The following is a 288,358-nucleotide window of genomic DNA, read 5'->3' as shown; positions in this document are numbered from 1 at the left end:
TACATACCATTTCTTGCGCATTACGGTTCGAACACTCGAACACCTATACGGATTCTCCTGCACAGTGGCAGATATGTAAATACGGGGTTTCCGTACCATTTCTTGCGCATTACGGTTCGAACACTCGAACACCTATACGGATTCTCCTGCACAGTGGCAGATATGTAAATACGGGGTTTCCGTACCATTTCTTGCGCAATACGGTTCGAACACTCGAACACCTATACGGATTCTCCTGCACAGTGGCAGATATGTAAATACGGGGTTTACATACCATTTCTTGCGCATTACGGTTCGAACACTCGAACACCTATAAGGATTCTCCTGCACAGTGGCAGATATGTAAATACGGGGTTTCCGTACCATTTCTTGCGCATTACGGTTCGAACACTCGAACACCTATACGGATTCTCCTGCACAGTGGCAGATATGTAAATACGGGGTTTCCGTACCATTTCTTGCGCAATACGGTTCGAACACTCGAACACCTATACGGATTCTCCTGCACAGTGGCAGATATGTAAATACGGGGTTTACATACCATTTCTTGCGCATTACGGTTCGAACACTCGAACACCTATACGGATTCTCCTGCACAGTGGCAGATATGTAAATACGGGGTTTCCGTACCATTTCTTGCGCAATACGGTTCGAACACTCGAACACCTATACGGATTCTCCTGCACAGTGGCAGATATGTAAATACGGGGTTTACATACCATTTCTTGCGCATTACGGTTCGAACACTCGAACACCTATACAGATTCTCCTGCACAGTGGCAGATATGTAAATACGGGGTTTCCGTACCATTTCTTGCGCATTACGGTTCGAACACTCGAACACCTATACGGATTCTCCTGCACAGTGGCAGATATGTAAATACGGGATTTCCGTACCATTTCTTGCGCAATACGGTTCGAACACTCGAACACCTATACGGATTCTCCTGCACAGTGGAAAATATGTAAATACGGGGTTTACATACCATTTCTTGCGCATTACGGTTCGAACACTCGAACACCTATACGGATTCTCCTGCACAGTGGCAGATATGTAAATACGGGGTTTTCGTACCATTTCTTGCGCATTACGGTTCGAACACTCGAACACCTATACAGATTCTCCTGCACAGTGGCAGATATGTAAATACGGGGTTTCCGTACCATTTCTTGCGCAATACGGTTCGAACACTCGAACAGCTATACGGATTCTCCTGCACAGTGGCAGATATGTAAATACAGGGTTTACATACCATTTCTTGCGCATTACGGTCCGAACACTCGAACACCTATAAGGATTCTCCTGCACAGTGGCAGATATGTAAATACGGGGTTTAGATACCATTTCTTGCGCATTACGGTTCTAACACTCGAACACCTATACGGATTCTCCTGCACAGTGGCAGATATGTAAATACGGGGTTTCCGTACCATTTCTTGCGCATTACGGTTCGAACACTCGAACACCTATACGGATTCTCCTGCACAGTGGCAGATATGTAAATACGGGGTTTACATACCATTTCTTGCGTATTACGGTTCGAACACTCGAACACCTATACGGATTCTCCTGCACAGTGGCAGATATGTAAATACGGGGTTTCCGTACCATTTCTTGCGCATTACGGTTCGAACACTCGAACACCTATACGGATTCTCCTGCACAGTGGCAGATATGTAAATACGTGGTTTACATACCATTTCTTGCGCATTACGGTTCGAACACTCGAACACCTATACGGATTCTCCTGCACAGTGGCAGATATGTAAATACGGGGTTTACATACCATTTCTTGCGCATTACGGTTCGAACACTCGAACACCTATAAGGATTCTCCTGCACAGTGGCAGATATGTAAATACGGGGTTTACATACCATTTCTTGCGCATTACGGTTCTAACACTCAAACACCTATACGGATTCTCCTGCACAGTGGCAGATATGTAAATACGGGGTTTCCGTACCATTTCTTGCGCATTACGGTTCGAACACTCGAACACCTATACGGATTCTCCTGCACAGTGGCAGATATGTAAATACGGGGTTTACATACCATTTCTTGCGCATTACGGTTCGAACACTCGAACACCTATACGGATTCTCCTGCACAGTGGCAGATATGTAAATACGGGGTTTCCGTACCATTTCTTGCGCAATACGGTTCGAACACTCGAACACCTATACGGATTCTCCTGCACAGTGGCAGATATGTAAATACGAGGTTTACATACCATTTCTTGCGCATTACGGTTCGAACACTCGAACACCTATACAGATTCTCCTGCACAGTGGCAGATATGTAAATACGGGGTTTCCGTACCATTTCTTGCGCAATACGGTTCGAACACTCGAACAGCTATACGGATTCTCCTGCACAGTGGCAGATATGTAAATACGGGGTTTACATACCATTTCTTGCGCATTACGGTCCGAACACTCGAACACCTATAAGGATTCTCCTGCACAGTGGCAGATATGTAAATACGGGGTTTAGATACCATTTCTTGCGCATTACGGTTCTAACACTCGAACACCTATACGGATTCTCCTGCACAGTGGCAGATTTGTAAATACGGGGTTTCCGTACCATTTCTTGCGCATTACGGTTCGAACACTCGAACACCTATACGGATTCTCCTGCACAGTGGCAGATATGTAAATACGGGGTTTACATACCATTTCTTGCGTATTACGGTTCGAACACTCGAACACCTATACGGATTCTCCTGCACAGTGGCAGATATGTAAATACGGGGTTTCCGTACCATTTCTTGCGCATTACGGTTCGAACACTCGAACACCTATACGGATTCTCCTGCACAGTGGCAGATATGTAAATACGTGGTTTACATACCATTTCTTGCGCATTACGGTTCGAACACTCGAACACCTATACGGATTCTCCTGCACAGTGGCAGATATGTAAATACGGGGTTTACATACCATTTCTTGCGCATTACGGTTCGAACACTCGAACACCTATAAGGATTCTCCTGCACAGTGGCAGATATGTAAATACGGGGTTTACATACCATTTCTTGCGCATTACGGTTCTAACACTCAAACACCTATACGGATTCTCCTGCACAGTGGCAGATATGTAAATACGGGGTTTCCGTACCATTTCTTGCGCATTACGGTTCGAACACTCGAACACCTATACGGATTCTCCTGCACAGTGGCAGATATGTAAATACGGGGTTTACATACCATTTCTTGCGCATTACGGTTCGAACACTCGAACACCTATACGGATTCTCCTGCACAGTGGCAGATATGTAAATACGGGGTTTCCGTACCATTTCTTGCGCAATACGGTTCGAACACTCGAACACCTATACGGATTCTCCTGCACAGTGGCAGATATGTAAATACGAGGTTTACATACCATTTCTTGCGCATTACGGTTCGAACACTCGAACACCTATACAGATTCTCCTGCACAGTGGCAGATATGTAAATACGGGGTTTCCGTACCATTTCTTGCGCATTACGGTTCGAACACTCGAACACCTATACGGATTCTCCTGCATAGTGGCAGATATGTAAATACGGGATTTCCGTACCATTTCTTGCGCAATACGGTTCGAACACTCGAACACCTATACGGATTCTCCTGCACAGTGGCAGATATGTAAATACGGGGTTTACATACCATTTCTTGCGCATTACGGTTCGAACACTCGAACACCTATACGGATTCTCCTGCACAGTGGCAGATATGTAAATACGGGGTTTCCGTACCATTTCTTGCGCATTACGGTTCGAACACTCGAACACCTATACAGATTCTCCTGCACAGTGGCAGATATGTAAATACGGGGTTTCCGTACCATTTCTTGCGCAATACGGTTCGAACACTCGAACAGCTATACGGATTCTCCTGCACAGTGGCAGATATGTAAATACGGGGTTTACATACCATTTCTTGCGCATTACGGTCCGAACACTCGAACACCTATAAGGATTCTCCTGCACAGTGGCAGATATGTAAATACGGGGTTTAGATACCATTTCTTGCGCATTACGGTTCTAACACTCGAACACCTATACGGATTCTCCTGCACAGTGGCAGATATGTAAATACGGGGTTTCCGTACCATTTCTTGCGCATTACGGTTCGAACACTCGAACACCTATACGGATTCTCCTGCACAGTGGCAGATATGTAAATACGGGGTTTACATACCATTTCTTGCGTATTACGGTTCGAACACTCGAACACCTATACGGATTCTCCTGCACAGTGGCAGATATGTAAATACGGGGTTTCCGTACCATTTCTTGCGCATTACGGTTCGAACACTCGAACACCTATACGGATTCTCCTGCACAGTGGCAGATATGTAAATACGGGGTTTACATACCATTTCTTGCGCATTACGGTTCGAACACTCGAACACCTATACGGATTCTCCTGCACAGTGGCAGATATGTAAATACGGTGTTTACATACCATTTCTTGCACATTACGGTTCGAACACTCGAACACCTATAAGGATTCTCCTGCACAGTGGCAGATATGTAAATACGGGGTTTACATACCATTTATTGCGCATTACGGTTCTAACACTCGAACACCTATACGGATTCTCCTGCACAGTGGCAGATATGTAAATACGGGGTTTCCGTACCATTTCTTGCGCATTACGGTTCGAACACTCGAACACCTATACGGATTCTCCTGCACAGTGGCAGATATGTAAATACGGGGTTTACATACCATTTCTTGCGCATTACGGTTCGAACACTCGAACACCTATACGGATTCTCCTGCACAGTGGCAGATATGTAAATACGGGGTTTCCGTACCATTTCTTGCGCATTACGGTTCGAACACTCGAACACCTATACGGATTCTCCTGCACAGTAGCAGATATGTAAATACGGGGTTTACATACCATTTCTTGCGCATTACGGTTCGAACACTCGAACACCTATACGGATTCTCCTGCACAGTGGCAGATATGTAAATACGGGGTTTCCGTACCATTTCTTGCTCATTACGGTTCGAACACTCGAACACCTATACGGATTCACCTGCACAGTGGCAGATATGTAAATACGGGGTTTACATACCATTTCTTGCGCATTACGGTTCTAACACTCGAACACCTATACGGATTCTCCTGCACAGTGGCAGATATGTAAATACGGGGTTTCCGTACCATTTCTTGCGCATTACGGTTCGAACACTAGAACACCTATACGGATTCTCCTGCACAGTGGCAGATATGTAAATACGGGGTTTACATACCATTTCTTGCGCATTACGGTTCGATCACTCGAACACCTATACGGATTCTCCTGCACAGTGGTAGATATGTAAATACGGGGTTTCCGTACCATTTCTTGCGCATTACGGTTCGAACACTCGAACACCTATACTGATTCTCCTGCACAGTGGCAGATATGTAAATACGGGGTTTACATACCATTTCTTGCGCATTACGGTTCGAACACTCGAACACCTATACGGATTCTCCTGCACAATGGCAGATATGTAAATACGGGGTTTCCGTACCATTTCTTGCGCATTACGGTTCGAACACTCGAACACCTATACGGATTCTCCTGCACAGTGGCAGATATGTAAATACGGGGTTTACATACCATTTCTTGCGCATTACGGTTCTAACACTCGAACACCTATACGGATTCTCCTGCACAGTGGCAGATATGTAAATACGGGGTTTCCGTACCATTTCTTGCGCATTACGGTTTGAACACTAGAACACCTATACGGATTCTCCTGCACAGTGGCAGATATGTAAATACGGGGTTTACATACCATTTCTTGCGCATTACGGTTCGAACACTCGAACACCTATACGGATTCTCCTGCACAGTGGCAGATGTGTAAATACGGGGTTTCCGTACCATTTCTTGCGCATTACGGTTCGAACACTCGAACACCTATACGGATTCTCCTGCACAGTGGCAGATATGTAAATACGGGGTTTACATACCATTTCTTGCGCATTACGGTTCGAACACTCGAACACCTATACGGATTCTCCTGCACAGTGGCAGATATGTAAATACGGGGTTTCCGTACCATTTCTTGCGCATTACGGTTCGAACACTCGAACACCTATACGGATTCTCCTGCACAGTGGCAGATATGTAAATACGGGGTTTACATACCATTTCTTGCGCATTACGGTTCGAACACTCGAACACCTATACGGATTCTCCTGCACAGTGGCAGATATGTAAATACGGGGTTTCCGTACCATTTCTTGCGCATTACGGTTCGAACACTCGAACACCTATACAGATTCTCCTGCACAGTGGCAGATATGTAAATACGGGGTTTCCGTACCATTTCTTGCGCAATACGGTTCGAACACTCGAACAGCTATACGGATTCTCCTGCACAGTGGCAGATATGTAAATACGGGGTTTACATACCATTTCTTGCGCATTACGGTCCGAACACTCGAACACCTATAAGGATTCTCCTGCACAGTGGCAGATATGTAAATACGGGTTTAGATACCATTTCTTGCGCATTACGGTTCTAACACTCGAACACCTATACGGATTCTCCTGCACAGTGGCAGATATGTAAATACGGGGTTTCCGTACCATTTCTTGCGCATTACGGTTCGAACACTCGAACACCTATACGGATTCTCCTGCACAGTGGCACATATGTAAATACGGGGTTTACATACCATTTCTTGCGCATTACGGTTCGAACACTCGAACACCTATACGGATTCTCCTGCACAGTGGCAGATATGTAAATACGGGGTTTCCGTACCATTTTTTGCGCAATACGGTTCGAACACTCGAACACCTATACGGATTCTCCTGCACAGTGGCAGATATGTAAATACGGGGTTTACATACCATTTCTTGCGCATTACGGTTCGAACACTCGAACACCTATACGGATTCTCCTGCACAGTGGCAGATATGTAAATACGGGGTTTCCGTACCATTTCTTGCGCAATACGGTTCGAACACTCGAACACCTATACGGATTCTCCTGCACAGTGGCAGATATGTAAATACGGGGTTTACATACCATTTCTTGCGCATTACGGTTCGAATACTCGAACACCTACACGGATTCTCCTGCACAGTGGCAGATATGTAAATACGGGGTTTCCGTACCATTTCTTGCGCATTACGGTTCGAACACTCGAACACCTATAAGGATTCTCCTGCACAGTGGTAGATATGTAAATACGGGGTTTCCGTACCATTTCTTGCGCAATACGGTTCGAACACTCGAACACCTATACGGATTCTCCTACACAGTGGCAGATATGTAAATACGGGGTTTACATACCATTTCTTGCGCATTACGGTTCGAACACTCGAACACCTATACGGATTCTCCTGCACAGTGGCAGATATGTAAATACGGGGTTTCCGTACCATTTCTTGCGCATTACGGTTCGAACACTCGAACACCTATACGGATTCTCCTGCACAGTGGCAGATATGTAAATACGGGGTTTCCGTACTATTTCTTGCGCAATACGGTTCGAACACTCGAACAGCTATACAGATTCTCCTGCACAGTGACAGATATGTAAATACGGGGTTTATATACCATTTCTTGCGCATTACGGTTCGAACACTCGAACACCTATAAGGATTCTCCTGCACAGTGGCAGATATGTAAATACGGGGTTTACATACCATTTCTTGCGCAATACGGTTCTAACACTCGAACACCAATACGGATTCTCCTGCACAGTGGCAGATATGTAAATACGGGGTTTCCGTACCATTTCTTGCGCATTACGGTTCGAACACTAGAACACCTATACGGATTCTCCTGCACAGTGGCAGATATGTAAATACGGGGTTTCCGTACCATTTCTTGCGCATTACGGTTCGAACACTCGAACACCTATACGGATTCTCCTGCACAGTGGCAGATATGTAAATACGGGGTTTACATACCATTTCTTGCGCATTACGGTTCTAACACTCGAACACCTCTACGGATTCTCCTGCACAGTGGCAGATATGTAAATACGGGGTTTCCGTACCATTTCTTGCGCATTACGGTTCGAACACTAGAACACCTATACGGATTCTCCTGCACAGTGGCAGATATGTAAATACGGGGTTTACATACCATTTCTTGCGCATTACGGTTCTAACACTCGAACACCTCTACGGATTCTCCTGCACAGTGGCAGATATGTAAATACGGGGTTTCCGTACCATTTCTTGCGCATTACGGTTCGAACACTAGAACACCTATACGGATTCTCCTGCACAGTGGCAGATATGTAAATACGGGGTTTACCTACCATTTCTTGCGCATTACGGTTCGAACACTCGAACACCTATACGGATTCTCCTGCACAGTGGCAGATATGTAAATACGGGGTTTCCGTACCATTTCTTGCGCATTACGGTTCGAACACTCGAACACCTATACAGATTCTCCTGCACAGTGGCAGATATGTAAATACGGGGTTTACATACCATTTCTTGCGCATTACGGTTCTAACACTCGAACACCAATACGGATTCTCCTGCACAGTGGCAGATATGTAAATACGGGGTTTCCGTACCATTTCTTGCGCATTACGGTTCGAACACTAGAACACCTATACGGATTCTCCTGCACAGTGGCAGATATGTAAATACGGGGTTTACATACCATTTCTTGCGCATTACGGTTCTAACACTCGAACACCAATACGGATTCTCCTGCACAGTGGCAGATATGTAAATACGGGGTTTCCGTACCATTTCTTGCGCATTACGGTTCGAACACTAGAACACCTATACGGATTCTCCTGCACAGTGGCAGATATGTAAATACGGGGTTTACATACCATTTCATGCGCATTACGGTTCGAACACTCGAACACCGATACGGATTCTCCTGCATAGTGGCAGATATGTAAATACGGGGTTTACATACCATTTCTTGCGCATTACGGTTCGAACACTCGAACACCTATACAGATTCTCCTGCACAGTGGCAGATATGTAAATACGGGGTTTCCGTACCATTTCTTGCGCATTACGGTTCGAATACTCGAACACCTATACGGATTCTCCTGCACAGTGGCAGATATGTAAATACGGGGTTTACGTACCATTTCTTGCGCATTACGGTTCTAACACTCGAACACCTATACGGATTCTCCTGCACAGCGGCAGATATGTAAATACGGGGTTTCCGTACCATTTCTTGCGCATTACGGTTCGAACACTAGAACACCTATACGGATTCTCCTGCATAGTGGCAGATATGTAAATACGGGGTTTACATACCATTTCTTGCGCATTACGGTTTGAACACTCGAACACCTATACGGATTCTCCTGCACAGTGGCAGATATGTAAATACGGGGTTTCAGTACCATTTCTTGCGCATTACGGTTCGAACACTCGAACACCTATACGGATTCTCCTGCACAGTGGCAGATATGTAAATACGGGGTTTCCGTACCATTTCTTGCGCAATACGGTTCGAACACTCGAACAGCTATACAGATTCTCCTGCACAGTGACAGATATGTAAATACGGGGTTTACATACCATTTCTTGCGCATTACGGTTCGAACACTCGAACACCTATAAGGATTCTCCTGCACAGTGGCAGATATGTAAATACGGGGTTTACATACCATTTCTTGCGCATTACGGTTCTAACACTCGAACACCAATACGGATTCTCCTGCACAGTGGCAGATATGTAAATACGGGGTTTCCGTACCATTTCTTGCGCATTACGGTTCGAACACTAGAACACCTATACGGATTCTCCTGCACAGTGGCAGATATGTAAATACGGGGTTTACATACCATTTCTTGCGCATTACGGTTCGAACACTCGAACACCTATACGGATTCTCCTGCACAGTGGCAGATATGTAAATACGGGGTTTCCGTACCATTTTTTGCGCATTACGGTTCGAACACTCGAACACCTATACGGATTCTCCTGCACAGTGGCAGATATGTAAATACGGGGTTTACATACCATTTCTTGCGCATTATGGTTCGAACACTCGAACACCTATACGGATTCTCCTGCACAGTGGCAGATATGTAAATACGGGGTTTCCGTACCATTTCTTGCGCATTACGGTTCGAACACTCGAACACCTATACGGATTCTCCTGCATAGTGGCAGATATGTAAATACGGGGTTTACATACCATTTCTTGCGCATTACGGTTCGAACACTCGAACACCTATACGGATTCTCCTGCATAGTGGCAGATATGTAAATACGGGGTTTCGGGACCATTTCTTGCACATTACGGTTCGAACAATCGAACACCTATATGGATTCTCCTGCACAGTGGCAGATATGTAAATACGGGGTTTAGATACCATTTCTTGCGCATTACGGTTCGAACACTCGAACACCTATACGGATTCTCCTGCACAGTGGCAGATATGTAAATACGGGGTTTCCGTACCATTTCTTGCGCATTACGGTTCGAACACTCGAACACCTATACGGATTCTCCTCCATAGTGGCAGATATGTAAATACGGGGTTTCGGGACCATTTCTGGCACATTACGGTTCGAACAATCGAACACCTATATGGATTCTCCTGCACAGTGGCAGATATGTAAATACGGGGTTTAGATACCATTTCTTGCGCATTACGGTTCGAACACTCGAACACCTATACGGATTCTCCTGCACAATGGCAGATATGTAAATACGGGGTTTCCGTACCATTTCTTGCGCATTACGGTTCAAACACTCGAACACCTATACGGATTGTCCTGCACAGTGGCAGATATGTAAATACGGGGTTTCCGTACCATTTCTTGCGCAATACGGTTCGAACACTCGAACACCTATACGGATTCTCCTGCACAGTGGCAGATATGTAAATACGGGGTTTACATACCATTTCTTGCGCATTACGGTTCGAACACTCGAACACCTATACGGATTCTCCTGCACAGTGACAGATATGTAAATACGGGGTTTCCGTACCATTTCTTGCGCAATACGGTTCGAACACTCGAACACCTATACGGATTCTCCTGCACAGTGGCAGATATGTAAATACGGAGTTTACATACAATTTCTTGCGCATTACGGTTCGAATACTCGAACACCTATACGGATTCTCCTGCACAGTGGCAGATATGTAAATACGGGGTTTCCGTACCATTTCTTGCGCATTACGGTTCGAACACTCGAACACCTATAAGGATTGTCCTGCACAGTGGCAGATATGTAAATACGGGGTTTCCGTACCATTTCTTGCGCAATACGGTTCGAACACTCGAACACCTATACGGATTCTCCTGCACAGTGGCAGATATGTAAATACGGGGTTTACATACCATTTCTTGCGCATTACGGTTCGAACACTCGAACACCTATACGGATTCTCCTACACAGTGGCAGATATGTAAATACGAGGTTTCCGTACCATTTCTTGCGCATTACGGTTCGAACACTCGAACACCTATACGGATTCTCCTGCACAGTGGCAGATATGTAAATACGGGGTTTCCGTACCATTTCTTGCGCAATACGGTTCGAACACTCGAACAGCTATACAGATTCTCCTGCACAGTGACAGATATGTAAATACGGGGTTTACATACCATTTCTTGCGCATTACGGTTCGAACACTCGAACACCTATAAGAATTCTCCTGCACAGTGGCAGATATGTAAATACGGGGTTTACATACCATTTCTTGCGCATTACGGTTCTAACACTCGAACACCAATACGGATTCTCCTGCACAGTGGCAGATATGTAAATACGGGGTTTCCGTACCATTTCTTGCGCATTACGGTTCGAACACTAGAACACCTATACGGATTCTCCTGCACGGTGGCAGATATGTAAATACGGGGTTTACACACCATTTCTTGCGCATTACGGTTCGAACACTCGAACACCTATACGGATTCTCCTGCACAGTGGCAGATATGTAAATACGGGGTTTACATACCATTTCTTGCGCATTACGGTTCGAACACTCGAACACCTATACAGATTCTCCTGCACAGTGGCACATATGTAAATACGGGGTTTCCGTACCATTTCTTGCGCATTACGGTTCGAACACTCGAACACCTATACGGATTCTCCTGCACAGTGGCAGATATGTAAATACGGGGTTTACATACCATTTCTTGCGCATTACGGTTCTAACACTCGAACACCTATACGGATTCTCCTGCACAGTGGCAGATATGTAAATACGGGATTTCCGTACCACTTCTTGCGCATTACGGTTCGAACACTAGAACACCTATACGGATTCTCCTGCACAGTGGCAGATATGTAAATACGGGGTTTACATACCATTTCTTGCGCATTACGGTTCGAACACTCGAACACCTATACGGATTCTCCTGCACAGTGGCAGATATGTAAATACGGGGTTTCCGTACCATTTCTTGCGCATTACGATTCGAACACTCGAACACCTATACGGATTCTCCTGCACAGTGGCAGATATGTAAATACGGGGTTTCCGTACCATTTCTTGCGCAATACGGTTCGAACACTCGAATAGCTATACAGATTCTCCTGCACAGTGACAGATATGTAAATACGGGGTTTACATACCATTTCTTGCGCATTACGGTTCGAACACTCGAACACCTATAAGGATTCTCCTGCACAGTGGCAGATATGTAAATACGGGGTTTACATACCATTTCTTGCGCATTACGGTTCTAACACTCGAACACCAATACGGATTCTCCTGCACAGTGGCAGATATGTAAATACGGGGTTTCCGTACCATTTCTTGCGCATTACGGTTCGAACACTAGAACACCTATACGGATTCTCCTGCACAGTGGCAGATATGTAAATACGGGGTTTCCGTACCATTTCTTGCGCATTACGGTTCGAACACTCGAACACCTATACGGATTCTCCTGCACAGTGGCAGATATGTAAATACGGGGTTTCCGTACCATTTCTTGCGCATTACGGTTCGAACACTCGAACACCTATACGGATTGTCCTGCACAGAGGCAGATATGTAAATACGGGATTTCCGTACCATTTCTTGGGCAATACGGTTCGAACACTCGAACACCTATACGGATTCTCCTGCACAGTGGCAGATATGTAAATACGGGGTTTACATACCATTTCTTGCGCATTACGGTTCGAACACTCGAACACCTATACGGATTCTCCTGCACAGTGACAGATATGTAAATACGGGGTTTCCGTACCATTTCTTGCGCAATACGGTTCGAACACTCGAACACCAATACGGATTCTCCTGCACAGTGGCAGATATGTAAATACGGGGTTTACATACAATTTCTTGCGCATTACGGTTCGAATACTCGAACACCTATACGGATTCTCCTGCACAGTGGCAGATATGTAAATACGGGGTTTCCGTACCATTTCTTGCGCATTACGGTTCGAACACTCGAACACCTATAAGGATTCTCCTGCACAGTGGCAGATATGTAAATACGGGGTTTCCGTACCATTTCTTGCGCAATACGGTTCGAACACTCGAACACCTATACGGATTCTCCTGCACAGTGGCAGATATGTAAATACGGGGTTTACATACCATTTCTTGCGCATTACGGTTCGAACACTCGAACACCTATACGGATTCTCCTGCACAGTGGCAGATATGTAAATACGGGGTTTCCGTACCATTTCTTGCGCATTACGGTTCGAACACTCGAACACCTATACGGATTCTCCTGCACAGTGGCAGATATGTAAATACGGGGTTTCCGTACTATTTCTTGCGCAATACGGTTCGAACACTCGAACAGCTATACAGATTCTCCTGCACAGTGACAGATATGTAAATACGGGGTTTACATACCATTTCTTGCGCATTACGGTTCGAACACTCGAACACCTATAAGAATTCTCCTGCACAGTGGCAGATATGTAAATACGGGGTTTACATACCATTTCTTGCGCATTACGGTTCTAACACTCGAACACCAATACGGATTCTCCTGCACAGTGGCAGATTTGTAAATACGGGGATTCCGTACCATTTCTTGCGCATTACGGTTCGAACACTAGAACACCTATACGGATTCTCCTGCACAGTGGCAGATATGTAAATACGGGGTTTACACACCATTTCTTGCGCATTACGGTTCGAACACTCGAACACCTATACGGATTCTCCTGCACAGTGGCAGATATGTAAATACGGGGTTTACATACCATTTCTTGCGCATTACGGTTCGAACACTCGAACACCTATACAGATTCTCCTGCACAGTGGCAGATACGTAAATACGGGGTTTCCGTACCATTTCTTGCGCATTACGGTTCGAACACTCGAACACCTATACGGATTCTCCTGCACAGTGGCAGATATGTAAATACGGGGTTTACATACCATTTCTTGCGCATTACGGTTCTAACACTCGAACACCTATACGGATTCTCCTGCACAGTGGCAGATATGTAAATACGGGATTTCCGTACCACTTCTTGCGCACTACGGTTCGAACACTAGAACACCTATACGGATTCTCCTGCACAGTGGCAGATATGTAAATACGGGGTTTACATACCATTTCTTGCGCATTACGGTTCGAACACTCGAACACCTATACGGATTCTCCTGCACAGTGGCAGATATGTAAATACGGGGTTTCCGTACCATTTCTTGCGCATTACGGTTCGAACACTCGAACACCTATACGGATTCTCCTGCACAGTGGCAGATATGTAAATACGGGGTTTCCGTACCATTTCTTGCGCAATACGGTTCGAACACTCGAACAGCTATACAGATTCTCCTGCACAGTGACAGATATGTAAATACGGGGTTTACATACCATTTCTTGCGCATTACGGTTCGAACACTCGAACACCTATAAGAATTCTCCTGCACAGTGGCAGATATGTAAATACGGGGTTTACATACCATTTCTTGCGCATTACGGTTCTAACACTCGAACACCAATACGGATTCTCCTGCACAGTGGCAGATATGTAAATACGGGGATTCCGTACCATTTCTTGCGCATTACGGTTCGAACACTAGAACACCTATACGGATTCTCCTGCACAGTGGCAGATATGTAAATACGGGGTTTACACACCATTTCTTGCGCATTACGGTTCGAACACTCGAACACCTATACGGATTCTCCTGCACAGTGGCAGATATGTAAATACGGGGTTTACATACCATTTCTTGCGCATTACGGTTCGAACACTCGAACACCTATACAGATTCTCCTGCACAGTGGCAGATACGTAAATACGGGGTTTCCGTACCATTTCTTGCGCATTACGGTTCGAACACTCGAACACCTATACGGATTCTCCTGCACAGTGGCAGATATGTAAATACGGGGTTTACATACCATTTCTTGCGCATTACGGTTCTAACACTCGAACACCAATACGGATTCTCCTGCACAGTGGCAGATATGTAAATACGGGGTTTCCGTACCATTTCTTGCGCATTACGGTTCGAACACTAGAACACCTATACGGATTCTCCTGCACGGTGGCAGATATGTAAATACGGGGTTTACACACCATTTCTTGCGCATTACGGTTCGAACACTCGAACACCTATACGGATTCTCCTGCACAGTGGCAGATATGTAAATACGGGGTTTACATACCATTTCTTGCGCATTACGGTTCTAACACTCGAACACCAATACGGATTCTCCTGCACAGTGGCAGATATGTAAATACGGGGTTTCCGTACCATTTCTTGCGCATTACGGTTCGAACACTAGAACACCTATACGGATTCTCCTGCATAGTGGCAGATATGTAAATACGGGGTTTACATACCATTTCTTGCGCATTACGGTTCGAACACTCGAACACCTATACGGATTCTCCTGCACAGTGGCAGATATGTAAATACGGGGTTTCCGTACCATTTCTTGCGCATTACGGTTCGAACACTCGAACACCTATACGGATTCTCCTGCACAGTGGCAGATATGTAAATACGGGGTTTACATACCATTTCTTGCGCATTACGGTTCGAACACTCGAACACCTATACGGATTCTCCTGCACAGTGGCAGATATGTAAATACGGGGTTTCCGTACCATTTCTTGCGCATTACGGTTCGAACACTCGAACACCTATAAGGATTCTCCTGCACAGTGGCAGATATGTAAATACGGGGTTTCCGTACCATTTCTTGCGCAATACGGTTCGAACACTCGAACACCTATACGGATTCTCCTGCACAGTGGCAGATATGTAAATACGGGGTTTACATACCATTTCTTGCGCATTACGGTTCGAACACTCGAACACCTATACGGATTCTCCTGCACAGTGGCAGATATGTACATACGGGGTTTACATACCATTTCTTGCGCATTACGGTTCTAACACTCGAACACCTATACGGATTCTCCTGCACAGTGGCAGATATGTAAATACGGGATTTCCGTACCACTTCTTGCACATTACGGTTCGAACACTCGAACACCTATTTGGATTCTCCTGCACAGTGGCAGATATGTAAATACGGGGTTTACATACCATTTCTTGCGCATTACGGTTCGAACACTCGAACACCTATACGGATTCCCCTGCACAGTGGCAGATATGTAAATACGGGGTTTCCGTACCATTTCTTGCGCATTACGGTTCGAACACTCGAACACCTATACGGATTGTCCTGCACAGTGGCAGATATGTAAATACGGGGTTTCCGTACTATTTCTGGCGCAATACGGTTCGAACACTCGAACACCTATACGGATTCTCCTGCACAGTGGCAGATATGTAAATACGGGGTTTACATGCCATTTCTTGCGCATTACGGATCTAACACTCGAACACATATATGGATTCTCCTACACTGTGGCAGATATGTAAATACGGGGTTTGCGTACCATTTCTTGCGCATTACGGTTCGAACACTCGAACACCTATACGGATTCTCCTGCACAGTGGCATATATGTAAATACGGGGTTTACATACCATTTCTTGCGCATTACGGTTCGAACACTCGAACACCTATACGGATTCTCCTGCACAGTGGCAGATATGTAAATACGGGGTTTCCGTACCATTTCTTGTGCATTACGGTTCGAACACTCGAACACCTATACGGATTCTCCTGCACAGTGGCGGATATGTAAATACGGGGTTTACATACCATTTCTTGCGCATTACGGTTCGAACACTCGAACACCTATACGGATTCTCCTGCATAGTGGCAGATATGTAAATACGGGGTTTCGGGACCATTTCTTGCACATTACGGTTCGAACACTCGAACACCTATACGGATTCTCCTGCACAGTGGCAGATATGTAAATACGGGGTTTAGATACCATTTCTTGCGCATTACGGTTCGAACACTCGAACACCTATACGGATTCTCCTGCACAGTGGCAGATATGTAAATACGGGGTTTCCGTACCATTTCTTGCGCATTACGGTTCGAACACTCGAACACCTATACGGATTGTCCTGCACTGTGGCAGATATGTAAATACGGGGTTTCCGTACCATTTCTTGCGCAATACGGTTCGAACACTCGAACACCTATACGGACAGATATGTAAATACGGGGTTTACATACCATTTCTTGCGCATTACGGTTCGAACACTCGAACACCTATACGGATTCTCCTGCACAGTGGCAGATATGTAAATACGGGGTTTCCGTACCATTTGTTGCGCATTACGGTTCGAACACTCGAACACCTATACGGATTCTCCAGCACTGTGGCTGATATGTAAATACGGGGTTTACATACCATTTCTTGCGCATTACGGTTCGAACACTCGAACACCTATACGGATTCTCCTGCACAGTGGCAGATATGTAAATACGGGGTTTCGGGACCATTTCTTGCACATTACGGTTCGAACACTCGAACACCTATACGGATTGTCCTGCATAGTGGCAGATATGTAAATACGGGGTTTCCGTACCATTTCTTGCGCATTACGGTTCGAACACTCGAACACCTATACGAATTCCCCTGCACAGTGGCAGATATGTAAATACGGGGTTTCCGTACCATTTCTTGCGCATTACGGTTCGAACACTCGAACACCTATACGGATTCTCCTGCACAGTGGCAGATATGTAAATACGGAATTTCCGTACCATTTCTTGCGCAATACGGTTCGAACACTCGAACACCTATACGTATTCTCCTGCACAGTGGCTGATATGTAAATACGGGGTTTACATACCATTTCTTGCGCATTACGGTTCTAACACTCGAACACCTTTACGGATTCTCCTGCACAGTGGCAGATATGTAAATACGGGGTTTCCGTACCATTTCTTGCGCATTACGGTTCGAACACTCGAACTCCTATACGGATTCTCCTGCACAGTGGCAGATATGTAAATACGGGGTTTCCGTACCATTTCTTGCGCATTACGGTTCGAACACTCGAACACCTATACGGATTGTCCTGCATAGTGGCAGATATGTAAGTACGGGGTTTCCGTACCATTTCTTGCGCAATACGGTTCGAACACTCGAACACCTATACGGATTCTCCTGCACAGTGGCAGATATGTAAATACGGGGTTTACATACCATTTCTTGCGCATTACGGTTCTAACACTCGAACACCTATACGGATTCTCCTGCACAGTGGTAGATATGTAAATACGGGGTTTCCGTACCATTTCTTGCGCATTACGGTTCGAACACTCGAACACCTATACGGATTCTCCTGTACAGTGGCAGATATGTTAATACGGGGTTTACATACCATTTCTTGCGCATTACGGTTCGAACACTCGAACACCTATACGGATTCTCCTGCACAGTGGCAGATATGTCAATACGGGGTTTCCGTACCATTTCTTGCGCATTACGGTTCGAACACTCGAACACCTATACGGATTCTCCTGCACAGGGGCAGATATGTCAATACGGGGTTTCCGTACCATTTCTTGCGCATTACGGTTCGAACACTCGAACACCTATACGGATTCTCCTGCACAGTGGCAGATATGTAAATACGGGGTTTACATACCTTTTCTTGCGCATTACGGTTCGAACACTCGAACACCTATACGGATTCTCCTGCACAGTGGCAGATATGTAAATACGGGGTTTCCGTACCATTTCTTGCGCATTACGGTTCGAACACTCGAACACCTATACGGATTCTCCTGCACAGTGGCAGATATGTAAATACGGGGTTTACATACCATTTCTTGCGCATTACGGTTCGAACACTCGAACACCTATACGGATTCTCCTGCACAGTGGCAGATATGTAAATACGGGGTTTCCGTACAATTTCTTGCGCATTACGGTTCGAACACTCGAACACCTATACGGATTCTCCTGCACAGTGGCAGATATGTAAATACGGGGTTTACATACCATTTCTTGCGCATTACGGTTCGAACACTCGAACACCTATACGGATTCTCCTCCATAGTGGCAGATATGTAAATACGGGGTTTCGGGACCATTTCTTGCACATTACGGTTCGAACAATCGAACACCTATATGGATTCTCCTGCACAGTGGCAGATATGTAAATACGGGGTTTAGATACCATTTCTTGCGCATTACGGTTCGAACACTCGAACACCTATACGGATTGTCCTGCACAGTGGCAGATATGTAAATACGGGGTTTCCGTACCATTTCTTGCGCAATACGGTTCGAACACTCGAACACCTATACGGATTCTCCTACACAGTGGCAGATATGTAAATACGGGGTTTACATACCATTTCTTGCGCATTACGGTTCGAACACTCGAAAACCTATACGGATTCTCCTGCACAGTGGCAGATATGTAAATACGGGGTTTCCATATCATTTCTTGCGCATTACGGTTCGAACACTCGAACACCTATACAGATTCTCCTGCACAGTGGCAGATATGTAAATACGGGGTTTCTGTACCATTTCTTGCGCATTACGGTTCGAACACTCGAACACCTATACGGATTCTCCTGCACAGTGGCAGATATGAAAATACGGGTTTCCGTACCATTTCTTGCGCATTACGGTTCGAACACTCGAACACCTATACGGATTCTCCTGCACAGTGGCAGATATGTAAATACGGGGTTTACATACCATCTCTTGTGCGTTACGGTTCGAACACTCGAACACATATACGGATTCTCCTGCACAGTGGCAGATATGTAAATACGGGGTTTCGGGACCATTTCTTGCACATTACGGTTCAAACACTCGAACACCTATTTGGATTCTCCTGCACAGTGGCAGATATGTAAATACGGGGTTTACATACCATTTCTTGCGCATTACGGTTCGAACACTCGAACACCTATACGGATTCCCCTGCACAGTGGCAGATATGTAAATACTGGGTTTCCGTACCATTTCTTGCGCATTACGGTTCGAACACTCGAACACCTATACGGATTGTCCTGCACAGTGGCAGATATGTAAATACGGGGTTTCCGTACTATTTCTGGCGCAATACGGTTCGAACACTCGAACACCTATACGGATTCTCCTGCACAGTGGCAGATATGTAAATACGGGGTTTACATGCCATTTCTTGCGCATTACGGATCTAACACTCGAACACCTATATGGATTCTCCTGCACTGTGGCAGATATGTAAATACGGGGTTTGCGTACCATTTCTTGCGCATTACGGTTCGAACACTCGAACACCTATACGGATTCTCCTGCACAGTGGCGGATATGTAAATACGGGGTTTACATACCATTTCTTGCGCATTACGGTTCGAACACTCGAACACCTATACGGATTCTCCTGCATAGTGGCAGATATGTAAATACGGGGTTTCGGGACCATTTCTTGCACATTACGGTTCGAACACTCGAACACCTATACGGATTCTCCTGCACAGTGGCAGATATGTAAATACGGGGTTTAGATACCATTTCTTGCGCATTACGGTTCGAACACTCGAATACCTATACGGATTCTCCTGCACAGTGGCAGATATGTAAATACGGGGTTTCCGTACCATTTCTTGCGCATTACGGTTCGAACACTCGAACACCTATACGGATTGTCCTGCACTGTGGCAGATATGTAAATACGGGGTTTCCGTACCATTTCTTGCGCAATACGGTTCGAACACTCGAACACCTATACGGATTCTCCTGCACAGTGGCAGATATGTAAATACGGGGTTTACATACCATTTCTTGCGCATTACGGTTCGAACACTCGAACACCTATACGGATTCTCCTGCACAGTGGCAGATATGTAAATACGGGGTTTCCGTACCATTTGTTGCGCATTACGGTTCGAACACTCGAACACCTATACGGATTCTCCAGCACTGTGGCTGATATGTAAATACGGGGTTTACATACCATTTCTTGCGCATTACGGTTCGAACACTCGAACACCTATACGGATTCTCCTGCACAGTGGCAGATATGTAAATACGGGGTTTCGGGACCATTTCTTGCACATTACGGTTCGAACACTCGAACACCTATACGGATTGTCCTGCATAGTGGCAGATATGTAAATACGGGGTTTCCGTACCATTTCTTGCGCATTACGGTTCGAACACTCGAACACCTATACGAATTCCCCTGCACAGTGGCAGATATGTAAATACGGGGTTTCCGTACCATTTCTTGCGCATTACGGTTCGAACACTCGAACACCTATACGGATTCTCCTGCACAGTGGCAGATATGTAAATACGGAATTTCCGTACCATTTCTTGCGCAATACGGTTCGAACACTCGAACACCTATACGGATTCTCCTGCACAGTGGCTGATATGTAAATACGGGGTTTACATACCATTTCTTGCGCATTACGGTTCTAACACTCGAACACCTTTACGGATTCTCCTGCACAGTGGCAGATATGTAAATACGGGGTTTCCGTACCATTTCTTGCGCATTACGGTTCGAACACTCGAACACCTATACGGATTCTCCTGCACAGTGGCAGATATGTAAATACGGGGTTTCCGTACCATTTCTTGCGCATTACGGTTCGAACACTCGAACACCTATACGGATTGTCCTGCATAGTGGCAGATATGTAAATACGGGGTTTCCGTACCATTTCTTGCGCAATACGGTTCGAACACTCGAACACCTATACGGATTCTCCTGCACAGTGGCAGATATGTAAATACGCGGTTTACATACCATTTCTTGCGCATTACGGTTCTAACACTCGAACACCTATACGGATTCTCCTGCACAGTGGTAGATATGTAAATACGGGGTTTCCGTACCATTTCTTGCGCATTACGGTTCGAACACTCGAACACCTATACGGATTCTCCTGGACAGTGGCAGATATGTAAATACGGGGTTTACATACCATTTCTTGCGCATTACGGTTCGAACACTCGAACACCTATACGGATTCTCCTGCACAGTGGCAGATATGTCAATACGGGGTTTCCGTACCATTTCTTGCGCATTACGGTTCGAACACTCGAACACCTATACGGATTCTCCTGCACAGGGGCAGATATGTCAATACGGGGTTTCCGTACCATTTCTTGCGCATTACGGTTCGAACACTCGAACACCTATACGGATTCTCCTGCACAGTGGCAGATATGTAAATACGGGGTTTACATACCTTTTCTTGCGCATTACGGTTCGAACACTCGAACACCTATACGGATTCTCCTGCACAGTGGCAGATATGTAAATACGGGGTTTCCGTACCATTTCTTGCGCATTACGGTTCGAACACTCGAACACCTATACGGATTCTCCTGCACAGTGGCAGATATGTAAATACGGGGTTTACATACCATTTCTTGCGCATTACGGTTCGAACACTCGAACACCTATACGGATTCTCCTGCACAGTGGCAGATATGTAAATACGGGGTTTCCGTACAATTTCTTGCGCATTACGGTTCGAACACTCGAACACCTATACGGATTCTCCTGCACAGTGGCAGATATGTAAATACGGGGTTTACATACCATTTCTTGCGCATTACGGTTCGAACACTCGAACACCTATACGGATTCTCCTCCATAGTGGCAGATATGTAAATACGGGGTTTCGGGACCATTTCTTGCACATTACGGTTCGAACAATCGAACACCTATATGGATTCTCCTGCACAGTGGCAGATATGTAAATACGGGGTTTAGATACCATTTCTTGCGCATTACGGTTCGAACACTCGAACACCTATACGGATTCTCCTGCACAGTGGCAGATATGTAAATACGGGGTTTCCGTACCATTTCTTGCGCATTACGGTTCGAACACTCGAACACCTCTACGGATTGTCCTGCACAGTGGCAGATATGTAAATACGGGGTTTCCGTACCATTTCTTGCGCATTACGGTTCGAACACTCGAACACCTATACGGATTCTCCTACACAGTGGCAGATATGTAAATACGGGGTTTACATACCATTTCTTGCGCATTACGGTTCGAACACTCGAACACCTATACGGATTCTCCTGCACAGTGACAGATATGTAAATACGGGGTTTCCGTACCATTTCTTGCGCATTACGGTTCGAACACTCGAACACCTATACCGATTCTCCTGCAAAGTGGCAGATATGTAAATACGGGGTTTCCGTACCATTTCTTGCGCAATACGGTTCGAACACTCGAACACCTATACGGATTCTCCTGCATAGTGGCAGATATGTAAATACGGGGTTTACATACCATTTCTTGCGCATTACGGTTCGAACACTCGAACACCTATACGGATTCTCCTGCACAGTGGCAGATATGTAAATAAGGGGTTTCTGTACCATTTCTCGCGCAATACGGTTCGAACACTCGAACACCTATACGGATTCTCCTGAACAGTGGCAGATATGTAAATACAGGGTTTACATACCATTTCTTGCGCATTACGGTTCGAATACTCGAACACCTATACGGATTCTCCTGCACAGTGGCAGATATGTAAATACGGGGTTTCCGTACCATTTCTTGCGCATTACGGTTCGAACAGTCGAACACCTATACGGATTCTCCTGCACAGTGGCAGATATGTAAATACGGGGTTTCCGTACCATTTCTTGCGCAATACGGTTCGAACACTCGAACACCTATACGGATTCTCCTGCACAGTGGCAGATATGTAAATACGGGGTTTAGATACCATTTCTTGCGCATTACGGTTCGAACACTCGAACACCTATACGGATTCTCCTGCACAGTGGCAGATATGTAAATACGGGGTTTCCGTACCATTTCTTGCGCATTACGGTTCGAACACTCGAACACCTATACGGATTGTCCTGCATAGTGGCAGATATGTAAATACGGGGTTTCCGTACCATTTCTTGCGCATTACGGTTCGAACACTCGAACACCTATACGGATTCTCCTACACAGTGGCAGATATGTAAATACGGGGTTTACATACCCTTTCTTGCGCATTACGGTTCGAACACTCGAACACCTATACGGATTCTCCTGCACAGTGGCAGATATGTAAATACGGGGTTTCCGTACCATTTCTTGCGCATTACGGTTCGAACACTCGAACACCTATACGGATTCTCCGGCACAGTGGCAGAAATGTAAATACGGGGTTTCCGTACCATTTCTTGCGCAATATGGTTCGAACACTCGAACACCTATACGGATTCTCCTGCACAGTGGCAGATATGTAAATACGGGGTTTACATACCATTTCTTGCGCATTACGGTTCGAACACTCGAACACCTATACGGATTCTCCTGCACAGTGGCAGATATGTAAATACGGGGTTTCCGTACCATTTGTTGCGCATTACGGTTCGAACACTCGAACACCTATACGGATTCTCCAGCACTGTGGCTGATATGTAAATACGGGGTTTACATACCATTTCTTGCGCATTACGGTTCGAACACTCGAACACATATACGGATTCTCCTACACAGTGGCAGATATGTAAATACTGGGTTTCGGGACCATTTCTTGCACATTACGGTTCGAACACTCGAACACCTATATGGATTCTCCTCCACAGTGGCAGATATGTAAATACGGGGTTTACATACCATTTCTTGCGCATTACGGTTCGAACACTCGAACACCTATACGGATTCCCCTGCACAGTGGCAGATATGTAAATACGGGGTTTCCGTACCATTTCTTGCGCATTACGGTTCGAACACTCGAACACCTATACGGATTGTCCTGCACAGTGGCAGATATGTAAATACGGAATTTCCGTACCATTTCTTGCGCAATACGGTTCGAACACTCGAACACCTATACGGATTCTCCTGCACAGTGGCTGATATGTAAATACGGGGTTTACATACCATTTCTTGCGCATTACGGTTCTAACACTCGAACACCTATACGGATTCTCCTGCACAGTGGCAGATATGTAAATACGGGGTTTCCGTACCATTTCTTGCGCATTACGGTTCGAACACTCGAACACCTATACGGATTCTCCGGCACAGTGGCAGATATGTAAATACGGGGTTTCCGTACCATTTCTTGCGCAATATGGTTCGAACACTCGAACACCTATACGGATTCTCCTGCACAGTGGCAGATATGTAAATACGGGGTTTACATACCATTTCTTGCGCATTACGGTTCGAACACTCGAACACCTATACGGATTCTCCTGCACAGTGGCAGATATGTAAATACGGGGTTTCCGTACCATTTGTTGCGCATTACGGTTCGAACACTCGAACACCTATACGGATTCTCCAGCACTGTGGCTGATATGTAAATACGGGGTTTACATACCATTTCTTGCGCATTACGGTTCGAACACTCGAACACCTATACGGATTCTCCTGCACAGTGGCAGATATGTAAATACTGGGTTTCGGGACCATTTCTTGCACATTACGGTTCGAACACTCGAACACCTATATGGATTCTCCTCCACAGTGGTAGATATGTAAATACGGGGTTTCCGTACCATTTCTTGCGCATTACGGTTCGAACACTCGAACACCTATACGGATTCTCCTGCACAGTGGCAGATATGTAAATACGGGGTTTACATACTATTTCTTGCGCATTACGGTTCGAACACTCGAACACCTATACGGATTCTCCTGCACAGTGGCAGATATGTCAATACGGGGTTTCCGTACCATTTCTTGCGCATTACGGTTCGAACACTCGAACACCTATACGGATTCTCCTACACAGTGGCAGATATGTCAATACGGGGTTTCCGTACCATTTCTTGCGCATTACGGTTCGAACACTCGAACACCTATACGGATTCTCCTGCACAGTGACAGATATGTAAATACGGGGTTTACATACCATTTCTTGCGCATTACGGTTCGAACACTCGAACACCTATACGGATTCTCCTGCACAGTGGCAGATATGTAAATACGGGGTTTCCGTACCATTTCTTGCGCATTACGGTTCGAACACTCGAACACCTATACGGATTCTCCTGCACAGTGGCAAATATGTAAATACGGGGTTTACATACCATTTCTTGCGCATTACGGTTCGAACACTCGAACACCTATACGGATTCTCCTGCACAGTGCCAGATATGTAAATACGGGGTTTCCGTAAAATTTCTTGCGCATTACGGTTCGAACACTCGAACACCTATACGGATTCTCCTGCACAGTGGCAGATATGTAAATACGGGGTTTACATACCATTTCTTGCGCATTACGGTTCGAACACTCGAACACCTATACGGATTCTCCTCCATAGTGGCAGATATGTAAATACGGGGTTTCGGGACCATTTCTTGCACATTACGGTTCGAACAATCGAACACCTATATGGATTCTCCTGCACAGTGGCAGATATGTAAATACGGGGTTTAGATACCATTTCTTGCGCATTACGGTTCGAACACTCGAACACCTATACGGATTCTCCTGCACAGTGGCAGATATGTAAATACGGGGTTTCCGTACCATTTCTTGCGCATTACGGTTCGAACACTCGAACACCTATACGGATTGTCCTGCACAGTGGCAGATATGTAAATACGGGGTTTCCGTACCATTTCTTGCGCATTACGGTTCGAACACTCGAACACCTATACGGATTCTCCTACACAGTGGCAGATATGTAAATACGGGGTTTACATACCATTTCTTGCGCATTATGGTTCGAACACTCGAACACCTATACGGATTCTCCTGCACAGTGACAGATATGTAAATACGGGGTTTCCGTACCATTTCTTGCGCATTACGGTTCGAACACTCGAACACCTATGCGGATTCTCCTGCAAAGTGGCAGATATGTAAATACGGGGTTTCCGTACCATTTCTTGCGCAATACGGTTCGAACACTCGAACACCTATACGGATTCTCCTGCATAGTGGCAGATATGTAAATACGGGGTTTACATACCATTTCTTGCGCATTACGGTTCGAACACTCGAACACCTATACGGAATCTCCTGCACAGTGGCAGATATGTAAATAAGGGGTTTCTGTACCATTTCTCGCGCAATACGGTTCGAACACTCGAACACCTATACGGATTCTCCTGAACAGTGGCAGATATGTAAATACAGGGTTTACATACCATTTCTTGCGCATTACGGTTCGAATACTCGAACACCTATACGGATTCTCCTGCACAGTGGCAGATATGTAAATACGGGGTTTCCGTACCATTTCTTGCGCATTACGGTTCGAACACTCGAACACCTATACGGATTCTCCTGCACAGTGGCAGATATGTAAATACGGGGTTTCCGTACCATTTCTTGCGCAATACGGTTCGAACACTCGAACACCTATACGGATTCTCCTGCACAGTGGCAGATATGTAAATACGGGGTTTACATACCATTTCTTGCGCATTACGGTTCGAACACTCGAACACCTATACGGATTCTCCTGCACAGTGGCAGATATGTAAATACGGGGTTTCCGTACCATTTCTTGCGCATTACGGTTCGAACACTCGAACACCTATACGGATTGTCCTGCACAGTGGCAGATATGTAAATACGGGGTTTCCGTACCATTTCTTGCGCAATACGGTTCGAACACTCGAACAGCCATACGAATTCTCCTGCACAGTGGCAGATATGTAAATACGGGGTTTACATACCATTTCTTGCGCATTACGGTTCGAACACTCGAACACCTATACGGATTCTCCTGCACAGTGGCAGATATGTAAATACGGGGTTTCCGTACCATTTCTTGCGCATTACGGTTCGAACACTCGAACACCTATACGGATTGTCCTGCACAGTGGCAGATATGTAAATACAGGGTTTCCGTACCATTTCTTGCGCATTACGGTTCGAACACTCGAACACCTATACGGATTCTCCTACACAGTGGCAGATATGTAAATACGGGGTTTACATACCATTTCTTGCGCATTACGGTTCGAACACTCGAACACCTATACGGATTCTCCTGCACAGTGGCAGATATGTAAATACGGGGTTTCCGTACCATTTCTTGCGCATTACGGTTCGAACACTCGAACACCTATACGGATTCTCCGGCACAGTGGCAGATATGTAAATACGGGGTTTCCGTACCATTTCTTGCGCAATATGGTTCGAACACTCGAACACCTATACGGATTCTCCTGCACAGTGGCAGATATGTAAATACGGGGTTTACATACCATTTCTTGCGCATTACGGTTCGAACACTCGAACACCTATACGGATTCTCCTGCACAGTGGCAGATATGTAAATACGGGGTTTCCGTACCATTTGTTGCGCATTACGGTTCGAACACTCGAACACCTATACGGATTCTCCAGCACTGTGGCTGATATGTAAATACGGGGTTTACATACCATTTCTTGCGCATTACGGTTCGAACACTCGAACACCTATACGGATTCTCCTGCACAGTGGCAGATATGTAAATACTTGGTTTCGGGACCATTTCTTGCACATTACGGTTCGAACACTCGAACACCTATATGGATTCTCCTCCACAGTGGCAGATATGTAAATACGGGGTTTACATACCATTTCTTGCGCATTACGGTTCGAACACTCGAACACCTATACGGATTCCCCTGCACAGTGGCAGATATGTAAATACGGGGTTTCCGTACCATTTCTTGCGCATTACGGTTCGAACACTCGAACACCTATACGGATTGTCCTGCACAGTGGCAGATATGTAAATACAGGGTTTCCGTACCATTTCTTGCGCATTACGGTTCGAACACTCGAACACCTATACGGATTCTCCTGCACAGTGGCAGATATGTAAATACGGGGTTTCCGTACCATTTCTTGCGCATTACGGTTCGAACACTCGAACACCTATACGGATTCTCCTGCACAGTGGCAGATATGTAAATACAGGGTTTCCGTACCATTTCTTGCGCATTACGGTTCGAACACTCGAACACCTATACGGATTCTCCTACACAGTGGCAGATATGTAAATACGGGGTTTACATACCATTTCTTGCGCATTACGGTTCGAACACTCGAACACCTATACGGATTCTCCTGCACAGTGGCAGATATGTAAATACGGGGTTTCCGTACCATTTCTTGCGCATTACGGTTCGAACACTCGAACACCTATACGGATTCTCCGGCACAGTGGCAGATATGTAAATACGGGGTTTCCGTACCATTTCTTGCGCAATACGGTTCGAACACTCGAACACCTATACGGATTCTCCTGCACAGTGGCAGATATGTAAATACGGGGTTTACATACCATTTCTTGCGCATTACGGTTCGAACACTCGAACACCTATACGGATTCTCCTGCACAGTGGCAGATATGTAAATACGGGGTTTCCATACCATTTCTTGCGCATTACGGTTCGAACACTCGAACACCTATACGGATTGTCCTGCACAGTGGCAGATATGTAAATACGGGGTTTCCGTACCATTTCTTGCGCAATACGGTTCGAACACTCGAACAGCCATACGGATTCTCCTGCACAGTGGCAGATATGTAAATACGGGGTTTACATACCATTTCTTGCGCATTACGGTTCGAACACTCGAACACCTATACGGATTCTCCTGCACAGTGGCAGATATGTAAATACGGGGTTTCCGTACCATTTCTTGCGCATTACGGTTCGAACACTCGAACACCTATACGGATTGTCCTGCACAGTGGCAGATATGTAAATACAGGGTTTCCGTACCATTTCTTGCGCATTACGGTTCGAACACTCGAACACCTATACGGATTCTCCTACACAGTGGCAGATATGTAAATACGGGGTTTACATACCATTTCTTGCGCATTACGGTTCGAACACTCGAACACCTATACGGATTCTCCTGCACAGTGGCAGATATGTAAATACGGGGTTTCCGTACCATTTCTTGCGCATTACGGTTCGAACACTCGAACACCTATACGGATTCTCCGGCACAGTGGCAGATATGTAAATACGGGGTTTCCGTACCATTTCTTGCGCAATATGGTTCGAACACTCGAACACCTATACGGATTCTCCTGCACAGTGGCAGATATGTAAATACGGGGTTTACATACCATTTCTTGCGCATTACGGTTCGAACACTCGAACACCTATACGGATTCTCCTGCACAGTGGCAGATATGTAAATACGGGGTTTCCGTACCATTTGTTGCGCATTACGGTTCGAACACTCGAACACCTATACGGATTCTCCAGCACTGTGGCTGATATGTAAATACGGGGTTTACATACCATTTCTTGCGCATTACGGTTCGAACACTCGAACACCTATACGGATTCTCCTGCACAGTGGCAGATATGTAAATACTTGGTTTCGGGACCATTTCTTGCACATTACGGTTCGAACACTCGAACACCTATATGGATTCTCCTCCACAGTGGCAGATATGTAAATACGGGGTTTACATACCATTTCTTGCGCATTACGGTTCGAACACTCGAACACCTATACGGATTCCCCTGCACAGTGGCAGATATGTAAATACGGGGTTTCCGTACCATTACTTGCGCATTACGGTTCGAACACTCGAACACCTATACGGATTGTCCTGCACAGTGGCAGATATGTAAATACGGAATTTTCGTACCATTTCTTGCGCAATACGGTTCGAACACTCGAACACCTATACGGATTCTCCTGCACAGTGGCAGATATGTAAATACTGGGTTTCGGGACCATTTCTTGCACATTACGGTTCGAACACTCGAACACCTATATGGATTCTCCTCCACAGTGGCAGATATGTAAATACGGGGTTTACATACCATTTCTTGCGCATTACGGTTCGAACACTCGAACACCTATACGGATTCCCCTGCACAGTGGCAGATATGTAAATACGGGGTTTCCGTACCATTTCTTGCGCATTACGGTTCGAACACTCGAACACCTATACGGATTCTCCTGCACAGTGGCAGATATGTAAATACGGGGTTTCCGTACCATTTGTTGCGCATTACGGTTCGAACACTCGAACACCTATACGGATTCTCCAGCACTGTGGCTGATATGTAAATACGGGGTTTACATACCATTTCTTGCGCATTACGGTTCGAACACTCGAACACCTATACGGATTCTCCTGCACAGTGGCAGATATGTAAATACTTGGTTTCGGGACCATTTCTTGCACATTACGGTTCAAACACTCGAACACCTATATGGATTCTCCTCCACAGTGGCAGATATGTAAATACGGGGTTTACATACCATTTCTTGCGCATTACGGTTCGAACACTCGAACACCTATACGGATTCCCCTGCACAGTGGCAGATATGTAAATACGGGGTTTCCGTACCATTTCTTGCGCATTACGGTTCGAACACTCGAACACCTATACGGATTGTCCTGCACAGTGGCAGATATGTAAATACAGGGTTTCCGTACCATTTCTTGCGCATTACGGTTCGAACACTCGAACACCTATACGGATTCTCCTGCACAGTGGCAGATATGTAAATACGGGGTTTCCGTACCATTTCTTGCGCATTACGGTTCGAACACTCGAACACCTATACGGATTCTCCTGCACAGTGGCAGATATGTAAATACAGGGTTTCCGTACCATTTCTTGCGCATTACGGTTCGAACACTCGAACACCTATACGGATTCTCCTACACAGTGGCAGATATGTAAATACGGGGTTTACATACCATTTCTTGCGCATTACGGTTCGAACACTCGAACACCTATACGGATTCTCCTGCACAGTGGCAGATATGTAAATACGGGGTTTCCGTACCATTTCTTGCGCATTACGGTTCGAACACTCGAACACCTATACGGATTCTCCGGCACAGTGGCAGATATGTAAATACGGGGTTTCCGTACCATTTCTTGCGCAATACGGTTCGAACACTCGAACACCTATACGGATTCTCCTGCACAGTGGCAGATATGTAAATACGGGGTTTACATACCATTTCTTGCGCATTACGGTTCGAACACTCGAACACCTATACGGATTCTCCTGCACAGTGGCAGATATGTAAATACGGGGTTTCCATACCATTTCTTGCGCATTACGGTTCGAACACTCGAACACCTATACGGATTGTCCTGCACAGTGGCAGATATGTAAATACGGGGTTTCCGTACCATTTCTTGCGCAATACGGTTCGAACACTCGAACAGCCATACGGATTCTCCTGCACAGTGGCAGATATGTAAATACGGGGTTTACATACCATTTCTTGCGCATTACGGTTCGAACACTCGAACACCTATACGGATTCTCCTGCACAGTGGCAGATATGTAAATACGGGGTTTCCGTACCATTTCTTGCGCATTACGGTTCGAACACTCGAACACCTATACGGATTGTCCTGCACAGTGGCAGATATGTAAATACAGGGTTTCCGTACCATTTCTTGCGCATTACGGTTCGAACACTCGAACACCTATACGGATTCTCCTACATAGTGGCAGATATGTAAATACGGGGTTTACATACCATTTCTTGCGCATTACGGTTCGAACACTCGAACACCTATACGGATTCTCCTGCACAGTGGCAGATATGTAAATACGGGGTTTCCGTACCATTTCTTGCGCATTACGGTTCGAACACTCGAACACCTATACGGATTCTCCGGCACAGTGGCAGATATGTAAATACGGGGTTTCCGTACCATTTCTTGCGCAATATGGTTCGAACACTCGAACACCTATACGGATTCTCCTGCACAGTGGCAGATATGTAAATACGGGGTTTACATACCATTTCTTGCGCATTACGGTTCGAACACTCGAACACCTATACGGATTCTCCTGCACAGTGGCAGATATGTAAATACGGGGTTTCCGTACCATTTGTTGCGCATTACGGTTCGAACACTCGAACACCTATACGGATTCTCCAGCACTGTGGCTGATATGTAAATACGGGGTTTACATACCATTTCTTGCGCATTACGGTTCGAACACTCGAACACCTATACGGATTCTCCTGCACAGTGGCAGATATGTAAATACTTGGTTTCGGGACCATTTCTTGCACATTACGGTTCGAACACTCGAACACCTATATGGATTCTCCTCCACAGTGGCAGATATGTAAATACGGGGTTTACATACCATTTCTTGCGCATTACGGTTCGAACACTCGAACACCTATACGGATTCCCCTGCACAGTGGCAGATATGTAAATACGGGGTTTCCGTACCATTACTTGCGCATTACGGTTCGAACACTCGAACACCTATACGGATTGTCCTGCACAGTGGCAGATATGTAAATACGGAATTTCCGTACCATTTCTTGCGCAATACGGTTCGAACACTCGAACACCTATACGGATTCTCCTGCACAGTGGCAGATATGTAAATACTGGGTTTCGGGACCATTTCTTGCACATTACGGTTCGAACACTCGAACACCTATATGGATTCTCCTCCACAGTGGCAGATATGTAAATACGGGGTTTACATACCATTTCTTGCGCATTACGGTTCGAACACTCGAACACCTATACGGATTCCCCTGCACAGTGGCAGATATGTAAATACGGGGTTTCCGTACCATTTCTTGCGCATTACGGTTCGAACACTCGAACACCTATACGGATTGTCCTGCACAGTGGCAGATATGTAAATACGGAATTTCCGTACCATTTCTTGCGCAATACGGTTCGAACACTCGAACACCTATACGGATTCTCCTGCACAGTGGCTGATATGTAAATACGGGGTTTACATACCATTTCTTGCGCATTACGGTTCTAACACTCGAACACCTATACGGATTCTCCTACACAGTGGCAGATATGTAAATACGGGGTTTTTCGTACCATTTCTTGCGCATTACGGTTCGAACACTCGAACACCTATACGGATTCTCCTGCACAGTGGCAGATATGTAAATACGGGGTTTCCGTACCATTTCTTGCGCATTACGGTTCGAACACTCGAACACCTATACGGATTGTCCTGCATAGTGGCAGATATGTAAATACGGGGTTTCCGTACCATTTCTTGCGCAATACGGTTCGAACACTCGAACACCTATACGGATTCTCCTGCACAGTGGCAGATATGTAAATACGGGGTTTACATACCATTTCTTGCGCATTACGGTTCTAACACTCGAACACCTATACGGATTCTCCTGCACAGTGGTAGATATGTAAATACGGGGTTTCCGTACCATTTCTTGCCCATTACGGTTCGAACACTCGAACACCTATACGGATTCTCCTGCACAGTGGCAGATATATAAATACAGGGTTTACATACCATTTCTTGCGCATTACGGTTCGAACACTCGAACACCTATACGGATTCTCCTGCACAGTGGCAGATATGTCAATACGGGGTTTCCGTACCATTTCTTGCGCATTACGGTTCGAACACTCGAACACCTATACGGATTCTCCTGCACAGTGGCAGATATGTCAATACGGGGTTTCCGTACCATTTCTTGCGCATTACGGTTCGAACACTCGAACACCTATACGGATTCTCCTGCACAGTGGCAGATATGTAAATACGGGGTTTACATACCATTTCTTGCGCATTACGGTTCGAACACTCGAACACCTATACGGATTCTCCTGCACAGTGGCAGATATGTCAATACGGGGTTTCCGTACCATTTCTTGTGCATTACGGTTCGAACACTCGAACACCTATACGGATTCTCCTGCACAGTGACAGATATGTAAATACGGGGTTTACATACCATTTCTTGCGCATTACGGTTCGAACACTCGAACACCTATACGGATTCTCCTGCACAGTGGCAGATATGTAAATACGGGGTTTCCGTACCATTTCTTGCGCATTACGGTTCGAACACTCGAACACCTATACGGATTCTCCTGCACAGTGGCAGATATGTAAATACGGGGTTTACATACCATTTCTTGCGCATTACGGTTCGAACACTCGAACACCTATACGGATTCTCCTGCATAGTGGCAGATATGTAAATACGGGGTTTCCGTAAAATTTCTTGCGCATTACGGTTCGAACACTCGAACACCTATACGGATTCTCCTGCACAGTGGCAGATATGTAAATACTTGGTTTCGGGACCATTTCTTGCACATTACGGTTCGAACACTCGAACACCTATATGGATTCTCCTCCACAGTGGCAGATATGTAAATACGGGGTTTACATACCATTTCTTGCGCATTACGGTTCGAACACTCGAACACCTATACGGATTCCCCTGCACAGTGGCAGATATGTAAATACGGGGTTTCCGTACCATTTCTTGCGCATTACGGTTCGAACACTCGAACACCTATACGGATTGTCCTGCACAGTGGCAGATATGTAAATACAGGGTTTCCGTACCATTTCTTGCGCATTACGGTTCGAACACTCGAACACCTATACGGATTCTCCTGCACAGTGGCAGATATGTAAATACGGGGTTTCCGTACCATTTCTTGCGCATTACGGTTCGAACACTCGAACACCTATACGGATTCTCCTGCACAGTGGCAGATATGTAAATACAGGGTTTCCGTACCATTTCTTGCGCATTACGGTTCGAACACTCGAACACCTATACGGATTCTCCTACACAGTGGCAGATATGTAAATACGGGGTTTACATACCATTTCTTGCGCATTACGGTTCGAACACTCGAACACCTATACGGATTCTCCTGCACAGTGGCAGATATGTAAATACGGGGTTTCCGTACCATTTCTTGCGCATTACGGTTCGAACACTCGAACACCTATACGGATTCTCCGGCACAGTGGCAGATATGTAAATACGGGGTTTCCGTACCATTTCTTGCGCAATACGGTTCGAACACTCGAACACCTATACGGATTCTCCTGCACAGTGGCAGATATGTAAATACGGGGTTTACATACCATTTCTTGCGCATTACGGTTCGAACACTCGAACACCTATACGGATTCTCCTGCACAGTGGCAGATATGTAAATACGGGGTTTCCATACCATTTCTTGCGCATTACGGTTCGAACACTCGAACACCTATACGGATTGTCCTGCACAGTGGCAGATATGTAAATACGGGGTTTCCGTACCATTTCTTGCGCAATACGGTTCGAACACTCGAACAGCCATACGGATTCTCCTGCACAGTGGCAGATATGTAAATACGGGGTTTACATACCATTTCTTGCGCATTACGGTTCGAACACTCGAACACCTATACGGATTCTCCTGCACAGTGGCAGATATGTAAATACGGGGTTTCCGTACCATTTCTTGCGCATTACGGTTCGAACACTCGAACACCTATACGGATTGTCCTGCACAGTGGCAGATATGTAAATACAGGGTTTCCGTACCATTTCTTGCGCATTACGGTTCGAACACTCGAACACCTATACGGATTCTCCTACACAGTGGCAGATATGTAAATACGGGGTTTACATACCATTTCTTGCGCATTACGGTTCGAACACTCGAACACCTATACGGATTCTCCTGCACAGTGGCAGATATGTAAATACGGGGTTTCCGTACCATTTCTTGCGCATTACGGTTCGAACACTCGAACACCTATACGGATTCTCCGGCACAGTGGCAGATATGTAAATACGGGGTTTCCGTACCATTTCTTGCGCAATATGGTTCGAACACTCGAACACCTATACGGATTCTCCTGCACAGTGGCAGATATGTAAATACGGGGTTTACATACCATTTCTTGCGCATTACGGTTCGAACACTCGAACACCTATACGGATTCTCCTGCACAGTGGCAGATATGTAAATACGGGGTTTCCGTACCATTTGTTGCGCATTACGGTTCGAACACTCGAACACCTATACGGATTCTCCAGCACTGTGGCTGATATGTAAATACGGGGTTTACATACCATTTCTTGCGCATTACGGTTCGAACACTCGAACACCTATACGGATTCTCCTGCACAGTGGCAGATATGTAAATACTTGGTTTCGGGACCATTTCTTGCACATTACGGTTCGAACACTCGAACACCTATATGGATTCTCCTCCACAGTGGCAGATATGTAAATACGGGGTTTACATACCATTTCTTGCGCATTACGGTTCGAACACTCGAACACCTATACGGATTCCCCTGCACAGTGGCAGATATGTAAATACGGGGTTTCCGTACCATTACTTGCGCATTACGGTTCGAACACTCGAACACCTATACGGATTGTCCTGCACAGTGGCAGATATGTAAATACGGAATTTTCGTACCATTTCTTGCGCAATACGGTTCGAACACTCGAACACCTATACGGATTCTCCTGCACAGTGGCAGATATGTAAATACTGGGTTTCGGGACCATTTCTTGCACATTACGGTTCGAACACTCGAACACCTATATGGATTCTCCTCCACAGTGGCAGATATGTAAATACGGGGTTTACATACCATTTCTTGCGCATTACGGTTCGAACACTCGAACACCTATACGGATTCCCCTGCACAGTGGCAGATATGTAAATACGGGGTTTCCGTACCATTTCTTGCGCATTACGGTTCGAACACTCGAACACCTATACGGATTCTCCTGCACAGTGGCAGATATGTAAATACGGGGTTTCCGTACCATTTGTTGCGCATTACGGTTCGAACACTCGAACACCTATACGGATTCTCCAGCACTGTGGCTGATATGTAAATACGGGGTTTACATACCATTTCTTGCGCATTACGGTTCGAACACTCGAACACCTATACGGATTCTCCTGCACAGTGGCAGATATGTAAATACTTGGTTTCGGGACCATTTCTTGCACATTACGGTTCAAACACTCGAACACCTATATGGATTCTCCTCCACAGTGGCAGATATGTAAATACGGGGTTTACATACCATTTCTTGCGCATTACGGTTCGAACACTCGAACACCTATACGGATTCCCCTGCACAGTGGCAGATATGTAAATACGGGGTTTCCGTACCATTTCTTGCGCATTACGGTTCGAACACTCGAACACCTATACGGATTGTCCTGCACAGTGGCAGATATGTAAATACAGGGTTTCCGTACCATTTCTTGCGCATTACGGTTCGAACACTCGAACACCTATACGGATTCTCCTGCACAGTGGCAGATATGTAAATACGGGGTTTCCGTACCATTTCTTGCGCATTACGGTTCGAACACTCGAACACCTATACGGATTCTCCTGCACAGTGGCAGATATGTAAATACAGGGTTTTCGTACCATTTCTTGCGCATTACGGTTCGAACACTCGAACACCTATACGGATTCTCCTACACAGTGGCAGATATGTAAATACGGGGTTTACATACCATTTCTTGCGCATTACGGTTCGAACACTCGAACACCTATACGGATTCTCCTGCACAGTGGCAGATATGTAAATACGGGGTTTCCGTACCATTTCTTGCGCATTACGGTTCGAACACTCGAACACCTATACGGATTCTCCGGCACAGTGGCAGATATGTAAATACGGGGTTTCCGTACCATTTCTTGCGCAATACGGTTCGAACACTCGAACACCTATACGGATTCTCCTGCACAGTGGCAGATATGTAAATACGGGGTTTACATACCATTTCTTGCGCATTACGGTTCGAACACTCGAACACCTATACGGATTCTCCTGCACAGTGGCAGATATGTAAATACGGGGTTTCCATACCATTTCTTGCGCATTACGGTTCGAACACTCGAACACCTATACGGATTGTCCTGCACAGTGGCAGATATGTAAATACGGGGTTTCCGTACCATTTCTTGCGCAATACGGTTCGAACACTCGAACAGCCATACGGATTCTCCTGCACAGTGGCAGATATGTAAATACGGGGTTTACATACCATTTCTTGCGCATTACGGTTCGAACACTCGAACACCTATACGGATTCTCCTGCACAGTGGCAGATATGTAAATACGGGGTTTCCGTACCATTTCTTGCGCATTACGGTTCGAACACTCGAACACCTATACGGATTGTCCTGCACAGTGGCAGATATGTAAATACAGGGTTTCCGTACCATTTCTTGCGCATTACGGTTCGAACACTCGAACACCTATACGGATTCTCCTACATAGTGGCAGATATGTAAATACGGGGTTTACATACCATTTCTTGCGCATTACGGTTCGAACACTCGAACACCTATACGGATTCTCCTGCACAGTGGCAGATATGTAAATACGGGGTTTCCGTACCATTTCTTGCGCATTACGGTTCGAACACTCGAACACCTATACGGATTCTCCGGCACAGTGGCAGATATGTAAATACGGGGTTTCCGTACCATTTCTTGCGCAATATGGTTCGAACACTCGAACACCTATACGGATTCTCCTGCACAGTGGCAGATATGTAAATACGGGGTTTACATACCATTTCTTGCGCATTACGGTTCGAACACTCGAACACCTATACGGATTCTCCTGCACAGTGGCAGATATGTAAATACGGGGTTTCCGTACCATTTGTTGCGCATTACGGTTCGAACACTCGAACACCTATACGGATTCTCCAGCACTGTGGCTGATATGTAAATACGGGGTTTACATACCATTTCTTGCGCATTACGGTTCGAACACTCGAACACCTATACGGATTCTCCTGCACAGTGGCAGATATGTAAATACTTGGTTTCGGGACCATTTCTTGCACATTACGGTTCGAACACTCGAACACCTATATGGATTCTCCTCCACAGTGGCAGATATGTAAATACGGGGTTTACATACCATTTCTTGCGCATTACGGTTCGAACACTCGAACACCTATACGGATTCCCCTGCACAGTGGCAGATATGTAAATACGGGGTTTCCGTACCATTACTTGCGCATTACGGTTCGAACACTCGAACACCTATACGGATTGTCCTGCACAGTGGCAGATATGTAAATACGGAATTTCCGTACCATTTCTTGCGCAATACGGTTCGAACACTCGAACACCTATACGGATTCTCCTGCACAGTGGCAGATATGTAAATACTGGGTTTCGGGACCATTTCTTGCACATTACGGTTCGAACACTCGAACACCTATATGGATTCTCCTCCACAGTGGCAGATATGTAAATACGGGGTTTACATACCATTTCTTGCGCATTACGGTTCGAACACTCGAACACCTATACGGATTCCCCTGCACAGTGGCAGATATGTAAATACGGGGTTTCCGTACCATTTCTTGCGCATTACGGTTCGAACACTCGAACACCTATACGGATTGTCCTGCACAGTGGCAGATATGTAAATACGGAATTTCCGTACCATTTCTTGCGCAATACGGTTCGAACACTCGAACACCTATACGGATTCTCCTGCACAGTGGCTGATATGTAAATACGGGGTTTACATACCATTTCTTGCGCATTACGGTTCTAACACTCGAACACCTATACGGATTCTCCTACACAGTGGCAGATATGTAAATACGGGGTTTTTCGTACCATTTCTTGCGCATTACGGTTCGAACACTCGAACACCTATACGGATTCTCCTGCACAGTGGCAGATATGTAAATACGGGGTTTCCGTACCATTTCTTGCGCATTACGGTTCGAACACTCGAACACCTATACGGATTGTCCTGCATAGTGGCAGATATGTAAATACGGGGTTTCCGTACCATTTCTTGCGCAATACGGTTCGAACACTCGAACACCTATACGGATTCTCCTGCACAGTGGCAGATATGTAAATACGGGGTTTACATACCATTTCTTGCGCATTACGGTTCTAACACTCGAACACCTATACGGATTCTCCTGCACAGTGGTAGATATGTAAATACGGGGTTTCCGTACCATTTCTTGCCCATTACGGTTCGAACACTCGAACACCTATACGGATTCTCCTGCACAGTGGCAGATATATAAATACAGGGTTTACATACCATTTCTTGCGCATTACGGTTCGAACACTCGAACACCTATACGGATTCTCCTGCACAGTGGCAGATATGTCAATACGGGGTTTCCGTACCATTTCTTGCGCATTACGGTTCGAACACTCGAACACCTATACGGATTCTCCTGCACAGTGGCAGATATGTCAATACGGGGTTTCCGTACCATTTCTTGCGCATTACGGTTCGAACACTCGAACACCTATACGGATTCTCCTGCACAGTGGCAGATATGTAAATACGGGGTTTACATACCATTTCTTGCGCATTACGGTTCGAACACTCGAACACCTATACGGATTCTCCTGCACAGTGGCAGATATGTCAATACGGGGTTTCCGTACCATTTCTTGTGCATTACGGTTCGAACACTCGAACACCTATACGGATTCTCCTGCACAGTGACAGATATGTAAATACGGGGTTTACATACCATTTCTTGCGCATTACGGTTCGAACACTCGAACACCTATACGGATTCTCCTGCACAGTGGCAGATATGTAAATACGGGGTTTCCGTACCATTTCTTGCGCATTACGGTTCGAACACTCGAACACCTATACGGATTCTCCTGCACAGTGGCAGATATGTAAATACGGGGTTTACATACCATTTCTTGCGCATTACGGTTCGAACACTCGAACACCTATACGGATTCTCCTGCACAGTGGCAGATATGTAAATACGGGGTTTCCGTAAAATTTCTTGCGCATTACGGTTCGAACACTCGAACACCTATACGGATTCTCCTGCACAGTGGCAGATATGTAAATACGGGGTTTACATACCATTTATTGCGCATTACGGTTCGAACACTCGAACACCTATACGGATTCTCCTGCACAGTGGCAGATATGTAAATACGGGGTTTCCGTACCATTTGTTGCGCATTACGGTTCGAACACTCGAACACCTATACGGATTCTCCAGCACTGTGGCTGATATGTAAATACGGGGTTTACATACCATTTCTTGCGCATTACGGTTCGAACACTCGAACACCTATACGGATTCTCCTGCATAGTGGCAGATATGTAAATACGGGGTTTCGGGACCATTTCTTGCACATTACGGTTCGAACAATCGAACACCTATATGGATTCTCCTGCACAGTGGCAGATATGTAAATACGGGGTTTAGATACCATTTCTTGCGCATTACGGTTCGAACACTCGAACACCTATACGGATTCTCCTGCACAGTGGCAGATATGTAAATACGGGGTTTCCGTACCATTTCTTGCGCATTACGGTTCGAACACTCGAACACCTACACGGATTGTCCTGCACAGTGGCAGATATGTAAATACGGGGTTTCCGTACCATTTCTTGCGCATTACGGTTCGAACACTCGAACACCTATACGGATTCTCCTACACAGTGGCAGATATGTAAATACGGGGTTTACATACCATTTCTTGCGCATTACGGTTCGAACACTCGAACACCTATACGGATTCTCCTGCACAGTGACAGATATGTAAATACGGGGTTTCCGTACCATTTCTTGCGCATTACGGTTCGAACACTCGAACACCTATGCGGATTCTACTGCAAAGTGGCAGATATGTAAATACGGGGTTTCCGTACCATTTCTTGCGCAATACGGTTCGAACACTCGAACACCTATACGGATTCTCCTGCATAGTGGCAGATATGTAAATACGGGGTTTACATACCATTTCTTGCGCATTACGGTTCGAACACTCGAACACCTATACGGATTCTCCTGCACAGTGGCAGATATGTAAATAAGGGGTTTCTGTACCATTTCTCGCGCAATACGGTTCGAACACTCGAACACCTATACGGATTCTCCTGAACAATGGCAGATATGTAAATACAGGGTTTACATACCATTTCTTGCGCATTACGGTTCGAATACTCGAACACCTATACGGATTCTCCGGCACAGTGGCAGATATGTAAATACGGGGTTTCCGTACCATTTCTTGCGCATTACGGTTCGAACACTCGAACACCTATACGGATTCTCCTGCACAGTGGCAGATATGTAAATACGGGGTTTCCGTACCATTTCTTGCGCAATACGGTTCGAACACTCGAACACCTATACGGATTCTCCTGCACAGTGGCAGATATGTAAATACGGGGTTTACATACCATTTCTTGCGCATTACGGTTCGAACACTCGAACACCTATACGGATTCTCCTGCACAGTGGCAGATATGTAAATACGGGGTTTCCGTACCATTTCTTGCGCATTACGGTTCGAACACTCGAACACCTATACGGATTGTCCTGCACAGTGGCAGATATGTAAATACGGGGTTTCCGTACCATTTCTTGCGCAATACGGTTCGAACACTCGAACAGCTATACGGATTCTCCTGCACAGTGGCAGATATGTAAATACGGGGTTTACATACCATTTCTTGCGCATTACGGTTCGAACACTCGAACACCTATACGGATTCTCCTGCACAGTGGCAGATATGTAAATACGGGGTTTCCGTACCATTTCTTGCGCATTACGGTTCGAACACTCGAACACCTATACGGATTGTCCTGCACAGTGGCAGATATGTAAATACAGGGTTTCCGTACCATTTCTTGCGCATTACGGTTCGAACACTCGAACACCTATACGGATTCTCCTACACAGTGGCAGATATGTAAATACGGGGTTTACATACCATTTCTTGCGCATTACGGTTCGAACACTCGAACACCTATACGGATTCTCCTGCACAGTGGCAGATATGTAAATACGGGGTTTCCGTACCATTTCTTGCGCATTACGGTTCGAACACTCGAACACCTATACGGATTCTCCGGCACAGTGGCAGATATGTAAATACGGGGTTTCCGTACCATTTCTTGCGCAATATGGTTCGAACACTCGAACACCTATACGGATTCTCCTGCACAGTGGCAGATATGTAAATACGGGGTTTACATACCATTTCTTGCGCATTACGGTTCGAACACTCGAACACCTATACGGATTCTCCTGCACAGTGGCAGATATGTAAATACGGGATTTCCGTACCATTTGTTGCGCATTACGGTTCGAACACTCGAACACCTATACGGATTCTCCAGCACTGTGGCTGATATGTAAATACGGGGTTTACATACCATTTCTTGCGCATTACGGTTCGAACACTCGAACACCTATACGGATTCTCCTGCACAGTGGCAGATATGTAAATACTGGGTTTCGGGACCATTTCTTGCACATTACGGTTCGAACACTCGAACACCTATATGGATTCTCCTCCACAGTGGCAGATATGTAAATACGGGGTTTACATACCATTTCTTGCGCATTACGGTTCGAACACTCGAACACCTATACGGATTCCCCTGCACAGTGGCAGATATGTAAATACGGGGTTTCCGTACCATTTCTTGCGCATTACGGTTCGAACACTCGAACACCTATACGGATTGTCCTGCACAGTGGCAGATATGTAAATACGGAATTTCCGTACCATTTCTTGCGCAATACGGTTCGAACACTCGAACACCTATACGGATTCTCCTGCACAGTGGCTGATATGTAAATATGGGGTTTACATACCATTTCTTGCGCATTACGGTTCTAACACTCGAACACCTATACGGATTCTCCTACACAGTGGCAGATATGTAAATACGGGGTTTCCGTACCATTTCTTGCGCATTACGGTTCGAATACTCGAACACCTATACGGATTCTCCTGCACAGTGGCAGATATGTAAATACGGGGTTTCCGTACCATTTCTTGCGCATTACGGTTCGAACACTCGAACACCTATATGGATTGTCCTGCATAGTGGCAGATATGTAAATACGGGGTTTCCGTACCATTTCTTGCGCAATACGGTTCGAACACTCGAACACCTATACGGATTCCCCTGCACAGTGGCAGATATGTAAATACGGGGTTTCCGTACCATTTCTTGCGCATTACGGTTCGAACACTCGAACACCTATACGGATTGTCCTGCACAGTGGCAGATATGTAAATACGGAATTTCCGTACCATTTCTTGCGCAATACGGTTCGAACACTCGAACACCTATACAGATTCTCCTGCACAGTGGCTGATATGTAAATATGGGGTTTACATACCATTTCTTGCGCATTACGGTTCTAACACTCGAACACCTATACGGATTCTCCTACACAGTGGCAGATATGTAAATACGGGGTTTCCGTACCATTTCTTGCGCATTACGGTTCGAATACTCGAACACCTATACGGATTCTACTGCACAGTGGCAGATATGTAAATACGGGGTTTCCGTACCATTTCTTGCGCATTACGGTTCGAACACTCGAACACCTATATGGATTGTCCTGCATAGTGGCAGATATGTAAATACGGGGTTTCCGTACCATTTCTTGCGCAATACGGTTCGAACACTCGAACACCTATACGGATTCCCCTGCACAGTGGCAGATATGTAAATACGGGGTTTCCGTACCATTACTTGCGCATTACGGTTCGAACACTCGAACACCTATACGGATTGTCCTGCACAGTGGCAGATATGTAAATACGGAATTTCCGTACCATTTCTTGCGCAATACGGTTCGAACACTCGAACACCTATACGGATTCTCCTGCACAGTGGCAGATATGTAAATACTGGGTTTCGGGACCATTTCTTGCACATTACGGTTCGAACACTCGAACACCTATAAGGATTCTCCTCCACAGTGGCAGATATGTAAATACGGGGTTTACATACCATTTCTTGCGCATTACGGTTCGAACACTCGAACACCTATACGGATTCCCCTGCACAGTGGCAGATATGTAAATACGGGGTTTCCGTACCATTTCTTGCGCATTACGGTTCGAACACTCGAACACCTATACGGATTGTCCTGCACAGTGGCAGATATGTAAATACGGAATTTCCGTACCATTTCTTGCGCAATACGGTTCGAACACTAGAACACCTATACGGATTCTCCTGCACAGTGGCTGATATGTAAATACGGGGTTTACATACCATTTCTTGCGCATTACGGTTCTAACACTCGAACACCTATACGGATTCTCCTACACAGTGGCAGATATGTAAATACGGGGTTTTTCGTACCATTTCTTGCGCATTACGGTTCGAACACTCGAACACCTATACGGATTCTCCTGCACAGTGGCAGATATGTAAATACGGGGTTTCCTTACCATTTCTTGCGCATTACGGTTCGAACACTCGAACACCTATACGGATTGTCCTGCATAGTGGCAGATATGTAAATACGGGGTTTCCGTACCATTTCTTGCGCAATACGGTTCGAACACTCGAACACCTATACGGATTCTCCTGCACAGTGGCAGATATGTAAATACGGGGTTTACATACCATTTCTTGCGCATTACGGTTCTAACACTCGAACACCTATACGGATTCTCCTGCACAGTGGTAGATATGTAAATATGGGGTTTCCGTACCATTTCTTGCCCATTACGGTTCGAACACTCGAACACCTATACGGATTCTCCTGCACAGTGGCAGATATGTAAATACGGGGTTTACATACCATTTCTTGCGCATTACGGTTCGAACACTCGAACACCTATACGGATTCTCCTGCACAGTGGCAGATATGTCAATACGGGGTTTCCGTACCATTTCTTGCGCATTACGGTTCGAACACTCGAACACCTATACGGATTCTCCTGCACAGTGGCAGATATGTCAATACGGGGTTTCCGTACCATTTCTTGCGCATTACGGTTCGAACACTCGAACACCTATACGGATTCTCCTGCACAGTGGCAGATATGTAAATACGGGGTTTACATACCATTTCTTGCGCATTACGGTTCGAACACTCGAACACCTATACGGATTCTCCTGCACAGTGGCAGATATGTCAATACGGGGTTTCCGTACCATTTCTTGCGCATTACGGTTCGAACACTCGAACACCTATACGGATTCTCCTGCACAGTGGCAGATATGTCAATACGGGGTTTCCGTACCATTTCTTGCGCATTACGGTTCGAACACTCGAACACCTATACGGATTCTCCTGCACAGTGACAGATATGTAAATACGGGGTTTACATACCATTTCTTGCGCATTACGGTTCGAACACTCGAACACCTATACGGATTCTCCTGCACAGTGGCAGATATGTAAATACGGGGTTTCCGTACCATTTCTTGCGCATTACGGTTCGAACACTCGAACACCTATACGGATTCTCCTGCACAGTGGCAGATATGTAAATACGGGGTTTACATACCATTTCTTGCGCATTACGGTTCGAACACTCGAACACCTATACGGATTCTCCTGCACAGTGGCAGATATGTAAATACGGGGTTTCCGTAAAATTTCTTGCGCATTACGGTTCGAACACTCGAACACCTATACGGATTCTCCTGCACAGTGGCAGATATGTAAATACGGGGTTTACATACCATTTATTGCGCATTACGGTTCGAACACTCGAACACCTATACGGATTCTCCTGCACAGTGGCAGATATGTAAATACGGGGTTTCCGTACCATTTGTTGCGCATTACGGTTCGAACACTCGAACACCTATACGGATTCTCCAGCACTGTGGCTGATATGTAAATACGGGGTTTACATACCATTTCTTGCGCATTACGGTTCGAACACTCGAACACCTATACGGATTCTCCTGCATAGTGGCAGATATGTAAATACGGGGTTTCGGGACCATTTCTTGCACATTACGGTTCGAACAATCGAACACCTATATGGATTCTCCTGCACAGTGGCAGATATGTAAATACGGGGTTTAGATACCATTTCTTGCGCATTACGGTTCGAACACTCGAACACCTATACGGATTCTCCTGCACAGTGGCAGATATGTAAATACGGGGTTTCCGTACCATTTCTTGCGCATTACGGTTCGAACACTCGAACACCTACACGGATTGTCCTGCACAGTGGCAGATATGTAAATACGGGGTTTCCGTACCATTTCTTGCGCATTACGGTTCGAACACTCGAACACCTATACGGATTCTCCTACACAGTGGCAGATATGTAAATACGGGGTTTACATACCATTTCTTGCGCATTACGGTTCGAACACTCGAACACCTATACGGATTCTCCTGCACAGTGACAGATATGTAAATACGGGGTTTCCGTACCATTTCTTGCGCATTACGGTTTGAACACTCGAACACCTATGCGGATTCTCCTGCAAAGTGGCAGATATGTAAATACGGGGTTTCCGTACCATTTCTTGCGCAATACGGTTCGAACACTCGAACACCTATACGGATTCTCCTGCATAGTGGCAGATATGTAAATACGGGGTTTACATACCATTTCTTGCGCATTACGGTTCGAACACTCGAACACCTATACGGATTCTCCTGCACAGTGGCAGATATGTAAATAAGGGGTTTCTGTACCATTTCTCGCGCAATACGGTTCGAACACTCGAACACCTATACGGATTCTCCTGAACAATGGCAGATATGTAAATACAGGGTTTACATACCATTTCTTGCGCATTACGGTTCGAATACTCGAACACCTATACGGATTCTCCTGCACAGTGGCAGATATGTAAATACGGGGTTTCCGTACCATTTCTTGCGCATTACGGTTCGAACACTCGAACACCTATATGGATTCTCCTCCACAGTGGCAGATATGTAAATACGGGGTTTACATACCATTTCTTGCGCATTACGGTTCGAACACTCGAACACCTATACGGATTCCCCTGCACAGTGGCAGATATGTAAATACGGGGTTTCCGTACCATTTCTTGCGCATTACGGTTCGAACACTCGAACACCTATACGGATTGTCCTGCACAGTGGCAGATATGTAAATACGGAATTTCCGTACCATTTCTTGCGCAATACGGTTCGAACACTAGAACACCTATACGGATTCTCCTGCACAGTGGCTGATATGTAAATACGGGGTTTACATACCATTTCTTGCGCATTACGGTTCTAACACTCGAACACCTATACGGATTCTCCTACACAGTGGCAGATATGTAAATACGGGGTTTTTCGTACCATTTCTTGCGCATTACGGTTCGAACACTCGAACACCTATACGGATTCTCCTGCACAGTGGCAGATATGTAAATACGGGGTTTCCGTACCATTTCTTGCGCATTACGGTTCGAACACTCGAACACCTATACGGATTGTCCTGCATAGTGCCAGATATGTAAATACGGGGTTTCCGTACCATTTCTTGCGCAATACGGTTCGAACACTCGAACACCTATACGGATTCTCCTGCACAGTGGCAGATATGTAAATACGGGGTTTACATACCATTTCTTGCGCATTACGGTTCTAACACTCGAACACCTATACGGATTCTCCTGCACAGTGGTAGATATGTAAATACGGGGTTTCCGTACCATTTCTTGCCCATTACGGTTCGAACACTCGAACACCTATACGGATTCTCCTGCACAGTGGCAGATATGTAAATACGGGGTTTACATACCATTTCTTGCGCATTACGGTTCGAACACTCGAACACCTATACGGATTCTCCTGCACAGTGGCAGATATGTCAATACGGGGTTTCCGTACCATTTCTTGCGCATTACGGTTCGAACACTCGAACACCTATACGGATTCTCCTGCACAGTGGCAGATATGTCAATACGGGGTTTCCGTACCATTTCTTGCGCATTACGGTTCGAACACTCGAACACCTATACGGATTCTCCTACACAGTGGCAGATATGTAAATACGGGGTTTACATACCATTTCTTGCGCATTACGGTTCGAACACTCGAACACCTATACGGATTCTCCTGCACAGTGGCAGATATGTCAATACGGGGTTTCCGTACCATTTCTTGCGCATTACGGTTCGAACACTCGAACACCTATACGGATTCTCCTGCACAGTGGCAGATATGTCAATACGGGGTTTCCGTACCATTTCTTGCGCATTACGGTTCGAACACTCGAACACCTATACGGATTCTCCTGCACAGTGACAGATATGTAAATACGGGGTTTACATACCATTTCTTGCGCATTACGGTTCGAACACTCGAACACCTATACGGATTCTCCTGCACAGTGGCAGATATGTAAATACGGGGTTTCCGTACCATTTCTTGCGCATTACGGTTCGAACACTCGAACACCTATACGGATTCTCCTGCACAGTGGCAGATATGTAAATACGGGGTTTCCGTACCATTTCTTGCGCATTACGGTTCGAACACTCGAACACCTACACGGATTGTCCTGCACAGTGGCAGATATGTAAATACGGGGTTTCCGTACCATTTCTTGCGCATTACGGTTCGAACACTCGAACACCTATACGGATTCTCCTACACAGTGGCAGATATGTAAATACGGGGTTTACATACCATTTCTTGCGCATTACGGTTCGAACACTCGAACACCTATACGGATTCTCCTGCACAGTGACAGATATGTAAATACGGGGTTTCCGTACCATTTCTTGCGCATTACGGTTTGAACACTCGAACACCTATGCGGATTCTCCTGCAAAGTGGCAGATATGTAAATACGGGGTTTCCGTACCATTTCTTGCGCAATACGGTTCGAACACTCGAACACCTATACGGATTCTCCTGCATAGTGGCAGATATGTAAATACGGGGTTTACATACCATTTCTTGCGCATTACGGTTCGAACACTCGAACACCTATACGGATTCTCCTGCACAGTGGCAGATATGTAAATAAGGGGTTTCTGTACCATTTCTCGCGCAATACGGTTCGAACACTCGAACACCTATACGGATTCTCCTGAACAATGGCAGATATGTAAATACAGGGTTTACATACCATTTCTTGCGCATTACGGTTCGAATACTCGAACACCTATACGGATTCTCCTGCACAGTGGCAGATATGTAAATACGGGGTTTCCGTACCATTTCTTGCGCATTACGGTTCGAACACTCGAACACCTATATGGATTCTCCTCCACAGTGGCAGATATGTAAATACGGGGTTTACATACCATTTCTTGCGCATTACGGTTCGAACACTCGAACACCTATACGGATTCCCCTGCACAGTGGCAGATATGTAAATACGGGGTTTCCGTACCATTTCTTGCGCATTACGGTTCGAACACTCGAACACCTATACGGATTGTCCTGCACAGTGGCAGATATGTAAATACGGAATTTCCGTACCATTTCTTGCGCAATACGGTTCGAACACTAGAACACCTATACGGATTCTCCTGCACAGTGGCTGATATGTAAATACGGGGTTTACATACCATTTCTTGCGCATTACGGTTCTAACACTCGAACACCTATACGGATTCTCCTACACAGTGGCAGATATGTAAATACGGGGTTTTTCGTACCATTTCTTGCGCATTACGGTTCGAACACTCGAACACCTATACGGATTCTCCTGCACAGTGGCAGATATGTAAATACGGGGTTTCCGTACCATTTCTTGCGCATTACGGTTCGAACACTCGAACACCTATACGGATTGTCCTGCATAGTGCCAGATATGTAAATACGGGGTTTCCGTACCATTTCTTGCGCAATACGGTTCGAACACTCGAACACCTATACGGATTCTCCTGCACAGTGGCAGATATGTAAATACGGGGTTTACATACCATTTCTTGCGCATTACGGTTCTAACACTCGAACACCTATACGGATTCTCCTGCACAGTGGTAGATATGTAAATACGGGGTTTCCGTACCATTTCTTGCCCATTACGGTTCGAACACTCGAACACCTATACGGATTCTCCTGCACAGTGGCAGATATGTAAATACGGGGTTTACATACCATTTCTTGCGCATTACGGTTCGAACACTCGAACACCTATACGGATTCTCCTGCACAGTGGCAGATATGTCAATACGGGGTTTCCGTACCATTTCTTGCGCATTACGGTTCGAACACTCGAACACCTATACGGATTCTCCTGCACAGTGGCAGATATGTCAATACGGGGTTTCCGTACCATTTCTTGCGCATTACGGTTCGAACACTCGAACACCTATACGGATTCTCCTACACAGTGGCAGATATGTAAATACGGGGTTTACATACCATTTCTTGCGCATTACGGTTCGAACACTCGAACACCTATACGGATTCTCCTGCACAGTGGCAGATATGTCAATACGGGGTTTCCGTACCATTTCTTGCGCATTACGGTTCGAACACTCGAACACCTATACGGATTCTCCTGCACAGTGGCAGATATGTCAATACGGGGTTTCCGTACCATTTCTTGCGCATTACGGTTCGAACACTCGAACACCTATACGGATTCTCCTGCACAGTGACAGATATGTAAATACGGGGTTTACATACCATTTCTTGCGCATTACGGTTCGAACACTCGAACACCTATACGGATTCTCCTGCACAGTGGCAGATATGTAAATACGGGGTTTCCGTACCATTTCTTGCGCATTACGGTTCGAACACTCGAACACCTATACGGATTCTCCTGCACAGTGGCAAATATGTAAATACGGGGTTTACATACCATTTCTTGCGCATTACGGTTCGAACACTCGAACACCTATACGGATTCTCCTGCACAGTGGCAGATATGTAAATACGGGGTTTCCGTAAAATTTCTTGCGCATTACGGTTCGAACACTCGAACACCTATACGGATTCTCCTGCACAGTGGCAGATATGTAAATACGGGGTTTACATACCATTTATTGCGCATTACGGTTCGAACACTCGAACACCTATACGGATTCTCCTGCACAGTGGCAGATATGTAAATACGGGGTTTCCGTACCATTTGTTGCGCATTACGGTTCGAACACTCGAACACCTATACGGATTCTCCAGCACTGTGGCTGATATGTAAATACGGGGTTTACATACCATTTCTTGCGCATTACGGTTCGAACACTCGAACACCTATACGGATTCTCCTGCATAGTGGCAGATATGTAAATACGGGGTTTCGGGACCATTTCTTGCACATTACGGTTCGAACAATCGAACACCTATATGGATTCTCCTGCACAGTGGCAGATATGTAAATACGGGGTTTAGATACCATTTCTTGCGCATTACGGTTCGAACACTCGAACACCTATACGGATTCTCCTGCACAGTGGCAGATATGTAAATACGGGGTTTCCGTACCATTTCTTGCGCATTACGGTTCGAACACTCGAACACCTACACGGATTGTCCTGCACAGTGGCAGATATGTAAATACGGGGTTTCCGTACCATTTCTTGCGCATTACGGTTCGAACACTCGAACACCTATACGGATTCTCCTACACAGTGGCAGATATGTAAATACGGGGTTTACATACCATTTCTTGCGCATTACGGTTCGAACACTCGAACACCTATACGGATTCTCCTGCACAGTGACAGATATGTAAATACGGGGTTTCCGTACCATTTCTTGCGCATTACGGTTCGAACACTCGAACACCTATGCGGATTCTCCTGCAAAGTGGCAGATATGTAAATACGGGGTTTCCGTACCATTTCTTGCGCAATACGGTTCGAACACTCGAACACCTATACGGATTCTCCTGCATAGTGGCAGATATGTAAATACGGGGTTTACATACCATTTCTTGCGCATTACGGTTCGAACACTCGAACACTTATACGGATTCTCCTGCACAGTGGCAGATATGTAAATAAGGGGTTTCTGTACCATTTCTCGCGCAATACGGTTCGAACACTCGAACACCTATACGGATTCTCCTGAACAATGGCAGATATGTAAATACAGGGTTTACATACCATTTCTTGCGCATTACGGTTCGAATACTCGAACACCTATACGGATTCTCCTGCACAGTGGCAGATATGTAAATACGGGGTTTCCGTACCATTTCTTGCGCATTACGGTTCGAACACTCGAACACCTATACGGATTCTCCTGCATAGTGGCAGATATGTAAATACGGGGTTTCCGTACCATTTCTTGCGCATTACGGTTCGAACACTCGAACACCTATACGGATTCTCCTGTACAGTGGCAGATATGTAAATACGGGGTTTCCGTACCATTTCTTGCGCATTACGGTTCGAATACTCGAACACCTATACGGATTCTCCTGCACAGTGGCAGATATGTAAATACGGGGTTTCCGTACCATTTCTTGCGCATTACGGTTCGAACACTCGAACACCTATATGGATTGTCCTGCATAGTGGCAGATATGTAAATACGGGGTTTCCGTACCATTTCTTGCGCAATACGGTTCGAACACTCGAACACCTATACGGATTCTCCTGCACAGTGGCAGATATGTAAATACGGGGTTTACATACCATTTCTTGCGCATTACGGTTCTAACACTCGAACACCTATACGGATTCTCCTGCACAGTGGTAGATATGTAAATACGGGGTTTCCGTACCATTTCTTGCCCATTACGGTTCGAACACTCGAACACCTATACGGATTCTCCTGCACAGTGGCAGATATGTAAATACGGGGTTTACATACCATTTCTTGCGCATTACGGTTCGAACACTCGAACACCTATACGGATTCTCCTGCACAGTGGCAGATATGTCAATACGGGGTTTCCGTACCATTTCTTGCGCATTACGGTTCGAACACTCGAACACCTATACGGATTCTCCTGCACAGTGGCAGATATGTCAATACGGGGTTTCCGTACCATTTCTTGCGCATTACGGTTCGAACACTCGAACACCTATACGGATTCTCCTGCACAGTGGCAGATATGTAAATACAGGGTTTACATACCATTTCTTGCGCATTACGGTTCGAACACTCGAACACCTATACGGATTCTCCTGCATAGTGGCAGATATGTAAATACGGGGTTTCCGTACCATTTCTTGCGCATTACGGTTCGAACACTCGAACACCTATACGGATTCTCCCGTACAGTGGCAGATATGTAAATACGGGGTTTACATACCATTTCTTGCGCATTACGGTTCGAATACTCGAACACCTATACGGATTCTCCTGCACAGTGGCAGATATGTAAATACGGGGTTTCCGTAAAATTTCTTGCGCATTACGGTTCGAACACTCGAACACCTATACGGATTCTCCTGCACAGTGGCAGATATGTAAATACGGGGTTTACATACCATTTCTTGCGCATTACGGTTCGAACACTCGAACACCTATACGGATTCTCCTCCACAGTGGCAGATATGTAAATACGGGGTTTCGGGACCATTTCTTGCACATTACGGTTCGAACAATCGAACACCTATATGGATTCTCCTGCACAGTGGCAGATATGTAAATACGGGGTTTAGATACCATTTCTTGCGCATTACGGTTCGAACACTCGAACACCTATACGGATTCTCCTGCACAGTGGCAGATATGTAAATACGGGGTTTCCGTACCATTTCTTGCGCATTACGGTTCGAACACTCGAACACCTATACGGATTGTCCTGCACAGTGGCAGATATGTAAATACGGGGTTTCCGTACCATTTCTTGCGCATTACGGTTCGAACACTCGAACACCTATACGGATTCTCCTACACAGTGGCAGATATGTAAATACGGGGTTTACATACCATTTCTTGCGCATTACGGTTCGAACACTAGAACACCTATACGGATTCTCCTGCACAGTGGCAGATATGTAAATACGGGGTTTCGGGACCATTTCTTGCACATTACGGTTCGAACACTCGAACACCTATATGGATTCTCCTCCACAGTGGCAGATATGTAAATACGGGGATTTACATACCATTTCTTGCGCATTACGGTTCGAACACTCGAACACCTATACGGATTCCCCTGCACAGTGGCAGATATGTAAATACGGGGTTTCCGTACCATTTCTTGCGCATTACGGTTCGAACACTCGAACACCTATACGGATTCTCCTGCACAGTGGCAGATATGTAAATACGGAATTTCCGTACCATTTCTTGCGCAATACGGTTCGAACACTCGAACACCTATACGGATTCTCCTGCACAGTGGCTGATATGTAAATACGGGGTTTACATACCATTTCTTGCGCATTACGGTTCTAACACTCGAACACCTATACGGATTCTCCTGCACAGTGGCAGATATGTAAATACGGGGTTTCCGTACCATTTCTTGCGCATTACGGTTCGAACACTCGAACACCTATACGGATTCTCCTGCACAGTGGCAGATATGTAAATACGGGGTTTCCGTACCATTTCTTGCGCATTACGGTTCGAACACTCGAACACCTATACGGATTGTCCTGCATAGTGGCAGATATGTAAATACGGGGTTTCCGTACCATTTCTTGCGCAATACGGTTCGAACACTCGAACACCTATACGGTTTCTCCTGCACAGTGGCAGATATGTAAATACGGGGTTTACATACCATTTCTTGCGCATTACGGTTCTAACACTCGAACACCTATACGGATTCTCCTGCACAGTGGTAGATATGTAAATACGGGGTTTCCGTACCATTTCTTGCGCATTACGGTTCGAACAGTCGAACACCTATACGGATTCTCCTGCACAGTGGCAGATATGTAAATACGGGGTTTACATACCATTTCTTGCGCATTACGGTTCGAACACTCGAACACCTATACGGATTCTCCTGCACAGTGGCAGATATGTCAATACGGGGTTTCCGTACCATTTCTTGCGCATTACGGTTCGAACACTCGAACACCTATACGGATTCTCCTGCACAGTGGCAGATATGTCAATACGGGGTTTCCGTACCATTTCTTGCGCATTACGGTTCGAACACTCGAACACCTATACGGATTCTCCTGCACAGTGGCAGATATGTAAATACGGGGTTTACATACCATTTCTTGCGCATTACGGTTCGAACACTCGAACACCTATACGGATTCTCCTGCACAGTGGCAGATATGTAAATACGGGGTTTACATACCATTTCTTGCGCATTACGGTTCGAATACTCGAACACCTATACGGATTCTCCTGCACAGTGGCAGATATGTAAATACGGGGTTTCCGTACCATTTCTTGCGCATTACGGTTCGAACACTCGAACACCTATACGGATTCTCCTGCACAGTGGCAGATATGTAAATACGGGGTTTACATACCATTTCTTGCGCATTACGGTTCTAACACTCGAACACCTATACGGATTCTCCTGCACAGTGGCTGATATGTAAATACGGGGTTTACATACCATTTCTTGCGCATTACGGTTCTAACACTCGAACACCTATACGGATTCTCCTGCACAGTGGCAGATATGTAAATACGGTGTTTCCGTACCATTTCTTGCGCATTACGGTTCGAACACTCGAACACCTATACGGATTGTCCTGCACAGTGGCAGATATGTAAATACGGGGTTTCCGTACCATTTCTTGCGCAATAGGGTTCGAACACTCGAACAGCTATACGGATTCTCCTGCACAGTGGCAGATATGTAAATACGGGGTTTACATACCATTTCTTGCGCATTACGGTTCGAACACTCGAACACCTATACGGATTCTCCTGCACAGTGGCAGATATGTAAATACGGGGTTTCCGTACCATTTCTTGCGCATTACGGTTCGAACACTCGAACACCTATACGGATTCTCCGGCACAGTGGCAGATATATAAATACGGGGTTTCCGTACCATTTGTGGCGCATTACGGTTCGAACACTCGAACACCTATACGGATTCTCCAGCACTGTGGCTGATATGTAAATACGGGGTTTACATACCATTTCTTGCGCATTACGGTTCGAACACTCGAACACCTATACGGATTCTCCTGCACAGTGGCAGATATGTAAATACGGGGTTTCGGGACCATTTCTTGCACATTACGGTTCGAACACTCGAACACCTATATGGATTCTCCTCCACAGTGGCAGATATGTAAATACGGGGTTTACATACCATTTCTGGCGCATTACGGTTCGAACACTCGAAAACCTATACGGATTCTCCTGCACAGTGGCAGATATGTAAATACGGGGTTTACATACCATTTCTTGCGCATTACGGTTCTAACACTCGAACACCTATACGGATTCTCCTGCACAGTGGTAGATATGTAAATACGGGGTTTCCGTACCATTTCTTGCGCATTACGGTTCGAACACTCGAACACCTATACGGATTCTCCTACACAGTGGCAGATATTTAAATACGGGGTTTACATACCATTTCTTGCGCATTACGGTTCGAACACTCGAACACCTATACGGATTCTCCTGCACAGTGGCAGATATGTCAATACGGGGTTTCCGTACCATTTCTTGCGCATTACGGTTCGAACACTCGAACACCTATACGGATTCTCCTGCACAGTGGCAGATATGTCAATACGGGGTTTCCGTACCATTTCTTGCGCATTACGGTTCGAACACTCGAACACCTATACGGATTCTCCTGCACAGTGGCAGATATGTAAATACGGGGTTTACATACCATTTCTTGCGCATTACGGTTCGAACACTCGAACACCTATACGGATTCTCCTGCACAGTGGCAGATATGTAAATACGGGGTTTCCGTACCATTTCTTGCGCATTACGGTTCGAACACTCGAACACCTATACGGATTCTCCTGTACAGTGGCAGATATGTAAATACGGGGTTTACATACCATTTCTTGCGCATTACGGTTCGAACACTCGAACACCTATACGGATTCTCCTGCACAGTAGCAGATATGTAAATACGGGGTTTCCGTAAAATTTCTTGCGCATTACGGTTCGAACACTCGAACACCTATACGGATTCTCCTGCACAGTGGCAGATATGTAAATACGGGGTTTACATACCATTTCTTGCGCATTACGGTTCGAACACTCGAACACCTATACGGATTCTCCTCCACAGTGGCAGATATGTAAATACGGGGTTTCGGGACCATTTCTTGCACATTACGGTTCGAACAATCGAACACCTCTACGGATTCTCCTGCACAGTGGCAGATATGTAAATACGGGGTTTACATACCATTTCTTGCGCATTACGGTTCGAACACTCGAACACCTATACGGATTCTCCTGCACAGTGGCAGATATGTAAATACGGGGTTTCTGTACCATTTCTTGCGCATTACGGTTCGAACACTCGAACACGTATACGGATTGTCCTGCACAGTGGCAGATATGTAAATACGGGGTTTCCGTACCATTTCTTGCGCATTACGGTTCGAACACTCGAACACCTATACGGATTCTCCTACACAGTGGCAGATATGTAAATACGGGGTTTACATACCATTTCTTGCGCATTACGGTTCGAACACTAGAACACCTATACGGATTCTCCTGCACAGTGGCAGATATGTAAATACGGGGTTTCGGGACCATTTCTTGCACATTACGGTTCGAACACTCGAACACCTATATGGATTCTCCTCCACAGTGGCAGATATGTAAATACGGGGATTTACATACCATTTCTTGCGCATTACGGTTCGAACACTCGAACACCTATACGGATTCCCCTGCACAGTGGCAGATATGTAAATACGGGGTTTCCGTACCATTTCTTGCGTATTACGGTTCGAACACTCGAACACCTATACGGATTGTCCTGCACAGTGGCAGATATGTAAATACGGAATTTCCGTACCATTTCTTGCGCAATACGGTTCGAACACTCGAACACCTATATGGATTCTCCTGCACAGTGGCTGATATGTAAATACGGGGTTTACATACCATTTCTTGCGCATTACGGTTCGAACACTCGAACACCTATACGGATTCTCCTGCACAGTGGCAGATATGTAAATACGGGGTTTACATACCATTTCTTGCGCATTACGGTTCGAACACTCGAACACCTATACGGATTCTCCTGCACAGTGGCAGATATGTAAATACGGGGTTTCCGTACCATTTCTTGCGCATTACGGTTCGAACACTCGAACACCTATACGGATTCTCCTACACAGTGGCAGATATTTAAATACGGGGTTTACATACCATTTCTTGCGCATTACGGTTCGAACACTCGAACACCTATACGGATTCTCCTGCACAGTGGCAGATATGTCAATACGGGGTTTCCGTACCATTTCTTGCGCATTACGGTTCGAACACTCGAACACCTATACGGATTCTCCTGCACAGTGGATGATATATAAATACGGGGTTTCCGTACCATTTCTTGCGCAATACGGTTCGAACACTCGAACACCTATACGGATTCTCCTGCACAGTGGCAGATATGTAAATACGGGGTTTACATACCATTTCTTGCGCATTACGGTTCGAACACTAGAACACCTATACGGATTCTCCTGCACAGTGGCAGATATGTAAATACGGGGTTTCGGGACCATTTCTTGCACATTACGGTTGGAACACTCGAACACCTATATGGATTCTCCTCCAGAGTGGCAGATATGTAAATACGGGGATTTACATACCATTTCTTGCGCATTACGGTTCGAACACTCGAACACCTATACGGATTCCCCTGCACAGTGGCAGATATGTAAATACGGGGTTTCCGTACCATTTCTTGCGCATTACGGTTCGAACACTCGAACACCTATACGGATTGTCCTGCACAGTGGCAGATATGTAAATACGGAATTTCCGTACCATTTCTTGCGCAATACGGTTCGAACACTCGAACACCTATACGGATTCTCCTGCACAGTGGCTGATATGTAAATACGGGGTTTACATACCATTTCTTGCACATTACGGTTCTAACACTCGAACACCTATACGGATTCTCCTGCACAGTGGCAGATATGTAAATACGGGGTTTCCGTGCCATTTCTTGCGCATTACGGTTCGAACACTCGAACACCTATACGGATTCTCCTGCACAGTGGCAGATATGTAAATACGGGGTTTCCGTACCATTTCTTGCGCATTACGGTTCGAACACTCGAACACCTATACGGATTGTCCTGCATAGTGGCAGATATGTAAATACGGGGTTTCCGTACCATTTCTTGCGCAATACGGTTCGAACACTCGAACACCTATACGGTTTCTCCTGCACAGTGGCAGATATGTAAATACGGGGTTTACATACCATTTCTTGCGCATTACGGTTCTAACACTCGAACACCTATACGGATTCTCCTGCACAGTGGTAGATATGTAAATACGGGGTTTCCGTACCATTTCTTGCGCATTACGGTTCGAACAGTCGAACACCTATACGGATTCTCCTGCACAGTGGCAGATATGTAAATACGGGGTTTACATACCATTTCTTGCGCATTACGGTTCGAACACTCGAACACCTATACGGATTCTCCTGCACAGTGGCAGATATGTCAATACGGGGTTTCCGTACCATTTCTTGCGCATTACGGTTCGAACACTCGAACACCTATACGGATTCTCCTGCACAGTGGCAGATATGTCAATACGGGGTTTCCGTACCATTTCTTGCTCATTACGGTTCGAACACTCGAACACCTATACGGATTCTCCTGCACAGTGGCAGATATGTAAATACGGGGTTTACATACCATTTCTTGCGCATTACGGTTCGAACACTCGAACACCTATACGGATTCTCCTGCACAGTGGCAGATATGTAAATACGGGGTTTACATACCATTTCTTGCGCATTACGGTTCGAATACTCGAACACCTATACGGATTCTCCTGCACAGTGGCAGATATGTAAATACGAGGTTTCCGTACCATTTCTTGCGCATTACGGTTCGAAAACTCGAACACCTAGACGGATTCTCCTGCACAGTGGCAGATATATAAATACGGGGTTTACATACCATTTCTTGCGCATTACGGTTCTAACACTCGAACACCTATACGGATTCTCCTGCACAGTGGCTGATATGTAAATACGGGGTTTACGTACCATTTCTTGCGCATTACGGTTCTAACACTCGAACACCTATACGGATTCTCCTGCACAGTGGCAGATATGTAAATACGGGGTTTCCGTACCATTTCTTGCGCATTACGGTTCGAACACTCGAACACCTATACGGATTGTCCTGCACAGTGGCAGATATGTAAATACGGGGTTTCCGTACCATTTCTTGCGCAATAGGGTTCGAACACTCGAACAGCTATACGGATTCTCCTGCACAGTGGCAGATATGTAAATACGGGGTTTATATACCATTTCTTGCGCATTACGGTTCGAACACTCGAACACCTATACGGATTCTCCTGCACAGTGGCAGATATGTAAATACGGGGTTTCCGTACCATTTCTTGCGCATTACGGTTCGAACACTCGAACACCTATACGGATTCTCCGGCACAGTGGCAGATATATAAATACGGGGTTTCCGTACCATTTGTGGCGCATTACGGTTCGAACACTCGAACACCTATACGGATTCTCCAGCACTGTGGCTGATATGTAAATACGGGGTTTACATACCATTTCTTGCGCATTACGGTTCGAACACTCGAACACCTATACGGATTCTCCTGCACAGTGGCAGATATGTAAATACGGGGTTTCGGGACCATTTCTTGCACATTACGGTTCGAACACTCGAACACCTATATGGATTCTCCTCCACAGTGGCAGATATGTAAATACGGGGTTTACATACCATTTCTGGCGCATTACGGTTCGAACACTCGAAAACCTATACGGATTCTTCTGCACAGTGGCAGATATGTAAATACGGGGTTTACATACCATTTCTTGCGCATTACGGTTCTAACACTCGAACACCTATACGGATTCTCCTGCACAGTGGTAGATATGTAAATACGGGGTTTCCGTACCATTTCTTGCGCATTACGGTTCGAACACTCGAACACCTATACGGATTCTCCTACACAGTGGCAGATATTTAAATACGGGGTTTACATACCATTTCTTGCGCATTACGGTTCGAACACTCGAACACCTATACGGATTCTCCTGCACAGTGGCAGATATGTCAATACGGGGTTTCCGTACCATTTCTTGCGCATTACGGTTCGAACACTCGAACACCTATACGGATTCTCCTGCACAGTGGCAGATATGCCAATACGGGGTTTCCGTACCATTTCTTGCGCATTACGGTTCGAACACTCGAACACCTATACGGATTCTCCTGCACAGTGGCAGATATGTCAATACGGGGTTTCCGTACCATTTCTTGCGCATTACGGTTCGAACACTCGAACACCTATACGGATTCTCCTGCACAGTGGCAGATATGTCAATACGGGGTTTCCGTACCATTTCTTGCGCATTACGGTTCGAACACTCGAACACCTATACGGATTCTCCTGCACAGTGGCAGATATGTAAATACGGGGTTTCCGTACCATTTCTTGCGCATTACGGTTCGAACACTCGAACACCTATACGGATTCTCCTGCACAGTGGCAGATATGTAAATACGGGGTTTACATACCATTTCTTGCGCATTACGGTTCGAACACTCGAACACCTATACGGATTCTCCTGCACAGTGGCAGATATGTAAATAAGGGGTTTCCGTACCATTTCTTGCGCAATACGGTTCGAACACTCGAACACCTATACGGATTCTCCTGAACAGTGGCAGATATGTAAATACGGGGTTTACATACCATTTCTTGCGCATTACGGTTCGAATACTCGAACACCTATACGGATTCTCCTGCACAGTGGCAGATATGTAAATACGGGGTTTCCGTACCATTTCTTGCGCATTACGGTTCGAACACTCGAACACCTATACGGATTCTCCTGCACAGTGGCAGATATGTAAATACGGGGTTTCCGTACCGTTTCTTGCGCAATACGGTTCGAAAACTCGAACACCTATACGGATTCTCCTGCACAGTGGCAGATATGTAAATACGGGGTTTACATACCATTTCTTGCCCATTACGGTTCGAACACTCGAACACCTATACGGATTCTCCTGCACAGTGGCAGATATGTAAATACGGGGTTTCTGTACCATTTCTTGCGCATTACGGTTCGAACACTCGAACACGTATACGGATTGTCCTGCACAGTGGCAGATATGTAAATACGGGGTTTCCGTACCATTTCTTGCGCAATACGGTTCGAACACTCGAACAGCTATACGGATTCTCCTGCACAGTGGCAGATATGTAAATACGGGGTTTACATACCATTTCTTGCGCATTACGGTTCGAACACTCGAACACCTATACGGATTCTCCTGCACAGTGGCAGATATGTAAATACGGGGTTTCCGTACCATTTCTTGCGCATTACGGTTCGAACACTCGAACACCTATACGGATTCTCCGGCACAGTGGCAGATATATAAATACGGGGTTTCCGTACCATTTGTGGCGCATTACGGTTCGAACACTCGAACACCTATACGGATTCTCCAGCACTGTGGCTGATATGTAAATACGGGGTTTACATACCATTTCTTGCGCATTACGGTTCGAACACTCGAACACCTATACGGATTCTCCTGCACAGTGGCAGATATGTAAATACGGGGTTTCGGGACCATTTCTTGCACATTACGGTTCGAACACTCGAACACCTATATGGATTCTCCTCCACAGTGGCAGATATGTAAATACGGGGTTTACATACCATTTCTTGCGCATTACGGTTCGAACACTCGAAAACCTATACGGATTCTCCTGCACAGTGGCAGATATGTAAATACGGGGTTTACATACCATTTCTTGCGCATTACGGTTCTAACACTCGAACACCTATACGGATTCTCCTGCACAGTGGTAGATATGTAAATACGGGGTTTCCGTACCATTTCTTGCGCATTACGGTTCGAACACTCGAACACCTATACGGATTCTCCTACACAGTGGCAGATATTTAAATACGGGGTTTACATACCATTTCTTGCGCATTACGGTTCGAACACTCGAACACCTATACGGATTCTCCTGCACAGTGGCAGATATGTCAATACGGGGTTTCCGTACCATTTCTTGCGCATTACGGTTCGAACACTCGAACACCTATACGGATTCTCCTGCACAGTGGCAGATATATAAATACGGGGTTTCCGTACCATTTCTTGCGCAATACGGTTCGAACACTCGAACACCTATACGGATTCTCCTGCACAGTGGCAGATATGTAAATACGGGGTTTACATACCATTTCTTGCGCATTACGGTTCGAACACTCGAACACCTATACGGATTCTCCTGCACAGTGGCAGATATGTAAATACGGGGTTTCCGTACCATTTCTTGCGCATTACGGTTCGAACACTCGAACACCTATACGGATTGTCCTGCACAGTGGCAGATATGTAAATACGGGGTTTCCGTACCATTTCTTGCGCAATACGGTTCGAACACTCGAACAGCTATACGGATTCTCCTGCACAGTGGCAGATATGTAAATACGGGGTTTACATACCATTTCTTGCGCATTACGGTTCGAACACTCGAACACCTATACGGATTCTCCTGCACAGTGGCAGATATGTAAATACGGGGTTTCCGTACCATTTCTTGCGCATTACGGTTCGAACACTCGAACACCTATACGGATTCTCCGGCACAGTGGCAGATATGTAAATACGGGGTTTCCGTACCATTTCTTGCGCAATACGGTTCGAACACTCGAACACCTATACGGATTGTCCTGCATAGTGGCAGATATGTAAATACGGGGTTTCCGTACCATTTCTTGCGCAATACGGTTCGAACACTCGAACACCTATACGGTTTCTCCTGCACAGTGGCAGATATGTAAATACGGGGTTTACATACCATTTCTTGCGCATTACGGTTCTAACACTCGAACACCTATACGGATTCTCCTGCACAGTGGTAGATATGTAAATACGGAGTTTCCGTACCATTTCTTGCGCATTACGGTTCGAACAGTCGAACACCTATACGGATTCTCCTGCACAGTGGCAGATATGTAAATACGGGGTTTACATACCATTTCTTGCGCATTACGGTTCGAACACTCGAACACCTATACGGATTCTCCTGCACAGTGGCAGATATGTCAATACGGGGTTTCCGTACCATTTCTTGCGCATTACGGTTCGAACACTCGAACACCTATACGGATTCTCCTGCACAGTGGCAGATATGTCAATACGGGGTTTCCGTACCATTTCTTGCGCATTACGGTTCGAACACTCGAACACCTATACGGATTGTCCTGCACAGTGGCAGGTATGTAAATACAGAATTTCCGTACCATTTCTTGCGCAATACGGTTCGAACACTCGAACACCTATACGGATTCTCCTGCACAGTGGCTGATATGTAAATACGGGGTTTACATACCATTTCTTGCGCATTACGGTTCTAACACTCGAACACCTATACGGATTCTCCAGCACAGTGGCAGATATGTAAATACGGGGTTTCCGTACCATTTCTTGCGCATTACGGTTCGAACACTCGAACACCTATACGGATTCTCCTGCACAGTGGCAGATATGTAAATACGGGGTTTCCGTACCATTTCTTGCGCATTACGGTTCGAACACTCGAACACCTATACGGATTGTCCTGCATAGTGGCAGATATGTAAATACGGGGTTTCCGTACCATTTCTTGCGCAATACGGTTCGAACACTCGAACACCTATACGGTTTCTCCTGCACAGTGGCAGATATGTAAATACGGGGTTTACATACCATTTCTTGCGCATTACGGTTCTAACACTCGAACACCTATACGGATTCTCCTGCACAGTGGTAGATATGTAAATACGGGGTTTCCGTACCATTTCTTGCGCATTACGGTTCGAACACTCGAACACCTATACGGATTCTCCTGCACAGTGGCAGATATGTAAATACGGGGTTTACATACCATTTCTTGCGCATTACGGTTCGAACACTCGAACACCTATACGGATTCTCCTGCACAGTGGCAGAAATGTCAATACGGGGTTTCCGTACCATTTCTTGCGCATTACGGTTCGAACACTCGAACACCTATACGGATTCTCCTGCACAGTGGCAGATATGTCAATACGGGGTTTCCGTACCATTTCTTGCGCATTACGGTTCGAACACTCGAACACCTATACGGATTCTCTTGCACAGTGGCAGATATGTAAATACGGGGTTTACATACCGTTTCTTGCGCATTACGGTTCGAACACTCGAACACCTATACGGATTCTCCTGCACAGTGGCAGATATGTAAATACGGGGTTTCCGTACCATTTCTTGCGCATTACGGTTCGAACACTCGAACACCTATACGGATTCTCCTGCACAGTGGCAGATATGTAAATACGGGGTTTACATACCATTTCTTGCGCATTACGGTTCGAACACTCGAACACCTATACGGATTCTCCTGCACAGTGGCAGATATGTAGATAAGGGGTTTCCGTACCATTTCTTGCGCAATACGGTTCGAACACTCGAACACCTATACAGATTCTCCTGAACAGTGGCAGATATGTAAATACGGGGTTTACATACCATTTCTTGCGCATTACGGTTCGAATACTCGAACACCTATACGGATTCTCCTGCACAGCGGCAGATATGTAAATACGGGGTTTCCGTACCATTTCTTGCGCATTACGGTTCGAACACTCGAACACCTATACGGATTCTCCTGCACAGTGGCAGATATGTAAATACGGGGTTTCCGTACCATTTCTTGCGCAATACGGTTCGAACACTCGAACAGCTATACGGATTCTCCTGCACAGTGGCAGATATGTAAATACGGGGTTTACATACCATTTCTTGCGCATTACGGTTCGAACACTCGAACACCTATACGGATTCTCCTGCACAGTGGCAGATATGTAAATACGGGGTTTCCGTACCATTTCTTGCGCATTACGGTTCGAACACTCGAACACCTATACGGATTCTCCGGCACAGTGGCAGATATGTAAATACGGGGTTTCCGTACCATTTCTTGCGCAATACGGTTCGAACACTCGAACACCTATACGGATTGTCCTGCATAGTGGCAGATATGTAAATACGGGGTTTCCGTACCATTTCTTGCGCAATACGGTTCGAACACTCGAACACCTATACGGTTTCTCCTGCACAGTGGCAGATATGTAAATACGGGGTTTACATACCATTTCTTGCGCATTACGGTTCTAACACTCGAACACCTATACGGATTCTCCTGCACAGTGGTAGATATGTAAATACGGAGTTTCCGTACCATTTCTTGCGCATTACGGTTCGAACAGTCGAACACCTATACGGATTCTCCTGCACAGTGGCAGATATGTAAATACGGGGTTTACATACCATTTCTTGCGCATTACGGTTCGAACACTCGAACACCTATACGGATTCTCCTGCACAGTGGCAGATATGTCAATACGGGGTTTCCGTACCATTTCTTGCGCATTACGGTTCGAACACTCGAACACCTATACGGATTCTCCTGCACAGTGGCAGATATGTCAATACGGGGTTTCCGTACCATTTCTTGCGCATTACGGTTCGAACACTCGAACACCTATACGGATTGTCCTGCACAGTGGCAGATATGTAAATACGGAATTTCCGTACCATTTCTTGCGCAATACGGTTCGAACACTCGAACACCTATACGGATTCTCCTGCACAGTGGCTGATATGTAAATACGGGGTTTACATACCATTTCTTGCGCATTACGGTTCTAACACTCGAACACCTATACGGATTCTCCAGCACAGTGGCAGATATGTAAATACGGGGTTTCCGTACCATTTCTTGCGCATTACGGTTCGAACACTCGAACACCTATACGGATTCTCCTGCACAGTGGCAGATATGTAAATACGGGGTTTCCGTACCATTTCTTGCGCATTACGGTTCGAACACTCGAACACCTATACGGATTGTCCTGCATAGTGGCAGATATGTAAATACGGGGTTTCCGTACCATTTCTTGCGCAATACGGTTCGAACACTCGAACACCTATACGGTTTCTCCTGCACAGTGGCAGATATGTAAATACGGGGTTTACATACCATTTCTTGCGCATTACGGTTCTAACACTCGAACACCTATACGGATTCTCCTGCACAGTGGTAGATATGTAAATACGGGGTTTCCGTACCATTTCTTGCGCATTACGGTTCGAACACTCGAACACCTATACGGATTCTCCTGCACAGTGGCAGATATGTAAATACGGGGTTTACATACCATTTCTTGCGCATTACGGTTCGAACACTCGAACACCTATACGGATTCTCCTGCACAGTGGCAGATATGTCAATACGGGGTTTCCGTACCATTTCTTGCGCATTACGGTTCGAACACTCGAACACCTATACGGATTCTCCTGCACAGTGGCAGATATGTCAATACGGGGTTTCCGTACCATTTCTTGCGCATTACGGTTCGAACACTCGAACACCTATACGGATTCTCTTGCACAGTGGCAGATATGTAAATACGGGGTTTACATACCGTTTCTTGCGCATTACGGTTCGAACACTCGAACACCTATACGGATTCTCCTGCACAGTGGCAGATATGTAAATACGGGGTTTCCGTACCATTTCTTGCGCATTACGGTTCGAACACTCGAACACCTATACGGATTCTCCTGCACAGTGGCAGATATGTAAATACGGGGTTTACATACCATTTCTTGCGCATTACGGTTCGAACACTCGAACACCTATACGGATTCTCCTGCACAGTGGCAGATATGTAGATAAGGGGTTTCCGTACCATTTCTTGCGCAATACGGTTCGAACACTCGAACACCTATACAGATTCTCCTGAACAGTGGCAGATATGTAAATACGGGGTTTACATACCATTTCTTGCGCATTACGGTTCGAATACTCGAACACCTATACGGATTCTCCTGCACAGTGGCAGATATGTAAATACGGGGTTTCCGTACCATTTCTTGCGCATTACGGTTCGAACACTCGAACACCTATACGGATTCTCCTGCACAGTGGCAGATATGTAAATACGGGGTTTCCGTACCATTTCTTGCGCTATACGGTTCGAACACTCGAACACCTATACGGATTCTCCTGCACAGTGGCAGATATGTAAATACGGGGTTTACATACCATTTCTTGCGCATTACGGTTCGAACACTCGAACACCTATACGGATTCTCCTGCACAGTGGCAGATATGTAAATACGGGGTTTCTGTACCATTTCTTGCGCATTACGGTTCGAACACTCGAACACCTATACGGATTCTCCTGCACAGTGGCAGATATGTAAATACGGGGTTTCGGGACCATTTCTTGCACATTACGGTTCGAACACTCGAACACCTATATGGATTCTCCTCCACAGTGGCAGATATGTAAATACGGGGTTTACTTACCATTTCTTGCGCATTACGGTTCGAACACTCGAACACCTATACGGATTCCCCTGCACAGTGGCAGATATGTAAATACGGGGTTTCCGTACCATTTCTTGCGCATTACGGTTCGAACACTCGAACACCTATACGGATTGTCCTGCACAGTGGCAGATATGTAAATACGGAATTTCCGTACCATTTCTTGCGCAATACGGTTCGAACACTCGAACACCTATACGGATTCTCCTGCACAGTGGCTGATATGTAAATACGGGGTTTACATACCATTTCTTGCGCATTACGGTTCTAACACTCGAACACCTATACGGATTCTCCTGCACAGTGGCAGATATGTAAATACGGGGTTTCCGTACCATTTCTTGCGCATTACGGTTCGAACACTCGAACACCTATACGGATTCTCCTGCACAGTGGCAGATATGTAAATACGGGGTTTCCGTACCATTTCTTGCGCATTACGGTTCGAACACTCGAACACCTATACGGATTGTCCTGCATAGTGGCAGATATGTAAATACGGGGTTTCCGTACCATTTCTTGCGCAATACGGTTCGAACACTCGAACACCTATACGGTTTCTCCTGCATAGTGGCAGATATGTAAATACGGGGTTTACATACCATTTCTTGCGCATTACGGTTCTAACACTCGAACACCTATACGGATTCTCCTGCATAGTGGTAGATATGTAAATACGGGGTTTCCGTACCATTTCTTGCGCATTACGGTTCGAACACTCGAACACCTATACGGATTCTCCTGCACAGTGGCAGATATGTAAATACGGGGTTTACATACCATTTCTTGCGCATTACGGTTCGAACACTCGAACACCTATACGGATTCTCCTGCACAGTGGCAGATATGTCAATACGGGGTTTCCGTACCATTTCTTGCGCATTACGGTTCGAACACTCGAACACCTATACGGATTCTCCTGCACAGTGGCAGATATGTCAATACGGGGTTTCCGTACCATTTCTTGCGCATTACGGTTCGAACACTCGAACACCTATACGGATTCTCCTGCACAGTGGCAGATATGTAAATACGGGGTTAACATACCGTTTCTTGCGCATTACGGTTCGAACACTCGAACACCTATACGGATTCTCCTGCACAGTGGCAGATATGTAAATACGGGGTTTCCGTACCATTTCTTGCGCATTACGGTTCGAACACTCGAACACCTATACGGATTCTCCTGCACAGTGCCAGATATGTAAATACGGGGTTTACATACCATTTCTTGCGCATTACGGTTCGAACACTCGAACACCTATACGGATTCTCCTGCACAGTGGCAGATATGTAGATAAGGGGTTTCCGTACCATTTCTTGCGCAATACGGTTCGAACACTCGAACACCTATACAGATTCTCCTGAACAGTGGCAGATATGTAAATACGGGGTTTACATACCATTTCTTGCGCATTACGGTTCGAATACTCGAACACCTATACGGATTCTCCTGCACAGTGGCAGATATGTAAATACGGGGTTTCCGTACCATTTCTTGCGCATTACGGTTCGAACACTCGAACACCTATACGGATTCTCCTGCACAGTGGCAGATATGTAAATACGGGGTTTCCGTACCATTTCTTGCGCAATCCGGTTCGAACACTCGAACACCTATACGGATTCTCCTGCACAGTGGCAGATATGTAAATACGGGGTTTACATACCATTTCTTGCGCATTACGGTTCGAACACTCGAACTCCTATACGGATTCTCCTGCACAGTGGCAGATATGTAAATACGGGGTTTCTGTACCATTTCTTGCGCATTACGGTTCGAACACTCGAACACCTATACGGATTGTCCTGCACAGTGGCAGATATGTAAATACGGGGTTTTCGTACCATTTCTTGCGCAATACGGTTCGAACACTCGAACAGTTATACGGATTCTCCTGCACAGTGGCAGATATGTAAATACGGGGTTTACATACCATTTCTTGCGCATTACGGTTCGAACACTCGAACACCTATACGGATTCTCCTGCACAGTGGCAGATATGTAAATACGGGGTTTCCGTACCATTTCTTGCGCATTACGGTTCGAACACTCGAACACCTATACGGATTCTCCGGCACAGTGGCAGATATGTAAATACGGGGTTTCCGTACCATTTGTGGCGCATTACGGTTCGAACACTCGAACACCTATACGGATTCTCCAGCACTGTGGCTGATATGTAAATACGGGGTTTACATACCATTTCTTGCGCATTACGGTTCGAACACTCGAACACCTATACGGATTCTCCTGCACAGTGGCAGATATGTAAATACGGGGTTTCGGGACCATTTCTTGCACATTACGGTTCGAACACTCGAACACCTATATGGATTCTCCTCCACAGTGGCAGATATGTAAATACGGGGTTTACATACCATTTCTTGCGCATTACGGTTCGAACACTCGAAAACCTATACGGATTCTCCTGCACAGTGGCAGATATGTAAATACGGGGTTTACATACCATTTCTTGCGCATTACGGTTCTAACACTCGAACACCTATACGGATTCTCCTGCACAGTGGTAGATATGTAAATACGGGGTTTCCGTACCATTTCTTGCGCATTACGGTTCGAACACTCGAACACCTATACGGATTCTCCTACACAGTGGCAGATATTTAAATACGGGGTTTACATACCATTTCTTGCGCATTACGGTTCGAACACTCGAACACCTATACGGATTCTCCTGCACAGTGGCAGATATGTAAATACGGGGTTTACATACCATTTCTTGCGCATTACGGTTCGAACACTCGAACACCTATACGGATTCTCCTGCACAGTGGCAGATATGTCAATACGGGGTTTCCGTACCATTTCTTGCGCATTACGGTTCGAACACTCGAACACCTATACGGATTCTCCTGCACAGTGGCAGATATGTCAATACGGGGTTTCCGTACCATTTCTTGCGCATTACGGTTCGAACACTCGAACACCTATACGGATTCTCCTGCACAGTGGCAGATATGTAAATACGGGGTTAACATACCGTTTCTTGCGCATTACGGTTCGAACACTCGAACACCTATACGGATTCTCCTGCACAGTGACAGATATGTAAATACGGGGTTTCCGTACCATTTCTTGCGCATTACGGTTCGAACACTCGAACACCTATACGGATTCTCCTGCACAGTGGCAGATATGTAAATACGGGGTTTACATACCATTTCTTTCGCATTACGGTTCGAACACTCGAACACCTATACGGATTCTCCTGCACAGTGGCAGATATGTAGATAAGGGGTTTCCGTACCATTTCTTGCGCAATACGGTTCGAACACTCGAACACCTATACAGATTCTCCTGAACAGTGGCAGATATGTAAATACGGGGTTTACATACCATTTCTTGCGCATTACGGTTCGAATACTCGAACACCTATACGGATTCTCCTGCAAAGTGGCAGATATGTAAATACGGGGTTTCCGTACCATTTCTTGCGCATTACGGTTCGAACACTCTAACACCTATACGGATTCTCCTGCACAGTGGCAGATATGTAAATACGGGGTTTCCGTACCATTTCTTGCGCAATACGGTTCGAACACTCGAACACCTATACGGATTCTCCTGCACAGTGGCAGATATGTAAATACGGGGTTTACATACCATTTCTTGCGCATTACGGTTTGAACACTCGAACTCCTATACGGATTCTCCTGCACAGTGGCAGATATGTAAATACGGGGTTTCTGTACCATTTCTTGCGCATTACGGTTCGAACACTCGAACACCTATACGGATTGTCCTGCACAGTGGCAGATATGTAAATACGGGGTTTTCGTACCATTTCTTGCGCAATACGGTTCGAACACTCGAACAGTTATACGGATTCTCCTGCACAGTGGCAGATATGTAAATACGGGGTTTACATACCATTTCTTGCGCATTACGGTTCGAACACTCGAACACCTATACGGATTCTCCTGCACAGTGGCAGATATGTAAATACGGGGTTTCGGGACCATTTCTTGCACATTACGGTTCGAACACTCGAACACCTATATGGATTCTCCTCCACAGTGGCAGATATTTAAATACGGGGTTTACATACCATTTCTTGCGCATTACGGTTCGAACACTCGAAAACCTATACGGATTCTCCTGCACAGTGGCAGATATGTAAATACGGGGTTTACATACCATTTCTTGCGCATTACGGTTCGAACACTCGAACACCTATACGGATTCTCCTGCACAGTGGTAGATATGTAAATACGGGGTTTCCGTACCATTTCTTGCGCATTACGGTTCGAACACTCGAACACCTATACGGATTCTCCTACACAGTGGCAGATATTTAAATACGGGGTTTACATACCATTTCTTGCGCATTACGGTTCGAACACTCGAACACCTATACGGATTCTCCTGCACAGTGGCAGATATGTCAATACGGGGTTTCCGTACCATTTCTTGCGCATTACGGTTCGAACACTCGAACACCTATACGGATTCTCCTGCACAGTGGCAGATATGTCAATACGGGGTTTCCGTACCATTTCTTGCGCATTACGGTTCGAACACTCGAACACCTATACGGATTCTCCTGCACAGTGGCAGATATGTAAATACGGGGTTTACATACCATTTCTTGCGCATTACGGTTCGAACACTCGAACACCTATACGGATTGTCCTGCACAGTGGCAGATATGTAAATACGGGGTTTCCGTACCATTTCTTGCGCATTACGGTTCGAACACTCGAACACCTATACGGATTGTCCTGCACAGTGGCAGATATGTAAATACGGGGTTTCCGTACCATTTCTTGCGCAATACGGTTCGAACACTCGAACACCTATACGGATTCTCCTGCACAGCGGCAGATATGTAAATACGGGGTTTACATACCATTTCTTGCGCATTACGGTTCGAACACTCGAACACCTATACGGATTCTCCTGCACAGTGGCAGATATGTAAATACGGGGTTTCCGTACCATTTCTTGCGCATTACGGTTCGAACACTCGAACACCTATACGGATTCTCCGGCACAGTGGCAGATATGTAAATACGGGGTTTCCGTACCATTTCTTGCGCAATACGGTCCGAACACTCGAACACCTATACGGATTCTCCTGCACAGTGGCAGATATGTAAATACGGGGTTTACATACCATTTCTTGCGCATTACGGTTCGAACACTCGAACACCTATACGGATTCTCCTGCACAGTGGCAGATATGTAAATACGGGGTTTCCGTACCATTTGTTGCGCATTACGGTTCGAACACTCGAACACCTATATGGATTCTCCAGCACTGTGGCTGATATGTAAATACGGGGTTTACATACCATTTCTTGCGCATTACGGTTCGAACACTCGAACACCTATACGGATTCTCCTGCACAGTGGCAGATATGTAAATACGGGGTTTCGGGACCATTTCTTGCACATTACGGTTCGAACACTCGAACACCTATATGGATTCTCCTCCACAGTGGCAGATATGTAAATACGGGGTTTACATACCATTTCTTGCGCATTACGGTTCGAACACTCGAACACCTATACGGATTCCCCTGCACAGTGGCAGATATGTAAATACGTGGTTTCCGTACCATTTCTTGCGCATTACGGTTCGAACACTCGAACACCTATACGGATTGTCCTGCACAGTGGCAGATATGTAAATACGGAATTTCCGTACCATTTCTTGCGCAATGCGGTTCGAACACTCGAACACCTATACGGATTCTCCTGCACAGTGGCTGATATGTAAATACGGGGTTTACATACCATTTCTTGCGCATTACGGTTCTAACACTCGAACACCTATACGGATTCTCCTGCACAGTGGCAGATATGTAAATACGGGGTTTCCGTACCATTTCTTGCGCATTACGGTTCGAACACTCGAACACCTATACGGATTCTCCTGCAAAGTGGCAGATATGTAAATACGGGGTTTCCGTACCGTTTCTTGCGCAATACGGTTCGAAAACTCGAACACCTATACGGATTCTCCTGCACAGTGGCAGATTTGTAAATAAGGGGTTTCCGTACCATTTCTTGCGCAATACGGTTCGAACACTCGAACACCTATACGGATTCTCCTGAACAGTGGCAGATATGTAAATACGGGGTTTACATACCATTTCTTGCGCATTACGGTTCGAACACTCGAACACCTATACGGATTCTCCTGAACAGTGGCAGATATGTAAATAAGGGGTTTACATACCATTTCTTGCGCATTACGGTTCGAACACTCGAACACCTATACGGATTCTCCTGCACAGTGGCAGATATGTAAATACGGGGTTTCCGTACCATTTGTTGCGCATTACGGTTCTAACACTCGAACACCTATACGGATTCTCCTGCACAGTGGCAGATATGTAAATACGGGGTTTCCGTACCATTTCTTGCGCATTACGGTTCGAACACTCGAACACCTATACGGATTCTCCTGCACAGTGGCAGATATGTAAATACGGGGTTTCGGGACCATTTCTTGCACATTACGGTTCGAACACTCGAACACCTATATGGATTCTCCTCCACAGTGGCAGATATGTAAATACGGGGTTTACATACCATTTCTTGCGCATTACGGTTCGAACACTCGAAAACCTATACGGATTCTCCTGCACAGTGGCAGATATGTAAATACGGGGTTTACATACCATTTCTTGCGCATTACGGTTCGAACACTCGAACACCTATACGGATTCTCCTGCACAGTGGTAGATATGTAAATACGGGGTTTCCGTACCATTTCTTGCGCATTACGGTTCGAACACTCGAACACCTATACGGATTCTCCTGCACAGTGGCAGATATGTCAATACGGGGTTTACATACCATTTCTTGCGCATTACGGTTCGAACACTCGAACTCCTATACGGATTCTCCTGCACAGTGGCAGATATGTAAATACGGGGTTAACATACCGTTTCTTGCGCATTACGGTTCGAACACTCGAACACCTATACGGATTCTCCTGCACAGTGACAGATATGTAAATACGGGGTTTCCGTACCATTTCTTGCGCATTACGGTTCGAACACTCGAACACCTATACGGATTCTCCTGCACAGTGGCAGATATGTAAATACGGGGTTTACATACCATTTCTTGCGCATTACGGTTCGAACACTCGAACACCTATACGGATTCTCCTGCACAGTGGCAGATATGTAAATACGGGGTTTACATACCATTTCTTGCGCATTACGGTTCGAACACTCGAACACCTATACGGATTGTCCTGCACAGTGGCAGATATGTAAATACGGGGTTTCCGTACCATTTCTTGCGCATTACGGTTCGAACACTCGAACACCTATACGGATTGTCCTGCACAGTGGCAGATATGTAAATACGGGGTTTCCGTACCATTTCTTGCGCAATACGGTTCGAACACTCGAACACCTATACGGATTCTCCTGCACAGCGGCAGATATGTAAATACGGGGTTTACATACCATTTCTTGCGCATTACGGTTCGAACACTCGAACACCTATACGGATTCTCCTGCACAGTGGCAGATATGTAAATACGGGGTTTCCGTACCATTTCTTGCGCATTACGGTTCGAACACTCGAACACCTATACGGATTCTCCGGCACAGTGGCAGATATGTAAATACGGGGTTTCCGTACCATTTCTTGCGCAATACGGTCCGAACACTCGAACACCTATACGGATTCTCCTGCACAGTGGCAGATATGTAAATACGGGGTTTACATACCATTTCTTGCGCATTACGGTTCGAACACTCGAACACCTATACGGATTCTCCTGCACAGTGGCAGATATGTAAATACGGGGTTTCCGTACCATTTGTTGCGCATTACGGTTTGAACACTCGAACACCTATATGGATTCTCCAGCACTGTGGCTGATATGTAAATACGGGGTTTACATACCATTTCTTGCGCATTACGGTTCGAACACTCGAACACCTATACGGATTCTCCTGCACAGTGGCAGATATGTAAATACGGGGTTTCGGGACCATTTCTTGCACATTACGGTTCGAACACTCGAACACCTATATGGATTCTCCTCCACAGTGGCAGATATGTAAATACGGGGTTTACATACCATTTCTTGCGCATTACGGTTCGAACACTCGAACACCTATACGGATTCCCCTGCACAGTGGCAGATATGTAAATACGTGGTTTCCGTACCATTTCTTGCGCATTACGGTTCGAACACTCGAACACCTATACGGATTGTCCTGCACAGTGGCAGATATGTAAATACGGAATTTCCGTACCATTTCTTGCGCAATGCGGTTCGAACACTCGAACACCTATACGGATTCTCCTGCACAGTGGCTGATATGTAAATACGGGGTTTACATACCATTTCTTGCGCATTACGGTTCTAACACTCGAACACCTATACGGATTCTCCTGCACAGTGGCAGATATGTAAATACGGGGTTTCCGTACCATTTCTTGCGCATTACGGTTCGAACACTCGAACACCTATACGGATTCTCCTGCACAGTGGCAGATATGTAAATACAGGGTTTCCGTACCATTTCTTGCGCATTACGGTTCGAACACTCGAACACCTGTACGGATTGTCCTGCATAGTGGCAGATATGTAAATACGGGTTTTCCGTACCATTTCTTGCGCAATACGGTTCGAACACTCGAACACCTATACGGTTTCTCCTGCACAGTGGCAGATATGTAAATACGGGGTTTACATACCATTTCTTGCGCATTACGGTTCTAACACTCGAACACCTATACGGATTCTCCTGCACAGTGGTAGATATGTAAATACGGGGTTTCCGTACCATTTCTTGCGCATTACGGTTCGAACACTCGAACACCTATACGGATTCTCCTGCACAGTGGCAGATATGTAAATACGGGGTTTACATACCATTTCTTGCGCATTACGGTTCGAACACTCGAACACCTATACGGATTCTCCTGCACAGTGGCAGATATGTCAATACGGGGTTTCCGTACCATTTCTTGCGCATTACGGTTCGAACACTCGAACACTTATACGGATTGTCCTGCACAGTGGCAGATATGTCAATACGGGGTTTCCGTACCATTTCTTGCGCATTACGGTTCGAACACTCGAACACCTATACGGATTCTCCTGCACAGTGGCAGATATGTAAATACGGGGTTTCCGTACCATTTCTTGCGCATTACGGTTCGAACACTCGAACACCTATACGGATTGTCCTGCACAGTGGCAGATATGTAAATACGGGGTTTCCGTACCATTTCTTGCGCATTACGGTTCGAACACTCGAACACCTATACGGATTCTCCAACACAGTGGCAGATATGTAAATACGGGGTTTACATACCATTTCTTGCGCATTACGGTTCGAACACTCGAACACCTATACGGATTCTCCTGCACAGTGACAGATATGTAAATACGGGGTTTCCGTACCATTTCTTGCGCATTACGGTTCGAACACTCGAACACCTATACGGATTCTCCTGCAAAGTGGCAGATATGTAAATACGGGGTTTCCGTACCGTTTCTTGCGCAATACGGTTCGAAAACTCGAACACCTATACGGATTCTCCTGCACAGTGGCAGATTTGTAAATAAGGGGTTTCCGTACCATTTCTTGCGCAATACGGTTCGAACACTCGAACACCTATACGGATTCTCCTGAACAGTGGCAGATATGTAAATACGGGGTTTACATACCATTTCTTGCGCATTACGGTTCGAACACTCGAACACCTATACGGATTCTCCTGAACAGTGGCAGATATGTAAATAAGGGGTTTACATACCATTTCTTGCGCATTACGGTTCGAATACTCGAACACCTATACGGATTCTCCTGCACAGTGGCAGATATGTAAATACGGGGTTAACATACCGTTTCTTGCGCATTACGGTTCGAACACTCGAACACCTATACGGATTCTCCTGCACAGTGGCAGATATGTAAATACGGGGTTTCCGTACCATTTCTTGCGCAATACGGTTCGAACACTCGAACACCTATACGGATTCTCCTGCACAGTGGCAGATATGTAAATACGGGGTTTACATACCATTTCTTGCGCATTACGGTTCGAACACTCGAACTCCTATACGGATTCTCCTGCACAGTGGCAGATATGTAAATACGGGGTTTCTGTACCATTTCTTGCGCATTACGGTTCGAACACTCGAACACCTATACGGATTGTCCTGCACAGTGGCAGATATGTAAATACGGGGTTTTCGTACCATTTCTTGCGCAATACGGTTCGAACACTCGAACAGTTATACGGATTCTCCTGCACAGTGGCAGATATGTAAATACGGGGTTTACATACCATTTCTTGCGCATTACGGTTCGAACACTCGAACACCTATACGGATTTTCCTGCACAGTGGCAGATATGTAAATACGGGGTTTCCGTACCATTTCTTGCGCATTACGGTTCGAACACTCGAACACCTATACGGATTCTCCGGCACAGTGGCAGATATGTAAATACGGGGTTTCCGTACCATTTGTGGCGCATTACGGTTCGAACACTCGAACACCTATACGGATTCTCCAGCACTGTGGCTGATATGTAAATACGGGGTTTACATACCATTTCTTGCGCATTACGGTTCGAACACTCGAACACCTATACGGATTCTCCTGCACAGTGGCAGATATGTAAATACGGGGTTTCGGGACCATTTCTTGCACATTACGGTTCGAACACTCGAACACCTATATGGATTCTCCTCCACAGTGGCAGATATGTAAATACGGGGTTTACATACCATTTCTTGCGCATTACGGTTCGAACACTCGAAAACCTATACGGATTCTCCTGCACAGTGGCAGATATGTAAATACGGGGTTTACATACCATTTCTTGCGCATTACGGTTCTAACACTCGAACACCTATACGGATTCTCCTGCACAGTGGTAGATATGTAAATACGGGGTTTCCGTACCATTTCTTGCGCATTACGGTTCGAACACTCGAACACCTATACGGATTCTCCTACACAGTGGCAGATATTTAAATACGGGGTTTACATACCATTTCTTGCGCATTACGGTTCGAACACTCGAACACCTATACGGATTCTCCTGCACAGTGGCAGATATGTAAATACGGGGTTTACATACCATTTCTTGCGCATTACGGTTCGAACATTCGAACACCTATACGGATTCTCCTGCACAGTGGCAGATATGTCAATACGGGGTTTCCGTACCATTTCTTGCGCATTACGGTTCGAACACTCGAACACCTATACGGATTCTCCTGCACAGTGGCAGATATGTCAATACGGGGTTTCCGTACCATTTCTTGCGCATTACGGTTCGAACACTCGAACACCTATACGGATTCTCCTGCACAGTGGCAGATATGTAAATACGGGGTTAACATACCGTTTCTTGCGCATTACGGTTCGAACACTCGAACACCTATACGGATTCTCCTGCACAGTGACAGATATGTAAATACGGGGTTTCCGTACCATTTCTTGCGCATTACGGTTCGAACACTCGAACACCTATACGGATTCTCCTGCACAGTGGCAGATATGTAAATACGGGGTTTACATACCATTTCTTGCGCATTACGGTTCGAACACTCGAACACCTATACGGATTCTCCTGCACAGTGGCAGATATGTAGATAAGGGGTTTCCGTACCATTTCTTGCGCAATACGGTTCGAACACTCGAACACCTATACAGATTCTCCTGAACAGTGGCAGATATGTAAATACGGGGTTTACATACCATTTCTTGCGCATTACGGTTCGAATACTCGAACACCTATACGGATTCTCCTGCACAGTGGCAGATATGTAAATACGGGGTTTCCGTACCATTTCTTGCGCATTACGGTTCGAACACTCGAACACCTATACGGATTCTCCTGCACAGTGGCAGATATGTAAATACGGGGTTTCCGTACCATTTCTTGCGCAATACGGTTCGAACACTCGAACACCTATACGGATTCTCCTGCACAGTGGCAGATATGTAAATATGGGGTTTACATACCATTTCTTGCGCATTACGGTTCGAACACTCGAACTCCTATACGGATTCTCCTGCACAGTGGCAGATATGTAAATACGGGGTTTCTGTACCATTTCTTGCGCATTACGGTTCGAACACTCGAACACCTATACGGATTGTCCTGCACAGTGGCAGATATGTAAATACGGGGTTTTCGTACCATTTCTTGCGCAATACGGTTCGAACACTCGAACAGTTATACAGATTCTCCTGCACAGTGGCAGATATGTAAATACGGGGTTTACATACCATTTCTTGCGCATTACGGTTCGAACACTCGAACACCTATACGGATTCTCCTGCACAGTGGCAGATATGTAAATACGGGGTTTCCGTACCATTTCTTGCGCATTACGGTTCGAACACTCGAACACCTATACGGATTCTCCGGCACAGTGGCAGATATGTAAATACGGGGTTTCCGTACCATTTGTGGCGCATTACGGTTCGAACACTCGAACACCTATACGGATTCTCCAGCACTGTGGCTGATATGTAAATACGGGGTTTACATACCATTTCTTGCGCATTACGGTTCGAACACTCGAACACCTATACGGATTCTCCTGCACAGTGGCAGATATGTAAATACGGGGTTTCGGGACCATTTCTTGCACATTACGGTTCGAACACTCGAACACCTATATGGATTCTCCTCCACAGTGGCAGATATGTAAATACGGGGTTTACATACCATTTCTTGCGCATTACGGTTCGAACACTCGAAAACCTATACGGATTCTCCTGCACAGTGGCAGATATGTAAATACGGGGTTTACATACCATTTCTTGCGCATTACGGTTCTAACACTCGAACACCTATACGGATTCTCCTGCACAGTGGTAGATATGTAAATACGGGGTTTCCGTACCATTTCTTGCGCATTACGGTTCGAACACTCGAACACCTATACGGATTCTCCTACACAGTGGCAGATATTTAAATACGGGGTTTACATACCATTTCTTGCGCATTACGGTTCGAACACTCGAACACCTATACGGATTCTCCTGCACAGTGGCAGATATGTCAATACGGGGTTTCCGTACCATTTCTTGCGCATTACGGTTCGAACACTCGAACACCTATACGGATTCTCCTGCACAGTGGCAGATATGTCAATACGGGGTTTCCGTACCATTTCTTGCGCATTACGGTTCGAACACTCGAACACCTATACGGATTCTCCTGCACAGTGGCAGATATGTAAATACGGGGTTTACATACCATTTCTTGCGCATTACGGTTCGAACACTCGAACACCTATACGGATTGTCCTGCACAGTGGCAGATATGTAAATACGGGGTTTCCGTACCATTTCTTGCGCATTACGGTTCGAACACTCGAACACCTATACGGATTGTCCTGCACAGTGGCAGATATGTAAATACGGGGTTTCCGTACCATTTCTTGCGCAATACGGTTCGAACACTCGAACACCTATACGGATTCTCCTGCACAGCGGCAGATATGTAAATACGGGGTTTACATACCATTTCTTGCGCATTACGGTTCGAACACTCGAACACCTATACGGATTCTCCTGCACAGTGGCAGATATGTAAATACGGGGTTTCCGTACCATTTCTTGCGCATTACGGCTCGAACACTCGAACACCTATACGGATTCTCCGGCACAGTGGCAGATATGTAAATACGGGGTTTCCGTACCATTTCTTGCGCAATACGGTCCGAACACTCGAACACCTATACGGATTCTCCTGCACAGTGGCAGATATGTAAATACGGGGTTTACATACCATTTCTTGCGCATTACGGTTCGAACACTCGAACACCTATACGGATTCTCCTGCACAGTGGCAGATATGTAAATACGGGGTTTCCGTACCATTTGTTGCGCATTACGGTTCGAACACTCGAACACCTATATGGATTCTCCAGCACTGTGGCTGATATGTAAATACGGGGTTTACATACCATTTCTTGCGCATTACGGTTCGAACACTCGAACACCTATACGGATTCTCCTGCACAGTGGCAGATATGTAAATACGGGGTTTCGGGACCATTTCTTGCACATTACGGTTCGAACACTCGAACACCTATATGGATTCTCCTCCACAGTGGCAGATATGTAAATACGGGGTTTACATACCATTTCTTGCGCATTACGGTTCGAACACTCGAACACCTATACGGATTCCCCTGCACAGTGGCAGATATGTAAATACGTGGTTTCCGTACCATTTCTTGCGCATTACGGTTCGAACACTCGAACACCTATACGGATTGTCCTGCACAGTGGCAGATATGTAAATACGGAATTTCCGTACCATTTCTTGCGCAATGCGGTTCGAACACTCGAACACCTATACGGATTCTCCTGCACAGTGGCTGATATGTAAATACGGGGTTTACATACCATTTCTTGCGCATTACGGTTCTAACACTCGAACACCTATACGGATTCTCCTGCACAGTGGCAGATATGTAAATACGGGGTTTCCGTACCATTTCTTGCGCATTACGGTTCGAACACTCGAACACCTATACGGATTCTCCTGCACAGTGGCAGATATGTAAATACAGGGTTTCCGTACCATTTCTTGCGCATTACGGTTCGAACACTCGAACACCTGTACGGATTGTCCTGCATAGTGGCAGATATGTAAATACGGGGTTTCCGTACCATTTCTTGCGCAATACGGTTCGAACACTCGAACACCTATACGGTTTCTCCTGCACAGTGGCAGATATGTAAATACGGGGTTTACATACCATTTCTTGCGCATTACGGTTCTAACACTCGAACACCTATACGGATTCTCCTGCACAGTGGTAGATATGTAAATACGGGGTTTCCGTACCATTTCTTGCGCATTACGGTTCGAACACTCGAACACCTATACGGATTCTCCTGCACAGTGGCAGATATGTAAATACGGGGTTTACATACCATTTCTTGCGCATTACGGTTCGAACACTCGAACACCTATACGGATTCTCCTGCACAGTGGCAGATATGTCAATACGGGGTTTCCGTACCATTTCTTGCGCATTACGGTTCGAACACTCGAACACTTATACGGATTGTCCTGCACAGTGGCAGATATGTCAATACGGGGTTTCCGTACCATTTCTTGCGCATTACGGTTCGAACACTCGAACACCTATACGGATTCTCCTGCACAGTGGCAGATATGTAAATACGGGGTTTCCGTACCATTTCTTGCGCATTACGGTTCGAACACTCGAACACCTATACGGATTGTCCTGCACAGTGGCAGATATGTAAATACGGGGTTTCCGTACCATTTCTTGCGCATTACGGTTCGAACACTCGAACACCTATACGGATTCTCCTACACAGTGGCAGATATGTAAATACGGGGTTTACATACCATTTCTTGCGCATTACGGTTCGAACACTCGAACACCTATACGGATTCTCCTGCACAGTGACAGATATGTAAATACGGGGTTTCCGTACCATTTCTTGCGCATTACGGTTCGAACACTCGAACACCTATACGGATTCTCCTGCAAAGTGGCAGATATGTAAATACGGGGTTTCCGTACCGTTTCTTGCGCAATACGGTTCGAAAACTCGAACACCTATACGGATTCTCCTGCACAGTGGCAGATTTGTAAATAAGGGGTTTCCGTACCATTTCTTGCGCAATACGGTTCGAACACTCGAACACCTATACGGATTCTCCTGAACAGTGGCAGATATGTAAATACGGGGTTTACATACCATTTCTTGCGCATTACGGTTCGAACACTCGAACACCTATACGGATTCTCCTGAACAGTGGCAGATATGTAAATAAGGGGTTTACATACCATTTCTTGCGCATTACGGTTCGAATACTCGAACACCTATACGGATTCTCCTGCACAGTGGCAGATATGTAAATACGGTGTTAACATACCGTTTCTTGCGCATTACGGTTCGAACACTCGAACACCTATACGGATTCTCCTGCACAGTGGCAGATATGTAAATACGGGGTTTCCGTACCATTTCTTGCGCATTACGGTTCGAACACTCGAACACCTATACGGATTCTCCTGCACAGTGGCAGATATGTAAATACGGGGTTTACATACCATTTCTTGCGCATTACGGTTCGAACACTCGAACACCTATACGGATTCTCCTGCACAGTGGCAGATATGTAGATAAGGGGTTTCCGTACCATTTCTTGCGCAATACGGTTCGAACACTCGAACACCTATACAGATTCTCCTGAACAGTGGCAGATATGTAAATACGGGGTTTACATACCATTTCTTGCGCATTACGGTTCGAATACTCGAACACCTATACGGATTCTCCTGCACAGTGGCAGATATGTAAATACGGGGTTTCCGTACCATTTCTTGCGCATTACGGTTCGAACACTCGAACACCTATACGGATTCTCCTGCACAGTGGCAGATATGTAAATACGGGGTTTCCGTACCATTTCTTGCGCAATACGGTTCGAACACTCGAACACCTATACGGATTCTCCTGCACAGTGGCAGATATGTAAATACGGGGTTTACATACCATTTCTTGCGCATTACGGTTCGAACACTCGAACTCCTATACGGATTCTCCTGCACAGTGGCAGATATGTAAATACGGGGTTTCTGTACCATTTCTTGCGCATTACGGTTCGAACACTCGAACACCTATACGGATTGTCCTGCACAGTGGCAGATATGTAAATACGGGGTTTTCGTACCATTTCTTGCGCAATACGGTTCGAACACTCGAACAGTTATACGGATTCTCCTGCACAGTGGCAGATATGTAAATACGTGGTTTACATACCATTTCTTGCGCATTACGGTTCGAACACTCGAACACCTATACGGATTCTCCTGCACAGTGGCAGATATGTAAATACGGGGTTTCCGTACCATTTCTTGCGCATTACGGTTCGAACACTCGAACACCTATACGGATTCTCCGGCACAGTGGCAGATATGTAAATACGGGGTTTCCGTACCATTTGTGGCGCATTACGGTTCGAACACTCGAACACCTATACGGATTCTCCAGCACTGTGGCTGATATGTAAATACGGGGTTTACATACCATTTCTTGCGCATTACGGTTCGAACACTCGAACACCTATACGGATTCTCCTGCACAGTGGCAGATATGTAAATACGGGGTTTCGGGACCATTTCTTGCACATTACGGTTCGAACACTCGAACACCTATATGGATTCTCCTCCACAGTGGCAGATATGTAAATACGGGGTTTACATACCATTTCTTGCGCATTACGGTTCGAACACTCGAAAACCTATACGGATTCTCCTGCACAGTGGCAGATATGTAAATACGGGGTTTACATACCATTTCTTGCGCATTACGGTTCTAACACTCGAACACCTATACGGATTCTCCTGCACAGTGGTAGATATGTAAATACGGGGTTTCCGTACCATTTCTTGCGCATTACGGTTCGAACACTCGAACACCTATACGGATTCTCCTACACAGTGGCAGATATTTAAATACGGGGTTTACATACCATTTCTTGCGCATTACGGTTCGAACACTCGAACACCTATACGGATTCTCCTGCACAGTGGCAGATATGTCAATACGGGGTTTCCGTACCATTTCTTGCGCATTACGGTTCGAACACTCGAACACCTATACGGATTCTCCTGCACAGTGGCAGATATGTCAATACGGGGTTTCCGTACCATTTCTTGCGCATTACGGTTCGAACACTCGAACACCTATACGGATTCTCCTGCACAGTGGCAGATATGTAAATACGGGGTTTACATACCATTTCTTGCGCATTACGGTTCGAACACTCGAACACCTATACGGATTGTCCTGCACAGTGGCAGATATGTAAATACGGGGTTTCCGTACCATTTCTTGCGCATTACGGTTCGAACACTCGAACACCTATACGGATTGCTCTGCACAGTGGCAGATATGTAAATACGGGGTTTCCGTACCATTTCTTGCGCAATACGGTTCGAACACTCGAACACCTATACGGATTCTCCTGCACAGTGGCAGATATGTAAATACGGGGTTTACATACCATTTCTTGCGCATTACGGTTCGAACACTCGAACACCTATACGGATTCTCCTGCACAGTGGCAGATATGTAAATACGGGGTTTCCGTACCATTTCTTGCGCATTACGGTTCGAACACTCGAACACCTATACGGATTCTCCGGCACAGTGGCAGATATGTAAATACGGGGTTTCCGTACCATTTCTTGCGCAATACGGTCCGAACACTCGAACACCTATACGGATTCTCCTGCACAGTGGCAGATATGTAAATACGGGGTTTACATACCATTTCTTGCGCATTACGGTTCGAACACTCGAACACCTATACGGATTCTCCTGCACAGTGGCAGATATGTAAATACGGGGTTTCCGTACCATTTGTTGCGCATTACGGTTCGAACACTCGAACACCTATATGGATTCTCCAGCACTGTGGCTGATATGTAAATACGGGGTTTACATACCATTTCTTGCGCATTACGGTTCGAACACTCGAACACCTATACGGATTCTCCTGCACAGTGGCAGATATGTAAATACGGGGTTTCGGGACCATTTCTTGCACATTACGGTTCGAACACTCGAACACCTATATGGATTCTCCTCCACAGTGGCAGATATGTAAATACGGGGTTTACATACCATTTCTTGCGCATTACGGTTCGAACACTCGAACACCTATACGGATTCCCCTGCACAGTGGCAGATATGTAAATACGTGGTTTCCGTACCATTTCTTGCGCATTACGGTTCGAACACTCGAACACCTATACGGATTGTCCTGCACAGTGGCAGATATGTAAATACGGAATTTCCGTACCATTTCTTGCGCAATGCGGTTCGAACACTCGAACACCTATACGGATTCTCCTGCACAGTGGCTGATATGTAAATACGGGGTTTACATACCATTTCTTGCGCATTACGGTTCTAACACTCGAACACCTATACGGATTCTCCTGCACAGTGGCAGATATGTAAATACAGGGTTTCCGTACCATTTCTTGCGCATTACGGTTCGAACACTCGAACACCTATACGGATTCTCCTGCACAGTGGCAGATATGTAAATACGGGGTTTCCGTACCATTTCTTGCGCATTACGGTTCGAACACTCGAACACCTGTACGGATTGTCCTGCATAGTGGCAGATATGTAAATACGGGGTTTCCGTACCATTTCTTGCGCAATACGGTTCGAACACTCGAACACCTATACGGTTTCTCCTGCACAGTGGCAGATATGTAAATACGGGGTTTACATACCATTTCTTGCGCATTACGGTTCTAACACTCGAACACCTATACGGATTCTCCTGCACAGTGGTAGATATGTAAATACGGGGTTTCCGTACCATTTCTTGCGCATTACGGTTCGAACACTCGAACACCTATACGGATTCTCCTGCACAGTGGCAGATATGTAAATACGGGGTTTACATACCATTTCTTGCGCATTACGGTTCGAACACTCGAACACCTATACGGATTCTCCTGCACATTGGCAGATATGTCAATACGGGGTTTCCGTACCATTTCTTGCGCATTACGGTTCGAACACTCGAACACTTATACGGATTGTCCTGCACAGTGGCAGATATGTCAATACGGGGTTTCCGTACCATTTCTTGCGCATTACGGTTCGAACACTCGAACACCTATACGGATTTTCCTGCACAGTGGCAGATATGTAAATACGGGGTTTCCGTACCATTTCTTGCACATTACGGTTCGAACACTCGAACACCTATACGGATTGTCCTGCACAGTGGCAGATATGTAAATACGGGGTTTCCGTACCATTTCTTGCGCATTACGGTTCGAACACTCGAACACCTGTACGGATTCTCCTGCACAGTGGCAGATATGTAAATACGGGGTTTACATACCATTTCTTGCGCATTACGGTTCGAACACTCGAACACCTATACGGATTCTCCTGCACAGTGACAGATATGTAAATACGGGGTTTCCGTACCATTTCTTGCGCATTACGGTTCGAACACTCGAACACCTATACGGATTCTCCTCCAAAGTGGCAGATATGTAAATACGGGGTTTCCGTACCGTTTCTTGCGCAATACGGTTCGAAAACTCGAACACCTATACGGATTCTCCTGCACAGTGGCAGATATGTAAATAAGGGGTTTCCGTACCATTTCTTGCGCAATACGGTTCGAACACTCGAACACCTATACGGATTCTCCTGAACAGTGGCAGATATGTAAATACGGGGTTTACATACCATTTCTTGCGCATTACGGTTCGAACACTCGAACACCTATACGGATTCTCCTGAACAGTGGCAGATATGTAAATACGGGGTTTACATACCATTTCTTGCGCATTACGGTTCGAATACTCGAACACCTATACGGATTCTCCTGCACAGTGGCAGATATGTAAATACGGGGTTTCCGTACCATTTCTTGCGCATTACGGTTCGAACACTCGAACACCTATACGGATTCTCCTGCACAGTGGCAGATATGTAAATACGGGGTTTCCGTACCATTTCTTGCGCAATACGGTTCGAACACTCGAACACCTATACGGATTCTCCTGCACAGTGGCAGATATGTAAATACGGGGTTTACATACCATTTCTTGCGCATTACGGTTCGAACACTCGAACACCTATACGGATTCTCCTGCACAGTGGCAGTTATGTAAATACGGTGTTTCCGTACCATTTCTTGCGCATTACGGTTCGAACACTCGAACACCTATACGGATTCTCCTGCACAGTGGCAGATATGTAAATACGGGGTTTCCGTACCATTTCTTGCGCAATACGGTTCGAACACTCGAACAGCTATACAGATTCTCCTCCACAGTGGCAGATATGTAAATACGGGGTTTACATACCATTTCTTGCGCATTACGGTTCGAACACTCGAACACTTATAAGGATTCTCCTGCACAGTGGCAGATATGTAAATACGGGGTTTACATACCATTTCTTGCGCATTACGGTTCTAACACTCGAACACCAATACGGATTCTCCTGCACAGTGGCAGATATGTAAATACGGGGTTTCCGTACCATTTCTTGCGCATTACGGTTCGAACACTAGAACACCTATACGGATTCTCCTGCACAGTGGCAGATATGTAAATACGGGGTTTACATACCATTTCTTGCGCATTACGGTTCGAACACTCGAACACCTATACGGATTCTCCTGCACAGTGGCAGATATGTAAATACGGGGTTTCCGTACCATTTCTTGCGCATTACGGTTCGAACACTCGAACACCTATACGGATTCTCCTGCACAGTGGCAGATATGTAAATACGGGGTTTACATACCATTTCTTGGGCATTACGGTTCGAACACTCGAACACCTGTACGGATTCTCCTGCACAGTGGCAGATATGTAAATACGGGGTTTCCGTACCATTTCTTGCGCATTACGGTTCGAACACTCGAACACCTATACGAATTCTCCTGCACAGTGGCAGATATGTAAATACGGGGTTTACATACCATTTCTTGCGCATTACGGTTGAACACTCGAACACCTATACGGATTCTCCTGCATAGTGGCAGATATGTAAATACGGGGTTTCGGGACCATTTCTTGCACATTACGGTTCGAACAATCGAACACCTATATGGATTCTCCTGCACAGTGGCAGATATGTAAATACGGAGTTTAGATACCATTTCTTGCGCATTACGGTTCGAACACTCGAACACCTATACGGATTCTCCTGCACAGTGGCAGATATGTAAATACGGGGTTTCCGTACCATTTCTTGCGCATTACGGTTCGAACACTCGAACTCCTATACGGATTCTCCTGCACAGTGGCAGATATGTAAATACGGGGTTTCCGTACCATTTCTTGCGCAATACGGTTCGAACACTCGAACACCTATACGGATTCTCCTGCACGGTGGCAGATATGTAAATAAGGGGTTTACATACCATTTCTTGCGCATTACGGTTCGAACACTCGAACACCTATACGAATTCCCCTGCACAGTGGCAGATATGTAAATACGGGGTTTCCGCACCATCTCTTGCGCATTACGGTTCGAACACTCGAACACCTATACGGATTGTCCTGCACAGTGGCAGATATGTAAATACGGGGTTTCCGTACCATTTCTTGCGCAATACGGTTCGAACACTCGAACACCTATACGGATTCTCCTGCACAGTGGCAGATATGTAAATACGGGGTTTACATACCATTTCTTGCGCATTACGGTTCTAACACTCGAACACCTATACGAATTCTCCTGCACAGTGGCAGATATGTAAAGACGGGGTTTCCGTACCATTTCTTGCGCATTACGGTTCGAGCACTCGAACACCTATACGCATTCTCCTGCACAGTGGCAGATATGTAAATACGGGGTTTCCGTACCATTTCTTGCGCATTACGGTTCGAACACTCGAACACCTACGCGGATTGTCCTGCACAGTGGCAGATATGTAAATACGGGGTTTCCGTACCATTTCTTGCGCAATACGGTTCGAACACTCGAACACCTATACGGATTCTCCTGCAAAGTGGCAGATATGTAAATACGGGGTTTACATACCATTTCTTGCGCATTACGGTTCGAACACTCGAAAACCTATACAGATTCTCCTGCACAGTGGCAGATATGCAAATACAGGGTTTCCATACCATTTCTTGCGCACTACGGTTCGAACACTCGAACACCTATACAGATTCTCCTGCATGGTGGCAGATATGTAAATACGGGGTTTCCGTTCCATTTCTTGCGCATTACGGTTCGAACAATCGAACACCTATACGGATTGTCCTGCACAGTGGCAGATATGTAAATACGGGGTTTCCGTACCATTTCTTGCGCAATACGGTTCGAACATTCGAACACCTATACGGATTCTCCTACATAGTGGCAGATATGTAAATACGGGGTTTACATACCATTTCTTGCGCATTACGGTTCGAACACTCGAAAACCTATGCGGATTCTCCTGCACAGTGGCAGATATGTAAATACGGGGTTTCCATATCATTTCTTTCGCATTACGGTTCGAACACTCGAACACCTATACAGATTCTCCTACACAGTGGCAGATATGTAAATACGGGGTTTCTGTACCATTTCTTGCGCATTACGGTTCGAACACTCGAACACCTATAAGGATTCTCCTGCACAGTGGCAGATATGAAAATACGGGTTTCCGTACCATTTCTTGCGCATTACGGTTCGAACACTCGAACACCTATACGGATTCTCCTGCACAGTGGCAGATATGTAAATACGGGGTTTACATACCATCTCTTGTGCATTACGGTTTGAACACTCGAACACCTATACGGATTCTCCTGCACAGTGGCAGATATGTAAATACGGGGTTTCGGGACCATTTCTTGCACATTACGGTTCGAACACTCGAACACCTATATGGATTCCCCTGCACAGTGGCAGATATGTAAATACGGGGTTTACATACCATTTCTTGCGCATTACGGTTCGAACACTCGAACACCTATACGGATTCCCCTGCACAGTGGCAGATATGTAAATACGGGGTTTCCGTACCATTTCATGCGCATTACGGTTCGAACACTCGAACACCTATACGGATTGTCCTGCACAGTGGCAGATATGTAAATACGGGGTTTCCGTACCATTTCTGGCGCAATACGGTTCGAACACTCGAACACCTATACGGATTCTCCTGCACAGTGGCAGATATGTAAATACGGGGTTTACATACCATTTCTTGCGCATTACGGTTCTAACACTCGAACACCTATATGGATTGTCCTGCACTGTGGCAGATTTGTAAATACGGGGTTTCCGTACCATTTCTTGCGCATTACGGTTCGAACACTCGAACACCTATACGGATTCTCCTGCATAGTGGCATATATGTAAATACAGGGTTTACATACCATTTCTTGCGCATTACGGTTCGAACACTCGAACACCTATACGGATTCTCCTGCACAGTGGCAGATATGTAAATACGGGGTTTCCGTACCATTTATTGCGCATTACGGTTCGAACACTCGAACACCTATACGGATTCTCCTACACAGTGGCAGATATGTAAATACGGGGTTTACATACCATTTCTTGCGCATTACGGTTCGAACACTCGAACACCTGTACGGATTCTCCTGCACAGTGGCAGATATGTAAATACGGGGTTTCCGTACCATTTCTTGCGCATTACGGTTCGAACACTCGAACACCTATACGAATTCTCCTGCACAGTGGCAGATATGTAAATACGGGGTTTACATACCATTTCTTGCGCATTACTGTTCGAACACTCGAACACCTATACGGATTCTCCTGCATAGTGGCAGATATGTAAATACGGGGTTTCGGGACCATTTCTTGCACATTACGGTTCGAACAATCGAACACCTATATGGATTCTCCTGCACAGTGGCAGATATGTAAATACGGGGTTTAGATACCATTTCTTGCGCATTACGGTTCGAACACTCGAACACCTATACGGATTCTCCTGCACAGTGGCAGATATGTAAATACGGGGTTTCCGTACCATTTCTTGCGCATTACGGTTCGAACACTCGAACTCCTATACGGATTCTCCTGCACAGTGGCAGATATGTAAATACGGGGTTTCCGTACCATTTCTTGCGCAATACGGTTCGAACACTCGAACACCTATACGGATTCTCCTGCACGGTGGCAGATATGTAAATAAGGGGTTTACATACCATTTCTTGCGCATTACGGTTCGAACACTCGAACACCTATACGGATTCCCCTGCACAGTGGCAGATATGTAAATACGGGGTTTCCGCACCATCTCTTGCGCATTACGGTTCGAACACTCGAACACCTATACGGATTGTCCTGCACAGTGGCAGATATGTAAATACGGGGTTTCCGTACCATTTCTTGCGCAATACGGTTCGAACACTCGAACACCTATACGGATTCTCCTGCACAGTGGCAGATATGTAAATACGGGGTTTACATACCATTTCTTGCGCATTACGGTTCTAACACTCGAACACCTATACGAATTCTCCTGCACAGTGGCAGATATGTAAAGACGGGGTTTCCGTACCATTTCTTGCGCATTACGGTTCGAGCACTCGAACACCTATACGGATTCTCCTGCACAGTGGCAGATATGTAAATACGGGGTTTCCGTACCATTTCTTGCGCATTACGGTTCGAACACTCGAACACCTACGCGGATTGTCCTGCACAGTGGCAGATATGTAAATACGGGGTTTCCGTACCATTTCTTGCGCAATACGGTTCGAACACTCGAACACCTATACGGATTCTCCTGCAAAGTGGCAGATATGTAAATACGGGGTTTACATACCATTTCTTGCGCATTACGGTTCGAACACTCGAAAACCTATACAGATTCTCCTGCACAGTGGCAGATATGCAAATACAGGGTTTCCATACCATTTCTTGCGCACTACGGTTCGAACACTCGAACACCTATACAGATTCTCCTGCATAGTGGCAGATATGTAAATACGGGGTTTCCGTACCATTTCTTGCGCATTACGGTTCGAACACTCGAACACCTATACGGATTGTCCTGCACAGTGGCAGATATGTAAATACGGGGTTTCCGTACCATTTCTTGCGCAATACGGTTCGAACACTCGAACACCTATACGGATTCTCCTACATAGTGGCAGATATGTAAATACGGGGTTTACATACCATTTCTTGCGCATTACGGTTCGAACACTCGAAAACCTATGCGGATTCTCCTGCACAGTGGCAGATATGTAAATACGGGGTTTCCATATCATTTCTTTCGCATTACGGTTCGAACACTCGAACACCTATACAGATTCTCCTACACAGTGGCAGATATGTAAATACGGGGTTTCTGTACCATTTCTTGCGCATTACGGTTCGAACACTCGAACACCTATACGGATTCTCCTGCACCGTGGCAGATATGAAAATACGGGTTTCCGTACCATTTCTTGCGCATTACGGTTCGAACACTCGAACACCTATACGGATTCTCCTGCACAGTGGCAGATATGTAAATACGGGGTTTACATACCATCTCTTGTGCATTACGGTTCGAACACTCGAACACCTATACGGATTCTCCTGCACAGTGGCAGATATGTAAATACGGGGTTTCGGGACCATTTCTTGCACATTACGGTTCGAACTCTAAAACACCTATATGGATTCTCCTGCACAGTGGCAGATATGTAAATACGGGGTTTACATACCATTTCTTGCGCATTACGGTTCGAACACTCGAACACCTATACGGATTCCCCTGCACAGTGGCAGATATGTAAATACGGGGTTTCCGTACCATTTCATGCGCATTACGGTTCGAACACTCGAACACCTATACGGATTGTGCTGCACAGTGGCAGATATGTAAATACGGGGTTTCCGTACCATTTCTGGCGCAATACGGTTCGAACACTCGAACACCTATACGGATTCTCCTGCACAGTGGCAGATACGTAAATACGGGGTTTACATACCATTTCTTGCGCATTACGGTTCTAACACTCGAACACCTATATGGATTGTCCTGCACTGTGGCAGATTTGTAAATACGGGGTTTCCGTACCATTTCTTGCGCATTACGGTTCGAACACTCGAACACCTATACGGATTCTCCTGCACAGTGGCATATATGTAAATACGGGGTTTACATACCATTTCTTGCGCATTACGGTTCGAACACTCGAACACCTATACGGATTCTCCTGCACAGTGGCAGATATGTAAATACGGGGTTTCCGTACCATTTATTGCGCATTACGGTTCGAACACTCGAACACCTATACGGATTCTCCTACACAGTGGCAGATATGTAAATACGGGGTTTACATACCATTTCTTGCGCATTACGGTTCGAACACTCGAACACCTGTACGGATTCTCCTGCACAGTGGCAGATATGTAAATACGGGGTTTCCGTACCATTTCTTGCGCATTACGGTTCGAACACTCGAACACCTATACGAATTCTCCTGCACAGTGGCAGATATGTAAATACGGGGTTTACATACCATTTCTTGCGCATTACTGTTCGAACACTCGAACACCTATACGGATTCTCCTGCATAGTGGCAGATATGTAAATACGGGGTTTCGGGACCATTTCTTGCACATTACGGTTCGAACAATCGAACACCTATATGGATTCTCCTGCACAGTGGCCGATATGTAAATACGGGGTTTAGATACCATTTCTTGCGCATTACGGTTCGAACACTCGAACACCTATACGGATTCTCCTGCACAGTGGCAGATATGTAAATACGGGGTTTCCGTACCATTTCTTGCGCATTACGGTTCGAACACTCGAACTCCTATACGGATTCTCCTGCACAGTGGCAGATATGTAAATACGGGGTTTCCGTACCATTTCTTGCGCAATACGGTTCGAACACTCGAACACCTATACGGATTCTCCTGCACGGTGGCAGATATGTAAATAAGGGGTTTACATACCATTTCTTGCGCATTACGGTTCGAACACTCGAACACCTATACGGATTCCCCTGCACAGTGGCAGATATGTAAATACGGGGTTTCCGCACCATCTCTTGCGCATTACGGTTCGAACACTCGAACACCTATACGGATTGTCCTGCACAGTGGCAGATATGTAAATACGGGGTTTCCGTACCATTTCTTGCGCAATACGGTTCGAACACTCGAACACCTATACGGATTCTCCTGCACAGTGGCAGATATGTAAATACGGGGTTTACATACCATTTCTTGCGCATTACGGATCTAACACTCGAACACCTATACGAATTCTCCTGCACAGTGGCAGATATGTAAATACGGGGTTTCCGTACCATTTCTTGCGCATTACGGTTCGAGCACTCGAACACCTATACGGATTCTCCTGCACAGTGGCAGATATGTAAATACGGGGTTTCCGTACCATTTCTTGCGCATTACGGTTCGAACACTCGAACACCTACGCGGATTGTCCTGCACAGTGGCAGATATGTAAATACGGGGTTTCCGTACCATTTCTTGCGCAATACGGTTCGAACACTCGAACACCTATACGGATTCTCCTGCAAAGTGGCAGATATGTAAATACGGGGTTTACATACCATTTCTTGCGCATTACGGTTCGAACACTCGAAAACCTATACAGATTCTCCTGCACAGTGGCAGATATGTAAATACAGGGTTTCCATACCATTTCTTGCGCACTACGGTTCGAACACTCGAACACCTATACAGATTCTCCTCCATAGTGGCAGATATGTAAATACGGGGTTTCCGTACCATTTCTTGCGCATTACGGTTCGAACACTCGAACACCTATACGGATTGTCCTGCACAGTGGCAGATATGTAAATACGGGGTTTCCGTACCATTTCTTGCGCAATACGGTTCGAACACTCGAACACCTATACGGATTCTCCTACATAGTGGCAGATATGTAAATACGGGGTTTACATACCATTTCTTGCGCATTCCAGTTCGAACACTCGAAAACCTATGCGGATTCTCCTGCACAGTGGCAGATATGTAAATACGGGGTTTCCATATCATTTCTTGCGCATTACGGTTCGAACACTCGAACACCTATACAGATTCTCCTGCACAGTGGTAGATATGTAAATACGGGGTTTCTGTACCATTTCTTGCGCATTACGGGTCGAACACTCGAACACCTATACGGATTCTCCTGCACAGTGGCAGATATGAAAATACGGGTTTCCGTACCATTTCTTGCGAATTACGGTTCGAACACTCGAACACCTATACGGATTCTCCTGCACAGTGGCAGATATGTAAATACGGGGTTTACATACCATCTCTTGTGCATTACGGTTCGAACACTCGAACACCTATACGGATTCTCCTGCACAGTGGCAGATATGTAAATACGGGGTTTCGGGACCATTTCTTGCACATTACGGTTCGAACACTCGAACACCTATATGGATTCTCCTGCACAGTGGCAGATATGTAAATACGGGGTTTACATACCATTTCTTGCGCATTACTGTTCGAACACTCGAACACCTATACGGATTCCCCTGCACAGTGGCAGATATGTAAATACGGGGTTTCCGTACCATTTCATGCGCCTTACGGTTCGAACACTCGAACACCTATACGGATTGTCCTGCACAGTGGCAGATATGTAAATACGGGGTTTCCGTACCATTTCTGGCGCAATACGGTTCGAACACTCGAACACCTATACGGATTCTCCTGCACAGTGGCAGATATGTAAATACGGGGTTTACATACCATTTCTTGCGCATTACGGTTCTAACACTCGAACACCTATATGGATTGTCCTACACTGTGGCAGATTTGTAAATACGGGGTTTCCGTACCATTTCTTGCGCATTACGGTTCGAACACTCGAACACCTATACGGATTCTCCTGCACAGTGGCATATATGTAAATACGGGGTTTACATACCATTTCTTGCGCATTACGGTTCGAACACTCGAACACCTATACGGATTCTCCTGCACAGTGGCAGATATGTAAATACGGGGTTTCCGTACCATTTATTGCGCATTACGGTTCGAACACTCTAACACCTATACGGATTCTCCTACACAGTGGCAGATATGTAAATACGGGGTTTACATACCATTTCTTGCGCATTACGGTTCGAACACTCGAACACCTGTACGGATTCTCCTGCACAGTGGCAGATATGTAAATACGGGGTTTCCGTACCATTTCTTGCGCATTACGGTTCGAACACTCGAACACCTATACGAATTCTCCTGCACAGTGGCAGATATGTAAATACGGGGTTTACATACCATTTCTTGCGCATTACTGTTCGAACACTCGAACACCTATACGGATTCTCCTGCATAGTGGCAGATATGTAAATACGGGGTTTCGGGACCATTTCTTGCACATTACGGTTCGAACAATCGAACACCTATATGGATTCTCCTGCACAGTGGCAGATATGTAAATACGGGGTTTAGATACCATTTCTTGCGCATTACGGTTCGAACACTCGAACACCTATACGGATTCTCCTGCACAGTGGCAGATATGTAAATACGGGGTTTCCGTACCATTTCTTGCGCATTACGGTTCGAACACTCGAACTCCTATACGGATTCTCCTGCACAGTGGCAGATATGTAAATACGGGGTTTCCGTACCATTTCTTGCGCAATACGGTTCGAACACTCGAACACCTATACGGATTCTCCTGCACGGTGGCAGATATGTAAATACGGGGTTTACATACCATTTCTTGCGCATTACGGTTCGAACACTCGAACACCTATACGGATTCCCCTGCACAGTGGCAGATATGTAAATACGGGGTTTCCGCACCATCTCTTGCGCATTACGGTTCGAACACTCGAACACCTATACGGATTGTCCTGCACAGTGGCAGATATGTAAATACGGGGTTTCCGTACCATTTCTTGCGCAATACGGTTCGAACACTCGAACACCTATACGGATTCTCCTGCACAGTGGCAGATATGTAAATACGGGGTTTACATACCATTTCTTGCGCATTACGGATCTAACACTTGAACACCTATACGAATTCTCCTGCACAGTGGCAGATATGTAAATACGGGGTTTCCGTACCATTTCTTGCGCATTACGGTTCGAGCACTCGAACACCTATACGGATTCTCCTGCACAGTGGCAGATATGTAAATACGGGGTTTCCGTACCATTTCTTGCGCATTACGGTTCGAACACTCGAACACCTACGCGGATTGTCCTGCACAGTGGCAGATATGTAAATACGGGGTTTCCGTACCATTTCTTGCGCAATACGGTTCGAACACTCGAACACCTATACAGATTCTTCTGCAAAGTGGCAGATATATAAATACGGGGTTTACATACCATTTCTTGCGCATTACGGTTCGAACACTCGAAAACCTATACAGATTCTCCTGCACAGTGGCAGATATGTAAATACAGGGTTTCCATACCATTTCTTGCGCACTACGGTTCGAACACTCGAACACCTATACAGATTCTCCTGCATAGTGGCAGATATGTAAATACGGGGTTTCCGTACCATTTCTTGCGCATTACGGTTCGAACACTCGAACACCTATACGGATTGTCCTGCACAGTGGCAGATATGTAAATACGGGGTTTCCGTACCATTTCTTGCGCAATACGGTTCGAACACTCGAACACCTATACGGATTCTCCTACATAGTGGCAGATATGTAAATACGGGGTTTACATACCATTTCTTGCGCATTACGGTTCGAACACTCGAAAACCTATGCGGATTCTCCTGCACAGTGGCAGATATGTAAATACGGGGTTTCCATATCATTTCTTGCGCATTACGGTTCGAACACTCGAACACCTATACAGATTCTCCTGCACAGTGGCAGATATGTAAATACGGGGTTTCTGTACCATTTCTTGCGCATTACGGTTCGAACACTCGAAAACCTATACGGATTCTCCTGCACAGTGGCAGATATGAAAATACGGGTTTCCGTACCATTTCTTGCGCATTACGGTTCGAACACTCGAACACCTATACGGATTCTCCTGCACAGTGGCAGATATGTAAATACGGGGTTTACATACCATCTCTTGTGCATTACGGTTCGAACACTCGAACACCTATACGGATTCTCCTGCACAGTGGCAGATATGTAAATACGGGGTTTCGGGACCATTTCTTGCACATTACGGTTCGAACACTCGAACACCTATATGGATTCTCCTGCACAGTGGCAGATATGTAAATACGGGGTTTACATACCATTTCTTGCGCATTACGGTTCGAACACTCGAACACCTATACGGATTCCCCTGCACAGTGGCAGATATGTAAATACGGGGTTTCCGTACCATTTCATGCGCATTACGGTTCGAACACTCGAACACCTATACGGATTGTCCTGCACAGTGGCAGATATGTAAATACGGGGTTTCCGTACCATTTCTGGCGCAATACGGTTCGAACACTCGAACACCTATACGGATTCTCCTGCACAGTGGCAGATATGTAAATACGGGGTTTACATACCATTTCTTGCGCATTACGGTTCTAACACTCGAACACCTATATGGATTGTCCTGCACTGTGGCAGATTTGTAAATACGGGGTTTCCGTACCATTTCTTGCGCATTACGGTTCGAACACTCGAACACCTATACGGATTCTCCTGCACAGTGGCATATATGTAAATACGGGGTTTACATACCATTTCTTGCGCATTACGGTTCGAACACTCGAACACCTATACGGATTCTCCTGCACAGTGGCAGATATGTAAATACGGGGTTTCCGTACCATTTCTTGCGCATTACGGTTCGAACACTCGAACACCTATACGGATTCTCCTGCACAGTGGCAGATATGTAAATACGGGGTTTACATACCATTTCTTGCGCATTACGGTTCGAACACTCGAACACCTGTACGGATTCTCCTGCACAGTGGCAGATATGTAAATACGGGGTTTCCGTACCATTTCTTGCGCATTACGGTTCGAACACTCGAACACCTATACGAATTCTCCTGCACAGTGGCAGATATGTAAATACGGGGTTTACATACCATTTCTTGCGCATTACTGTTCGAACACTCGAACACCTATACGGATTCTCCTGCATAGTGGCAGATATGTAAATACGGGGTTTCGGGACCATTTCTTGCACATTACGGTTCGAACAATCGAACACCTATATGGATTCTCCTGCACAGTGGCAGATATGTAAATACGGGGTTTAGATACCATTTCTTGCGCATTACGGTTCGAACACTCGAACACCTATACGGATTCTCCTGCACAGTGGCAGATATGTAAATACGGGGTTTCCGTACCATTTCTTGCGCATTACGGTTCGAACACTCGAACTCCTATACGGATTCTCCTGCACAGTGGCAGATATGTAAATACGGGGTTTCCGTACCATTTCTTGCGCAATACGGTTCGAACACTCGAACACTTATACGGATTCTCCTGCACGGTGGCAGATATGTAAATACGGGGTTTACATACCATTTCTTGCGCATTACGGTTCGAACACTCGAACACCTATACGGATTCTCCTGCACAGTGGCAGATATGTAAATACGGGGTTTCCGCACCATCTCTTGCGCATTACGGTTCGAACACTCGAACACCTATACGGATTGTCCTGCACAGTGGCAGATATGTAAATACGGGGTTTCCGTACCATTTCTTGCGCAATACGGTTCGAACACTCGAACACCTATACGGATTCTCCTGTACAGTGGCAGATATGTAAATACGAGGTTCACATACCATTTCTTGCGCATTACGGTTCGAACACTCGAACACCTATACAGATTCTCCTGCACAGTGGCAGATATGTAAATACGGGGTTTTTGTACCATTTCTTGCGCATTACGGTTCGAACACTCGAACACCTATACGGATTCTCCTGCACAGTGGCAGATATGAAAATACGGGTTTCCGTACCATTTCTTGCGCATTACGGTTCGACCACTCGAACACCTATACGGATTCTCCTGCACAGTGGCAGATATGTAAATACGGGGTTTACATACCATCTCTTGTGCATTACGGTTCGAACACTCGAACACCTATACGGATTCTCCTGCACAGTGGCAGATATGTAAATACGGGGTTTCGGGACTATTTCTTGCACATTACGGTTCGAACACTCGAACACCTATATGGATTCTCCTGCACAGTGGCAGATATGTAAATACGGGGTTTACATACCATTTCTTGCGCATTACGGTTCGAACACTCGAACACCTATACGGATTCCCCTGCACAGTGGCAGATATGTAAATACGGGGTTTCCGTACCATTTCATGCGCATTACGGTTCGAACACTCGAACACCTATACGGATTGTCCTGCACAGTGGCAGATATGTAAATACGGGGTTTCCATACCATTTCTGGCGCAATACGGTTCGAACACTCGAACACCTATACGGATTCTCCTGCACAGTGGCAGATATGTAAATACGGGGTTTACATACCATTTCTTGCGCATTACGGTTCTAACACTCGAACACCTATATGGATTGTCCTGCACTGTGGCAGATTTGTGAATACGGGGTTTCCGTACCATTTCTTGCGCATTACGGTTCGAACACTCGAACACCTATACGGATTCTCCTGCACAGTGGCATATATGTAAATATGGGGTTTACATACCATTTCTTGCGCATTACGGTTCGAACACTCGAACACCTATACGGATTCTCCTGCACAGTGGCAGATATGTAAATACGGGGTTTCCGTACCATTTCTTGCGCATTACGGTTCGAACACTCGAACACCTATACGGATTCTCCTGCACAGTGGCAGATATGTAAATACGGGGTTTACATACCATTTCTTGCGCATTACGGTTCGAACACTCGAACACCTGTACGGATTCTCCTGCACAGTGGCAGATATGTAAATACGGGGTTTCCGTACCATTTCTTGCGCATTACGGTTCGAACACTCGAACACCTATACGAATTCTCCTGCACAGTGGCAGATATGTAAATACGGGGTTTACATACCATTTCTTGCGCATTACTGTTCGAACACTCGAACACCTATACGGATTCTCCTGCATAGTGGCAGATATGTAAATACGGGGTTTCGGGACCATTTCTTGCACATTACGGTTCGAACAATCGAACTCCTATATGGATTCTCCTGCACAGTGGCAGATATGTAAATACGGGGTTTAGATACCATTTCTTGCGCATTACGGTTCGAACACTCGAACACCTATACGGATTCTCCTGCACAGTGGCAGATATGTAAATACGGGGTTTCCGTACCATTTCTTGCGCATTACGGTTCGAACACTCGAACTCCTATACGGATTCTCCTGCACAGTGGCAGATATGTAAATACGGGGTTTCCGTACCATTTCATGCGCATTACGGTTCGAACACTCGAACACCTATACGGATTGTCCAGCACAGTGGCAGATATGTAAATACGGGGTTTCCGTACCATTTCTGGCGCAATACGGTTCGAACACTCGAACACCTATACGGATTCTCCTGCACAGTGGCAGATATGTAAATACGGGGTTTACATACCATTTCTTGCGCATTACGGTTCTAACACTCGAACACCTATATGGATTGTCCTGCACTGTGGCAGATTTGTAAATACGGGGTTTCCGTACCATTTCTTGCGCATTACGGTTCGAACACTCGAACACCTATACGGATTCTCCTGCACAGTGGCATATATGTAAATACGGGGTTTACATACCATTTCTTGCGCATTACGGTTCGAACACTCGAACACCTATACGGATTCTCCTGCACAGTGGCAGATATGTAAATACGGGGTTTCCGTACCATTTCTTGCGCATTACGGTTCGAACACTCGAACACCTATACGGATTCTCCTGCACAGTGGCAGATATGTAAATACGGGGTTTACATACCATTTCTTGCGCATTACGGTTCGAACACTCGAACACCTGTACGGATTCTCCTGCACAGTGGCAGATATGTAAATACGGGGTTTCCGTACCATTTCTTGCGCATTACGGTTCGAACACTCGAACACCTATACGAATTCTCCTCCACAGTGGCAGATATGTAAATACGGGGTTTACATACCATTTCTTGCGCATTACTGTTCGAACACTCGAACACCTATACGGATTCTCCTGCATAGTGGCAGATATGTAAATACGGGGTTTCGGGACCATTTCTTGCACATTACGGTTCGAACAATCGAACACCTATATGGATTCTCCTGCACAGTGGCAGATATGTAAATACGGGGTTTAGATACCATTTCTTGCGCATTACGGTTCGAACACTCGAACACCTATACGGATTCTCCTGCACAGTGGCAGATATGTAAATACGGGGTTTCCGTACCATTTCTTGCGCATTACGGTTCGAACACTCGAACTCCTATACGGATTCTCCTGCACAGTGGCAGATATGTAAATACGGGGTTTCCGTACCATTTCTTGCGCAATACGGTTCGAACACTCGAACACCTATACGGATTCTCCTGCACGGTGGCAGATATGTAAATACGGGGTTTACATACCATTTCTTGCGCATTACGGTTCGAACACTCGAACACCTATACGGATTCCCCTGCACAGTGGCAGATATGTAAATACGGGGTTTCCGCACCATCTCTTGCGCATTACGGTTCGAACACTCGAACACCTATACGGATTGTCCTGCACAGTGGCAGATATGTAAATACGGGGTTTCCGTACCATTTCTTGCGCAATACGGTTCGAACACTCGAACACCTATACGGATTCTCCTGCACAGTGGCAGATATGTAAATACGGGGTTTACATACCATTTCTTGGGCATTACGGATCTAACACTCGAACACCTATACGAATTCTCCTGCACAGTGGCAGATATGTAAATACGGGGTTTCCGTACCATTTCTTGCGCATTACGGTTCGAGCACTCGAACACCTATACGGATTCTCCTGCACAGTGGCAGATATGTAAATACGGGGTTTCCGTACCATTTCTTGCGCATTACGGTTCGAACACTCGAACACCTACGCGGATTGTCCTGCACAGTGGCAGATATGTAAATACGGGGTTTCCGTACCATTTCTTGCGCAATACGGTTCGAACACTCGAACACCTATACGGATTCTCCTGCAAAGTGGCAGATATGTAAATACGGGGTTTACATACCATTTCTTGCGCATTACGGTTCGAACACTCGAAAACCTATACAGATTCTCCTGCACAGTGGCAGATATGTAAATACAGGGTTTCCATACCATTTCTTGCGCACTACGGTTCGAACACTCGAACACCTATACAGATTCTCCTGCATAGTGGCAGATATGTAAATACGGGGTTTCCGTACCATTTCTTGCGCATTACGGTTCGAACACTCGAACACCTATACGGATTGTCCTACACAGTGGCAGATATGTAAATACGGGGTTTCCGTACCATTTCTTGCGCAATACGGTTCGAACATTCGAACACCTATACGGATTCTCCTACATAGTGGCAGATATGTAAATACGGGGTTTACATACCATTTCTTGCGCATTACGGTTCGAACACTCGAAAACCTATGCGGATTCTCCTGCACAGTGGCAGATATGTAAATACGGGGTTTCCATATCATTTCTTGCGCATTACGGTTCGAACACTCGAACACCTATACAGATTCTCCTGCACAGTGGCAGATATGTAAATACGGGGTTTCTGTACCATTTCTTGCGCATTACGGTTCGAACACTCGAACACCTATACGGATTCTCCTGCACAGTGGCAGATATGAAAATACGGGTTTCCGTACCATTTCTTGCGCATTACGGTTCGAACACTCGAACACCTATACGGATTCTCCTGCACAGTGGCAGATATGTAAATACGGGGTTTACATACCATCTCTTGTGCATTACGGTTCGAACACTCGAACACCTATACGGATTCTCCTGCACAGTGGCAGATATGTAAATACGGGGTTTCGGGACCATTTCTTGCACATTACGGTTCGAACACTCGAACACCTATATGGATTCTCCTGCACAGTGGCAGATATGTAAATACGGGGTTTACATACCATTTCTTGCGCATTACGGTTCGAACACTCGAACACCTATACGGATTCCCCTGCACAGTGGCAGATATGTAAATACGGGGTTTCCGTACCATTTCATGCGCATTACGGTTCGAACACTCGAACACCTATACGGATTGTCCTGCACAGTGGCAGATATGTAAATACGGGGTTTCCGAACCATTTCTGGCGCAATACGGTTCGAACACTCGAACACCTATACGGATTCTCCTGCACAGTGGCAGATATGTAAATACGGGGTTTACATACCATTTCTTGCGCATTACGGTTCTAACACTCGAACACCTATATGGATTGTCCTGCACTGTGGCAGATTTGTAAATACGGGGTTTCCGTACCATTTCTTGCGCATTACGGTTCGAACACTCGAACACCTATACGGATTCTCCTGCACAGTGGCATATATGTAAATACGGGGTTTACATACCATTTCTTGCGCATTACGGTTCGAACACTCGAACACCTATACGGATTCTCCTGCACAGTGGCAGATATGTAAATACGGGGTTTCCGTACCATTTCTTGCGCATTACGGTTCGAACACTCGAACACCTATACGGATTCTCCTGCACAGTGGAAGATATGTAAATACGGGGTTTACATACCATTTCTTGCGCATTACGGTTCGAACACTCGAACACCTGTACGGATTCTCCTGCACAGTGGCAGATATGTAAATACGGGGTTTCCGTACCATTTCTTGCGCATTACGGTTCGAACACTCGAACACCTATACGAATTCTCCTGCACAGTGGCAGATATGTAAATACGGGGTTTACATACCATTTCTTGCGCATTACTGTTCGAACACTCGAACACCTATACGGATTCTCCTGCATAGTGGCAGATATGTAAATACGGGGTTTCGGGACCATTTCTTGCACATTACGGTTCGAACAATCGAACACCTATATGGATTCTCTTGCACAGTGGCAGATATGTAAATACGGGGTTTAGATACCATTTCTTGCGCATTACGGTTCGAACACTCGAACACCTATACGGATTCTCCTGCACAGTGGCAGATATGTAAATACGGGGTTTCCGTACCATTTCTTGCGCATTACGGTTCGAACACTCGAACTCCTATACGGATTCTCCTGCACAGTGGCAGATATGTAAATACGGGGTTTCCGTACCATTTCTTGCGCAATACGGTTCGAACACTCGAACACCTATACGGATTCTCCTGCACGGTGGCAGATATGTAAATACGGGGTTTACATACCATTTCTTGCGCATTACGGTTCGAACACTCGAACACCTATACGGATTCCCCTGCACAGTGGCAGATATGTAAATACGGGGTTTCCGCACCATCTCTTGCGCATTACGGTTCGAACACTCGAACACCTATACGGATTGTCCTGCACAGTGGCAGATATGTAAATACGGGGTTTCCGTACCATTTCTTGCGCAATACGGTTCGAACACTCGAACACCTATACGGATTCTCCTGTACAGTGGCAGATATGTAAATACGGGGTTTACATACCATTTCTTGCGCATTACGGTTCGAACACTCGAACACCTATACAGATTCTCCTGCACAGTGGCAGATATGTAAATACGGGGTTTCTGTACCATTTCTTGCGCATTACGGTTCGAACACTCGAACACCTATACGGATTCTCCTGCACTGTGGCAGATATGAAAATACGGGTTTCCGTACCATTTCTTGCGCATTACGGTTCGACCACTCGAACACCTATACGGATTCTCCTGCACAGTGGCAGATATGTAAATACGGGGTTTACATACCATCTCTTGTGCATTACGGTTCGAACACTCGAACACCTATACGGATTCTCCTGCACAGTGGCAGATATGTAAATACGGGGTTTCGGGACTATTTCTTGCACATTACGGTTCGAACACTCGAACACCTATATGGATTCTCCTGCACAGTGGCAGATATGTAAATACGGGGTTTACATACCATTTCTTGCGCATTACGGTTCGAACACTCGAACACCTATACGGATTCTCCTACATAGTGGCAGATATGTAAATACGGGGTTTACATACCATTTCTTGCGCATTACGGTTCGAACACTCGAAAACCTATGCGGATTCTCCTGCACAGTGGCAGATATGTAAATAAGGGGTTTCCATATCATTTCTTGCGCATTACGGTTCGAACACTCGAACACCTATACAGATTCTCCTGCACAGTGGCAGATATGTAAATACGGGGTTTCTGTACCATTTCTTGCGCATTACGGTTCGAACACTCGAACACCTATACGGATTCTCCTGCACAGTGGCAGATATGTAAATACGGGGTTTCCGTACCATTTCTTGCGCATTACGGTTCGAACACTCGAACACCTATACGGATTCTCCTGCACAGTGGCAGATATGTAAATACGGGGTTTACATACGATTTCTTGCGCATTACGGTTCGAACACTCGAACACCTGTACGGATTCTCCTGCACAGTGGCAGATATGTAAATACGGGGTTTCCGTACCATTTCTTGCGCATTACGGTTCGAACACTCGAACACCTATACGAATTCTCCGGCACAGTGGCAGATATGTAAATACGGGGTTTACATACCATTTCTTGCGCATTACTGTTCGAACACTCGAACACCTATACGGATTCTCCTGCATAGTGGCAGATATGTAAATACGGGGTTTCGGGACCATTTCTTGCACATTACGGTTCGAACAATCGAACACCTATATGGATTCTCCTGCACAGTGGCAGATATGTAAATACGGGGTTTAGATACCATTTCTTGCGCATTACGGTTCGAACACTCGAACACCTATACGGATTCTCCTGCACAGTGGCAGATATGTAAATACGGGGTTTCCGTACCATTTCTTGCGCATTACGGTTCGAACACTCGAACTCCTATACGGATTCTCCTGCACAGTGGCAGATATGTAAATACGGGGTTTCCGTACCATTTCTTGCGCAATACGGTTCGAACACTCGAACACCTATACGGATTCTCCTGCACGGTGGCAGATATGTAAATACGGGGTTTACATACCATTTCTTGCGCATTACGGTTCGAACACTCGAACACCTATACGGATTGTCCTGCACAGTGGCAGATATGTAAATACGGGGTTTCCGTACCATTTCTTGCGCAATACGGTTCGAACACTCGAACACCTATACGGATTCTCCTGTACAGTGGCAGATATGTAAATACGGGGTTTACATACCATTTCTTGCGCATTACGGTTCGAACACTCAAACACCTATACAGATTCTCCTGCACAGTGGCAGATATGTAAATACGGGGTTTCTGTACCATTTCTTGCGCATTACGGTTCGAACACTCGAACACCTATACGGATTCTCCTGCACAGTGGCAGATATGAAAATACGGGTTTCCGTACCATTTCTTGCGCATTACGGTTCGACCACTCGAACACCTATACGGATTCTCCTGCACAGTGGCAGATATGTAAATACGGGGTTTACATACCATCTCTTGTGCATTACGGTTCGAACACTCGAACACCTATACGGATTCTCCTGCACAGTGGCAGATATGTAAATACGGGGTTTCGGGACTATTTCTTGCACATTACGGTTCGAACACTCGAACACCTATATGGATTCTCCTGCACAGTGGCAGATATGTAAATACGGGGTTTACATACCATTTCTTGCGCATTACGGTTCGAACACTCGAACACCTATACGGATTCCCCTGCACAGTGGCAGATATGTAAATACGGGGTTTCCGTACCATTTCATGCGCATTACGGTTCGAACACTCGAACACCTATACGGATTGTCCTGCACAGTGGCAGATATGTAAATACGGGGTTTCCGTACCATTTCTGGCGCAATACGGTTCGAACACTCGAACACCTATACGGATTCTCCTGCACAGTGGCAGATATGTAAATACGAGGTTTACATACAATTTCTTGCGCATTACGGTTCTAACACTCGAACACCTATATGGATTGTCCTGCACTGTGGCAGATTTGTAAATACGGGGTTTCCGTACCATTTCTTGCGCATTACGGTTCGAACACTCGAACACCTATACGGATTCTCCTGCACAGTGGCATATATGTAAATACGGGGTTTACATACCATTTCTTGCGCATTACGGTTCGAACACTCGAACACCTATACGGATTCTCCTGCACAGTGGCAGATATGTAAATACGGGGTTTCCGTACCATTTCTTGCGCATTACGGTTCGAACACTCGAACACCTATACGGATTCTCCTGCACAGTGGCAGATATGTAAATACGGGGTTTCGGGACTATTTCTTGCACATTACGGTTCGAACACTCGAACACCTATATGGATTCTCCTGCACAGTGGCAGATATGTAAATACGGGGTTTACATACCATTTCTTGCGCATTACGGTTCGAACACTCGAACACCTATACGGATTCTCCTACATAGTGGCAGATATGTAAATACGGGGTTTACATACCATTTCTTGCGCATTACGGTTCGAACACTCGAAAACCTATGCGGATTCTCCTGCACAGTGGCAGATATGTAAATAAGGGGTTTCCATATCATTTCTTGCGCATTACGGTTCGAACACTCGAACACCTATACAGATTCTCCTGCACAGTGGCAGATATGTAAATACGGGGTTTCTGTACCATTTCTTGCGCATTACGGTTCGAACACTCGAACACCTATACGGATTCTCCTGCACAGTGGCAGATATGAAAATACGGGTTTCCGTACCATTTCTTGCGCATTACGGTTCGAACACTCGAACACCTATACGGATTCTCCTGCACAGTGGCAGATATGTAAATACGGGGTTTACATACCATCTCTTGTGCATTACGGTTCGAACACTCGAACACCTATACGGATTCTCCTGCACAGTGGCAGATATGTAAATACGGGGTTTCGGGACCATTTCTTGCACATTACGGTTCGAACACTCGAACACCTATATGGATTCTCCTGCACAGTGGCAGATATGTAAATACGGGGTTTACATACCATTTCTTGCGCATTACGGTTCGAACACTCGAACACCTATACGGATTCCCCTGCACAGTGGCAGATATGTAAATACGGGGTTTCCGTACCATTTCATGCGCATTACGGTTCGAACACTCGAACACCTATACGGATTGTCCTGCACAGTGGCAGATATGTAAACACGGGGTTTCCGTACCATTTCTGGCGCAATACGGTTCGAACACTCGAACACCTATACGGATTCTCCTGCACAGTGGCAGATATGTAAATACGGGGTTTACATACCATTTCTTGCGCATTACGGTTCTAACACTCGAACACCTATATGGATTGTCCTGCACTGTGGCAGATTTGTAAATACGGGGTTTCCGTACCATTTCTTGCGCATTACGGTTCGAACACTCGAACACCTATACGGATTCTCCTGCACAGTGGCATATATGTAAATACGGGGTTTACATACCATTTCTTGCGCATTACGGTTCGAACACTCGAACACCTATACGGATTCTCCTGCACAGTGGCAGATATGTAAATACGGGGTTTCCGTACCATTTCTTGCGCATTACGGTTCGAACACTCGAACACCTATTCGAATTCTCCTGCACAGTGGCAGATATGTAAATACGGGGTTTACATACCATTTCTTGCGCATTACTGTTCGAACACTCGAACACCTATACGGATTCTCCTGCATAGTGGCAGATATGTAAATACGGGGTTTCGGGACCATTTCTTGCACATTACGGTTCGAACAATCGAACACCTATATGGATTCTCCTGCACAGTGGCAGATATGTAAATACGGGGTTTCCATATCATTTCTTGCGCATTACGGTTCGAACACTCGAACACCTATACAGATTCTCCTGCACAGTGGCAGATATGTAAATACGGGGTTTCGGGACCATTTCTTGCGCATTACGGTTCGAACAATCGAACACCTATACGGATTCTCCTGCACAGTGGCAGATATGAAAATACGGGTTTCCGTACCATTTCTTGCGCATTACGGTTCGAACACTCGAACACCTATACGGATTCTCCTGCAGAGTGGCAGATATGTAAATACGGGGTTTACATACCATCTCTTGTGCATTACGGTTCGAACACTCGAACACCTATACGGATTCTCCTGCACAGTGGCAGATATGTAAATACGGGGTTTCGGGACCATTTCTTGCACATTACGGTTCGAACACTCGAACACCTATATGGATTCTCCTGCACAGTGGCAGATATGTAAATACGGGGTTTACATACCATTTCTTGCGCATTACGGTTCGAACACTCGAACACCTATACGGATTCCCCTGCACAGTGGCAGATATGTAAATATGGGGTTTCCGTACCATTTCATGCGCATTACGGTTCGAACACTCGAACACCTATACGGATTGTCCTGCACAGTGGCAGATATGTAAATACGGGGTTTCCGTACCATTTCTGGCGCAATACGGTTCGAACACTCGAACACCTATACGGATTCTCCTACACAGTGGCAGATATGTAAATACGGGGTTTACATACCATTTCTTGCGCATTACGGTTCTAACACTCGAACACCTATATGGATTGTCCTGCACTGTGGCAGATTTGTAAATACGGGGTTTCCGTACCATTTCTTGCGCATTACGGTTCGAACACTCGAACACCTATACGGATTCTCCTGCACAGTGGCATATATGTAAATACGGGGTTTACATACCATTTCTTGCGCATTACGGTTCGAACACTCGAACACCTATACGGATTCCCCTGCACAGTGGCAGAAATGTAAATACGGGGTTTACATACCATTTCTTGCGCATTACGGTTCGAACACTCGAACACCTATACGGATTCCCCTGCACAGTGGCAGATATGTAAATACGGGGTTTCCGTACCATTTCATGCGCATTACGGTTCGAACACTCGAACACCTATACGGATTCTCCTGCACAGTGGCAGATATGTAAATACGGGGTTTACATACCATTTCTTGCGCATTACGGTTCGAACACTCGAACACCTGTACGGATTCTCCTGCACAGTGGCAGATATGTAAATACGGGGTTTCCGTACCATTTCTTGCGCATTACGGTTCGAACACTCGAACACCTATACGAATTCTCCTGCACAGTGGCAGATATGTAAATACGGGGTTTACATACCATTTCTTGCGCATTACTGTTCGAACACTCGAACACCTATACGGATTCTCCTGCATAGTGGCAGATATGTAAATACGGGGTTTCGGGACCATTTCTTGCACATTACGGTTCGAACAATCGAACACCTATATGGATTCTCCTGCACAGTGGCAGATATGTAAATACGGGGTTTAGATACCATTTCTTGCGCATTACGGTTCGAACACTCGAACACCTATACGGATTCTCCTGCACAGTGGCAGATATGTAAATACGGGGTTTCCGTACCATTTCTTGCGCATTACGGTTCGAACACTCGAACTCCTATACGGATTCTCCTGCACAGTGGCAGATATGTAAATACGGGGTTTCCGTACCATTTCTTGCGCAATACGGTTCGAACACTCGAACACCTATACGGATTCTCCTGCACGGTGGCAGATATGTAAATACGGGGTTTACATACCATTTCTTGCGCATTACGGTTCGAACACTCGAACACCTATACGGATTCCCCTGCACAGTGGCAGATATGTAAATACGGGGTTTCCGCACCATCTCTTGCGCATTACGGTTCGAACACTCGAACACCTATACGGATTGTCCTGCACAGTGGCAGATATGTAAATACGGGGTTTACATACCATTTCTTGCGCATTACGGTTCGAACACTCGAACACCTATACAGATTCTCCTGCACAGTGGCAGATATGTAAATACGGGGTTTCTGTACCATTTCTTGCGCATTACGGTTCGAACACTCGAACACCTATACGGATTCTCCTGCACAGTGGCAGATATGAAAATACGGGTTTCCGTACCATTTCTTGCGCATTACGGTTCGACCACTTGAACACCTATACGGATTCTCCTGCACAGTGGCAGATATGTAAATACGGGGTTTACATACCATCTCTTGTGCATTACGGTTCGAACACTCGAACACCTATACGGATTCTCCTGCACAGTGGCAGATATGTAAATACGGGGTTTCGGGACCATTTCTTGCACATTACGGTTCGAACACTCGAACACCTATATGGATTCTCCTGCACAGTGGCAGATATGTAAATACGGGGTTTACATACCATTTCTTGCGCATTACGGTTCGAACACTCGAACACCTATACGGATTCCCCTGCACAGTGGCAGATATGTAAATACGGGGTTTCCGTACCATTTCATGCGCATTACGGTTCGAACACTCGAACACCTATACGGATTGTCCTGCACAGTGGCAGATATGTAAATACGGGGTTTCCGTACCATTTCTGGCACAATACGGTTCGAACACTCGAACACCTATACGTATTCTACTGCACAGTGGCAGATATGTAAATACGGGGTTTACATACCATTTCTTGCGCATTACGGTTCTAACACTCGAACACCTATATGGATTCTTCTGCACTGTGGCAGATTTGTAAATACGGGGTTTCCGTACCATTTCTTGCGCATTACGGTTCGAACACTCGAACACCTATACGGATTCTCCTGCACAGTGGCATATATGTAAATACGGGGTTTACATACCATTTCTTGCGCATTACGGTTCGAACACTCGAACACCTATACGGATTCTCCTGCACAGTGGCAGATATGTAAATACGGGGTTTCCGTACCATTTCTTGTGCATTACGGTTCGAACACTCGAACACCTATACGGATTCCCCTGCACAGTGGCAGATATGTAAATACGGGGTTTACATACCATTTCTTGCGCATTACGGTTCGAACACTCGAACACCTATACGGATTCTCCTGCATAGTGGCAGATATGTAAATACGGGGTTTCGGGACCATTTCTTGCCCATTACGGTTCGAACACTCGAACACCTATATGGATTCTCCTGCACAGTGGCAGATATGTAAATACGGGGTTTAGATACCATTTCTTGCGCATTACGCTTCGAACACTCGAACACCTATACGGATTCTCCTGCACAGTGGCAGATATGTAAATACGGGGTTTCCGTACCATTTCTTGCGCATTACGGTTCGAACACTCGAACACCTATACGGATTGTCCTCCACTGCGGCAGATATGTAAATACGGGGTTTCCGTACCATTTCTTGCGCAATACGGTTCGAACACTCGAACACCTATACGAAATCTCCTGTACAGTGGCAGATATGTAAATACGGGGTTTACATACCATTTCTTGCGCATTACGGTTCGAACACTCGAACACCTATACGGATTCTCCTGCACAGTGGCAGATATGTAAATACGGGGTTTCCGTACCATTTGTTGCGCATTACGGTTCGAACACTCGAACACCTATACGGATTCTCCCGCACTGTGGCTGATATGTAAATACGGGGTTTACATACCATTTCTTGCGCATTACGGTTCGAACACTCGAACACCTATACGGATTCTCCTGCACAGTGGCTTATATGTAAATACGGGGTTTCGGGACCATTTCTTGCACATTACGGTTCGAACACTCGAACATCTATATGGATTCTCCTCCACAGTGGCAGATATGTAAATACGGGGTTTACATACCATTTCTTGCGCATTACGGTTCGAACACTCGAACACCTATACGGATTCCCCCGCACAGTGGCAGATATGTAAATACGGGGTTTCCGTACCATTTCTTGCGCATTACGGTTCGAACACTCGATCACCTATACGGATTGTCCTGCACAGTGGCAGATATGTATATACGGAGTTTCCGTACCATTTCTTGCGCAATACGGTTCGAACACTCGAACACCTATACGGATTCTCCTGCACAGTGGCTGATATGTAAATACGGGGTTTACATACCATTTCTTGCGCATTACGGTTCTAACACTCGAACACCTATACGGATTCTCCTGCACAGTGGCAGATATGTAAATACGGGGTTTCCGTACCATTTGTTGCGCATTACGGTTCGAACACTCGAACACCTATACGGATTCTCCTGCACTGTGGCTGATATGTAAATACGGGGTTTACATACCATTTCTTGCGCATTACGGTTCGAACACTCGAACACCTATACGGATTCTCCTGCACAGTGGCAGATATGTAAATACGGGGTTTCGGGACCATTTCTTGCACATTTCGGTTCGAACACTCGAACACCTATATGGATTTTCCTCCACAGTGGCAGATATGTAAATACGGGGTTTACATACCATTTCTTGCGCATTACGGTTCGAACACTCGAACACCTATACGGATTCTCCTGCACAGTGGCAGATATGTAAATACGGGGTTTCCGTACCATTTCTTGTGCATTACGGTTCGAACACTCGAACACCTATACGGATTCTCCTGCACAGTGGCGGATATGTAAATACGGGGTTTACATACTATTTCTTGCGCATTACGGTTCGAACACTCGAACACCTATACGGATTCTCCTGCATAGTGGCAGATATGTAAATACGGGGTTTCGGGACCATTTCTTGCACATTACGGTTCGAACACTCGAACACCTATATGGATTCTCCTGCACAGTGGCAGATATGTAAATACGGGGTTTAGATACCATTTCTTGCGCATTACGGTTCGAACACTCGAACACCTATACGGATTCTCCTGCACAGTGGCAGATATGTAAATACGGGGTTTCCGTACCATTTGTTGCGCATTACGGTTCGAACACTCGAACACCTATACGGATTCTCCTGCACTGTGGCTGATATGTAAATACGGGGTTTACATACCATTTCTTGCGCATGACGGTTCGAACACTCGAACACCTATACGGATTGTCCTGCACTGTGGCAGATATGTAAATACGGGGTTTCCGTACCATTTCTTGCGCAATACGGTTCGAACACTCGAACACCTATACGGATTCTCCTGCACAGTGGCAGATATGTAAATACGGGGTTTACATACCATTTCTTGCGCATTACGGTTCGAACACTCGAACACCTATACGGATTCTCCTGCACAGTGGCAGATATGTAAATACGGGGTTTCCGTACCATTTGTTGCGCATTACGGTTCGAACACTCGAACACCTATACGGATTCTCCTGCACTGTGGCTGATATGTAAATACGGGGTTTACATACCATTTCTTGCGCATTACGGTTCGAACACTCGAACACCTATACGGATTCTCCTGCACAGTGGCAGATATGTAAATACGGGGTTTCCGTACCATTTCTTGCGCATTACGGTTCGAACACTCGAACTCCTATACGGATTCTCCTGCACAGTGGCAGATATGTAAATACGGGGTTTCCGTACCATTTCTTGCGCAATACGGTTCGAACACTCGAACACCTATACGGATTCTACTGCACGGTGGCAGATATGTAAATACGGGGTTTACATACCATTTCTTGCGCATTACGGTTCGAACACTCGAACACCTATACGGATTCCCCTGCACAGTGGCAGATATGTAAATACGGGGTTTCCGCACCATCTCTTGCGCATTACGGTTCGAACACTCGAACACCTATACGGATTGTCCTGCACAGTGGCAGATATGTAAATACGGGGTTTCCGTACCATTTCTTGCGCAATACGGTTCGAACACTCGAACACCTATACGGATTCTCCTGTACAGTGGCAGATATGTAAATACGGGGTTTACATACCATTTCTTGCGCATTACGGTTCGAACACTCGAACACCTATACAGATTCTCCTGCACAGTGGCAGATATGTAAATACGGGGTTTCTGTACCATTTCTTGCGCATTACGGTTTGAACACTCGAACACCTATACGGATTCTCCTGCACAGTGGCAGATATGAAAATATGGGTTTCCGTACCATTTCTTGCGCATTACGGTTCGACCACTCGAACACCTATACGGATTCTCCTGCACAGTGGCAGATATGTAAATACGGGGTTTACATACCATCTCTTGTGCATTACGGTTCGAACACTCGAACACCTATACGGATTCTCCTGCACAGTGGCAGATATGTAAATACGGGGTTTCGGGACCATTTCTTGCACATTACGGTTCGAACACTCGAACACCTATATGGATTCTCCTGCACAGTGGCAGATATGTAAATACGGGGTTTACATACCATTTCTTGCGCATTACGGTTCGAACACTCGAACACCTATACGGATTCCCCTGCACAGTGGCAGATATGTAAATACAGGGTTTCCGTACCATTTCATGCGCATTACGGCTCGAACACTCGAACACCTATACGGATTGTCCTGCACAGTGGCAGATATGTAAATACGGGGTTTCCGTACCATTTCTGGCGCAATACGGTTCGAACACTCGAACACCTATACGGATTCTCCTGCACAGTGGCCGATATGTAAATACGGGGTTTACATACCATTTCTTGCGCATTACGGTTCTAACACTCGAACACCTATATGGATTCTCCTGCACTGTGGCAGATTTGTAAATACGGGGTTTCCGTACCATTTCTTGCGCATTACGGTTCGAACACTCGAACACCTATACGGATTCTCCTCCACAGTGGCATATATGTAAATACGGGGTTTACATACCATTTCTTGGGCATTACGGTTCGAACACTCGAACACCTATACGGATTCTCCTGCACAGTGGCAGATATGTAAATACGGGGTTTCCGTACCATTTCTTGTGCATTACGGTTCGAACACTCGAACACCTATACGGATTCTCCAGCACAGTGGCGGATATGTAAATACGGGGTTTACATACCATTTCTTGCGCATTACGGTTCGAACACTCGAACACCTATACGGATTCTCCTGCATAGTGGCAGATATGTAAATACGGGGTTTCGAGACCATTTCTTGCACATTACGGTTCGAACACTCGAACACCTATATGGATTCTCCTGCACAGTGGCAGATATGTAAATACGGGGTTTAGATACCATTTCTTGCGCATTACGGTTCGAACACTCGAACACCTATACGGATTCTCCTGCACAGTGGCAGATATGTAAATACGGGGTTTCCGTACCATTTCTTGCGCATTACGGTTCGAACACTCGAACACCTATACGGATTGTCCTCCACTGCGGCAGATATGTAAATACGGGGTTTCCGTACCATTTCTTGCGCAATACGGTTCGAACACTCGAACACCTATACGGATTCTCCTATACAGTGGCAGATATGTAAATACGGGGTTTACATACCATTTCTTGCGCATTACGGTTCGAACACTCGAACACCTATACGGATTCTCCTGCACAGTGGCAGATATGTAAATACGGGGTTTCCGTACCATTTGTTGCGCATTACGGTTCGAACACTCGAACACCTATACGGATTCTCCTGCACTGTGGCTGATATGTAAATACGGGGTTTACATACCATTTCTTGCGCATTACGGTTCGAACACTCGAACACCTATACGGATTCTCCTGCACAGTGGCTTATATGTAAATACGGGGTTTCGGGACCATTTCTTGCACATTACGGTTCGAACACTCGAACATCTATATGGATTCTCCTCCACAGTGGCAGATATGTAAATACGGGGTTTACATACCATTTCTTGCGCATTACGGTTCGAACACTCGAACACCTATACGGATTCCCCCGCACAGTGGCAGATATGTAAATACGGGGTTTCCGTACCATTTCTTGCGCATTACGGTTCGAACACTCGAACACCTATACGGATTCTCCTGTACAGTGGCAGATATGTATATACGGAGTTTCCGTACCATTTCTTGCGCAATACGGTTCGAACACTCGAACACCTATACGGATTCTCCTGCACAGTGGCTGATATGTAAATACGGGGTTTACATACCATTTCTTGCGCATTACGGTTCTAACACTCGAACACCTATACGGATTCTCCTGCACAGTGGCAGATATGTAAATACGGGGTTTCCGTACCATTTGTTGCGCATTACGGTTCGAACACTCGAACACCTATACGGATTCTCCTGCACTGTGGCTGATATGTAAATACGGGGTTTACATACCATTTCTTGCGCATTACGGTTCGAACACTCGAACACCTATACGGATTCTCCTGCACAGTGGCAGATATGTAAATACGGGGTTTCGGGACCATTTCTTGCACATTACGGTTCGAACACTCGAACACCTATATGGATTCTCCTCCACAGTGGCAGATATGTAAATACGGGGTTTACATACCATTTCTTGCGCATTACGGTTCGAACACTCGAACACCTATACGGATTCTCCTGCACAGTAGCAGATATGTAAATACGGGGTTTCCGTACCATTTCTTGTGCATTACGGTTCGAACACTCGAACACCTATACGGATTCTCCTGCACAGTGGCGGATATGTAAATACGGGGTTTACATACTATTTCTTGCGCATTACGGTTCGAACACTCGAACACCTATACGGATTCTCCTGCATACTGGCAGATATGTAAATACGGGGTTTCGGGACCATTTCTTGCACATTACGGTTCGAACACTCGAACACCTATATGGATTCTCCTGCACAGTGGCAGATATGTAAATACGGGGTTTAGATACCATTTCTTGCGCATTACGGTTCGAACACTCGAACACCTATACGGATTCTCCTGCACAGTGGCAGATATGTAAATACGGGGTTTCCGTACCATTTCTTGCGCATTACGGTTCGAACACTCGAACACCTATACGGATTGTCCTGCACTGTGGCAGATATGTAAATACGGGATTTCCGTACCATTTCTTGCGCAATACGGTTCGAACACTCGAACACCTATACGGATTCTCCTGCACAGTGGCTGATATGTAAATACGGGGTTTACATACCATTTCTTGCGCATTACAGTTCGAACACTCGAACACCTATACGGATTCTCCTGCACAGTGGCAGATATGTAAATACGGGGTTTCCGTACCATTTGTTGCGTATTACGGTTCGAACACTCGAACACCTATACGGATTCTCCTGCACTGTGGCTGATATGTAAATACGGGGTTTACATACCATTTCTTGCGCATTACGGTTCGAACACTCGAACACCTATACGGATTCTCCTGCACAGTGGCAGATATGTAAATACGGGGTTTCGGGACCATTTCTTGCACATTACGGTTCGAACACTCGAACACCTATATGGATTCTCCTCCACAGTGGCAGATATGTAAATACGGGGTTTACATACCATTTCTTGCGCATTACGGTTCGAACACTCGAACACCTATACGGATTCCCCTGCACAGTGGCAGATATGTAAATACGGGGTTTCCGTACCATTTCTTGCGCATTACGGTTCGAACACTCGAACACCTATACGGATTCTCCTGCACAGTGGCAGATATGTAAATACGGGGTTTCCGTATCATTTCTTGCGCATTACGGTTCGAACACTCGAACACCTATACGGATTCTCCTGCACAGTGGCAGATATGTAAATACGGGGTTTACAAACCATTTCTTGCGCATTACGGTTCTAACACTCGAACACCTATACGGATTCTCCTGCACAGTGGCAGATATGTAAATACGGGGTTTCCGTACCATTTTTGCGCATTACAGTTCGAACACTCGAACACCTATACGGATTTTCCTGCACAGTGGCAGATATGTAAATACGGGGTTTACATACCATTTCTTGCGCATTACGGTTCGAACACTCGAACTCATATACGGATTCTCCTGCACAGTGGCAGATATGTAAATACGGGGTTTCCGTACCATTTCTTGCGCATTACGGTTCGAACACTCGAACACCTATACGGATTCTCATACACAGTGGCAGATATGTAAATACGGGGTTTACAAACCATTTCTTGCGCATTACGGTTCGAACACTCGAACACCTATACGGATTCTCCTGCACAGTGGCAGATATGTAAATACGGGGTTTACATACCATTTCTTGCGCATTACGGTTCTAACACTCGAACACCTATACGGATTCTCCTGCACAATGGCAGATATGTAAATACGGGGTTTCCGTACCATTTCTTGCGCATTACAGTTCGAACACTCGAACACCTATACGGATTCTCCTGCACAGTGGCAGATATGTAAATACGGGGTTTACATAACATTTCTTGCGCATTACGGTTCGAACACTCGAACACAGATACGGATTCTCCTGCACAGTGGCAGATATGTAAATACGGGGTTTCCGTACCATTTCTTGCGCATTACGGTTCGAACACTCGAACACCTATACGGATTCTCCTGCACAGTGGCAGATATGTAAATACGGGGTTTACATACCATTTCTTGCGCATTACGGTTCTAACACTCGAACACCTATACGGATTCTCCTGCACAGTGGCAGATATGTAAATACGGGGTTTTCGTACCATTTCTTGCGCATTACAGTTCGAACACTCGAACACCTATACGGATTCTCCTGCACAGTGGCAGATATGTAAATACGGGGTTTACACACCATTTCTTGCGCATTACGGTTCGAACACACGAACACCTATACGGATTCCCCCGCACAGTGGCAGATATGTAAATACGGGGTTTCCGTACCATTTCTTGCGCATTACGGTTCGAACACTCGAACACCTATACGGATTCTCCTGCACAGTGGCAGATATGTAAATACGGGGTTTCCGTACCATTTCTTGCGCATTACGGTTCGAACACTCGAACACCTATACGGATTCTCCTGCACAGTGGCAGATATGTAAATACGGGGTTTCGGGACCATTTCTTGCACATTACGGTTCGAACACTCGAACACCTATATGGATTCTCCTCCACAGTGGCAGATATGTAAATACGGGGTTTACATACCATTTCTTGCGCATTACGGTTCGAACACTCGAACACCTATACGGATTCTCCTGCACAGTGGCAGATATGTAAATACGGGGTTTCCGTACCATTTCTTGTGCATTACGGTTCGAACACTCGAACACCTATACGGATTCTCCTGCACAGTGGCGGATATGTAAATACGGGGTTTACATACCATTTCTTGCGCATTACGGTTCGAACACTCGAACACCTATACGGATTCTCCTGCATAGTGGCAGATATGTAAATACGGGGTTTCGGGACCATTTCTTGCACATTACGGTTCGAACACTCGAACACCTATATGGATTCTCCTGCACAGTGGCAGATATGTAAATACGGGGTTTAGATACCATTTCTTGCGCATTACGGTTCGAACACTCGAACACCTATACGGATTCTCCTCCACAGTGGCAGATATGTAAATACGGGGTTTCCGTACCATTTCTTGCGCATTACGGTTCGAACACTCGAACACCTATACGGATTGTCCTGCACTGTGGCAGATATGTAAATACGGGGTTTCCGTACCATTTCTTGCGCAATACGGTTCGAACACTCGAACACCTATACGGATTCTCCTGCACAGTGGCAGATATGTAAATACGGGGTTTACATACCATTTCTTGCGCATTACGGTTCGAACACTCGAACACCTATACGGATTCTCCTGCACAGTGGCAGATATGTAAATACGGGGTTTCCGTACCATTTGTTGCGCATTACGGTTCGAACACTCGAACACCTATACGGATTCTCCTGCACAGTGGTAGATATGTAAATACGGGGTTTACATACCATTTCTTGCGCATTACGGTTCGAACACTCGAACACCTATACGGATTCTCCTGCACAGTGGCAGATATGTAAATACGGGGTTTCCGTACCATTTCTTGCGCATTACGGTTCGAACACTCGAACACCTATACGGATTCTCCTGCACAGTGGCAGATATGTAAATACGGGGTTTACATACCATTTCTTGCGCATTACGGTTCGAACACTCGAACACCTATACGGATTCTCCTGCACAGTGGCAGATATGTAAATACGGGGTTTCCGTACCATTTCTTGCGCATTACGGTTCGAACACTCGAACACCTATACGGATTTTCCAGCACAGTGGCAGATATGTAAATACGGGGTTTACATACCATTTCTTGCGCATTACGGTTCTAACACTCGAACACCTATACGGATTCTCCTGCACAGTGGCAGATATGTAAATACGGGGTTTCCGTATCATTTCTTGCGCATTACGGTTCGAACACTCGAACACCTATACGGATTCTCCTGCACAGTGGCAGATATGTAAATACGAGGTTTACATACCATTTCTTGCGCATTACGGTTCGAAGACACGAACACCTATACGGATTCCCCTGCACAGTGGCAGATATGTAAATACGGGGTTTCCGTACCATTTCTTGCGCATTACGGTTCGAACGCTCGAACACCTATACGGATTCTCCTGCACAGTGGCAGATATGTAAATACGGGGTTTCCGTATCATTTCTTGCGCATTACGGTTCGAACACTCGAACACCTATACGGATTCTCCTGCACAGTGGCAGATATGTAAATACGGGGTTTACAAACCATTTCTTGCGCATTACGGTTCTAACACTCGAACACCTATACGGATTCTCCTGCACAGTGGCAGATATGTAAATACGGGGTTTCCGTACCATTTCTTGCGCATTACGGTTCGAACACTCGAACACCTATACGGATTCTCCTGCACAGTGGCAGATATGTAAATACGGGGTTTCCGTACCATTTCTTGCGCATTACGGTTCGAACACTCGAACACCTATACGGATTGTCCTGCACTGTGGCAGATATGTAAATACGGGATTTCCGTACCATTTCTTGCGCAATACGGTTCGAACACTCGAACACCTATACGGATTCTCCTGCACAGTGGCTGATATGTAAATACGGGGTTTACATACCATTTCTTGCGCATTACAGTTCGAACACTCGAACACCTATACGGATTCTCCTGCACAGTGGCAGATATGTAAATACGGGGTTTCCGTACCATTTGTTGCGTATTACGGTTCGAACACTCGAACACCTATACGGATTCTCCTGCACTGTGGCTGATATGTAAATACGGGGTTTACATACCATTTCTTGCGCATTACGGTTCGAACACTCGAACACCTATACGGATTCTCCTGCACAGTGGCAGATATGTAAATACGGGGTTTCGGGACCATTTCTTGCACATTACGGTTCGAACACTCGAACACCTATATGGATTCTCCTCCACAGTGGCAGATATGTAAATACGGGGTTTACATACCATTTCTTGCGCATTACGGTTCGAACACTCGAACACCTATACGGATTCCCCTGCACAGTGGCAGATATGTAAATACGGGGTTTCCGTACCATTTCTTGCGCATTACGGTTCGAACACTCGAACACCTATACGGATTCTCCTGCACAGTGGCAGATATGTAAATACGGGGTTTCCGTATCATTTCTTGCGCATTACGGTTCGAACACTCGAACACCTATACGGATTCTCCTGCACAGTGGCAGATATGTAAATACGGGGTTTACAAACCATTTCTTGCGCATTACGGTTCTAACACTCGAACACCTATACGGATTCTCCTGCACAGTGGCAGATATGTAAATACGGGGTTTCCGTACCATTTTTGCGCATTACAGTTCGAACACTCGAACACCTATACGGATTTTCCTGCACAGTGGCAGATATGTAAATACGGGGTTTACATACCATTTCTTGCGCATTACGGTTCGAACACTCGAACTCATATACGGATTCTCCTGCACAGTGGCAGATATGTAAATACGGGGTTTCCGTACCATTTCTTGCGCATTACGGTTCGAACACTCGAACACCTATACGGATTCTCATACACAGTGGCAGATATGTAAATACGGGGTTTACAAACCATTTCTTGCGCATTACGGTTCGAACACTCGAACACCTATACGGATTCTCCTGCACAGTGGCAGATATGTAAATACGGGGTTTACATACCATTTCTTGCGCATTACGGTTCTAACACTCGAACACCTATACGGATTCTCCTGCACAATGGCAGATATGTAAATACGGGGTTTCCGTACCATTTCTTGCGCATTACAGTTCGAACACTCGAACACCTATACGGATTCTCCTGCACAGTGGCAGATATGTAAATACGGGGTTTACATAACATTTCTTGCGCATTACGGTTCGAACACTCGAACACAGATACGGATTCTCCTGCACAGTGGCAGATATGTAAATACGGGGTTTCCGTACCATTTCTTGCGCATTACGGTTCGAACACTCGAACACCTATACGGATTCTCCTGCACAGTGGCAGATATGTAAATACGGGGTTTACATACCATTTCTTGCGCATTACGGTTCTAACACTCGAACACCTATACGGATTCTCCTGCACAGTGGCAGATATGTAAATACGGGGTTTTCGTACCATTTCTTGCGCATTACAGTTCGAACACTCGAACACCTATACGGATTCTCCTGCACAGTGGCAGATATGTAAATACGGGGTTTACACACCATTTCTTGCGCATTACGGTTCGAACACACGAACACCTATACGGATTCCCCCGCACAGTGGCAGATATGTAAATACGGGGTTTCCGTACCATTTCTTGCGCATTACGGTTCGAACACTCGAACACCTATACGGATTCTCCTGCACAGTGGCAGATATGTAAATACGGGGTTTCCGTACCATTTCTTGCGCATTACGGTTCGAACACTCGAACACCTATACGGATTCTCCTGCACAGTGGCAGATATGTAAATACGGGGTTTCGGGACCATTTCTTGCACATTACGGTTCGAACACTCGAACACCTATATGGATTCTCCTCCACAGTGGCAGATATGTAAATACGGGGTTTACATACCATTTCTTGCGCATTACGGTTCGAACACTCGAACACCTATACGGATTCTCCTGCACAGTGGCAGATATGTAAATACGGGGTTTCCGTACCATTTCTTGTGCATTACGGTTCGAACACTCGAACACCTATACGGATTCTCCTGCACAGTGGCGGATATGTAAATACGGGGTTTACATACCATTTCTTGCGCATTACGGTTCGAACACTCGAACACCTATACGGATTCTCCTGCATAGTGGCAGATATGTAAATACGGGGTTTCGGGACCATTTCTTGCACATTACGGTTCGAACACTCGAACACCTATATGGATTCTCCTGCACAGTGGCAGATATGTAAATACGGGGTTTAGATACCATTTCTTGCGCATTACGGTTCGAACACTCGAACACCTATACGGATTCTCCTCCACAGTGGCAGATATGTAAATACGGGGTTTCCGTACCATTTCTTGCGCATTACGGTTCGAACACTCGAACACCTATACGGATTGTCCTGCACTGTGGCAGATATGTAAATACGGGGTTTCCGTACCATTTCTTGCGCAATACGGTTCGAACACTCGAACACCTATACGGATTCTCCTGCACAGTGGCAGATATGTAAATACGGGGTTTACATACCATTTCTTGCGCATTACGGTTCGAACACTCGAACACCTATACGGATTCTCCTGCACAGTGGCAGATATGTAAATACGGGGTTTCCGTACCATTTGTTGCGCATTACGGTTCGAACACTCGAACACCTATACGGATTCTCCTGCACAGTGGTAGATATGTAAATACGGGGTTTACATACCATTTCTTGCGCATTACGGTTCGAACACTCGAACACCTATACGGATTCTCCTGCACAGTGGCAGATATGTAAATACGGGGTTTCCGTACCATTTCTTGCGCATTACGGTTCGAACACTCGAACACCTATACGGATTCTCCTGCACAGTGGCAGATATGTAAATACGGGGTTTACATACCATTTCTTGCGCATTACGGTTCGAACACTCGAACACCTATACGGATTCTCCTGCACAGTGGCAGATATGTAAATACGGGGTTTCCGTACCATTTCTTGCGCATTACGGTTCGAACACTCGAACACCTATACGGATTTTCCAGCACAGTGGCAGATATGTAAATACGGGGTTTACATACCATTTCTTGCGCATTACGGTTCTAACACTCGAACACCTATACGGATTCTCCTGCACAGTGGCAGATATGTAAATACGGGGTTTCCGTATCATTTCTTGCGCATTACGGTTCGAACACTCGAACACCTATACGGATTCTCCTGCACAGTGGCAGATATGTAAATACGAGGTTTACATACCATTTCTTGCGCATTACGGTTCGAAGACACGAACACCTATACGGATTCCCCTGCACAGTGGCAGATATGTAAATACGGGGTTTCCGTACCATTTCTTGCGCATTACGGTTCGAACGCTCGAACACCTATACGGATTCTCCAGCACAGTGGCAGATATGTAAATACGGGGTTTCCGTATCATTTCTTGCGCATTACGGTTCGAACACTCGAACACCTATACGGATTCTCCTGCACAGTGGCAGATATGTAAATACGGGGTTTACAAACCATTTCTTGCGCATTACGGTTCTAACACTCGAACACCTATACGGATTCTCCTGCACAGTGGCAGATATGTAAATACGGGGTTTCCGTACCATTTTTGCGCATTACAGTTCGAACACTCGAACACCTATACGGATTTTCCTGCACAGTGGCAGATATGTAAATACGGGGCTTACATACCATTTCTTGCGCATTACGGTTCGAACACTCGAACTCATATACGGATTCTCCTGCACAGTGGCAGATATGTAAATACGGGGTTTCCGTACCATTTCTTGCGCATTACGGTTCGAACACTCGAACACCTATACGGATTCTCATACACAGTGGCAGATATGTAAATACGGGGTTTACAAACCATTTCTTGCGCATTACGGTTCGAACACTCGAACACCTATACGGATTCTCCTGCACAGTGGCAGATATGTAAATACGGGGTTTACATACCATTTCTTGCGCATTACGGTTCTAACACTCGAACACCTATACGGATTCTCCTGCACAATGGCAGATATGTAAATACGGGGTTTCCGTACCATTTCTTGCGCATTACAGTTCGAACACTCGAACACCTATACGGATTCTCCTGCACAGTGGCAGATATGTAAATACGGGGTTTACATAACATTTCTTGCGCATTACGGTTCGAACACTCGAACACAGATACGGATTCTCCTGCACAGTGGCAGATATGTAAATACGGGGTTTCCGTACCATTTCTTGCGCATTACGGTTCGAACACTCGAACACCTATACGGATTCTCCTGCACAGTGGCAGATATGTAAATACGGGGTTTACATACCATTTCTTGCGCATTACGGTTCTAACACTCGAACACCTATACGGATTCTCCTGCACAGTGGCAGATATGTAAATACGGGGTTTTCGTACCATTTCTTGCGCATTACAGTTCGAACACTCGAACACCTATACGGATTCTCCTGCACAGTGGCAGATATGTAAATACGGGGTTTACACACCATTTCTTGCGCATTACGGTTCGAACACACGAACACCTATACGGATTCCCCCGCACAGTGGCAGATATGTAAATACGGGGTTTCCGTACCATTTCTTGCGCATTACGGTTCGAACACTCGAACACCTATACGGATTCTCCTGCACAGTGGCAGATATGTAAATACGGGGTTTCCGTACCATTTCTTGCGCATTACGGTTCGAACACTCGAACACCTATACGGATTCTCCTGCACAGTGGCAGATATGTAAATACGGGGTTTCGGGACCATTTCTTGCACATTACGGTTCGAACACTCGAACACCTATATGGATTCTCCTCCACAGTGGCAGATATGTAAATACGGGGTTTACATACCATTTCTTGCGCATTACGGTTCGAACACTCGAACACCTATACGGATTCTCCTGCACAGTGGCAGATATGTAAATACGGGGTTTCCGTACCATTTCTTGTGCATTACGGTTCGAACACTCGAACACCTATACGGATTCTCCTGCACAGTGGCGGATATGTAAATACGGGGTTTACATACCATTTCTTGCGCATTACGGTTCGAACACTCGAACACCTATACGGATTCTCCTGCATAGTGGCAGATATGTAAATACGGGGTTTCGGGACCATTTCTTGCACATTACGGTTCGAACACTCGAACACCTATATGGATTCTCCTGCACAGTGGCAGATATGTAAATACGGGGTTTAGATACCATTTCTTGCGCATTACGGTTCGAACACTCGAACACCTATACGGATTCTCCTCCACAGTGGCAGATATGTAAATACGGGGTTTCCGTACCATTTCTTGCGCATTACGGTTCGAACACTCGAACACCTATACGGATTGTCCTGCACTGTGGCAGATATGTAAATACGGGGTTTCCGTACCATTTCTTGCGCAATACGGTTCGAACACTCGAACACCTATACGGATTCTCCTGCACAGTGGCAGATATGTAAATACGGGGTTTACATACCATTTCTTGCGCATTACGGTTCGAACACTCGAACACCTATACGGATTCTCCTGCACAGTGGCAGATATGTAAATACGGGGTTTCCGTACCATTTGTTGCGCATTACGGTTCGAACACTCGAACACCTATACGGATTCTCCTGCACAGTGGTAGATATGTAAATACGGGGTTTACATACCATTTCTTGCGCATTACGGTTCGAACACTCGAACACCTATACGGATTCTCCTGCACAGTGGCAGATATGTAAATACGGGGTTTCCGTACCATTTCTTGCGCATTACGGTTCGAACACTCGAACACCTATACGGATTCTCCTGCACAGTGGCAGATATGTAAATACGGGGTTTACATACCATTTCTTGCGCATTACGGTTCGAACACTCGAACACCTATACGGATTCTCCTGCACAGTGGCAGATATGTAAATACGGGGTTTCCGTACCATTTCTTGCGCATTACGGTTCGAACACTCGAACACCTATACGGATTTTCCAGCACAGTGGCAGATATGTAAATACGGGGTTTACATACCATTTCTTGCGCATTACGGTTCTAACACTCGAACACCTATACGGATTCTCCTGCACAGTGGCAGATATGTAAATACGGGGTTTCCGTATCATTTCTTGCGCATTACGGTTCGAACACTCGAACACCTATACGGATTCTCCTGCACAGTGGCAGATATGTAAATACGAGGTTTACATACCATTTCTTGCGCATTACGGTTCGAAGACACGAACACCTATACGGATTCCCCTGCACAGTGGCAGATATGTAAATACGGGGTTTCCGTACCATTTCTTGCGCATTACGGTTCGAACGCTCGAACACCTATACGGATTCTCCTGCACAGTGGCAGATATGTAAATACGGGGTTTCCGTATCATTTCTTGCGCATTACGGTTCGAACACTCGAACACCTATACGGATTCTCCTGCACAGTGGCAGATATGTAAATACGGGGTTTACAAACCATTTCTTGCGCATTACGGTTCTAACACTCGAACACCTATACGGATTCTCCTGCACAGTGGCAGATATGTAAATACGGGGTTTCCGTACCATTTCTTGCGCATTACGGTTCGAACACTCGAACACCTATACGGATTCTCCTGCACAGTGGCAGATATGTAAATACGGGGTTTCGGGACCATTTCTTGCACATTACGGTTCGAACACTCGAACACCTATATGGATTCTCCTCCACAGTGGCAGATATGTAAATACGGGGTTTACATACCATTTCTTGCGCATTACGGTTCGAACACTCGAACACCTATACGGATTCTCCTGCACAGTGGCAGATATGTAAATACGGGGTTTCCGTACCATTTCTTGTGCATTACGGTTCGAACACTCGAACACCTATACGGATTCTCCTGCACAGTGGCGGATATGTAAATACGGGGTTTACATACCATTTCTTGCGCATTACGGTTCGAACACTCGAACACCTATACGGATTCTCCTGCATAGTGGCAGATATGTAAATACGGGGTTTCGGGACCATTTCTTGCACATTACGGTTCGAACACTCGAACACCTATATGGATTCTCCTGCACAGTGGCAGATATGTAAATACGGGGTTTAGATACCATTTCTTGCGCATTACGGTTCGAACACTCGAACACCTATACGGATTCTCCTCCACAGTGGCAGATATGTAAATACGGGGTTTCCGTACCATTTCTTGCGCATTACGGTTCGAACACTCGAACACCTATACGGATTGTCCTGCACTGTGGCAGATATGTAAATACGGGGTTTCCGTACCATTTCTTGCGCAATACGGTTCGAACACTCGAACACCTATACGGATTCTCCTGCACAGTGGCAGATATGTAAATACGGGGTTTACATACCATTTCTTGCGCATTACGGTTCGAACACTCGAACACCTATACGGATTCTCCTGCACAGTGGCAGATATGTAAATACGGGGTTTCCGTACCATTTGTTGCGCATTACGGTTCGAACACTCGAACACCTATACGGATTCTCCTGCACAGTGGTAGATATGTAAATACGGGGTTTACATACCATTTCTTGCGCATTACGGTTCGAACACTCGAACACCTATACGGATTCTCCTGCACAGTGGCAGATATGTAAATACGGGGTTTCCGTACCATTTCTTGCGCATTACGGTTCGAACACTCGAACACCTATACGGATTCTCCTGCACAGTGGCAGATATGTAAATACGGGGTTTACATACCATTTCTTGCGCATTACGGTTCGAACACTCGAACACCTATACGGATTCTCCTGCACAGTGGCAGATATGTAAATACGGGGTTTCCGTACCATTTCTTGCGCATTACGGTTCGAACACTCGAACACCTATACGGATTTTCCAGCACAGTGGCAGATATGTAAATACGGGGTTTACATACCATTTCTTGCGCATTACGGTTCTAACACTCGAACACCTATACGGATTCTCCTGCACAGTGGCAGATATGTAAATACGGGGTTTCCGTATCATTTCTTGCGCATTACGGTTCGAACACTCGAACACCTATACGGATTCTCCTGCACAGTGGCAGATATGTAAATACGAGGTTTACATACCATTTCTTGCGCATTACGGTTCGAAGACACGAACACCTATACGGATTCCCCTGCACAGTGGCAGATATGTAAATACGGGGTTTCCGTACCATTTCTTGCGCATTACGGTTCGAACGCTCGAACACCTATACGGATTCTCCAGCACAGTGGCAGATATGTAAATACGGGGTTTCCGTATCATTTCTTGCGCATTACGGTTCGAACACTCGAACACCTATACGGATTCTCCTGCACAGTGGCAGATATGTAAATACGGGGTTTACAAACCATTTCTTGCGCATTACGGTTCTAACACTCGAACACCTATACGGATTCTCCTGCACAGTGGCAGATATGTAAATACGGGGTTTCCGTACCATTTTTGCGCATTACAGTTCGAACACTCGAACACCTATACGGATTTTCCTGCACAGTGGCAGATATGTAAATACGGGGCTTACATACCATTTCTTGCGCATTACGGTTCGAACACTCGAACTCATATACGGATTCTCCTGCACAGTGGCAGATATGTAAATACGGGGTTTCCGTACCATTTCTTGCGCATTACGGTTCGAACACTCGAACACCTATACGGATTCTCATACACAGTGGCAGATATGTAAATACGGGGTTTACAAACCATTTCTTGCGCATTACGGTTCGAACACTCGAACACCTATACGGATTCTCCTGCACAGTGGCAGATATGTAAATACGGGGTTTACATACCATTTCTTGCGCATTACGGTTCTAACACTCGAACACCTATACGGATTCTCCTGCACAATGGCAGATATGTAAATACGGGGTTTCCGTACCATTTCTTGCGCATTACAGTTCGAACACTCGAACACCTATACGGATTCTCCTGCACAGTGGCAGATATGTAAATACGGGGTTTACATAACATTTCTTGCGCATTACGGTTCGAACACTCGAACACAGATACGGATTCTCCTGCACAGTGGCAGATATGTAAATACGGGGTTTCCGTACCATTTCTTGCGCATTACGGTTCGAACACTCGAACACCTATACGGATTCTCCTGCACAGTGGCAGATATGTAAATACGGGGTTTACATACCATTTCTTGCGCATTACGGTTCTAACACTCGAACACCTATACGGATTCTCCTGCACAGTGGCAGATATGTAAATACGGGGTTTTCGTACCATTTCTTGCGCATTACAGTTCGAACACTCGAACACCTATACGGATTCTCCTGCACAGTGGCAGATATGTAAATACGGGGTTTACACACCATTTCTTGCGCATTACGGTTCGAACACACGAACACCTATACGGATTCCCCCGCACAGTGGCAGATATGTAAATACGGGGTTTCCGTACCATTTCTTGCGCATTACGGTTCGAACACTCGAACACCTATACGGATTCTCCTGCACAGTGGCAGATATGTAAATACGGGGTTTCCGTACCATTTCTTGCGCATTACGGTTCGAACACTCGAACACCTATACGGATTCTCCTGCACAGTGGCAGATATGTAAATACGGGGTTTCGGGACCATTTCTTGCACATTACGGTTCGAACACTCGAACACCTATATGGATTCTCCTCCACAGTGGCAGATATGTAAATACGGGGTTTACATACCATTTCTTGCGCATTACGGTTCGAACACTCGAACACCTATACGGATTCTCCTGCACAGTGGCAGATATGTAAATACGGGGTTTCCGTACCATTTCTTGTGCATTACGGTTCGAACACTCGAACACCTATACGGATTCTCCTGCACAGTGGCGGATATGTAAATACGGGGTTTACATACCATTTCTTGCGCATTACGGTTCGAACACTCGAACACCTATACGGATTCTCCTGCATAGTGGCAGATATGTAAATACGGGGTTTCGGGACCATTTCTTGCACATTACGGTTCGAACACTCGAACACCTATATGGATTCTCCTGCACAGTGGCAGATATGTAAATACGGGGTTTAGATACCATTTCTTGCGCATTACGGTTCGAACACTCGAACACCTATACGGATTCTCCTCCACAGTGGCAGATATGTAAATACGGGGTTTCCGTACCATTTCTTGCGCATTACGGTTCGAACACTCGAACACCTATACGGATTGTCCTGCACTGTGGCAGATATGTAAATACGGGGTTTCCGTACCATTTCTTGCGCAATACGGTTCGAACACTCGAACACCTATACGGATTCTCCTGCACAGTGGCAGATATGTAAATACGGGGTTTACATACCATTTCTTGCGCATTACGGTTCGAACACTCGAACACCTATACGGATTCTCCTGCACAGTGGCAGATATGTAAATACGGGGTTTCCGTACCATTTGTTGCGCATTACGGTTCGAACACTCGAACACCTATACGGATTCTCCTGCACAGTGGTAGATATGTAAATACGGGGTTTACATACCATTTCTTGCGCATTACGGTTCGAACACTCGAACACCTATACGGATTCTCCTGCACAGTGGCAGATATGTAAATACGGGGTTTCCGTACCATTTCTTGCGCATTACGGTTCGAACACTCGAACACCTATACGGATTCTCCTGCACAGTGGCAGATATGTAAATACGGGGTTTACATACCATTTCTTGCGCATTACGGTTCGAACACTCGAACACCTATACGGATTCTCCTGCACAGTGGCAGATATGTAAATACGGGGTTTCCGTACCATTTCTTGCGCATTACGGTTCGAACACTCGAACACCTATACGGATTTTCCAGCACAGTGGCAGATATGTAAATACGGGGTTTACATACCATTTCTTGCGCATTACGGTTCTAACACTCGAACACCTATACGGATTCTCCTGCACAGTGGCAGATATGTAAATACGGGGTTTCCGTATCATTTCTTGCGCATTACGGTTCGAACACTCGAACACCTATACGGATTCTCCTGCACAGTGGCAGATATGTAAATACGAGGTTTACATACCATTTCTTGCGCATTACGGTTCGAAGACACGAACACCTATACGGATTCCCCTGCACAGTGGCAGATATGTAAATACGGGGTTTCCGTACCATTTCTTGCGCATTACGGTTCGAACGCTCGAACACCTATACGGATTCTCCTGCACAGTGGCAGATATGTAAATACGGGGTTTCCGTATCATTTCTTGCGCATTACGGTTCGAACACTCGAACACCTATACGGATTCTCCTGCACAGTGGCAGATATGTAAATACGGGGTTTACAAACCATTTCTTGCGCATTACGGTTCTAACACTCGAACACCTATACGGATTCTCCTGCACAGTGGCAGATATGTAAATACGGGGTTTCCGTACCATTTCTTGCGCATTACGGTTCGAACACTCGAACACCTATACGGATTCTCCTGCACAGTGGCAGATATGTAAATACGGGGTTTCGGGACCATTTCTTGCACATTACGGTTCGAACACTCGAACACCTATATGGATTCTCCTCCACAGTGGCAGATATGTAAATACGGGGTTTACATACCATTTCTTGCGCATTACGGTTCGAACACTCGAACACCTATACGGATTCTCCTGCACAGTGGCAGATATGTAAATACGGGGTTTCCGTACCATTTCTTGTGCATTACGGTTCGAACACTCGAACACCTATACGGATTCTCCTGCACAGTGGCGGATATGTAAATACGGGGTTTACATACCATTTCTTGCGCATTACGGTTCGAACACTCGAACACCTATACGGATTCTCCTGCATAGTGGCAGATATGTAAATACGGGGTTTCGGGACCATTTCTTGCACATTACGGTTCGAACACTCGAACACCTATATGGATTCTCCTGCACAGTGGCAGATATGTAAATACGGGGTTTAGATACCATTTCTTGCGCATTACGGTTCGAACACTCGAACACCTATACGGATTCTCCTCCACAGTGGCAGATATGTAAATACGGGGTTTCCGTACCATTTCTTGCGCATTACGGTTCGAACACTCGAACACCTATACGGATTGTCCTGCACTGTGGCAGATATGTAAATACGGGGTTTCCGTACCATTTCTTGCGCAATACGGTTCGAACACTCGAACACCTATACGGATTCTCCTGCACAGTGGCAGATATGTAAATACGGGGTTTACATACCATTTCTTGCGCATTACGGTTCGAACACTCGAACACCTATACGGATTCTCCTGCACAGTGGCAGATATGTAAATACGGGGTTTCCGTACCATTTGTTGCGCATTACGGTTCGAACACTCGAACACCTATACGGATTCTCCTGCACAGTGGTAGATATGTAAATACGGGGTTTACATACCATTTCTTGCGCATTACGGTTCGAACACTCGAACACCTATACGGATTCTCCTGCACAGTGGCAGATATGTAAATACGGGGTTTCCGTACCATTTCTTGCGCATTACGGTTCGAACACTCGAACACCTATACGGATTCTCCTGCACAGTGGCAAATATGTAAATACGGGGTTTACATACCATTTCTTGCGCATTACGGTTCGAACACTCGAACACCTATACGGATTCTCCTGCACAGTGGCAGATATGTAAATACGGGGTTTCCGTACCATTTCTTGCGCATTACGGTTCGAACACACGAACACCTATACGGATTTTCCAGCACAGTGGCAGATATGTAAATACGGGGTTTACATACCATTTCTTGCGCATTACGGTTCTAACACTCGAACACCTATACGGATTCTCCTGCACAGTGGCAGATATGTAAATACGGGGTTTCCGTATCATTTCTTGCGCATTACGGTTCGAACACTCGAACACCTATACGGATTCTCCTGCACAGTGGCAGATATGTAAATACGAGGTTTACATACCATTTCTTGCGCATTACGGTTCGAAGACACGAACACCTATACGGATTCCCCTGCACAGTGGCAGATATGTAAATACGGGGTTTCCGTACCATTTCTTGCGCATTACGGTTCGAACGCTCGAACACCTATACGGATTCTCCTGCACAGTGGCAGATATGTAAATACGGTGTTTCCGTATCATTTCTTGCGCATTACGGTTCGAACACTCGAACACCTATACGGATTCTCCTGCACAGTGGCAGATATGTAAATACGGGGTTTACAAACCATTTCTTGCGCATTACGGTTCTAACACTCGAACACCTATACGGATTCTCCTGCACAGTGGCAGATATGTAAATACGGGGTTTCCGTACCATTTTTGCGCATTACAGTTCGAACACTCGAACACCTATACGGATTTTCCTGCACAGTGGCAGATATGTAAATACGGGGTTTACATACCATTTCTTGCGCATTACGGTTCGAACACTCGAACTCATATACGGATTCTCCTGCACAGTGGCAGATATGTAAATACGGGGTTTCCGTACCATTTCTTGCGCATTACGGTTCGAACACTCGAACACCTATACGGATTCTCATACACAGTGGCAGATATGTAAATACGGGGTTTACAAACCATTTCTTGCGCATTACGGTTCGAACACTCGAACACCTATACGGATTCTCCTGCACAGTGGCAGATATGTAAATACGGGGTTTACATACCATTTCTTGCGCATTACGGTTCTAACACTCGAACACCTATACGGATTCTCCTGCACAATGGCAGATATGTAAATACGGGGTTTCCGTACCATTTCTTGCGCATTACAGTTCGAACACTCGAACACCTATACGGATTCTCCTGCACAGTGGCAGATATGTAAATACGGGGTTTACACACCATTTCTTGCGCATTACGGTTCGAACACACGAACACCTATACGGATTCCCCCGCACAGTGGCAGATATGTAAATACGGGGTTTCCGTACCATTTCTTGCGCATTACGGTTCGAACACTCGAACACCTATACGGATTCTCCTGCACAGTGGCAGATATGTAAATACGGGGTTTCCGTACCATTTCTTGCGCATTACGGTTCGAACACTCGAACACCTATACGGATTCTCCTGCACAGTGGCAGATATGTAAATACGGGTTTTCGGGACCATTTCTTGCACATTACGGTTCGAACACTCGAACACCTATATGGATTCTCCTCCATAGTGGCAGATATGTAAATACGGGGTTTACATACCATTTCTTGCGCATTACGGTTCGAACACTCGAACACCTATACGGATTCTCCTGCATAGTGGCAGATATGTAAATACGGGGTTTCCGTACCATTTCTTGTGCATTACGGTTCGAACACTCGAACACCTATACGGATTCTCCTGCACAGTGGCGGATATGTAAATACGGGGTTTACATACCATTTCTTGCGCATTACGGTTCGAACACTCGAACACCTATACGGATTCTCCTGCATAGTGGCAGATATGTAAATACGGGGTTTCGGGACCATTTCTTGCACATTACGGTTCGAACACTCGAACACCTATATGGATTCTCCTGCACAGTGGCAGATATGTAAATACGGGGTTTAGATACCATTTCTTGCGCATTACGGTTCGAACACTCGAACACCTATACGGATTCTCCTCCACAGTGGCAGATATGTAAATACGGGGTTTCCGTACCATTTCTTGCGCATTACGGTTCGAACACCCGAACACCTATACGGATTGTCCTGCACTGTGGCAGATATGTAAATACGGGGTTTCCGTACCATTTCTTGCGCAATACGGTTCGAACACTCGAACACCTATACGGATTCTCCTGCACAGTGGCAGATATGTAAATACGGGGTTTACATACCATTTCTTGCGCATTACGGTTCGAACACTCGAACACCTATACGGATTCTCCTGCACAGTGGCAGATATGTAAATACGGGGTTTCCGTACCATTTGTTGCGCATTACGGTTCGAACACTCGAACACCTATACGGATTCTCCTGCACAGTGGTAGATATGTAAATACGGGGTTTACATACCATTTCTTGCGCATTACGGTTCGAACACTCGAACACCTATACGGATTCTCCTGCATAGTGGCAGATATGTAAATACGGGGTTTCCGTACCATTTCTTGCGCATTACGGTTCGAACACTCGAACACCTATACGGATTCTCCTGCACAGTGGCAGATATGTAAATACGGGGTTTACATACCATTTCTTGCGCATTACGGTTCTAACACTCGAACACCTATACGGATTCTCCTGCACAGTGGCAGATATGTAAATACGGGGTTTCCGTACCATTTCTTGCGCATTACGGTTCGAACACTCAAACACCTATACGGATTCTCCTGCACAGTGGCAGATATGTAAATACGGGGTTTACATACCATTTCTTGCGCATTACGGTTCGAACACACGAACACCTATACGGATTCCCCTGCACAGTGGCAGATATGTAAATACGGGGTTTCCGTACCATTTCTTGCGCATTACGGTTCGAACACTCGAACACCTATACGGATTCTCCTGCACAGTGGCAGATATGTAAATACGGGGTTTCCGTACCATTTCTTGCGCATTACGGTTCGAACACTCGAACACCTATACGGATTCTCCTGCACAGTGGCAGATATGTAAATACGGGGTTTACAAACCATTTCTTGCGCATTACGGTTCTAACACTCGAACACCTATACGGATTCTCCTGCACAGTGGCAGATATGTAAATACGGGGTTTCCGTACCATTTTTGCGCATTACAGTTCGAACACTCGAACACCTATACGGATTCTCCTGCACAGTGGCAGATATGTAAATACGGGGTTTACATACCATTTCTTGCGCATTACGGTTCGAACACTCGAACACATATACGGATTCTCCTGCACAGTGGCAGATATGTAAATACGGGGTTTCCGTACCATTTCTTGCGCATTACGGTTCGAACACTCGAACACCTATACGGATTCTCCTACACAGTGGCAGATATGTAAATACGGGGTTTACATACCATTTCTTGCGCATTACGGTTCGAACACTCGAACACCTATACGGATTCTCCTGCACAGTGGCAGATATGTAAATACGGGGTTTACATACCATTTCTTGCGCATTACGGTTCTAACACTCGAACACCTATACGGATTCTCCTGCACAATGGCAGATATGTAAATACGGGGTTTCCGTACCATTTCTTGCGCATTACAGTTCGAACACTCGAACACCTATACGGATTCTCCTGCACAGTGGCAGATATGTAAATACGGGGTTTACATAACATTTCTTGCGCATTACGGTTCGAACACTGGAACACATATACGGATTCTCCTGCACAGTGGCAGATATGTAAATACGGGGTTTCCGTACCATTTCTTGCGCATTACGGTTCGAACACTCGAACACCTATACGGATTCTCCTGCATAGTGGCAGATATGTAAATACGGGGTTTACATACCATTTCTTGCGCATTACGGTTCTAACACTCGAACACCTATACGGATTCTCCTGCACAGTGGCAGATATGTAAATACGGGGTTTCCGTACCATTTCTTGCGCATTACAGTTCGAACACTCGAACACCTGTACGGATTCTCCTGCACAGTGGCAGATATGTAAATACGGGGTTTACATAACATTTCTTGCGCATTACGGTTCGAACACTCGAACACCTATACGGATTCTCCTGCACAGTGGCAGATATGTAAATACGGGGTTTCCGTACCATTTCTTGCGCATTACGGTTCGAACACTCGAACACCTATACGGATTCTCCTGCACAGTGGCAGATATGTAAATACGGGATTTACATACCATTTCTTGCGCATTACGGTTCTAACACTCGAACACCTATACGGATTCTCCTGCACAGTGGCAGATATGTAAATACGGGGTTTACATACCATTTCTTGCGCATTACGGTTCGAACACTCGAACACCTATACGGATTCTCCTGCACAGTGGCAGATATGTAAATACGGGGTTTCCGTACCATTTCTTGCGCATTACGGTTCGAACACTCGAACACCTATACGGATTCTCCTGCACAGTGGCAGATATGTAAATACGGGGTTTACATACCATTTCTTGCGCATTACGGTTCTAACACTCGAACACCTATACGGATTCTCCTGCACAGTGGCAGATATGTAAATACGGGGTTTCCGTACCATTTCTTGCGCATTACGGTTCGAACACTCAAACACCTATACGGATTCTCCTGCACAGTGGCAGATATGTAAATACGGGGTTTACATACCATTTCTTGCGCATTACGGTTCGAACACACGAACACCTATACGGATTCCCCTGCACAGTGGCAGATATGTAAATACGGGGTTTCCGTACCATTTCTTGCGCATTACGGTTCGAACACTCGAACACCTATACGGATTCTCCTACACAGTGGCAGATATGTAAATACGGGGTTTCCGTACCATTTCTTGCGCATTACGGTTCGAACACTCGAACACCTATACGGATTCTCCTGCACAGTGGCAGATATGTAAATACGGGGTTTACAAACCATTTCTTGCGCATTACGGTTCTAACACTCGAACACCTATACGGATTCTCCTGCACAGTGGCAGATATGTAAATACGGGGTTTCCGTACCATTTTTGCGCATTACAGTTCGAACACTCGAACACCTATACGGATTCTCCTGCACAGTGGCAGATATGTAAATACGGGGTTTACATACCATTTCTTGCGCATTACGGTTCGAACACCCGAACACATATACGGATTCTCCTGCACAGTGGCAGATATGTAAATACGGGGTTTCCGTACCATTTCTTGCGCATTACGGTTCGAACACTCGAACACCTATACGGATTCTCCTACACAGTGGCAGATATGTAAATACGGGGTTTACATACCATTTCTTGCGCATTACGGTTCGAACACTCGAACACCTATACGGATTCTCCTGCACAGTGGCAGATATGTAAATACGGGGTTTACATACCATTTCTTGCGCATTACGGTTCTAACACTCGAACACCTATACGGATTCTCCTGCACAATGGCAGATATGTAAATACGGGGTTTCCGTACCATTTCTTGCGCATTACAGTTCGAACACTCGAACACCTATACGGATTCTCCTGCACAGTGGCAGATATGTAAATACGGGGTTTACATAACATTTCTTGCGCATTACGGTTCGAACACTGGAACACATATACGGATTCTCCTCCACAGTGGCAGATATGTAAATACGGGGTTTCCGTACCATTTCTTGCGCATTACGGTTCGAACACTCGAACACCTATACGGATTCTCCTGCACAGTGGCAGATATGTAAATACGGGGTTTACATACCATTTCTTGCGCATTACGGTTCTAACACTCGAACACCTATACGGATTCTCCTGCACAGTGGCAGATATGTAAATACGGGGTTTCCGTACCATTTCTTGCGCATTACAGTTCGAACACTCGAACACCTGTACGGATTCTCCTGCACAGTGGCAGATATGTAAATACGGGGTTTACATAACATTTCTTGCGCATTACGGTTCGAACACTCGAACACCTATACGGATTCTCCTGCACAGTGGCAGATATGTAAATACGGGGTTTCCGTACCATTTCTTGCGCATTACGGTTCGAACACTCGAACACCTATACGGATTCTCCTGCACAGTGGCAGATATGTAAATACGGGGTTTACATACCATTTCTTGCGCATTACGGTTCTAACACTCGAACACCTATACGGATTCTCCTGCACAGTGGCAGATATGTAAATACGGGGTTTCCGTACCATTTCTTGCGCATTACGGTTCGAACACTCGAACACCTATACGGATTCTCCTGCACAGTGGCAGATATGTAAATACGGGGTTTACATACCATTTCTTGCGCATGACGGTTCGAACACACGAACACCTATACGGATTCCCCTGCACAGTGGCAGATATGTAAATACGGGGTTTCCGTACCATTTCTTGCGCATTACGGTTCGAACACTCGAACACCTATACGGATTCTCCTGCACAGTGGCAGATATGTAAATACGGGGTTTACATAACATTTCTTGCGCATTACGGTTCGAACACTCGAACACCTATACGGATTCTCCTGCACAGTGGCAGATATGTAAATACGGGGTTTACATACCATTTCTTGCGCATTACGGTTCTAACACTCGAACACCTATACGGATTCTCCTGCACAGTGGCAGATATGTAAATACGGGGTTTCCGTACCATTTCTTGCGCATTACAGTTCGAACACTCGAACACCTATACGGATTCTCCTGCACAGTGGCAGATATGTAAATACGGGGTTTACATACCATTTCTTGCGCATTACGGTTCGAACACACGAACACCTATACGGATTCCCCCGCACAGTGGCAGATATGTAAATACGGGGTTTCCGTACCATTTCTTGCGCATTACGGTTCGAACACTCGAACACCTATACGGATTCTCCTGCACAGTGGCAGATATGTAAATACGGGGTTTCCGTACCATTTCTTGCGCATTACGGTTCGAACACTCGAACACCTATACGGATTCTCCTGCACAGTGGCAGATATGTAAATACGGGGTTTCGGGACCATTTCTTGCACATTACGGTTCGAACACTCGAACACCTATATGGATTCTCCTCCACAGTGGCAGATATGTAAATACATGGTTTACATACCATTTCTTGCGCATTACGGTTCGAACACTCGAACACCTATACGGATTCTCCTGCACCGTGGCAGATATGTAAATACGGGGTTTCCGTACCATTTCTTGTGCATTACGGTTCGAACACTCGAACACCTATACGGATTCTCCTGCACAGTGGCGGATATGTAAATACGGGGTTTACATACCATTTCTTGCGCATTACGGTTCGAACACTCGAACACCTATACGGATTCTCCTGCATAGTGGCAGATATGTAAATACGGGGTTTCGGGACCATTTCTTTCACATTACGGTTCGAACACTCGAACACCTATATGGATTCTCCTGCACAGTGGCAGATATGTAAATACGGGGTTTAGATACCATTTCTTGCGCATTATGGTTCGAACACTCGAACACCTATACGGATTCTCCTCCACAGTGGCAGATATGTAAATACGGGGTTTCCGTACCATTTCTTGCGCATTACGGTTCGAACACTCGAACACCTATACGGATTGTCCTGCACTGTGGCAGATATGTAAATACGGGGTTTCCGTACCATTTCTTGCGCAATACGGTTCGAACACTCGAACACCTATACGGATTCTCCTGCACAGTGGCAGATATGTAAATACGGGGTTTACATACCATTTCTTGCGCATTACGGTTCGAACACTCGAACACCTATACGGATTCTCCTGCACAGTGGCAGATATGTAAATACGGGGTTTCCGTACCATTTGTTGCGCATTACGGTTCGAACACTCGAACACCTATACGGATTCTCCTGCACAGTGGCAGATATGTAAATACGGGGTTTACATACCATTTCTTGCGCATTACGGTTCTAACACTCGAACACCTATACGGATTCTCCTGCACAGTGGCAGATATGTAAATACGGGGTTTCCGTACCATTTTTGCGCATTACAGTTCGAACACTCGAACACCTATACGGATTCTCCTGCACAGTGGCAGATATGTAAATACGGGGTTTACATACCATTTCTTGCGCATTACGGTTCGAACACTCGAACACATATACGGATTCTCCTGCACAGTGGCAGATATGTAAATACGGGGTTTCCGTACCATTTCTTGCGCATTACGGTTCGAACACTCGAACACCTATACGGATTCTCCTACACAGTGGCAGATATGTAAATACGGGGTTTACATACCATTTCTTGCGCATTACGGTTCGAACACTCGAACACCTATACGGATTCTCCTGCACAGTGGCAGATATGTAAATACGGGGTTTACATACCATTTCTTGCGCATTACGGTTCTAACACTCGAACACCTATACGGATTCTCCTGCACAATGGCAGATATGTAAATACGGGGTTTCCGTACCATTTCTTGCGCATTACAGTTCGAACACTCGAACACCTATACGGATTCTCCTGCACAGTGGCAGATATGTAAATACGGGGTTTACATAACATTTCTTGCGCATTACGGTTCGAACACTGGAACACATATACGGATTCTCCTCCACAGTGGCAGATATGTAAATACGGGGTTTCCGTACCATTTCTTGCGCATTACGGTTCGAACACTCGAACACCTATACGGATTCTCCTGCACAGTGGCAGATATGTAAATACGGGGTTTACATACCATTTCTTGCGCATTACGGTTCTAACACTCGAACACCTATACGGATTCTCCTGCACAGTGGCAGATATGTAAATACGGGGTTTCCGTACCATTTCTTGCGCATTACAGTTCGAACACTCGAACACCTGTACGGATTCTCCTGCACAGTGGCAGATATGTAAATACGGGGTTTACATAACATTTCTTGCGCATTACGGTTCGAACACTCGAACACCTATACGGATTCTCCTGCACAGTGGCAGATATGTAAATACGGGGTTTCCGTACCATTTCTTGCGCATTACGGTTCGAACACTCGAACACCTATACGGATTCTCCTGCACAGTGGCAGATATGTAAATACGGGGTTTACATACCATTTCTTGCGCATTACGGTTCTAACACTCGAACACCTATACGGATTCTCCTGCACAGTGGCAGATATGTAAATACGGGGTTTCCGTACCATTTCTTGCGCATTACGGTTCGAACACTCGAACACCTATACGGATTCTCCTGCACAGTGGCAGATATGTAAATACGGGGTTTACATACCATTTCTTGCGCATGACGGTTCGAACACACGAACACCTATACGGATTCCCCTGCACAGTGGCAGATATGTAAATACGGGGTTTCCGTACCATTTCTTGCGCATTACGGTTCGAACACTCGAACACCTATACGGATTCTCCTGCACAGTGGCAGATATGTAAATACGGGGTTTACATAACATTTCTTGCGCATTACGGTTCGAACACTCGAACACCTATACGGATTCTCCTGCACAGTGGCAGATATGTAAATACGGGGTTTACATACCATTTCTTGCGCATTACGGTTCTAACACTCGAACACCTATACGGATTCTCCTGCACAGTGGCAGATATGTAAATACGGGGTTTCCGTACCATTTCTTGCGCATTACAGTTCGAACACTCGAACACCTATACGGATTCTCCTGCACAGTGGCAGATATGTAAATACGGGGTTTACATACCATTTCTTGCGCATTACGGTTCGAACACACGAACACCTATACGGATTCCCCCGCACAGTGGCAGATATGTAAATACGGGGTTTCCGTACCATTTCTTGCGCATTACGGTTCGAACACTCGAACACCTATACGGATTCTCCTGCACAGTGGCAGATATGTAAATACGGGGTTTACATACCATTTCTTGCGCATTACGGTTCTAACACTCGAACACCTATACGGATTCTCCTGCACAGTGGCAGATATGTAAATACGGGGTTTACATACCATTTCTTGCGCATTACGGTTCGAACACTCGAACACCTATACGGATTCTCCTGCACAGTGGCAGATATGTAAATACGGGGTTTCCGTACCATTTCTTGCGCATTACGGTTCGAACACTCGAACACCTATACGGATTCTCCTGCACAGTGGCAGATATGTAAATACGGGGTTTACATACCATTTCTTGCGCATGACGGTTCGAACACACGAACACCTATACGGATTCCCCTGCACAGTGGCAGATATGTAAATACGGGGTTTCCGTACCATTTCTTGCGCATTACGGTTCGAACACTCGAACACCTATACGGATTCTCCTGCACAGTGGCAGATATGTAAATACGGGGTTTACATAACATTTCTTGCGCATTACGGTTCGAACACTCGAACACCTATACGGATTCTCCTGCACAGTGGCAGATATGTAAATACGGGGTTTACATACCATTTCTTGCGCATTACGGTTCTAACACTCGAACACCTATACGGATTCTCCTGCACAGTGGCAGATATGTAAATACGGGGTTTCCGTACCATTTCTTGCGCATTACAGTTCGAACACTCGAACACCTATACGGATTCTCCTGCACAGTGGCAGATATGTAAATACGGGGTTTACATACCATTTCTTGCGCATTACGGTTCGAACACACGAACACCTATACGGATTCCCCCGCACAGTGGCAGATATGTAAATACGGGGTTTCCGTACCATTTCTTGCGCATTACGGTTCGAACACTCGAACACCTATACGGATTCTCCTGCACAGTGGCAGATATGTAAATACGGGGTTTACATACCATTTCTTGCGCATTACGGTTCTAACACTCGAACACCTATACGGATTCTCCTGCACAGTGGCAGATATGTAAATACGGGGTTTACATACCATTTCTTGCGCATTACGGTTCGAACACTCGAACACCTATACGGATTCTCCTGCACAGTGGCAGATATGTAAATACGGGGTTTCCGTACCATTTCTTGCGCATTACGGTTCGAACACTCGAACACCTATACGGATTCTCCTGCACAGTGGCAGATATGTAAATACGGGGTTTACATACCATTTCTTGCGCATTACGGTTCTAACACTCGAACACCTATACGGATTCTCCTGCACAGTGGCAGATATGTAAATACGGGGTTTCCGTACCATTTCTTGCGCATTACGGTTCGAACACTCAAACACCTATACGGATTCTCCTGCACAGTGGCAGATATGTAAATACGGGGTTTACATACCATTTCTTGCGCATTACGGTTCGAACACACGAACACCTATACGGATTCCCCTGCACAGTGGCAGATATGTAAATACGGGGTTTCCGTACCATTTCTTGCGCATTACGGTTCGAACACTCGAACACCTATACGGATTCTCCTACACAGTGGCAGATATGTAAATACGGGGTTTCCGTACCATTTCTTGCGCATTACGGTTCGAACACTCGAACACCTATACGGATTCTCCTGCACAGTGGCAGATATGTAAATACGGGGTTTACAAACCATTTCTTGCGCATTACGGTTCTAACACTCGAACACCTATACGGATTCTCCTGCACAGTGGCAGATATGTAAATACGGGGTTTCCGTACCATTTTTGCGCATTACAGTTCGAACACTCGAACACCTATACGGATTCTCCTGCACAGTGGCAGATATGTAAATACGGGGTTTACATACCATTTCTTGCGCATTACGGTTCGAACACTCGAACACATATACGGATTCTCCTGCACAGTGGCAGATATGTAAATACGGGGTTTCCGTACCATTTCTTGCGCATTACGGTTCGAACACTCGAACACCTATACGGATTCTCCTACACAGTGGCAGATATGTAAATACGGGGTTTACATACCATTTCTTGCGCATTACGGTTCGAACACTCGAACACCTATACGGATTCTCCTGCACAGTGGCAGATATGTAAATACGGGGTTTACATACCATTTCTTGCGCATTACGGTTCTAACACTCGAACACCTATACGGATTCTCCTGCACAATGGCAGATATGTAAATACGGGGTTTCCGTACCATTTCTTGCGCATTACAGTTCGAACACTCGAACACCTATACGGATTCTCCTGCACAGTGGCAGATATGTAAATACGGGGTTTACATAACATTTCTTGCGCATTACGGTTCGAACACTGGAACACATATACGGATTCTCCTCCACAGTGGCAGATATGTAAATACGGGGTTTCCGTACCATTTCTTGCGCATTACGGTTCGAACACTCGAACACCTATACGGATTCTCCTGCACAGTGGCAGATATGTAAATACGGGGTTTACATACCATTTCTTGCGCATTACGGTTCTAACACTCGAACACCTATACGGATTCTCCTGCACAGTGGCAGATATGTAAATACGGGGTTTCCGTACCATTTCTTGCGCATTACAGTTCGAACACTCGAACACCTGTACGGATTCTCCTGCACAGTGGCAGATATGTAAATACGGGGTTTACATAACATTTCTTGCGCATTACGGTTCGAACACTCGAACACCTATACGGATTCTCCTGCACAGTGGCAGATATGTAAATACGGGGTTTCCGTACCATTTCTTGCGCATTACGGTTCGAACACTCGAACACCTATACGGATTCTCCTGCACAGTGGCAGATATGTAAATACGGGGTTTACATACCATTTCTTGCGCATTACGGTTCTAACACTCGAACACCTATACGGATTCTCCTGCACAGTGGCAGATATGTAAATACGGGGTTTCCGTACCATTTCTTGCGCATTACGGTTCGAACACTCGAACACCTATACGGATTCTACTGCACAGTGGCAGATATGTAAATACGGGGTTTACATACCATTTCTTGCGCATGACGGTTCGAACACACGAACACCTATACGGATTCCCCTGCACAGTGGCAGATATGTAAATACGGGGTTTCCGTACCATTTCTTGCGCATTACGGTTCGAACACTCGAACACCTATACGGATTCTCCTGCACAGTGGCAGATATGTAAATACGGGGTTTACATAACATTTCTTGCGCATTACGGTTCGAACACTCGAACACCTATACGGATTCTCCTGCACAGTGGCAGATATGTAAATACGGGGTTTACATACCATTTCTTGCGCATTACGGTTCTAACACTCGAACACCTATACGGATTCTCCTGCACAGTGGCAGATATGTAAATACGGGGTTTCCGTACCATTTCTTGCGCATTACAGTTCGAACACTCGAACACCTATACGGATTCTCCTGCACAGTGGCAGATATGTAAATACGGGGTTTACATACCATTTCTTGCGCATTACGGTTCGAACACACGAACACCTATACGGATTCCCCCGCACAGTGGCAGATATGTAAATACGGGGTTTCCGTACCATTTCTTGCGCATTACGGTTCGAACACTCGAACACCTATACGGATTCTCCTGCACAGTGGCAGATATGTAAATACGGGGTTTCCGTACCATTTCTTGCGCATTACGGTTCGAACACTCGAACACCTATACGGATTCTCCTGCACAGTGGCAGATATGTAAATACGGGGTTTCGGGACCATTTCTTGCACATTACGGTTCGAACACTCGAACACCTATATGGATTCTCCTCCACAGTGGCAGATATGTAAATACATGGTTTACATACCATTTCTTGCGCATTACGGTTCGAACACTCGAACACCTATACGGATTCTCCTGCACCGTGGCAGATATGTAAATACGGGGTTTCCGTACCATTTCTTGTGCATTACGGTTCGAACACTCGAACACCTATACGGATTCTCCTGCACAGTGGCGGATATGTAAATACGGGGTTTACATACCATTTCTTGCGCATTACGGTTCGAACACTCGAACACCTATACGGATTCTCCTGCATAGTGGCAGATATGTAAATACGGGGTTTCGGGACCATTTCTTTCACATTACGGTTCGAACACTCGAACACCTATATGGATTCTCCTGCACAGTGGCAGATATGTAAATACGGGGTTTAGATACCATTTCTTGCGCATTACGGTTCGAACACTCGAACACCTATACGGATTCTCCTCCACAGTGGCAGATATGTAAATACGGGGTTTCCGTACCATTTCTTGCGCATTACGGTTCGAACACTCGAACACCTATACGGATTGTCCTGCACTGTGGCAGATATGTAAATACGGGGTTTCCGTACCATTTCTTGCGCAATACGGTTCGAACACTCGAACACCTATACGGATTCTCCTGCACAGTGGCAGATATGTAAATACGGGGTTTACATACCATTTCTTGCGCATTACGGTTCGAACACTCGAACACCTATACGGATTCTCCTGCACAGTGGCAGATATGTAAATACGGGGTTTCCGTACCATTTGTTGCGCATTACGGTTCGAACACTCGAACACCTATACGGATTCTCCTGCACAGTGGTAGATATGTAAATACGGGGTTTACATACCATTTCTTGCGCATTACGGTTCGAACACTCGAACACCTATACGGATTCTCCTGCACAGTGGCAGATATGTAAATACGGGGTTTCCGTACCATTTCTTGCGCATTACGGTTCGAACACTCGAACACCTATACGGATTCTCCTGCACAGTGGCAGATATGTAAATACGGGGTTTACATACCATTTCTTGCGCATTACGGTTCTAACACTCGAACACCTATACGGATTCTCCTGCACAGTGGCAGATATGTAAATACGGGGTTTCCGTACCATTTCTTGCGCATTACGGTTCGAACACTCGAACACCTATACGGATTCTCCTGCACAGTGGCAGATATGTAAATACGGGGTTTACATACCATTTCTTGCGCATTACGGTTCGAACACACGAACACCTATACGGATTCCCCTGCACAGTGGCAGATATGTAAATACGGGGTTTCCGTACCATTTCTTGCACATTACGGTTCGAACACTCGAACACCTATACGGATTCTCCTGCACAGTGGCAGATATGTAAATACGGGGTTTCCGTACCATTTCTTGCGCATTACGGTTCGAACACTCGAACACCTATACGGATTCTCCTGCACAGTGGCAGATATGTAAATACGGGGTTTACAAACCATTTCTTGCGCATTACGGTTCTAACACTCGAACACCTATACGGATTCTCCTGCACAGTGGCAGATATGTAAATACGGGGTTTCCGTACCATTTTTGCGCATTACAGTTCGAACACTCGAACACCTATACGGATTCTCCTGCACAGTGGCAGATATGTAAATACGGGGTTTACATACCATTTCTTGCGCATTACGGTTCGAACACTCGAACACATATACGGATTCTCCTGCACAGTGGCAGATATGTAAATACGGGGTTTCCGTACCATTTCTTGCGCATTACGGTTCGAACACTCGAACACCTATACGGACTCTCCTACACAGTGGCAGATATGTAAATACGGGGTTTACATACCATTTCTTGCGCATTACGGTTCGAACACTCGAACACCTATACGGATTCTCCTGCACAGTGGCAGATATGTAAATACGGGGTTTACATACCATTTCTTGCGCATTACGGTTCTAACACTCGAACACCTATACGGATTCTCCTGCACAGTGGCAGATATGTAAATACGGGGTTTCCGTACCATTTCTTGCGCATTACGGTTCGAACACTCCAACACCTATACGGATTCTCCTGCACAGTGGCAGATATGTAAATACGGGGTTTACATACCATTTCTTGCGCATTACGGTTCGAACACACGAACACCTATACGGATTCCCCTGCACAGTGGCAGATATGTAAATACGGGGTTTCCGTACCATTTCTTGCGCATTACGGTTCGAACACTCGAACACCTATACGGATTCTCCTGCACAGTGGCAGATATGTAAATACGGGGTTTCCGTACCATTTCTTGCGCATTACGGTTCGAACACTCGAACACCTATACGGATTCTCCTGCACAGTGGCAGATATGTAAATACGGGGTTTACAAACCATTTCTTGCGCATTACGGTTCTAACACTCGAACACCTATACGGATTCTCCTGCACAGTGGCAGATATGTAAATACGGGGTTTCCGTACCATTTTTGCGCATTACAGTTCGAACACTCGAACACCTATACGGATTCTCCTGCACAGTGGCAGATATGTAAATACGGGGTTTCCGTACCATTTCTTGCGCATTACGGTTCGAACACTGGAACACCTATACGGATTCTCCTACACAGTGGCAGATATGTAAATACGGGGTTTACATACCATTTCTTGCGCATTACGGTTCGAACACTCGAACACCTATACGGATTCTCCTGCACAGTGGCAGATATGTAAATACGGGGTTTACATACCATTTCTTGCGCATTACGGTTCTAACACTCGAACACCTATACGGATTCTCCTGCACAATGGCAGATATGTAAATACGGGGTTTCCGTACCATTTCTTGCGCATTACAGTTCGAACACTCGAACACCTATACGGATTCTCCTGCACAGTGGCAGATATGTAAATACGGGGTTTACATAACATTTCTTGCGCATTACGGTTCGAACACTGGAACACATATACGGATTCTCCTGCACAGTGGCAGATATGTAAATACGGGGTTTCCGTACCATTTCTTGCGCATTACGGTTCGAACACTCGAACACCTATACGGATTCTCCTGCACAGTGGCAGATATGTAAATACGGGGTTTACATACCATTTCTTGCGCATTACGGTTCTAACACTCGAACACCTATACGGATTCTCCTGCACAGTGGCAGATATGTAAATACGGGGTTTCCGTACCATTTCTTGCGCATTACAGTTCGAACACTCGAACACCTGTACGGATTCTCCTGCACAGTGGCAGATATGTAAATACGGGGTTTACATAACATTTCTTGCGCATTACGGTTCGAACACTCGAACACCTATACGGATTCTCCTGCACAGTGGCAGATATGTAAATACGGGGTTTCCGTACCATTTCTTGCGCATTACGGTTCGAACACTCGAACACCTATACGGATTCTCCTGCACAGTGGCAGATATGTAAATACGGGGTTTACATACCATTTCTTGCGCATTACGGTTCTAACACTCGAACACCTATACGGATTCTCCTGCACAGTGGCAGATATGTAAATACGGGGTTTCCGTACCATTTCTTGCGCATTACGGTTCGAACACTCGAACACCTATACGGATTCTCCTGCACAGTGGCAGATATGTAAATACGGGGTTTACATACCATTTCTTGCGCATGACGGTTCGAACACACGAACACCTATACGGATTCCCCTGCACAGTGGCAGATATGTAAATACGGGGTTTCCGTACCATTTCTTGCGCATTACGGTTCGAACACTCGAACACCTATACGGATTCTCCTGCACAGTGGCAGATATGTAAATACGGGGTTTACATAACATTTCTTGCGCATTACGGTTCGAACACTCGAACACATATACGGATTCTCCTGCACAGTGGCAGATATGTAAATACGGGGTTTCCGTACCATTTCTTGCGCATTACGGTTCGAACACTGGAACACCTATACGGATTCTCCTACACAGTGGCAGATATGTAAATACGGGGTTTACATACCATTTCTTGCGCATTACGGTTCGAACACTCGAACACCTATACGGATTCTCCTGCACAGTGGCAGATATGTAAATACGGGGTTTACATACCATTTCTTGCGCATTACGGTTCTAACACTCGAACACCTATACGGATTCTCCTGCACAATGGCAGATATGTAAATACGGGGTTTCCGTACCATTTCTTGCGCATTACAGTTCGAACACTCGAACACCTATACGGATTCTCCTGCACAGTGGCAGATATGTAAATACGGGGTTTACATAACATTTCTTGCGCATTACGGTTCGAACACTGGAACACATATACGGATTCTCCTGCACAGTGGCAGATATGTAAATACGGGGTTTCCGTACCATTTCTTGCGCATTACGGTTCGAACACTCGAACACCTATACGGATTCTCCTGCACAGTGGCAGATATGTAAATACGGGGTTTACATACCATTTCTTGCGCATTACGGTTCTAACACTCGAACACCTATACGGATTCTCCTGCACAGTGGCAGATATGTAAATACGGGGTTTCCGTACCATTTCTTGCGCATTACAGTTCGAACACTCGAACACCTGTACGGATTCTCCTGCACAGTGGCAGATATGTAAATACGGGGTTTACATAACATTTCTTGCGCATTACGGTTCGAACACTCGAACACCTATACGGATTCTCCTGCACAGTGGCAGATATGTAAATACGGGGTTTCCGTACCATTTCTTGCGCATTACGGTTCGAACACTCGAACACCTATACGGATTCTCCTGCACAGTGGCAGATATGTAAATACGGGGTTTACATACCATTTCTTGCGCATTACGGTTCTAACACTCGAACACCTATACGGATTCTCCTGCACAGTGGCAGATATGTAAATACGGGGTTTCCGTACCATTTCTTGCGCATTACGGTTCGAACACTCGAACACCTATACGGATTCTCCTGCACAGTGGCAGATATGTAAATACGGGGTTTACATACCATTTCTTGCGCATGACGGTTCGAACACACGAACACCTATACGGATTCCCCTGCACAGTGGCAGATATGTAAATACGGGGTTTCCGTACCATTTCTTGCGCATTACGGTTCGAACACTCGAACACCTATACGGATTCTCCTGCACAGTGGCAGATATGTAAATACGGGGTTTACATAACATTTCTTGCGCATTACGGTTCGAACACTCGAACACCTATACGGATTCTCCTGCACAGTGGCAGATATGTAAATACGGGGTTTACATACCATTTCTTGCGCATTACGGTTCTAACACTCGAACACCTATACGGATTCTCCTGCACAGTGGCAGATATGTAAATACGGGGTTTCCGTACCATTTCTTGCGCATTACAGTTCGAACACTCGAACACCTATACGGATTCTCCTGCACAGTGGCAGATATGTAAATACGGGGTTTACATAACATTTCTTGCGCATTACGGTTCGAACACACGAACACCTATACGGATTCCCCCGCACAGTGGCAGATATGTAAATACGGGGTTTCCGTACCATTTCTTGCGCATTACGGTTCGAACACTCGAACACCTATACGGATTCTCCTGCACAGTGGCAGATATGTAAATACGGGGTTTCCGTACCATTTCTTGCGCATTACGGTTCGAACACTCGAACACCTATACGGATTCTCCTGCACAGTGGCAGATATGTAAATACGGGGTTTCGGGACCATTTCTTGCACATTACGGTTCGAACACTCGAACACCTATATGGATTCTCCTCCACAGTGGCAGATATGTAAATACATGGTTTACATACCATTTCTTGCGCATTACGGTTCGAACACTCGAACACCTATACGGATTCTCCTGCACTGTGGCAGATATGTAAATACGGGGTTTCCGTACCATTTCTTGTGCATTACGGTTCGAACACTCGAACACCTATACGGATTCTCCTGCACAGTGGCGGATATGTAAATACGGGGTTTACATACCATTTCTTGCGCATTACGGTTCGAACACTCGAACACCTATACGGATTCTCCTGCATAGTGGCAGATATGTAAATACGGGGTTTCGGGACCATTTCTTTCACATTACGGTTCGAACACTCGAACACCTATATGGATTCTCCTGCACAGTGGCAGATATGTAAATACGGGGTTTAGATACCATTTCTTGCGCATTACGGTTCGAACACTCGAACACCTATACGGATTCTCCTCCACAGTGGCAGATATGTAAATACGGGGTTTCCGTACCATTTCTTGCGCATTACGGTTCGAACACTCGAACACCTATACGGATTGTCCTGCACTGTGGCAGATATGTAAATACGGGGTTTCCGTACCATTTCTTGCGCAATACGGTTCGAACACTCGAACACCTATACGGATTCTCCTGCACAGTGGCAGATATGTAAATACGGGGTTTACATACCATTTCTTGCGCATTACGGTTCGAACACTCGAACACCTATACGGATTCTCCTGCACAGTGGCAGATATGTAAATACGGGGTTTCCGTACCATTTGTTGCGCATTACGGTTCGAACACTCGAACACCTATACGGATTCTCCTGCACAGTGGTAGATATGTAAATACGGGGTTTACATACCATTTCTTGCGCATTACGGTTCGAACACTCGAACACCTATACGGATTCTCCTGCACAGTGGCAGATATGTAAATACGGGGTTTCCGTACCATTTCTTGCGCATTACGGTTCGAACACTCGAACACCTATACGGATTCTCCTGCACAGTGGCAGATATGTAAATACGGGGTTTACATACCATTTCTTGCGCATTACGGTTCTAACACTCGAACACCTATACGGATTCTCCTGCACAGTGGCAGATATGTAAATACGGGGTTTCCGTACCATTTCTTGCGCATTACGGTTCGAACACTCGAACACCTATACGGATTCTCCTGCACAGTGGCAGATATGTAAATACGGGGTTTACATACCATTTCTTGCGCATTACGGTTCGAACACACGAACACCTATACGGATTCCCCTGCACAGTGGCAGATATGTAAATACGGGGTTTCCGTACCATTTCTTGCGCATTACGGTTCGAACACTCGAACACCTATACGGATTCTCCTGCACAGTGGCAGATATGTAAATACGGGGTTTCCGTACCATTTCTTGCGCATTACGGTTCGAACACTCGAACACCTATACGGATTCTCCTGCACAGTGGCAGATATGTAAATACGGGGTTTACAAACCATTTCTTGCGCATTACGGTTCTAACACTCGAACACCTATACGGATTCTCCTGCACAGTGGCAGATATGTAAATACGGGGTTTCCGTACCATTTTTGCGCATTACAGTTCGAACACTCGAACACCTATACGGATTCTCCTGCACAGTGGCAGATATGTAAATACGGGGTTTACTTACCATTTCTTGCGCATTACGGTTCGAACACTCGAACACATATACGGATTCTCCTGCACAGTGGCAGATATGTAAATACGGGGTTTCCGTACCATTTCTTGCGCATTACGGTTCGAACACTCGAACACCTATACGGACTCTCCTACACAGTGGCAGATATGTAAATACGGGGTTTACATACCATTTCTTGCGCATTACGGTTCGAACACTCGAACACCTATACGGATTCTCCTGCACAGTGGCAGATATGTAAATACGGGGTTTACATACCATTTCTTGCGCATTACGGTTCGAACACTCGAACACCTATACGGATTCTCCTGCACAGTGGCAGATATGTAAATACGGGGTTTCCGTACCATTTGTTGCGCATTACGGTTCGAACACTCGAACACCTATACGGATTCTCCTGCACAGTGGTAGATATGTAAATACGGGGTTTACATACCATTTCTTGCGCATTACGGTTCGAACACTCGAACACCTATACGGATTCTCCTGCACAGTGGCAGATATGTAAATACGGGGTTTCCGTACCATTTCTTGCGCATTACGGTTCGAACACTCGAACACCTATACGGATTCTCCTGCACAGTGGCAGATATGTAAATACGGGGTTTACATACCATTTCTTGCGCATTACGGTTCTAACACTCGAACACCTATACGGATTCTCCTGCACAGTGGCAGATATGTAAATACGGGGTTTCCGTACCATTTCTTGCGCATTACGGTTCGAACACTCGAACACCTATACGGATTCTCCTGCACAGTGGCAGATATGTAAATACGGGGTTTACATACCATTTCTTGCGCATTACGGTTCGAACACACGAACACCTATACGGATTCCCCTGCACAGTGGCAGATATGTAAATACGGGGTTTCCGTACCATTTCTTGCGCATTACGGTTCGAACACTCGAACACCTATACGGATTCTCCTGCACAGTGGCAGATATGTAAATACGGGGTTTCCGTACCATTTCTTGCGCATTACGGTTCGAACACTCGAACACCTATACGGATTCTCCTGCACAGTGGCAGATATGTAAATACGGGGTTTACAAACCATTTCTTGCGCATTACGGTTCTAACACTCGAACACCTATACGGATTCTCCTGCACAGTGGCAGATATGTAAATACGGGGTTTCCGTACCATTTTTGCGCATTACAGTTCGAACACTCGAACACCTATACGGATTCTCCTGCACAGTGGCAGATATGTAAATACGGGGTTTACATACCATTTCTTGCGCATTACGGTTCGAACACTCGAACACATATACGGATTCTCCTGCACAGTGGCAGATATGTAAATACGGGGTTTCCGTACCATTTCTTGCGCATTACGGTTCGAACACTCGAACACCTATACGGACTCTCCTACACAGTGGCAGATATGTAAATACGGGGTTTACATACCATTTCTTGCGCATTACGGTTCGAACACTCGAACACCTATACGGATTCTCCTGCACAGTGGCAGATATGTAAATACGGGGTTTACATACCATTTCTTGCGCATTACGGTTCTAACACTCGAACACCTATACGGATTCTCCTGCACAGTGGCAGATATGTAAATACGGGGTTTCCGTACCATTTCTTGCGCATTACGGTTCGAACATTCAAACACCTATACGGATTCTCCTGCACAGTGGCAGATATGTAAATACGGGGTTTACATACCATTTCTTGCGCATTACGGTTCGAACACACGAACACCTATACGGATTCCCCTGCACAGTGGCAGATATGTAAATACGGGGTTTCCGTACCATTTCTTGCGCATTACGGTTCGAACACTCGAACACCTATACGGATTCTCCTGCACAGTGGCAGATATGTAAATACGGGGTTTCCGTACCATTTCTTGCGCATTACGGTTCGAACACTCGAACACCTATACGGATTCTCCTGCACAGTGGCAGATATGTAAATACGGGGTTTACAAACCATTTCTTGCGCATTACGGTTCTAACACTCGAACACCTATACGGATTCTCCTGCACAGTGGCAGAAATGTAAATACGGGGTTTCCGTACCATTTTTGCGCATTACAGTTCGAACACTCGAACACCTATACGGATTCTCCTGCACAGTGGCAGATATGTAAATACGGGGTTTACATACCATTTCTTGCGCATTACGGTTCGAACACTCGAACACATATACGGATTCTCCTGCACAGTGGCAGATATGTAAATACGGGGTTTCCGTACCATTTCTTGCGCATTACGGTTCGAACACTGGAACACCTATACGGATTCTCCTACACAGTGGCAGATATGTAAATACGGGGTTTACATACCATTTCTTGCGCATTACGGTTCGAACACTCGAACACCTATACGGATTCTCCTGCACAGTGGCAGATATGTAAATACGGGGTTTACATACCATTTCTTGCGCATTACGGTTCTAACACTCGAACACCTATACGGATTCTCCTGCACAATGGCAGATATGTAAATACGGGGTTTCCGTACCATTTCTTGCGCATTACAGTTCGAACACTCGAACACCTATACGGATTCTCCTGCACAGTGGCAGATATGTAAATACGGGGTTTACATAACATTTCTTGCGCATTACGGTTCGAACACTGGAACACATATACGGATTCTCCTGCACAGTGGCAGATATGTAAATACGGGGTTTCCGTACCATTTCTTGCGCATTACGGTTCGAACACTCGAACACCTATACGGATTCTCCTGCACAGTGGCAGATATGTAAATACGGGGTTTACATACCATTTCTTGCGCATTACGGTTCTAACACTCGAACACCTATACGGATTCTCCTGCACAGTGGCAGATATGTAAATACGGGGTTTCCGTACCATTTCTTGCGCATTACAGTTCGAACACTCGAACACCTATACGGATTCTCCTGCACAGTGGCAGATATGTAAATACGGGGTTTACATAACATTTCTTGCGCATTACGGTTCGAACACTCGAACACCTATACGGATTCTCCTGCACAGTGGCAGATATGTAAATACGGGGTTTCCGTACCATTTCTTGCGCATTACGGTTCGAACACTCGAACACCTATACGGATTCTCCTGCACAGTGGCAGATATGTAAATACGGGGTTTACATACCATTTCTTGCGCATTACGGTTCTAACACTCGAACACCTATACGGATTCTCCTGCACAGTGGCAGATATGTAAATACGGGGTTTCCGTACCATTTCTTGCGCATTACGGTTCGAACACTCGAACACCTATACGGATTCTCCTGCACAGTGGCAGATATGTAAATACGGGGTTTACATACCATTTCTTGCGCATGACGGTTCGAACACACGAACACCTATACGGATTCCCCTGCACAGTGGCAGATATGTAAATACGGGGTTTCCGTACCATTTCTTGCGCATTACGGTTCGAACACTCGAACACCTATACGGATTCTCCTGCACAGTGGCAGATATGTAAATACGGGGTTTACATAACATTTCTTGCGCATTACGGTTCGAACACTCGAACACCTATACGGATTCTCCTGCACAGTGGCAGATATGTAAATACGGGGTTTACATACCATTTCTTGCGCATTACGGTTCTAACACTCGAACACCTATACGGATTCTCCTGCACAGTGGCAGATATGTAAATACGGGGTTTCCGTACCATTTCTTGCGCATTACAGTTCGAACACTCGAACACCTATACGGATTCTCCTGCACAGTGGCAGATATGTAAATACGGGGTTTACATACCATTTCTTGCGCATTACGGTTCGAACACACGAACACCTATACGGATTCCCCCGCACAGTGGCAGATATGTAAATACGGGGTTTTCGTACCATTTCTTGCGCATTACGGTTCGAACACTCGAACACCTATACGGATTCTCCTGCACAGTGGCAGATATGTAAATACGGGGTTTCCGTACCATTTCTTGCGCATTACGGTTCGAACACTCGAACACCTATACGGATTCTCCTGCACAGTGGCAGATATGTAAATACGGGGTTTCGGGACCATTTCTTGCACATTACGGTTCGAACACTCGAACACCTATATGGATTCTCCTCCACAGTGGCAGATATGTAAATACGGGGTTTCCGTACCATTTCTTGCGCATTACGGTTCGAACACTCGAACACCTATACGGATTCTCCTGCACAGTGGCAGATATGTAAATACATGGTTTACATACCATTTCTTGCGCATTACGGTTCGAACACTGGAACACATATACGGATTCTCCTGCACAGTGGCAGATATGTAAATACGGGGTTTCCGTACCATTTCTTGCGCATTACGGTTCGAACACTCGAACACCTATACGGATTCTCCTGCACAGTGGCAGATATGTAAATACATGGTTTACATACCATTTCTTGCGCATTACGGTTCGAACACTCGAACACCTATACGGATTCTCCTGCACAGTGGCAGATATGTAAATACGGGGTTTCCGTACCATTTCTTGTGCATTACGGTTCGAACACTCGAACACCTATACGGATTCTCCTGCACAGTGGCGGATATGTAAATACGGGGTTTACATACCATTTCTTGCGCATTACGGTTCGAACACTCGAACACCTATACGGATTCTCCTGCATAGTGGCAGATATGTAAATACGGGGTTTCGGGACCATTTCTTGCACATTACGGTTCGAACACTCGAACACCTATAAGGATTCTCCTGCACAGTGGCAGATATGTAAATACGGGGTTTAGATACCATTTCTTGCGCATTACGGTTCGAACACTCGAACACCTATACGGATTCTCCTCCACAGTGGCAGATATGTAAATACGGGGTTTCCGTACCATTTCTTGCGCATTACGGTTCGAACACTCGAACACCTATACGGATTGTCCTGCACTGTGGCAGATATGTAAATACGGGGTTTCCGTACCATTTCTTGCGCAATACGGTTCGAACACTCGAACACCTATACGGATTCTCCTGCACAGTGGCAGATATGTAAATACGGGGTTAACATACCATTTCTTGCGCATTACGGTTCGAACACTCGAACACCTATACGGATTCTCCTGCACAGTGGCAGATATGTAAATACGGGGTTTCCGTACCATTTGTTGCGCATTACGGTTCGAACACTCGAACACCTATACGGATTCTCCTGCACAGTGGCAGATATGTAAATACGGGGTTTACATACCATTTCTTGCGCATTACGGTTCGAACACTCGAACACCTATACGGATTCTCCTGCACAGTGGCAGATATGTAAATACGGGGTTTCCGTACCATTTCTTGCGCATTACGGTTCGAACACTCGAACACCTATACGGATTCTCCTGCACAGTGGCAGATATGTAATTACGGGGTTTACATACCATTTCTTGCGCATTACGGTTCTAACACTCGAACACCTATACGGATTCTCCTGCACAGTGGCAGATATGTAAATACGGGGTTTCCGTACCATTTCTTGCGCATTACGGTTCGAACACTCGAACACCTATACGGATTCTCCTGCACAGTGGCAGATATGTAAATACGGGGTTTACATACCATTTCTTGCGCATTACGGTTCGAACACACGAACACCTATACGGATTCCCCTGCACAGTGGCAGATATGTAAATACGGGGTTTCCGTACCATTTCTTGCGCATTACGGTTCGAACACTCGAACACCTATACGGATTCTCCTGCACAGTGGCAGATATGTAAATACGGGGTTTCCGTACCATTTCTTGCGCATTACGGTTCGAACACTCGAACACCTATACGGATTCTCCTGCACAGTGGCAGATATGTAAATACGGGGTTTACAAACCATTTCTTGCGCATTACGGTTCTAACACTGGAACACCTATACGGATTCTCCTGCACAGTGGCAGATATGTAAATACGGGGTTTCCGTACCATTTTTGCGCATTACAGTTCGAACACTCGAACACCTATACGGATTCTCCTGCACAGTGGCAGATATGTAAATACGGGGTTTACATACCATTTCTTGCGCATTACGGTTCGAACACTCGAACACATATACGGATTCTCCTGCACAGTGGCAGATATGTAAATACGGGGTTTCCGTACCATTTCTTGCGCATTACGGTTCGAACACTCGAACACCTATACGGACTCTCCTACACAGTGGCAGATATGTAAATACGGGGTTTACATACCATTTCTTGCGCATTACGGTTCGAACACTCGAACACCTATACGGATTCTCCTGCACAGTGGCAGATATGTAAATACGGGGTTTACATACCATTTCTTGCGCATTACGGTTCTAACACTCGAACACCTATACGGATTCTCCTGCACAATGGCAGATATGTAAATACGGGGTTTCCGTACCATTTTCTTGTGCATTACAGTTCGAACACTCGAACACCTATACGGATTCTCCCGCACAGTGGTAGATATGTAAATACGGGGTTTACATACCATTTCTTGCGCATTACGGTTCGAACACTCGAACACATATACGGATTCTCCTGCACAGTGGCAGATATGTAAATACGGGGTTTCCGTACCATTTCTTGCGCATTACGGTTCGAACACTCGAACACCTATACGGATTCTCCTACACAGTGGCAGATATGTAAATACGGGGTTTACATACCATTTCTTGCGCATTACGGTTCGAACACTCGAACACCTATACGGATTCTCCTGCACAGTGGCAGATATGTAAATACGGGGTTTACATACCATTTCTTGCGCATTACGGTTCTAACACTCGAACACCTATACGGATTCTCCTGCACAATGGCAGATATGTAAATACGGGGTTTCCGTACCATTTCTTGCGCATTACAGTTCGAACACTCGAACACCTATACGGATTCTCCTGCACAGTGGCAGATATGTAAATACGGGGTTTACATAACATTTCTTGCGCATTACGGTTCGAACACTGGAACACATATACGGATTCTCCTGCACAGTGGCAGATATGTAAATATGGGGTTTCCGTACCATTTCTTGCGCATTACGGTTCGAACACTCGAACACCTATACGGATTCTCCTGCACAGTGGCAGATATGTAAATACGGGGTTTACATACCATTTCTTGCGCATTACGGTTCTAACACTCGAACACCTATACGGATTCTCCTGCACAGTGGCAGATATGTAAATACGGGGTTTCCGTACCATTTCTTGCGCATTACAGTTCGAACACTCGAACACCTATACGGATTCTCCTGCACAGTGGCAGATATGTAAATACGGGGTTTACATAACATTTCTTGCGCATTACGGTTCGAACACTCGAACACCTATACGGATTCTCCTGCACAGTGGCAGATATGTAAATACGGGGTTTCCGTACCATTTCTTGCGCATTACGGTTCGAACACTCGAACACATATACGGATTCTCCTGCACAGTGGCAGATATGTAAATACGGGGTTTACATACCATTTCTTGCGCATGACGGTTCGAACACACGAACACCTATACGGATTCCCCTGCACAGTGGCAGATATGTAAATACGGGGTTTCCGTACCATTTCTTGCGCATTACGGTTCGAACACTCGAACACCTATACGGATTCTCCTGCACAGTGGCAGATATGTAAATACGGGGTTTACATACCATTTCTTGCGCATTACGGTTCTAACACTCGAACACCTATACGGATTCTCCTGCACAGTGGCAGATATGTAAATACGGGGTTTCCGTACCATTTCTTGCGCATTACAGTTCGAACACTCGAACACCTATACGGATTCTCCTGCACAGTGGCAGATATGTAAATACGGGGTTTACATAACATTTCTTGCGCATTACGGTTCGAACACTCGAACACCTATACGGATTCTCCTGCACAGTGGCAGATATGTAAATACGGGGTTTCCGTACCATTTCTTGCGCATTACGGTTCGAACACTCGAACACCTATACGGATTCTCCTGCACAGTGGCAGATATGTAAATACGGGGTTTACATACCATTTCTTGCGCATTACGGTTCTAACACTCGAACACCTATACGGATTCTCCTGCACAGTGGCAGATATGTAAATACGGGGTTTCCGTACCATTTCTTGCGCATTACGGTTCGAACACTCGAACACCTATACGGATTCTCCTGCACAGTGGCAGATATGTAAATACGGGGTTTACATACCATTTCTTGCGCATGACGGTTCGAACACACGAACACCTATACGGATTCCCCTGCACAGTGGCAGATATGTAAATACGGGGTTTCCGTACCATTTCTTGCGCATTACGGTTCGAACACTCGAACACCTATACGGATTCTCCTGCACAGTGGCAGATATGTAAATACGGGGTTTACATAACATTTCTTGCGCATTACGGTTCGAACACTCGAACACCTATACGGATTCTCCTGCACAGTGGCAGATATGTAAATACGGGGTTTACATACCATTTCTTGCGCATTACGGTTCTAACACTCGAACACCTATACGGATTCTCCTGCACAGTGGCAGATATGTAAATACGGGGTTTCCGTACCATTTCTTGCGCATTACAGTTCGAACACTCGAACACCTATACGGATTCTCCTGCACAGTGGCAGATATGTAAATACGGGGTTTACATACCATTTCTTGCGCATTACGGTTCGAACACACGAACACCTATACGGATTCCCCCGCACAGTGGCAGATATGTAAATACGGGGTTTTCGTACCATTTCTTGCGCATTACGGTTCGAACACTCGAACACCTATACGGATTCTCCTGCACAGTGGCAGATATGTAAATACGGGGTTTCCGTACCATTTCTTGCGCATTACGGTTCGAACACTCGAACACCTATACGGATTCTCCTGCACAGTGGCAGATATGTAAATACGGGGTTTCGGGACCATTTCTTGCACATTACGGTTCGAACACTCGAACACCTATATGGATTCTCCTCCACAGTGGCAGATATGTAAATACGGGGTTTCCGTACCATTTCTTGCGCATTACGGTTCGAACACTCGAACACCTATACGGATTCTCCTGCACAGTGGCAGATATGTAAATACATGGTTTACATACCATTTCTTGCGCATTACGGTTCGAACACTGGAACACATATACGGATTCTCCTGCACAGTGGCGGATATGTAAATACGGGGTTTCCGTACCATTTCTTGCGCATTACGGTTCGAACACTCGAACACCTATACGGATTCTCCTGCACAGTGGCAGATATGTAAATACATGGTTTACATACCATTTCTTGCGCATTACGGTTCGAACACTCGAACACCTATACGGATTCTCCTGCACAGTGGCAGATATGTAAATACGGGGTTTCCGTACCATTTCTTGTGCATTACGGTTCGAACACTCGAACACCTATACGGATTCTCCTGCACAGTGGCGGATATGTAAATACGGGGTTTACATACCATTTCTTGCGCATTACGGTTCGAACACTCGAACACCTATACGGATTCTCCTGCATAGTGGCAGATATGTAAATACGGGGTTTCGGGACCATTTCTTGCACATTACGGTTCGAACACTCGAACACCTATAAGGATTCTCCTGCACAGTGGCAGATATGTAAATACGGGGTTTAGATACCATTTCTTGCGCATTACGGTTCGAACACTCGAACACCTATACGGATTCTCCTCCACAGTGGCAGATATGTAAATACGGGGTTTCCGTACCATTTCTTGCGCATTACGGTTCGAACACTCGAACACCTATACGGATTGTCCTGCACTGTGGCAGATATGTAAATACGGGGTTTCCGTACCATTTCTTGCGCAATACGGTTCGAACACTCGAACACCTATACGGATTCTCCTGCACAGTGGCAGATATGTAAATACGGGGTTAACATACCATTTCTTGCGCATTACGGTTCGAACACTCGAACACCTATACGGATTCTCCTGCACAGTGGCAGATATGTAAATACGGGGTTTCCGTACCATTTGTTGCGCATTACGGTTCGAACACTCGAACACCTATACGGATTCTCCTGCACAGTGGCAGATATGTAAATACGGGGTTTACATACCATTTCTTGCGCATTACGGTTCGAACACTCGAACACCTATACGGATTCTCCTGCACAGTGGCAGATATGTAAATACGGGGTTTCCGTACCATTTCTTGCGCATTACGGTTCGAACACTCGAACACCTATACGGATTCTCCTGCACAGTGGCAGATATGTAAATACGGGGTTTACATACCATTTCTTGCGCATTACGGTTCTAACACTCGAACACCTATACGGATTCTCCTGCACAGTGGCAGATATGTAAATACGGGGTTTCCGTACCATTTCTTGCGCATTACGGTTCGAACACTCGAACACCTATACGGATTCTCCTGCACAGTGGCAGATATGTAAATACGGGGTTTACATACCATTTCTTGCGCATTACGGTTCGAACACACGAACACCTATACGGATTCCCCTGCACAGTGGCAGATATGTAAATACGGGGTTTCCGTACCATTTCTTGCGCATTACGGTTCGAACACTCGAACACCTATACGGATTCTCCTGCACAGTGGCAGATATGTAAATACGGGGTTTCCGTACCATTTCTTGCGCATTACGGTTCGAACACTCGAACACCTATACGGATTCTCCTGCACAGTGGCAGATATGTAAATACGGGGTTTACAAACCATTTCTTGCGCATTACGGTTCTAACACTGGAACACCTATACGGATTCTCCTGCACAGTGGCAGATATGTAAATACGGGGTTTCCGTACCATTTTTGCGCATTACAGTTCGAACACTCGAACACCTATACGGATTCTCCTGCACAGTGGCAGATATGTAAATACGGGGTTTACATACCATTTCTTGCGCATTACGGTTCGAACACTCGAACACATATACGGATTCTCCTGCACAGTGGCAGATATGTAAATACGGGGTTTCCGTACCATTTCTTGCGCATTACGGTTCGAACACTCGAACACCTATACGGACTCTCCTACACAGTGGCAGATATGTAAATACGGGGTTTACATACCATTTCTTGCGCATTACGGTTCGAACACTCGAACACCTATACGGATTCTCCTGCACAGTGGCAGATATGTAAATACGGGGTTTACATACCATTTCTTGCGCATTACGGTTCTAACACTCGAACACCTATACGGATTCTCCTGCACAATGGCAGATATGTAAATACGGGGTTTCCGTACCATTTTCTTGTGCATTACAGTTCGAACACTCGAACACCTATACGGATTCTCCCGCACAGTGGTAGATATGTAAATACGGGGTTTACATACCATTTCTTGCGCATTACGGTTCGAACACTCGAACACATATACGGATTCTCCTGCACAGTGGCAGATATGTAAATACGGGGTTTCCGTACCATTTCTTGCGCATTACGGTTCGAACACTCGAACACCTATACGGATTCTCCTACACAGTGGCAGATATGTAAATACGGGGTTTACATACCATTTCTTGCGCATTACGGTTCGAACACTCGAACACCTATACGGATTCTCCTGCACAGTGGCAGATATGTAAATACGGGGTTTACATACCATTTCTTGCGCATTACGGTTCTAACACTCGAACACCTATACGGATTCTCCTGCACAATGGCAGATATGTAAATACGGGGTTTCCGTACCATTTCTTGCGCATTACAGTTCGAACACTCGAACACCTATACGGATTCTCCTGCACAGTGGCAGATATGTAAATACGGGGTTTACATAACATTTCTTGCGCATTACGGTTCGAACACTGGAACACATATACGGATTCTCCTGCACAGTGGCAGATATGTAAATATGGGGTTTCCGTACCATTTCTTGCGCATTACGGTTCGAACACTCGAACACCTATACGGATTCTCCTGCACAGTGGCAGATATGTAAATACGGGGTTTACATACCATTTCTTGCGCATTACGGTTCTAACACTCGAACACCTATACGGATTCTCCTGCACAGTGGCAGATATGTAAATACGGGGTTTCCGTACCATTTCTTGCGCATTACAGTTCGAACACTCGAACACCTATACGGATTCTCCTGCACAGTGGCTGATATGTAAATACGGGGTTTACATAACATTTCTTGCGCATTACGGTTCGAACACTCGAACACCTATACGGATTCTCCTGCACAGTGGCAGATATGTAAATACGGGGTTTCCGTACCATTTCTTGCGCATTACGGTTCGAACACTCGAACACATATACGGATTCTCCTGCACAGTGGCAGATATGTAAATACGGGGTTTACATACCATTTCTTGCGCATGACGGTTCGAACACACGAACACCTATACGGATTCCCCTGCACAGTGGCAGATATGTAAATACGGGGTTTCCGTACCATTTCTTGCGCATTACGGTTCGAACACTCGAACACCTATACGGATTCTCCTGCACAGTGGCAGATATGTAAATACGGGGTTTACATAACATTTCTTGCGCATTACGGTTCGAACACTCGAACACCTATACGGATTCTTCTGCACAGTGGCAGATATGTAAATACGGGGTTTACATACCATTTCTTGCGCATTACGGTTCTAACACTCGAACACCTATACGGATTCTCCTGCACAGTGGCAGATATGTAAATACGGGGTTTCCGTACCATTTCTTGCGCATTACAGTTCGAACACTCGAACACCTATACGGATTCTCCTGCACAGTGGCAGATATGTAAATACGGGGTTTACATACCATTTCTTGCGCATTACGGTTCGAACACACGAACACCTATACGGATTCCCCCGCACAGTGGCAGATATGTAAATACGGGGTTTCCGTACCATTTCTTGCGCATTACGGTTCGAACACTCGAACACCTATACGGATTCTCCTGCACAGTGGCAGATATGTAAATACGGGGTTTCCGTACCATTTCTTGCGCATTACGGTTTGAACACTCGAACACCTATACGGATTCTCCTGCACAGTGGCAGATATGTAAATACGGGGTTTCGGGACCATTTCTTGCACATTACGGTTCGAACACTCGAACACCTATATGGATTCTCCTCCACAGTGGCAGATATGTAAATACGGGGTTTACATACCATTTCTTGCGCATTACGGTTCGAACACTCGAACACCTATACGGATTCTCCTGCACAGTGGCAGATATGTAAATACGGGGTTTCCGTACCATTTCTTGTGCATTACGGTTCGAACACTCGAACACCTATACGGATTCTCCTGCACAGTGGCGGATATGTAAATACGGGGTTTACATACCATTTCTTGCGCATTACGGTTCGAACACTCGAACACCTATACGGATTCTCCTGCATAGTGGCAGATATGTAAATACGGGATTTCGAGACCATTTCTTGCACATTACGGTTCGAACACTCGAACACCTATATGGATTCTCCTGCACAGTGGCAGATATGTAAATACGGGGTTTAGATACCATTTCTTGCGCATTACGGTTCGAACACTCGAACACCTATACGGATTCTCCTCCACAGTGGCAGATATGTAAATACGGGGTTTCCGTACCATTTCTTGCGCATTACGGTTCGAACACTCGAACACCTATACGGATTGTCCTGCACTGTGGCAGATATGTAAATACGGGGTTTCCGTACCATTTCTTGCGCAATACGGTTCGAACACTCGAACACCTATACGGATTCTCCTGCACAGTGGCAGATATGTAAATACGGGGTTTACATACCATTTCTTGCGCATTACGGTTCGAACACTCGAACACCTATACGGATTCTCCTGCACAGTGGCAGATATGTAAATACGGGGTTTCCGTACCATTTGTTGCGCATTACGGTTCGAACACTCGAACACCTATACGGATTCTCCTGCACAGTGGCAGATATGTAAATACGGGGTTTACATACCATTTCTTGCGCATTACGGTTCGAACACTCGAACACCTATACGGATTCTCCTGCACAGTGGCAGATATGTAAATACGGGGTTTCCGTACCATTTCTTGCGCATTACGGTTCGAACACTCGAACACCTATACGGATTCTCCTGCACAGTGGCAGATATGTAAATACGGGGTTTACATACCATTTCTTGCGCATTACGGTTCTAACACTCGAACACCTATACGGATTCTCCTGCACAGTGGCAGATATGTAAATACGGGGTTTCCGTACCATTTCTTGCGCATTACGGTTCGAACACTCGAACACCTATACGGATTCTCCTGCACAGTGGCAGATATGTAAATACGGGGTTTACATACCATTTCTTGCGCATTACGGTTCGAACACACGAACACCTATACGGATTCCCCTGCATAGTGGCAGATATGTAAATACGGGGTTTCCGTACCATTTCTTGCGCATTACGGTTCGAACACTCGAACACCTATACGGATTCTCCTGCACAGTGGCAGATATGTAAATACGGGGTTTCCGTACCATTTCTTGCGCATTACGGTTCGAACACTCGAACACCTATACGGATTCTCCTGCACAGTGGCAGATATGTAAATACGGGGTTTACAAACCATTTCTTGCGCATTACGGTTCTAACACTCGAACACCTATACGGATTCTCCTGCACAGTGGCAGATATGTAAATACGGGGTTTCCGTACCATTTTTGCGCATTACAGTTCGAACACTCGAACACCTATACGGATTCTCCTGCACAGTGGCAGATATGTAAATACGGGGTTTACATACCATTTCTTGCGCATTACGGTTCGAACACTCGAACACATATACGGATTCTCCTGCACAGTGGCAGATATGTAAATACGGGGTTTCCGTACCATTTCTTGCGCATTACGGTTCGAACACTCGAACACCTATACGGACTCTCCTACACAGTGGCAGATATGTAAATACGGGGTTTACATACCATTTCTTGCGCATTACGGTTCGAACACTCGAACACCTATACGGATTCTCCTGCACAGTGGCAGATATGTAAATACGGGGTTTACATACCATTTCTTGCGCATTACGGTTCTAACACTCGAACACCTATACGGATTCTCCTGCACAATGGCAGATATGTAAATACGGGGTTTCCGTACCATTTCTTGCGCATTACAGTTCGAACACTCGAACACCTATACGGATTCTCCTGCACAGTGGCAGATATGTAAATACGGGGTTTACATAACATTTCTTGCGCATTACGGTTCGAACACTGGAACACATATACGGATTCTCCTGCACAGTGGCAGATATGTAAATACGGGGTTTCCGTACCATTTCTTGCGCATTACGGTTCGAACACTCGAACACCTATACGGATTCTCCTGCACAGTGGCAGATATGTAAATACGGGGTTTACATACCATTTCTTGCGCATTACGGTTCTAACACTCGAACACCTATACGGATTCTCCTGCACAGTGGCAGATATGTAAATACGGGGTTTCCGTACCATTTCTTGCGCATTACAGTTCGAACACTCGAACACCTATACGGATTCTCCTGCACAGTGGCAGATATGTAAATACGGGGTTTACATAACATTTCTTGCGCATTACGGTTCGAACACTCGAACACCTATACGGATTCTCCTGCATAGTGGCAGATATGTAAATACGGGGTTTCCGTACCATTTCTTGCGCATTACGGTTCGAACACTCGAACACCTATACGGATTCTCCTGCACAGTGGCAGATATGTAAATACGGGGTTTACATACCATTTCTTGCGCATTACGGTTCGAACACTCGAACACCTATACGGATTCTCCTGCACAGTGGCAGATATGTAAATACGGGGTTTACATACCATTTCTTGCGCATTACGGTTCGAACACTCGAACACCTATACGGATTCTACTGCACAGTGGCAGATATGTAAATACGGGGTTTCCGTACCATTTCTTGCGCATTACGGTTCGAACACTCGAACACCTATACGGATTCTCCTGCACAGTGGCAGATATGTAAATACGGGGTTTCGGGACCATTTCTTGCACATTACGGTTCGAACACTCGAACACCTATATGGATTCTCCTCCACAGTGGCAGATATGTAAATACGGGGTTTACATACCATTTCTTGCGCATTACGGTTCGAACACTCGAACACCTATACGGATTCTCCTGCACAGTGGCAGATATGTAAATACGGGGTTTCCGTACCATTTCTCTTGCATTACGGTTCGAACACTCGAACACCTATACGGATTCTCCTGCACAGTGGCGGATATGTAAATACGGGGTTTACATACCATTTCTTGCGCATTACGGTTCGAACACTCGAACACCTATACGGATTCTCCTGCATAGTGGCAGATATGTAAATACGGGGTTTCGGGACCATTTCTTGCACATTACGGTTCGAACACTCGAACACCTATATGGATTCTCCTGCACAGTGGCAGATATGTAAATACGGGGTTTAGATACCATTTCTTGCGCATTACGGTTCGAACACTCGAACACCTATACGGATTCTCCTCCACAGTGGCAGATATGTAAATACGGGGTTTCCGTACCATTTCTTGCGCATTACGGTTCGAACACTCGAACACCTATACGGATTGTCCTGCACTGTGGCAGATATGTAAATACGGGGTTTCCGTACCATTTCTTGCGCAATACGGTTCGAACACTCGAACACCTATACGGATTCTCCTGCACAGTGGCAGATATGTAAATACGGGGTTTACATACCATTTCTTGCGCATTACGGTTCGAACACTCGAACACCTATACGGATACTCCTGCACAGTGGCAGATATGTAAATACGGGGTTTCCGTACCATTTGTTGCGCATTACGGTTCGAACACTCGAACACCTATACGGATTCTCCTGCACTGTGGCTGATATGTAAATACGGGGTTTACATACCATTTCTTGCGAATTACGGTTCGAACACTCGAACACCTATACGGATTCTCCTGCACAGTGGCAGATATGTAAATACGGGGTTTCGGGACCATTTCTTGCACATTACGGTTCGAACACTCGAACACCTATATGGATTCTCCTCCACAGTGGCAGATATGTAAATACGGGGTTTACATACCATTTCTTGCGCATTACGGTTCGAACACTCGAACACCTATACGGATTCCCCTGCACAGTGGCAGATATGTAAATACGGGGTTTCCGTACCATTTCTTGCGCATTACGGTTCGAACACTCGAACACCTATACGGATTGTCCTGCACAGTGGCAGATATGTAAATACGGAGTTTCCGTACCATTTCTTGCGCAATACGGTTCGAACACTCGAACACCTATACGGATTCTCCTGCACAGTGGCTGATATGTAAATACGGCGTTTACATACCATTTCTTGCGCATTACGGTTCTAACACTCGAACACCTATACGGATTCTCCTGCACAGTGGCAGATATGTAAATACGGGGTTTCCGTACCATTTCTTGCGCATTACGGTTCGAACACTCGAACACCTATACGGATTCTCCTCCACAGTGGCAGATATGTAAATACGGGGTTTCCGTACCATTTCTTGCGCATTACGGTTCGAACACTCGAACACCTATACGGATTGTCCTGCATAGTGGCAGATATGTAAATACGGGGTTTCCGTACCATTTCTTGCGCAATACGGTTCGAACACTCGAACACCTATACGGATTCTCCTACACAGTGGCAGATATGTAAATACGGGGTTTACATACCATTTCTTGCGCATTACGGTTCTAACACTCGAACACCTATACGGATTCTCCTGCACAGTGGCAGATATGTAAATACGGGGTTTCCGTACCATTTCTTGCGCATTACAGTTCGAACACTCGAACACCTATACGGATTCTCCTGCACAGTGGCAGATATGTAAATACGGGGTTTACATAACATTTCTTGCGCATTACGGTTCGAACACTGGAACACATATACGGATTCTCCTGCACAGTGGCAGATATGTAAATATGGGGTTTCCGTACCATTTCTTGCGCATTACGGTTCGAACACTCGAACACCTATACGGATTCTCCGGCACAGTGGCAGATATGTAAATACGGGGTTTACATACCATTTCTTGCGCATTACGGTTCTAACACTCGAACACCTATACGGATTCTCCTGCACAGTGGCAGATATGTAAATACGGGGTTTCCGTACCATTTCTTGCGCATTACAGTTCGAACACTCGAACACCTATACGGATTCTCCTGCACAGTGGCAGATATGTAAATACGGGGTTTACATAATATTTCTTGCGCATTACGGTTCGAACACTCGAACACCTATACGGATTCTCCTGCACAGTGGCAGATATGTAAATACGGGGTTTCCGTACCATTTCTTGCGCATTACGGTTCGAACACTCGAACACCTATACGGATTCTCCTGCACAGTGGCAGATATGTAAATACGGGGTTTACATACCATTTCTTGCGCATTACGGTTCTAACACTCGAACACCTATACGGATTCTCCTGCACAGTGGCAGATATGTAAATACGGGGTTTCCGTACCATTTCTTGCGCATTACGGTTCGAACACTCGAACACATATACGGATTCTCCTGCACAGTGGCAGATATGTAAATACGGGGTTTACATACCATTTCTTGCGCATGACGGTTCGAACACACGAACACCTATACGGATTCCCCTGCACAGTGGCAGATATGTAAATACGGGGTTTCCGTACCATTTCTTGCGCATTACGGTTCGAACACTCGAACACCTATACGGATTCTCCTGCACAGTGGCAGATATGTAAATACGGGGTTTACATAACATTTCTTGCGCATTACGGTTCGAACACTCGAACACCTATACGGATTCTCCTGCACAGTGGCAGATATGTAAATACGGGGTTTACATACCATTTCTTGCGCATTACGGTTCTAACACTCGAACACCTATACGGATTCTCCTGCACAGTGGCAGATATGTAAATACGGGGTTTCCGTACCATTTCTTGCGCATTACAGTTCGAACACTCGAACACCTATACGGATTCTCCTGCACAGTGGCAGATATGTAAATACGGGGTTTACATACCATTTCTTGCGCATTACGGTTCGAACACACGAACACCTATACGGATTCCCCCGCACAGTGGCAGATATGTAAATACGGGGTTTCCGTACCATTTCTTGCGCATTACGGTTCGAACACTCGAACACCTATACGGATTCTCCTGCACAGTGGCAGATATGTAAATACGGGGTTTCCGTACCATTTCTTGCGCATTACGGTTTGAACACTCGAACACCTATACGGATTCTCCTGCACAGTGGCAGATATGTAAATACGGGGTTTCGGGACCATTTCTTGCACATTACGGTTCGAACACTCGAACACCTATATGGATTCTCCTCCACAGTGGCAGATATGTAAATACGGGGTTTACATACCATTTCTTGCGCATTACGGTTCGAACACTCGAACACCTATACGGATTCTCCTGCACAGTGGCAGATATGTAAATACGGGGTTTCCGTACCATTTCTTGTGCATTACGGTTCGAACACTCGAACACCTATACGGATTCTCCTGCACAGTGGCGGATATGTAAATACGGGGTTTACATACCATTTCTTGCGCATTACGGTTCGAACACTCGAACACCTATACGGATTCTCCTGCATAGTGGCAGATATGTAAATACGGGGTTTCGAGACCATTTCTTGCACATTACGGTTCGAACACTCGAACACCTATATGGATTCTCCTGCACAGTGGCAGATATGTAAATACGGGGTTTAGATACCATTTCTTGCGCATTACGGTTCGAACACTCGAACACCTATACGGATTCTCCTCCACAGTGGCAGATATGTAAATACGGGGTTTCCGTACCATTTCTTGCGCATTACGGTTCGAACACTCGAACACCTATACGGATTGTCCTGCACTGTGGCAGATATGTAAATACGGGGTTTCCGTACCATTTCTTGCGCAATACGGTTCGAACACTCGAACACCTATACGGATTCTCCTACACAGTGGCAGATATGTAAATACGGGGTTTACATACCATTTCTTGCGCATTACGGTTCGAACACTCGAACACCTATACGGATTCTCCTGCACAGTGGCAGATATGTAAATACGGGGTTTCCGTACCATTTGTTGCGCATTACGGTTCGAACACTCGAACACCTATACGGATTCTCCTGCACAGTGGCAGATATGTAAATACGGGGTTTACATACCATTTCTTGCGCATTACGGTTCGAACACTCGAACACCTATACGGATTCTCCTGCACAGTGGCAGATATGTAAATACGGGGTTTCCGTACCATTTCTTGCGCATTACGGTTCGAACACTCGAACACCTATACGGATTCTCCTGCACAGTGGCAGATATGTAAATACGGGGTTTACATACCATTTCTTGCGCATTACGGTTCTAACACTCGAACACCTATACGTATTCTCCTGCACAGTGGCAGATATGTAAATACGGGGTTTCCGTACCATTTCTTGCGCATTACGGTTCGAACACTCGAACACCTATACGGATTCTCCTGCACAGTGGCAGATATGTAAATACGGGGTTTACATACCATTTCTTGCGCATTACGGTTCGAACACACGAACACCTATACGGATTCCCCTGCACAGTGGCAGATATGTAAATACGGGGTTTCCGTACCATTTCTTGCGCATTACGGTTCGAACACTCGAACACCTATACGGATTCTCCTGCACAGTGGCAGATATGTAAATACGGGGTTTCCGTACCATTTCTTGCGCATTACGGTTCGAACACTCGAACACCTATACGGATTCTCCTGCACAGTGGCAGATATGTAAATACGGGGTTTACAAACCATTTCTTGCGCATTACGGTTCTAACACTCGAACACCTATACGGATTCTCCTGCACAGTGGCAGATATGTAAATACGGGGTTTCCGTACCATTTTTGCGCATTACAGTTCGAACACTCGAACACCTATACGGATTCTCCTGCACAGTGGCAGATATGTAAATACGGGGTTTACATACCATTTCTTGCGCATTACGGTTCGAACACTCGAACACATATACGGATTCTCCTGCACAGTGGCAGATATGTAAATACGGGGTTTCCGTACCATTTCTTGCGCATTACGGTTCGAACACTCGAACACCTATACGGACTCTCCTACACAGTGGCAGATATGTAAATACGGGGTTTACATACCATTTCTTGCGCATTACGGTTCGAACACTCGAACACCTATACGGATTCTCCTGCACAGTGGCAGATATGTAAATACGGGGTTTACATACCATTTCTTGCGCATTACGGTTCTAACACTCGAACACCTATACGGATTCTCCTGCACAATGGCAGATATGTAAATACGGGGTTTCCGTACCATTTCTTGCGCATTACAGTTCGAACACTCGAACACCTATACGGATTCTCCTGCACAGTGGCAGATATGTAAATACGGGGTTTACATAACATTTCTTGCGCATTACGGTTCGAACACTGGAACACATATACGGATTCTCCTGCACAGTGGCAGATATGTAAATACGGGGTTTCCGTACCATTTCTTGCGCATTACGGTTCGAACACTCGAACACCTATACGGATTCTCCTGCACAGTGGCAGATATGTAAATACGGGGTTTACATACCATTTCTTGCGCATTACGGTTCTAACACTCGAACACCTATGCGGATTCTCCTGCACAGTGGCAGATATGTAAATACGGGGTTTCCGTACCATTTCTTGCGCATTACAGTTCGAACACTCGAACACCTATACGGATTCTCCTGCACAGTGGCAGATATGTAAATACGGGGTTTACATAACATTTCTTGCGCATTACGGTTCGAACACTCGAACACCTATACGGATTCTCCTGCATAGTGGCAGATATGTAAATACGGGGTTTCCGTACCATTTCTTGCGCATTACGGTTCGAACACTCGAACACCTATACGGATTCTCCTGCACAGTGGCAGATATGTAAATACGGGGTTTACATACCATTTCTTGCGCATTACGGTTCGAACACTCGAACACCTATACGGATTCTCCTGCACAGTGGCAGATATGTAAATACGGGGTTTACATACCATTTCTTGCGCATTACGGTTCGAACACTCGAACACCTATACGGATTCTACTGCACAGTGGCAGATATGTAAATACGGGGTTTCCGTACCATTTCTTGCGCATTACGGTTCGAACACTCGAACACCTATACGGATTCTCCTGCACAGTGGCAGATATGTAAATACGGGGTTTCGGGACCATTTCTTGCACATTACGGTTCGAACACTCGAACACCTATATGGATTCTCCTCCACAGTGGCAGATATGTAAATACGGGGTTTACATACCATTTCTTGCGCATTACGGTTCGAACACTCGAACACCTATACGGATTCTCCTGCACAGTGGCAGATATGTAAATACGGGGTTTCCGTACCATTTCTCTTGCATTACGGTTCGAACACTCGAACACCTATACGGATTCTCCTGCACAGTGGCGGATATGTAAATACGGGGTTTACATACCATTTCTTGCGCATTACGGTTCGAACACTCGAACACCTATACGGATTCTCCTGCATAGTGGCAGATATGTAAATACGGGGTTTCGGGACCATTTCTTGCACATTACGGTTCGAACACTCGAACACCTATATGGATTCTCCTGCACAGTGGCAGATATGTAAATACGGGGTTTAGATACCATTTCTTGCGCATTACGGTTCGAACACTCGAACACCTATACGGATTCTCCTCCACAGTGGCAGATATGTAAATACGGGGTTTCCGTACCATTTCTTGCGCATTACGGTTCGAACACTCGAACACCTATACGGATTGTCCTGCACTGTGGCAGATATGTAAATACGGGGTTTCCGTACCATTTCTTGCGCAATACGGTTCGAACACTCGAACACCTATACGGATTCTCCTGCACAGTGGCAGATATGTAAATACGGGGTTTACATACCATTTCTTGCGCATTACGGTTCGAACACTCGAACACCTATACGGATTCTCCTGCACAGTGGCAGATATGTAAATACGGGGTTTCCGTACCATTTGTTGCGCATTACGGTTCGAACACTCGAACACCTATACGGATTCTCCTGCACTGTGGCTGATATGTAAATACGGGGTTTACATACCATTTCTTGCGAATTACGGTTCGAACACTCGAACACCTATACGGATTCTCCTGCACAGTGGCAGATATGTAAATACGGGGTTTCGGGACCATTTCTTGCACATTACGGTTCGAACACTCGAACACCTATATGGATTCTCCTCCACAGTGGCAGATATGTAAATACGGGGTTTACATACCATTTCTTGCGCATTACGGTTCGAACACTCGAACACCTATACGGATTCCCCTGCACAGTGGCAGATATGTAAATACGGGGTTTCCGTACCATTTCTTGCGCATTACGGTTCGAACACTCGAACACCTATACGGATTGTCCTGCACAGTGGCAGATATGTAAATACGGAGTTTCCGTACCATTTCTTGCGCAATACGGTTCGAACACTCGAACACCTATACGGATTCTCCTGCACAGTGGCTGATATGTAAATACGGCGTTTACATACCATTTCTTGCGCATTACGGTTCTAACACTCGAACACCTATACGGATTCTCCTGCACAGTGGCAGATATGTAAATACGGGGTTTCCGTACCATTTCTTGCGCATTACGGTTCGAACACTCGAACACCTATACGGATTCTCCTGCACAGTGGCAGATATGTAAATACGGGGTTTCCGTACCATTTCTTGCGCATTACGGTTCGAACACTCGAACACCTATACGGATTGTCCTGCATAGTGGCAGATATGTAAATACGGGGTTTCCGTACCATTTCTTGCGCAATACGGTTCGAACACTCGAACACCTATACGGATTCTCCTACACAGTGGCAGATATGTAAATACGGGGTTTACATACCATTTCTTGCGCATTACGGTTCTAACACTCGAACACCTATACGGATTCTCCTGCACAGTGGCAGATATGTAAATACGGGGTTTCCGTACCATTTCTTGCGCATTACGGTTCGAACACTCGAACACCTATACGGATTCTCCTGCACAGTGGCTGATATGTAAATACGGGGTTTACATACCATTTCTTGCGCATTACGGTTCGAACACTCGAACACCTATACGGATTCTCCTGCACAGTGGCAGATATGTCAATACGGGGTTTCCGTACCATTTCTTGCGCATTACGGTTCGAACACTCGAACACCTATACGGATTCTCCTGCACAGTGGCAGATATGTAAATACGGGGTTTACATACCATTTCTTGCGCATGACGGTTCGAACACTCGAACACCTATACGGATTCTCCTGCATAGTGGCAGATATGTAAATACGGGGTTTCGGGGCCATTTCTTGCACATTACGGTTCGAACAATCGAACACCTATATGGATTCTCCTGCACAGTGGCAGATATGTAAATACGGGGTTTAGATACCATTTCTTGCGCATGACGGTTCGAACACTCGAACACCTATACGGATTCTCCTGCACAGTGGCAGATATGTAAATACGGGGTTTCCGTACCATTTCTTGCGCATTACGGTTCGAACACTCGAACACCTATACGGATTGTCCTGCACAGTGGCAGATATGTAAATACGGGGTTTCCGTACCATTTTTTGCGCAATACGGTTCGATCACTCGAACACCTATACGGATTCTCCTACACAGTGGCAGATATGTAAATACGGGGTTTACATACCATTTCTTGCGCATTACGGTTCGAACACTCGAACACCTATACGGATTCCCCTGCACAGTGGCAGATATGTAAATACGGGGTTTCCGTACCATTTCTTGCGCATTACGGTTCGAACACTCGAACACCTATACGGATTGTCCTGCACAGTGGCAGATATGTAAATACGGAGTTTCCGTACCATTTCTTGCGCAATACGGTTCGAACACTCGAACACCTAAACGGATTCTCCTGCACAGTGGCTGATATGTAAATACGGGGTTTACATACCATTTCTTGCGCATTACGGTTCTAACACTCGAACACCTATACGGATTCTCCTGCACAGTGGCAGATATGTAAATACGGGGTTTCCGTACCATTTGTTGCGCATTACGGTTCGAACACTCGAACACCTATACGGATTCTCCTGCACTGTGGCTGATATGTAAATACGGGGTTTACATACCATTTCTTGCGCATTACGGTTCGAACACTCGAACACCTATACGGATTCTCCTGCACAGTGGCAGATATGTAAATACGGGGTTTCGGGACCATTTCTTGCACATTACGGTTCGAACACTCGAACACCTATACGGATTCTCCTGCACAGTGGCAGATATGTAAATACGGGGTTTACATACCATTTCTTGCGCATTACGGTTCGAACACTCGAACACCTATACGGATTCTCCTGCACAGTGGCAGATATGTAAATACGGGGTTTCCGTACCATTTCTTGTGCATTACGGTTCGAACACTCGAACACCTATACGGATTCTCCAGCACAGTGGCGGATATGTAAATACGGGGTTTACATACCATTTCTTGCGCATTACGGTTCGAACACTCGAACACCTATACGGATTCTCCTGCATAGTGGCAGATATGTAAATACGGGGTTTCGGGACCATTTCTTGCACATTACGGTTCGAACACTCGAACACCTATATGGATTCTCCTGCACAGTGGCAGATATGTAAATACGGGGTTTAGATACCATTTCTTGCGCATTACGGTTCGAACACTCGAACACCTATACGGATTCTCCTCCACAGTGGAAGATATGTAAATACGGGGTTTCCGTACCATTTCTTGCGCATTACGGTTCGAACACTCGAACACCTATACGGATTGTCCTGCACTGTGGCAGATATGTAAATACGGGGTTTCCGTACCATTTCTTGCGCAATACGGTTCGAACACTCGAACACCTATACGGATTCTCCTGCACAGTGGCAGATATGTAAATACGGGGTTTACATAGCATTTCTTGCGCATTACGGTTCGAACACTCGAACACATATACGGATTCTCCTGCACAGTGGCAGATATGTAAATACGGGGTTTCCGTACCATTTGTTGCGCATTACGGTTCGAACACTCGAACACCTATACGGATTCTCCTGCACAGTGGCAGATATGTAAATACGGGGTTTACATACCATTTCTTGCGCATTACGGTTCGAACACTCGAACACCTATACGGATTCTCCTGCACAGTGGCAGATATGTAAATACGGGGTTTCCGTACCATTTCTTGCGCATTACGGTTCGAACACTCGAACACCTATACGGATTCTCCTGCACAGTGGCAGATATGTAAATACGGGGTTTACATACCATTTCTTGCGCATTACGGTTCTAACACTCGAACACCTATACGGATTCTCCTGCACAGTGGCAGATATGTAAATACGGGGTTTCCGTATCATTTCTTGCGCATTACGGTTCGAACACTCGAACACCTATACGGATTCTCCTGCACAGTGGCAGATATGTAAATACGAGGTTTACATACCATTTCTTGCGCATTACGGTTCGAAGACACGAACACCTATACGGATTCCCCTGCACAGTGGCAGATATGTAAATACGGGGTTTCCGTACCATTTCTTGCGCATTACGGTTCGAACACTCGAACACCTATACGGATTCTCCTGCACAGTGGCAGATATGTAAATACGGGGTTTCCGTATCATTTCTTGCGCATTACGGTTCGAACACTCGAACACCTATACGGATTCTCCTGCACAGTGGCAGATATGTAAATACGGGGTTTACAAACCATTTCTTGTGCATTACGGTTCTAACACTCGAACACCTATACGGATTCTCCTGCACAGTGGCAGATATGTAAATACGGGGTTTCCGTACCATTTTTGCGCATTACAGTTCGAACACTCGAACACCTATACGGATTTTCCTGCACAGTGGCAGATATGTAAATACGGGGTTTACATACCATTTCTTGCGCATTACGGTTCGAACACTCGAACTCATATACGGATTCTCCTGCACAGTGGCAGATATGTAAATACGGGGTTTCCGTACCATTTCTTGCGCATTACGGTTCGAACACTCGAACACCTATACGGATTCTCCTACACAGTGGCAGATATGTAAATACGGGGTTTACAAACCATTTCTTGCGCATTACGGTTCGAACACTCGAACACCTATACGGATTCTCCTGCACAGTGGCAGATATGTAAATACGGGGTTTACATACCATTTCTTGCGCATTACGGTTCTAACACTCGAACACCTATACGGATTCTCCTACACAATGGCAGATATGTAAATACGGGGTTTCCGTACCATTTCTTGCGCATTACAGTTCGAACACTCGAACACCTATACGGATTCTCCTGCACAGTGGCAGATATGTAAATACGGGGTTTACATAACATTTCTTGCGCATTACGGTTCGAACACTCGAACACAGATACGGATTCTCCTGCACAGTGGCAGATATGTAAATACGGGGTTTCCGTACCATTTCTTGCGCATTACGGTTCGAACACTCGAACACCTATACGGATTCTCCTGCACAGTGGCAGATATGTAAATACGGGGTTTACATACCATTTCTTGCGCATTACGGTTCTAACACTCGAACACCTATACGGATTCTCCTGCACAGTGGCAGATATGTAAATACGGGGTTTTCGTACCATTTCTTGCGCATTACAGTTCGAACACTCGAACACCTATACGGATTCTCCTGCACAGTGGCAGATATGTAAATACGGGGTTTACACACCATTTCTTGCGCATTACGGTTCGAACACACGAACACCTATACGGATTCCCCCGCACAGTGGCAGATATGTAAATACGGGGTTTCCGTACCATTTCTTGCGCATTACGGTTCGAACACTCGAACACCTATACGGATTCTCCTGCACAGTGGCAGATATGTAAATACGGGGTTTCCGTACCATTTCTTGCGCATTACGGTTCGAACACTCGAACACCTATACGGATTCTCCTGCACAGTGGCAGATATGTAAATACGGGGTTTCGGGACCATTTCTTGCACATTACGGTTCGAACACTCGAACACCTATACGGATTCTCCTGCACAGTGGCAGATATGTAAATACGGGGTTTACATACCATTTCTTGCGCATTACGGTTCGAACACTCGAACACCTATACGGATTCTCCTGCACAGTGGCAGATATGTAAATACGGGGTTTCCGTACCATTTCTTGTGCATTACGGTTCGAACACTCGAACACCTATACGGATTCTCCTGCACAGTGGCGGATATGTAAATACGGGGTTTACATACCATTTCTTGCGCATTACGGTTCGAACACTCGAACACCTATACGGATTCTCCTGCATAGTGGCAGATATGTAAATACGGGGTTTCGGGACCATTTCTTGCACATTACGGTTCGAACACTCGAACACCTATATGGATTCTCCTGCACAGTGGCAGATATGTAAATACGGGGTTTAGATACCATTTCTTGCGCATTACGGTTCGAACACTCGAACACCTATACGGATTCTCCTCCACAGTGGCAGATATGTAAATACGGGGTTTCCGTACCATTTCTTGCGCATTACGGTTCGAACACTCGAACACCTATACGGATTGTCCTGCACTGTGGCAGATATGTAAATACGGGGTTTCCGTACCATTTCTTGCGCAATACGGTTCGAACACTCGAACACCTATACGGATTCTCCTGCACAGTGGCAGATATGTAAATACGGGGTTTACATACCATTTCTTGCGCATTACGGTTCGAACACTCGAACACCTATACGGATTCTCCTGCACAGTGGCAGATATGTAAATACGGGGTTTCCGTACCATTTGTTGCGCATTACGGTTCGAACACTCGAACACCTATACGGATTCTCCTGCACAGTGGTAGATATGTAAATACGGGGTTTACATACCATTTCTTGCGCATTACGGTTCGAACACTCGAACACCTATACGGATTCTCCTGCACAGTGGCAGATATGTAAATACGGGGTTTCCGTACCATTTCTTGCGCATTACGGTTCGAACACTCGAACACCTATACGGATTCTCCTGCACAGTGGCAGATATGTAAATACGGGGTTTACATACCATTTCTTGCGCATTACGGTTCGAACACTCGAACACCTATACGGATTCTCCTGCACAGTGGCAGATATGTAAATACGGGGTTTCCGTACCATTTCTTGCGCATTACGGTTCGAACACTCGAACACCTATACGGATTCTCCTGCACAGTGGCAGATATGTAAATACGGGGTTTACATACCATTTCTTGCGCATTACGGTTCTAACACCCGAACACCTATACGGATTCTCCTGCACAGTGGCAGATATGTAAATACGGGGTTTCCGTATCATTTCTTGCGCATTACGGTTCGAACACTCGAACACCTATACGGATTCTCCTGCACAGTGGCAGATATGTAAATACGAGGTTTACATACCATTTCTTGCGCATTACGGTTCGAAGACACGAACACCTATACGGATTCCCCTGCACAGTGGCAGATATGTAAATACGGGGTTTCCGTACCATTTCTTGCGCATTACGGTTCGAACACTCGAACACCTATACGGATTCTCCTGCACAGTGGCAGATATGTAAATACGGGGTTTCCGTATCATTTCTTGCGCATTACGGTTCGAACACTCGAACACCTATACGGATTCTCCTGCACAGTGGCAGATATGTAAATACGGGGTTTACAAACCATTTCTTGCGCATTACGGTTCTAACACTCGAACACCTATACGGATTCTCCTGCACAGTGGCAGATATGTAAATACGGGGTTTCCGTACCATTTTTGCGCATTACAGTTCGAACACTCGAACACCTATACGGATTTTCCTGCACAGTGGCAGATATGTAAATACGGGGTTTACATACCATTTCTTGCGCATTACGGTTCGAACACTCGAACTCATATACGGATTCTCCTGCACAGTGGCAGATATGTAAATACGGGGTTTCCGTACCATTTCTTGCGCATTACGGTTCGAACACTCGAACACCTATACGGATTCTCATACACAGTGGCAGATATGTAAATACGGGGTTTACAAACCATTTCTTGCGCATTACGGTTCGAACACTCGAACACCTATACGGATTCTCCTGCACAGTGGCAGATATGTAAATACGGGGTTTACATACCATTTCTTGCGCATTACGGTTCTAACACTCGAACACCTATACGGATTCTCCTGCACAATGGCAGATATGTAAATACGGGGTTTCCGTACCATTTCTTGCGCATTACAGTTCGAACACTCGAACACCTATACGGATTCTCCTGCACAGTGGCAGATATGTAAATACGGGGTTTACATAACATTTCTTGCGCATTACGGTTCGAACACTCGAACACAGATACGGATTCTCCTGCACAGTGGCAGATATGTAAATACGGGGTTTCCGTACCATTTCTTGCGCATTACGGTTCGAACACTCGAACACCTATACGGATTCTCCTGCACAGTGGCAGATATGTAAATACGGGGTTTACATACCATTTCTTGCGCATTACGGTTCTAACACTCGAACACCTATACGGATTCTCCTGCACAGTGGCAGATATGTAAATACGGGGTTTTCGTACCATTTCTTGCGCATTACAGTTCGAACACTCGAACACCTATACGGATTCTCCTGCACAGTGGCAGATATGTAAATACGGGGTTTACACACCATTTCTTGCGCATTACGGTTCGAACACACGAACACCTATACGGATTCCCCCGCACAGTGGCAGATATGTAAATACGGGGTTTCCGTACCATTTCTTGCGCATTACGGTTCGAACACTCGAACACCTATACGGATTCTCCTGCACAGTGGCAGATATGTAAATACGGGGTTTCCGTACCATTTCTTGCGCATTACGGTTCGAACACTCGAACACCTATACGGATTCTCCTGCACAGTGGCAGATATGTAAATACGGGGTTTCGGGACCATTTCTTGCACATTACGGTTCGAACACTCGAACACCTATATGGATTCTCCTCCACAGTGGCAGATATGTAAATACGGGGTTTACATACCATTTCTTGCGCATTACGGTTCGAACACTCGAACACCTATACGGATTCTCCTGCACAGTGGCAGATATGTAAATACGGGGTTTCCGTACCATTTCTTGTGCATTACGGTTCGAACACTCGAACACCTATACGGATTCTCCTGCACAGTGGCGGATATGTAAATACGGGGTTTACATACCATTTCTTGCGCATTACGGTTCGAACACTCGAACACCTATACGGATTCTCCTGCATAGTGGCAGATATGTAAATACGGGGTTTCGGGACCATTTCTTGCACATTACGGTTCGAACACTCGAACACCTATATGGATTCTCCTGCACAGTGGCAGATATGTAAATACGGGGTTTAGATACCATTTCTTGCGCATTACGGTTCGAACACTCGAACACCTATACGGATTCTCCTCCACAGTGGCAGATATGTAAATACGGGGTTTCCGTACCATTTCTTGCGCATTACGGTTCGAACACTCGAACACCTATACGGATTGTCCTGCACTGTGGCAGATATGTAAATACGGGGTTTCCGTACCATTTCTTGCGCAATACGGTTCGAACACTCGAACACCTATACGGATTCTCCTGCACAGTGGCAGATATGTAAATACGGGGTTTACATACCATTTCTTGCGCATTACGGTTCGAACACTCGAACACCTATACGGATTCTCCTGCACAGTGGCAGATATGTAAATACGGGGTTTCCGTACCATTTGTTGCGCATTACGGTTCGAACACTCGAACACCTATACGGATTCTCCTGCACAGTGGTAGATATGTAAATACGGGGTTTACATACCATTTCTTGCGCATTACGGTTCGAACACTCGAACACCTATACGGATTCTCCTGCACAGTGGCAGATATGTAAATACGGGATTTCCGTACCATTTCTTGCGCATTACGGTTCGAACACTCGAACACCTATACGGATTCTCCTGCACAGTGGCAGATATGTAAATACGGGGTTTACATACCATTTCTTGCGCATTACGGTTCTAACACTCGAACACCTATACGGATTCTCCTGCACAGTGGCAGATATGTAAATACGGGGTTTCCGTACCATTTCTTGCGCATTACGGTTCGAACACTCAAACACCTATACGGATTCTCCTGCACAGTGGCAGATATGTAAATACGGGGTTTACATACCATTTCTTGCGCATTACGGTTCGAACACACGAACACCTATACGGATTCCCCTGCACAGTGGCAGATATGTAAATACGGGGTTTCCGTACCATTTCTTGCGCATTACGGTTCGAACACTCGAACACCTATACGGATTCTCCTGCACAGTGGCAGATATGTAAATACGGGGTTTCCGTACCATTTCTTGCGCATTACGGTTCGAACACTCGAACACCTATACGGATTCTCCTGCACAGTGGCAGATATGTAAATACGGGGTTTACAAACCATTTCTTGCGCATTACGGTTCTAACACTCGAACACCTATACGGATTCTCCTGCACAGTGGCAGATATGTAAATACGGGGTTTACAAACCATTTCTTGCGCATTACGGTTCTAACACTCGAACACCTATACGGATTCTCCTGCACAGTGGCAGATATGTAAATACGGGGTTTACATACCATTTCTTGCGCATTACGGTTCGAACACTCGTACACATATACGGATTCTCCTGCACAGTGGCAGATATGTAAATACGGGGTTTCCGTACCATTTCTTGCGCATTACGGTTCGAACACTCGAACACCTATACGGATTCTCCTACACAGTGGCAGATATGTAAATACGGGGTTTACATACCATTTCTTGCGCATTACGGTTCGAACACTCGAACACCTATACGGATTCTCCTGCACAGTGGCAGATATGTAAATACGGGGTTTACATACCATTTCTTGCGCATTACGGTTCTAACACTCGAACACCTATACGGATTCTCCTCCACAGTGGCAGATATGTAAATACGGGGTTTCCGTACCATTTCTTGCGCATTACGGTTCGAACACTCGAACACCTATACGGATTGTCCTGCACTGTGGCAGATATGTAAATACGGGGTTTCCGTACCATTTCTTGCGCAATACGGTTCGAACACTCGAACACCTATACGGATTCTCCTGCACAGTGGCAGATATGTAAATACGGGGTTTACATACCATTTCTTGCGCATTACGGTTCGAACACTCGAACACCTATACGGATTCTCCTGCACAGTGGCAGATATGTAAATACGGGGTTTCCGTACCATTTGTTGCGCATTACGGTTCGAACACTCGAACACCTATACGGATTCTCCTGCACAGTGGCAGATATGTAAATACGGGGTTTCCGTACCATTTCTTGCGCATTACGGTTCGAACACTCGAACACCTATACGGATTCTCCTGCACAGTGGCAGATATGTAAATACGGGGTTTACATACCATTTCTTGCGCATTACGGTTCGAACACTCGAACACCTATACGGATTCTCCTGCACAGTGGCAGATATGTAAATACGGGGTTTCCGTACCATTTCTTGCGCATTACGGTTCGAACACTCGAACACCTATACGGATTCTCCTGCACAGTGGCAGATATGTAAATACGGGGTTTACATACCATTTCTTGCGCATTACGGTTCTAACACTCGAACACCTATACGGATTCTCCTGCACAGTGGCAGATATGTAAATACGGGGTTTCCGTATCATTTCTTGCGCATTACGGTTCGAACACTCGAACACCTATACGGATTCTCCTGCACAGTGGCAGATATGTAAATACGAGGTTTACATACCATTTCTTGCGCATTACGGTTCGAAGACACGAACACCTATACGGATTCCCCTGCACAGTGGCAGATATGTAAATACGGGGTTTCCGTACCATTTCTTGCGCATTACGGTTCGAACACTCGAACACCTATACGGATTCTCCTGCACAGTGGCAGATATGTAAATACGGGGTTTCCGTATCATTTCTTGCACATTACGGTTCGAACACTCGAACACCTATACGGATTCTCCTGCACAGTGGCAGATATGTAAATACGGGGTTTACAAACCATTTCTTGCGCATTACGGTTCTAACACTCGAACACCTATACGGATTCTCCTGCACAGTGGCAGATATGTAAATACGGGGTTTCCGTACCATTTTTGCGCATTACAGTTCGAACACTCGAACACCTATACGGATTTTCCTGCACAGTGGCAGATATGTAAATACGGGGTTTACATACCATTTCTTGCGCATTACGGTTCGAACACTCGAACTCATATACGGATTCTCCTGCACAGTGGCAGATATGTAAATACGGGGTTTCCGTACCATTTCTTGCGCATTACGGTTCGAACACTCGAACACCTATACGGATTCTCATACACAGTGGCAGATATGTAAATACGGGGTTTACAAACCATTTCTTGCGCATTACGGTTCGAACACTCGAACACCTATACGGATTCTCCTGCACAGTGGCAGATATGTAAATACGGGGTTTACATACCATTTCTTGCGCATTACGGTTCTAACACTCGAACACCTATACGGATTCTCCTGCACAATGGCAGATATGTAAATACGGGGTTTCCGTACCATTTCTTGCGCATTACAGTTCGAACACTCGAACACCTATACGGATTCTCCTGCACAGTGGCAGATATGTAAATACGGGGTTTACATAACATTTCTTGCGCATTACGGTTCGAACACTCGAACACAGATACGGATTCTCCTGCACAGTGGCAGATATGTAAATACGGGGTTTCCGTACCATTTCTTGCGCATTACGGTTCGAACACTCGAACACCTATACGGATTCTCCTGCACAGTGGCAGATATGTAAATACGGGGTTTACATACCATTTCTTGCGCATTACGGTTCTAACACTCGAACACCTATACGGATTCTCCTGCACAGTGGCAGATATGTAAATACGGGGTTTTCGTACCATTTCTTGCGCATTACAGTTCGAACACTCGAACACCTATACGGATTCTCCTGCACAGTGGCAGATATGTAAATACGGGGTTTACACACCATTTCTTGCGCATTACGGTTCGAACACACGAACACCTATACGGATTCCCCCGCACAGTGGCAGATATGTAAATACGGGGTTTCCGTACCATTTCTTGCGCATTACGGTTCGAACACTCGAACACCTATACGGATTCTCCTGCACAGTGGCAGATATGTAAATACGGGGTTTCCGTACCATTTCTTGCGCATTACGGTTCGAACACTCGAACACCTATACGGATTCTCCTGCACAGTGGCAGATATGTAAATACGGGGTTTCGGGACCATTTCTTGCACATTACGGTTCGAACACTCGAACACCTATATGGATTCTCCTCCACAGTGGCAGATATGTAAATACGGGGTTTACATACCATTTCTTGCGCATTACGGTTCGAACACTCGAACACCTATACGGATTCTCCTGCACAGTGGCAGATATGTAAATACGGGGTTTCCGTACCATTTCTTGTGCATTACGGTTCGAACACTCGAACACCTATACGGATTCTCCTGCACAGTGGCGGATATGTAAATACGGGGTTTACATACCATTTCTTGCGCATTACGGTTCGAACACTCGAACACCTATACGGATTCTCCTGCATAGTGGCAGATATGTAAATACGGGGTTTCGGGACCATTTCTTGCACATTACGGTTCGAACACTCGAACACCTATATGGATTCTCCTGCACAGTGGCAGATATGTAAATACGGGGTTTAGATACCATTTCTTGCGCATTACGGTTCGAACACTCGAACACCTATACGGATTCTCCTCCACAGTGGCAGATATGTAAATACGGGGTTTCCGTACCATTTCTTGCGCATTACGGTTCGAACACTCGAACACCTATACGGATTGTCCTGCACTGTGGCAGATATGTAAATACGGGGTTTCCGTACCATTTCTTGCGCAATACGGTTCGAACACTCGAACACCTATACGGATTCTCCTGCACAGTGGCAGATATGTAAATACGGGGTTTACATACCATTTCTTGCGCATTACGGTTCGAACACTCGAACACCTATACGGATTCTCCTGCACAGTGGCAGATATGTAAATACGGGGTTTCCGTACCATTTGTTGCGCATTACGGTTCGAACACTCGAACACCTATACGGATTCTCCTGCACAGTGGCAGATATGTAAATACGGGGTTTACATACCATTTCTTGCGCATTACGGTTCTAACACTCGAACACCTATACGGATTCTCCTGCACAATGGCAGATATGTAAATACGGGGTTTCCGTACCATTTCTTGCGCATTACAGTTCGAACACTCGAACACCTATACGGATTCTCCTGCACAGTGGCAGATATGTAAATACGGGGTTTACATAACATTTCTTGCGCATTACGGTTCGAACACTGGAACACATATACGGATTCTCCTGCACAGTGGCAGATATGTAAATACGGGGTTTCCGTACCATTTCTTGCGCATTACGGTTCGAACACTCGAACACCTATACGGATTCTCCTGCACAGTGGCAGATATGTAAATACGGGGTTTACATACCATTTCTTGCGCATTACGGTTCTAACACTCGAACACCTATACGGATTCTCCTGCACAGTGGCAGATATGTAAATACGGGGTTTCTGTACCATTTCTTGCGCATTACAGTTCGAACACTCGAACACCTATACGGATTCTCCTGCACAGTGGCAGATATGTAAATACGGGGTTTACATAACATTTCTTGCGCATTACGGTTCGAACACTCGAACACCTATACGGATTCTCCGGCACAGTGGCAGATATGTAAATACGGGGTTTCCGTACCATTTCTTGCGCATTACGGTTCGAACACTCGAACACCTATACGGATTCTCCTGCACAGTGGCAGATATGTAAATACGGGGTTTACATACCATTTCTTGCGCATTACGGTTCTAACACTCGAACACCTATACGGATTCTCCTGCACAGTGGCAGATATGTAAATACGGTGTTTCCGTACCATTTCTTGCGCATTACGGTTCGAACACTCGAACACCTATACGGATTCTCCTGCACAGTGGCAGATATGTAAATACGGGGTTTACATACCATTTCTTGCGCATGACGGTTCGAACACACGAACACCTATACGGATTCCCCTGCACAGTGGCAGATATGTAAATACGGGGTTTCCGTACCATTTCTTGCGCATTACGGTTCGAACACTCGAACACCTATACGGATTCTCCTGCACAGTGGCAGATATGTAAATACGGGGTTTACATAACATTTCTTGCGCATTACGGTTCGAACACTCGAACACCTATACGGATTCTCCTGCACAGTGGCAGATATGTAAATACGGGGTTTACATACCATTTCTTGCGCATTACGGTTCTAACACTCGAACACCTATACGGATTCTCCTGCACAGTGGCAGATATGTAAATACGGGGTTTCCGTACCATTTCTTGCGCATTACAGTTCGAACACTCGAACACCTATACGGATTCTCCTGCACAGTGGCAGATATGTAAATACGGGGTTTACATACCATTTCTTGCGCATTACGGTTCGAACACACGAACACCTATACGGATTCCCCCGCACAGTGGCAGATATGTAAATACGGGGTTTCCGTACCATTTCTTGCGCATTACGGTTCGAACACTCGAACACCTATACGGATTCTCCTGCACAGTGGCAGATATGTAAATACGGGGTTTCCGTACCATTTCTTGCGCATTACGGTTCGAACACTCGAACACCTATACGGATTCTCCTGCACAGTGGCAGATATGTAAATACGGGGTTTCGGGACCATTTCTTGCACATTACGGTTCGAACACTCGAACACCTATATGGATTCTCCTCCACAGTGGCAGATATGTAAATACGGGGTTTACATACCATTTCTTGCGCATTACGGTTCGAACACTCGAACACCTATACGGATTCTCCTGCACAGTGGCAGATATGTAAATACGGGGTTTCCGTACCATTTCTTGTGCATTACGGTTCGAACACTCGAACACCTATACGGATTCTCCTGCACAGTGGCGGATATGTAAATACGGGGTTTACATACCATTTCTTGCGCATTACGGTTCGAACACTCGAACACCTATACGGATTCTCCTGCATAGTGGCAGATATGTAAATACGGGGTTTCGGGACCATTTCTTGCACATTACGGTTCGAACACTCGAACCCCTATATGGATTCTCCTGCACAGTGGCAGATATGTAAATACGGGGTTTAGATACCATTTCTTGCGCATTACGGTTCGAACACTCGAACACCTATACGGATTCTCCTCCACAGTGGCAGATATGTAAATACGGGGTTTCCGTACCATTTCTTGCGCATTACGGTTCGAACACTCGAACACCTATACGGATTGTCCTGCACTGTGGCAGATATGTAAATACGGGGTTTCCGTACCATTTCTTGCGCAATACGGTTCGAACACTCGAACACCTATACGGATTCTCCTGCACAGTGGCAGATATGTAAATACGGGGTTTACATACCATTTCTTGCGCATTACGGTTCGAACACTCGAACACCTATACGGATTCTCCTGCACAGTGGCAGATATGTAAATACGGGGTTTCCGTACCATTTGTTGCGCATTACGGTTCGAACACTCGAACACCTATACGGATTCTCCTGCACAGTGGCAGATATGTAAATACGGGGTTTACATACCATTTCTTGCGCATTACGGTTCGAACACTCGAACACCTATACGGATTCTCCTGCACAGTGGCAGATATGTAAATACGGGGTTTCCGTACCATTTCTTGCGCATTACGGTTCGAACACTCGAACACCTATACGGATTCTCCTGCACAGTGGCAGATATGTAAATACGGGGTTTACATACCATTTCTTGCGCATTACGGTTCGAACACACGAACACCTATACGGATTCCCCTGCACAGTGGCAGATATGTAAATACGGGGTTTCCGTACCATTTCTTGCGCATTACGGTTCGAACACTCGAACACCTATACGGATTCTCCTGCACAGTGGCAGATATGTAAATACGGGGTTTCCGTACCATTTCTTGCGCATTACGGTTCGAACACTCGAACACCTATACGGATTCTCCTGCACAGTGGCAGATATGTAAATACGGGGTTTACAAACCATTTCTTGCGCATTACGGTTCTAACACTCGAACACCTATACGGATTCTCCTGCACAGTGGCAGATATGTAAATACGGGGTTTCCGTACCATTTTTGCGCATTACAGTTCGAACACTCGAACACCTATACGGATTCTCCTGCACAGTGGCAGATATGTAAATACGGGGTTTAAATACCATTTCTTGCGCATTACGGTTCGAACACTCGTACACATATACGGATTCTCCTGCACAGTGGCAGATATGTAAATACGGGGTTTCCGTACCATTTCTTGCGCATTACGGTTCGAACACTCGAACACCTATACGGATTCTCCTACACAGTGGCAGATATGTAAATACGGGGTTTACATACCATTTCTTGCGCATTACGGTTCGAACACTCGAACACCTATACGGATTCTCCTGCACAGTGGCAGATATGTAAATACGGGGTTTACATACCATTTCTTGCGCATTACGGTTCTAACACTCGAACACCTATACGGATTCTCCTGCACAATGGCAGATATGTAAATACGGGGTTTCCGTACCATTTCTTGCGCATTACAGTTCGAACACTCGAACACCTATACGGATTCTCCTGCACAGTGGCAGATATGTAAATACGGGGTTTACATAACATTTCTTGCGCATTACGGTTCGAACACTGGAACACATATACGGATTCTCCTGCACAGTGGCAGATATGTAAATACGGGGTTTCCGTACCATTTCTTGCGCATTACGGTTCGAACACTCGAACACCTATACGGATTCTCCTGCACAGTGGCAGATATGTAAATACGGGGTTTACATACCATTTCTTGCGCATTACGGTTCTAACACTCGAACACCTATACGGATTCTCCTGCACAGTGGCAGATATGTAAATACGGGGTTTCTGTACCATTTCTTGCGCATTACAGTTCGAACACTCGAACACCTATACGGATTCTCCTGCACAGTGGCAGATATGTAAATACGGGGTTTACATAACATTTCTTGCGCATTACGGTTCGAACACTCGAACACCTATACGGATTCTCCGGCACAGTGGCAGATATGTAAATACGGGGTTTCCGTACCATTTCTTGCGCATTACGGTTCGAACACTCGAACACCTATACGGATTCTCCTGCACAGTGGCAGATATGTAAATACGGGGTTTACATACCATTTCTTGCGCATTACGGTTCTAACACTCGAACACCTATACGGATTCTCCTGCACAGTGGCAGATATGTAAATACGGGGTTTCCGTACCATTTCTTGCGCATTACGGTTCGAACACTCGAACACCTATACGGATTCTCCTGCACAGTGGCAGATATGTAAATACGGGGTTTACATACCATTTCTTGCGCATGACGGTTCGAACACACGAACACCTATACGGATTCCCCTGCACAGTGGCAGATATGTAAATACGGGGTTTCCGTACCATTTCTTGCGCATTACGGTTCGAACACTCGAACACCTATACGGATTCTCCTGCACAGTGGCAGATATGTAAATACGGGGTTTACATAACATTTCTTGCGCATTACGGTTCGAACACTCGAACACCTATACGGATTCTCCTGCACAGTGGCAGATATGTAAATACGGGGTTTACATACCATTTCTTGCGCATTACGGTTCTAACACTCGAACACCTATACGGATTCTCCTGCACAGTGGCAGATATGTAAATACGGGGTTTCCGTACCATTTCTTGCGCATTACAGTTCGAACACTCGAACACCTATACGGATTCTCCTGCACAGTGGCAGATATGTAAATACGGGGTTTACATACCATTTGTTGCGCATTACGGTTCGAACACACGAACACCTATACGGATTCCCCCGCACAGTGGCAGATATGTAAATACGGGGTTTCCGTACCATTTCTTGCGCATTACGGTTCGAACACTCGAACACCTATACGGATTCTCCTGCACAGTGGCAGATATGTAAATACGGGGTTTCCGTACCATTTCTTGCGCATTACGGTTCGAACACTCGAACACCTATACGGATTCTCCTGCACAGTGGCAGATATGTAAATACGGGGTTTCGGGACCATTTCTTGCACATTACGGTTCGAACACTCGAACACCTATATGGATTCTCCTCCACAGTGGCAGATATGTAAATACGGGGTTTACATACCATTTCTTGCGCATTACGGTTCGAACACTCGAACACCTATACGGATTCTCCTGCACAGTGGCAGATATGTAAATACGGGGTTTCCGTACCATTTCTTGTGCATTACGGTTCGAACACTCGAACACCTATACGGATTCTCCTGCACAGTGGCGGATATGTAAATACGGGGTTTACATACCATTTCTTGCGCATTACGGTTCGAACACTCGAACACCTATACGGATTCTCCTGCATAGTGGCAGATATGTAAATACGGGGTTTCGGGACCATTTCTTGCACATTACGGTTCGAACACTCGAACCCCTATATGGATTCTCCTGCACAGTGGCAGATATGTAAATACGGGGTTTAGATACCATTTCTTGCGCATTACGGTTCGAACACTCGAACACCTATACGGATTCTCCTCCACAGTGGCAGATATGTAAATACGGGGTTTCCGTACCATTTCTTGCGCATTACGGTTCGAACACTCGAACACCTATACGGATTGTCCTGCACTGTGGCAGATATGTAAATACGGGGTTTCCGTACCATTTCTTGCGCAATACGGTTCGAACACTCGAACACCTATACGGATTCTCCTGCACAGTGGCAGATATGTAAATACGGGGTTTACATACCATTTCTTGCGCATTACGGTTCGAACACTCGAACACCTATACGGATTCTCCTGCACAGTGGCAGATATGTAAATACGGGGTTTCCGTACCATTTGTTGCGCATTACGGTTCGAACACTCGAACACCTATACGGATTCTCCTGCACAGTGGCAGATATGTAAATACGGGGTTTACATACCATTTCTTGCGCATTACGGTTCGAACACTCGAACACCTATACGGATTCTCCTGCACAGTGGCAGATATGTAAATACGGGGTTTCCGTACCATTTCTTGCGCATTACGGTTCGAACACTCGAACACCTATACGGATTCTCCTGCACAGTGGCAGATATGTAAATACGGGGTTTACATACCATTTCTTGCGCATTACGGTTCTAACACTCGAACACCTATACGGATTCTCCTGCACAGTGGCAGATATGTAAATACGGGGTTTCCGTACCATTTCTTGCGCATTACGGTTCGAACACTCGAACACCTATACGGATTCTCCTGCAAAGTGGCAGATATGTAAATACGGGGTTTACATACCATTTCTTGCGCATTACGGTTCGAACACACGAACACCTATACGGATTCCCCTGCACAGTGGCAGATATGTAAATACGGGGTTTCCGTACCATTTCTTGCGCATTACGGTTCGAACACTCGAACACCTATACGGATTCTCCTGCACAGTGGCAGATATGTAAATACGGGGTTTCCGTACCATTTCTTGCGCATTACGGTTCGAACACTCGAACACCTATACGGATTCTCCTGCACAGTGGCAGATATGTAAATACGGGGTTTACAAACCATTTCTTGCGCATTACGGTTCTAACACTCGAACACCTATACGGATTCTCCTGCACAGTGGCAGATATGTAAATACGGGGTTTCCGTACCATTTTTGCGCATTACAGTTCGAACACTCGAACACCTATACGGATTCTCCTGCACAGTGGCAGATATGTAAATACGGGGTTTACATACCATTTCTTGCGCATTACGGTTCGAACACTCGAACACATATACGGATTCTCCTGCACAGTGGCAGATATGTAAATACGGGGTTTCCGTACCATTTCTTGCGCATTACGGTTCGAACACTCGAACACCTATACGGATTCTCCTACACAGTGGCAGATATGTAAATACGGGGTTTACATACCATTTCTTGCGCATTACGGTTCGAACACTCGAACACCTATACGGATTCTCCTGCACAGTGGTAGATATGTAAATACGGGGTTTACATACCATTTCTTGCGCATTACGGTTCTAACACTCGAACACCTATACGGATTCTCCTGCACAATGGCAGATATGTAAATACGGGGTTTCCGTACCATTTCTTGCGCATTACAGTTCGAACACTCGAACACCTATACGGATTCTCCTGCACAGTGGCAGATATGTAAATACGGGGTTTACATAACATTTCTTGCGCATTACGGTTCGAACACTGGAACACATATACGGATTCTCCTGCACAGTGGCAGATATGTAAATACGGGGTTTCCGTACCATTTCTTGCGCATTACGGTTCGAACACTCGAACACCTATACGGATTCTCCTGCACAGTGGCAGATATGTAAATACGGGGTTTACATACCATTTCTTGCGCATTACGGTTCGAACACACGAACACCTATACGGATTCCCCTGCACAGTGGCAGATATGTAAATACGGGGTTTCCGTACCATTTCTTGCGCATTACGGTTCGAACACTCGAACACCTATACGGATTCTCCTGCACAGTGGCAGATATGTAAATACGGGGTTTCCGTACCATTTCTTGCGCATTACGGTTCGAACACTCGAACACCTATACGGATTCTCCTGCACAGTGGCAGATATGTAAATACGGGGTTTACAAACCATTTCTTGCGCATTACGGTTCTAACACTCGAACACCTATACGGATTCTCCTGCACAGTGGCAGATATGTAAATACGGGGTTTCCGTACCATTTTTGCGCATTACAGTTCGAACACTCGAACACCTATACGGATTCTCCTGCACAGTGGCAGATATGTAAATACGGGGTTTACATACCATTTCTTGCGCATTACGGTTCGAACACTCGTACACATATACGGATTCTCCTGCACAGTGGCAGATATGTAAATACGGGGTTTCCGTACCATTTCTTGCGCATTACGGTTCGAACACTCGAACACCTATACGGATTCTCCTACACAGTGGCAGATATGTAAATACGGGGTTTACATACCATTTCTTGCGCATTACGGTTCGAACACTCGAACACCTATACGGATTCTCCTGCACAGTGGCAGATATGTAAATACGGGGTTTACATACCATTTCTTGCGCATTACGGTTCTAACACTCGAACACCTATACGGATTCTCCTGCACAATGGCAGATATGTAAATACGGGGTTTCCGTACCATTTCTTGCGCATTACAGTTCGAACACTCGAACACCTATACGGATTCTCCTGCACAGTGGCAGATATGTAAATACGGGGTTTACATAACATTTCTTGCGCATTACGGTTCGAACACTGGAACACATATACGGATTCTCCTGCACAGTGGCAGATATGTAAATACGGGGTTTCCGTACCATTTCTTGCGCATTACGGTTCGAACACTCGAACACCTATACGGATTCTCCTGCACAGTGGCAGATATGTAAATACGGGGTTTACATACCATTTCTTGCGCATTACGGTTCTAACACTCGAACACCTATACGGATTCTCCTGCACAGTGGCAGATATGTAAATACGGGGTTTCTGTACCATTTCTTGCGCATTACAGTTCGAACACTCGAACACCTATACGGATTCTCCTGCACAGTGGCAGATATGTAAATACGGGGTTTACATAACATTTCTTGCGCATTACGGTTCGAACACTCGAACACCTATACGGATTCTCCGGCACAGTGGCAGATATGTAAATACGGGGTTTCCGTACCATTTCTTGCGCATTACGGTTCGAACACTCGAACACCTATACGGATTCTCCTGCACAGTGGCAGATATGTAAATACGGGGTTTACATACCATTTCTTGCGCATTACGGTTCTAACACTCGAACACCTATACGGATTCTCCTGCACAGTGGCAGATATGTAAATACGGGGTTTCCGTACCATTTCTTGCGCATTACGGTTCGAACACTCGAACACCTATACGGATTCTCCTGCACAGTGGCAGATATGTAAATACGGGGTTTACATACCATTTCTTGCGCATGACGGTTCGAACACACGAACACCTATACGGATTCCCCTGCACAGTGGCAGATATGTAAATACGGGGTTTCCGTACCATTTCTTGCGCATTACGGTTCGAACACTCGAACACCTATACGGATTCTCCTGCACAGTGGCAGATATGTAAATACGGGGTTTACATAACATTTCTTGCGCATTACGGTTCGAACACTCGAACACCTATACGGATTCTCCTGCACAGTGGCAGATATGTAAATACGGGGTTTACATACCATTTCTTGCGCATTACGGTTCTAACACTCGAACACCTATACGGATTCTCCTGCACAGTGGCAGATATGTAAATACGGGGTTTCCGTACCATTTCTTGCGCATTACAGTTCGAACACTCGAACACCTATACGGATTCTCCTGCACAGTGGCAGATATGTAAATACGGGGTTTACATACCATTTCTTGCGCATTACGGTTCGAACACACGAACACCTATACGGATTCCCCCGCACAGTGGCAGATATGTAAATACGGGGTTTCCGTACCATTTCTTGCGCATTACGGTTCGAACACTCGAACACCTATACGGATTCTCCTGCACAGTGGCAGATATGTAAATACGGGGTTTCCGTACCATTTCTTGCGCATTACGGTTCGAACACTCGAACACCTATACGGATTCTCCTGCACAGTGGCAGATATGTAAATACGGGGTTTCAGGACCATTTCTTGCACATTACGGTTCGAACACTCGAACACCTATATGGATTCTCCTCCACAGTGGCAGATATGTAAATACGGGGTTTACATACCATTTCTTGCGCATTACGGTTCGAACACTCGAACACCTATACGGATTCTCCTGCACAGTGGCAGATATGTAAATACGGGGTTTCCGTACCATTTCTTGTGCATTACGGTTCGAACACTCGAACACCTATACGGATTCTCCTGCACAGTGGCGGATATGTAAATACGGGGTTTACATACCATTTCTTGCGCATTACGGTTCGAACACTCGAACACCTATACGGATTCTCCTGCATAGTGGCAGATATGTAAATACGGGGTTTCGGGACCATTTCTTGCACATTACGGTTCGAACACTCGAACCCCTATATGGATTCTCCTGCACAGTGGCAGATATGTAAATACGGGGTTTAGATACCATTTCTTGCGCATTACGGTTCGAACACTCGAACACCTATACGGATTCTCCTCCACAGTGGCAGATATGTAAATACGGGGTTTCCGTACCATTTCTTGCGCATTACGGTTCGAACACTCGAACACCTATACGGATTGTCCTGCACTGTGGCAGATATGTAAATACGGGGTTTCCGTACCATTTCTTGCGCAATACGGTTCGAACACTCGAACACCTATACGGATTCTCCTGCACAGTGGCAGATATGTAAATACGGGGTTTACATACCATTTCTTGCGCATTACGGTTCGAACACTCGAACACCTATACGGATTCTCCTGCACAGTGGCAGATATGTAAATACGGGGTTTCCGTACCATTTGTTGCGCATTACGGTTCGAACACTCGAACACCTATACGGATTCTCCTGCACAGTGGCAGATATGTAAATACGGGGTTTACATACCATTTCTTGCGCATTACGGTTCGAACACTCGAACACCTATACGGATTCTCCTGCACAGTGGCAGATATGTAAATACGGGGTTTCCGTACCATTTCTTGCGCATTACGGTTCGAACACTCGAACACCTATACGGATTCTCCTGCACAGTGGCAGATATGTAAATACGGGGTTTACATACCATTTCTTGCGCATTACGGTTCTAACACTCGAACACCTATACGGATTCTCCTGCACAGTGGCAGATATGTAAATACGGGGTTTCCGTACCATTTCTTGCGCATTACGGTTCGAACACTCGAACACCTATACGGATTCTCCTGCACAGTGGCAGATATGTAAATACGGGGTTTACATACCATTTCTTGCGCATTACGGTTCGAACACACGAACACCTATACGGATTCCCCTGCACAGTGGCAGATATGTAAATACGGGGTTTCCGTACCATTTCTTGCGCATTACGGTTCGAACACTCGAACACCTATACGGATTCTCCTGCACAGTGGCAGATATGTAAATACGGGGTTTCCGTACCATTTCTTGCGCATTACGGTTCGAACACTCGAACACCTATACGGATTCTCCTGCACAGTGGCAGATATGTAAATACGGGGTTTACAAACCATTTCTTGCGCATTACGGTTCTAACACTCGAACACCTATACGGATTCTCCTGCACAGTGGCAGATATGTAAATACGGGGTTTCCGTACCATTTTTGCGCATTACAGTTCGAACACTCGAACACCTATACGGATTCTCCTGCACAGTGGCAGATATGTAAATACGGGGTTTACATACCATTTCTTGCGCATTACGGTTCGAACACTCGAACACATATACGGATTCTCCTGCACAGTGGCAGATATGTAAATACGGGGTTTCCGTACCATTTCTTGCGCATTACGGTTCGAACACTCGAACACCTATACGGACTCTCCTACACAGTGGCAGATATGTAAATACGGGGTTTACATACCATTTCTTGCGCATTACGGTTCGAACACTCGAACACCTATACGGATTCTCCTGCACAGTGGCAGATATGTAAATACGGGGTTTACATACCATTTCTTGCGCATTACGGTTCTAACACTCGAACACCTATACGGATTCTCCTGCACAATGGCAGATATGTAAATACGGGGTTTCCGTACCATTTTCTTGCGCATTACAGTTCGAACACTCGAACACCTATACGGATTCTCCCGCACAGTGGTAGATATGTAAATACGGGGTTTACATACCATTTCTTGCGCATTACGGTTCGAACACTCGAACACATATACGGATTCTCCTGCACAGTGGCAGATATGTAAATACGGGGTTTCCATACCATTTCTTGCGCATTACGGTTCGAACACTCGAACACCTATACGGATTCTCCTACACAGTGGCAGATGTGTAAATACGGGGTTTACATACCATTTCTTGCGCATTACGGTTCGAACACTCGAACACCTATACGGATTCTCCTGCACAGTGGCAGATATGTAAATACGGGGTTTACATACCATTTCTTGCGCATTACGGTTCTAACACTCGAACACCTATACGGATTCTCCTGCACAATGGCAGATATGTAAATACGGGGTTTCCGTACCATTTCTTGCGCATTACAGTTCGAACACTCGAACACCTATACGGATTCTCCTGCACAGTGGCAGATATGTAAATACGGGGTTTACATAACATTTCTTGCGCATTACGGTTCGAACACTGGAACACATATACGGATTCTCCTGCACAGTGGCAGATATGTAAATATGGGGTTTCCGTACCATTTCTTGCGCATTACGGTTCGAACACTCGAACACCTATACGGATTCTCCTGCACAGTGGCAGATATGTAAATACGGGGTTTACATACCATTTCTTGCGCATTACGGTTCTAACACTCGAACACCTATACGGATTCTCCTGCACAGTGGCAGATATGTAAATACGGGGTTTCCGTACCATTTCTTGCGCATTACAGTTCGAACACTCGAACACCTATACGGATTCTCCTGCACAGTGGCAGATATGTAAATACGGGGTTTACATAACATTTCTTGCGCATTACGGTTCGAACACTCGAACACCTATACGGATTCTCCTGCACAGTGGCAGATATGTAAATACGGGGTTTCCGTACCATTTCTTGCGCATTACGGTTCGAACACTCGAACACCTATACGGATTCTCCTGCACAGTGGCAGATATGTAAATACGGGGTTTACATACCATTTCTTGCGCATTACGGTTCTAACACTCGAACACCTATACGGATTCTCCTGCACAGTGGCAGATATGTAAATACGGGGTTTCCGTACCATTTCTTGCGCATTACGGTTCGAACACTCGAACACCTATACGGATTCTCCTGCACAGTGGCAGATATGTAAATACGGGGTTTACATACCATTTCTTGCGCATGACGGTTCGAACACACGAACACCTATACGGATTCCCCTGCACAGTGGCAGATATGTAAATACGGGGTTTCCGTACCATTTCTTGCGCATTACGGTTCGAACACTCGAACACCTATACGGATTCTCCTGCACAGTGGCAGATATGTAAATACGGGGTTTACATAACATTTCTTGCGCATTACGGTTCGAACACTCGAACACCTATACGGATTCTCCTGCACAGTGGCAGATATGTAAATACGGGGTTTACATACCATTTCTTGCGCATTACGGTTCTAACACTCGAACACCTATACGGATTCTCCTGCACAGTGGCAGATATGTAAATACGGGGTTTCCGTACCATTTCTTGCGCATTACAGTTCGAACACTCGAACACCTATACGGATTCTCCTGCACAGTGGCAGATATGTAAATACGGGGTTTACCTACCATTTCTTGCGCATTACGGTTCGAACACACGAACACCTATACGGATTCCCCCGCACAGTGGCAGATATGTAAATACGGGGTTTCCGTACCATTTCTTGCGCATTACGGTTCGAACACTCGAACACCTATACGGATTCTCCTGCACAGTGGCAGATATGTAAATACGGGGTTTCCGTACCATTTCTTGCGCATTACGGTTTGAACACTCGAACACCTATACGGATTCTCCTGCACAGTGGCAGATATGTAAATACGGGGTTTCGGGACCATTTCTTGCACATTACGGTTCGAACACTCGAACACCTATATGGATTCTCCTCCACAGTGGCAGATATGTAAATACGGGGTTTACATACCATTTCTTGCGCATTACGGTTCGAACACTCGAACACCTATACGGATTCTCCTGCACAGTGGCAGATATGTAAATACGGGGTTTCCGTACCATTTCTTGTGCATTACGGTTCGAACACTCGAACACCTATACGGATTCTCCTGCACAGTGGCGGATATGTAAATACGGGGTTTACATACCATTTCTTGCGCATTACGGTTCGAACACTCGAACACCTATACGGATTCTCCTGCATAGTGGCAGATATGTAAATACGGGGTTTCGAGACCATTTCTTGCACATTACGGTTCGAACACTCGAACACCTATATGGATTCTACTGCACAGTGGCAGATATGTAAATACGGGGTTTAGATACCATTTCTTGCGCATTACGGTTCGAACACTCGAACACCTATACGGATTCTCCTCCACAGTGGCAGATATGTAAATACGGGGTTTCCGTACCATTTCTTGCGCATTACGGTTCGAACACTCGAACACCTATACGGATTGTCCTGCACTGTGGCAGATATGTAAATACGGGGTTTCCGTACCATTTCTTGCGCAATACGGTTCGAACACTCGAACACCTATACGGATTCTCCTGCACAGTGGCAGATATGTAAATACGGGGTTTACATACCATTTCTTGCGCATTACGGTTCGAACACTCGAACACCTATACGGATTCTCCTGCACAGTGGCAGATATGTAAATACGGGGTTTCCGTACCATTTGTTGCGCATTACGGTTCGAACACTCGAACACCTATACGGATTCTCCTGCACAGTGGCAGATATGTAAATACGGGGTTTACATACCATTTCTTGCGCATTACGGTTCGAACACTCGAACACCTATACGGATTCTCCTGCACAGTGGCAGATATGTAAATACGGGGTTTCCGTACCATTTCTTGCGCATTACGGTTCGAACACTCGAACACCTATACGGATTCTCCTGCACAGTGGCAGATATGTAAATACGGGGTTTACATACCATTTCTTGCGCATTACGGTTCTAACACTCGAACACCTATACGGATTCTCCTGCACAGTGGCAGATATGTAAATACGGGGTTTCCGTACCATTTCTTGCGCATTACGGTTCGAACACTCGAACACCTATACGGATTCTCCTGCACAGTGGCAGATATGTAAATACGGGGTTTACATACCATTTCTTGCGCATTACGGTTCGAACACACGAACACCTATACGGATTCCCCTGCACAGTGGCAGATATGTAAATACGGGGTTTCCGTACCATTTCTTGCGCATTACGGTTCGAACACTCGAACACCTATACGGATTCTCCTGCACAGTGGCAGATATGTAAATACGGGGTTTCCGTACCATTTCTTGCGCATTACGGTTCGAACACTCGAACACCTATACGGATTCTCCTGCACAGTGGCAGATATGTAAATACGGGGTTTACAAACCATTTCTTGCGCATTACGGTTCTAACACTCGAACACCTATACGGATTCTCCTGCACAGTGGCAGATATGTAAATACGGGGTTTCCGTACCATTTTTGCGCATTACAGTTCGAACACTCGAACACCTATACGGATTCTCCTGCACAGTGGCAGATATGTAAATACGGGGTTTACATACCATTTCTTGCGCATTACGGTTCGAACACTCGAACACATATACGGATTCTCCTGCACAGTGGCAGATATGTAAATACGGGGTTTCCGTACCATTTCTTGCGCATTACGGTTCGAACACTCGAACACCTATACGGACTCTCCTACACAGTGGCAGATATGTAAATACGGGGTTTACATACCATTTCTTGCGCATTACGGTTCGAACACTCGAACACCTATACGGATTCTCCTGCACAGTGGCAGATATGTAAATACGGGGTTTACATACCATTTCTTGCGCATTACGGTTCTAACACTCGAACACCTATACGGATTCTCCTGCACAATGGCAGATATGTAAATACGGGGTTTCCGTACCATTTCTTGCGCATTACAGTTCGAACACTCGAACACCTATACGGATTCTCCTGCACAGTGGCAGATATGTAAATACGGGGTTTACATAACATTTCTTGCGCATTACGGTTCGAACACTGGAACACATATACGGATTCTCCTGCACAGTGGCAGATATGTAAATACGGGGTTTCCGTACCATTTCTTGCGCATTACGGTTCGAACACTCGAACACCTATACGGATTCTCCTGCACAGTGGCAGATATGTAAATACGGGGTTTACATACCATTTCTTGCGCATTACGGTTCTAACACTCGAACACCTATACAGATTCTCCTGCACAGTGGCAGATATGTAAATACGGGGTTTCCGTACCATTTCTTGCGCATTACAGTTCGAACACTCGAACACCTATACGGATTCTCCTGCACAGTGGCAGATATGTAAATACGGGGTTTACATAACATTTCTTGCGCATTACGGTTCGAACACTCGAACACCTATACGGATTCTCCTGCATAGTGGCAGATATGTAAATACGGGGTTTCCGTACCATTTCTTGCGCATTACGGTTCGAACACTCGAACACCTATACGGATTCTCCTGCACAGTGGCAGATATGTAAATACGGGGTTTACATACCATTTCTTGCGCATTACGGTTCGAACACTCGAACACCTATACGGATTCTCCTGCACTGTGGCAGATATGTAAATACGGGGTTTACATACCATTTCTTGCGCATTACGGTTCGAACACTCGAACACCTATACGGATTCTACTGCACAGTGGCAGATATGTAAATACGGGGTTTTCGTACCATTTCTTGCGCATTACGGTTCGAACACTCGAACACCTATACGGATTCTCCTGCATAGTGGCAGATATGTAAATACGGGGTTTACATACCATTTCTTGCGCATTACGGTTCTAACACTCGAACAACTATACGGATTCTCCTGCACAGTGGCAGATATGTAAATACGGGGTTTCCGTACCATTTCTTGCGCATTACGGTTCGAACACTCGAACACCTATACGGATTCTCCTGCACAGTGGCAGATATGTAAATACGGGGTTTACATACCATTTCTTGCGCATTACGGTTCGAACACACGAACACCTATACGGATTCCCCTGCACAGTGGCAGATATGTAAATACGGGGTTTCCGTACCATTTCTTGCGCATTACGGTTCGAACACTCGAACACCTATACGGATTCTCCTGCACAGTGGCAGATATGTAAATACGGGGTTTCCGTACCATTTCTTGCGCATTACGGTTCGAACACTCGAACACCTATACGGATTCTCCTGCACAGTGGCAGATATGTAAATACGGGGTTTACATACCATTTCTTGCGCATTACGGTTCTAACACTCGAACACCTATACGGATTCTCCTGCACAATGGCAGATATGTAAATACGGGGTTTCCGTACCATTTCTTGCGCATTACAGTTCGAACACTCGAACACCTATACGGATTCTCCTGCACAGTGGCAGATATGTAAATACGGGGTTTACATAACATTTCTTGCGCATTACGGTTCGAACACTGGAACACATATACGGATTCTCCTGCACAGTGGCAGATATGTAAATACGGGGTTTCCGTACCATTTCTTGCGCATTACGGTTCGAACACTCGAACACCTATACGGATTCTCCTGCATAGTGGCAGATATGTAAATACGGGGTTTACATACCATTTCTTGCGCATTACGGTTCTAACACTCGAACACCTATACGGATTCTCCTGCACAGTGGCAGATATGTAAATACGGGGTTTCCGTACCATTTCTTGCGCATTACAGTTCGAACACTCGAACACCTATACGGATTCTCCTGCACAGTGGCAGATATGTAAATACGGGGTTTACATAACATTTCTTGCGCATTACGGTTCGAACACTCGAACACCTATACGGATTCTCCTGCATAGTGGCAGATATGTAAATACGGGGTTTCCGTACCATTTCTTGCGCATTACGGTTCGAACACTCGAACACCTATACGGATTCTCCTGCACAGTGGCAGATATGTAAATACGGGGTTTACATACCATTTCTTGCGCATTACGGTTCTAACACTCGAACACCTATACGGATTCTCCTGCACAGTGGCAGATATGTAAATACGGGGTTTCCGTACCATTTCTTGCGCATTACGGTTCGAACACTCGAACACCTATACGGATTCTCCTGCACAGTGGCAGATATGTAAATACGGGGTTTACATACCATTTCTTGCGCATGACGGTTCGAACACACGAACACCTATACGGATTCCCCTGCACAGTGGCAGATATGTAAATACGGGGTTTCCGTACCATTTCTTGCGCATTACGGTTCGAACACTCGAACACCTATACGGATTCTCCTGCACAGTGGCAGATATGTAAATACGGGGTTTCCGTACCATTTCTTGCGCATTACGGTTCGAACACTCGAACACCTATACGGATTCTCCTGCACAGAGGCAGATATGTAAATACGGGGTTTACAAACCATTTCTTGCGCATTACGGTTCTAACACTCGAACACCTATACGGATTCTCCTGCACAGTGGCAGATACATAAATACGGGGTTTCCGTATCATTTCTTGCGCATTACAGTTCGAACACTCGAACACCTATACGGATTCTCCTGCACAGTGGCAGATATGTAAATACGGGGTTTACATAACATTTCTTGCGCATTACGGTTCGAACACTCGAACACATATACGGATTCTCCTGCACAGTGGCAGATATGTAAATACGGGGTTTCCGTACCATTTCTTGCGCATTACGGTTCGAACACTCGAACACCTATACGGATTCTCCTACACAGTGGCAGATATGTAAATACGGGGTTTACATACCATTTCTTGCGCATTACGGTTCTAACACTCGAACACCTATACGGATTCTCCTGCACAGTGGCAGATATGTAAATACGGGGTTTACATACCATTTCTTGCGCATTACGGTTCTAACACTCGAACACCTATACGGATTCTCCTGCACAATGGCAGATATGTAAATACGGGGTTTCCGTACCATTTCTTGCGCATTACAGTTCGAACACTCGAACACCTATACGGATTCTCCTGCACAGTGGCAGATATGTAAATACGGGGTTTACATAACATTTCTTGCGCATTACGGTTCGAACACTCGAACACATATACGGATTCTCCTGCACAGTGGCAGATATGTAAATACGGGGTTTCCGTACCATTTCTTGCGCATTACGGTTCGAACACTCGAACACCTATACGGATTCTCCTGCACAGTGGCAGATATGTAAATACGGGGTTTACATACCATTTCTTGCGCATTACGGTTCTAACACTCGAACACCTATACGGATTCTCCTGCACAGTGGCAGATATGTAAATACGGGGTTTCCGTACCATTTCTTACGCATTACAGTTCGAACACTCGAACACCTATACGGATTCTCCTGCACAGTGGCAGATATGTAAATACGGAGTTTACATAACATTTCTTGCGCATTACGGTTCGAACACTCGAACACCTATACGGATTCTCCTGCACAGTGGCAGATATGTAATTACGGGGTTTCCGTACCATTTCTTGCGCATTACGGTTCGAACACTCGAACACCTATACGGATTCTCCTGCACAGTGGCAGATATGTAAATACGGGGTTTACATACCATTTCTTCCGCATTACGGTTCGAACACTCGAACACATATACGGATTCTCCTGCACAGTGGCAGATATGTAAATACGGGGTTTCCGTACCATTTCTTGCGCATTACGGTTCGAACACTCGAACACCTATACGGATTCTCCTACACAGTGGCAGATATGTAAATACGGGGTTTACATACCATTTCTTGCGCATTACGGTTCTAACACTCGAACACCTATACGGATTCTCCTGCACAGTGGCAGATATGTAAATACGGGGTTTACATACCATTTCTTGCGCATTACGGTTCTAACACTCGAACACCTATACGGATTCTCCTGCACAATGGCAGATATGTAAATACGGGGTTTCCGTACCATTTCTTGCGCATTACAGTTCGAACACTCGAACACCTATACGGATTCTCCTGCACAGTGGCAGATATGTAAATACGGGGTTTACATAACATTTCTTGCGCATTACGGTTCGAACACTCGAACACATATACGGATTCTCCTGCACAGTGGCAGATATGTAAATACGGGGTTTCCGTACCATTTCTTGCGCATTACGGTTCGAACACTCGAACACCTATACGGATTCTCCTGCACAGTGGCAGATATGTAAATACGGGGTTTACTTACCATTTCTTGCGCATTACGGTTCTAACACTCGAACACCTATACGGATTCTCCTGCACAGTGGCAGATATGTAAATACGGGGTTTCCGTACCATTTCTTGCGCATTACAGTTCGAACACTCGAACACCTATACGGATCTCCTGCACAGTGGCAGATATGTAAATACGGAGTTTACATAACATTTCTTGCGCATTACGGTTCGAACACTCGAACACATATACGGATTCTCCTGCACAGTGGCAGATATGTAAATACGGGGTTTCCGTACCATTTCTTGCGCATTACGGTTCGAACACTCGAACACCTATACGGATTCTCCTGCACAGTGGCAGATATGTAAATACGGGGTTTACATACCATTTCTTGCGCATTACGGTTCTAACACTCGAACACCTATACGGATTCTCCTGCACAGTGGCAGATATGTAAATACGGGGTTTCCGTACCATTTTTGCGCATTACAGTTCGAACACTCGAACACCTATACGGATTCTCCTGCATAGTGGCAGATATGTAAATACGGGGTTTCCGTACCATTTCTTGCGCATTACGGTTCGAACACTCGAACACCTATACGGATTCTCCTGCACAGTGGCAGATATGTAAATACGGGGTTTACATACCATTTCTTGCGCATTACGGTTCTAACACTCGAACACCTATACGGATTCTCCTGCACAGTGGCAGATATGTAAATACGGGGTTTCCGTACCATTTATTGCGCATTACGGTTCGAACACTCGAACACCTATACGGATTCTCCTGCACAGTGGCAGATATGTAAATACGGGGTTTACATACCATTTCTTGCGCATGACGGTTCGAACACACGAACACCTATACGGATTCCCCTGCACAGTGGCAGATATGTAAATACGGGGTTTCCGTACCATTTCTTGCGCATTACGGTTCGAACACTCGAACACCTATACGGATTCTCCTGCACAGTGGCAGATATGTAAATACGGGGTTTCCGTACCATTTCTTGCGCATTACGGTTCGAACACTCGAACACCTATACGGATTCTCCTGCACAGAGGCAGATATGTAAATACGGGGTTTACAAACCATTTCTTGCGCATTACGGTTCTAACACTCGAACACCTATACGGATTCTCCTGCACAGTGGCAGATACATAAATACGGGGTTTCCGTATCATTTCTTGCGCATTACAGTTCGAACACTCGAACACCTATACGGATTCTCCTGCACAGTGGCAGATATGTAAATACGGGGTTTACATAACATTTCTTGCGCATTACGGTTCGAACACTCGAACACCGATACGGATTCTCCTGCATAGTGGCAGATATGTAAATACGGGGTTTCCGTACCATTTCTTGCGCATTACGGTTCGAACACTCGAACACCTATACGGATTCTCCTGCACAGTGGCAGATATGTAAATACGGGGTTTACATACCATTTCTTGCGCATTACGGTTCTAACACTCGAACACCTATACGGATTCTCCTGCACAGTGGCAGATATGTAAATACGGGGTTTCCGTACCATTTCTTGCGCATTACGGTTCGAACACTCGAACACCTATACGGATTCTCCTGCACAGTGGCAGATATGTAAATACGGGGTTTACATACCATTTCTTGCGCATGACGGTTCGAACACACGAACACCTATACGGATTCCCCTGCACAGTGGCAGATATGTAAATACGGGGTTTCCGTACCATTTCTTGCGCATTACGGTTCGAACACTCGAACACCTATACGGATTCTCCTGCACAGTGGCAGATATGTAAATACGGGGTTTCCGTACCATTTCTTGCGCATTACGGTTCGAACACTCGAACACCTATACGGATTCTCCTGCACAGAGGCAGATATGTAAATACGGGGTTTACAAACCATTTCTTGCGCATTACGGTTCTAACACTCGAACACCTATACGGATTCTCCTGCACAGTGGCAGATACATAAATACGGGGTTTCCGTATCATTTCTTGCGCATTACAGTTCGAACACTCGAACACCTATACGGATTCTCCTGCACAGTGGCAGATATGTAAATACGGGGTTTACATAACATTTCTTGCGCATTACGGTTCGAACACTCGAACACATATACGGATTCTCCTGCACAGTGGCAGATATGTAAATACGGGGTTTCCGTACCATTTCTTGCGCATTACGGTTCGAACACTCGAACACCTATACGGATTCTCCTACACAGTGGCAGATATGTAAATACGGGGTTTACATACCATTTCTTGCGCATTACGGTTCTAACACTCGAACACCTATACGGATTCTCCTGCACAGTGGCAGATATGTAAATACGGGGTTTACATACCATTTCTTGCGCATTACGGTTCTAACACTCGAACACCTATACGGATTCTCCTGCACAATGGCAGATATGTAAATACGGGGTTTCCGTACCATTTCTTGCGCATTACAGTTCGAACACTCGAACACCTATACGGATTCTCCTGCACAGTGGCAGATATGTAAATACGGGGTTTACATAACATTTCTTGCGCATTACGGTTCGAACACTCGAACACATATACGGATTCTCCTGCACAGTGGCAGATATGTAAATACGGGGTTTCCGTACCATTTCTTGCGCATTACGGTTCGAACACTCGAACACCTATACGGATTCTCCTGCACAGTGGCAGATATGTAAATACGGGGTTTACATACCATTTCTTGCGCATTACGGTTCTAACACTCGAACACCTATACGGATTCTCCTGCACAGTGGCAGATATGTAAATACGGGGTTTCCGTACCATTTCTTGCGCATTACAGTTCGAACACTCGAACACCTATACGGATTCTCCTGCACAGTGGCAGATATGTAAATACGGAGTTTACATAACATTTCTTGCGCATTACGGTTCGAACACTCGAACACCTATACGGATTCTCCTGCACAGTGGCAGATATGTAATTACGGGGTTTCCGTACCATTTCTTGCGCATTACGGTTCGAACACTCGAACACCTATACGGATTCTCCTGCACAGTGGCAGATATGTAAATACGGGGTTTACATACCATTTCTTGCGCATTACGGTTCGAACACTCGAACACATATACGGATTCTCCTGCACAGTGGCAGATATGTAAATACGGGGTTTCCGTACCATTTCTTGCGCATTACGGTTCGAACACTCGAACACCTATACGGATTCTCCTACACAGTGGCAGATATGTAAATACGGGGTTTACATACCATTTCTTGCGCATTACGGTTCTAACACTCGAACACCTATACGGATTCTCCTGCACAGTGGCAGATATGTAAATACGGGGTTTACATACCATTTCTTGCGCATTACGGTTCTAACACTCGAACACCTATACGGATTCTCCTGCACAATGGCAGATATGTAAATACGGGGTTTCCGTACCATTTCTTGCGCATTACAGTTCGAACACTCGAACACCTATACGGATTCTCCTGCACAGTGGCAGATATGTAAATACGGGGTTTACATAACATTTCTTGCGCATTACGGTTCGAACACTCGAACACATATACGGATTCTCCTGCACAGTGGCAGATATGTAAATACGGGGTTTCCGTACCATTTCTTGCGCATTACGGTTCGAACACTCGAACACCTATACGGATTCTCCTGCACAGTGGCAGATATGTAAATACGGGGTTTACTTACCATTTCTTGCGCATTACGGTTCTAACACTCGAACACCTATACGGATTCTCCTGCACAGTGGCAGATATGTAAATACGGGGTTTCCGTACCATTTCTTGCGCATTACAGTTCGAACACTCGAACACCTATACGGATCTCCTGCACAGTGGCAGATATGTAAATACGGAGTTTACATAACATTTCTTGCGCATTACGGTTCGAACACTCGAACACATATACGGATTCTCCTGCACAGTGGCAGATATGTAAATACGGGGTTTCCGTACCATTTCTTGCGCATTACGGTTCGAACACTCGAACACCTATACGGATTCTCCTGCACAGTGGCAGATATGTAAATACGGGGTTTACATACCATTTCTTGCGCATTACGGTTCTAACACTCGAACACCTATACGGATTCTCCTGCACAGTGGCAGATATGTAAATACGGGGTTTCCGTACCATTTCTTGCGCATTACGGTTCGAACACTCGAACACCTATACGGATTCTCCTGCACAGTGGCAGATATGTAAATACGGGGTTTACATACCATTTCTTGCGCATGACGGTTCGAACACACGAACACCTATACGGATTCCCCTGCACAGTGGAAGATATGTAAATACGGGGTTTCCGTACCATTTCTTGCGCATTACGGTTCGAACACTCGAACACCTATACGGATTCTCCTGCACAGTGGCAGATATGTAAATACGGAGTTTACATAACATTTCTTGCGCATTACGGTTCGAACACTCGAACACATATACGGATTCTCCTGCACAGTGGCAGATATGTAAATACGGGGTTTCCGTACCATTTCTTGCGCATTACGGTTCGAACACTCGAACACCTATACGGATTCTCCTACACAGTGGCAGATATGTAAATACGGGGTTTACAAACCATTTCTTGCGCATTACGGTTCTAACACTCGAACACCAATACGGATTCTCCTGCACAGTGGCAGATACGTAAATACGGGGTTTCCGTACCATTTCTTGCGCATTACAGTTCGAACACTCGAACACCTATACGGATTCTCCTGCACAGTGGCAGATATGTAAATACGGGGTTTACATAACATTTCTTGCGCATTACAGTTCGAACACTCGAACACATATACGGATTCTCCTACACAGTGGCAGATATGTAAATACGGGGTTTCCGTACCATTTCTTGCGCATTACGGTTCGAACACTCGAACACCTATACGGATTCTCCTACACAGTGGCAGATATGTAAATACGGGGTTTACATACCATTTCTTGCGCATTACGGTTCTAACACTCGAACACCTATACGGATTCTCCTGCACAGTGGCAGATATGTAAATACGGGGTTTACATACCATTTCTTGCGCATTACGGTTCTAACACTCGAACACCTATACGGATTCTCCTGCACAATGGCAGATATGTAAATACGGGGTTTCCGTACCATTTCTTGCGCATTACAGTTCGAACACTCGAACACGTATACGGATTCTCCTGCACAGTGGCAGATATGTAAATACGGGGTTTACATAACATTTCTTGCGCATTACGGTTCGAACACTCGAACACATATACGGATTCTCCTGCACAGTGGCAGATATGTAAATACGGGGTTTCCGTACCATTTCTTGCGCATTACGGTTCGAACACTCGAATACCTATACGGATTCTCCTGCACAGTGGCAGATATGTAAATACGGGGTTTACATACCATTTCTTGCGCATTACGGTTCTAACACTCGAACACCTATACGGATTCTCCTGCACAGTGGCAGATATGTAAATACGGGGTTTCCGTACCATTTCTTGCGCATTACAGTTCGAACACTCGAACACCTATACGGATTCTCCTGCACAGTGGCAGATATGTAAATACGGAGTTAACATAACATTTCTTGCGCATTACGGTTCGAACACTCGAACACCTATACGGATTCTCCTGCACAGTGGCAGATATGTAAATACGGGGTTTCCGTACCATTTCTTGCGCATTACGGTTCGAACACTCGAACACCTATACGGATTCTCCTGCACAGTGGCAGATATGTAAATACGGGGTTTACATACCATTTCTTGCGCATTACGGTTCAAACACTCGAACACCTATACGGATTCTCCTGCACAGTGGCAGATATGTAAATACGGGGTTTCCGTGCCATTTCTTGCGCATTACGGTTCGAACACTCGAACACCTATACGGATTCTCCTGCACAGTGGCAGATATGTAAATACGGGGTTTACATACCATTTCTTGCGCATTACGGTTCGAACACACGAACACCTATACGGATTCCCCTGCACAGTAGCAGATATGTAAATACGGGGTTTCCGTACCATTTCTTGCGCATTACGGTTCGAACACTCGAACACCTATACGGATTCTCCTGCACAGTGGCAGATATGTAAATACGGGGTTTCCGTACCATTGCTTGCGCATTACGGTTCGAACACTCGAACACCTATACGGATTCACCTACATAGTGGCAGATATGTAAATACGGGGTTTACATACCATTTCTTGCGCATTACGGTTCGAACACTCGAACACCTATACGGATTCTCCTGCACAGTGGCAGATACGTAAATACGGGGTTTCGGGACCATTTCTTGCACATTACGGTTCGAACACTCGAACACCTATATGGATTCTCCTCCACAGTGGCAGATATGTAAATACGGGGTTTACATACCATTTCTTGCGCATTACGGTTCGAACACTCGAACACCTATACGGATTCTACTGCACAGTGGCAGATATGTAAATACGGGGTTTCCGTACCATTTCTTGCGCATTACGGTTCGAACACTCGAACACCTATACGGATTCTCCTGCATAGTGGCAGATATGTAAATACGGGGTTTACATACCATTTCTTGCGCATTACGGTTCTAACACTCGAACACCTATACGGATTCTCCTGCACAGTGGCAGATATGTAAATACGGGGTTTACATACCATTTCTTGCGCATTACGGTTCAAACACTCGAACACCTATACGGATTCTCCTGCACAGTGGCAGATATGTAAATACGGGGTTTCCGTGCCATTTCTTGCGCATTACGGTTCGAACACTCGAACACCTATACGGATTCTCCTGCACAGTGGCAGATATGTAAATACGGGGTTTACATACCATTTCTTGCGCATTACGGTTCGAACACACGAACACCTATACGGATTCCCCTGCACAGTAGCAGATATGTAAATACGGGGTTTCCGTACCATTTCTTGCGCATTACGGTTCGAACACTCGAACACCTATACGGATTCTCCTGCACAGTGGAAGATATGTAAATACGGGGTTTCCGTACCATTTCTTGCGCATTACGGTTCGAACACTCGAACACCTATACGGATTCTCCTGCACAGTGGCAGATATGTAAATACGGGGTTTACATACCATTTCTTGCGCATTACGGTTCGAACACACGAACACCTATACGGATTCCCCTGCACAGTGGCAGATATGTAAATACGGGGTTTCCGTACCATTTCTTGCGCATTACGGTTCGAACACTCGAACACCTATACGGATTCTCCTGCATAGTGGCAGATATGTAAATACGGGGTTTCCTTACCATTTCTTGCGCATTACGGTTCGAACACTCGAACACCTATACGGATTCTCCTGCACAGTGGCAGATATGTAAATACGGGGTTTACATACCATTTCTTGCGCATTACGGTTCTAACACTCGAACACCTATACGGATTCTCCTGCACAGTGGCAGATATGTAAATACGGGGTTTCCGTACCATTTCTTGCGCATTACAGTTCGAACACTCGAACACCTATACGGATTCTCCTGCACAGTGGCAGATATGTAAATACGGGGTTTACATAACTTTTCTTGCGCATTACGGTTCGAACACTCGAACACATATACGGATTCTCCTGCACAGTGGCAGATATGTAAATACGGGGTTTCCGTACCATTTCTTGCGCATTACGGTTCGAACACTCGAACACCTATACGGATTCTCCTACATAGTGGCAGATATGTAAATACGGGGTTTACATACCATTTCTTGCGCATTACGGTTCTAACACTCGAACACCTATACGGATTCTCCTACACAGTGGCAGATATGTAAATACGGGGTTTCCGTACCATTTCTTGCGCATTACAGTTCGAACACTCGAACACCTATACGGATTCTCCTGCATAGTGGCAGATATGTAAATACGGGGTTTACATAACATTTCTTGCGCATTACGGTTCGAACACTCGAACACCTATACGGATTCTCCTGCACAGTGGCAGATATGTAAATACGGGGTTTCCGTACCATTTCTTGCGCATTACGGTTCGAACACTCGAACACCAATACGGATTCTCCTGCACAGTGGCAGATATGTAAATACGGGGTTTACATACCATTTCTTGCGCATTACGGTTCTAACACTCGAACACCTATACGGATTCTCCTGCACAGTGGCAGATATGTAAATACGGTGTTTCCGTACCATTTCTTGCGCATTACGGTTCGAACACTCGAACACTTATACGGATTCTCCTGCACAGTGGCAGATATGTAAATACGGGGTTCACATACCATTTCTTGCGCATTACGGTTCTAACACTCGAACACCTATACGGATTCTACTGCACAGTGGCAGATATGTAAATACGGGGTTTCCGTACCATTTCTTGCGCATTACGGTTCGAACACTCGAACACCTATACGGATTCACCTGTATAGTGGCAGATATGTAAATACGGGGTTTACATACCATTTCTTGCGCATTACGGTTCGAACACTCGAACACCTATACGGATTCTCCTGCACAGTGGCAGATATGTAAATACGGGGTTTCGGGACCATTTCTTGCACATTACGGTTCGAACACTCGAACACCTATATGGATTCTCCTGCACAGTGGCAGATATGTAAATACGGGGTTTACATACCATTTCTTGCGCATTACGGTTCGAACACTCGAACACCTATACGGATTCCCCTGCACAGTGGCAGATATGTAAATACGGGCTTTCCGTACCATTTCTTGCGCATTACGGTTCGAACACTCGAACACCTATACGGATTCTCCTGCACAGTGGCAGATATGTAAATACGGAGTTTCCGTACCATTTCTTGCGCATTACGGTTCGAACACTCGAACACCTATACGGATTCTCCTGCACAGAGGTAGATATGTAAATACGGGGTTTACATAACATTTCTTGCGCATTACGGTTCTAACACTCGAACACCTATACGGATTCTCATGCACAGTGGCAGATATGTAAATACGGGGTTTACATACCATTTCTTGCACATTACGGTTCTAACACTCGAACACCTATACGGATTCTCCTGCACAGTGGCAGATATGTAAATACGGGGTTTCCGTACCATTTCTTGCGCATTACAGTTCGAACACTCGAACACCTATACGGATTCTCCTGCACAGTGGCAGATATGTAAATACGGGGTTTACATAACATTTCTTGTGCATTACGGTTCGAACACTAGAACACCTATACGGATTCTCCTGCACAGTGGCAGATATGTAAATACGGGGTTTCCGTACCATTTCTTGCGCATTACGGTTCGAACACTCGAACACCTATACGGATTCTCCTGCACAGTGGCAGATATGTAAATACGGGGTTTACATACCATTTCTTGCGCATTACGGTTCTAACACTCGAACACCTATACGGATTCTCCTGCACAGTGGCAGATATGTAAATACGGGATTTCCGTACCATTTCTTGCGCATTACGGTTCGAACACTTGAACACCTATACGGATTCTCCTGCACAGTGGCAGATATGTAAATACGGGGTTTCCGTACCATTGCTTGCGCATTACGGTTCGAACACTCGAACACCTATACGGATTCACCTACATAGTGGCAGATATGTAAATACGGGGTTTACATACCATTTCTTGCGCATTACGGTTCGAACACTCGAACACCTATACGGATTCTCCTGCACAGTGGCAGATACGTAAATACGGGGTTTCGGGACCATTTCTTGCACCTTACGGTTCGAACACTCGAACACCTATACGGATTCTCCTGCATAGTGGCAGATATGTAAATACGGGGCTTCCGTACCATTTCTTGCGCATTACGGTTCGAACACTAGAACACCTATACGGATTCTCCTGCACAGTGGCAGATATGTAAATACGGGGTTTCCGTACCATTTCTTGCGCATTACGGTTCGAACACTCGAACACATATACGGATTCTCCTGCACAGTGGCAGATATGTAAATACGGGGTTTACATACCATTTCTTGCGCATTACGGTTCTAACACTCGAACACCTATACGGATTCTCCTGCACAGTGGCAGATATGTAAATACGGGATTTCCGTACCATTTCTTGCGCATTACGGTTCGAACACTTGAACACCTATACGGATTCTCCTGCACAGTGGCAGATATGTAAATACGGGGTTTCCGTACCATTTCTTGCGCATTACGGTTCGAACACTCGAACACCTATACGGATTCACCTACATAGTGGCAGATATGTAAATACGGGGTTTACATACCATTTCTTGCGCATTACGGTTCGAACACTCGAACACCTATACGGATTCTCCTGCACAGTGGCAGATATGTAAATACGGGGTTTCCGTACCATTTCTTGCGCATTACGGTTCGAACACTCGAACACCTATATGGATTCTCCTACACAGTGGCAGATATGTAAATACGGGGTTTACATACCATTTCTTACGCATTACGGTTCGAACACTCGAACACCTATACGGATTCTCCTACACAGTGGCAGATATGTAAATACGGGGTTTACATACCATTTCTTGCGCATTACGGTTCTAACACTCGAACACCTATACGGATTCTCCTGCACAGTGGAAGATATGTAAATACGGGGTTTCCGTACCATTTCTTGCGCATTACGGTTCGAACACTCGAACACCTATACGGATTCTCCTGCACAGTGGCAGATATGTAAATACGGGGTTTACATAGCATTTCTTGCGCATTACGGTTCGAACACACGAACACCTATACGGATTCCCCTGCACAGTGGCAGATATGTAAATACGGGGTTTCCGTACCATTTCTTGCGCATTACGGTTCGAACACTCGAACACCTATACGGATTCTCCTGCATAGTGGCAGATATGTAAATACGGGGTTTCCGTACCATTTCTTGCGCATTACGGTTCGAACACTCGAACACCTATACGGATTCTCCTGCACAGTGGCAGATATGTAAATACGGGGTTTACATACCATTTCATGCGCATTACGGTTCTAACACTCGAACACCTATACGGATTCTCCTGCACAGTGGCAGATATGTAAATACGGGGTTTCCGTACCATTTCTTGCGCATTACAGTTCGAACACTCGAACACCTATACGGATTCTCCTGCACAGTGGCAGATATGTAAATACGGGGTTTCCATAACTTTTCTTGCGCATTACGGTTCGAACACTCGAACACATATACGGATTCTCCTGCACAGTGGCAGATATGTAAATACGGGGTTTCCGTACCATTTCTTGCGCATTACGGTTCGAACACTCGAACACCTATACGGATTCTCCTACACAGTGGCAGATATGTAAATACGTGGTTTACATACCATTTCTTGCGCATTACGGTTCTAACACTCGAACACCTATACGGATTCTCCTGCACAGTGGCAGATATGTAAATACGGGGTTTCCGTACCATTTCTTGCGCATTACAGTTCGAACACTCGAACACCTATACGGATTCTCCTGCACAGTGGCAGATATGTAAATACGGGGTTTACATAACATTTCTTGCGCATTACGGTTCGAACACTCGAACACCTATACGGATTCTCCTGCACAGTGACAGATATGTAAATACGGGGTTTCCGTACCATTTCTTGCGCATTACGGTTCGAACACTCGAACACCAATACGGATTCTCCAGCACAGTGGCAGATATGTAAATACGGGGTTTACATACCATTTCTTGCGCATTACGGTTCTAACACTCGAACACCTATACGGATTCTCCTGCATAGTGGCAGATATGTAAATACGGTGTTTCCGTACCATTTCTTGCGCATTACGGTTCGAACACTCGAACACCTATACGGATTCTCCTGCACAGTGGCAGATATGTAAATACGGGGTTCACATACCATTTCTTGCGCATTACGGTTCTAACACTCGAACACCTATACGGATTCTACTGCACAGTGGCAGATATGTAAATACGGGGTTTCCGTACCATTTCTTGCGCATTACGGTTCGAACACTCGAACACCTATACGGATTCACCTGCATAGTGGCAGATATGTAAATACGGGGTTTACATACCATTTCTTGCGCATTACGGTTCGAACACTCGAACACCTATACGGATTCTCCTGCACAGTGGCAGATATGTAAATTCGGGGTTTCGGGACCATTTCTTGCACATTACGGTTCGAACACTCGAACACCTATATGGATTCTCCTGCACAGTGGCAGATATGTAAATATGGGGTTTACATAGCATTTCTTGCGCATTACGGTTCGAACACTCGAACACCTATACGGATTCCCCTGCACAGTGGCAGATATGTAAATACGGGCTTTCCGTACCATTTCTTGCGCATTACGGTTCGAACACTCGAACACCTATACGGATTCTCCTGCACAGTGGCAGATATGTAAATACGGAGTTTCCGTACCATTTCTTCCGCATTACGGTTCGAACACTCGAACACCTATACGGATTCTCCTGCACAGAGGTAGATTTGTAAATACGGGGTTTACATAACATTTCTTGCGCATTACGGTCTAACACTCGAACACCTATACGGATTCTCATGCACAGTGGCAGATATGTAAATACGGGGTTTACATACCATTTCTTGCACATTACGGTTCTAACACTCGAACACCTATACGGATTCTCCTGCACAGTGGCAGATATGTAAATACGGGGTTTCCGTACCATTTATTGCGCATTACAGTTCGAACACTCGAACACCTATACGGATTCTCCTGCACAGTGGCAGATATGTAAATACGGGGTTTACATAACATTTCTTGCGCATTACGGTTCGAACACTAGAACACCTATACGGATTCTCCTGCACAGTGGCAGATATGTAAATACGGGGTTTCCGTACCATTTCTTGCGCATTACGGTTCGAACACTCGAACACCTATACGGATTCTCCTGCACAGTGGCAGATATGTAAATACGGGGTTTACATACCATTTCTTGGGCATTACGGTTCGAACACTCGAATACCTATACGGATTCTCCTGCACAGTGGCAGATATGTAAATACGGGGTTTCCGTACCATTTCTTGCGCATTACGGTTCTAACACTCGAACACCTATACGGATTCTACTGCACAGTGGCAGATATGTAAATACGGGGTTTCCGTACCATTTCTTGCGCATTACGGTTCGAACACTCGAACACCTATACGGATTCACCTGCATAGTGGCAGATATGTAAATACGGGGTTTACATACCATTTCTTGCGCATTACGGTTCGAACACTCGAACACCTATACGGATTCTCCTGCACAGTGGCAGATATGTAAATACGGGGTTTCGGGACCATTTCTTGCACATTACGGTTCGAACACTCGAACACCTATATGGATTCTCCTGCACAGTGGCAGATATGTAAATACGGGGTTTACATACCATTTCTTGCGCATTACGGTTCGCACACTCGAACACCTATACGGATTCCCCTGCACAGTGGCAGATATGTAAATACGGGCTTTCCGTACCATTTCTTGCGCATTACGGTTCGAACACTCGAACACCTATACGGATTCTCCTGCACAGTGGCAGATATGTAAATACGGAGTTTCCGTACCATTTCTTGCGCATTACGGTTCGAACACTCGAACACCTATACGGATTCTCCTGCACAGAGGTAGATTTGTAAATACGGGGTTTACATAACATTTCTTGCGCATTACGGTTCTAACACTCGAACACCTATACGGATTCTCATGCACAGTGGCAGATATGTAAATACGGGGTTTACATACCATTTCTTGCACATTACGGTTCTAACACTCGAACACCTATACGGATTCTCCTGCACAGTGGCAGATATGTAAATACGGGGTTTCTGTACCATTTCTTGCGCATTACAGTTCGAACACTCGAACACCTATACGGATTCTCCTGCACAGTGGCAGATATGTAAATACGGGGTTTACATAACATTTCTTGCGCATTACGGTTCGAACACTAGAACACCTATACGGATTCTCCTGCACAGTGGCAGATATGTAAATACGGGGTTTCCGTACCATTTCTTGCGCATTACGGTTCGAACACTCGAACACCTATACGGATTCTCCTGCACAGTGGCAGATATGTAAATACGGGGTTTACATACCATTTCTTGCGCATTACGGTTCTAACACTCGAACACCTATACGGATTCTCCTGCACAGTGGCAGATATGTAAATACGGGGTTTCCGTACCATTTCTTGCGCATTACGGTTCGAACACTTGAACACCTATACGGATTCTCCTGCACAGTGGCAGATATGTAAATACGGGGTTTCCGTACCATTTCTTGCGCATTACGGTTCGAACACTCGAACACCTATACGGATTCACCTGCATAGTCGCAGAAATGTAAATACGGGGTTTACATACCATTTCTTGCGCATTACGGTTCGAACACTCGAACACCTATACGGATTCTCCTGCACAGTGGCAGATATGTAAATATGGGGTTTCGGGACCATTTCTTGCACATTACGGTTCGAACACTCGAACACCTATATGGATTCTCCTACACAGTGGCAGATATGTAAATACGGGGTTTACATACCATTTCTTGCGCATTACGGTTCGAACACTCGAACACCTATACGGATTCTCCTGCACAGTGGCAGATATGTAAATACGGGGTTTCGGGACCATTTCTTGCACATTACGGTTTGAACACTCGAACACCTATATGGATTCTCCTGCGCAGTGGCAGATATGTAAATACGGGGTTTCCGTACCATTTCTTGCGCATTACGGTTCGAACACTCGAACACCTATACGGATTCTCCTGCACAGTGGCAGATATGTAAATACGGGGTTTACATACCATTTCTTGCGCATTACGGTTCTAACACTCGAACATCTATACGGATTCTCCTGCACAGTGGCAGATATGTAAATACGGGGTTTCCGTACCATTTATTGCGCATTACAGTTCGAACACTCGAACACCAATACGGATTCTCCTGCACAGTGGCAGATATGTAAATACGGGGTTTACATAACATTTCTTGCGCATTACGGTTCGAACACTAGAACACCTATACGGATTCTCCGGCACAGTGGCAGATATGTAAATACGGGGTTTCCGTACCATTTCTTGCGCATTACGGTTCGAACACTCGAACACCTATACGGATTCTCCTGCACAGTGGCAGATATGTAAATACGGGGTTTACAAACCATTTCTTGCGCATTACGGTTCTAACACTCGAACACCTATACGGATTCTCCTGCACAGTGGCAGATATGTAAATACGGGGTTTCCGTACCATTTCTTGCGCATTACGGTTCGAACACTTGAACACCTATACGGATTCTGCTGCACAGTGGCAGATATGTAAATACGGGGTTTCCGTACCATTTCTTGCGCATTACGGTTCGAACACTCGAACACCTATACGGATTCACCTGCATAGTGGCAGATATGTAAATACGGGGTTTACATACCATTTCTTGCGCATTACGGTTCGAACACTCGAACACCTATACGGATTCTCCTGCACAGTGGCAGATATGTAAATACGGGGTTTCGGGACCATTTCTTGCACATTACGGTTCGAACACTCGAACACCTATATGGATTCTCCTACACAGTGGCAGATATGTAAATACGGGGTTTACATACCATTTCTTGCGCATTACGGTTCGAACACTCGAACACCTATACGGATTCTCCTGCACAGTGGCAGATATGTAAATACGGGGTTTACATACCATTTCTTGCGCATTACGGTTCTAACACTCGAACATCTATACGGATTCTCCTGCACAGTGGCAGATATGTAAATACGGGGTTTCCGTACCATTTATTGCGCATTACAGTTCGAACACTCGAACACCAATACGGATTCTCCTGCACAGTGGCAGATATGTAAATACGGGGTTTACATAACATTTCTTGCGCATTACGGTTCGAACACTAGAACACCTATACGGATTCTCCGGCACAGTGGCAGATATGTAAATACGGGGTTTCCGTACCATTTCTTGCACATTACGGTTCGAACACTCGAACACCTATACGGATTCTCCTGCACAGTGGCAGATATGTAAATACGGGGTTTACAAACCATTTCTTGCGCATTACGGTTCTAACACTCGAACACCTATACGGATTCTCCTGCACAGTGGCAGATATGTAAATACGGGGTTTCCGTACCATTTCTTGCGCATTACGGTTCGAACACTTGAACACCTATACGGATTCTCCTGCACAGTGGCAGATATGTAAATACGGGGTTTCCGTACCATTTCTTGCGCATTACGGTTCGAACACTCGAACACCTATACGGATTCACCTGCATAGTGGCAGATATGTAAATACGGGGTTTACATACCATTTCTTGCGCATTACGGTTCGAACACTCGAACAACTATACGGATTCTCCTGCACAGTGGCAGATATGTAAATACGGGGTTTCGGGACCATTTCTTGCACATTACGGTTCGAACACTCGAACACCTATATGGATTCTCCTACACAGTGGCAGATATGTAAATACGGGGTTTACATACCATTTCTTGCGCATTACGGTTCGAACACTCGAACACCTATACGGATTCTCCTGCACAGTGGCAGATATGTAAATACGGGGTTTCGGGACCATTTCTTGCACATTACGGTTTGAACCCTCGAACACCTATATGGATTCTCCTGCACAGTGGCAGATATGTAAATACGGGGTTTCCGTACCATTTCTTGCGCATTACGGTTCGAACACTCGAACACCTATACGGATTCTCCTGCACAGTGGCAGATATGTAAATACGGGGTTTACATACCATTTCTTGCGCATTACGGTTCTAACACTCGAACACCTATACGGATTCTCCTGCACAGTGGCAGATATGTAAATACGGGGTGTCCGTACCATTTATTGCGCATTACAGTTCGAACACTCGAACACCAATACGGATTCTCCTGCACAGTGGCAGATATGTAAATACGGGGTTTACATAAAATTTCTTGCGCATTACGGTTCGAACACTAGAACACCTATACGGATTCTCCTGCACAGTGGTAGATATGTAAATACGGGGTTTCCGTACCATTTCTTGCGCATTACGGTTCGAACACTCGAACACCTATACGGATTCTCCTGCACAGTGGCAGATATGTAAATACGGGGTTTACATACCATTTCTTGCGCATTACGGTTCTAACACTCGAAAACCTATACGGATTCTCCTGCACAGTGGCAGATATGTAAATACGGGGTTTCCGTACCATTTCTTGCGCATTACGGTTCGAACACTTGAACACCTATACGGATTCTCCTGCACAGTGGCAGATATGTAAATACGGGGTTTCCGTACCATTTCTTGCGCATTACGGTTCGAACACTCGAACACCTATACGGATTCACCTGCATAGTGGCAGATATGTAAATACGGGGTTTACATACCATTTCTTGCGCATTACGGTTCGAACACTCGAACACCTATACGGATTCTCCTGCACAGTGGCAGATATGTAAATACGGGGTTTCGGGACCATTTCTTGCACATTACGGTTCGAACACTCGAACACCTATATGGATTCTCCTACACAGTGGCAGATATGTAAATACGGGGTTTACATACCATTTCTTGCGCATCACGGTTCGAACACTCGAACACCTATACGGATTCTCCTGCACAGTGGCAGATATGTAAATACGGGGTTTCGGGACCATTTCTTACACATTACGGTTTGAACCCTCGAACACCTATATGGATTCTCCTGCACAGTGGCAGATATGTAAATACGGGGTTTCCGTACCATTTCTTGCGCATTACGGTTCGAACACTCGAACACCTATACGGATTCTCCTGCACAGTGGCAGATATGTAAATACGGGGTTTACATACCATTTCTTGCGCATTACGGTTCTAACACTCGAACACCTATACGGATTCTCCTGCACAGTGGCAGATATGTAAATACGGGGTGTCCGTACCATTTATTGCGCATTACAGTTCGAACACTCGAACACCAATACGGATTCTCCTGCACAGTGGCAGATATGTAAATACGGGGTTTACATAACATTTCTTGCGCGTTACGGTTCGAACACTCGAATACCTATACGGATTCTCCTGCACAGTGGCAGATATGTAAATACGGGGTTTCCGTACCATTTATTGCGCATTACAGTTCGAACACTCGAACACCAATACGGATTCTCCTGCACAGTGGCAGATATGTAAATACGGGGTTTACATAACATTTCTTGCGCATTACGGTTCGAACACTAGAACACCTATACGGATTCTCCGGCACAGTGGCAGATATGTAAATACGGGGTTTCCGTACCATTTCTTGCGCATTACGGTTCGAACACTTGAACACCTATACGGATTCTCCTGCACAGTGGCAGATATGTAAATACGGGGTTTCCGTACCATTTCTTGCGCATTACGGTTCGAACACTCGAACACCTATACGGATTCACCTGCACAGTGGCAGATATGTAAATACGGGGTTTACATACCATTTCTTGCGCATTACGGTTCGAACACTCGAACACCTATACGGATTCTCCTGCACAGTGGCAGATATGTAAATACGGGGTTTCGGGACCATTTCTTGCACATTACGGTTCGAACACTCGAACACCTATATGGATTCTCCTACACAGTGGCAGATATGTAAATACGGGGTTTACATACCATTTCTTGCGCATTACGGTTCGAACACTCGAACACCTAAACGGATTCTCCTGCACAGTGGCAGATATGTAAATACGGGGTTTCGGGACCATTTCTTGCACATTACGGTTTGAACACTCGAACACCTATACGGATTCTCCTGCACAGTGGCAGATATGTAAATACGGGGTTTCCGTACCATTTCTTGCGCATTACGGTTCGAACACTCGAACACCTATACGGATTCTCCTGCACAGTGGCAGATATGTAAATACGGGGTTTACATACCATTTCTTGCGCATTACGGTTCTAACACTCGAACACCTATACGGATTCTCCTGCACAGTGGCAGATATGTAAATACGGGGTGTCCGTACCATTTATTGCGCATTACAGTTCGAACACTCGAACACCAATACGGATTCTCCTGCACAGTGGCAGATATGTAAATACGGGGTTTACATAACATTTCTTGCGCGTTACGGTTCGAACACTCGAATACCTATACGGATTCTCCTACACAGTGGCAGATATGTAAATACGGGGTTTCCGTACCATTTATTGCGCATTACAGTTCGAACACTCGAACACCAATACGGATTCTCCTGCACAGTGGCAGATATGTAAATACGGGGTTTACATAACATTTCTTGCGCATTACGGTTCGAACACTAGAACACCTATACGGATTCTCCGGCACAGTGGCAGATATGTAAATACGGGGTTTCCGTACCATTTCTTGCGCATTACGGTTCGAACACTTGAACACCTATACGGATTCTCCTGCACAGTGGCAGATATGTAAATACGGGGTTTCCGTACCATTTCTTGCGCATTACGGTTCGAACACTCGAACACCTATACGGATTCACCTGCACAGTGGCAGATATGTAAATACGGGGTTTACATACCATTTCTTGCGCATTACGGTTCGAACACTCGAACACCTATACGGATTCTCCTGCACAGTGGCAGATATGTAAATACGGGGTTTCGGGACCATTTCTTGCACATTACGGTTCGAACACTCGAACACCTATATGGATTCTCCTACACAGTGGCAGATATGTAAATACGGGGTTTACATACCATTTCTTGCGCATTACGGTTCGAACACTCGAACACCTAAACGGATTCTCCTGCACAGTGGCAGATATGTAAATACGGGGTTTCGGGACCATTTCTTGCACATTACGGTTTGAACACTCGAACACCTATACGGATTCTCCTGCACAGTGGCAGATATGTAAATACGGGGTTTCCGTACCATTTCTTGCGCATTACGGTTCGAACACTCGAATACCTATACGGATTCTCCTGCACAGTGGCAGATATGTAAATACGGGGTTTACATACCATTTCTTGCGCATTACGGTTCTAACACTCGAACACCTATACGGATTGTCCTGCACAGTGGGAGATATGTAAATACGGGGTTTCCGTACCATTTACTGCGCATTACAGTTCGAACACTCGAACACCTATACGGATTCTCCTGCACAGTGGCAGATATGTAAATACGGGGTTTACATAACATTTCTTGCGCATTACGGTTCGAACACTAGAACACCTATACGGATTCTCCTGCACAGTGGCAGATATGTAAATACGGGGTTTCCGTACCATTTCTTGCGCATTACGGTTCGAACACTCGAACACCTATACGGATTCTCATGCACAGTGGCAGATATGTAAATACGGGGTTTACATACCATTTCTTGCGCATTACGGTTCTAACACTCGAACACCTATACGAATTCTCCTGCACAGTGGCAGATATGTAAATACGGGGTTTCCGTACCATTTCTTGCGCATTACGGTTCGAACACTTGAACACCTATACGGATTCTCCTGCACAGTGGCAGATATGTAAATACGGGGTTCACATACCATTTCTTGCGCATTACGGTTCAAACACTCGAACACCTATACGGATTCTCCTGCACAGTGGCAGATATGTAAATACGGGGTTTCCGTACCATTTCTTGCGCATTACGGTTCGAACACTCGAACACCTATACGGATTCACCTGCATAGTGGCAGACATGTAAATACGGGGTTTACATACCATTTCTTGCGCATTACGGTTCGAACACTCGAACACCTATACGGATTCTCCTGCACAGTGGCAGATATGTAAATACGGGGTTTACTTACCATTTCTTGCGCATTACGGTTCTAACACTAGAACACCTATACGGATTCTCCTGCACAGTGGCAGATATGTAAATACGGGGTTTCCGTACCATTTCTTGCGCATTACGGTTCGAACACTCGAACACCTATACGGATTCTCCTGCACAGTGGCAGATATGTAAATACGGGGTTCACATACCATTTCTTGCGCATTACGGTTCTAACACTCGAACACCTATACGGATTCTGCTGCACAGTGGCAGATATGTAAATACGGGGTTTCCGTACCATTTCTTGCGCATTACGGTTCGAACACTCGAACACCTATACGGATTCACCTGCATAGTGGCAGATATGTAAATACGGGGTTTACATACCATTTCTTGCGCATTACGGTTCGAACACTCGAACACCTATACGGATTCTCCTGCACAGTGGCAGATATGTAAATACGGGGTTTCGGGACCATTTCTTGCACATTACGGTTCGAACACTCGAACACCTATATGAATTCTCCTACACAGTGGCAGATATGTAAATACGGGGTTTACATACCATTTCTTGCGCATTACGGTTCGAACACTCGAACACCTATACGGATTCTCCTACACAGTGGCAGATATGTAAATACGGGGTTTCGGGACCATTTCTTGCACATTACGGTTTGAACACTCGAACACCTATATGGATTCTCCTGCACAGTGGCAGATATGTAAATACGGGGTTTCCGTACCATTTCTTGCGCATTACGGTTCGAACACTCGAACACCTATACGGATTCTCCTGCACAGTGGCAGATATGTAAATACGGGGTTTACATACCATTTCTTGCGCATTACGGTTCTAACACTCGAACACCTATACGGATTCTCCTGCACAGTGGCAGATATGTAAATACGGGGTTTCCGTACCATTTATTGCGCATTACAGTTCGAACACTCGAACACCTATACGGATTCTCCTGCACAGTGGCAGATATGTAAATACGGGGTTTCGGGACCATTTCTTGCACATTACGGTTCGAACACTAGAACACCTATACGGATTCTCCTGCACAGTGGCAGATATGTAAATACGGGGTTTCCGTACCCTTTCTTGCGCATTACGGTTCGAACACTCGAACACCTATACGGATTCTCCTGCACAGTGGCAGATATGTAAATACGGGGTTTACAAACCATTTCTTGCGCATTACGGTTCTAACACTCGAACACCTATACGGATTCTCCTGCACAGTGGCAGATATGTAAATACGGGGTTTCCGTACCATTTCTTGCGCATTACGGTTCGAACACTTGAACACCTATACGGATTCTCCTGCACATTGGCAGATATGTAAATACGGGGTTTCCGTACCATTTCTTGCGCATTACGGTTCGAACACTCGAACACCTATACGGATTCACCTGCATAGTGGCAGATATGTAAATACGGGGTTTACATACCATTTCTTGCGCATTACGGTTCGAACACTCGAACACCTATACGGATTCTCCTGCACAGTGGCAGATATGTAAATACGGGGTTTCGGGACCATTTCTTGCACATTACGGTTCGAACACTCGAACACCTATATGGATTCTCCTACACAGTGGCAGATATGTAAATACGGGGTTTACATACCATTTCTTGCGCATTACGGTTCGAACACTCGAACAACTATACGGATTCTCCTGCACAGTGGCAGATATGTAAATACGGGGTTTACATACCATTTCTTGCGCATTACGGTTCTAACACTCGAACATCTATACGGATTCTCCTGCACAGTGGCAGATATGTAAATACGGGGTTTCCGTGCCATTTATTGCGCATTACAGTTCGAACACTCGAACACCAATACGGATTCTCCTGCACAGTGGCAGATATGTAAATACGGGGTTTACATAACATTTCTTGCGCATTACGGTTCGAACACTAGAACACCTATACGGATTCTCCGGCACAGTGGCAGATATGTAAATACGGGGTTTCCGTACCATTTCTTGCGCATTACGGTTCGAACACTCGAACACCTATACGGATTCTCCTGCACAGTGGCAGATATGTAAATACGGGGTTTACAAACCATTTCTTGCGCATTACGGTTCTAACACTCGAACACCTATACGGATTCTCCTGCACAGTGGCAGATATGTAAATACGGGGTTTCCGTACCATTTCTTGCGCATTACGGTTCGAACACTTGAACACCTATACGGATTCTCCTGCACAGTGGCAGATATGTAAATACGGGGTTTCCGTACCATTTCTTGCGCATTACGGTTCGAACACTCGAACACCTATACGGATTCACCTGCATAGTGGCAGATATGTAAATACGGGGTTTACATACCATTTCTTGCGCATTACGGTTCGAACACTCGAACACCTATACGGATTCTCCTGCACAGTGGCAGATATGTAAATACGGGGTTTCCGTACCATTTCTTGCGCATTACGGTTCGAACACTTGAACACCTATACGGATTCTCCTGCACATTGGCAGATATGTAAATACGGGGTTTCCGTACCATTTCTTGCGCATTACGGTTCGAACACTCGAACACCTATACGGATTCACCTGCATAGTGGCAGATATGTAAATACGGGGTTTACATACCATTTCTTGCGCATTACGGTTCGAACACTCGAACACCTATACGGATTCTCCTGCACAGTGGCAGATATGTAAATACGGGGTTTCGGGACCATTTCTTGCACATTACGGTTCGAACACTCGAACACCTATATGGATTCTCCTACACAGTGGCAGATATGTAAATACGGGGTTTACATACCATTTCTTGCGCATTACGGTTCGAACACTCGAACAACTATACGGATTCTCCTGCACAGTGGCAGATATGTAAATACGGGGTTTACATACCATTTCTTGCGCATTACGGTTCTAACACTCGAACATCTATACGGATTCTCCTGCACAGTGGCAGATATGTAAATACGGGGTTTACATAACATTTCTTGCGCATTACGGTTCGAACACTAGAACACCTATACGGATTCTCCTGCACAGTGGCAGATATGTAAATACGGGGTTTCCGTACCATTTCTTGCGCATTACGGTTCGAACACTCGAACACCTATACGGATTCTCATGCACAGTGGCAGATATGTAAATACGGGGTTTACATACCATTTCTTGCGCATTACGGTTCTAACACTCGAACACCTATACGAATTCTCCTGCACAGTGGCAGATATGTAAATACGGGGTTTCCGTACCATTTCTTGCGCATTACGGTTCGAACACTTGAACACCTATACGGATTCTCCTGCACAGTGGCAGATATGTAAATACGGGGTTCACATACCATTTCTTGCGCATTACGGTTCAAACACTCGAACACCTATACGGATTCTCCTGCACAGTGGCAGATATGTAAATACGGGGTTTCCGTACCATTTCTTGCGCATTACGGTTCGAACACTCGAACACCTATACGGATTCACCTGCATAGTGGCAGACATGTAAATACGGGGTTTACATACCATTTCTTGCGCATTACGGTTCGAACACTCGAACACCTATACGGATTCTCCTGCACAGTGGCAGATATGTAAATACGGGGTTTACTTACCATTTCTTGCGCATTACGGTTCTAACACTAGAACACCTATACGGATTCTCCTGCACAGTGGCAGATATGTAAATACGGGGTTTCCGTACCATTTCTTGCGCATTACGGTTCGAACACTCGAACACCTATACGGATTCTCCTGCACAGTGGCAGATATGTAAATACGGGGTTCACATACCATTTCTTGCGCATTACGGTTCTAACACTCGAACACCTATACGGATTCTGCTGCACAGTGGCAGATATGTAAATACGGGGTTTCCGTACCATTTCTTGCGCATTACGGTTCGAACACTCGAACACCTATACGGATTCACCTGCATAGTGGCAGATATGTAAATACGGGGTTTACATACCATTTCTTGCGCATTACGGTTCGAACACTCGAACACCTATACGGATTCTCCTGCACAGTGGCAGATATGTAAATACGGGGTTTCGGGACCATTTCTTGCACATTACGGTTCGAACACTCGAACACCTATATGAATTCTCCTACACAGTGGCAGATATGTAAATACGGGGTTTACATACCATTTCTTGCGCATTACGGTTCGAACACTCGAACACCTATACGGATTCTCCTGCACAGTGGCAGATATGTAAATACGGGGTTTCGGGACCATTTCTTGCACATTACGGTTTGAACACTCGAACACCTATATGGATTCTCCTGCACAGTGGCAGATATGTAAATACGGGGTTTCCGTACCATTTCTTGCGCATTACGGTTCGAACACTCGAACACCTATACGGATTCTCCTGCACAGTGGCAGATATGTAAATACGGGGTTTACATACCATTTCTTGCGCATTACGGTTCTAACACTCGAACACCTATACGGATTCTCCTGCACAGTGGCAGATATGTAAATACGGGGTTTCCGTACCATTTATTGCGCATTACAGTTCGAACACTCGAACACCTATACGGATTCTCCTGCACAGTGGCAGATATGTAAATACGGGGTTTACATAACATTTCTTGCGCATTACGGTTCGAACACTAGAACACCTATACGGATTCTCCTGCACAGTGGCAGATATGTAAATACGGGGTTTCCGTACCATTTCTTGCGCATTACGGTTCGAACACTCGAACACCTATACGGATTCTCCTGCACAGTGGCAGATATGTAAATACGGGGTTTACAAACCATTTCTTGCGCATTACGGTTCTAACACTCGAACACCTATACGGATTCTCCTGCACAGTGGCAGATATGTAAATACGGGGTTTCCGTACCATTTCTTGCGCATTACGGTTCGAACACTTGAACACCTATACGGATTCTCCTGCACATTGGCAGATATGTAAATACGGGGTTTCCGTACCATTTCTTGCGCATTACGGTTCGAACACTCGAACACCTATACGGATTCACCTGCATAGTGGCAGATATGTAAATACGGGGTTTACATACCATTTCTTGCGCATTACGGTTCGAACACTCGAACACCTATACGGATTCTCCTGCACAGTGGCAGATATGTAAATACGGGGTTTCGGGACCATTTCTTGCACATTACGGTTCGAACACTCGAACACCTATATGGATTCTCCTACACAGTGGCAGATATGTAAATACGGGGTTTACATACCATTTCTTGCGCATTACGGTTCGAACACTCGAACAACTATACGGATTCTCCTGCACAGTGGCAGATATGTAAATACGGGGTTTACATACCATTTCTTGCGCATTACGGTTCTAACACTCGAACATCTATACGGATTCTCCTGCACAGTGGCAGATATGTAAATACGGGGTTTCCGTGCCATTTATTGCGCATTACAGTTCGAACACTCGAACACCAATACGGATTCTCCTGCACAGTGGCAGATATGTAAATACGGGGTTTACATAACATTTCTTGCGCATTACGGTTCGAACACTAGAACACCTATACGGATTCTCCGGCACAGTGGCAGATATGTAAATACGGGGTTTCCGTACCATTTCTTGCGCATTACGGTTCGAACACTCGAACACCTATACGGATTCTCCTGCACAGTGGCAGATATGTAAATACGGGGTTTACAAACCATTTCTTGCGCATTACGGTTCTAACACTCGAACACCTATACGGATTCTCCTGCACAGTGGCAGATATGTAAATACGGGGTTTCCGTACCATTTCTTGCGCATTACGGTTCGAACACTTGAACACCTATACGGATTCTCCTGCACAGTGGCAGATATGTAAATACGGGGTTTCCGTACCATTTCTTGCGCATTACGGTTCGAACACTCGAACACCTATACGGATTCACCTGCATAGTGGCAGATATGTAAATACGGGGTTTACATACCATTTCTTGCGCATTACGGTTCGAACACTCGAACACCTATACGGATTCTCCTGCACAGTGGCAGATATGTAAATACGGGGTTTCGGGACCATTTCTTGCACATTACGGTTCGAACACTCGAACACCTATATGGATTCTCCTACACAGTGGCAGATATGTAAATACGGGGTTTACATACCATTTCTTGCGCATTACGGTTCGAACACTCGAACACCTATACGGATTCTCCTGCACAGTGGCAGATATGTAAATACGGGGTTTCGGGACCATTTCTTGCACATTACGGTTTGAACCCTCGAACACCTATATGGATTCTCCTGCACAGTGGCAGATATGTAAATACGGGGTTTCCGTACCATTTCTTGCGCATTACGGTTCGAACACTCGAACACCTATACGGATTCTCCTGCACAGTGGCAGATATGTAAATACGGGGTTTACATACCATTTCTTGCGCATTACGGTTCTAACACTCGAACACCTATACGGATTCTCCTGCACAGTGGCAGATATGTAAATACGGGGTGTCCGTACCATTTATTGCGCATTACAGTTCGAACACTCGAACACCAATACGGATTCTCCTGCACAGTGGCAGATATGTAAATACGGGGTTTACATAACATTTCTTGCGCATTACGGTTCGAACACTAGAACACCTATACGGATTCTCCTGCACAGTGGTAGATATGTAAATACGGGGTTTCCGTACCATTTCTTGCGCATTACGGTTCGAACACTCGAACACCTATACGGATTCTCCTGCACAGTGGCAGATATGTAAATACGGGGTTTACATACCATTTCTTGCGCATTACGGTTCTAACACTCGAACACCAATACGGATTCTCCTGCACAGTGGCAGATATGTAAATACGGGGTTTCCGTACCATTTCTTGCGCATTACGGTTCGAACACTTGAACACCTATACGGATTCTCCTGCACAGTGGCAGATATGTAAATACGGGGTTTCCGTACCATTTCTTGCGCATTACGGTTCGAACACTCGAACACCTATACGGATTCACCTGCATAGTGGCAGATATGTAAATACGGGGTTTACATACCATTTCTTGCGCATTACGGTTCGAACACTCGAACACCTATACGGATTCTCCTGCACAGTGGCAGATATGTAAATACGGGGTTTCGGGACCATTTCTTGCACATTACGGTTCGAACACTCGAACACCTATATGGATTCTCCTACACAGTGGCAGATATGTAAATACGGGGTTTACATACCATTTCTTGCGCATTACGGTTCGAACACTCGAACACCTAAACGGATTCTCCTGCACAGTGGCAGATATGTAAATACGGGGTTTCGGGACCATTTCTTGCACATTACGGTTTGAACACTCGAACACCTATATGGATTCTCCTGCACAGTGGCAGATATGTAAATACGGGGTTTCCGTACCATTTCTTGCGCATTACGGTTCGAACACTCGAATACCTATACGGATTCTCCTGCAAAGTGGCAGATATGTAAATACGGGGTTTACATACCATTTCTTGCGCATTACGGTTCTAACACTCGAACACCTATACGGATTGTCCTGCACAGTGGGAGATATGTAAATACGGGGTTTCCGTACCATTTACTGCGCATTACAGTTCGAACACTCGAACACCTATACGGATTCTCCTGCACAGTGGCAGATATGTAAATACGGGGTTTACATAACATTTCTTGCGCATTACGGTTCGAACACTAGAACACCTATACGGATTCTCCTGCACAGTGGCAGATATGTAAATACGGGGTTTCCGTACCATTTCTTGCGCATTACGGTTCGAACACTCGAACACCTATACGGATTCTCATGCACAGTGGCAGATATGTAAATACGGGGTTTACATACCATTTCTTGCGCATTACGGTTCTAACACTCGAACACCTATACGAATTCTCCTGCACAGTGGCAGATATGTAAATACGGGGTTTCCGTACCATTTCTTGCGCATTACGGTTCTAACACTCGAACACCTATACGGATTCTACTGCACAGTGGCAGATATGTAAATACGGGGTTTCCGTACCATTTCTTGCGCATTACGGTTCGAACACTCGAACACCTATACGGATTCACCTGCATAGTGGCAGATATGTAAATACGGGGTTTACATACCATTTCTTGCGCATTACGGTTCGAACACTCGAACACCTATACGGATTCTCCTGCACAGTGGCAGATATGTAAATACGGGGTTTACATACCATTTCTTGCGCATTACGGTTCTAACACTCGAATACCTATACGGATTCTCCTGCACAGTGGCAGATATGTAAATACGGGGTTTCCGTACCATTTCTTGCGCATTACGGTTCTAACACTCGAACACCTATACGGATTCTACTGCACAGTGGCAGATATGTAAATACGGGGTTTCCGTACCATTTCTTGCGCATTACGGTTCGAACACTCGAACACCTATACGGATTCACCTGCATAGTGGCAGATATGTAAATACGGGGTTTACATACCATTTCTTGCGCATTACGGTTCGAACACTCGAACACCTATACGGATTCTCCTGCACAGTGGCAGATATGTAAATACGGGGTTTCGGGACCATTTCTTGCACATTACGGTTCGAACACTCGAACACCTATATGGATTCTCCTGCACAGTGGCAGATATGTAAATACGGGGTTTACATACCATTTCTTGCGCATTACGGTTCGCACACTCGAACACCTATACGGATTCCCCTGCACAGTGGCAGATATGTAAATACGGGCTTTCCGTACCATTTCTTGCACATTACGGTTCGAACACTCGAACACCTATATGGATTCTCCTGCACAGTGGCAGATATGTAAATACGGGGTTTCCGTACCATTTCTTGCGCATTACGGTTCGAACACTCGAACACCTATACGGATTCTCCTGCACAGTGGCAGATATGTAAATACGGGGTTTACATACCATTTCTTGCGCATTACGGTTCTAACACTCGAACACCTATACGGATTCTCCTGCACAGTGGCAGATATGTAAATACGGGGTTTCCGTACCATTTATTGCGCATTACAGTTCGAACACTCGAACACCTATACGGATTCTCCTGCACAGTGGCAGATATGTAAATACGGGGTTTACATAACATTTCTTGCGCATTACGGTTCGAACACTAGAACACCTATACGGATTCTCCTGCACAGTGGCAGATATGTAAATACGGGGTTTCCGTACCATTTCTTGCGCATTACGGTTCTAACACTAGAACACCTATACGGATTCTCCTGCACAGTGGCAGATATGTAAATACGGGGTTTCCGTACCATTTCTTGCGCATTACGGTTCGAACACTCGAACACCTATACGGATTCTCCTGCACAGTGGCAGATATGTAAATACGGGGTTTACAAACCATTTCTTGCGCATTACGGTTCTAACACTCGAACACCTATACGGATTCTCCTGCACAGTGGCAGATATGTAAATACGGGGTTTCCGTACCATTTCTTGCGCATTACGGTTCGAACACTTGAACACCTATACGGATTCTCCTGCACATTGGCAGATATGTAAATACGGGGTTTCCGTACCATTTCTTGCGCATTACGGTTCGAACACTCGAACACCTATACGGATTCACCTGCATAGTGGCAGATATGTAAATACGGGGTTTACATACCATTTCTTGCGCATTACGGTTCGAACACTCGAACACCTATACGGATTCTCCTGCACAGTGGCAGATATGTAAATACGGGGTTTCGGGACCATTTCTTGCACATTACGGTTCGAACACTCGAACACCTATATGGATTCTCCTACACAGTGGCAGATATGTAAATACGGGGTTTACATACCATTTCTTGCGCATTACGGTTCGAACACTCGAACAACTATACGGATTCTCTTGCACAGTGGCAGATATGTAAATACGGGGTTTACATACCATTTCTTGCGCATTACGGTTCTAACACTCGAACATCTATACGGATTCTCCTACACAGTGGCAGATATGTAAATACGGGGTTTCCGTGCCATTTATTGCGCATTACAGTTCGAACACTCGAACACCAATACGGATTCTCCTGCACAGTGGCAGATATGTAAATACGGGGTTTACATAACATTTCTTGCGCATTACGGTTCGAACACTAGAACACCTATACGGATTCTCCGGCACAGTGGCAGATATGTAAATACGGGGTTTCCGTACCATTTCTTGCGCATTACGGTTCGAACACTCGAACACCTATACGGATTCTCCTGCACAGTGGCAGATATGTAAATACGGGGTTTACAAACCATTTCTTGCGCATTACGGTTCTAACACTCGAACACCTATACGGATTCTCCTGCACAGTGGCAGATATGTAAATACGGGGTTTCCGTACCATTTCTTGCGCATTACGGTTCGAACACTTGAACACCTATACGGATTCTCCTGCACAGTGGCAGATATGTAAATACGGGGTTTCCGTACCATTTCTTGCGCATTACGGTTCGAACACTCGAACACCTATACGGATTCACCTGCATAGTGGCAGATATGTAAATACGGGGTTTACATACCATTTCTTGCGCATTACGGTTCGAACACTCGAACACCTATACGGATTCTCCTGCACAGTGGCAGATATGTAAATACGGGGTTTCGGGACCATTTCTTGCACATTACGGTTCGAACACTCGAACACCTATATGGATTCTCCTACACAGTGGCAGATATGTAAATACGGGGTTTACATACCATTTCTTGCGCATTACGGTTCGAACACTCGAACACCTATACGGATTCTCCTGCACAGTGGCAGATATGTAAATACGGGGTTTCGGGACCATTTCTTGCACATTACGGTTTGAACCCTCGAACACCTATATGGATTCTCCTGCACAGTGGCAGATATGTAAATACGGGGTTTCCGTACCATTTCTTGCGCATTACGGTTCGAACACTCGAACACCTATACGGATTCTCCTGCACAGTGGCAGATATGTAAATACGGGGTTTACATACCATTTCTTGCGCATTACGGTTCTAACACTCGAACACCTATACGGATTCTCCTGCACAGTGGCAGATATGTAAATACGGGGTGTCCGTACCATTTATTGCGCATTACAGTTCGAACACTCGAACACCAATACGGATTCTCCTGCACAGTGGCAGATATGTAAATACGGGGTTTACATAACATTTCTTGCGCATTACGGTTCGAACACTAGAACACCTATACGGATTCTCCTGCACAGTGGTAGATATGTAAATACGGGGTTTCCGTACCATTTCTTGCGCATTACGGTTCGAACACTCGAACACCTATACGGATTCTCCTGCACAGTGGCAGATATGTAAATACGGGGTTTACATACCATTTCTTGCGCATTACGGTTCTAACACTCGAACACCAATACGGATTCTCCTGCACAGTGGCAGATATGTAAATACGGGGTTTCCGTACCATTTCTTGCGCATTACGGTTCGAACACTTGAACACCTATACGGATTCTCCTGCACAGTGGCAGATATGTAAATACGGGGTTTCCGTACCATTTCTTGCGCATTACGGTTCGAACACTCGAACACCTATACGGATTCACCTGCATAGTGGCAGATATGTAAATACGGGGTTTACATACCATTTCTTGCGCATTACGGTTCGAACACTCGAACACCTATACGGATTCTCCTGCACAGTGGCAGATATGTAAATACGGGGTTTCGGGACCATTTCTTGCACATTACGGTTCGAACACTCGAACACCTATATGGATTCTCCTACACAGTGGCAGATATGTAAATACGGGGTTTACATACCATTTCTTGCGCATTACGGTTCGAACACTCGAACACCTAAACGGATTCTCCTGCACAGTGGCAGATATGTAAATACGGGGTTTCGGGACCATTTCTTGCACATTACGGTTTGAACACTCGAACACCTATATGGATTCTCCTGCACAGTGGCAGATATGTAAATACGGGGTTTCCGTACCATTTCTTGCGCATTACGGTTCGAACACTCGAATACCTATACGGATTCTCCTGCAAAGTGGCAGATATGTAAATACGGGGTTTACATACCATTTCTTGCGCATTACGGTTCTAACACTCGAACACCTATACGGATTGTCCTGCACAGTGGGAGATATGTAAATACGGGGTTTCCGTACCATTTACTGCGCATTACAGTTCGAACACTCGAACACCTATACGGATTCTCCTGCACAGTGGCAGATATGTAAATACGGGGTTTACATAACATTTCTTGCGCATTACGGTTCGAACACTAGAACACCTATACGGATTCTCCTGCACAGTGGCAGATATGTAAATACGGGGTTTCCGTACCATTTCTTGCGCATTACGGTTCGAACACTCGAACACCTATACGGATTCTCATGCACAGTGGCAGATATGTAAATACGGGGTTTACATACCATTTCTTGCGCATTACGGTTCTAACACTCGAACACCTATACGAATTCTCCTGCACAGTGGCAGATATGTAAATACGGGGTTTCCGTACCATTTCTTGCGCATTACGGTTCGAACACTTGAACACCTATACGGATTCTCCTGCACAGTGGCAGATATGTAAATACGGGGTTCACATACCATTTCTTGCGCATTACGGTTCAAACACTCGAACACCTATACGGATTCTGCTGCACAGTGGCAGATATGTAAATACGGGGTTTCCGTACCATTTCTTGCGCATTACGGTTCGAACACTCGAACACCTATACGGATTCACCTGCATAGTGGCAGACATGTAAATACGGGGTTTACATACCATTTCTTGCGCATTACGGTTCGAACACTCGAACACCTATACGGATTCTCCTGCACAGTGGCAGATATGTAAATACGGGGTTTACATACCATTTCTTGCGCATTACGGTTCTAACACTAGAACACCTATACGGATTCTCCTGCACAGTGGCAGATATGTAAATACGGGGTTTCCGTACCATTTCTTGCGCATTACGGTTCGAACACTCGAACACCTATACGGATTCTCCTGCACAGTGGCAGATATGTAAATACGGGGTTCACATACCATTTCTTGCGCATTACGGTTCTAACACTCGAACACCTATACGGATTCTGCTGCACAGTGGCAGATATGTAAATACGGGGTTTCCGTACCATTTCTTGCGCATTACGGTTCGAACACTCGAACACCTATACGGATTCACCTGCATAGTGGCAGATATGTAAATACGGGGTTTACATACCATTTCTTGCGCATTACGGTTCGAACACTCGAACACCTATACGGATTCTCCTGCACAGTGGCAGATATGTAAATACGGGGTTTCGGGACCATTTCTTGCACATTACGGTTCGAACACTCGAACACCTATATGAATTCTCCTACACAGTGGCAGATATGTAAATACGGGGTTTACATACCATTTCTTGCGCATTACGGTTCGAACACTCGAACACCTATACGGATTCTCCTGCACAGTGGCAGATATGTAAATACGGGGTTTCGGGACCATTTCTTGCACATTACGGTTTGAACACTCGAACACCTATATGGATTCTCCTGCACAGTGGCAGATATGTAAATACGGGGTTTCCGTACCATTTCTTGCGCATTACGGTTCGAACACTCGAACACCTATACGGATTCTCCTGCACAGTGGCAGATATGTAAATACGGGGTTTACATACCATTTCTTGCGCATTACGGTTCTAACACTCGAACACCTATACGGATTCTCCTGCACAGTGGCAGATATGTAAATACGGGGTTTCCGTACCATTTATTGCGCATTACAGTTCGAACACTCGAACACCTATACGGATTCTCCTGCACAGTGGCAGATATGTAAATACGGGGTTTACATAACATTTCTTGCGCATTACGGTTCGAACACTAGAACACCTATACGGATTCTCCTGCACAGTGGCAGATATGTAAATACGGGGTTTCCGTACCATTTCTTGCGCATTACGGTTCGAACACTCGAACACCTATACGGATTCTCCTGCACAGTGGCAGATATGTAAATACGGGGTTTACATACCATTTCTTGCGCATTACGGTTCTAACACTCGAACACCTATACGGATTCTCCTGCACAGTGGCAGATATGTAAATACGGGGTTTCCGTACCATTTCTTGCGCATTACGGTTCGAACACTTGAACACCTATACGGATTCTCCTGCACAGTGGCAGATATGTAAATACGGGGTTTCCGTACCATTTCTTGCGCATTACGGTTCTAACACTCGAACACCTATACGGATTCACCTGCATAGTGGCAGATATGTAAATACGGGGTTTACATACCATTTCTTGCTCATTACGGTTCGAACACTCGAACACCTATACGGATTCTCCTGCACAGTGGCAGATATGTAAATACGGGGTTTCGGGACCATTTCTTGCACATTACGGTTCGAACACTCGAACACCTATATGGATTCTCCTACACAGTGGCAGATATGTAAATACGGGGTTTACATACCATTTCTTGCGCATTACGGTTCGAACACTCGAACACCTATACGGATTCTCCTGCACAGTGGCAGATATGTAAATACGGGGTTTCGGGACCATTTCTTGCACATTACGGTTTGAACACTCGAACACCTATACGGATTCTCCTGCACAGTGGCAGATATGTAAATACGGGGTTTCCGTACCATTTCTTGCGCATTACGGTTCGAACACTCGAACACCTATACGGATTCTCCTGCACAGTGGCAGATATGTAAATACGGGGTTTACATACCATTTCTTGCGCATTACGGTTCTAACACTCGAGCACCTATACGGATTCTCCTGCGCAGTGGCAGATATGTAAATACGGGGTTTCCGTACCATTTATTGCGCATTACAGTTCGAACACTCGAACACCTATACGGATTCTCCTGCACAGTGGCAGATATGTAAATACGGGGTTTACATAACATTTCTTGCGCATTACGGTTCGAACACTAGAACACCTATACGGATTCTCCTGCACAGTGGCAGATATGTAAATACGGGGTTTCCGTACCATTTCTTGCGCATTACGGTTCGAACACTCGAACACCTATACGGATTCTCCTGCACAGTGGCAGATATGTAAATACGGGGTTTACATACCATTTCTTGCGCATTACGGTTCTAACACTCGAACACCTATACGGATTCTCCTGCACAGTGGCAGATATGTAAATACGGGGTTTCCGTACCATTTCTTGCGCATTACGGTTCGAACACTTGAACACCTATACGGATTCTCCTGCACAGTGGCAGATATGTAAATACGGGGTTCACATACCATTTCTTGCGCATTACGGTTCAAACACTCGAACACCTATACGGATTCTCCTGCACAGTGGCAGATATGTAAATACGGGGTTTCCGTACCATTTCTTGCGCATTACGGTTCGAACACTCGAACACCTATACGGATTCACCTGCATAGTGGCAGACATGTAAATACGGGATTTACATACCATTTCTTGCGCATTACGGTTCGAACACTCGAACACCTATATGGATTCTCCTACACAGTGGCAGATATGTAAATACGGGGTTTACATACCATTTCTTGCGCATTACGGTTCGAACACTGGAACACCTATACGGATTCTCCTGCACAGTGGCAGATATGTAAATACAGGGTTTCGGGACCATTTCTTGCACATTACGGTTTGAACACTCGAACACCTATACGGATTCTCCTGCACAGTGGCAGATATGTAAATACGGGGTTTACATACCATTTCTTGCGCATTACGGTTCGAACACTCGAACACCTATACGGATTCTCCTGCACAGTGGCAGATATGTAAATACGGGGTTTCGGGACCATTTCTTGCACATTACGGTTTGAACACTCGAACACCTATATGGATTCTCCTGCACAGTGGCAGATATGTAAATACGGGGTTTCCGTACCATTTCTTGCGCATTACGGTTCGAACACTCGAACACCTATACGGATTCACCTGCATAGTGGCAGACATGTAAATACGGGGTTTACATACCATTTCTTGCGCATTACGGTTCTAACACTCGAACACCTATACGGATTCTCCTGCACAGTGGCAGATATGTAAATACGGGGTTTCGGGACCATTTCTTGCACATTACGGTTCGAACACTCGAACACCTATATGGATTCTCCTACACAGTGGCAGATATGTAAATACGGGGTTTACATACCATTTCTTGCGCATTACGGTTCGAACACTCGAACACCTATACGGATTCTCCTGCACAGTGGCAGATATGTAAATACGGGGTTTCGGGACCATTTCTTGCACATTACGGTTTGAACACTCGAACACCTATACGGATTCTCCTGCACAGTGGCAGATATGTAAATACGGGGTTTACATACCATTTCTTGCGCATTACGGTTCGAACACTCGAACACCTATACGGATTCTCCTGCACAGTGGCAGATATGTAAATACGGGGTTTCGGGACCATTTCTTGCACATTACGGTTTGAACACTCGAACACCTATACGGATTCTCCTGCACAGTGGCAGATATGTAAATACGGGGTTTCCGTACCATTTCTTGCGCATTACGGTTCGAACACTCGAACACCTATACGGATTCACCTGCATAGTAGCAGACATGTAAATACGGGGTTTACATACCATTTCTTGCGCATTACGGTTCTAACACTCGAACACCTATACGGATTCTCCTGCACAGTGGCAGATATGTAAATACGGGGTTTCCGTACCATTTCTTGCGCATTACGGTTCGAACACTTGAACACCTATACGGATTCTCCTGCACAGTGGCAGATATGTAAATACGGGGTTTCCGTACCATTTCTTGCGCATTACGGTTCGAACACTCGAACACCTATACGGATTCTCCTGCATAGTGGCAGACATGTAAATACGGGGTTTACATACCATTTCTTGCGCATTACGGTTCTAACACTCGAACACCTATACGGATTCACCTGCATAGTGGCAGACATGTAAATACGGGGTTGCGGGACCATTTCTTGCACATTACGGTTCGAACACTCGAACACCTATATGGATTCTCCTACACAGTGGCAGATATGTAAATACGGGGTTTACATACCATTTCTTGCGCATTACGGTTCGAACACTCGAACACCTATACGGATTCTCCTGCACAGTGGCAGATATGTAAATACGGGGTTTCGGGACCATTTCTTGCACATTACGGTTCGAACACTCGAACACCTATATGGATTCTCCTACACAGTGGCAGATATGTAAATACGGGGTTTACATACCATTTCTTGCGCATTACGGTTCGAACACTCGAACACCTATACGGATTCTCCTGCACAGTGGCAGATATGTAAATACGGGGTTTCGGGACCATTTCTTGCACATTACGGTTTGAACACTCGAACACCTATACGGATTCTCCTGCACAGTGGCAGATATGTAAATACGGGGTTTACATACCATTTCTTGCGCATTACGGTTCGAACACTCGAACACCTATACGGATTCTCCTGCACAGTGGCAGATATGTAAATACGGGGTTTCGGGACCATTTCTTGCACATTACGGTTTGAACACTCGAACACCTATATGGATTCTCCTGCACAGTGGCAGATATGTAAATACGGGGTTTCCGTACCATTTCTTGCGCATTACGGTTCGAACACTCGAACACCTATACGGATTCACCTGCATAGTGGCAGACATGTAAATACGGGGTTTACATACCATTTCTTGCGCATTACGGTTCTAACACTCGAACACCTATACGGATTCTCCTGCACAGTGGCAGATATGTAAATACGGGGTTTCGGGACCATTTCTTGCACATTACGGTTGGAACACTGGAACACCTATATGGATTCTCCTACACAGTGGCAGATATGTAAATACGGGGTTTACATACCATTTCTTGCGCATTACGGTTCGAACACTCGAACACCTATACGGATTCTCCTGCACAGTGGCAGATATGTAAATACGGGGTTTCGGGACCATTTCTTGCACATAACGGCTTGAACACTCGAACACCTATATGGATTCTCCTGCACAGTGGCAGATATGTAAATACGGGGTTTACATACCATTTCTTGCGCATTACGGTTCGAACACTCGAACGCCTATACGGATTCTCCTGCACAGTGGCAGATATGTAAATACGGGGTTTCGGGACCATTTCTTGCACATTACGGTTTGAACACTCGAACACCTATATGGATTCTCCTGCACAGTGGCAGATATGTAAATACGGGGTTTCCGTACCATTTCTTGCGCATTACGGTTCGAAAACTCGAACACCTATACGGATTCACCTGCATAGTAGCAGACATGTAAATACGGGGTTTACATACCATTTCTTGCGCATTACGGTTCGAACACTCGAACACCTATACGGATTCTCCTCCACAGTGGCAGATATGTAAATACGGGGTTTACATACCATTTCTTGCGCATTACGGTTCTAACACTCGAACACCTATATGGATTCTCCTGCACAGTGGCAGATATGTAAATACGGGGTTTCCGTACCATTTCTTGCGCATTACGGTTCGAACACTCGAACACCTATACGGATTCACCTGCATAGTGGCAGACATGTAAATACGGGGTTTACATACCATTTCTTGCGCATTACGGTTCTAACACTCGAACACCTATACGGATTCTCCTGCACAGTGGCAGATATGTAAATACGGGGTTTCGGGACCATTTCTTGCACATTACGGTTGGAACACTGGAACACCTATATGGATTCTCCTACACAGTGGCAGATATGTAAATACGGGGTTTACATACCATTTCTTGCGCATTACGGTTCGAACACTCGAACACCTATACGGATTCTCCTGCACAGTGGCAGATATGTAAATACGGGGTTTCGGGACCATTTCTTGCACATAACGGCTTGAACACTCGAACACCTATATGGATTCTCCTGCACAGTGGCAGATATGTAAATACGGGGTTTACATACCATTTCTTGCGCATTACGGTTCGAACACTCGAACGCCTATACGGATTCTCCTGCACAGTGGCAGATATGTAAATACGGGGTTTCGGGACCATTTCTTGCACATTACGGTTTGAACACTCGAACACCTATATGGATTCTCCTGCACAGTGGCAGATATGTAAATACGGGGTTTCCGTACCATTTCTTGCGCATTACGGTTCGAAAACTCGAACACCTATACGGATTCACCTGCATAGTAGCAGACATGTAAATACGGGGTTTACATACCATTTCTTGCGCATTACGGTTCGAACACTCGAACACCTATACGGATTCTCCTCCACAGTGGCAGATATGTAAATACGGGGTTTACATACCATTTCTTGCGCATTACGGTTCTAACACTCGAACACCTATATGGATTCTCCTGCACAGTGGCAGATATGTAAATACGGGGTTTCCGTACCATTTCTTGGGCATTACGGTTCGAACACTCGAACACCTATACGGATTCACCTGCATAGTGGCAGACATGTAAATACGGGGTTTACATACCATTTCTTGCGCATTACGGTTCTAACACTCGAACACCTATACGGATTCTCCTGCACAGTGGCAGATATGTAAATACGGGGTTGCGGGACCATTTCTTGCACATTACGGTTCGAACACTCGAACACCTATATGGATTCTCCTACACAGTGGCAGATATGTAAATACGGGGTTTACATACCATTTCTTACGCATTACGGTTCGAACACTCGAACACCTAGACGGATTCTCCTGCACAGTGGCGGATATGTAAATACGGGGTTTCGGGACCATTTCTTGCACATTACGGTTCGAACACTCGAACACCTATATGGATTCTCCTACACAGTGGCAGATATGTAAATACGGGGTTTACATACCATTTCTTGCGCATTACGGTTCGAACACTCGAACACCTATACGGATTCTCCTGCACAGTGGCAGATATATAAATACGGGGTTTCGGGACCATTTCTTGCACATTACGGTTTGAACACTCGAACACCTATATGGATTCTCCTGCACAGTGGCAGATATGTAAATACGGGGTTTCCGTACCATTTCTTGCGCATTACGGTTCGAACACTCGAACACCTATACGGATTCTCCTGCACAGTGGCAGATATGTAAATACGGGGTTTACATACCATTTCTTGCGCATTACGGTTCTAACACTCGAACACCTATACGGATTCTCCTGCACAGTGGCAGATATGTAAATACGGGGTTTCGGGACCATTTCTTGCACATTACGGTTCGAACACTCGAACACCTATATGGATTCTCCTACACAGTGGCAGATATGTAAATACGGGGTTTACATACCATTTCTTGCGCATTACGGTTCGAACACTAGAACACCTATACGGATTCTCCTGCACAGTGGCAGATATGTAAATACGGGGTTTCCGTACCATTTCTTGCGCATTACGGTTCGAACACTCGAACACCTATACGGATTCTCCTGCACAGTGGCAGATATGTAAATACGGGGTTCACATACCATTTCTTGCGCATTACAGTTCTAACACTCGAACACCTATACGGATTCTACTGCACAGTGGCAGATATGTAAATACGGGGTTTCCGTACCATTTCTTGCGCATTACGGTTCGAACACTCGAACACCTATACGGATTCACCTGCATAGTGGCAGATATGTAAATACGGGGTTTACATACCATTTCTTACGCATTACGGTTCGAACACTCGAACACCTATACGGATTCTCCTGCACAGTGGCAGATATGTAAAAATGGGGTTTACATACCATTTCTTGCGCATTACGGTTCTAACACTCGAACACCTATACGGATTCTCCTGCACAGTGGCAGATATGTAAATACGGGGTTTCCGTACCATTTATTGCGCATTACAGTTCGAACACTCGAACACCTATACGGATTCTCCTGCACAGTGGCAGATATGTAAATACGGGGTTTACATAATATTTCTTGCGCATTACGGTTCGAACACTAGAACACCTATACGGATTCTCCTGCACAGTGGCAGATATGTAAATACGGGGTTTCCGTACCATTTCTTGCGCATTACGGTTCGAACACTCGAACACCTATACGGATTCTCCTGCACAGTGGCAGATATGTAAATACGGGGTTTACATACCATTTCTTGCGCATTACGGTTCGAACACTCGAACACCTATACGGATTCTCCTGCACAGTGGCAGATATGTAAATACTGGGTTTCCGTACCATTTCTTGCGCATTACGGTTCGAACACTTGAACACCTATACGGATTCTCCTGCACAGTGGCAGATATGTAAATACGGGGTTTCCGTACCATTTCTTGCGCATTACGGTTCGAACACTCGAACACCTATACGGATTCACCTGCATAGTGGCAGATATGTAAATACGGGGTTTACATACCATTTCTTGCGCATTACGGTTCGAACACTCGAACACCTATACGGATTCTCTTGCACAGTGGCAGATATGTAAATACGGGGTTTCGGGACCATTTCTTGCACATTACGGTTCGAACACTCGAACACCTATATGGATTCTCCTACACAGTGGCAGATATGTAAATGCGGGGTTTACATACCATTTCTTGCGCATTACGGTTCGAACACTCGAACACCTATACAGATTCTCCTGCACAGTGGCAGATATGTAAATACGGGGTTTCGGGACCATTTCTTGCACATTACGGTTTGAACACTCGAACACCTATATGGATTCTCCTGCACAGTGGCAGATATGTAAATACGGGGTTTCCGTACCATTTCTTGCGCATTACGGTTCGAACACTCGAACACCTATACGGATTCTCCTGCACAGTGGCAGATATGTAAATACGGGGTTTACATACCATTTCTTGCGCATTACGGTTCTAACACTCGAGCACCTATACGGATTCTCCTGCACAGTGGCAGATATGTAAATACGGGGTTTCCGTACCATTTATTGCGCATTACAGTTCGAACACTCGAACACCTATACGGATTCTCCTGCACAGTGGCAGATATGTAAATACGGGGTTTACATAACATTTCTTGCGCATTACGGTTCGAACACTAGAACACCTATACGGATTCTCCTGCACAGTGGCAGATATGTAAATACGGGGTTTCCGTACCATTTCTTGCGCATTACGGTTCGAACACTCGAACACCTATACGGATTCTCCTGCATAGTGGCAGATATGTAAATACGGGGTTTACATACCATTTCTTGCGCATTACGGTTCTAACACTCGAACACCTATACGGATTCTCCTGCACAGTGGCAGATATGTAAATACGGGGTTTCCGTACCATTTCTTGCGCATTACGGTTCGAACACTTGAACACCTATACGGATTCTCCTGCACAGTGGCAGATATGTAAATACGGGGTTCACATACCATTTCTTGCGCATTACGGTTCAAACACTCGAACACCTATACGGATTCTCCTGCACAGTGGCAGATATGTAAATACGGGGTTTCCGTACCATTTCTTGCGCATTACGGTTCGAACACTCGAACACCTATACGGATTCACCTGCATAGTGGCAGACATGTAAATACGGGGTTTACATACCATTTCTTGCGCATTACGGTTCGAACACTCGAACACCTATACGGATTCTCCTGCACAGTGGCAGATATGTAAATACGGGGTTTACATACCATTTCTTGCGCATTACGGTTCTAACACTCGAACACCTATACGGATTCTCCTGCACAGTGGCAGATATGTAAATACGGGGTTTCGGGACCATTTCTTGCACATTACGGTTCGAACACTCGAACACCTATATGGATTCTCCTACACAGTGGCAGATATGTAAATACGGGGTTTACATACCATTTCTTGCGCATTACGGTTCGAACACTTGAACACCTATACGGATTCTCCTGCACAGTGGCAGATATGTAAATACGGGGTTTCGGGACCATTTCTTGCACATTACGGTTTGAACACTCGAACACCTATATGGATTCTCCTGCACAGTGGCAGATATGTAAATACGGGGTTTACATACCATTTCTTGCGCATTACGGTTCGAACACTCGAACACCTATACGGATTCTCCTGCATAGTGGCAGATATGTAAATACGGGGTTTCGGGACCATTTCTTGCACATTACGGTTTGAACACTCGAACACCTATATGGATTCTCCTGCACAGTGGCAGATATGTAAATACGGGGTTTCCGTACCATTTCTTGCGCATTACGGTTCGAACACTCGAACACCTATACGGATTCACCTGCATAGTAGCAGACATGTAAATACGGGGTTTACATACCATTTCTTGTGCATTACGGTTCGAACACTCGAACACCTATACGGATTCTCCTGCACAGTGGCAGATATGTAAATACGGGGTTTACATACCATTTCTTGCGCATTACGGTTCTAACACTCGAACACCTATACGGATTCTCCTGCACAGTGGCAGATATGTAAATACGGGGTTTCGGGACCATTTCTTGCACATTACGGTTCGAACACTCGAACACCTATATGGATTCTCCTACACAGTGGCAGATATGTAAATACGGGGTTTACATACCACTTCTTGCGCATTACGGTTCGAACACTCGAACACCTATAGGGATTCTCCTGCACAGTGGCAGATATGTAAATACGGGGTTTCGGGACCATTTCTTGCACATTACGGTTTGAACACTCGAACACCTATATGGATTCTCCTGCACAGTGGCAGATATGTAAATACGGGGTTTCCGTACCATTTCTTGCGCATTACGGTTCAAACACTCGAACACCTATACGGATTCTCCTGCACAGTGGCAGATATGTAAAAATGGGGTTTACATACCATTTCTTGCGCATTACGGTTCTAACACTCGAACACCTATACGGATTCTCCTGCACAGTGGCAGATATGTAAATACGGGGTTTCCGTACCATTTATTGCGCATTATAGTTCGAACACTCGAACACCTATACGGATTCTCCTGCACAGTGGCAGACATGTAAATACGGGGTTTACATAACATTTCTTGCGCATTACGGTTCGAACACTAGAACACCTATACGGATTCTCCTACACAGTGGCAGATATGTAAATACGGGGTTTCCGTACCATTTCTTGCGCATTACAGTTCGAACACTCGAACACCAATACGGATTCTCCTGCACAGTGGCAGATATGTAAATACGGGGTTTACATAACATTTCTTGCGCATTACGGTTCTAACACTCGAACACCTATACGGATTCTCCTGCACAGTGGCAGATATGTAAATACGGGGTTTCCGTACCATTTCTTGCGCATTACGGTTCGAACACTCGAACACCTAAACGGATTCTCCTGCACAGTGGCAGATATGTAAATACGGGGTTTACATACCATTTCTTGCGCATTACGGTTCGAACACTCGAACACCTATACGGATTCTCCTGCACAGTGGCAGATATGTAAATACGGGGTTTCCGTACCATTTCTTGCGCATTACGGTTCGAACACTTGAACACCTATACGGATTCTCCTGCACAGTGGCAGATATGTAAATACGGGGTTTCCGTACCATTTCTTGCGCATTACGGTTCGAACACTCGAACACCTATACGGATTCACCTGCATAGTGGCAGATATGTAAATACGGGGTTTACATACCATTTCTTGCGCATTACGGTTCGAACACTCGAACACCTATACGGATTCTCCTGCACAGTGGCAGATATGTAAATACGGGGTTTCGGGACCATTTCTTGCACATTACGGTTCGAACACTCGAACACCTATATGGATTCTCCTACACAGTGGCAGATATGTAAATACGGGGTTTACATACCATTTCTTGCGCATTACGGTTCGAACACTCGAACACCTATACGGATTCTCCTGTACAGTGGCAGATATGTAAATACGGGGTTTCGGGACCATTTCTTGCATATTACGGTTTGAACACTCGAACACCTATATGGATTCTCCTGCACAGTGGCAGATATGTAAATACGGGGTTTCCGTACCATTTCTTGCGCATTACGGTTCGAACACTCGAACACCTATACGGATTCTCCTGCACAGTGGCAGATATGTAAATACGGGGTTTACATACCATTTCTTGCGCATTACGGTTCTAACACTAGAACACCTATACGGATTCTCCTGCACAGTGGCAGATATGTAGATACGGGGTTTCCGTACCATTTCTTGCGCATTACGGTTCGAACACTCGAACACCTATACGGATTCTCCTGCACAGTGGCAGATATGTAAATACGGGGTTCACATACCATTTCTTGCGCATTACGGTTCTAACACTCGAACACCTATACGGATTCTACTGCACAGTGGCAGATATGTAAATACGGGGTTTCCGTACCATTTCTTGCGCATTACGGTTCGAACACTCGAACACCTATACGGATTCACCTGCATAGTGGCAGATATGTAAATACGGGGTTTACATACCATTTCTTACGCATTACGGTTCGAACACTCGAACACCTATACGGATTCTCCTGCACAGTGGCAGATATGTAAATACGGGGTTTCGGGACCATTTCTTGCACATTACGGTTCGAACGCTCGAACACCTATATGAATTCTCCTACACAGTGGCAGATATGTAAATACGGGGTTTACATACCATTTCTTGCGCATTACGGTTCGAACACTCGAACACCTATACGGATTCTCCTGCACAGTGGCAGATATGTAAATACGGGGTTTCGGGACCATTTCTTGCACATTACGGTTTGAACACTCGAACACCTATATGGATTCTCCTGCACAGTGGCAGATATGTAAATACGGGGTTTCCGAACCATTTCTTGCGCATTACGGTTCGAACACTCGAACACCTATACGGATTCTCTTGCACAGTGGCAGATATGTAAATACGGGGTTTACATACCATTTCTTGCGCATTACGGTTCTAACACTCGAACACCTATACGGATTCTCCTGCACAGTGGCAGATATGTAAATACGGGGTTTCCGTACCATTTATTGCGCATTACAGTTCGAACACTCGAACACCTATACGGATTCTCCTGCACAGTGGCAGATATGTAAATACGGGGTTTACATAACATTTCTTGCGCATTACGGTTCGAACACTAGAACACCTATACGGATTCTCCTGCACAGTGGCAGATATGTAAATACGGGGTTTCCGTACCATTTCTTGCGCATTACGGTTCGAACACTCGAACACCTACACGGATTCTCCTGCACAGTAGCAGATATGTAAATACGGGGTTTACATACCATTTCTTGCGCATTACGGTTCTAACACTCGAACACCTATACGGATTCTCCTGCACAGTGGCAGATATGTAAATACGGGGTTTCCGTACCATTTCTTGCGCATTACGGTTCGAACACTTGAACACCTATACGGATTCTCCTGCACAGTGGCAGATATGAAAATACGGGGTTTCCGTACCATTTCTTGCGCATTACGGTTCGAACACTCGAACACCTATACGGATTCTCCTGCACAGTGGCAGATATGTAAATACGGGATTTCCGTACCATTTCTTGCGCATTACGGTTCGAACACTTGAACACCTATACGGATTCTCCTGCACAGTGGCAGATATGTAAATACGGGGTTTCCGTACCATTTCTTGCGCATTACGGTTCGAACACTCGAACACCTATACGGATTCACCTGCATAGTGGCAGATATGTAAATACGGGGTTTACATACCATTTCTTGCGCATTACGGTTCTAACACTAGAACACCTATACGGATTCTCCTGCACAGTGGCAGATATGTAAATACGGGGTTTCCGTACCATTTCTTGCGCATTACGGTTCGAACACTTGAACACCTATACGGATTCTCCTGCACAGTGGCAGATATGTAAATACGGGGTTTCCGTACCATTTCTTGCGCATTACGGTTCGAACACTCGAACACCTATACGGATTCACCTGCATAGTGGCAGATATGTAAATACGGGGTTTACATACCATTTCTTGCGCATTACGGTTCGAACACTCGAACACCTATACGGATTCTCCTGCACAGTGGCAGATATGTAAATACGGGGTTTCGGGACCATTTCTTGCACATTACGGTGTGAACAATCGAACACCTATATGGATTCTCCTGCACAGTGGCAGATATGTAAATACGGGGTTTCCGTACCATTTCTTGCGCATTACGGTTCGAACACTCGAACACCTATACGGATTCTCCTGCACAGTGGCAGATATGTAAATACGGGGTTTCGGGACCATTTCTTGCACATTACGGTGTGAACAATCGAACACCTATATGGATTCTCCTGCACAGTGGCAGATATGTAAATACGGGGTTTCCGTACCATTTCTTGCGCATTACGGTTCGAACACTCGAACACCTATACGGATTCTCCTACACAGTGGCAGATATGTAAATACGGGGTTTACATACCATTTCTTGCGCATTACGGTTCTAACACTCGAGCACCTATACGGATTCTCCTGCACAGTGGCAGATATGTAAATACGGGGTTTCCGTACCATTTATTGCGCATTACAGTTCGAACACTCGAACACCTATACGGATTCTCCTGCACAGTGGCAGATATGTAAATACGGGGTTTACATAACATTTCTTGCGCATTACGGTTCGAACACTAGAACACCTATACGGATTCTCCTGCACAGTGGCAGATATGTAAATACGGGGTTTCCGTACCATTTCTTGCGCATTACGGTTCGAACACTCGAACACCTATACGGATTCACCTGCATAGTGGCAGATATGTAAATACGGGGTTTACATACCATTTCTTGCGCATTACGGTTCGAACACTCGAACACCTATACGGATTCTCCTGCACAGTGGCAGATATGTAAATACGGGGTTTCGGGACCATTTCTTGCACATTACGGTGTGAACAATCGAACACCTATATGGATTCTCCTGCACAGTGGCAGATATGTAAATACGGGGTTTCCGTACCATTTCTTGCGCATTACGGTTCGAACACTCGAACACCTATACGGATTCTCCTGCACAGTGGCAGATATGTAAATACGGGGTTTCGGGACCATTTCTTGCACATTACGGTGTGAACAATCGAACACCTATATGGATTCTCCTGCACAGTGGCAGATATGTAAATACGGGGTTTCCGTACCATTTCTTGCGCATTACGGTTCGAACACTCGAACACCTATACGGATTCTCCTGCACAGTGGCAGATATGTAAATACGGGGTTTACATACCATTTCTTGCGCATTACGGTTCTAACACTCTAACACCTATACGGATTCTCCTGCACAGTGGCAGATATGTAAATACGGGGTTTCCGTACCATTTATTGCGCATTACAGTTCGAACACTCGAACACCTATACGGATTCTCCTGCACAGTGGCAGATATGTAAATACGGGGTTTCCGTACCATTTCTTGCGCATTACGGTTCGAACACTTGAACACCTATACGGATTCTCCTGCACAGTGGCAGATATGTAAATACGGGGTTTCCGTACCATTTCTTGCGCATTACGGTTCGAACACTCGAACACCTATACGGATTCACCTGCATAGTGGCAGATATGTAAATACGGGGTTTACATACCATTTCTTGCGCATTACGGTTCGAACACTCGAACACCTATACGGATTCTCCTGCACAGTGGCAGATATGTAAATACGGGGTTTCGGGACCATTTCTTGCACATTACGGTTCGAACACTCGAACACATATATGGATTCTCCTACACAGTGGCAGATATGTAAATACGGGGTTTACATACCATTTCTTGCGCATTACGGTTCGAACACTCGAACACCTATACGGATTCTCCTGCACAGTGGCAGATATGTAAATACGGGGTTTCGGGACCATTTCTTGCACATTACGGTGTGAACACTCGAACACCTATATGGATTCTCCTGCACAGTGGCAGATATGTAAATACGGGGTTTCCGTACCATTTCTTGCGCATTACGGTTCGAACACTCGAACACCTATACGGATTCTCCTACACAGTGGCAGATATGTAAATACGGGGTTTACATACCATTTCTTGCGCATTACGGTTCTAACACTCGAGCACCTATACGGATTCTCCTGCACAGTGGCAGATATGTAAATACGGGGTTTCCGTACCATTTATTGCGCATTACAGTTCGAACACTCGAACACCTATACGGATTCTCCTGCACAGTGGCAGATATGTAAATACGGGGTTTACATAACATTTCTTGCGCATTACGGTTCGAACACTAGAACACCTATACGGATTCTCCTGCACAGTGGCAGATATGTAAATACGGGGTTTCCGTACCATTTCTTGCGCATTACGGTTCGAACACTCGAACACCTATACGGATTCTCCTGCACAGTGGCAGATATGTAAATACGGGGTTTACATACCATTTCTTGCGCATTACGGTTCTAACACTCGAACACCTATACGGATTCTCCTGCACAGTGGCAGATATGTAAATACGGGGTTTCCGTACCATTTCTTGCGCATTACGGTTCGAACACTCGAACACCTATACGGATTCTCCTGCACAGTGGCAGATATGTAAATACGGGGTTTCGGGACCATTTCTTGCACATTACGGTTCGAACACTCGAACACCTATATGAATTCTCCTACACAGTGGCAGATATGTAAATACGGGGTTTACATACCATTTCTTGCGCATTACGGTTCGAACACTCGAACACCTATACGGATTCTCCTGCACAGTGGCAGATATGTAAATACGGGGTTTCGGGACCATTTCTTGCACATTACGGTTTGAACACTCGAACACCTATATGGATTCTCCTGCACAGTGGCAGATATGTAAATACGGGGTTTCCGAACCATTTCTTGCGCATTACGGTTCGAACACTCGAACACCTATACGGATTCTCCTGCACAGTGGCAGATATGTAAATACGGGGTTTACATACCATTTCTTGCGCATTACGGTTCTAACACTCGAACACCTATACGGATTCTCCTGCACAGTGGCAGATATGTAAATACGGGGTTTCCGTACCATTTATTGCGCATTACAGTTCGAACACTCGAACACCTATACGGATTCTCCTGCACAGTGGCAGATATGTAAATACGGGGTTTACATAACATTTCTTGCGCATTACGGTTCGAACACTAGAACACCTATACGGATTCTCCTGCATAGTGGCAGATATGTAAATACGGGGTTTCCGTACCATTTCTTGCGCATTACGGTTCGAACACTCGAACACCTATACGGATTCTCCTGCACAGTAGCAGATATGTAAATACGGGGTTTACATACCATTTCTTGCGCATTACGGTTCTAACACTCGAACACCTATACGGATTCTCCTGCACAGTGGCAGATATGTAAATACGGGGTTTCCGTACCATTTCTTGCGCATTACGGTTCGAACACTTGAACACCTATACAGATTCTCCTGCACAGTGGCAGATATGTAAATACGGGGTTTCTGTACCATTTCTTGCGCATTACGGTTCGAACACTCGAACACCTATACGGATTCACCTGCATAGTGGCAGATATGTAAATACGGGGTTTACATACCATTTCTTGCGCATTACGGTTCGAACACTCGAACACCTATACGGATTCTCCTGCACAGTGGCAGATATGTAAATACGGGGTTTCGGGACCATTTCTTGCACATTACGGTTCGAACACTCGAACACCTATATGGATTCTCCTACACAGTGGCAGATATGTAAATACGGGGTTTACATACCATTTCTTGCGCATTACGGTTCGAACACTCGAACACCTATACGGATTCTCCTGCACAGTGGCAGATATGTAAATACGGGGTTTCGGGACCATTTCTTGCACATTACGGTGTGAACACTCGAACACCTATATGGATTCTCCTGCACAGTGGCAGATATGTAAATACGGGGTTTCCGTACCATTTCTTGCGCATTACGGTTCGAACACTCGAACACCTATACGGATTCTCCTACACAGTGGCAGATATGTAAATACGGGGTTTACATACCATTTCTTGCGCATTACGGTTCTAACACTCGAGCACCTATACGGATTCTCCTGCACAGTGGCAGATATGTAAATACGGGGTTTCCGTACCATTTATTGCGCATTACAGTTCGAACACTCGAACACCTATACGGATTCTCCTGCACAGTGGCAGATATGTAAATACGGGGTTTCCGTACCATTTCTTGCGCATTACGGTTCGAACACTCGAACACCTATACGGATTCTCCTGCACAGTGGCAGATATGTAAATACGGGGTTTACATACCATTTCTTGCGCATTACGGTTCTAACACTCGAACACCTATACGGATTCTCCTGCACAGTGGCAGATATGTAAATACGGGCTTTCCGTACCATTTCTTGCGCATTACGGTTCGAACACTTGAACACCTATACGGATTCTCCTGCACAGTGGCAGATATGTAAATACGAGGTTTCCGTACCATTTCTTGCGCATTACGGTTCGAACACTCGAACACCTATACGGATTCACCAGCATAGTGGCAGATATGTAAATACGGGGTTTACATACCATTTCTTGCGCATTACGGTTCGAACACTCGAACACCTATACGGATTCTCCTGCACAGTGGCAGATATGTAAATACGGGGTTTCGGGACCATTTCTTGCACATTACGGTTCGAACACTCGAACACCTATATGGATTCTCCTACACAGTGGCAGATATGTAAATACGGGGTTTACATACCATTTCTTGCGCATTACAGTTCGAACACTCGAACACCTATACGGATTCTCCTGCACAGTGGCAGATATGTAAATACGGGGTTTCCGTACCATTTCTTGCGCATTACGGTTCGAACACTCGAACACCTATACGGATTCTCCTGCACAGTGGCAGATATGTAAATACGGGCTTTCCGTACCATTTCTTGCGCATTACGGTTCGAACACTCGAACACCTATACGGATTCTCCTGCACAGTGGCAGATATGTAAATACGGGCTTTCCGTACCATTTCTTGCGCATTACGGTTCGAACACTTGAACACCTATACGGATTCTCCTGCACAGTGGCAGATATGTAAATACGGGGTTTCCGTACCATTTCTTGCGCATTACGGTTCGAACACTCGAACACCTATACGGATTCACCAGCATAGTGGCAGATATGTAAATACGGGGTTTACATACCATTTCTTGCGCATTACGGTTCGAACACTCGAACACCTATACGGATTCTCCTGCACAGTGGCAGATATGTAAATACGGGGTTTCGGGACCATTTCTTGCACATTACGGTTCGAACACTCGAACACATATATGGATTCTCCTACACAGTGGCAGATATGTAAATACGGGGTTTACATACCATTTCTTGCGCATTACGGTTCGAACACTCGAACACCTATACGGATTCTCCTGCACAGTGGCGAATATGTAAATACGGGGTTTCGGGACCATTTCTTGCACATTACGGTGTGAACACTCGAACACCTATATGGATTCTCCTGCACAGTGGCAGATATGTAAATACGGGGTTTCCGTACCATTTCTTGCGCATTACGGTTCGAACACTCGAACACCTATACGGATTCTCCTACACAGTGGCAGATATGTAAATACGGGGTTTACATACCATTTCTTGCGCATTACGGTTCTAACACTCGAGCACCTATACGGATTCTCCTGCACAGTGGCAGATATGTAAATACGGGATTTCCGTACCATTTATTGCGCATTACAGTTCGAACACTCGAACACCTATACGGATTCTCCTGCACAGTGGCAGATCTGTAAATACGGGGTTTACATAACATTTCTTGCGCATTACGGTTCGAACACTAGAACACCTATACGGATTCTCCTGCACAGTGGCAGATATGTAAATACGGGGTTTCCGTACCATTTCTTGCGCATTACGGTTCGAACACTCGAACACCTATACGGATTCTCCTGCACAGTGGCAGATATGTAAATACGGGGTTTACATACCATTTCTTGCGCATTACGGTTCTAACACTCGAACACCTATACGGATTCTCCTGCACAGTGGCAGATATGTAAATACGGGGTTTCCGTACCATTTCTTGCGCATTACGGTTCGAACACTTGAACACCTATACGGATTCTCCTGCACAGTGGCAGATATGTAAATACGGGGTTTCCGTACCATTTCTTACGCATTACGGTTCGAACACTCGAACACCTATACGGATTCACCTGCATAGTGGCAGATATGTAAATACGGGGTTTACATACCATTTCTTGCGCATTACGGTTCGAACACTCGAACACCTATACGGATTCTCCTGCACAGTGGCAGATATGTAAATACGGGGTTTCGGGACCATTTCTTGCACATTACGGTTCGAACACTCGAACACCTATATGGATTCTCCTACACAGTGGCAGATATGTAAATACGGGGTTTACATACCATTTCTTGTGCATTACGGTTCGAACACTCGAACACCTATACGGATTCTCCTGCACAGTGGCAGATATGTAAATACGGGGTTTCGGGACCATTTCTTGCACATTACGGTTCGAACACTCGAACACCTATATGGATTCTCCTACACAGTGGCAGATATGTAAATACGGGGTTTACATACCATTTCTTGCGCATTACGGTTCGAACACTCGAACACCTATACGGATTCTCCTGCACAGTGGCAGATATGTAAATACGGGGTTTCGGGACCATTTCTTGCACATTACGGTTTGAACACTCGAACACCTATATGGATTCTCCTGCACAGTGGCAGATATGTAAATACGGGGTTTCCGTACCATTTCTTGCGCATTACGGTTCGAACACTCGAACACCTATACGGATTCTCCTGCACAGTGGCAGATATGTAAATACGGGGTTTACATACCATTTCTTGCGCATTACGGTTCTAACACTAGAACACCTATACGGATTCTCCTGCACAGTGGCAGATATGTAAATACGGGGTTTCCGTACCATTTCTTGCGCATTACGGTTCGAACACTCGAACACCTATACGGATTCTCCTGCACAGTGGCAGATATGTAAATACGGGGTTTACATACCATTTCTTGCGCATTACGGTTCTAACACTCGAACACCTATACGGATTCTCCTGCACAGTGGCAGATATGTAAATACGGGCTTTCCGTACCATTTCTTGCGCATTACGGTTCGAACACTTGAACACCTATACGGATTCTCCTGCACAGTGGCAGATATGTAAATACGGGGTTTCCGTACCATTTCTTGCGCATTACGGTTCGAACACTCGAACACCTATACGGATTCACCAGCATAGTGGCAGATATGTAAATACGGGGTTTACATACCATTTCTTGCGCATTACGGTTCGAACACTCGAACACCTATACGGATTCTCCTGCACAGTGGCAGATATGTAAATACGGGGTTTCGGGACCATTTCTTGCACATTACGGTTCGAACACTCGAACACATATATGGATTCTCCTACACAGTGGCAGATATGTAAATACGGGGTTTACATACCATTTCTTGCGCATTACGGTTCGAACACTCGAACACCTATACGGATTCTCCTGCACAGTGGCAGATATGTAAATACGGGGTTTCGGGACCATTTCTTGCACATTACGGTTTGAACACTCGAACACCTATATGGATTCTCCTGCACAGTGGCAGATATGTAAATACGGGGTTTCCGTACCATTTCTTGCGCATTACGGTTCGAACACTCGAACACCTATACGGATTCTCCTGCACAGTGGCAGATATGTAAATACGGGGTTTACATACCATTTCTTGCGCATTACGGTTCTAACACTAGAACACCTATACGGATTCTCCTGCACAGTGGCAGATATGTAAATACGGGGTTTCCGTACCATTTCTTGCGCATTACGGTTCGAACACTCGAACACCTATACGGATTCTCCTGCACAGTGGCAGATATGTAAATACGGGGTTTACATACCATTTCTTGCGCATTACGGTTCTAACACTCGAACACCTATACGGATTCTCCTGCACAGTGGCAGATATGTAAATACGGGCTTTCCGTACCATTTCTTGCGCATTACGGTTCGAACACTTGAACACCTATACGGATTCTCCTGCACAGTGGCAGATATGTAAATACGGGGTTTCCGTACCATTTCTTGCGCATTACGGTTCGAACACTCGAACACCTATACGGATTCACCAGCATAGTGGCAGATATGTAAATACGGGGTTTACATACCATTTCTTGCGCATTACGGTTCGAACACTCGAACACCTATACGGATTCTCCTGCACAGTGGCAGATATGTAAATACGGGGTTTCGGGACCATTTCTTGCACATTACGGTTCGAACACTCGAACACATATATGGATTCTCCTACACAGTGGCAGATATGTAAATACGGGGTTTACATACCATTTCTTGCGCATTACGGTTCGAACACTCGAACACCTATACGGATTCTCCTGCACAGTGGCAGATATGTAAATACGGGGTTTACATACCATTTCTTGCGCATTACGGTTCTAACACTAGAACACCTATACGGATTCTCCTGCACAGTGGCAGATATGTAAATACGGGGTTTCCGTACCATTTCTTGCGCATTACGGTTCGAACACTCGAACACCTATACGGATTCTCCTACACAGTGGCAGATATGTAAATACGGGGTTTACATACCATTTCTTGCGCATTACGGTTGTAACACTCGAGCACCTATACGGATTCTCCTGCACAGTGGCAGATATGTAAATACGGGGTTTCCGTACCATTTATTGCGCATTACAGTTCGAACACTCGAACACCTATACGGATTCTCCTGCACAGTGGCAGATATGTAAATACGGGGTTTACATAACATTTCTTGCGCATTACGGTTCGAACACTAGAACACCTATACGGATTCTCCTGCACAGTGGCAGATATGTAAATACGGGGTTTCCGTACCATTTCTTGCGCATTACGGTTCGAACACTCGAACACCTATACGGATTCTCCTGCACAGTGGCAGATATGTAAATACGGGGTTTACATACCATTTCTTGCGCATTACGGTTCTAACACTCGAACACCTATACGGATTCTCCTGCACAGTGGCAGATATGTAAATACGGGCTTTCCGTACCATTTCTTGCGCATTACGGTTCGAACACTTGAACACCTATACGGATTCTCCTGCACAGTGGCAGATATGTAAATACGGGGTTTCCGTACCATTTCTTACGCATTACGGTTCGAACACTCGAACACCTATACGGATTCACCTGCATAGTGGCAGATATGTAAATACGGGGTTTACATACCATTTCTTGCGCATTACGGTTCGAACACTCGAACACCTATACGGATTCTCCTGCACAGTGGCAGATATGTAAATACGGGGTTTCGGGACCATTTCTTGCACAATACGGTTCGAACACTCGAACACCTATATGGATTCTCCTACACAGTGGCAGATATGTAAATACGGGGTTTACATACCATTTCTTGTGCATTACGGTTCGAACACTCGAACACCTATACGGATTCTCCTGCACAGTGGCAGATATGTAAATACGGGGTTTCGGGACCATTTCTTGCACATTACGGTTCGAACACTCGAACACCTATATGGATTCTCCTACACAGTGGCAGATATGTAAATACGGGGTTTACATACCATTTCTTGCGCATTACAGTTCGAACACTCGAACACCTATACGGATTCTCCTGCACAGTGGCAGATATGTAAATACGGGGTTTCCGTACCATTTCTTGCGCATTACGGTTCGAACACTCGAACACCTATACGGATTCTCCTGCACAGTGGCAGATATGTAAATACGGGCTTTCCGTACCATTTCTTGCGCATTACGGTTCGAACACTCGAACACCTATACGGATTCTCCTGCACAGTGGCAGATATGTAAATACGGGCTTTCCGTACCATTTCTTGCGCATTACGGTTCGAACACTTGAACACCTATACGGATTCTCCTGCACAGTGGCAGATATGTAAATACGGGGTTTCCGTACCATTTCTTGCGCATTACGGTTCGAACACTCGAACACCTATACGGATTCACCAGCATAGTGGCAGATATGTAAATACGGGGTTTACATACCATTTCTTGCGCATTACGGTTCGAACACTCGAACACCTATACGGATTCTCCTGCACAGTGGCAGATATGTAAATACGGGGTTTCGGGACCATTTCTTGCACATTACGGTTCGAACACTCGAACACATATATGGATTCTCCTACACAGTGGCAGATATGTAAATACGGGGTTTACATACCATTTCTTGCGCATTACGGTTCGAACACTCGAACACCTATACGGATTCTCCTGCACAGTGGCGAATATGTAAATACGGGGTTTCGGGACCATTTCTTGCACATTACGGTGTGAACACTCGAACACCTATATGGATTCTCCTGCACAGTGGCAGATATGTAAATACGGGGTTTCCGTACCATTTCTTGCGCATTACGGTTCGAACACTCGAACACCTATACGGATTCTCCTACACAGTGGCAGATATGTAAATACGGGGTTTACATACCATTTCTTGCGCATTACGGTTCTAACACTCGAGCACCTATACGGATTCTCCTGCACAGTGGCAGATATGTAAATACGGGATTTCCGTACCATTTATTGCGCATTACAGTTCGAACACTCGAACACCTATACGGATTCTCCTGCACAGTGGCAGATATGTAAATACGGGGTTTACATAACATTTCTTGCGCATTACGGTTCGAACACTAGAACACCTATACGGATTCTCCTGCACAGTGGCAGATATGTAAATACGGGGTTTCCGTACCATTTCTTGCGCATTACGGTTCGAACACTCGAACACCTATACGGATTCTCCTGCACAGTGGCAGATATGTAAATACGGGGTTTACATACCATTTCTTGCGCATTACGGTTCTAACACTCGAACACCTATACGGATTCTCCTGCACAGTGGCAGATATGTAAATACGGGGTTTCCGTACCATTTCTTGCGCATTACGGTTCGAACACTTGAACACCTATACGGATTCTCCTGCACAGTGGCAGATATGTAAATACGGGGTTTCCGTACCATTTCTTACGCATTACGGTTCGAACACTCGAACACCTATACGGATTCACCTGCATAGTGGCAGATATGTAAATACGGGGTTTACATACCATTTCTTGCGCATTACGGTTCGAACACTCGAACACCTATACGGATTCTCCTGCACAGTGGCAGATATGTAAATACGGGGTTTCGGGACCATTTCTTGCACATTACGGTTCGAACACTCGAACACCTATATGGATTCTCCTACACAGTGGCAGATATGTAAATACGGGGTTTACATACCATTTCTTGTGCATTACGGTTCGAACACTCGAACACCTATACGGATTCTCCTGCACAGTGGCAGATATGTAAATACGGGGTTTCGGGACCATTTCTTGCACATTACGGTTCGAACACTCGAACACCTATATGGATTCTCCTACACAGTGGCAGATATGTAAATACGGGGTTTACATACCATTTCTTGCGCATTACGGTTCGAACACTCGAACACCTATACGGATTCTCCTGCACAGTGGCAGATATGTAAATACGGGGTTTCGGGACCATTTCTTGCACATTACGGTTTGAACACTCGAACACCTATATGGATTCTCCTGCACAGTGGCAGATATGTAAATACGGGGTTTCCGTACCATTTCTTGCGCATTACGGTTCGAACACTCGAACACCTATACGGATTCTCCTGCACAGTGGCAGATATGTAAATACGGGGTTTACATACCATTTCTTGCGCATTACGGTTCTAACACTAGAACACCTATACGGATTCTCCTGCACAGTGGCAGATATGTAAATACGGGGTTTCCGTACCATTTCTTGCGCATTACGGTTCGAACACTCGAACACCTATACGGATTCTCCTGCACAGTGGCAGATATGTAAATACGGGGTTTACATACCATTTCTTGCGCATTACGGTTCTAACACTCGAACACCTATACGGATTCTCCTGCACAGTGGCAGATATGTAAATACGGGCTTTCCGTACCATTTCTTGCGCATTACGGTTCGAACACTTGAACACCTATACGGATTCTCCTGCACAGTGGCAGATATGTAAATACGGGGTTTCCGTACCATTTCTTGCGCATTACGGTTCGAACACTCGAACACCTATACGGATTCACCAGCATAGTGGCAGATATGTAAATACGGGGTTTACATACCATTTCTTGCGCATTACGGTTCGAACACTCGAACACCTATACGGATTCTCCTGCACAGTGGCAGATATGTAAATACGGGGTTTCGGGACCATTTCTTGCACATTACGGTTCGAACACTCGAACACATATATGGATTCTCCTACACAGTGGCAGATATGTAAATACGGGGTTTACATACCATTTCTTGCGCATTACGGTTCGAACACTCGAACACCTATACGGATTCTCCTGCACAGTGGCAGATATGTAAATACGGGGTTTACATACCATTTCTTGCGCATTACGGTTCTAACACTAGAACACCTATACGGATTCTCCTGCACAGTGGCAGATATGTAAATACGGGGTTTCCGTACCATTTCTTGCGCATTACGGTTCGAACACTCGAACACCTATACGGATTCTCCTACACAGTGGCAGATATGTAAATACGGGGTTTACATACCATTTCTTGCGCATTACGGTTGTAACACTCGAGCACCTATACGGATTCTCCTGCACAGTGGCAGATATGTAAATACGGGGTTTCCGTACCATTTATTGCGCATTACAGTTCGAACACTCGAACACCTATACGGATTCTCCTGCACAGTGGCAGATATGTAAATACGGGGTTTACATAACATTTCTTGCGCATTACGGTTCGAACACTAGAACACCTATACGGATTCTCCAGCACAGTGGCAGATATGTAAATACGGGGTTTCCGTACCATTTCTTGCGCATTACGGTTCGAACACTCGAACACCTATACGGATTCTCCTGCACAGTGGCAGATATGTAAATACGGGGTTTACATACCATTTCTTGCGCATTACGGTTCTAACACTCGAACACCTATACGGATTCTCCTGCACAGTGGCAGATATGTAAATACGGGCTTTCCGTACCATTTCTTGCGCATTACGGTTCGAACACTTGAACACCTATACGGATTCTCCTGCACAGTGGCAGATATGTAAATACGGGGTTTCCGTACCATTTCTTGCGCATTACGGTTCGAACACTCGAACACCTATACGGATTCACCAGCATAGTGGCAGATATGTAAATACGGGGTTTACATACCATTTCTTGCGCATTACGGTTCGAACACTCGAACACCTATACGGATTCTCCTGCACAGTGGCAGATATGTAAATACGGGGTTTCGGGACCATTTCTTGCACATTACGGTTCGAACACTCGAACACATATATGGATTCTCCTACACAGTGGCAGATATGTAAATACGGGGTTTACATACCATTTCTTGCGCATTACGGTTCGAACACTCGAACACCTATACGGATTCTCCTGCACAGTGGCGAATATGTAAATACGGGGTTTCGGGACCATTTCTTGCACATTACGGTGTGAACACTCGAACACCTATATGGATTCTCCTGCACAGTGGCAGATATGTAAATACGGGGTTTCCGTACCATTTCTTGCGCATTACGGTTCGAACACTCGAACACCTATACGGATTCTCCTACACAGTGGCAGATATGTAAATACGGGGTTTACATACCATTTCTTGCGCATTACGGTTCTAACACTCGAGCACCTATACGGATTCTCCTGCACAGTGGCAGATATGTAAATACGGGATTTCCGTACCATTTATTGCGCATTACAGTTCGAACACTCGAACACCTATACGGATTCTCCTGCACAGTGGCAGATATGTAAATACGGGGTTTACATAACATTTCTTGCGCATTACGGTTCGAACACTAGAACACCTATACGGATTCTCCTGCACAGTGGCAGATATGTAAATACGGGGTTTCCGTAACATTTCTTGCGCATTACGGTTCGAACACTCGAACACCTATACGGATTCTCCTGCACAGTGGCAGATATGTAAATACGGGGTTTACATACCATTTCTTGCGCATTACGGTTCTAACACTCGAACACCTATACGGATTCTCCTGCACAGTGGCAGATATGTAAATACGGGGTTTCCGTACCATTTATTGCGCATTACAGTTCGAACACTCGAACACCTATACGGATTCTCCTGCACAGTGGCAGATATGTAAATACGGGGTTTACATAACATTTCTTGCGCATTACGATTCGAACACTAGAACACCTATACGGATTCTCCTGCACAGTGGCAGATATGTAAATACGGGGTTTCCGTACCATTTCTGGCGCATTACGGTTCGAACACTCGAACACCTATACGGATTCTCCTGCACAGTGGCAGATATGTAAATACGGGGTTTACATACCATTTCTTGCGCATTACGGTTCTAACACTCGAACACCTATACGGATTCTCCTGCACAGTGGCAGATATGTAAATACGGGGTTTCCGTACCATTTCTTGCGCATTACGGTTCGAACACTTGAACACCTATACGGATTCTCCTGCACAGTGGCAGATATGTAAATACGGGGTTTCCGTACCATTTCTTGCGCATTACGGTTCGAACACTCGAACACCTATACGGATTCACCTGCATAGTGGCAGATATGTAAATACGGGGTTTACATACCATTTCTTGCGCATTACGGTTCGAACACTCGAACACCTATACGGATTCTCCTGCACAGTGGCAGATATGTAAATACGGGGTTTCGGGACCATTTCCTGCACATTACGGTTCGAACACTCGAACACCTATATGGATTCTCCTACAGAGTGGCAGATATGTAAATACGGGGTTTACATACCATTTCTTGCGCATTACGGTTCGAACACTCGAACACCTATACGGATTCTCCTGCACAGTGGCAGATATGTAAATACGGGGTTTCGGGACCATTTCTTGCACATTACGGTTCGAACACTCGAACACCTATATGGATTCTCCTACACAGTGGCAGATATGTAAATACGGGGTTTACATACCATTTCTTGCGCATTACGGTTCGAACACTCGAACACCTATACGGATTCTCCTGCACAGTGGCAGATATGTAAATACGGGGTTTCGGGACCATTTCTTGCACATTACGGTTTGAACACTCGAACACCTATATGGATTCTCCTGCACAGTGGCAGATATGTAAATACGGGGTTTCCGTACCATTTCTTGCGCATTACGGTTCGAACACTCGAACACCTATACGGATTCTCCTGCACAGTGGCAGATATGTAAATACGGGGTTTACATACCATTTCTTGCGCATTACGGTTCTAACACTAGAACACCTATACGGATTCTCCTGCACAGTGGCAGATATGTAAATACGGGGTTTCCGTACCATTTCTTGCGCATTACGGTTCGAACAGTCGAACACCTATACGGATTCTCCTGCACAGTGGCAGATATGTAAATACGGGGTTCACATACCATTTCTTGCGCAGTACGGTTCTAACACTCGAACACCTATACGGATTCTACTGCACAGTGGCAGATATGTAAATACGGGGTTTCCGTACCATTTCTTGCGCATTACGGTTCGAACACTCGAACACCTATACGGATTCACCTGCATAGTTGCAGATATGTAAATACGGGGTTTACATACCATTTCTTACGCATTACGGTTCGAACACTCGAACACCTATACGGATTCTCCTGCACAGTGGCAGATATGTAAATACGGGGTTTCGGGACCATTTCTTGCACATTACGGTTCGAACACTCGAACACCTATATGAATTCTCCTACACAGTGGCAGATATGTAAATACGGGGTTTACATACCATTTCTTGCGCATTACGGTTCGAACACTCGAACACCTATACGGATTCTCCTGCACAGTGGCAGATATGTAAATACGGGGTTTCGGGACCATTTCTTGCACATTACGGTTTGAACACTCGAACACCTATATGGATTCTCCTGCACAGTGGCAGATATGTAAATACGGGGTTTCCGTACCATTTCTTGCGCATTACGGTTCGAACACTCGAACACCTATACGGATTCTCCTGCACAGTGGCAGATATGTAAATACGGGGTTTACATACCATTTCTTGCGCATTACGGTTCTAACACTCGAACACCTATACGGATTCTCCTGCACAGTGGCAGATATGTAAATACGAGGTTTCCGTACCATTTATTGCGCATTACAGTTCGAACACTCGAACACCTATACGGATTCTCCTGCACAGTGGCAGATATGTAAATACGGGGTTTACATAACATTTCTTGCGCATTACGGTTCGAACACTAGAACACCTATACGGATTCTCCTGCACAGTGGCAGATATGTAAATACGGGGTTTCCGTACCATTTCTTGCGCATTACGGTTCGAACACTCGAACACCTATACGGATTCTCCTGTACAGTGGCAGATATGTAAATACGGGGTTTACATACCATTTCTTGCGCATTACGGTTCTAACACTCGAACACCTATACGGATTCTCCTGCACAGTGGCAGATATGTAAATACGGGGTTTCCGTACTATTTCTTGCGCATTACGGTTCGAACACTTGAACACCTATACGGATTCTCCTGCACAGTGGCAGATATGTAAATACGGGGTTTCCGTACCATTTCTTGCGCATTACGGTTCGAACACTCGAACACCTATACGGATTCACCTGCATAGTGGCAGAAATGTAAATACGGGGTTTACATACCATTTCTTGCGCATTACGGTTCGAACACTCGAACACCTATACGGATTCTCCTGCACAGTGGCAGATATGTAAATACGGGGTTTCGAGACCATTTCTTGCACATTACGGTTCGAACACTCGAACACCTAAATGGATTCTCCTACACAGTGGCAGATATGTAAATACGGGGATTACATACCATTTCTTGCGCATTACGGTTCGAACACTCGAACACCTATACGGATTCTCCTGCACAGTGGCAGATATGTAAATACGGGGTTTCGGGACCATTTCTTGCACATTACGGTGTGAACACTCGAACACCTATATGGATTCTCCTGCACAGTGGTAGATATGTAAATACGGGGTTTCCGTACCATTTCTTGCGCATTACGGTTCGAACACTCGAACACCTATACGGATTCTCCTACACAGTGGCAGATATGTAAATACGGGGTTTACATACCATTTCTTGCGCATTACGGTTCTAACACTCGAGCACCTATACGGATTCTCCTGCACAGTGGCAGATATGTAAATACGGGGTTTCCGTACCATTTATTGCGCATTACAGTTCGAACACTCGAACACCTATACGGATTCTCCTGCACAGTGGCAGATATGTAAATACGGGGTTTACATAACATTTCTTGCGCATTACGGTTCGAACACTAGAACACCTATACGGATTCTCCTGCACAGTGGCAGATATGTAAATACGGGGTTTCCGTACCATTTCTTGCGCATTACGGTTCGAACACTCGAACACCTATACGGATTCTCCTGCACAGTGGCAGATATGTAAATACGGGGTTTACATACCATTTCTTGCGCATTACGGTTCTAACACTCGAACACCTATACGGATTCTCCTGCACAGTGGCAGATATGTAAATACGGGGTTTCCGTACCATTTCTTGCGCATTACGGTTCGAACACTTGAACACCTATACGGATTCTCCTGCACAGTGGCAGATATGTAAATACGGGGTTTCCGTACCATTTCTTGCGCATTACGGTTCGAACACTCGAACACCTATACGGATTCACCTGCATAGTGGCAGATATGTAAATACGGGGTTTACATACCATTTCTTGCGCATTACGGTTCGAACACTCGAACACCTATACGGATTCTCCTGCACAGTGGCAGATATGTAAATACGGGGTTTCGGGACCATTTCATGCACATTACGGTTCGAACACTCGAACACCTATATGGATTCTCCTACACAGTGGCAGATATGTAAATACGGGGTTTACATACCATTTCTTGCGCATTACGGTTCGAACACTCGAACACCTATACGGATTCTCCTGCACAGTGGCAGATATGTAAATACGGGGTTTCGGGACCATTTCTTGCACATTACGGTTCGAACACTCGAACACCTATATGGATTCTCCTACACAGTGGCAGATATGTAAATACGGGGTTTACATACCATTTCTTGCGCATTACGGTTCGAACACTCGAACACCTATACGGATTCTCCTGCACAGTGGCAGATATGTAAATACGGGGTTTCGGGACCATTTCTTGCACATTACGGTTTGAACACTCGAACACCTATATGGATTCTCCTGCACAGTGGCAGATATGTAAATACGGGGTTTCCGTACCATTTCTTGCGCATTACGGTTCGAACACTCGAACACCTATACGGATTCTCCTGCACAGTGGCAGATATGTAAATACGGGGTTTACATACCATTTCTTGCGCATTACGGTTCTAACACTAGAACACCTATACGGATTCTCCTGCACAGTGGCAGATATGTAAATACGGGGTTTCCGTACCATTTCTTGCGCATTACGGTTCGAACACTCGAACACCTATACGGATTCTCCTGCACAGTGGCAGATATGTAAATACGGGGTTCACATACCATTTCTTGCGCATTACGGTTCTAACACTCGAACACCTATACGGATTCTACTGCACAGTGGCAGATATGTAAATACGGGGTTTCCGTACCATTTCTTGCGCATTACGGTTCGAACACTCGAACACCTATACGGATTCACCTGCATAGTGGCAGATATGTAAATACGGGGTTTACATACCATTTCTTACGCATTACGGTTCGAACACTCGAACACCTATACGGATTCTCCTGCACAGTGGCAGATATGTAAATACGGGGTTTCGGGACCATTTCTTGCACATTACGGTTCGAACACTCGAACACCTATATGAATTCTCCTACACAGTGGCAGATATGTAAATACGGGGTTTACATACCATTTCTTGCGCATTACGGTTCGAACACTCGAACACCTATACGGATTCTCCTGCACAGTGGCAGATATGTAAATACGGGGTTTCGGGACCATTTCTTGCACATTACGGTTTGAACACTCGAACACCTATATGGATTCTCCTGCACAGTGGCAGATATGTAAATACGGGGTTTCCGTACCATTTCTTGCGCATTACGGTTCGAACACTCGAACACCTATACGGATTCTCCTGCACAGTGGCAGATATGTAAATACGGGGTTTACATACCATTTCTTGCGCATTACGGTTCTAACACTCGAACACCTATACGGATTCTCCTGCACAGTGGCAGATATGTAAATACGGGGTTTCCGTACCATTTATTGCGCATTACAGTTCGAACACTCGAACACCTATACGGATTCTCCTGCACAGTGGCAGATATGTAAATACGGGGTTTACATAACATTTCTTGCGCATTACGGTTCGAACACTAGAACACCTATACGGATTCTCCTGCACAGTGGCAGATATGTAAATACGGGGTTTCCGTACCATTTCTTGCGCATTACGGTTCGAACACTCGAACACATATACGGATTCTCCTGCACAGTGGCAGATATGTAAATACGGGGTTTGCATACCATTTCTTGCGCATTACGGTTCTAACACTCGAACACCTATACGGATTCTCCTGCACAGTGGCAGATATGTAAATACGGGGTTTCCGTACCATTTCTTGCGCATTACGGTTCGAACACTTGAACACCTATACGGATTCTCCTGCACAGTGGCAGATATGTAAATACGGGGTTTCCGTACCATTTCTTGCGCATTACGGTTCGAACACTCGAACACCTATACGGATTCACCTGCATAGTGGCAGATATGTAAATACGGGGTTTACATACCATTTCTTGCGCATTACGGTTCGAACACTCGAACACCTATACGGATTCTCCTGCACAGTGGCAGATATGTAAATACGGGGTTTCGGGACCATTTCTTGCACATTACGGTTCGAACACTCGAACACCTATATGGATTCTCCTACACAGTGGCAGATATGTAAATACGGGGTTTACATACCATTTCTTGCGCATTACGGTTCGAACACTCGAACACCTATACGGATTCTCCTGCACAGTGGCAGATATGTAAATACGGGGTTTCGGGACCATTTCTTGCACATTACGGTGTGAACAATCGAACACCTATATGGATTCTCCTGCACAGTGGCAGATATGTAAATACGGGGTTTCCGTACCATTTCTTGCGCATTACGGTTCGAACACTCGAACACCTATACGGATTCTCCTACACAGTGGCAGATATGTAAATACGGGGTTTACATACCATTTCTTGCGCATTACGGTTCTAACACTCGAGCACCTATACGGATTCTCCTGCACAGTGGCAGATATGTAAATACGGGGTTTCCGTACCATTTATTGCGCATTACAGTTCGAACACTCGAACACCTATACGGATTCTCCTGCACAGTGGCAGATATGTAAATACGGGGTTTACATAACATTTCTTGCGCATTACGATTCGAACACTAGAACACCTATACGGATTCTCCTGCACAGTGGCAGATATGTAAATACGGGGTTTCCGTACCATTTCTGGCGCATTACGGTTCGAACACTCGAACACCTATACGGATTCTCCTGCACAGTGGCAGATATGTAAATACGGGGTTTACATACCATTTCTTGCGCATTACGGTTCTAACACTCGAACACCTATACGGATTCTCCTGCACAGTGGCAGATATGTAAATACGGGGTTTCCGTACCATTTCTTGCGCATTACGGTTCGAACACTTGAACACCTATACGGATTCTCCTGCACAGTGGCAGATATGTAAATACGGGGTTTCCGTACCATTTCTTGCGCATTACGGTTCGAACACTCGAACACCTATACGGATTCACCTGCATAGTGGCAGATATGTAAATACGGGGTTTACATACCATTTCTTGCGCATTACGGTTCGAACACTCGAACACCTATACGGATTCTCCTGCACAGTGGCAGATATGTAAATACGGGGTTTCGGGACCATTTCCTGCACATTACGGTTCGAACACTCGAACACCTATATGGATTCTCCTACAGAGTGGCAGATATGTAAATACGGGGTTTACATACCATTTCTTGCGCATTACGGTTCGAACACTCGAACACCTATACGGATTCTCCTGCACAGTGGCAGATATGTAAATACGGGGTTTCGGGACCATTTCTTGCACATTACGGTTCGAACACTCGAACACCTATATGGATTCTCCTACACAGTGGCAGATATGTAAATACGGGGTTTACATACCATTTCTTGCGCATTACGGTTCGAACACTCGAACACCTATACGGATTCTCCTGCACAGTGGCAGATATGTAAATACGGGGTTTCGGGACCATTTCTTGCACATTACGGTTTGAACACTCGAACACCTATATGGATTCTCCTGCACAGTGGCAGATATGTAAATACGGGGTTTCCGTACCATTTCTTGCGCATTACGGTTCGAACACTCGAACACCTATACGGATTCTCCTGCACAGTGGCAGATATGTAAATACGGGGTTTACATACCATTTCTTGCGCATTACGGTTCTAACACTAGAACACCTATACGGATTCTCCTGCACAGTGGCAGATATGTAAATACGGGGTTTCCGTACCATTTCTTGCGCATTACGGTTCGAACAGTCGAACACCTATACGGATTCTCCTGCACAGTGGCAGATATGTAAATACGGGGTTCACATACCATTTCTTGCGCAGTACGGTTCTAACACTCGAACACCTATACGGATTCTACTGCACAGTGGCAGATATGTAAATACGGGGTTTCCGTACCATTTCTTGCGCATTACGGTTCGAACACTCGAACACCTATACGGATTCACCTGCATAGTTGCAGATATGTAAATACGGGGTTTACATACCATTTCTTACGCATTACGGTTCGAACACTCGAACACCTATACGGATTCTCCTGCACAGTGGCAGATATGTAAATACGGGGTTTCGGGACCATTTCTTGCACATTACGGTTCGAACACTCGAACACCTATATGAATTCTCCTACACAGTGGCAGATATGTAAATACGGGGTTTACATACCATTTCTTGCGCATTACGGTTCGAACACTCGAACACCTATACGGATTCTCCTGCACAGTGGCAGATATGTAAATACGGGGTTTCGGGACCATTTCTTGCACATTACGGTTTGAACACTCGAACACCTATATGGATTCTCCTGCACAGTGGCAGATATGTAAATACGGGGTTTCCGTACCATTTCTTGCGCATTACGGTTCGAACACTCGAACACCTATACGGATTCTCCTGCACAGTGGCAGATATGTAAATACGGGGTTTACATACCATTTCTTGCGCATTACGGTTCTAACACTCGAACACCTATACGGATTCTCCTGCACAGTGGCAGATATGTAAATACGAGGTTTCCGTACCATTTATTGCGCATTACAGTTCGAACACTCGAACACCTATACGGATTCTCCTGCACAGTGGCAGATATGTAAATACGGGGTTTACATAACATTTCTTGCGCATTACGGTTCGAACACTAGAACACCTATACGGATTCTCCTGCACAGTGGCAGATATGTAAATACGGGGTTTCCGTACCATTTCTTGCGCATTACGGTTCGAACACTCGAACACCTATACGGATTCTCCTGTACAGTGGCAGATATGTAAATACGGGGTTTACATACCATTTCTTGCGCATTACGGTTCTAACACTCGAACACCTATACGGATTCTCCTGCACAGTGGCAGATATGTAAATACGGGGTTTCCGTACTATTTCTTGCGCATTACGGTTCGAACACTTGAACACCTATACGGATTCTCCTGCACAGTGGCAGATATGTAAATACGGGGTTTCCGTACCATTTCTTGCGCATTACGGTTCGAACACTCGAACACCTATACGGATTCACCTGCATAGTGGCAGAAATGTAAATACGGGGTTTACATACCATTTCTTGCGCATTACGGTTCGAACACTCGAACACCTATACGGATTCTCCTGCACAGTGGCAGATATGTAAATACGGGGTTTCGAGACCATTTCTTGCACATTACGGTTCGAACACTCGAACACCTAAATGGATTCTCCTACACAGTGGCAGATATGTAAATACGGGGATTACATACCATTTCTTGCGCATTACGGTTCGAACACTCGAACACCTATACGGATTCTCCTGCACAGTGGCAGATATGTAAATACGGGGTTTCGGGACCATTTCTTGCACATTACGGTGTGAACACTCGAACACCTATATGGATTCTCCTGCACAGTGGTAGATATGTAAATACGGGGTTTCCGTACCATTTCTTGCGCATTACGGTTCGAACACTCGAACACCTATACGGATTCTCCTACACAGTGGCAGATATGTAAATACGGGGTTTACATACCATTTCTTGCGCATTACGGTTCTAACACTCGAGCACCTATACGGATTCTCCTGCACAGTGGCAGATATGTAAATACGGGGTTTCCGTACCATTTATTGCGCATTACAGTTCGAACACTCGAACACCTATACGGATTCTCCTGCACAGTGGCAGATATGTAAATACGGGGTTTACATAACATTTCTTGCGCATTACGGTTCGAACACTAGAACACCTATACGGATTCTCCTGCACAGTGGCAGATATGTAAATACGGGGTTTCCGTACCATTTCTTGCGCATTACGGTTCGAACACTCGAACACCTATACGGATTCTCCTGCACAGTGGCAGATATGTAAATACGGGGTTTACATACCATTTCTTGCGCATTACGGTTCTAACACTCGAACACCTATACGGATTCTCCTGCACAGTGGCAGATATGTAAATACGGGGTTTCCGTACCATTTCTTGCGCATTACGGTTCGAACACTTGAACACCTATACGGATTCTCCTGCACAGTGGCAGATATGTAAATACGGGGTTTCCGTACCATTTCTTGCGCATTACGGTTCGAACACTCGAACACCTATACGGATTCACCTGCATAGTGGCAGATATGTAAATACGGGGTTTACATACCATTTCTTGCGCATTACGGTTCGAACACTCGAACACCTATACGGATTCTCCTGCACAGTGGCAGATATGTAAATACGGGGTTTCGGGACCATTTCTTGCACATTACGGTTCGAACACTCGAACACCTATATGGATTCTCCTACACAGTGGCAGATATGTAAATACGGGGTTTACATACCATTTCTTGCGCATTACGGTTCGAACACTCGAACACCTATACGGATTCTCCTGCACAGTGGCAGATATGTAAATACGGGGTTTCGGGACCATTTCTTGCACATTACGGTTCGAACACTCGAACACCTATATGGATTCTCCTACACAGTGGCAGATATGTAAATACGGGGTTTACATACCATTTCTTGCGCATTACGGTTCGAACACTCGAACACCTATACGGATTCTCCTGCACAGTGGCAGATATGTAAATACGGGGTTTCGGGACCATTTCTTGCACATTACGGTTTGAACACTCGAACACCTATATGGATTCTCCTGCACAGTGGCAGATATGTAAATACGGGGTTTCCGTACCATTTCTTGCGCATTACGGTTCGAACACTCGAACACCTATACGGATTCTCCTGCACAGTGGCAGATATGTAAATACGGGGTTTACATACCATTTCTTGCGCATTACGGTTCTAACACTAGAACACCTATACGGATTCTCCTGCACAGTGGCAGATATGTAAATACGGGGTTTCCGTACCATTTCTTGCGCATTACGGTTCGAACACTCGAACACCTATACGGATTCTCCTGCACAGTGGCAGATATGTAAATACGGGGTTCACATACCATTTCTTGCGCATTACGGTTCTAACACTCGAACACCTATACGGATTCTACTGCACAGTGGCAGATATGTAAATACGGGGTTTCCGTACCATTTCTTGCGCATTACGGTTCGAACACTCGAACACCTATACGGATTCACCTGCATAGTGGCAGATATGTAAATACGGGGTTTACATACCATTTCTTACGCATTACGGTTCGAACACTCGAACACCTATACGGATTCTCCTGCACAGTGGCAGATATGTAAATACGGGGTTTCGGGACCATTTCTTGCACATTACGGTTCGAACACTCGAACACCTATATGAATTCTCCTACACAGTGGCAGATATGTAAATACGGGGTTTACATACCATTTCTTGCGCATTACGGTTCGAACACTCGAACACCTATA

This window comes from Camellia sinensis, unplaced genomic scaffold (genome assembly GCF_055761805.1).
Source record: "Camellia sinensis isolate YWXY unplaced genomic scaffold, ASM5576180v1 Unanchor4, whole genome shotgun sequence".
Lineage (NCBI taxonomy): Eukaryota > Viridiplantae > Streptophyta > Magnoliopsida > Ericales > Theaceae > Camellia > Camellia sinensis.
This window is presented reverse-complemented; position numbering follows the sequence as displayed.